This window comes from Seriola dumerili, unplaced genomic scaffold (assembly GCF_002260705.1).
Source record: "Seriola dumerili isolate Sdu_G_001 unplaced genomic scaffold, Sdu_1.0 BDQW01000003.1, whole genome shotgun sequence".
Lineage (NCBI taxonomy): Eukaryota > Metazoa > Chordata > Actinopteri > Carangiformes > Carangidae > Seriola > Seriola dumerili.
The window spans coordinates 4,134,718-4,374,478 of NW_019174258.1; the positions used below are offsets into that span (position 1 = coordinate 4,134,718).

The 239,761-nt window shown below is 40.4% G+C and overlaps 16 protein-coding genes and 2 non-coding genes across 25 annotated transcripts; 8 read left to right on the forward strand and 10 right to left on the reverse strand.

The window, feature by feature from the left end:
- Positions 1-16,529: 16,529 nt before the first annotated feature.
- Positions 16,530-18,281, reverse strand: mis12 (MIS12, kinetochore complex component). Its single transcript, XM_022743762.1, has 2 exons — positions 17,847-18,281; positions 16,530-16,842 (listed from the first exon to the last, which is right to left on the reverse strand). The coding sequence occupies exons 1-2, from the start codon at positions 18,264-18,266 to the stop codon at positions 16,573-16,575; spliced, it is 690 nt and encodes a 229-aa protein (XP_022599483.1). The 5' UTR covers positions 18,267-18,281; the 3' UTR covers positions 16,530-16,572.
- A 906-nt stretch (positions 18,282-19,187) lies between these two features.
- Positions 19,188-28,066, forward strand: ppm1g (protein phosphatase, Mg2+/Mn2+ dependent 1G). 4 transcript variants are annotated; one of them, XM_022745859.1, is made up of 14 exons: positions 19,188-19,318; positions 19,619-19,755; positions 20,610-20,679; positions 20,976-21,061; positions 21,358-21,487; positions 21,756-21,867; positions 22,360-22,562; positions 22,839-23,020; positions 23,126-23,257; positions 24,066-24,168; positions 24,991-25,122; positions 25,327-25,456; positions 25,783-25,882; positions 26,354-28,066. In XM_022745859.1, the coding sequence occupies exons 2-14, from the start codon at positions 19,645-19,647 to the stop codon at positions 26,549-26,551; spliced, it is 1,689 nt and encodes a 562-aa protein (XP_022601580.1). In that variant the 5' UTR covers positions 19,188-19,318; positions 19,619-19,644; the 3' UTR covers positions 26,552-28,066. The 4 variants fall into 4 exon arrangements, with proteins under 4 accessions (XP_022601580.1, XP_022601597.1, XP_022601570.1 ...); XM_022745876.1 differs by having other exon boundaries at positions 22,839-23,005; XM_022745849.1 differs by having other exon boundaries at positions 19,188-19,336; positions 26,354-26,551.
- Positions 28,067-44,257: 16,191 nt separating this feature from the next.
- On the reverse strand, positions 44,258-50,571 carry rhou (ras homolog family member U). The gene is made up of 4 exons (XM_022739959.1): positions 49,969-50,571; positions 49,315-49,373; positions 47,727-47,915; positions 44,258-46,714 (listed from the first exon to the last, which is right to left on the reverse strand). Exons 1-4 carry the CDS (start codon positions 50,219-50,221, stop codon positions 46,430-46,432), a joined length of 786 nt encoding a protein of 261 aa, XP_022595680.1. The 5' UTR covers positions 50,222-50,571; the 3' UTR covers positions 44,258-46,429.
- Positions 50,162-57,080, forward strand: pdcd2 (programmed cell death 2). Of its 3 annotated transcripts, XM_022739934.1 has the most exons (9): positions 50,162-50,238; positions 51,995-52,164; positions 52,431-52,539; positions 53,045-53,101; positions 53,654-53,842; positions 54,111-54,317; positions 54,512-54,612; positions 55,622-55,735; positions 56,522-57,080. In XM_022739934.1, exons 2-9 carry the CDS (start codon positions 52,147-52,149, stop codon positions 56,693-56,695), a joined length of 969 nt encoding a protein of 322 aa, XP_022595655.1. In that variant the 5' UTR covers positions 50,162-50,238; positions 51,995-52,146; the 3' UTR covers positions 56,696-57,080. The 3 variants fall into 3 exon arrangements, with proteins under 3 accessions (XP_022595655.1, XP_022595639.1, XP_022595646.1); XM_022739918.1 differs by lacking the exon at positions 50,162-50,238 and having other exon boundaries at positions 51,865-52,164; XM_022739925.1 differs by lacking the exons at positions 50,162-50,238; positions 53,045-53,101 and having other exon boundaries at positions 51,865-52,164.
- Positions 57,081-58,038: 958 nt separating this feature from the next.
- tbp (TATA-box binding protein) lies at positions 58,039-63,277 on the reverse strand. The gene is made up of 9 exons (XM_022739946.1): positions 63,182-63,277; positions 62,467-62,692; positions 61,861-62,041; positions 61,527-61,704; positions 61,029-61,116; positions 60,629-60,720; positions 60,256-60,423; positions 59,929-60,023; positions 58,039-59,596 (listed from the first exon to the last, which is right to left on the reverse strand). The coding sequence occupies exons 2-9, from the start codon at positions 62,515-62,517 to the stop codon at positions 59,517-59,519; spliced, it is 933 nt and encodes a 310-aa protein (XP_022595667.1). The 5' UTR covers positions 62,518-62,692; positions 63,182-63,277; the 3' UTR covers positions 58,039-59,516.
- Positions 63,278-63,324: 47 nt separating this feature from the next.
- Positions 63,325-65,711, forward strand: psmc3 (proteasome 26S subunit, ATPase 3). The gene is made up of 2 exons (XM_022739906.1): positions 63,325-64,293; positions 65,255-65,711. The coding sequence occupies exons 1-2, from the start codon at positions 63,349-63,351 to the stop codon at positions 65,591-65,593; spliced, it is 1,284 nt and encodes a 427-aa protein (XP_022595627.1). The 5' UTR covers positions 63,325-63,348; the 3' UTR covers positions 65,594-65,711.
- Positions 65,712-67,519: 1,808 nt separating this feature from the next.
- trnap-ugg lies at positions 67,520-67,591 on the reverse strand. Its single transcript has one exon. It is a non-coding gene; the product is annotated as a tRNA-Pro (tRNA).
- Positions 67,592-68,003: 412 nt separating this feature from the next.
- On the reverse strand, positions 68,004-68,075 carry trnap-agg. Its single transcript has one exon. It is a non-coding gene; the product is annotated as a tRNA-Pro (tRNA).
- A 1,089-nt stretch (positions 68,076-69,164) lies between these two features.
- On the reverse strand, positions 69,165-71,871 carry psmb1 (proteasome subunit beta 1). Its single transcript, XM_022745323.1, has 6 exons — positions 71,684-71,871; positions 71,193-71,300; positions 70,794-70,875; positions 70,284-70,413; positions 69,909-70,015; positions 69,165-69,782 (listed from the first exon to the last, which is right to left on the reverse strand). The coding sequence occupies exons 1-6, from the start codon at positions 71,782-71,784 to the stop codon at positions 69,597-69,599; spliced, it is 714 nt and encodes a 237-aa protein (XP_022601044.1). The 5' UTR covers positions 71,785-71,871; the 3' UTR covers positions 69,165-69,596.
- Positions 71,872-72,491: 620 nt separating this feature from the next.
- On the reverse strand, positions 72,492-84,440 carry phf10 (PHD finger protein 10). The gene is made up of 12 exons (XM_022744380.1): positions 84,247-84,440; positions 83,132-83,241; positions 82,517-82,647; positions 82,179-82,262; positions 81,914-82,038; positions 81,654-81,803; positions 81,438-81,547; positions 79,559-79,706; positions 79,257-79,409; positions 74,913-75,021; positions 74,070-74,258; positions 72,492-73,794 (listed from the first exon to the last, which is right to left on the reverse strand). The coding sequence occupies exons 1-12, from the start codon at positions 84,316-84,318 to the stop codon at positions 73,697-73,699; spliced, it is 1,479 nt and encodes a 492-aa protein (XP_022600101.1). The 5' UTR covers positions 84,319-84,440; the 3' UTR covers positions 72,492-73,696.
- Positions 84,441-84,733: 293 nt separating this feature from the next.
- Positions 84,734-90,903, forward strand: rab4a (RAB4A, member RAS oncogene family). Its single transcript, XM_022740767.1, has 8 exons — positions 84,734-84,861; positions 85,737-85,817; positions 86,374-86,488; positions 86,750-86,812; positions 86,950-87,104; positions 87,541-87,636; positions 88,154-88,299; positions 88,718-90,903. Exons 1-7 carry the CDS (start codon positions 84,846-84,848, stop codon positions 88,267-88,269), a joined length of 642 nt encoding a protein of 213 aa, XP_022596488.1. The 5' UTR covers positions 84,734-84,845; the 3' UTR covers positions 88,270-88,299; positions 88,718-90,903.
- A 102-nt stretch (positions 90,904-91,005) lies between these two features.
- On the reverse strand, positions 91,006-96,505 carry LOC111218459 (centriole, cilia and spindle-associated protein-like). 2 transcript variants are annotated; one of them, XM_022740779.1, is made up of 5 exons: positions 96,445-96,505; positions 95,108-95,521; positions 94,889-95,017; positions 93,817-94,028; positions 91,006-93,709 (listed from the first exon to the last, which is right to left on the reverse strand). In XM_022740779.1, the coding sequence occupies exons 2-5, from the start codon at positions 95,496-95,498 to the stop codon at positions 93,527-93,529; spliced, it is 915 nt and encodes a 304-aa protein (XP_022596500.1). In that variant the 5' UTR covers positions 95,499-95,521; positions 96,445-96,505; the 3' UTR covers positions 91,006-93,526. The 2 variants fall into 2 exon arrangements, with proteins under 2 accessions (XP_022596500.1, XP_022596510.1); XM_022740789.1 differs by lacking the exon at positions 96,445-96,505 and having other exon boundaries at positions 95,108-95,853.
- A 1,121-nt stretch (positions 96,506-97,626) lies between these two features.
- On the reverse strand, positions 97,627-101,856 carry LOC111217992 (actin, alpha skeletal muscle A). The gene is made up of 7 exons (XM_022740075.1): positions 101,787-101,856; positions 100,722-100,858; positions 99,804-100,128; positions 99,242-99,403; positions 98,551-98,742; positions 98,259-98,440; positions 97,627-98,100 (listed from the first exon to the last, which is right to left on the reverse strand). Exons 2-7 carry the CDS (start codon positions 100,848-100,850, stop codon positions 97,957-97,959), a joined length of 1,134 nt encoding a protein of 377 aa, XP_022595796.1. The 5' UTR covers positions 100,851-100,858; positions 101,787-101,856; the 3' UTR covers positions 97,627-97,956.
- Positions 101,857-105,437: 3,581 nt separating this feature from the next.
- On the reverse strand, positions 105,438-116,468 carry abcb10 (ATP binding cassette subfamily B member 10). The gene is made up of 14 exons (XM_022740889.1): positions 115,528-116,468; positions 114,661-114,867; positions 114,300-114,502; positions 113,311-113,445; positions 112,685-112,831; positions 111,743-111,878; positions 111,538-111,633; positions 110,800-111,009; positions 110,601-110,680; positions 110,224-110,404; positions 109,945-109,988; positions 109,594-109,628; positions 109,298-109,356; positions 105,438-109,159 (listed from the first exon to the last, which is right to left on the reverse strand). Exons 1-14 carry the CDS (start codon positions 115,961-115,963, stop codon positions 108,966-108,968), a joined length of 2,163 nt encoding a protein of 720 aa, XP_022596610.1. The 5' UTR covers positions 115,964-116,468; the 3' UTR covers positions 105,438-108,965.
- A 412-nt stretch (positions 116,469-116,880) lies between these two features.
- On the forward strand, positions 116,881-133,510 carry urb2 (URB2 ribosome biogenesis 2 homolog (S. cerevisiae)). The gene is made up of 12 exons (XM_022744602.1): positions 116,881-116,939; positions 117,377-117,532; positions 118,127-118,303; positions 118,417-119,588; positions 119,674-119,812; positions 120,000-122,535; positions 122,989-123,149; positions 123,276-123,386; positions 125,059-125,301; positions 127,924-128,020; positions 128,899-129,032; positions 132,589-133,510. The coding sequence occupies exons 2-12, from the start codon at positions 117,407-117,409 to the stop codon at positions 132,784-132,786; spliced, it is 5,094 nt and encodes a 1,697-aa protein (XP_022600323.1). The 5' UTR covers positions 116,881-116,939; positions 117,377-117,406; the 3' UTR covers positions 132,787-133,510.
- Positions 133,511-137,935: 4,425 nt separating this feature from the next.
- Positions 137,936-188,565, forward strand: galnt2 (polypeptide N-acetylgalactosaminyltransferase 2). Of its 2 annotated transcripts, none has more exons than XM_022741473.1 (16): positions 137,936-138,169; positions 165,862-165,949; positions 169,877-170,030; positions 172,246-172,344; positions 172,470-172,537; positions 172,653-172,718; positions 172,889-173,010; positions 175,412-175,499; positions 177,180-177,267; positions 177,418-177,521; positions 178,515-178,641; positions 181,938-182,030; positions 183,391-183,474; positions 183,830-183,983; positions 185,016-185,135; positions 185,252-188,565. In XM_022741473.1, exons 1-16 carry the CDS (start codon positions 138,074-138,076, stop codon positions 185,405-185,407), a joined length of 1,707 nt encoding a protein of 568 aa, XP_022597194.1. In that variant the 5' UTR covers positions 137,936-138,073; the 3' UTR covers positions 185,408-188,565. The 2 variants fall into 2 exon arrangements, with proteins under 2 accessions (XP_022597194.1, XP_022597203.1); XM_022741482.1 differs by having other exon boundaries at positions 183,830-183,956.
- Positions 188,566-192,524: 3,959 nt separating this feature from the next.
- Positions 192,525-204,226, forward strand: LOC111221910 (N-lysine methyltransferase SMYD2-A-like). The gene is made up of 12 exons (XM_022745506.1): positions 192,525-192,797; positions 194,333-194,396; positions 195,196-195,306; positions 196,298-196,358; positions 197,345-197,472; positions 198,601-198,668; positions 199,134-199,236; positions 199,630-199,740; positions 200,006-200,126; positions 200,316-200,490; positions 201,131-201,239; positions 201,493-204,226. Exons 1-12 carry the CDS (start codon positions 192,625-192,627, stop codon positions 201,574-201,576), a joined length of 1,308 nt encoding a protein of 435 aa, XP_022601227.1. The 5' UTR covers positions 192,525-192,624; the 3' UTR covers positions 201,577-204,226.
- Positions 204,227-206,522: 2,296 nt separating this feature from the next.
- On the forward strand, positions 206,523-223,419 carry cenpf (centromere protein F). The gene is made up of 39 exons (XM_022741713.1): positions 206,523-206,684; positions 206,848-206,973; positions 207,385-207,455; positions 207,656-207,792; positions 208,077-208,168; positions 208,243-208,516; positions 208,703-208,905; positions 209,064-209,189; positions 209,325-209,453; positions 209,685-209,807; positions 210,124-210,259; positions 210,365-210,494; positions 210,619-210,898; positions 211,335-211,541; positions 211,936-212,144; positions 212,439-212,568; positions 212,840-213,118; positions 213,355-213,942; positions 214,103-214,276; positions 214,552-214,875; positions 215,248-215,411; positions 215,546-215,757; positions 215,849-215,996; positions 216,103-216,250; positions 216,438-216,549; positions 216,651-216,910; positions 217,012-217,120; positions 217,269-217,474; positions 217,672-217,890; positions 218,257-218,400; positions 218,705-218,894; positions 218,976-219,073; positions 219,248-219,289; positions 219,484-220,050; positions 220,129-220,623; positions 220,721-220,850; positions 220,958-221,542; positions 222,011-222,132; positions 223,245-223,419. The coding sequence occupies exons 1-39, from the start codon at positions 206,523-206,525 to the stop codon at positions 223,407-223,409; spliced, it is 8,016 nt and encodes a 2,671-aa protein (XP_022597434.1). The 3' UTR covers positions 223,410-223,419.
- The last annotated feature ends 16,342 nt before the right edge of the window (positions 223,420-239,761 follow it).

Here is a 239,761-nt window from a genome sequence, read left to right on the forward strand (position 1 = left end):
CAAAGTGTAAGTATGTATGTTGGACATACAATGTATAATGAAAATATATTGTCTCTTTTACTCTACCCCTCTCTCTGTCCTCTCACATACTTTTTATTCTGACAGGGAGTAGGCAGGACCATATCTAATCCAGAGAACAGGCTGTTTAAGTGTGTCTCTGCTATAATCTGATTAATCTGTCCATTCATACGCTCGTCTCCTCTCCTCTCACAGATTTGTTTGAATGTATATGTGTGTGTCAGTGTGTTCATGTGTGTAAGCATGCATGTCAGTGTGTGTGTGCGTGTGCGTGTGCGTGTGTGTGTGAGAGAGAGAGAAAGAGTGCTGGGCAGAGGACAACAAGTGGGGAAGAAAAGAGCCCACACTTGGCCACTGACCCTTCTTTTGTCCACACTCTGGTCACCTGTCACACACACACACACACACACACACACACGTACACTTTGCAGAAAGCGGTTGAAACTGGACAAACTGGAGCACCCTCGTGACCTACAGGTTAACGTGCCGATAACGGACCACAATGTCTGCGGTCCGAGCCCAGCCGGCTCGCAAGTTGCAAGTTGTTTCCCACTTCCCCTCCCTTTTTTTCATTCAACAGTGTCTAATGGACATCCAGCCTCTTTGGATACAAGACATCACCAGTTTACCTGGAATGGCATCTTAAACCTACAAATGTAAAGTAAAAGTATCTATATCCAAAGATATTTAAGTGACTTTTGTAAGGGTATGTTTTTTTAGTTTAAAGCAAGACTATGTAACGTCTGCTGAGCAACAGTGGCCTCTGCGGCCACAACTGGTAGTTACAGGATGCTGACGCATCTGAACCCACAGCAGTTGTATGCTAAACGTTGCTAGGAGCTGGATTTACATTGACTGATGAGCGACTAGCAACAGGAAAGGGTCTTTCCTCAGCAGGGGTGACAAGTGAACGGCCCAACATGTCAGCTCTGTTCAGACCTGGCATTAACATACGTCTCCAGATGCCTTTACCACGTTACTCGTGATCGGATCTCATTTCCCCGCTGTATATTTAAATAAACACTTATGTGTTTAAACCAGTCTGACTATGACAGACGGATCCATTGTCAATGTGTTTGTGTGAGAGAGAGGGAGCGAGAGAGAGGGAGAAAGAGAGAGACAGAGGGAGAGAGAGAGGGAGAGAGGGAGAGAGAGAGACAGCACGGCACAGAATCATTGCACTGCGTGCAGCTCGAGAATGAAATAAGTTTTTAGTCCTTTGAAACAGTAAAATATTTTCAGCTCAGTATGAAATTGTGGTACAACTTATTGGACTGTGACGTGATGTCAGTTGAGTAGGCGGTCCTGCAATTTTTGCTAAAAGAATGTGGCCACCTCCGAATGTTGTCTCACTGATCAGATCTCACGTGTCCTCACATGGGTGCATTCACACCTTTACACAGAGTCCACTTGTGATCAGGTCAATCAAGACGGATGTTAATACCAGGTCTGAACAGGGCCTATGTTCCAGTAACGTTACGATCCACATCATCTCCATTCACTAGTGGCTGCTATTATGTAGCTTAGCTCTGCTGATAACATGCAAGTTAGTTAGTTAGTGATGCATGTAGCTTAGCTACATAAACGCGGCCATGCTATACAATGGGTAGTTTGTGTAACTTAGTGACAGGTGAACCTCAGATGACAATGAGGAGACTCACTGCCACCACAAGCGTGTCACTGGTGTCTTGCTTTTTTATTTGTCAGAAACTGTCCACACCTTGTTGCTTGGAGACACATATGACAGTATTTCTCATTTGGCACATCTGTTCTGACCTGACCATTTTAGACAAAGTAGGCATTAGCAGCTGAAATGAAACTAACAGTGTCTGACGTATTATTTTTATTGCTTGGTAAATGAACTTATATCTTTGCATGAAAACGTTTGAACATTTCAAAGTTATCTGTCTGCCTTTACTTTTTGACCAAAGCAGCAGAGTCAGTGGAAGTTTTCAATACAGTTATCATATTCAGTTCACAGCTTCAGTAGCAGCATCTATAACATGTAACACAGTAAACTGTCTACATGGCTCACACATTTAATTTGTGATTTTTTTTCCTTCTTTTTTCATCTTTCGTATTGTGGGAAACCTGATTCTGAACATCTAGATTTCTTCCAGTGTCACCTACTCATGTGATGTATTTGCTTTATTTACTGAAGTTTAAAATTCAAAATTGAGCACTCATATGTAAAATAACTGCACTAAAGCCTTTTCTAGACGTAACTGTAGTGATTTTTGTGTAATGTGAGTGCAAATCTCAAGTCTTTCCTTCTCTGATTTGCAGTTGCAGTCACAACAAAAGAAACAGCATCATAACAGTGACTCACTGACTTTACACCTCTCTCCACTCTGTCTTTTATTAGCATTTCAATTTGACACACCCACACACACACACACACACACACACACATAGTCAGAGCATCACTGACTAGTGATTTTTGGGCTAAATCTTGTGGGAAAACTGAGATTTCTCTCTCAGCCATCCTCCATTGTTGAGTTTGAACAAACAAAGTGACCACAGCAGCCCAAGTCACACAATGACAGACAGCTTATTCAGCTACTTCATCTGTTGCAGCTCCCCAGGGACCAGGCTCTGATCTTTTCCCAGAGCTCCATCTCTCTCTTTCACTCACCCCTTCTCCCCCTCTTTCTTCTTCCTCTTTCCCTGATTGTTTCTCTCCTCTGACTCTGTTCATATCTGCAGAACATGACTCTATTAAATTTCTTTTTCCTTTTCTATCGTTAATGTACGTACATTATTTACTCAGATCATAGTTTTCTTTGGTGTCGCTGGAAGTCAAGGCAATTACAAACAAACCATATTTCTCATTTCACATTTTAAGAGTATTGTTTTTGTTTTTATTTTGTTTATTGTCATTTTTCCCTGGGGGTTAAAGCAAGTTGTAAAGGGAGTCATTCCTTCAGAGACACCAGCTCCCATCAGCGCCTTCTGGTCATTACTGGTGCATCGTGGGAACAGCTTGGCAAGGACAATGATTGGCTAGAACAATGAAGTTGGGGGGCAACACAAAGGACACGCCCACTGCATGATGGGAAAGAGCAGCGGAGGAAGCAGATGTTGCCACAGAGGACACACAGGAGGGGAGAGAGAGAGAGAGAGAGAGAGAGAGAGAGAAAGAGAGAGAGAGAGAGAGAGAGGGAGATACAGAGACATCTGCTGTCTCTTCTCTCTCTCTCTCTCTCTCTCTCTCTCTCATCAGTATGATCTGTATTCAGCTCTTTTGCAGCAGGTGAGAAGAGACAACAGCTTTACCTGCTTTTGACAGAATGATGTTTCTGCTTTGTTCAATACGCTCAAAAAGTTCCCCTCAGATTTCTTCTTAACCCTCAAAACTTTTGATTTCCCCATTAAATGTCCCTCCATGGGAACATATCATGTATTACAAACATATAGTGCAGATGTGTGAGAAATAACTTTAGAGGAAAAGCCTGAAATAAGTGAGTGGAGAAACATAAGAGGAACAGATGATTCCATCTAAGGCGCAAGGATGACACTGAAAGGTGTAATGAAGTGTATGGTTATGAAAAAGATGTCCACCCTGGCCGATGTGTTGGTAGACAGGGCTCTCTGAACAGTGGCGTACATCCCTCCAGTGACGTGTCTTTACAACCAGCAGAGGAGTGAGAAAATCTGTGCCGAAAAGCATCATAACTGTTCAGGAGATGGCAGCCCAACACCTTACTCAGGCACAAATGTTGGGGTTTTTTTGGTTTTTGTTTTTTTTTTACTTTATTTCGTGACCTATCTGCATGTATTCTCTATGTGCTTATGTCAATGTTTGAATGAGAATGATGTAGTATTAAAATATCCAAACTTGTGTTTTTTGTTTGTTTGCATGGCTGCATCATAAAATGTAAAAATTGACTGATGAATCTTGTGCATCATCAGATACATATTTCCCTGCAATTTTTAGATTTTCTTATTTTCGTATTTTTAATATTGTTGTTTTTAAAATCAAGTTCTGTGTGTAAGAATATCTGCGCACAAAACAGTTTGTGGCGTTGGGTCCTTCAGAGCTGCAGAGGTTAAGAAGCTTCTGGTTTGATGAACTTTTTGAAATGATGTATGGAATGACATGTCTGGCACATGGTGTGAACATGAACTTTATAATTTCACACCTGTAACCGCAGTCTGTGTAATGAGTGAACTGCTCTGACAGTTCAATTGTTTGATGTCATGAAGTGATCACATGAAGTAAGAGTAACAATAATGAGTCAGATCCAAATCCATAATATGATAAGTGACTTGACTCTGGAAGAACAGCTAAGAAAGCTCATGCAGTCTTATTACATAGTGCAAAGTCCAAGCTATGTTGTTGTTTTTTTGTTTGTTTGTTTTCATAATTTATGCTTTTATTTTGTTTTGCTGCATCTCTGCTTGTTTCTGCATCAGCCACTCACCGAAGATACTGTGGCAGTGATTTAAACTGCCACAAAATCCTGTCCAGTGTCATTTTGTTTCCACTGCTTCTCACTGAGATTGTAACATTATATTAATCAGACCTCATAGTTCACCTCAGAGGTTATTTTGAGCTCTGCTGTTTGTTGCTGTTATTTTCTCATCAGTTTTGTTTTTTTTAAAATGTGCTCACTGCCTTTATGCCCACTCTTATATTTTACTATACTATTACTTTTTTTTTCTAAATTAAATTTAGGGTCACAATAAAGTTGTACTTCCCGACATGGAGGCAATTTGGCATTGTCTTTGCCGTCTGCGACATGGTTTGCTGGTTGGCCTTTACACACCACTGACATTTTACAAGTTCATGGGAATACACTCTTCTGTTCAATATGTCCATTCATGGCGGCTAGACAAATTAGACAGCAAATTCACACAATAATACTTGCCAATTCATCCCATGAAGACAAAAAAGAGAACAGCTGATGGGAACAATCTCCCTGTGTTCACTGACTGTGCCACGAGGGAACAGTCGTCACTTGTAAATTAAAAAGCGCTCGAGACATTACTAGGTCGCCAGATTTGATAGACAAAAATTTGGGTTGCCAGGTCAGATACGCCAAGATGACAGGTGTGGTGGAGACCTAGTAAAGTGTGCTCTGGGATGTTTCTGTGATTAGGCGCTGTGTCTGTGTCTGTGTGTATGGTCTTTGTTTTCATCTGTGTGGCGTGTATGTGTGGGAATGGACCCTGGTCTGACTTGTTGATTAATGGCCAGTGTGTGTATGTGTGAAAATGCTCTCGGTCCTGTTTCCATGCTAATGAGTAGCAGCAGATGGGAGAGAGGAGCCTGGACCAACAATGAACAAACACACCAGCAGCCGTACAACTTAAAAAGACCAAACAGACCCTCCTGTTTAGGGTGTGTTTCCTCGCACACAAATACTCTGATGTTAGACGTCTCTGCTTGTTGGTTGGAGAATGTAAACACTGAATACAGTAAACTCTTTAATGGATATGATCATGGCATCTTGGGATATATAAATGGCAAGAAGAACACTATAGCATATGGCTAATACATTCAACTATTGGCTTATGTAGAGTTTTGGAGTCGTAGGCAGTTTGGGAAACACACAGAGGAAAATTTCAGTGTTGACTGTAAGAAAATATTTATGGTCTTGACATTTGATCATTGCCCTGTACAAGTCTTGGCTTGTGCAAACTGTTCCACTTGAAAAAAACAGCTTCATTTTCCCATTTACATGTATACTTTTTTTCTGTGTACCACGTACGACAGTTTGGGCCGGTCCCATGTTCACACAATGTTTCTCCATCAAAGTTTGGTGTTCAGTGTTGTTTGGATTTAGGGTTACCTAGCAAAACATTCACACTAAATTGGTCACACTGCAATTAAATATGCATTTATCATTTGTTTTTATGTGCAATTTGGAAAACAGCCTCACAAGTTAATTATTATGGATGGCTGAATAAACAGTTTGACAAATGATTTGCCTGTTTTACAACTGTTCAGTATTGGTAAGGTAAATAGTTAATCTGCTGATTGATTAAGCAGAAAAGCTGTCTTGGATTCTACCTTTGTCTTATGGCATGTGCTGAGAAAAGACCTAAACAACCATGTAGGAAATTATGGTCTATAATACTTGCTATCCAAGCAAATTTTTGATTGAAAAGTTGATTAACTGATAAAAAATAATTAATAATCACTAATGTGTTTAGTGGTTATGATTCATTTATTTGTACATGTGTGCAAATTGATATATGATGCACAGGGCCCAAATTTTCTGGGTTCAAGTTTGAGTTTATGTGCAAGTGTTGAGACAGGCTGGATTTGTAGCATCACATGATTTGATGTGGAAACTTGAAGACACTGAGAATAGAGAGTTGCAGACATCTTGTGTTTTTTAGTTTTTTTGTAAAGTTTTAGAATTAAAATTATTGACATATTCATAGTTTCTGTATTTTTCAATGAGGTAAAAGGAATAGGTGTAATTTTAAGAACTTTAGGTTATTGATTTTTTTTGTGTGTGTGTCAGACACGTCGTATTTTTAAAAAGTGTTTTATATATTTTAAAACATATCTGGAGGGAGCATTAATGAAAAGATAACAGGGATGACAAGAACAAGCCATGATCTGTTACTGTATTTACTTTCTTCTTACTTTATGCCGAGATGATTTTGTAAGCTCCACAGAATGCATCTTTCCTCTTCTCTCTGTTTGTACAACTAAGTGCACTAGGATCATTTAGTAAATCAAACATTTGAAAACACTCCATTTTGGCATTATCTGCCTTAATGTGAATGTAGCCTAAACTGAGTTACAACTGTTGAATCCCCACGTAATCCCCAAACATGACAGCGAGGAAGAGACAGTTCCCTGTGTTTCAGGTTTTTAGTTTAGTTTGTACCAAGAAATCCAACGATACTGAAGAACAGCTGTGGAAAGTCTCTATCCATGCAACTCAGATATGTGGTATCAAAATGTACATCCAGCATATATGTCGTTGTGTGTGTGTGTGTGTGTGTGTGTGTGTGTGTGTGTGTGTGTGTGTGTGTGTGTGTGTGTGTGTGTGTGTGTGTGTGTGTGTGTGACTTCCAGCCCTGACTTGTGGTCCAACCTTTTAGACAAATATAAACACTTCCCCCTGTAAGTCTAGATAATGCTTCCACTGATTAGAAACGTGTGTGTGTGTGTGTGTGTGTTCTGCTCCTATGTGTCATACAGGCTTGTGGTGTTACTGTAACACCGCAGGAAACCATGTCTGTTTCCCGAAGACCTCTTTATTTTTCATTCTCTAACTTTGTGTTGCAACTTGCAGTTCTTTTCTCCTTTGGTGTCTTTTCAAGTCTCACTTTCTTTTTGCTAGATAAGACCCCAAAATGGCTATGGACTATGGACCTAACCTGTGCAGTATTCTGCTCACAAGCAGCACACTATAAGTGAAATGAAACAATGTTCGATCAAAGCCCAGTCAGCTCTTTGTCATGTCAAAACTGTCTCAGTGTTAAACTAACATGAGTTACAGGAGATGATTGCTGACAAGGGGACCCTCAGCCAACACACACTAATGACCCTGTGTCAAAAGAAAACACATCACACACACAAAGTGAGAAACAGTCATTAGTATGTATGTGTGTGTGTGTGTGTGTGTGTGTGTGTGTGTGTGTGATAGAGAAACTCCTGAGGAATGCTCTAAGTGCTGTAGTAGTAGATCAGAGCAGGAAATGGATTCCCAGAGACAGGAAGTAACTTCGTGGAGAGAGGAAGTGTTTGCCAGCATCCGCCCTCTGTCTGCTGGATGGGGAAGGAAGGGGAAAAAAAGGGGGGTGGAGGGAGAATGAATTAGAAAGTTGTTTTAGGAGGGAGAGAGCAACAGAGTGTGTTACCGGGTGTGAAGGAGATCCAGATGACGCCAACCTGTCCTAAACAAACAACAGATTTCAAATGTTGACTTCTGCAGGAGTCTTACTTCTCCTGCTCCTGCCGCTCCTTCAACTTGATCTTATTGTAGATCTTTTGTGGAAAGTGCATCATCCATTGTCTTATGGCTGAACAATTTAACAAAATGATATTGTCCTGGGACAGTTGAGGTGGATTAGGGTTAGTATGCCACTTATACACCAAACCTGAGAGCTCATTTGACATAAAGCTTAATATAAACATCAGAAAGAGACCAAGTAGAAAACCCAATGATTGTCAAGTTCACTATATGGCCAAAAGTCAGTGGAAGTGATCTATTTCTACAGGGAATAAAAATAATGGTCGTTACTATTATTATTATTGTGGGGAGAAGTCAATCTGCTTGTGTGCTTTCTCATGAGGCCTTCAAACATTTTGTAAGACTTTTCGCTGACATGGAAAATGCCCAGGGTTGTTCTTAGAGAAGATTCAGATCCCACTTGGGGGGTCTGGGTCAACAGGTGAAATCTGATGCTAAACTATTAATCAAAACCTACTACGCCTTAGGGACACCCCTTGCATCAAGTTTAAATCCAGGTTTAATTCCAGTTGGGGGAAACTTTAAGAGGATTCATTGATAAATTAGACAATTGTACATTTCCAACTTTGATAACAGCATGGTGAATGTCCTCTACAACCCAGTCCCCTAGAACTTTTATATACAGTTAAACAGCAAAAACATTTTATATGAAAGATAATCGCTGCCTGGATTGTGATCAAAGGCAACTTATTTTTTGAATGAATGAAGCAGTGCATGAGTTGCCAGGAGGTGGTCGGGGTGGACCGCAGGTGTACAAAGCACACGACTGTCACACCAGAGAGCGGGGCTCGCTCCCAGAGTCCCGTCTGTGATTTAGGCAACAAAAGCACTTTGGCAAAGGTTTGGAAAAGATTGTGGTTTTCATTAAGTGTAAGTAAAAATGTTGTGTCTGAAGTCGCTGTGAAACTTTTTCTGTAATAAACTAGACCACGATCTTTCCCTAACATTAACCAAGTGCTGTGAGGGCATAAACATAACCATAAAAAAGTTTAATAATGCTGTAGTCACCACCAGTGGACCTGACCTCAAACCCATCCAACACCTTTGGGATGATTTGGCCGACTGCGAGCCGGGCCTTATTACCCAACAGCAGTGATCGACCTCACTAATGCTCTTGTTGCTGAAGGGGAGCAAGTCGCTGCAGCTAGGTTCAGAAATCAAAAACGCACGCACGCACACACACACACAACACAATCTCATGCTGCTAGTCATCATTCATAGCAATCATCACTCCTCTGACTCTGATGGGGTGGAGACCTGTGGAGTTAAAATCAAAAAATTAAACAATACTGGAACTCAAAGCATGTATTTTACTGTAAACAGCCAGCAGTCTCTGACACAGTCAACCAAACAGTCAGTGAAGAGGAATAAACTGAAAAAAAAAAAATTATTTGAAGATGAAAGATAAAAACTACGAAAACAAACGAGGAGAAATGAGGGTAAGCGGCTGTGTCGAGACATGTTGTTGTGAGGAGGAAAGTTTAATGTAGCATGTGTGTGTGTGTGTGGAGATAGCACCGGATGGGCAGATGGTCCTTTGTGACTCCTGACACCTGCCAGCTGCTGCTCTGCTCCTCTTCACCTCTTTTCTTCTCCTTCCTTCTCCTCTCACTTCATCTCTTTTCTTTACTCTCTCCTCATCATCTGGTACAGGTCTGCTCTGTTCGTGCCATCCCCCTTTTCATTTTCTCTTCTACTTTCAGCCGTTATTCACTGAAAAGACATTCAGAGGATTGAACAGTCGAACCAGGAGGAAGGAGGTACACTGGATTCAGGACACCTGAGGGTTGTCAGGTCCAACAGGACAAATTCATATTCACACATTTTCTTCATCTGGCATTGTTTGTAAAGTGATTTGTTGGACTGACAATGTTTTGTTTTTTTTAAACTAAAATATTTACAACAGCTAAACATATTTTCCCAGTGTTTTAAGGCTAAACACTGGAATTAAAAACTTCATGCAGGACTTCAAATATTTAGTACAAATAAAATGAAGTTCCGTAATATTACAATGACATACAACGTGGCCAATATAACCATAATGTATTTAGCTGCAGAGTAGTGGTGCAATAAAAGAAAGAGTGGGACAAAGTGCAGGCTATATATGACCAAAAAGTTTCAGGTTCAGATTCTTCCCTCAGGTTGTTGTTGTTGTGGCTGTCTTGTTGACCAAGGCCTCATTTAAACACCTTGATACTAAAAGCAGAATCCTTACCCAGCATGCAATGTGAGAACCACAGCCAATCAAAGAAAGGCCATGTCTACACTAATGTGGCTAAATCTGAAATGTTAAAAACTGACCTTTTTGTGGTCTTTATGTCCTCATTAAACTGGTGTTTTCAACAGATTTTTCTTCAAAGTGGATGATGTTGCTTCATTGTGGCGAGGAAAAAGGGCACGTACAAAAATGCTGAGGTTTGACGGTTAAGTGATCAAAGGCATTTGAACTGTTTTTGGAGAATCTTGACTTTCTGGCACAGTTAGTGTTTTTTTATGTTTGATCTGTAAACAACCAACAATGCCACCAAAACAGCAGAAAGCCGCTTGGCTGAAATTTCACAAAGCTGTTGGCTGACGTGTCGTCCTGCACATGCCCAGTAGTGTGTGCTCTCCCTGACAGGCAGGTCAGATTGGGAACAATTCTCCTGCACATGGAAAATTATGTATTGTACATTTCAGTAGATAACAGTGGCTTATTTGGAGTAGACAAGCTGAGTAGTTAGAATAAGTAACAATAATCACAAGAGCAAAGAGCAGAAAACTGAAAGAAACTGAAAGTTAAAAAAACAAAAAAAAAACAATCTAAAGTAGAAGATATCAGGACATTGACAAAAGATCTCAGGGACAAAAAAACAAAACAAAACTACAGTAATAAATAAGATGTGATGCAGTTTCTGACATAAAATGATGAGAAACACCAGAAATTCATTAAACAGCCACAACAAAGTACATTTCTGTACATTTTTATATTTAGCCGGGGTCTTTACTGCAGCTTCTTTTCGTCTTATTTCTGGAAATGTAGATGTAAGATTGCTGCAGAAAAAGCACCAAAAGCAGCAACACACACTAACATCACACAGCCTGTGTAGACAGAGGAATCAAATGAATTCATGAAGGTAGTAACACCGTCAATATTTAGGCTTATGAAGCAATATGGATATTTTGTTTTGATTACATACTGTTGTCAGGCCCTCAGGAGCAAGGGTAGATAAGGGTAGCTGAAAACCTTTTATGAATTTGTTTAAAATGTGCATTCGGATGGAAACCTCATGAGGGCTAATGTCAGAACAGATTACCAATGTGACAGCTTTGAGATTTCAGCCATGGAAAACAAAGCACTTCCAGTGTCTGTTATTTACTGTTTGCTTCACTGTAGGCTAAAACCACTCACAGCTGTTTAAGGTGAGTGCGTGCTCTTGCTTCCTAATTCATGATGTCATAGTGATCTACTGTTGGAAGAAATGTCTGAAATGGGAAAAGAGGGTCTGCTGCTGTGTGTTGGTTTCCCTGCTGGGTGACACGTGGCCCTAAAAAAGTCAGAGTGAATTCCAGCCTGAGAAAACAATCCTTTCTGTCTGCCCGACTGTCACTCTCACCTCCTCTCTCCTCTGTGTGGGACAGTCAGTCGGTGAGAACAGCTGGCTGGCTGAGAGTGGATGGAGGCTATATCTACGTATGTGTGTGTAGGTATATGGGTTTATATGTGTGTGTGTGAGTCTCTCTCTCTCTCTCTTTGTGTGTGTGTGTGATCCTAAGAGGTCATAGGTCAAGCTGCGGTTCACAGAGACCCACGTTGTTCCCCTCCCAACAGGAAGGGAGGGCACTGTCCATATGCTGTCTTCACTCACACACACACACACACACACACACATATATAGATTCACACGCTCACACGCTATATAGAATTGGTCACAAATTCCGACAGGTACACACATGAGCTCACACAACTACAAACTGAGTACACTCATACTTAGACATGCTCACCCTCAGACATATTATACACACACATTCACTGACACAGATAGATCCACTCATTCTCACATACTTTAATACATGCATACACAAACATGCACTGTTTACGAATTTTGGTGACGACAGGAAAATAAATAATACTGGAAAATGATGATGTAAAGGTTATGTTTCAAATGAAGGGTGCAGAACAATATGCCGACCAACCTGGTTCAACTTCAAGTTGACCAAAGATGCATACACAACTGAGCAAACTTCATCCACTAAGAAACACTGTGAGATGTGCTGAAAAGCTCTGGAAGCAGCAAGTAAGTGGACATTGAGTTAAGTGTGTTCCATCAGAAGCAGCTTGTTTGAAGCATACTGATGCCTCGAGCCTGATCAGGCTGTGTTTCAGTAAAGAAGCCTCTAACCGTCTCTGCTGGGATCACTCATTTTAAATGTTGATAGAGCTGATTACACAGTACAGCTGCTGTAATTATCTGGATTTACAGTTTATTTTGTAGGATGACTTTGAGTCATCATGTCTCAGTGTTGCAGCTCCAGACTCTCTGTTTAAGGGCTGCGATTATCAATTATTTTCACAATTACTAATGATTCTTTTGGTCTATTAATCATTAAGATTATATAATGTCAGAAAAGTTACAGAAAATTCCAGAGAACAATGTGATGTCTACAGATGACTTGTTTTGTTCCGACAGTTCGACAGTCTGAAAATATGACTAAAGATCTATAAAGATAAATAAATATATAATGGTATACAGTGGAGAATAGCAGAAAACCCTCCCATTTCAGAACCTGGATAAGAGAACGAGAAAAACATGTGAATGAGAACTAAAGTTGAGGGTTTAGGTGATGGATGTAAAGAGAGCAAGAGGGGTTTAACCCGCTCACCCGATGTTGGCTGTGATGCACAGTTTTGTTGTTTGCCGACTGAAACAGGAGGAAGAGGGAGAGATTTAGACATCTTCCTTTTGTTATAGCGTTTTACAGCGGACAGATAACAACGACCTGAAAAAGCTAACATGGATACAAGTTGTTTTCACGTGTAAATAGTATTTTCAGGTCACCAGCTTAGTGTGGACGCAGCCTCAGTGCCAAAGCTGTTTAGGACAGGAGCGTGAAAGCTTGAGAGTCTCCTCCACGACCTTCTGTCTCTATTTTGTCTCCCCTCCCCTCAAATACAAACGCTTTCACTTTTTCAACACACTCACTGACACTTGTTTGGCTCTCTCTCTTGCTGATTTGACACTTCTTCTGCCTTCACATTATTTTTCCTCTCTGCCAGCAGCCTCCAGACATACACTCACAGTGTGTGCAGCCAGCTGCATACAGCTGTGTGCTCATAGTGTTTGATAACATCTTTTTATAGACGGTGACACAGTATTTTAGACAGGAACACACACACACAAATCAAGATGGCACAGCTCAAAATGTATTGTACCTTCAGGACAGCTGTGTTCACAAAGACACACACCTTGTTACTACACAAACACAGGAGGAGGTTCTGGGCAGAAAATGACAACATGCTAAGAGGTTTTTAAGTCAAGGCGCCAAATATTCATGATGAAGGCTGGAAAGTAACCTCCATGGTGTAACTGTGGCTCCTGAACACGTACTCCAAGCCCACAGGTTATCATTTCCAGAGAAACTGTTCTGCAGTGCTGGCCGTATATATAAATATGGTATAATCTCTTCCTTTTTGTCCTCATCACATCCATTTAAAAGCAGTCAACAAGATGCCTCACACTGGTCAAACCAACAGTAAACAGGCCAAGTTCGAGGACTAAATGATCCAAATGAATAATCTACTTCTTCATCAGGCCTTTATTTATTTATGTATTCATAGTATTTTTTAAGTTCGGTTCTTAATTTGTAGCACACGACAATGTCATAACACAAAGCAGGATATTCAGCACTCACCATCTTGAAGTCTTCTACGTAAAAACAGCTCTGTCATAGAAACCACAGACCAGCGCTTCAGGATTAGATTTGTAAATAATATTGCCATGCCAAAAGAAAAATTATATATTAAATGCTTTTATCCTTCTAGCTTATTTCAAACAGCAGAAAATTCTCTTTGAAACTGAATGGGACATTGATTGGACAAGATTTTTATGATGTTTTTTTGTCATTTTCATCACAAAGAAAATGCTCCAAGTAAAATCCAGTCACTGCCTGTAAGATCATTTATTTTCCCAGCTGCAGACATACTGGTCTAATTACCACATAAAGACACACACAAACAGAAATAGTTCTCACACCTTTCCATCTGGACTGATCGTTCCTCAAGTCTATCACAACAGGCAGGTGGGACAGAGACACACAGAGACACACAGAGACACACAGAGACACACACACACACACACACACACACACACACACACACACACACACACACACACACACACACACACACACACACACACACAGGAATGCTAAAACAAATGTTGACTGTTTACACTGGACCTGTTGTTATTGTTTATGTACTTTCTCTCAGTTCCAAGTGTTGCTGTTGTAAATCTGACGTCAGCAAATACCAATCACAGCTTCTGGCTGCAGCTATAAAAGATAAACACTAGAAATTACACTTACAACTGTTTTATGTTAGGGATCATTTTTACTTACATGATTATTCCAGGACCACAGGCTGACGTTCTTTCAGTTTTTACCTTTGATTATATATAATAATGATTGCAGCTCACTTTTCACTTGCCCCAGAGTTCAGAGGCAGTTACAGCAGTGTCCTTCGATTCCCCACCATTAAAATTAATTTCCCTACTTTAAAATGATTATGACCAGCCTAACCCTAGATCTGAGCCTCATGACTAAAAAAATGCCTACCAGTCAAAAGTTTTCACAAATTATTATTAAGTCTGGAGACGTTGCCTGGCAATTATTACTCCACCCTGTAATTCTGCTGCAGTTGCCCTGTAGTATTCGTATTAATGTTGGGTTGAAGTTGTGCAATGCATCATATCGCAAAAGACAGAAGAATTATTTTTAAAAAGATTTATTTTTAAAAAACAGTAGTGCCCCCAGTGGCCTAATTTATGTAGCTGTGAAAATCCAGAAGCACAGATGTATTATTTTCATCATTAGTGGAAGAAAAACATATTTACAGTGTGTCACTGAAGTCAAATACAAAGTATGAATACTACTGCATATGATACATTAAATGAGTATGATATGCAGTTGCTGCCCCCTACTGGTTACAAAGCATCTCTGGTCAGTTTTTAACTGCACATTTCATACACAATGAACAAAAAATAATTATGCCAATTAAAAATACTGAATATTACATATTCACTATCTGGTAATGCATGCCATATTTAGTGAGGGTGTCAAACAGATCTGCAACTAATCATCGTTTAGTTGATTCATCTGTTATTTACTTTATAAATGATATAAAAGTCAGTAATAATATCTGACAGCCCGAGTTATCGTCTTCAAATATCTTGTTTTGTCCGACCAACAGTGCAAAACCCAAAGATATTCGGTTTACTACAATATCCTGCATGTAAAAGAAATCAGCAAACACTCACGTCGGAGAAGCTGGAACCATCAAATGACTGTCTTTTTTTAATTAACAGAAATAGAATAGTTGTACTTGACTTATCAGTTGATTGACTAGTTTTGTTAGTTGTCCATTTCTATGCCTAATTATGCTGTATAAACTGTTATAGTGATCTTCCTAATTAATAAAACCCCAAATTGATCTTGCACAGTGCATAGCCTAGTTTGTGCACTGAGCTAGTTAACTTTTCCATAATAATTCTAAATAACTGGTGAAATTATTATAAATAATTAGGCAACTTTTAACAGCATGTTTTTCCAGAATTGTAAATGAAATTGTTCAACCAATGTCTTCCACTTTAAATTTCCTAAATAAAATGTAACTTGTGTTTCAGCTCATTCAGATATTGAACATGAAGCATCCATCATTTCAACATAAAAGTAAAACTATACCACAGTGTGGATAGATTAGACTGGGTGAGTGCCATCAACATGCACAGAGCGCCACCTGCTGTGAATCACTGTATCTTAAAACTCTTCCTCTTGAGGGGGTGGACACAATATCATGAACACCACTACAACCTAATGCAGTCCAGTGAAACGACAATGAAACAAATACCACCACCTTTAAGTTACAAAAAGAATGAGTTTTTGAGGCTACACAATGTGGTGCTGAACTACATTACTGCTGTAGAGAGTTCACACTGTGTCCAGGGCAGTAAAGGTGAGGGTAAGAGGAGGTGCATGACAAAAAGTATTACAAATAAATCAGTCAAACTGACACAGAACCACATCGATCTGCTTCATTATTTACATTACATTACTGTGGATAGGTTCAACCTAACTACTGTTAGTTGATGCTGCTGTTGTGTCTTTAGGTTACTCAGCTTTATTGGGATTAAATTAAGATAGATAGTCATACAGCCAATAAAAAGCACGTTTTAGTCTTCAAGTCTAACCTGTGGCCCTTTGCTGCATGTCGTCCCTCCTCTCTCTCCCCACCTTTCCTGTCTGTCTCACCGTAATAAAGGCAAAATACCCCCAAAAAAGAGATTGTAATAAATACTCACTCTTTGAAACACTTGCTATTTGCGAATTCACTTTATTGCAGAATTTCCACAACATCAGTTCAGTGAGGCCCTTTGTTGTAGACCTCTCCGACGGCCTCCTGCAGTTTCTTTACTGACTCAATCGCCAGTCGGAAACTTTCATGGAAGTTGCCGTTACCTTCTTTCACCCAGGCCGCCTGCAGCTCTCTGACCCACGTCAGGATCCCATCCAGCTGCTTCTGCACCTCCTTCTGCTCCTCCAGTTCGGCTAGCAGGGCCTGTCTGGCACAAACTTCTGCTTCATATGCTCTCTGGAGGTCTGCCAGGGACGACTCCAGCTTCAGCACCTCCTGGAGGACCACAGGTAAATCACAGACAGATACATTACTACTGTATTGTTTTCTATGACATCTGCAGATATTATGAGAAAACTGTAGAAATAAATCATCTGATAATGGCTGTACTGTACATATACACAATCCAATCAATACTAAGAAAACCCTAAAAACTGGAGTGAGACATAAATGCTTGATACAAAAAAGGCAGTATATTATTAAAAGACCATTCAATTTCATTAGTAGAGCAAAACTGATTTGGGATTTTTGACGGTGACACCAACATCAATATCTGAGAGTTTAGAAAAAAAAAAATACATAAAATATTCATCAGCCAGTATCCATTAGTAAGTCGACCTTTGAGATTATTTTGTTACACATACAATGACCTAGTACAGGGTGAGGGCGATACTTTGTTATGAGTATAAAGGGGATGAGCTTTAAAGTTACTTTCAACCACATCCCAGAGTTTTCCGTTTGGGAAAAAGCTAGTAAGGTACTCATACATTTTGTCACAATGTTCTGACATTTTATGGACAAAACAATTGATTACTCGAGAAAATAATCAGCAGATTAACTTGTAATAAAATGAATCGTTAGTTGCAGGACTAATGTAGAACACATATAGACATGTAGTCACAGAGGAATATGAGGTCTCATAACAATAACGCTACAGAGATAAAGCTTTAATTTGAGAGTTTTTACAGACATATCGGGTGAACAGTATAGGAACTGTAGCCCTGTCATTTTACTTCTGTAATGTTTAGAACTTGATGGCGACTAACTTTATGTATAAAAAGGACAACCCCCAGTTCAGCCAACATGGATGTGAAATCACCAAAACAAACCCCACTCTGTCATCACAGCGAGTGCTTCAGACTGAAATAAACGGCCGCAACAGAGATTGTCCAAACATTTACAGACAGTACAGCACAATTTCTAAATACACGAATGAAACAGTAGCCTGTCACACTGGGCTGTGCTCCCACTAGTGAACTACAACCTCATCCTCCACCTACCTGTAAGTCTTGGGGGCAGTTTTTGTGTGACTGGTCGTCGGGCAGCAGGACATTTGGCGGCACGGAGAAGCAGCGGTTGACCAGCAGGGCCTCCATCCGCTCCGCCAGCTGCTTGAACCGCTCTTCGAGGAACTGTTGTAGCTTCCGGCTGCACTCCCTGGCCCGAGCCCGGAGCAGCTCGTCGGCCCCTTCCGACTCGCCTCTACTCAGCTGCCTTACACAGACCTTCTCCACCACGGGTAAAATGTCATACAGGCAGTCCTGAAAGGCGCTGTAGACCCGTAACATGCAGGTCTGGGGAGTAAAACCGAAAAACTGTGCCTCGTACAGTTTTAAATATGACGGAGAAAGACTGTCCATCTCTGCATCGAGCTTTCCGCCTACATCCATTTCATTTTCTTCCCGGGTTTCCCGCGCCATGTTGAATCTCTGACGTTTATTCTTCTCCCTTCTTCCTCTTATGACGTTTCTAGGACGTTTATTAAATAAGTACATACATACACAGTACTGCCACCAACCGGTATGGAGTCTAACTGAGGAATGAGTAGTGATGAATAAACTGTGTTACAAAATAAAATAAAAATCAATTAAGAGCAAAAAACGATGACATTCGCTCAATTAGACAAGGTCTTCTAAGACATCTTACTGAAAAAAAAAAAACTATTAAACATGGCAACACTTAAGACCCCTTTTTATAGGTTACAATCAATATAACATTTAATAAATGGTTTATAAAACATTATAAGTAAAATAGAATAGATTAGAATAGATTTGTCAACAGCTATAGTTCCTCCTACGTACACCCATAAGTGGAGGCCGCTGTATAAACAGTTATGAAAATATAGTAACACAGTTGTAATAACATAAAATATGTCTTCATGGATAAGTTAGAATTGTTGACAATTGGTTCCATCTTCTTAAATGAGAGGAGTTAATGCTGGTCTTTTCGCTTGGATAAATCAAAACATTTGAAGAGGCATTTTTATTTTTCAAACACTTTTTGAACAAAATGATGAATCAATAATCGATAACGATAATGATTATTAGCTGCAGCCCTTATATATTATTACGAAATTGGTGATTCTGCATAAGGAATTCTTATATTTATCAACTGATGTACATTTTGAGATTCATTCAATTTTGTACTACTTAAGGAAAGCAGGTTTACTTGTAGCAGAGTATTTCTACATTGGCACAGCTACTTAAAATATCTGAGTACACCGTTTGTTTTTAAAACGTTCCTTCGCTCATTTAAAAACGGTTGACATTTGACGTAAGACGCACGCTTCGGACACGCCTCCTCGGTGGGACGAAAGGGACATGCGCGAGCGCGCTCACTTCCTCCTCGGCTGCTGCTTCTCTTCGCTTGGTCTGTGTTGATAGCGGCTCCTGCTTCCACACGTGTGGTCATTCCTATGTGAATCTCTCTCTTCGGGGCCCGTTTACAAGTTCATCCTGCTCCTTCACAATAGGTAAATCCACTGTGGGCGGTAAGTGTTTGATGTTTGTGCAGCTGCGCAGCCGCTTGCCTGGTGGGGGCAGAGGTTACGGCTGGAAGTTTAGCCGGTTTTGCTGCTGTTAGCTCGGTGATGTTAGCTAGCTGCGGATACGTCTACTTTTTTGTTGTGGTGTCGCTAACGTTAGCTAGCTAGCAACCGTAACTAGCCAGGCTGGTTAATGCAGCCAAAGTACGACAAATGCTCTGGGTCGTACGTGCGCCTCTTCGTGTGAAGCTGAAATGTGATGTTTCCACCGTGTCATCCTCTCTCTAGGTGTAAAGCCATAGAAACCGACAACCATGGGGGCTTATCTGTCGCAGCCTAACACGACTAAGACCTCTTCCGATGGCGGCAACAGCAACATGAGCTACGGCTTCTCTGCCATGCAGGGCTGGCGTGTCTCCATGGAGGTGAGACGGAAAATGAGGGACCGGATCAAAGACAACCATGTTGCCGCCCTGTGTCCCGAACTCTGCGAGGAGAAAATGTGTCTTGAGTTATAAATGGCCGGATGAAGGGGGTGTGAGGCTTTTCTCTGTATAGGTTTGTTTGAATGCAGCTGGTTGGTGTCTCTCCAGAGTACACTGAAAGTCCGCCACACTCCTAAACCAGCTTCTCCCTCAGCATCAGCTGCAGTGATGGCTGAAATCCATAATTCATCCTCAGGGTGTTTTTTGCATGCTGAGTTACATTGTAGTCACTAACTCTCAGCATTCAAGAGCATGTAATTGATGTCCACTGTGTGACCCTTGTCTCCTCGTTTGTGAAGGAAGTACTTGACTGCAGCTGACAGCATTTGAAAATCTGTTGTCTTTGTCTTATTATGTTAAGTCATTTTTGATGAGAAAATCAAACACATTGTCTAATCATGTATGAGTCAACTGGATGTAATGCATCAGCTATCTGCAGAATAATAATAGCTAAAATTGGTTGCTAGGTGCATGCATGTGAGTAATTAAGTGCAAAGACATGTATCAACATGTGCAAGAATAACAACACAAGGCTCTTTGTTGCTTGACAGTCATTTGCCCACTAAATGTATTTATGTTACATGACAGTGATTGAAGGTGGTATGCAAGGATCTCTATTTATTTTATTTTTTTTATTATTTATTTTTTTTATCATCTTATCCCCTTACTTGCTTTTCCTAAATGTACAGGTTGCCTTTTTTTTTACACCAGAAAAGACTTTGATTGCTATGCTACTGTGCCAATTAGTAAATGCCTGTATTTTGATGTGTATTTTTGTCTTTGTTGTTTCACAGGATGCTCATAATTGTATCCTAGAGTTTGATGAGGAGACTGCCATGTTCGCTGTGTATGACGGACATGGAGGTAACGTGCACAGTGTACAAAAAGTCTTCTATTTATAGTATTTTGCACTATATATTGCACCATTTACAGCATTTGTTTGCTAAACACTCAACAGTATTTCTAACATTGACAGTGCACAACAAGCACTGCCCACACAAACTCCACTCAGAGACACCAATGTTCTTTCCTTTTCGATTTTTGGAGCACAAAATGCCCATTTTTGTGTAGTGTTTCCCCCTTTATTGTTTGTTTTACACACCTCTCTGAGTACTACACACCTATCCTGAGAATTTATATTACCTGCTGTTGCCATTTAGGAGAAGAGGTGGCTCTGTACTGTTCAAAGTACCTTCCTGACATCATCAAAGAGCAGAAGACCTACAAAGACGGCAAACTGCAAAAGGTGAGACACTGTAGAGGTAACAGCCTGGCCTACACATCTTCAACAAGTTTGACAGAACAAAGATCATCATGACCAGTGGTGTGTAGGTCTGCTCTGGAATAATTACAGTTTAGGTGGGATTAGAATATTCCATGTATCATCACTGTGGTCACCTCTTTTTCTTTGTGCCACTGTCCTAACACATTCAGAACACTTTCTGAAGAGACCCCCAACATGAATCTTATTAATGTTAAACCCAATATTACACTGTGCCACTTGACTTTTACTGAAAAAAACATTTTGCATGTCGTTTCCAGGCACTGGAGGATGCCTTCTTGGCCATCGATAGCAGAATGACCACAGAGGAAGTCATCAAGGAGCTGGTCCAGATTGCTGGACGGCCCACTGAGGAGCCACCCACTGAAAAGGTGGCAGAGGAGGATGATTGTGAGTACACCCATAATAACGTTTAGATAGCATTGTCCGTTCGTTGTGGATGTCAGTGGTAAGAAACATAATCAGGAACATCCAGCATATCAAAATATACTAATAAAAAACTAATAATGACCATAATTATTGAAAAAACACTGCAAAAGAAAACAGGGACGTGACATAAAACACAATCACTGTGAGAATGAATAATTGAACTGTGGATAAAAACTAATTTCAAATCAAAATGAAAACTTTTGAGTTCAGGTTTCTGTTCTCCTTTCAGTGGACACAGAGGAGGCAGCTTTGCTCCATGAGGAGGCCACAATGACTATAGAGGAGCTGCTGGTGCGCTACGGCCAGAACCGCAACGCCGTCAAACACGCTTCCGCCATCAGGTAGATCCATACACTTCAACAGCCAGTAAAATAACATTTTCTGAAAATGTTACTTTTTGCAGAAGAGTGCATCTTTTGGTAACCTCATGGAAGTCCAACAAGTAAAGTCATTAAAGATTTTATAGCCCATTGGTCTACACATAAAATTGATCCTCGCCTTGTTAAACATCCTGCTACACCAATCTGTTTTAACAGGACTCATATTACATCTAGGAGGTGATGACAGAATCATATGACACCTTTTTAAAAGTTGTTTTTTATTTTCAGTATTTCAAACTTTTGTTGATATTCTGATGTTGATCAAACATACAGATGTGTGATCTGTATGTTTGAATTCAGTGAAAATCAGCCATATCCATTACATTAGATACCTGTATCTTGGCTGTAACTCAGTGAATCCAGGGTTTTGATGATAGGTTTGTAAAACAGCAGTTAAAATTCTTCATGTGGTTGACCCCTTTATTTCCTCTTTCCTCTGTTTTTTGTTCTTAGTGCGGCTGCTAAGAAGGCCTCCTGTCCACATGCTGAGACCTCAGGAGACAAAGGGGAAGGTGGGGAAGGACAGAAGAAAGAGGGGCTGAACGGAGAAGTGGAGGAGGAGAGCAACGGGAAGGTGAAGAATGCTGAAGGAGCAGCATGTGGGTCTAAGCTGCGAGCCTGTCGGAGAATAGGAGGAGCTGAAGGCAGTGGTGCAGGTACAGAGCTTAGACTCAGGAGTCTTCAACAACAACATTTCTTTCTACTAAAACATGACTTGAGATGAAAAATATGTCCAAAAAAGTCATGGTAATGTAGTTAAAAACAATCTACAATATTGAAATGAGTATGAGGTCTACCTGCTAACAAGCATTAAAGAAAGAATCTTAAAGTGTGTGGAAGTGGCACTTATTAAATGCCCTCTCCTTAATGCCCTTATCCTCTTATTTTCTCTCTGTTACTCTTGTCCAACACCTTGCCTTTGTCCTCGACAGCAGCTGACTGTGGAGAGTCAGGAAGCTCCAATGGAGAAGAAAAGGCCAGTAAGGCAGAAGGAGATGCAGGTCCTTCCTGCTCCTCTTTGTCCTCCAAGGCTGCTGGAGATTCAAAGTCCAGGTTCTTTGATGACAGCGAGGAGTCTGAGGAAGGAGAGGAGGAGGAGGTCAGTGATGAAGAGGTGAGAGCATGAGATCAAAATAAATTTCTCCTTGGCTGTGAAAGGTCACTGTCTTTGATAAGCATTGTAATAACTTTTTATATATATATATTTTTTTTTAATTAGGATGGCAGTGAAGAGGAAGAAGGTGATAGCAGTGAGATGGAAGAAGAGGAAGATACAGAGGAAGGAGAGGAAGACTCTGAGGATGAAGAGGAGGAGGAAATGTGTCTCCCTGGAATGGATGGCAAGGAGGAGGTGCGTACAAAGGGGGACTTTGCATCTGACAAGTTAACTGCTACCAACTACATGCAGTCCAGTCAACATATCGGGCCTCATTTCAGGGTCATAGGTTGCCTTGATTTTTTTAATAACTGTTTAGATGTTGAGTTAAAAGCTGAATTGTAGTGTGCAAGTCTGAAGAGTGGAGCTCAAAAATATTTATAGAATGATTGTTATAATCATTGAGAGTGACCATGTCAGCTTGAGAGGGGGAACAACAATGCAGAGTTAATGTACTGATTAATCACACTTTCTGTTTTCAAGGCTGTCGATTTGTTGCTGCATTCTCGACTCTATGAAAACCTCCGATACAATGAATTGATGGTGATCACAAAGATATTATGACCTCGATCCACTGATCACTTGTACTACTTGAACAGACTTGTCATAAATTAGTTGTTAAATGTAAATGTTCAGTAGTCATAATAAAAGCATTGTATTGTTCCCCCGTGATTCTAAAAGAAATGACCAGAAACTTTTCTTTTCACTGATGCGAATTGGCCAAACGAGCAATAGTTGTTTGTTTTTAGCCATTTAAAGAACACAGCTGAAGTTTTAAGCTATGAATCCAACAAACAGCCTGCAATAAATTGGACAGTCGCACAGCTGCAGAAGCCAAACTCAATTATTTGTGATGACTTTGTGTAAATGGTAAAGAGGGTTTTAATGGTTGCCTTTTTTTCTGTTCTTTTTTAATTGGCTGAAAAATGCCTGCAAGCTTTTATTTATTTTATGTCAGTGAAAGCCATCATGGAATTTAAACAATGTTGTCACATATTCACAGCCTGGTTCAGACAGCGGCACCACAGCTGTCGTGGCTCTGATCCGGGGGAAGCAGCTGATCGTGGCCAATGCTGGAGACTCTCGCTGTGTGGTGTCTGAACGCGGTAAGTCAGAAACATTTGGGGCCAGGTTACCTTTTTGATACCGGTGTTATTGTAAAATCTATATTAAATAAACGGAGGAACTTCAGCCTGGTGTCTATGAGAGAAATCTTATATCATTTTATGTTTGTTTGCTCTGCTGTTTTATTTTATAACCCCATCAGTTGTACCATGAAACGGATGCAAGGTGTAACTAGTGCCACCAGGGAGACCTCAAACTTTGAACACCTTAATTGGACAGTTTCTAAGCATGTGATGAATGTAGAAATATTCTCAGTAGGAACCACAGTTGGTTTTCATGTTTAATGTCACTTAAATGCTTAAAATCTGCTGAAATGTTGACCTTGTTTGATTGAAGAGACTATATTGTTCATATCCCCTTACACATTAGGTGGGTTATGTTTGTTTGCTCTGCTGTTTTATTTTATAACCCCATCAGTTGTACCATGAAACGGATGCAAGGTGTAACTAGTGCCACCAGGGAGACCTCAAACTTTGAACACCTTAATTGGACAGTTTCTAAGCATGTGATGAATGTAGAAATATTCTCAGTAGGAACCACAGTTGGTTTTCATGTTTAATGTCACTTAAATGCTTAAAATCTGCTGAAATGTTGACCTTGTTTGATTGAAGAGACTATATTGTTCATATCCCCTTACACATTAGGTGGGTTTTTTTTTCCCATAAAGGCCTCGTTTTTTTCTCTATAATCAGGTGATATGTCATGTTCTGCACAACAGCTAATCGTGGTGGAAGATCTTTTAATGAGAGACTTTGCCGTTATCTTATATGAAATGTAAGCGCTCCCTTCCTGTGTTGCTGTAGGTAAAGCTGTTGACATGTCGTACGACCACAAACCAGAGGACGAGGTGGAACTAGCTCGCATCAAAAACGCTGGAGGGAAAGTAACTATGGACGGACGGGTCAACGGTGGATTGAACCTCTCCAGAGCTATTGGTATAACTGAGTTTGTGTGTGACTTTTAGACTAGTGCTGTGAGAATCATCACAATTAAACTAATAGCACCTCTTGGTCAGTATAGATATTTTCTCTTTTGAGCTCAAATCACAATTGCACATTATCCTCTTCTGAGATGACCACATCTGTAAACACAGATTTAGATTCTTTTTAACATTTGTTAATCTGGACTCTGGTTCTCAGGTGACCACTTCTATAAAAGGAACAAGGCTCTGCCTCCAGAGGAGCAGATGATTTCTGCGATGCCGGACGTCAAAGTTCTGACACTAAACGAGGAGCACGACTTCATGGTCATTGCCTGCGACGGCATCTGGTGAGTAATGGTGGTGGTTGGACGTGTGTCCCTGTACTGTATTTTTCAAAAGGAATCATAATTTCTTCTTCACACTTATAAACATCTGTCAGACAGCCAGTGATGAATCAGTCTGAACCCAGCTGCCAAGAATTCAATCTAAACAATGAATTTTGTACCTCCAGAGAGACAAATTTATACAGCAGTATATTTGTTGTGAGTGTGCAGTTAATTTAAATTAAACACAATGAAACTGTTTTGATCACTGAAAGTTGACACTTTATGAGCTTGAAGTTGTTTGTTCTTTGATTTGTCACTGTTGGTAAGTTCTGTCTCCATGTGTGCAGGAATGTGTTAAGCAGTCAGGAGGTGGTGGACTTCATCAGTGAGAGGATCAAACCAGACCAGAGTGGCAGCGCCAGGCCCCTTTCATCTATAGTGGAAGAGGTGAGAGACACTTGTACATACTTGTTACACACTTGACACTTTTACATAATGGTCACTTGTTAATAAATCAGTGGGTGACGGTTTCTTTAACTGGATCCAGAGCACTAGAATCAAAATATCTTCTCAGACATGAAAGTAAAAGTAATGTAGTGTACACTCGGTGTAGAAAAATGTATATCTTAAACTTGTTTTGTCAGTTTCTACTATAATGGACACAAAACACTGCCATACTCTATAAGCTGTTTGTAAATGTTAAATAGCTACTTCAAATGTGTCTGTGTTCTCCTTTCCTTTTTCCGATAGAGGCATGATGATTTAGATGGTTGATTTTTCTCTAAAAAGAAGTATCCTATCAGTCACTTAAAACTAATGTGTCGTCATCGAATTATCTAACTTGTAGCCTTAGTTGACTCCCAAACATTGTCCATAGTTTGCATCTTTAATTTAAAATCCCCTGTGTCCTCCTGACAGTTGGTGGACCACTGTTTGGCTCCCGACACATCTGGAGATGGGACAGGATGTGACAACATGACCTGCATCATCATCAGCTTCCGGCCACACCCGTCCCCCTCTCAGTCAGATGACACAAAGAAGAGGAAGCACCAGGAGGAGGCAGAAGGGACTGAGCTGGAGGAGAATGGAAACAGCAAAAAGGCTAAAAGTGACTAAAAGAAAAGAGAAACTATCCCAGGGGGGAGCAGCTGGTCCCAGTCTACCCAAGATACACCCAGAGACACATTCTGTTCAAAATTAAATCCTTACCTCACAAACATCAATTCACCCTAAGACAGAATTTGTAAATGCTATATGTATGCTCAAAGATCAGCTGAACTAAGATCATCAGTATAGTTTTTGTCCTCTGTTTTAGGTGGATTCTCACTTTAACGGCCCCTCCAGTTATTTCTTTTGTTTGGTCTCATTGGAAAGAAGCTGGTCACACTTTAACTTTTTAAATTCAGAGGCGGCAGACTCAACACTCACTGGCATGCACATCACTTTCCATGAATTTGTAACTTTCTAGCTTGGCATTGCATAAAGGTAACATTAGGAAAAACATTTTGAATGACAGAATATTACTGTCCTTTGTAGCCCAAACTGAAACTTAATGATGCCGTGAGACTGCGGATGCTAGTCTAGTGTTGCACTGAATGTGTTGATGCCCTGTTTTAGTCTCCTCTCTGATGTTGATGTCTCACCCTGAATTTGTTCAGGGGCAGTTTGTTTGAGTCACATTTTGACAGAGAGGAACTGAACAATGTAACTACTCCAGTCGCTCTACTTTGCCATTTCTTTTTTTTTTTTCTTTTTTTTTTTTTTTTCATTAGCAACCATTGAGATGGGAGGATTTTTTTTTTATTATTTTTTTTTTTTCTTTTTGTCTTGTTGGTCACATGATACCCCATACATCACCATGATCCTGCCTTTCTTTTGATTCCTACTTTGTGTCTTGTCTTGATTTGAAATCTGTAAATTTCCAGATGGTGAAAAGATGCCAGGGTTTTGTGAACAACTGTACTTTTCATCTTTAAGAGATAGCAGGGAAACGGAGACAAGTCTTATGTGTCTCTGTATGTCCATCCAGAGAGGAGAGAGAGGTGTTGATTGAAGCCTTGGACTGGCAATCCACATACAGCTCGTCTCTAGGACTCTACCTTCCTCCACCCTATTTACTTTCCCTGTCTGTCGCCATGTTTCCATTGAAAGTTCTTTTTTTAAGATTACCTCTTGAACATGTTTTATTTAAAAAGTATTTCCACACAGATTGTCATATTTTTCATTTTTGATGAATCAGTCCTCTGGCAGTTTTTTAAAAGAAAATCCTTTTTGTGAGCACACCCTGAAAACGCCCTGATGCTGGACTGTGGAGAGGATGCACAAGGTTATTTTTTTGAGTGGAAATACAATTTAAAGTTCAGAGCACCAAGACAATGTAACTGTTTAGAAGATTCTTTTCTTTACTTGCAGAAGCCTCATTTAAAACCTTGTTGTGACTGTAAGTTTGTTTCTAGTGTACTATCTCGTCACCATGCCCTTTTTTCTGTACATAGTTTTTTCAATACTTACGTAATTGAAGAAAAAGAAAATGCTTTTTCTTTGTAATTGTGAGTCAATGTGACATTTTGGTGCATACTCTTTTGACACCAGTATGTAAGTACATACAATACATTTTTTTAAATAATGAGATAACAGTATTCCTGTGTGTTTCTTTAAAAACAACCAGTGCCAGCCTTTATTCATTATATTTATTTTTATTGTGAAATTGTGTTCATAGATGCGATTTCTGTTGAACAAACTTAAGTGACAAAAACATTTTTCAGGCATAAGTTGCTGCTTAACATCTTGATAAACTATTTAAACGCCACATAGGATGAATGAAATGAATTTTGTGTCGTCTACACGACAGTAATGCATATATTTTTCAGTTACTTTTGTGACATGACAAAGTCGTCACATCATGTTCATGTTTAAGAAGCTGCTAACTACTTTTAATGTTGTGTCTACTTAAAGGCTCAATATGCCGCAATTCAAAGCAAAGTTTGCCTTTATTCGGATAGGGACAGTGAGAGTGACAGGGAAGTTGGGGAGAGAGGGGTTGACATACAGCAAAGGGCCATGGGTCGGATTCGAACCCATGGCTGCTGCAGTAAGGACTGAGCAAAAGTGGTACTGGCTCTACCAGTTGAGTCATCAGGGCCGCCCCCCTGACTTGAGATTTCTGCCCTTCTTGCAGCAGCGACTAAGCATGGTGATGTTCAACTGTCCCACACAAGACATCTCCACAAACACTGAACTGCTCCCAGCACCACTTCTACCAGCCAGACTGATTGAAAACACTTGTGTTTCCCTGAGGCTAAACGCTTTCCATTGTGAGGTTTTCTTTTGTGCCAAAATGTGAACTTCGCACATACGATGACAATATGAAATGGAAAGTACAATTACTGTACAAACAACACATCAGAGGGTCTATATTCAGTGTCAGTGACAGTATCGATTACAGGCAGGAAGAGAGTCAGGGAGTTTGGTTTATTTATAAGTTGGGCAGGGATCTATTTGTTCATGAGGGTGAGAGGTAGAAAACTACTACTGCAAACACAGAGATTAAAGATTCAATTAAACTGATGTGCAACAGCTCTGCTTAGGCTGAAGTTTGGTGGAGGTATGCAGTCCATTTCACTCAAGGACAGTCTGTACACACATACTGTACATGCAGATTTTTTTTATGAAAGGAAGCTAAAATGTTGATTTTCACATGAAAATATGGTTAATCACAGGTTTAAACATAATAATAGAAATAGATGTCAGGGAGAAGTCAGGGAGTGTGGGAGGTTATTAATTAATGTCTGTACCAAATTAAAGGACCATGCATTCAGTGAGGAGGGTAGGACAGCTTATCTACAGGCTTTCCTGCAGATGGCAGCAAAGACATGTGGAGCGGTTACACTGTGTCTTTGATACGGTACGTTATGATCCCAGAAGCAGGGAGATGTAATCATGGGCCACAAAGGGCAAAAACTCAGGAGGGTTTCATCCCAAATAGTGCAGGTGACTCACACACCTTTAACCAGTCAGGACAAACTAGTCAGAACAGTCCTGTCCATCCTCCTGTTGTCTTTGAATCTCATGAAAACTGTTTGCCCTCCATGACAGATGATCACAGTCCATCTCATGAAGGCACCATGAGTTAGTTATACTTTAAATCTCCATGGAAACAGTGAAGCAAAGGAGGACAGACTTTAGTTCCCATCAGCCTCGGGGGCCTCTCTGCCCTGCCCTGCCATTGGCCGCTGCTCTACAGGCCTGGTGGTTGCTCTGTTCCCCGAGGATCGCTGCTGCTGCAGGAACAATAGAAAGCAAGAGAGGAAACACACACTGTCCTTGGAATCTAAAAATGTCATTGCAGACACACACACACACCAGAATACACACATTTTCTGCCTGTCTTTAACAGACAGGATGTTTTTTGTTCTCGTAGTATAGATTAGCGGTTTCAGCAGTGTGTGTGGATACAGACAGTATGTGCAAAGTTTGTCAGGCTGGGTGTTCGTTCTCGTGCTAACAGAGACAGAAATACAGGCCAAAACACACTTTGTATGTGTGTGAATGTGACTGTTTTGTCCTTGGATTTATAATGAATATAATTAAAACTACTCTGCTCTGTTTGTGGTTAGATTACCATCCTAGAAATAAGAAGCATGTCTCCCTCTTCACTGGCCACAGCTGCACTGCCTTTTCCAGCTGCCCAAAAACATTTATTACCTATAATATTTTGATTTCTAAATGGTTTTCATGGAAGACATGTTGGCATATTTCTTATATACTAAAGCTGCTCCAGGCTGACTTTTCACTGCACTAACTATAAAAAATGTTTCTAAAAGGCCACTACTATGTAGCTCAATGGTGGCCTTGTCCAGCTGTTTGTGTTGGGGGAGTTGCTTCTGTCTCCAGACTCTTAAAGTTGACGAATGGCTGTGGAAGAGAACCACAGGAGTCCAACTAGACCTGCAATTGTACATATAGAACAGCGTATGTGTACGTGTGTGTCTGCGTGCTCGTGTGCGTGTGTGTCGTCTAGCCAACAGGTCTTATATAGAAAGCGAGACCACAATAACAGGTTGTAGTTAGACACTGTAAGCATTCATCAAGACTCGCAGTCTTTTCAATCTCCTGCTCGCACCCCTAAAACTGCATTGGCCCTGTTGCCCTCACATTGCAGAGCGTTCAGCAATGTCACATACACACACAGACACGCACACAGACACACAGACACGCACACAGACACGCACACACACACACACACACACACACACACACACACACTCCAGTGGTCACAGAACTTCTGAGAGCAAAAATAGTTTACTACAAGGTCTTTTTCAGAATTGCATACCTCTAAACTGCATTCCTGTTACTAATGTTGTTATCATAGCATAGCAGCAATATTAGTTGCAATAAAAGTTATTAATAATAATAATAATAATAATAATAATGATAAGGCTGGATGGTATTTATTTCAGGTTTAGAAACAGATGTTGCCAGGAGGATGAAAAATTCGTGGTTTCTTGCCGGGAGCGGTGATTGTTGCCTGTCAAGAGTTTTGGCCATTGTTGTGTTTACAAGTCAAGAGGTTATAGTATGCTATTGGAGCAGCGTTAATCGTCAGGGCAGATTGGAGGCTACAGTGACTCGCTATTGGAAAGTGATGAGACGGGCCGGGGCTAGCAGGTTAGCATGCTAACTTCAGTAAGAGTCAACCTTGACATTACTTTCCACTGCTGGAGACAGTTTGATGTTTGATGCTGAACTCTCGGTCCTTCTAGACTGGTAGCCTAAGTAAATAGGTGTTAATGCTAACACTGACTATGTAGCTATAGCAAAAACTCACAAATAGCAATAAACACCAGATCTATTCAACACACATACACTCATGTTTGTTCTTCTATACTTGTCAGGTCAAAATGGATTTCCCTTAAACCAAACCATCGTAACTACACATCTAAACCCAACCTTTAGCCTCATCTTGATCTAAACCTAACTGTAACTTATTTTATGCCCTTATTATACAGGCAACAGTAGAGAGATGATAAAGAAGAAAAGGTGGAATTGCATGTAATAACAGCTGGACGCAAAGCAGGGAGGGTTACTCACCCTCACACACTTTAGGTTTGAAAAAGTGAGGACCAGATAAAATGTCCTCACTCTCACTCTGACTATAACTAAAACTCCTCTCTAAGATAGAGGTACATACACATCTCAAGACCCCATAACCCTGTGTCTGGCACAGGGACACTCACACACCAAGGCAGAAATAAAACACACACACACACACAGAGGATGTGTCTGGAACTGACATGCTGATACATCCTGCCAGCAACAGAACAGCTGACTGTGACATCTTTGTATTTCCACTGCATGTGTGTGTGTGTGTGTGTGTGTGTGTGTGTGTGTGTGTGTGTGTGTGTGTGTGTGTGTGTTGTCTTCATCTGTACTTCACCAGCATCAGGCTAAGCATGTTGGATAACCTGATAGTTGTAGGAAAACAAGGAAATTCCCCACATCCTTCTTTGTTTTCCTCTTTTCCTTTTCACCTCTTTTGTGCCCCCCTTGTCATTTTTTTCTTCTCCACCCACTGTCACTTCCTTCCACCTCTTCACTCCACTTCCTCTCTTCCTCCCTCCTCTGTCTTCTGATCTTTCCTTTCAATTTCCTGATCACTTTGTCGTGTCTGTCTCTCTTTTCCTGTTCCTGTATTCCATCTTTCAACAAATTTCTCTTCACTCATGCATGTAGCTTTTACCTCATCTGACTTTGGGAGACCATCCACAGCAAAATGTCCGTCTTATGATTATTCTGTCCTGCATTAGGTATAACTTCCATTTCACACTTTTTACATTTTCAAATACAATGGTTCAGTCATGGATCTTTTTTCAGGCAAACACATTGCATAAACTCTCCAGTACACCAGGTTTTGTTTGCTTTCACCTATCTTGGACGATTGTAATGTTTTGTATATATGAGATCTAAGGTCATATATTGATCAAATGTACAAGGAAACTGGAAACAGCCTGAGACACCAAGATAAGTGTACTGGAGAAGAGTTGTGTGACGTGGTTTCATTTTGACAGACCTGCACTGATCTGCACCTCACTAAATATAAACAAAGTCCACAACAGCAGGGTTCATCAGGGCAGCACATTCCTGGACCTGAAACACACACACACACACACCTGATCATTCACAAACACACCTGTACATACACACACACACACACACACACACACACACACACACACACACACACACACACACACACACACACACACACACACACACTTACGTATACACACACACAAGCGTGCATGCAGGAACTAATACACGCATATCAAGACATCAGTATGAACTGTGGGAAAACACACACACACACACACACACACACACACACACACACAGAGGGTGCGGTCAGAGATAAGAGAGAAGTGGAAACAAGCAGCTGTCTGATCAGCGGACATACTGCTGCTCTTACATCACCCAACATTTATTCAATCTCTCATACTTTCATTCTTTCACAGCTACACATTCACCTCCTCTCTGGCTCTCCCCAACAAAATTTCCCTGTTTATTCAACATATTTGCCCTTTTTCCCACAAGAATGGATTTAATCTCTCTTCTCCTCTTTTCTCTGTTTTTTCTTTATCTTCTTCCTCTTCCCTCGATTTTTTTCCCTCATTCTAACAGTAAAGTACAGTACGATGTGATCCATCCTACCAACAGTGCAGTAATGGTAACACAAATAGATGAGAATCACAAATGAATAGAAGCCAAAACTGCTGTTGCTATAATTAATTGTCATGAGTTTTTTTTTTTTTTTGGAAGAAGCCAAGTGTTGACAAGTTGTTTGAAGTTGTGTTGCATAAGGAATATTTGCTTTTAAAGTTATGCACTTGGCGTCTAAGGTCAGCACACTGGATCTTAAAGTGATACTCCACCTGAAATATATCTTTTGAGCATGAAACATTTACATAAGTGTTTTGTCCCTCCCAGAGAACAGTCATGTGGTCAGCTTGGATTCATGATGGTTACAATGGGTAAGAACAATGACAAGTTCTATGTGGAAAAAGTGTCAAAATATCAAAGGTGCTCTAATGTGTGCAAACCAACTCACACTCCCGTATGTAAGGATTGAGATGACAGCAGTGTGTTTAACCAGGTTTTAACAAAGTGTAACTGGGGAAGATGTTGAGCTCAGCAGTAAAGTGTGAATAAGTGGACTATGATTTGGAGGTGGTCTGAGAAGTCTCTTTACATGTTTTATAGATAATTGTTCTACTGTGACAACTGTTTACTATTGAAATCTATTAAGTAAATGCTGTGTGTAGTTTAAGCTGAATACAGCCTATGTGTTTGTGAAGGCTGAAATGACACTTTTTGGTGCCATGTTGAAGTCTATAAGAGGTGGGTATTTCACACTGAAAAGATGGAGTATCACTTTAAAGCGAGATTTGTCATGTTAGTTTGGCTCCTTGCAGTAAAATGTTGCTTTTGTCTGAAGAAAGAAAACATTGAAATAATCATTTTTCATGCTTCTTTTCTTTTCTCTCTAACTGTCTATGGTGTTTTCTTTCCCTTCAACCCTTTAATCATGTTGACACATGATCCTGTCATGGATTTTCTCTCTCTTCCATGTTCCTCTATCTCCTTTATTTAGTTAGTCATGGAGCAGGTCATGGGGTCCCAGTGAAAAAACAGACAGCATTTTAAATTCTCTACTTCCCCCACTGAAAATGTACTTTCTCTCAGTAATTTGCAACAGTAAATGTCCTGAATATACAGTGCAGGGACAGGTAGACATTGTACACATTAGTTTGTGTAATATAACACATGGGTGCATGTGCCAGGTGTGCTCTAAGTCTCGTTTGAAGATTATTCTGAAGTCACTCTGTGAGCTTCCATGTTGAGGACATTTAGTGTCATTACTGAGAGTAGTTCTTGACTGTGAGGTTTCATTATGAAATGGACAGAGATGCTTCCTGTCACCTACATGTCTGCATTCTGTCAGTTGTTGTTACATGTCTTATTGTAGGCTGGACCGTTTCTTCCTGTCGTAATCAGGTGTTAAATGAAAGCCTTGTCCAGTGTGGGACGTGTTCTCAAAACTTGTATAACACTGCAACAAGAGTACACCTTACCACAATAGATATTTTTGTGCATTCTTGAAAGACCTTGTGATTGAAAAAAAACTTGCTGCTCCCCACAGCTGTATCATCATGTGACTGGGTTGAAAACCGCCATCCCAGTAACAGCAACACAAGCTCTGTGGTCAATACGTAGCGCAGCTCGATCAAATGAACGGATGCCTAAAATCCCCATGACTGCTGGTCTGACGACACTGATGATAATTGTTTAATCAAGAAAATATACTTTTTTCCAGAATGTTCTTCTTCAGTGCTTAATTATTAATGCGGGAAAATGTGAAAACAGGAGAGATGTGATATTGACAATTACCTTCCAGGCTCCAACACACAATGTCTCAAACGTACGCCTGCAGTGAGCGCTACAACCTGTTGAACATTAGAAACAGGCCTGTAAACATGTTTCCCCATTTCATGCCAGAAGTGGCAGCATCTTTTTTCCAGTGCAACACTCATATATTTGTATGACTTAAATGTAGAATATCTTAAATTTCAATTTTCAAGGCAATCCATCCAAATGATGACATGAGACATTTACGATATTTTGTGGTGGTTGACAGACCGACATCGTCATCCATGCTGCTAGTTTGGCTGAAAAACTATTTTGCTCCAAAAAACCCTCAATACTTTTATTTTCAGTGAGAATTTCCAGCACATGACTGATTGAGTGTGCTGTTAGTACTTCAACAGATCTTCTTTAGGAAAGGGAGAGTATGCCTAATTTATTTACCCTACCTTTACAAATGGTCCAGGACTTTTTAAACTGGCAACTTCACTCTGACTCTTGACTCAGTTACTAGTTCAACATCGCACGCCCACTCTCTCCCCCGCTGACTGTTTCAGTTTAAACAAACACATTTACTCATCCTTCTCTCTTAAAACACACAAACACACCCATACATATCATCCTTAACTCAACAGTGCTCTCACTTTCCCTGCATTTGAGGTTTTTGTTTCTGGTTGCTTGTGTGCAACATTCACTTGGTTTTCTGTTTGTTATTTTAATATGAAGGTAAAGATTCAAATGTTTCATCTAAGCAGCTGATCTGAGATGTAATACAAGTTAAAACAGTCCAACAGTTAAAGAGCTTCAAGGAGCTGAGATTCATTGGCTACAAAGATGCATTGAAGCAGCGTCTTTGAACTCCTAAAAGCTCAAACTCTCTCTCTCTCTCTCTCTCTCTCGCACAATTCATTATGTGCCGGCTCACACAGTCGAGAAAAAAGGACAAAAGTTCTGGCCATGAGCCTGCTCACTCTGAACTGTGTGTGTGTGTGTGTGTGTGTGTGTGTGCCAGCTGGTTACATCTGGTTTAAGAGGCCACAGAGGGAGGCTGCAGTCTCCCACCTCTCAATATCAGTTACTAATCTCTGTTTCCCAGAAGTGTCCATTTGTGTGCACGTGTGTATGTGTGTAAAGTGTGTGTGTGTGTAAAGTGTGTGTGTGTAAAGTTCAGAATGTATTCAGTGTTTGTCAGGGTGTGTTTTAAGTGCCTTTGGTGTGTGCTTTTAGTGTATTCAGAGTTTGTTCAGTGTCTATTTTATGTCTTCAGAGTGTAATTAGAGTATGTCCTCTGTGTCTCTGTGCTTCAGCATCCCCAGTCCCCTTTTTGGCCTTTTAAGTGAACTGATGGGAGTCAACTTGTGATCCAACTATTCGGGGGATGTCGTTAAGCACCACTTTTTCCAGGCATAGCTAATGAGGTGAGTGCAACTGGCCAGGAGTGGTTTAGTTCTGAGGAGCAGGGTTTCTTTGGTGCCGGTATGACAGGATGTTTATCACAGGGTGGGCACTGAAGCCGTGTGAAGGCTGGAGGATTCAAAGAAGATGGAATAATAATGGGAGATTTGCACCAGCTCAATGGCCGACACATGTCCTCGGCTGTGAAGTGAGCAGGGTGTGCTGGCTCCGGGATGGGTAAAATCTCCAGTAGTGCCTCGCTTTCCTTTGAGCAGTTGATGGTGTCAAACCGTGTGCTGAAGGTGTTTAGATCTTCAGCAAATGAGGCGGGGTCAATTACGGCAGCAAATTTGGGGTTCGGGTCATACCCAGTGAGTGTTCTTACTTTACCTTTTTGGGACATTTCTTGAAGGTCTTGGCTTATAAGGTTTTAGCAATGCAGAACTTAATGTGGTCTCTAATGATGGCAACCCTCTCGAATAAGTTGCCATCAAAAGCGTTCCGGGCTGTGCAGGAAAATGAACCCTGTCCAGTGGATACCATTACAAGGACAAGTAAGAAAAGCACAGGTGCAATTAATAAAGTTGATGATGGGGGCATTTTATGTGGTTGATTCAATTCCAGGTCTCTGCTTTTGCCTTTGCAGGCTCTCTGCGTCACTGACCAGAGTAGTCGTTAATGTAATTAGTCACACCTGTGCTCCTCTGCCATGTCTGCAATGCGAAAGGTTTGTTTGGCTTATTCTTTCCCTTACTTTCATCAGCTGTTTGTAAATCTTATGAACTCACATTTAAAGCCAATGGTACAGCCATGCGGGTGATTTGACTAATGTTGGCTGATTGCACCACCTCTGAGGACTGTGTGGGCACGTACAGACTCACGCTCCTGTTAGCTTTGTTGTAATATTAAACTTTATCATTTATTAGTACATTAAGTCCAGTGACCTCAGCTCATTCCTATCAGAGTACTGCTCACCTTAGCCAGAATAAATGAAAACTCTTGGTAAGTAATTTCAGCAGTAACATAATATATATTATAATATTCTTAAACAGTTATTACAGAATATTGTTCTCCTTTAGTGCTACAATGCAAAAATGTTGCTTTCAGTTGGTGAACATTGATGTTCTTGGAAAAAAGTATATTCTATAAAAGTTAGGTCAAATGTAATATTTTAAAAAATAATGATTGAAGCTCATATAGGAAGTAACCATTATTTTTCACATCATATTTTTCTGTGTGGTGTTAATTTAACACAGTGTGATGACTGAAGCACTAAGTTAACGTGCGTCCACAGCTCTCTGGTGAATCAGCTCTGGTGTCAGCTGCTCCTGCTGCAGACTGAGAGCTGTGTGAGGAGATTATTACTGAGAGCTTTTCCAGTAAACCCACTCGAACAGTTACTAATTAAATCAGATATAGTTATTACCCAAGAAACAGAGTAACACTATTCTCTCTAAAATGAAAATCCTCACAAATCTTTTCTCATGCTACCTTGTTTGGCAAAGTGAGATCAATGATATGAAATCATGTGTCCTGTTTACAATAACCTAGATAAGCTTTTGTAATGATACCAAGAAACTCAAATATAGTTGCAGGGATTTGTCCATATTATCTGCACAAGAGAGATATATGTAAATACCACGCTTACTCCCTTTAGCACATGTTCCATAGAGACATTTGAAATACTAGTGTGTCTGTTCACTTTACAGGGATATGATCAAGCTGTGAACACATAGTGCATCTTGACCATGATGTATGTGGTGTTATCAGCTGTAATGTGCTTATGTAAACGCAGCGGTCAGCTGTTGTCAGCAGTCCACAGGAGAGATGCATGTGCAGAGGAGGAGAAGGAGTTGTGGGGGTGTAAACTGTATGCGTCACACTGTTTTTCAACTGTGTAAATGCCACATGACACGTGGGTGAACTTTGAACACACCACATATGTATTTGCGAATGCAGCACACAAGTACACCTCATCACCAGGTTATTCAAATAAACAACCTGTAGAGATGTGCAGCAAAGAACAGAGAGGAAGAGGTGGTGTGATGAACAGTGAAAGAAGATGAGGGACAGAGACAGATTAAGACAGAAAAGGAGGGAGTGTGTGTTTGCCAGGAAAATAGAAAAAGAAACCGAGTGATAAGGAAAGGAAGGAAAAGAGGGAAAAGTGTTTGTTTGAGAGCAAGGTTAGGGTTTAAGTTTTTTGGGATGGTTCACTTTGACTCCCCTGACAGACTAAAGGCTGGAGGAGTGGTGTGGCGGTTATGGTAAAGGTTTATAATGTCAATCTTCAGGGCTTGAATGTAAATCAATGTAAAGAACAGTATCAACCTGAGGAGGATTTGACTTTGACTGGTTTTGAAGGTTCAAGATCTGTGGATCAAACTGGTGCTTTGTAAAACTCCAGAACATTTAATACTGTAAATGTCAAAATCAGCTCCCCCCAGTCTGATAGATGCAGCAGGAGGTGCGTCAAATGTTGCAACCTTTGATGTTTCTGCTTTTAACTGTCACTCTGTTGCTGTTTTTCTCTCTCCTCCTCCCCATCTGTCTCTCTGTCTAACGTGCTTCTCTTCACTTTCTCTTAACTGCTGTCTCTTTGAACACACACACACACACACACACACACACACACACACACACACACACACACACACACACACCGAGCAGCTGTCTACACACACATTGATTGGGGTTATAGCTTGTTAGGAGAGTGGAGATTGTGTTTCCACTCTGCTCATTAAGAGTCAGCACTGATGTCACTCTGGCCTCTCATACTTCATGTTATGTAACACACACACGCACTCATATTTGTGCTTCTACCGTTATGAGGACATTCACTAACAAAATGCGTTCCCTAGCCCCTTACCCTAAACTTAACTATCACAACTGAATGCCTAACCCTAATCTAAACCTGATTCTAATCTGAACCCTAAACCCAAATCTTAACCCACAAACAGCCCTTTGAAGTTGGGAAGAACATGTTAAATGTCCTCACCCCATAAAGTCTATAAATCAAACACGTCCTCACAAAGAGTGCACACACACACACACACACACACACACACACTCACACTGAGACACTGAGACACTGAGACACGAAGAGTGGCTATAAAATTATAAAATGATCTGGAACTAAACTTCAAACCAGTGCCTTGAGGACTGGCAGCTTTTCTTTTGTGTGTATGTGAGCAACAACTGGCTAAACATAAATATCCTGTGTGTTACACATTTTTCTCAGAGGTTATGTCCCTCTGCATCTCTCTAGCACCGTGATAATAAAACACTTGTCTGAGTAACTGTGTTTGATAGAACTGCAACGTAATAAATTGTGGCAAGTACGAAACTTGAACAACATGATATAATGACATGGTTAAAAAAAGCTTTGGACCCCATTTTGAACTGGAATTACAAGGACTTTTAGGGCCTAATTTCACTTAATGATGTTGGCACCAACAGAAAACTAGACATCTCGAGTCGAGGTTCATTTGGGTGCTACATGTGTTTACAGCTGATAAAGACTTTCCGTAGTGGTGCATTAGACTGTGTCGACATCTGCACAGTCTCACAGTGTTATGACATGGTTCATTAATAGGCCAGTTAGATTTAAAACCTATCCAGGGGAGCATTTTATTACATTTTAGGTCAATATTTCATTATATGCTGTTATTACGTAATCAGTTGTTAAAGGCCTTGTGAGGTTTGGATCATAAATAAAAAGCATTACGTCAAAACTGAAAATCTGCTGACTGGAGACTGTCATGATCTGCCCACATAGTGACTTTGTTTGGACTGTTTAATCTTTCCTCCCCTAAAATTACTGTGTATGGACTTTATGTTTGGACTATTGTTTTCTTGTGTTTTATTTTGAAAATCCTCACCTTGTTTGTCCACTGTTTCTTCTACTTCCTGTCTTTGTCCAGTTTCCCGCTTCTGTGATTGTTTGCCCCACCCTGATGTGTTTCACCTGTGTCTAATCAGCCCTGCCTCCCTTGTGTATTTAAGTCTCTGTCTTCCCCGTGCTCTCTGTCAGTTTGTCTGCTCTGCTTCTGTTCAGTATTCTGAATTTTTTTCTGTATTTTTGTTATCAAATTACATTTTTTGCAGCTGCCCACTAGTGTTCTCATCTGCATTTGGTTCCTGAAATTACTAAACTGTAACAGACACTAAGACAATAAGAGAATAGTGGCATATTTAAAACATTTACAGTCTTCCTGGTGTCTTTTCCCAACGGAGTTTAATTCAAGATGTTACATTTTGGGGGATAAGCCATGATTGGTATCAGTCAGTGTCTGGCCCGCTCATGGATGAGAACAATTTCATCAAACAGGACCTGGCACTGCATAACTCACAGAGCAGTTAATTTACTTACTCTGTGTTGTCAGGTAGAACAAATCAGTTTGTTTCCCACACAGAGTTAAAGTTGGGGCACCTCCACTCTCACTCTCACACTCACTCACTCACAGACACTGCCTCCAGAACCAGAGACATGCCACTAACCAAATGTCACATGATGGCCTTCAAAATAAAGCTCTTGCATAACCATGAGGGCCTGGAAGCGGCAGAGAGTCTGTTTACAATGATCCAGTGTGAAGCTGGATGACTTTCTGTGGGCGCACTGTGTGTGTGTGTGTGTGTGTGTGTGTGTGTGTGTGTGTGTGTGTGTGTGTGTGTGTGTGTGTGTGTGTGTGTGTGTGTGTGTGTGAGAATGTGAGTGTGTCTCCATGCCCCCAAACATCGCTCACATCTTATCCCCCCTTTCTTGATGTGCATCAGCTGAGCACAGCATGGCTGTTGCACTTGGTTATCACAAAGTGTGCTGTGCAGTTCCAAAACATTACTTCAGCCACAACAACATGAAAAAAACACATCCAATTTGGCGCCCGAGCAACAAAGAAAAGCCATGTGTTGTCCTAAAAAACAAACATCCAAGAGTGCTGTACCTGCATCCTGCTGCTGACCATTCTGATGATTATTTACAATCTCTTCTCTGATAAAACTCATGAAATTGTTTTGGTGAACAGACACAGAAATGTACAAATGTGATACAGACAAACTCTGTGTACTCATGAATACTTAAAAACATTCTCATTTACAGCTTGTTGGTTTTTGTGACATCATGGTCAAGGTACAAGGTTACATATGTCCAGGAGTTATATCTAAACAAGCACACATTCCCAGTCCCACCACTGAGCACCAAGCCTCAAAATCAACAAAACACAGCATGTATTAAACCAAATATTCTTTATTTCTCAGGGTATAAAACTTCTGTACAAACACATGTTCCTTTGACTGACGTCCTCGGTTCAACAGAGAATTCAGTGTGAGCAGATTGCAATAGTATATTATCTCTTACCATGTTTTTATATTGAGGAAAAATAAAAACACAGTGATGTTTCACACAGGCTGAGCTGGTTGGTTTCCTAAGAGAAGTTCTCAGCTGGTGTCCCATGTGAGTGAGATCAGGTGTGCTTTAGGGGGTATCAGCCTCAATGAAAAATTTATTAAATCTCAAGAATGAACCATTTTGTCCATTTCCCCCGGCTGTCTCCTGTTGTTTAAACCCACCGGGCTTTAAGGGATATATGTGGCACGTAGGCATGCACGAACCTGTCCTCTAAACATCCAAAATATGAGTCACTACATCATACTGAATCAGTACAGATAATTATTAATAACCCTATCTTTTATTCTTTTTTGGCAGTTTGAGAGCCTGTTCCAATACGAAATAAATCACACAAATCACAGCCAGCCATTGTCATTATACTCAAATAGATCACCAGTACATTTCCTTGTGGCAAGTTAAAGCACAGACTTTGCACTTGTCCCAAACACGCGACATTAACACTTTGTCTTACCTTAACAAAACGCCAAGTTTACAGCACAACACTCTGACTACCTAGTGGACAGTCACCATCATGTCTTCTCATTACACACGATATTTCACTTTCAGAGACCCATCTGCTCCACATTACAAAACCATATATCTGTCATACAAGACACATCCTGCTGAAGATCAACCAGCTTACTCTGGCTCCTAAAAGAACCTGAAACATCAAAGTGAGACTGTGTGACAATCTCGGTCTTGTACATGAAAAGTTGAATTTGTGAGCAAAAACGTGCACCACTGTTCACTTAAATACACTCAGGGGTTTTGCTGTTACTTGGTCTGGTATGACCAGTAGATTTGGTAGCTCATGTTAGCTGATGTTTGTTTACTTCAGTTAGAAACATTACTGAGTCAGTTAGCTGGCTTTATGACTCCTCTCTAGTTGTGTTACTGTTAAACTACGTTTCAGCACATGGCCAGAGTGGATGCTGTTCAAAAAAGGTTACTCACTTTAAAGGATCATAAGCTAATTTATGTGTCCTTGTCAGACTCATGCAAGTCATTGTTGACTAATTGAACAGCAACAAACCCAAATGTTATTCATGCTGTTTTAATTTACTCAAATAGGAATAAATCAACCCGGGTTTATATTTTTCTCAGTATGAATGCAGGCCTAAATCACATGCAGGATAACTCACAGTGAAGAGAAGCTTACTATGCTGTCTATAAATTGTAAATTTAAAAATGGAAGACTGGTGAAACCTCACAGAGGAAGTGCCAGCTATCATAAGGGTCTGTGTGACCTTTAGCCTACTTAAATCCACCATCGCCCAAGGCTGCAGACAAACAGCAAGACAAGTAACTTATTATGCCTATTCCCCAGTAAGAAACAATACATTTGCTATCATGAGTAAAACATCAACACAGTGAGCCCATTCAGTCGCAGTTGTAGCATCTTCAGCATAAAACTACCAGACGGCTCCAGAAATGCACAGTCCTGCAATCAGGAGTCACAGCTTTACACTGAGGCCTAAACTCAACATAAGCAGACAGTTCAATTTGATACATTTTCTCAGATTTGTCTTGGAGAGCAACACTGTAAATACTGTCATTAATACACAGCTTGTTGCCAGATTGCAAAACAATATCAGGATCAGTTTGGGTTTGACATTTTTGGGGTAGAAACCAAATGTTGGTACCAACATTAAGCTGTAGAGTATTGGTAGAGCATAACAGTAACGTTTAAAAGAGATTGGTGAACTAACCGGGTGAAAATGATCCACAGATGTGGTTTCTGAAAAGAAAATCAGTTTGTTAGAAAAAAACCTGAATCTTATAATAAAGTTACTTTTTAACTAGCACAGTTTCTTCACAAAAGTTACATATAAAAGGAATTAATACTAATTGAATTTTAAGGCACACCACTGCTCACTCCATTTCACACCAGTAGAGAACCAACTTTGAAGCACACACTAGAAGATGGCACAAGGTTACACTTAAGGGAAAAAATATACTCAGAACACTGCTGCACTTTTTCAGGGCTTTCACACTATAATTAATCTTGGGATAAGATTCCTGTTAGCTCAGGGTTCACATCTCCTTAAGCTCTGGACTAACATTGATTTGACACTGAGAAAATGAGATGTCCCTCCCCTTTAGGCCAGGATTTACTAATCCTCTCCAGATCAAGGTTATTGTTGACTTTTAAAGGGATATTATCAGACACATGGAGTTAAAATCACTGATTACTTCAAGCAAAATCAGCACAATATTAGTTGTCAAATGAAATGGTGTGAGGTGGATACAGATGTTAACCCTGAACCGTTAGAGTTTTATAAACTCTGTGTTACTAGTCACACAAAGGTCTACATTTTTTCTAGTTTTTTTGTTTGTTTTTTAAGAAATGCAAAAGTGAAAATCCATTTTTGCATTTTTGTCTGATTAATATGAATGATTATGCTGGATATGTACTAAACCACAGTGGATCTTCTTCAGTCCATTACAGACTCCAACCTGGTTGCACCCTTTTTTCCTTCTGCTGCAGCAACTCTAATACAAAGGGCCATTCAGATGTAGGAACTGTAGAGAAATAGTTTTAAATGATTGGGTTTTGTTCTTGTTTTAGTAACTACAATGTACAAAGGAAGGCGTGGCAGTTGAGTATTTGACAGCCACACATCTTGTGTTTCAGTTTGCCTTTTTATTTCTGCTTTACAACATATAAAACTTGATCTATTGGAGAGAGAAGAGGCTGCAGAGGCAGCTGCAGAACTAACAGAGTGTACAGTAGACATAGGATGGACAATGGATGTCTCTGTAGTATGAACGCAGCATGGACTCAGAATGGTAGAAATAATCCATGGTGGCCACTGTAATAAAGTGGAAGATCTAGTTCTGGATAAAGGGAGCAAATACAGAGCAACAAACATTATGAATCAAACTATAGTTTTTAACTACTAACAAAAGATTTCGCTGAATACGTAAATAATTCAAACTTCACAGTCTTACATACACAATTGCGCTGGAAAGCTAAGAAAAAACCCGACTTTGTTTATTTTAGTTTTTCTTCAGAAACAAAAGGCTGAGCCCATTTTGTAAATTCAAACACATGCAGAGAGCACTTGGTTGTTCCAACTCTTAAGTGCTCACACTTGAGGCTGTTTTAGTAGCTGGAAACATAAATCAAACATGCACCAAGCAGTACAATTATCTGAGTAAATTACTGGTTGACAGGATGAATGATTCAAACTCAAATCTTGATATTCTCAGTTTTAGACGGTCTTCTTTGCATCTGAAAAGGGTGCTGCAGATAAGTAACCTGGCTACTGCACTGAGCAAAGTTGTGGCTTGTGGAACCATGTGATCACATGGTTCCACAAGCCACAACTTTGGCATGAGCAAAACGCTAAAACAGCAACATGTCTCATTAAGATCAAGTGCTAGCCAGACAAAGGCAACCTTCGTGGTTCAAAGATTCCTATGTAACCAAGCCACATTGGTACCAGTCCATTTTCACAGACTGTACAGTCCTTCAGTACTAATGTAGGATAGACGAGGACGATAAACTAGCTACTACTTAACAGCTACTGGTGGAAACCTGAAGCAGGTCACTGACTCCTAGATACAATGTTGTGTCTTCTTGGGTAAAAGTCCAACTTGCTTTTACAGAACAATGCTTGTGTTTTAATCACATGGATATTCAGAAAGTCTTGGCATGTTCAGCATCCTTAGCTAGTACTAAGATATGTTGTAGGTTACATTGCCCAGTTATCTTTGGAAATCTTTTCCAAATAAGATGTGATATGAATCTGACCAAACTCTGAGCATGACCAAACGTATTCACTGTCTGGCTTCACAGTGGCAGGACAATGAAAAATAAACCCACTGATAACCAAGCCAGACCTAACTCCATAAATAGTACAGATCCAGACTAAAAATGAAATACAAACCATGATGCAGGTTCCAGATTAGGTTTGTAGGCTGCACCACAGTAAACTGTGCATGTGACCAGGATAAAATTATTTGCTGCTTAATGAAGGAAGCTCTTTCATTAGAACAACAATAACCCCAGTTATAAAAAAAAGAAGCTCTAAAATTGACCATGGGCTGGACTTTTTGACTACGTTCTGACTTAAATCATGTCCAGTGATGAAATGATCAGCTCTGGTCCCGTGTTCTTATGTAAATAAGGACGAGGTTTGGTCGGAGAGCCGCTCTATTTCAGTCAGCAGTTATTTTTAACCATGAGTATTGGAAACCAGACTAAAGTTAGAGACAAGTTAGAAAAATGACTAAGTTTAAATGCAGTTTCATTTATACACCATTTATAGTCTGCAGGCAGTCCAGGTCCCTTCCAGGCTACATAACAAGGCTACATAAATCCATACTAGGCTGGGAAGGTTTTTACCAGTTTAATACCAGAAGAGCAAGAAGCACCTTATCCTGTCGAGAGCTCATACTGGAGGCAGGCTAAGATTAAAATCAGGTTAGAAAAAGGACATTTAAGCACAAAAACACCTGGTTCTTTATAAGACACAGCAGAACTGCTTGGTTTTCAGAGCAGGTTCTGCTGGAACCAGGCTGGGCTCAGTAGTAAATCTCATCTGTGATAAGACTAAAACCCCTCTCCAAACAAAAACAAAAACATTTTTAGATCCATGACAGTCTTACTTTGGTTCTCAGCCACACTCCAGTCGAGGTCCTGCTCAACATCAGGCTCCATTAGAGAGACACCCAAACTGAAAGCGAGTCCAGGCAGAACCCAAACCCAGCTGAATCCAGACCAGGATAAAGTCAACAGAGGATCAGAATCTTAGACCGCAACAATAGCAAGACCCAATCACAGGCCTGCTCTAGGCCACGCAGCAATATCTTTTCCACCAGGACTTTGACAGACTCTTCATCTTGTCCGGTGTCTGCCTTTGCTTTTTCCGTCGTTTTTGTTTCCCTCTCGGGTGCTTTTGGGAGCTGTAGTTCTGCAGGCTGGCCAATATGGCTGTGTCAAACACTTCCTTGAGATTTTTTTGGGTCAGAGAGGAGCACTCCATGTAGGCCACAGCTCCAATCTCCACCGCACAGTCCCGAGCGTCCACCGGGTCGACCGGCCGCTCCCGATACTTAGCCAGGTCAATGAGAACCTAAACAAGCAACACTTTTTTAGGTCACATATTGAGAATTTCCAAAGTATTAGTCAAGGAGAGAAGAAAAATGTGCCTGTAATGTTTTTCACCGATTACAATTTTCTAAATATTAATTTTGAGTATTTGGTAAGTATCCTGCAAAGATCTTGTATCTTCATTATGTGCTGCACCATTGAAACAGCTACACCTTCTATGTAAAGAAAATGTCACAAGTCAATTACACAATAAAACTTAATTAAAAATCATAAAACAGTCAAAACATTGGAATTTTTGGCAAAACAATTTGTTCTTTTCTTTGCAATTCATGAAAAATTCGATTTCTTCTGGCATCTTTGTCCAGACTCCATGTGATTTACAGGTGAGCATTAGCTTAACTAAGGTAACAAGACAGTAAGAAGGATCCAGAACAATGAGATAGTAACAGCCACAGACGTCCTCTAAGAGCGTGACTGGACGTTTTCCATAAGATCAGAGAGAGCACAGCTGTTCAACAGCCCTGATATGAACAGCGGGATCTCCTTGTTCATGGATGACTGGAAGTGTTGCTTTCATTTGTTTCCACTTTTACATTTAAATGAATGATATTGTTTAAAGTGCTACACAATGTAAATTGAAGTAGACATTTTCACATGCCACAGTAGTGAAAGCACAGGTGAAAAAAAAAAGTTTTTATCTGTTTGTCATTACTTAAAAGAAACAAACATGTTGGGAGAGTACTTTTCAGTGCAACTTTAATTCTCACCAACATCAGCAAACGGGAGAAACTCAGTTAACATTACATGTTTGTGTTGGAAAAGCAGCGTCTTTCATCCTTTGCTTTACTATAAAATCTGCTGTATTTCTTTGTGCCATAAAGCAATCCCTTTGATTTCTTGCAATTAATGGGGCTGCCAGTTAGTTTGTGGATTGTCTGGATGATTTTTCTACATGCTGATAAGAATGTCTAAGAATCAAAGCAAACATTAGAAATAGACATGTTAAAATGCTGCACAGAGCAAATTTACCACACCTTGACATCTTCTCGAAGGTCACACTGCGTCCCAACGAGTACAAGCGGAGCGAATGGGGCGTGTCTCCGGATCTCTGGGACCCACTTCTCAGGAACGTTCTGGAAAGAGGCGGGACTGACGACACTAAAGCACAGCAGGAACACATCTGCACTGGTGTAACACAGAGGACGCAGCTTGTCAAACTCGTCCTGGGATGGTTGGGAGAGATCAAGAGAGAGCAGGCGTCCATGAGAGTGTTGAAAACAATGAGATAAATACAGTAATTCACCAACCAACAAATTATGACTACAAGTGCATTCAGACAAACAAGAAGAGGCGTGACACAATTGCAGCACAATTAATAATGTGTCCTGTCAGTCCTGGTAAAGTTAGATAGGGGAGTTGGAGAGAAGAGGAAAGGTGGAGTGAGAAAAAGTGATTATAAATTCAAAGAAGAGGAAGCAACAGAACAGATTCAGATTTAGTCCCACCAGTGGAGCAGGAGTGCCAACTTTTGAGACCTTGCTTCCTCTTTTGGTGTGTGGACATGTAAGAGGAGGAAGAGGTGTTGTCTAGTGACACTGAGTGATCTGTTTATTGCTAAATGATAATCAACTACGAAGATAGGTCTGTTTCTCCCCTCTGACTTTCTCTCTATCCCTTCCTCTCCCAGTCTATCACTCCTCTGCTTGTGATCCTCCCATTCATTTTGTCTTCATATCTGAGAACCCAATGGTACAGAAGATGACGACAAAAGCAATTACTTCTTTATTTAGGCTTGTGACATCTTTTATTCACAAGTTCTTGGACTTAACACGACATATTGCTGACCAACTGCTAAATATGAATTTTAATAGCATTTTTATAGCAATGTCTATTGTTTTTTCATTCATAAATCCAATTTCCATTGTTTGTGTCTGGAGCAGCTGTTCCCTCACAGAGACACCCACAGGAGCTCACGGGCCGGCTGTTATCCTTATCAATGAGGTGAAGTACATTATCTGACAGTACCAGTGAACTACTTGTGTGTGTTTATATACTCCCTGTCTGACCAGTTGTAACTCATCCTAACTTGACAGGTCTACAACTATTTTTTTCACATCAACAGCTGTTGCAAATGTAGACACAACCGCATCACTTCTTTTGCCAGAGAATCTTTCTTAGGACAGACCTACCAGATACCAACAGCTAGTTTCCTGGACAAAGACTGAGCCCATTTAGACACTGAATTTAAGTGAGATATCCACTGTAAAACTAATCTTAGTCTGTGTACCAATTATCCTCTAGCCCCTGGAGTTTAGAGCTTACAGTAATCGACTCCATATTGGTTAAACTAGATTCTCTTCTGCTGTACACAGTCAAATGGTGACCAGCAAATAGATGTGGATAGAGCAACAAAACTTGTGTGAACTTATGTTTCGAAAAATAACAATTTTGGTTCCAATTTACAAAGTTTTTGTGGCCTTATCAGTTGTTAAAAGAAGGCAAAAATGCCCAAGAAAGAAAGAATGAAAGAAATAAAGAAAGAAAGAGGCATTGTTTCCAGCCTAAATGAAACAACAGGAAATGTTCTTTCTGTGTGTTTGAGTGTGTGTTGAGATCACTGACCTGTCCAGCTGTGTCACAGAGTTGTAGTTTGACTGGCTGCCCATCCACTGACACCACCGCTACACACACACACACACACACACACACACACACACACACACACACACACACACACACACACACACACACACACCATAAGGTCAATAACAAGTGTAGTGTAGCTTTCCACTGAGTAAAGTGGTAATAAAGGTCACATTTGGTAATTTGGAGTTACAATTTGCTAAAACCAAATCTGCTAAATATGTGACTCCTATAAAGTTCACATGGCTATTCCATTTTAATAATCTATTCCAATTTTGCCAAGTATTCATTTTCATTATTATTTATCAAGTTGGCTTAACATTATCAGTTCCTGGTGAACGATTGAAAGAGATGGTTGTGTGAAATAATCCGGCTTCAGATGAACTACTTCCAATGTAAAATAGACTTTATTTTTTGACATCTATATGACTGATAAATGGAAAAATGAATCAAAAACTTATTGATTGTTGGTCTGCAATAGAGGTCTATTTCACTCTGTAAAATATACTTTACAACCACATAGCCACTCACACATTTCATAAAGAGGAATAATGGGCTATAGCCTATTACACTTGATGTTTTTAGTTAAACTCGTTGATAAATGAGGTACAGTGTGTCTCCTCCATCCTTTACCTGAGAAGTTGTCAAACGCGGTCGGGACGTACTCGGTGGGATAGCCGTTTGTGGTGTAGCTGACCACCAGGCTGGTTTTCCCCACAGCTCCGTCCCCCACCAGCACACACTTCACCCGCCTCTCCGCTGCCCCTGCCCCGGACCGCCGCGTCCTGCCGGAGCCCCTGTCCCGGCTCCGGACCCTCCTCGGTGGGACAGGCGGAGTAGGGGACACAGATTCCGGCTTGTAGCTCCCATCGCCCCGCGGAGGCATTTGGCGCGGAGAGGAGGGTGAGTTGAAGCTGGAGGAGACCCAGGCAGCAGATTCAGTCCCAGTTTGGTCCAGCTCTCACATTGTCCATTGGTCCGTTATCTTCACAGCCGTTTGTCAACTGACTTTGTTGTCGTCGCCGCTGTCCACTTCTTTTTAGTTTCCATGGTTAAATTACAAAAGTTTGAACTTCTGTAAACCCCGAACATCCTCAGACTGAGACTGTGTCCACTGTCAGCTTCGTGGTTGATTTAAATATAATTTAAAGTCCGATTACAAGAGCAGGGATTCAGCTAATGCTAGTTATCCGGTGTCCGTCCAGTCATCCAGAGCACAGAGCTGCTCAAATGACATCACGGTGTGTGCGTGTGTGTGTGTGTGTGTGTGTGTGTGTGTGTGTGTGTGTGTGTGTGTGTGTGTGTGTGTGTGTGTGTGTGGGAGAGAGAGAGAGAGAGAGAGAGAGTCATCAAACCTATCATAATAATAAGAGATCGTGTTTCTAATGTTAATTTAGTGACTGAGTGGTGGATGTTCTGCTACTCTGATAAACTTATTTTTCTTTTCATCCCATTTCCTTCAACCTTTCCATGCCTTTACTTTGCTTTTATTTTCTCTCTTGCAGCTTGGTGACTTTTTCTTCATACCTGTTTTATCTTAAAAACCTGTTCCTTTCTCAACATCCTATCATACCATCTCTGCACTGGGAAAGATTGGTTTTGTGTTACTATGCAACAAGCTTATATTATATTATATTATATACACAACATTTTGGGGTTTTGACAGACAAAAAAAGAAGTTAGAATATGTTAGTTAGTATGTTACTTGGGGTTCAGGCATTTTTCATTATATTGTGTCATTTTATAGACTTAAGGAACAATCAGTTATTAAAGAAAATAACTGTCAGACCTATTGATAATGAAAATAATTGTTGGCCTGACAGTTCTCTTATGATGAAATAATACGACCTGGCTCGTAGAGTGTTGATTACTTGACCCAGAAAAATTTGTTTGATAAAAAACTAAACTTTTAACAAGTGAACTCAACAAGTTTAGATCTTAAAACTAGATTTAACACAGTCCCTCTTCAAGACAAGGCTATAAGAGGATGGAATTCAAATTTCTAACAAATTTGGGATTAATCAAACCCAGATCCAAATGACACTGAGTCTAGCCCAGCCATGCAGTGGAGTAGAAAACACAATAAACCCCTCTGAAATGTGTCATAAAACCGAAATACTCAAGCAAAATACATGTTCCTCAAAAGTGTACTGTACTTGACAAAATGCACCTACTTTCCTCAGTATCATAGAGTACCACTAGATTTAATTTGACTTTTGAAACTTTTGAACAGACTACAGACAGGACATTTGTGCCATCTAGTGAGTGAAAAGAAATACGACACTTAATAGATACAATTAAAACCTTGTTTTAAAAAAAACAATATTCTAGGGGTATCTGAGTTTCAGGCACGTTACCAAAATATACAGTTTGACATTATATCACACATCATATAAATTTAGAAGAGCATTTTAGTGTATACCATAATATCTCTACAGTGGGAGCAGCAGCGAGGAATGCGGAACCAAAGAACGGCTGGTCTGTGTTTGTTTCCTCACGGACGCTTTTCAGTAATGTACCAGTCTTGCATGTGTTGTGATAGGATTAAGAGAGTCTTCTCTTCTACTAGATAGTTATTAGTATTTTAAATAAAGCCTGTTCACTGGACAGACAGACAACCTCCGCTATAATATGTCCCGCGATACAAACGTGTCTCCAGCGGAGGTGGTTCTGGGTTTCCTGGAGGAGGCGGAGCCGTGGCGGCTTCGATCCCCACAGTTCCCCAGTAAAGTCGGGGGGAAGCCGGCGTGGCTTAGCCAGAAAGGCCTGCCCTCACTGCCCGGGCTGGAGTGTGAGACATGCCGCCTGCCCATGGCCTTTCTGCTCCAGGTTAGTGAACAGCTGGACTTTTGGACGCATAATGTGGTGGTCAGTTTTAAAATATGGGGATATTGTCAAATTCATGTCGGTGTGGATGCAGTTACCACAAATTGAGCACTGGTTGACAGTTTCAGTGTCAGTGGATCACCTCCCAGAAAGTGTCTGACTGACAACAACTCTGTGTTGCAGATTTAACACTGAGTTAACTTCCATGTAACAAACACAGACTCACCTGTGACATCCTGTGTAGTCAACCCTCTCCATCTCTGCTGCAGGTGTACGCACCAGTGTCTGGTCAGGACAGGAGTTTCCACAGAACACTCTTTCTGTTCTGCTGCAGAACTCCTGAGTGCTACACACACAACGACAGCCGCTGTATGAAAGGTACCTGAAACCATTGTTGGAGCTTTTATGTTTGTCATTTGTCATCTGTGTTGTTGCACGATAGTAGAAGAGACTGCTCACCAAAAAAAAGAGCTAAATTAATTAGCAATTAATCAATTCATCTATTGGTCAGTAGACAGAAAATTAATCATCAGCCATTTTCAAAATCAAGTCATCATTTCAAATCATCATTTCACCTTGGACTTTAAGAAACTGTGACAGACTTGTATTTTTTTTATATAGATCTCACAATAATCGATTAATCTAGATTATAATCAGTAGATTAATCGATAATGAATAATAATCGGTACTTGCATCCCCACTTAACAGCACTTCAGTCTTTTGTCTTTGCTCTGCTTTCTTGTATTATTCTCCCTTCCCTACATTTACCCCTTTCCTCACTTTAAAACCATTCTTGTCTGTTCTCTGGGGCATTCGTTAATTTTTTTTTTTTTTTTAACAAGACTCGATGCATTTCTGTCAAGTTTTCTTTCTTTCCATTCAGTTTTCAGAAGTCAGCTACCCAGGAGGAATGAGTTCTACCCTTACGACCCTCCACCAGGTTTGTGCATTTGCCAGGAAGTCAGTAAAAAGTGTAAACCCCATAATGTGAAGTATTGCAGATGTGTTCAAAATGTAAATGTTTTCCATGTCTGAACATAAGTAATATAGAGAGGTTGACTAACTGCTTGAATCTGCTGAACTTAATTCACACATGCTGCGCTCCTCTATAGCTCAGAATCACATTGTGCTTTTATGAAACTGCAGCACTTCACTGCAGGTAATCAGTTGCTAATTATCAACATTCATCATTATATTTGTATGTTTGCAGACCTTATATAAACATGATGCAGTGTGATAGGAAAGATGATATTTACTCAAACTCTTTCAGATTTGTGATTTGTTGTCAGTTTTTATGTGTTTCAACAGTAGCTTGGCTTTTGTATGATGTATTCATCTATTTGTGGTTGCATACTGCAGTTATTGAGACGAGTGCGTTCGATGCTGTACCTGCAAAACCCTGAAGAAACTTGTTTTCTGCTGACATGTTATTGATTGATTTACTGACATGATTTTTTTTTTCTTTTCTCTGTTTGTTTTTTTTTTTTGTCAGAGGATGAACCCCTCAGCGATCCTGAAGACAACCAGAGTGTGCTGCCTGTCTCTGGAGTTAAAATGTGTTGGGTGTGTGGTTGCCCTGGCAACAAAGCCTGCTCCCGCTGTCAAATTGTGACCTACTGTGGAAAACACCACCAGACCCTCCACTGGAAACAGACACACAAGAAGGAGTGTGGCAGCCAAGGTGTGTCTGCGTGTGTTATGCACTGGGTGAAAAATTGACAAAAAAAGGAAAAATTGTTTCCTCTCCATCTTCTGAACAGTCCTGTCAGTAATGGTGTCACTAGTTCAGTTGTTAATGCATGAATGGAGGATTTGTGAATGGTATTTTACAGCACCCAGTATCAAGATAATGTGAAATGTCCCAGTTGAGGGATCAAAAATCAACATGAATACGCCATACGTTTAGAGAGACTAAATGTCTGTGCTGTCTTTTGTCTGTCTCGGTACAGACGCATCCATTGTCACAACCTCTCCTTTCCTCTTCCCCGAGTCTGAGCTGGTCACTGAGCCTGAGGAAGAGGAGGAAGAGGGGAGAGAGGAAAACACAAAGGAAGCTGAAGGAGAGGAGGAAGAGGAGGAAGACACAAAGGAGGCTGAAGGAGAGGAGAAAGGGGATGGTGCTCACAGAGGTGTAGACTGTCCCTCTTCAGCAGACAGTACGTTTTAAATTATGCCTGACACACTGGTCACATTAAGTCATTTATTGTCATACAGAAACATAACAAATATGCAAGGTTTTAGTTCCAGCTCTGATAACTCGTTAATCAGTATGAAAAATGATTATGATTATTATTCTTTAATCATTACGTCTTTCTAAGGGATTTATCCAGACTTTCTATTCTCTCTGCAGCGCTGGCAGAGACAGACCTGGAGGAGATGGCTATGTGTGAGACTGAAGACAACAAAGTGTTGCAGAGATTTAAAAAGAAGATTGCACCAGAACCACACCAGGTAAAAAAATAAATAAATAAAATTAGAAAAACTGAACTGGAACACAATTATGGTCTCTTAAAGTTATAACATGTAACATTTCCACATTAATATGTCTAAAAGCAACTAGACCTATGTTATATATTTTTTTGAATTGTGTACTCACATTACCTGAAATGTTTTCATCAATTTCAAACCTACAGAAATCTGTGATTTTAATCACAGTAAGGGTCTGTTTCATTTGATCACCTGTCAGTGACATAACATCCCCTATGCGCATGTGTCATATCCTTAAATAAAATCCAATTTTAAGCTACATTTTTAAGACACACTTTTTACACCTTGGTCAACTATGTATTTAAACCGCATGAAGGATTTCAGTCACTGGATGTCCGTCTTAAGTTGTCACAGAAAAAAGCCAGGCAAATGTTAGGCAGCTCAGCTCCCAGCCCCTCCAAGCTGTCCTGTGTACGCCGAAGAGCATCGATTTTTAACGTTAAACTGCTTTGTTCTGTTTCTACTGGTTTTAATTCCCTGATACATTAGTTATGGATAGGAGGACACCTCTGCTGATAATTCCCGAACGTCTGGATTAAAAGTTATCAGAGAAACGATCAAAACAAAGGTTAGAAGTTTCAGCTTCAAGCCCTTTCCCTGACGTTTCATGTGCGCCGTACAGCGTTGGTGAATCACTGACTTTAAATGTGAAACTGCTTTATTCAGTGGTTTATCTCGTTATTTGTTGTGGAGAGGAGGAGACCTGTGCAGGTAATTTGGCTCCCAGCAAAAACCTCCTGGACGACTGACACTGAAGGAATCCAAACTGAGAGAAGCTGACAGCAATGGGGGTGAAAATAACAACTCCCATGATCCCATGCTACTTTACAACATCACCAAACACTGTCCTTTGTTGTTGTTTTCATTGAGAGACCCCCAGCGGAGACACTCGTCACACTGATGATGTGGAGTTAGAAAAGTCTACACTGATTGTTTCCTCTGTGTCAACCTCACAGTGCTGTGTTATGTTTAGGTGGTGCGTTACAGCCGAGGCGGTTCTCCCCTATGGATCTCTCCTCAGCACGTCCCTTCAGATCAGGATATCCCACCATGCACCTGTGGCGCCAAGAGGACTTTTGAGTTTCAGGTAGTCACTGCTTATTAAATGCTCAGTAATCTAACCCATCAAAGACTTGAGTTTTTCGTTCTTTCATCTCATTGCTGTTGTTTCCTTTCTTCTCATGCCATCTTCTTTTTCCCTAGTTTTCATTTTCTCACTCATCACAGTTTTGAATGCCAATGTGCTATTGTGTGCCCAGTATATAAAAGTGTGTATACATATTGTTGATGGGAATTGATTTTTGATATAAGCTACGCTAAAGTGTATTTTATTATTTGGAGTGAATTACTGGATCAAGACCTGGTTTTTAGCCGAGGAAATGTTACAGATATGGTACAGGATGTGCTACACTAGCATCACCTCGTCTGTCAACAATAATGGTTGATTTTTTATCAAAATTCACATGTAAATGCAGTTACTATATCTCCATGGACCACTCTGTGTCTTCTGCCCACAGTTCATTGTGAACAAGAATAATCTGTATGCAGCCTCAAGTAGAGGAAAATGTCTCTGATTATTAATCTTATACGTGATAATAACTTCAAATAAATAATAGTGTTAACTTGCCAACAGGAAATCATTCGTGTGATTGTCTGATTGTGTATTTCAATAAAAATGCCCAGAGGGATATTTTTAAAAATCACACACTTGAAAACCAAATGACCCAGACTGTTGGATTATATGTGACTATTTGTGTCTGTGTCTCTCCACACAGGTAACAGTCCAGTTGTTGAACAGTGTTTACATCTGCTGGAGCCTAATATATGTGCTTATCGTGTGTGTGTGTGTGTGTGTGTGTGTGTGTGTGTGTAGGTGATGCCCCAGCTATTAAACAGTCTATGTGTGGATGCAAAAGGAGCCAGTATCGACTGGGGGACACTCGCCGTCTACACCTGCTCTGCCAGCTGTAACCAGGACAACCACTACTACCCCGAGTTCATCTGGAAGCAGGACTTCAGCACGGGTCAGCAGCATAAACACTCATGATATCAGCCTGCTGCTTGGGCGCAATTTAGGACAGTCTGGTGCATCTAACAGCTCAGACTGTGCAGTGAGGAAACTGGTGTAGTCACACTAGTAATGTCACTTCCCATTAAATGGACTGGACACGGCTGCTGTTCTTGTTACGCAGCTGATTATACGCAGATCAAATGTAAAAATCTGCCGACTGAGGGATCAAACTCCTCAGAGACTGTAACAAGGAGAATGAAGATGTTGTTGGGTGGCAGATATTCACCGTCTGAATTTGAGCCAAATTTCTTTTTATGAGAACACTTGTAAATGCTGTTTATTCAGGTTGGTCTACTGGTGCTGATAATGAGCAAAACAATATGAGCTTGTGCCTTATCATCACATAATAAAGATTTTAACAAAGTTATCCAAGTCATGTCATTTTCTGCATTTTTAGTGCTTCGAAGACAATATGAAAATGAACATAAAGCACAGTATAAGTCTTTTTTTTTTTTTTGACAGTCGATCAATTCTATCTCTCTGAGGTTACTGCAATGGCAACTAACTGGTATAAATTAAATTCAGTGTTACATAAATCACAAATAATCAGATGTATGTGGTATCTGGTGACTGGCTGGTTAAGGTGCATTTGATATAATCAGAATCTGTGGTTTGGTTTCCGACTTAGGGAACACTTCCAACCCCTCTCTAGTCTGTCAGCTGACAAAGGCCAACCAGTGTGTGCTAAATGTAAAAAACATTTATGTCCATATAAATCTTGATTAGGTTGTAACTAATTTAGCAAATTTAAAGACAGACTGTAACTTTTCAATGACAAAACAAGCGGCAATTACAGGATAAAGATAAATGCAAAACACAATTTAAGAGTAGCACAAGTATAGAAGAGCTCCAGAAGTCACTGAACTGGCTGAATAATGTTACACAGCAATCTTTATAGTCAAGCTGTGAACTAGGTTCTCTGTAGGAGCAAGACACCCAGGCTGAAAAAGAGACAATGACTTGTGGTTGTTTTGTTTGCTCCTTCTGTCATATTTTGCAGGTGAAGACCAGGGACCCCTGTGCCCAGTATGCCCATTCGTTAATCCATGTTAAAATGTTATTGTAGTGAAGGAAGCAGCTTTAACAGGAGAGTCAGTATGTACATATTTATTAATGCACAGTGTAGCACATTAACAATTTCAGATGCAGAATTGCTTTTATATGTGACAGAGCTTCCTTGTTTTCTGCCTGGCTGCTGCTAAGCTCAGAATTACAGAGAAATGAATTAATAAACACCATTAAGTATTTAACCTCATCTCATCTACTAATATGTTGTCCTTACAGATGTCAGGTGGCAGACACACAGGTGGGAAACCAAGTGCACTGTGAATCCAAAAATTTTAATTGATTAATTGCTTAACTTTTACATTCAAGGATGTGTCTAGTTGAAATCGCCTGTGTGCCACACAAACACACCAAGTGCCCAAAATTTAAACTCATCTAAATGTAGACATTTGGCCAAGTATGTTGCTGAGCAATCAGCGAGGATGATCCAGCCAGATTCAACCGATTTGCATACATTCAAAAATAATTCCTCAAAGAAAAACATTTAAATATAGTTTTGAATGGCCAAAAAGTACATTAAAAAAAAACTTAAGGACAATACATAAACATGGCAACATGATGCATAGTTTATCTGCCATCACACTGTCTTTTAGTGCTAATGAATGTGAATTCAAGATAAAGTAGTTGGCCACTTTTACCTAAGACTGTATCATGTCTTTCTATTTTAGCTCTGGAGGAATTTGTCTAATTGTCTGATCCTGATTGCTCTTGCAGTCAAGGCGTCCAGTTAGCTCAAGAAGTTATAGAGCATTGTTCCCTTAAAGGCTGGACTCATTTAATTACAGTTGAAATATATATAATATGATTAACCATTAAAAGACTTCTTGTTTACGACATGTAAACTGTTTCTACAGAAAACTATTTTTAGACTGACTCCAGAGAATTAAGTACAAATGTATCAGAAACCAAAACCAAGTGATACCAACCTTGAAGAACCAACAAACAACTAGCTGACAACTTCAGCAGGAGGATTTGGATCAGTTTAGTTTAACTTCTTTCAATTCAAAATTTAAGAGCATCCAACTTGTAACTGCAGACTTAACAGACTGGACCATACCATGCCTCACATTGAAATTTGTAATTTTAGGTTAAATCTACTTCCAGCATTTCTGAAAATAGGACTATGCTGAATAAACTGATTTTTAATGTACATGGTACAATGATAAAACTCTCAAAAAGCAGACTTGAGAAACTATATTCTTATAATACTGTAATAGGAATGTGGGGCTGACAGACCCAAACACGTTCATATAACTGTGAGACCAAGCTGACAATTACTAAAAATACAATGTACAAAACTATTTAAAACTGCGTAAAATAAAATCAGCAATAGTCTCAGTGAGCCCGCCTCTCTTTCAGTCAGCAACTTTTTACATTTTCTTACAGTCTTATGTACAATCAGGGATGTGATAGGGCAACAAAAAATTCTGAAAAATGGGGCATAAACTAAAGCACCTGAAAAAACAAATAGAAAGGATTGAGTTTTAAATATACCATCATGTGTGATCAGAACACAGAAAAAAGACCTTTAAAAAGTTTGTTTCTCCAAAAAATCTGAATCACCAGAGGGATGAAAAGTAAAAAGCGACTTATTTACATCCCTGTACAACAAGCCCTTAGAGCAGTCCACTTGTAGAGGTCAACATATAGATGATACTTCCATGGAAATAAAAAAAAGTTCGAGTAAAAAGAGACAGGGTTGGGGAGATAGTAAAGGAAGGAACCACAGGTCCTACGTTGTCTTGCGGAAGCCTTTCAAGATGGGGTAGATGTTTTCGAACGCTTCATAAATCTCTGCTCTCACCTTGGCACCTGAACAACAAACAAAACAGATGTCATTAACTACAACGAGTTACTATGCCCAGTTACATCATGGTCTTGATGATATTTATTTAAAGTTTTATTGAATTTTGAGATTTTAGATGTCTGTTTTTTTGTTTGTTTTTTAGAGCTCTCTAGTTGATGCATCATATAATGGTTTGTAAATCAACTCAAACCTAGTCTTACATTGTTGTAATGCAATTTCTTTTTACTTATTAGCTGATATATACACAGATTCCATTCCATTTATCTGCAATAAGCTAATATTATTAACTCTAGTTCTGATCTATAACTAGTAATAAGCGAGGTGAAGCTGGTCTTACCTGTGAGTACAACTTTCCCAGAAACAAAGATGAGCAGGACGATTCTGGGTTTGATCATTCTGTAAATTAACCCTGGAAACAGCTCCGGCTCATAACTGCAGTAGACAAGTCACTTTACTTTAGTCATGACAAGAACTAGATCAATCATTAAGAAACAATTTTAAGGTGAGAAAAATACAGCAAGCCTGCCTGATATTAGTACCTGGATATTGTCTGTAAAATTTATGCTAAAAGTCATATAAATTTCAAGCAATCCCAGGTTCAGGTTAGAAATGAGTGACTATGGCTTTTAGCTGCACAGAACATAAAAAACACGACAAAAATCACCTGCTAAACTGTTGATGTGTGAGGACTAAACCCTCCAGCCGGATGGGGAACTTCACATCGCAGCTTCCCACCATGTTCTGAATCTTGAAGTCCAGGAACTTGGCAGGAAAACCGAGCTTCTGCACCACACGAGCATATTTTCTGGCTGCTAACCTCGACTGCTCCTCACTGGAGAGGTGAGTCGATGAGAGGCAGATTACAGGGAAAGATGAAGAAGAAAACTGGACTTGTATTAAGGTGGAGAAAGGCAAGCTAGCATGTGTCTTGTATCTCATAATTGACAAGGTTTATCATCCCTACTAAAGTCAACTCTACTGGCTTTTCATCATTAACTTTAGCACATGAAATGTCAATAAACAAACTATATTCTGACCTCTTGGCTCCAGTGCAGACCATCTTCCCAGAGCTGAAGATGAGGGCAGTGGTTCTGGGTTCTCGTATTCTCATGATGACAGCAGCAAAACGCTACATGGAGTAGGACAATCAGGATTCCCGTTATGATAACAGTGATTCCTTTTAACTGGCTGTGTGGGCTGTTTAGCATAAATATATCCAGTATATTTTGAGGGCAGAAATGTCCATCAGTTTTGTTATTTCTGTGCATAAAAGGAAATGATGGTATGATAACATTTCTAAGAGAAATATCAGAGAATCATCAGAATCGTTCCATGTAACTTTTACAGCATACTGATGGCAGCTTAAGAAAACAGAAGCCACATTGTTGAGCTTTTGAGTAATATAGAGCTGATCATATTACTGTGTGGCAGTCTTACCTTTGGGTTGTACTCTGCATTCCTGGCTCTCAGGGCAATGGTCTTCAAGTCCAGTTTACAGCCCAGATTTACAGTAGATACAATATTTCTGATAGCAGGGAGAGTAAGGAAAGCACAGAGAATTGATAGAGAGGCATAAAGGAAAACTGTTAAGTCAGTAGTTCAAAATCGAATTCAATTATGTGGAAATAATGGCAATGCAGTCAAATTTTGGTAATAAAAAACATTCATATCTAAGCATGACACCAGGACACCCTCTGGTAATGTCCAAAATGTCAGCTACATTTATATTTGGGGTCTAAATAAATTTTGATTCACCTTGATCATAATTTTGATCTTTACTCGTGTTTCCCCTGCAGGAAAATACAGCAGTAAGCTAAACTAAACATAACATAATGGGAAACGTGTGTGTATTAAGTAGACGATTCTCAAGAGTGATGGCCTCATTTGGCATATAATGATACTCATTTACTATATGGATATGGATATGAAACATACTGTAGCTGTGGTACTATTCCAGAGCTCTCCGAGGCTGGTGTCGCCGGTGTGATAGGGGTCATGGGAGTCAGCGGGGTGTTGTAAAGCGGGGTGTTCCCTGGTAGCGCTGTGGTGGTGGAGCCTGCTACTGTCTGGGAATGGAAAAGCTGAGGGGTCTGCCCCGATGTACCTGGAAGGCCTGGAGACCAAAGAAAGTTTTTTTTTCCAATAACATGAACTGGATGATAAATATTATTTTCTCAGAATAAATGGGGAAGACACCAGTTCCAGGGATATGAGGTTATGATCTAATGACATATGGCTGGGAAAGGATGGACAGTAGTGAGTGTTGTACCTGTGTTGGCCTGCTGCGCCTGTTGTTGCTGCTGCTGCTGCTGCTGCTGCTGCTGTTGTTGTTGCCTCTGTTGTTCCTCCAGTATAGACAGACTGTTGGTATTCTGGACAGGCTGGGGTGTCAGGCCAGAACCATATGGCATCATGGGACTGAAAATTGGCATGCCTGGGGTCATGGCACCCTGCAAAAGAAGACACCACCAAAATAACATGAAGTTGGGATTGAGAAGAACCACATTAGGAACAACACAAACAAAACAATTTTATTTCTGTCTGCAAAAGAAAGAAATTGATTGATATCTATAAATATACAAATTCAAAAACAAAGATTTCTGCAGTCTGAAATATGTGGAGGCTGAAGCTACAGCTTATAATGCCTTTCCTTTTAACAATACATAACGTCCAGCCATTAAAGGCAACATCACAAAAAGGATTGTTTCACATTGGTCCTCACTAATTGCTTTTTGGAACACAGTGAAAAATAATGGTAGTACTACGTTTTGACCCTGAATAAGAGGATACTTATAAATGTAAAGTTATTGTAAGCACATGTTTCAGTTTGCTTTCATTTTGAATATTTTAACCAAAGCTGTTATTAACGTGGTACCTGAGGGGAGGCCAGCCCCTGGAAGGCTGGTATACTGTTGTTCTGATCCATCTCTTCAGCGCCTCACGTTGGTTCACTGCCACCCAAGAGCAGGCGGCAACACAGGCTGAGATAACTTTACACAGCAGGTGCCTCAAAGCTGCGCTGAATAAAAACAGAAACCACGGTGTAGTGGACTGCAGGGACACTCTTTGTTGTGTCTTCTTCTCTGAAAGCTATGTCGTGCCTGAAAAGGAGGACAGAAACAAGATTAACTCAGACAATCACTTTATTAATTTTTCTGTCGCCGTGCATCGTCAAAGCTGTGTGAAGCAGTTGCAAATGACATGGAGCCGCCGCTGTGGCGCCAACACATCCACAGCTTGCTAACTAAGTTACGACTTTTAGCTTTCATGTTTGTTCGCGTTACTTCGGCCCGTTCATTCATTTTGACACCATGTGCACGATGTGTCCTCTAAAAGGTATACGGTTGACAAATGTATCCATGCACAAGCAGTCTTGCAACAAAATGTCTTGAAAGACTCCTAAATGCAACACATCAAAACAGTGGCTAGCTGAAGTTAGCCGCACAGCTAATGTTAGCTACAGTAGCTAATGCAGCCGTAAGTCAAACGTGCTGTGGCCACAGTGAAAGCAGCGACTTTATGTGCTAAAATAAGCTCCAAATAACTCTGCCATTTGCCAGTGCACCGCAGCACGTTGCTTGCTAACTTACAGTCACCCTCTCGTAGTTAAAACCAGCACAGAAAAAGATTTAATTCAGCCTCGGGTTCGTGTCATCTTCGGTTCTCTTCTTCGGCACTCACGAGCGTCTCCGGCTGCTTCCGGAAGTTGAACATTTATTTTCCGCTGTGTCACAGTTCACTCACAGACAGAGCAAAGATGGCGTCGCTGAGTGACAAATCAGTTTGGGACGAGGTGGAGGATGGCATCGGTGAAGAAGTGTTAAAAATGTCCACAGAGGAGATAGTTCAGCGAACTCGGCTCCTGGACAGCGAGATAAAGATCATGAAGAGCGAGGTGCTGCGGGTGACCCACGAGCTGCAGGCTATGAAGGATAAAATCAAGGAAAACACGGAGAAGATAAAGGTGAACAAAACCCTGCCGTACCTGGTGTCTAATGTGATCGAGTTGTTGGATGTGGACCCCAACGACCAGGAGGAGGACGGGGCTAATGTGGACCTGGACTCCCAGAGAAAAGGAAAGTGCGCCGTCATCAAGACCTCAACTCGACAGACCTACTTCCTGCCGGTGATCGGGCTGGTGGACGCCGAGAAGCTGAAGCCCGGAGACCTGGTGGGTGTCAACAAAGACTCCTACCTGATCCTGGAGACCTTGCCCACCGAGTACGACTCCAGGGTCAAGGCCATGGAGGTGGACGAGCGCCCCACAGAGCAGTACAGCGATATAGGAGGGTTGGATAAACAGATCCAGGAGCTGGTGGAGGCCATAGTTCTGCCAATGAACCACAAGGAGAAGTTTGAAAACCTGGGTATCCAGCCACCTAAAGGGGTCCTGATGTATGGACCACCTGGCACAGGGAAGACTCTCCTGGCCAGAGCTTGCGCCGCTCAGACCAAGGCCACCTTCCTGAAGCTGGCCGGTCCACAGCTGGTCCAGATGTTCATCGGAGACGGAGCCAAGCTGGTGAGAGACGCCTTCGCCCTGGCCAAAGAAAAAGCCCCATCCATCATCTTCATCGACGAGCTGGACGCCATCGGAACCAAGAGGTTTGACAGCGAGAAGGCAGGAGACAGAGAGGTGCAGAGGACCATGCTGGAGCTGCTTAACCAGCTGGATGGATTTCAGCCCAACATGCAGGTCAAGGTAAATATGCTGCCACCAAAAAACCGGTGTAAAACACCCCATAGTAAATTGATATACACTCTGTATACTGTGCTGTCTGATTTACGTCACACTGGACTCCAGGGAAAGACAAACTGGAGCTACATTTAAAATAGGATGTAATGTAGTCACAAAATCATACTTTATAGATCATTCTGACAGAAATCTGATTGTAATCGCTCTGTAGTGTTAAATTGACAATAAAATTTAGTACCACAAGACAAGAAAGTGAAAAAATTACAGATGATTTCAGAATTGTATCATTTTACAGTAATGCAGTATTTAAAACCAGCAAAAGACAATATATAAACATTAATACACCTTAATCTTATATGATTAACATCAAACAATCATTCCTAATTTTAACATCACCATAACTGCAAGAGAATATAAACACGTATCAAACAGTGTTTTGCATTTGGGACTTTTGCATCCTTCTTGTATATATGTAATCTAAAATCTAGTCTATATTCAGTGTCCTTTCATCTGTGGAAACTGCCAAACAAAGAGGACGTGTATCATTCAAAATTATAGCAAAATTGAACTGACTACTTCACAATGTTCAGGTGGCAGATTTCTTATTCTAAATGCACACAAAATAAATATGAAATGCATAAGTACGTAGATAAAGAATACAAAGGTAAATACGGAAAATTTAAATATGAAACATGGCCACGGGACAGTACAAAATAAAATAATACAAAGATTTGCACATTTTCCCAAACGAAAATAATAAATTTGGGGAATTTATTGATTAGTAAATATACAAAACTGAAATCATAATTTTCCTAAAGTTTATAATAATTAAAAAAAAAAAAAAAAGTTGAACACTGACTTCCTGCGCTACTTTCTTGTCTTCATCTTCACCACAGTACCTTCTAGCTTTAGATCTACAGTATGATGACTACAACGTTGCTACAGTAATAATGTGCATATTTTTCAGGTGATTGCTGCCACCAACAGAGTGGACATCTTGGACCCTGCACTGCTCCGTTCAGGTCGTCTGGACAGGAAGATTGAGTTCCCCATGCCAAATGAAGAGGCCAGAGCTCGCATCATGCAGATTCACTCCCGCAAGATGAACGTCAGTCCTGACGTCAACTACGAGGAGCTAGCCCGCTGCACCGACGACTTCAACGGAGCCCAGTGCAAAGCTGTGTGTGTGGAGGCCGGTATGATCGCACTGCGTCGTGGAGCCACAGAGCTGAACCATGAGGACTACATGGAGGGAATCCTGGAGGTCCAGGCCAAGAAGAAGGCCAACCTTCAGTACTATGCCTGAGGACACTGCCTGTGTCTGTGTTTATGTGTGAGAGTCTTTGATTATTAAAGAAATTGCTGAGTAAACAGTTCTTACGATTGTTGATTATCTTGAGTTAATAAAAAGAAATAAAACATCATAACTGTTTATGTGTTGTTGTTTCCTCCAGCTAAACAAGGAGGGTGGAGTCTGTGTTTGAAAATATTTTCCTGGTTTCAGGTGGTGCAACTGCTGTGGATTTTATTCCTTCAATCCATGTTATCCAAACATACATTTAAAAGTAGCCCTGTTGGAATATATAATATCAGTCAAGTCATTAACTAATCAAAGTGAAATTTCTAACACTGGAATCTCTTGTGAGGTCACATTACTTATCAGTCAGCTGCATTCATTTCTAGTGTCACTGGCCTCTTGGTGAGATGCACAAGCCATCATATTAAAGAATAGAGTAACATTTATTTCATGCGTGTCTTAAAACAATACTCACATGCCCATAGGTTGTGTACATTTTAAGAGTTGTTGGTTACTGTAATCATTTCCCTTCCCCATTCTGGCCCTGAAAAGTTCTTTCAAATGCAGTGTTAATTTGTGTGGAGGACACATGGAACATGAAAATGAGACAGACCTCAGAACTTTTGGCAGATTTTTGCTTCAGGGTGCGCTACAGCAAATTAACAAACAAAATTAAACCGCATCAAACCAACTATGTTCACTTCAAATTTCCAGGATCTCTCTTGTGGTTTTGGACTTAAATTGCTCATCAGAAAAAAAAGTTTCTGCACTTACATTTTTGATTTTCATCTGCCTCTCTCACCCAGAAATGTCACATCACCATGGCTCTGATTTGGGCATGAGTGAGGCGAATGTCACGCAGTTGAAATGATCAGTCTCTATAATTCTCTATAAACAAACATAATAAAAAGAAGAATTTCTCTCAAGAAGGACATGTACTAAATGTGTGAGCCGCCATACTCAGGTGGCAGGAAAGTTGGTTCTTTGATTTCCATCACAGTTCTCATGTCCCATGTGGATAGCACAGATGGACAGGCAGTTGTTATTGTTTCTGGTAACCAATCAGATTTCACCATGATCTCAACCAGCCAATAATGTTGTTGCTGTCAAACTGCTGTCAAATCTGTTCTCTCCTCTTCTGTCAGCTGTTGTTTCAGTCCACTCCTCATCACACCCAGATCTCCAGCATTCCTTTCTTCCCATCCCCAACCCCATCACCACGACCAGTGTCTTGACCCCGGGGAGTTGCCTATACTTCGCACAGCCTCACCCCCTTTCAAATATGATGACATCATGATGGGGTCTAATCACCAAAGACCAACAGACAACCCAAAAGCAAGACACAATCACAGAAGCACTGTCCCTCTGCCGCCCTGGGCCATTCCATCAGTGTATGAGTAAGATACATGAATGTGTAAGTGAATGGGTGAATGTGGCAAGTATTATAATGCACTTTGAGTGGTCAGTAAGACTAGAAAAGCGCTATATATGTGCAAGTCCATTTACCATTTTAACAATTTAAAACAAAGTTCAGAACTGAAATAATGTGTAAAATTCCATGGTCTGCTGTCGAAACATTCACACTACTGCACAATGTTGTTGGCATCACATTCAAAACACATAATCAACCACTCAAGGATTTCATGAAGTTCTTTTAAACCTTTTCACAAGACAATGTTATCACACATCAGCCTGTTGTTTGATCCTATCTGTACATATTTGAGACAGGCTATTATAAGTGTATGTGTGTTAAAATGTGTGTTTTTCGATTTACATGAAAATGTTTTTTTCTTCTTTTTTTTTTATCTTGTTAATGAGGCGTCTCAGGGAGGTTCAGTACAGACAAGGCAAGAACATTTCTAAGACCCAGTTAAAACAGCCTACGAAAAGGCTCAGATTATTCAAATTTCTGTGACCCCAGGAGTCAAGAAATAAGGGCTCGTCCGGGATTTGAACCCGGGACCTCTCGCACCCAAAGCGAGAATCATACCCCTAGACCAACGAGCCAGATGTCATAATTTCATAAACATCTGTCTCTCTCTACCATCAATTAAATAATCCAAATTGGTGATGTGGCATCTTAGGGCCCCACATCTCATATATGTAAACAACACGCTCTCAACACAACTCATTATGTTGTAGTTGCAAGATTAGTCAACAGCCTAGTGTTTTGTTCTGTCATTTCAGGACCGGATAAAATTCCAAACAATTGACTGGACACCACTCAATATAAAAATTTGGATTTAGCTTATTGCCAGTGCTTTTCTGCACTTTTTTCATCTGCATGTATTCCAACTGGTTAACTCAATAATATATAGTACATTTTGGTGCAGGTTTTGTAGTCCATAGTCTTTTGCTTTGCCTGAAAAATTATCAGTACAACAGTTTCTCAGTTGTGTGACCCACAGGTTAAAAAGAAGGGCTCGTCCGGGATTTGAACCCGGGACCTCTCGCACCCTAAGCGAGAATCATACCCCTAGACCAACGAGCCTCTATGTACAATTGTACACATCTGAATTTGTTTCCATCTGAGACCTGTAATTTAACTCTTCTAGCTGATGATGTGGCGACTTGGGGCTTCAAGTTTCATCTGGTCCAACAGCGCCCCCCGGTGGTCTCATTTATACGTGCGTCTGACTGTGCATGATAGGCATGCCCCAAAGATGTGTACATCATCCCTATAATTTAGTTTAATGATAGCCATTGCAATCTAATTGTAACAATAACAGCAATGACTCCATTTTGAAACTTAACGATATAAATGTAATAATGAAATTAAATGCTACAGATGAAAATAATTATTTACGTTTTGCAATGAAGAATAATAGCAGCAGAACAAGCTTAACACTTTGCATAATTTGGTAATTTATTAAAATACATATGGTACCACTGGAGGACAATGATTTTACTGCTGTAACTGCAGGTCTGTCGAAGGTTTCATTTAACTCCGAAGCTGCCACACCCACACATTTTGCATTTTCTGCGTTTAACGTGTAGAAATAGCAAACCAGACACTGTAGCACTAGCAGCCAGCTTATGGTTTGGATATTTTACTGACCATCAGCATGACGTCCCGGTCACTGCACTCACAAGTCCCGTTCTGCCAGTGAGGGCGCGGGATTCACACAACTGCTATCCCCTAAAAACTGCTAAACCCAAGCGACCCCCAGTTTCAGTGACTATACCCGCCCTCGCCCTCATGTTTGGCCCACAGGGCCACCGTAGAAAAAAAAAAAAAGGCTGATGACCAAATTAAATTAAAACAAGATATAAGATATCTAAACTTGATAGTACAAAACGTTAAAAATGTACATTACTGTCCTGCAAATGTAAGAAGCAATGCTGCAGTTCACTAAAAATTATTTACTAAACACTTTTCTTCTGCATTTTAATTTATTAGTCTTAGTACTGGTGGCTGCCACCCAATCTATAAACACACTCTTTGCCTTTTTACCTCTGGTGGCAGCGATTTTCATTTTCTATTATCTTTTTCTTAATTAGGGAAAAACTAAGCACAACATTGTAAGTACATCTGAGGTAGTGTGTACCAGTGTGAAAACATGCACATGAACAAGAGCAGCAGATTTTTCAGTTCTTTACATTTATTAAGAATGTAAAAAGAATAGCAGGGTATGTATCCTTCCAAAACATAATGAAAAATCCAAACAGATGCAGAATCTAGGCATGGGTGAGGGAAGAACTTGCTTCTCAGAACAGGAGTGCTGATCTAGAATCAGGTTGGCAATCCACAAAAACAAGGATGTGTGAATAATGAAAATATGAAGGGAGTAATTGTGGAAAGCAGGAGAAGAGCATACATTTGAAATAAATGTAGACAGTCAACTGGGAAAATCAGCTCCCCAGCAAAAGCCTCACATAAGAGGCCACCTGAATAACCTCTGGATCAAAACTCCTGTTTTAAGAAACTTGATGTAAAAGGGCCAAACCAACAGTGTGAATGTGGAAAGAACAGACCAAAGAAGAAAGCAAATGGAAACATCATTTTTACTCTTCAGTCTTTCCTCAAAGGTACAGTCTGCTCATTAATGCCCTCCTTAGTGATGACGCAAACCCGAAGGGCATCTCCGGTGTAGACATCTCTCTCTGCAGCTGAGATGAAGACATCTTTGACCAGCTGAACCGCCTTGTCCTGAGTCAGAGGGACATGCTGCACACCCTCCATGTTCTTAAAACCAATCTGGGGGCAGAACGTGTTGGAAAGAGACAAACATGAACATAACTCGTCCACTGTAAGGAAACTTGACAGGAGCACTGTACATTTGTTTGTCTGAATACTTAGTTAGTATGCATGTGTGTTATGTACCTGGTTGTCAAGCAATGGCTGCAGCATGGCACTTGCCGATCCTCCAGCCTTGTAGGTGTCTCTCTGGTAAGAGCCCACTGGGTCAAAACTGTACACTGCTCCCTTGCCTACATTAGATATTAAATATGACAAAATAACACTTATTACAATAAGATAGTAAAAGCTTTACAGTTTCCAACTTAGACGCAGCAAAGATAATAGAATATAACTTTGATACAATGATGCACAATATAAGCAAACCACAGACTTTAACAGCATAATACTTTCAGTCACCTGCAATTACAGCAGATCAGAATGTCATCATGTAACAGCATCCTGGACAAACTTACAAAAAAAAAATTCTAATCTTATTAGCTGATGAATTTAAGTACATACCCTCTTCATCCAGTCCTCCAATGATGTTGTAGACGTAGTAGGGGAAGAACCTCCTGCTATATAGGATGGTAGACAACATGGCTGCGATGGCTCCGCTGGTCATTGTCTTGTTGTTTGAATGTTTGTACATCTGAGAGTAAAGACGGAACAAGAGAAGAAAAGAACCAAGATGACATCCTTATTGTTAATTAACTGTGGTGACACTGGAGACTATTTAAGGTGTTTGTGCAATTTAGAGGAGACCTTGCAAAACAAATATCCATAATGTATACACAGTCACTCAAAGTTTCTTGTAAGAGATTTTTAGAATAATTCAAACTGAAAAAAATACAACTGTCATCATTAAAAGCAAACAAGACACATAAAAAATCAGACTATTGTGAATTCTGTCGTAAACAGCACTGAGATAAACAGACTGTGCTGGGCAGGGGCAAGCAGAATCAGCAGAAATATACTTTTTTTTTTAAGGATGAGACTAATGAGAGAACGAAACTGCCTGAATCAGCTCACCTTTAATCTGGCATCAATGATTTTGGTCAGAGTCAGGCAGTCGCCATGGAAACCGCTGCATCCAATGACGGTTGTGTCTGTCCTGTAAGGTGAGAAACAAGCACAACAGACACAGTAAGAACAGTATATCCTTCAGTCATTCATGTGGCACTGACGGGTGATTTTTATCCCCAATACCGTCGGGCCTGTAACCGAGGAGCTAGTACAGCATTAATAGTCACAGGGAAACGGCACTGTCCATTTTACAAGAGTACTGACGCTGCAGTGACTTCAAGAAATTGACAGGAGGACCCGTGACAGATTAATTAGTGATGATATAGTGATGATATGGTGTCTTATTATTGTTAATTCTGCTGCCCTTCATTGAAAGTAGGGAGGGAGGTGACTGTGCACACTTACAGCTTGTAGCATTTTGGTGAGTCCCGGCTGTGGATTGAGTAGCCTTCACTCAGCCTGGTGTCTGAGGCTACGATGGCGAAGTCTTCCCCGGCAACAGCTAGTACAGTTCTGAAAATAATAACGAATAAATGACACAACACAGACTAGTTAATTCATCTTATAAACACCGTCACTAAACAGGAAAGTGCACTGGTGTCACTGACACTTGCTAACGGAAGCTAAGCTACTGATACGAAACTGAAACTGTGGTACTAGTTAACTAATCCTTCCTTTTATACATCCATAGCCATTAATGTTAACTTCCCAGTAAGTTATTATGGGAATAGCTCGTGTTGTGGACTAACAAGCCCTGCTCTGTTCTCAAACTTTTCATTAGCGTTACCTTTGTTTTGTTTCCGTGTGCTAAGTTGGCTAGCTCATTAGCACAGTCCAACTGGAGGTAAATGTTAGCTAGTAGGCTAGCTAGCCAGCAGTTGGAAAATCAAACTCACCCTCCGTTGAAAGCGTACGGTGAGAACCGGTGCTCTACCGGACCGGTATAATGATATTCTTTCATCTTCCCAGAGTCTCCAAAAGTCTGCGCAGAGAGCATCTTTGTTACGGATAGACAACAGTGTTCAGCTTTCTGCCAGGTAAAGTCGCTGTATCACTGCAATATGGCAGCCTCTTCTTTTACTGTCTGCTCGCCCGCGTGTTCAGTCGTACTCTGTGTCAGAGCGCCCCCACAGGATGTTTCTAATAAAGCAGGCGCTGTCAGTGAGGCCAGCATTACATAAGCTTTCATCAGGACCAGAATTATATGTGACCTTACAGCACTGGGTAATTCTGTCTGATTTGAAAGGATAATATAAAATATATCAAAAGCAGAAACCAAATAATTGAATAATCCAGATTTGCAGATTGCTGGACTGCAGGTAAACAGATTTACAAGACAAGTAATAATAAGTTGTTTGTAAGATGAAGTCAGTTATCTGCACAACTGAATGCATCAAAACTTGATGGCATCAAAACCATAATTTGGGTGACAATAAAAATTCAAATACCTTTCAATTTCCTGTTATTCACTCATACATTCATGGAACATTAAAGGCTCAAACACAGCAGTCAGTCCATCTTGTAATGGTGACAGTATGAAAGTTTTAAGATGTTACATATGTAAAGCCTCCTATCCCTCTTATTTTTTTTTAAAAGAGAAAAAAGTGCATAAAAACAATGGTAAAGTGAACACATACATTCAGTAATTAAACTGACGGATTTCATTTATTATGGTACACAAGTTACAAAAGAATGACTCTTTTGTTAAGTAGCTTTTATTGAAAAACAAGACACTTCAGAATTCAGTGACTATGACATTATTAGCAACAAATATTCCTTAAACAACCTGCTCATTGCAGGACAATACAAAATAGATCAAATAAAAAAAATAACAAAAACAACTTATTTTAAGGTGATTGCAAAAACATCAATAATAATAATCATAAATGATGGATGCCAATTCGATTACAATTCTACGTACTTACAATGAGTGGTTACATTTTTGTACAATTATCAACAGTGAAGGGTTGAGAAACTCTGTTTTGATAAACAAGACTCACACATAAATACCTGAAAACTGCAGCAGCCGTGAGGTCTACCACAGCCAGTGTCTATTACATTTCATTACACAGGATCACAAGCACCATGTCATTATGTTAGACAAGACTTTGTTTAAATAAGACTGCTCTTTACTGGCCTGCCTCATTAAATAAAGTTTATTAAACGGTAGTTTATAAGATACAAAAACATACAAAAATGGTTTGAAACCCTGATTGTTTCAGTAGTACAAGATCAAAAGCACCATTTGTTCAACTGAAACAATTTCCCATCAAACATTTATCACTGCAGGAATGTTCAGAAACTACAGGATTCATTGGTTTAATGAAGTAGGAACACACTGATACTGTTAGTGGTTCACAGTTTAGTGCAGTATATCTGGATGGATTTGATTTACAGTTTAGCTGTTAATATTATTTCTGTATGGTGTTTGAGGTTTAGTCAGTCAGTCAGTCTCTAACATGACAGAACAGAGCTGCTATGCTAAAGCTAATGCCCAATCTGGGCTTTATAAGCACATACATTTGAAGTATAACCACATACATTATTTTAGTTTGGCTTGAAGATGGGAAATAAGAATTCAAATTATAGGCCTGCCTTACTGATGTTGTCAGAGCTTTCACAGAAAATATTAATGTTTGTTTTCTAGTGTTAAACTCTAAAAGACCAGTCAGTCAGTTAAGAGTAACAGCAGGTTGAGATCTTATGTTTGATTGTTGGTATTTGGTAGGAGGGCTAAAACCTTTGTTTATTTTTGGATCACAATCTGGGCCTTTAAAACATTCTATAAGACAGACTTTGAGAAAAACAATGACCTGGTCGTTTGAAATGTTACAGCTTCTGGAAATGAACTAATGACAGTGCATTTGTGTACAATTCGGTAAAGGTACTGTGGTTAAAGATGCTGTTGCTCATTTTTGAGCTGACTTTGACTTCTTAGGTGTTTTGGCTCCTCCCTTCTTCTTGGGTGTGGTGAAATCTTTGTCGCACACTTCGCATACCCAAAGCCCTGAGGAGACAGAGAGACTGAATTAATTACTTTGAAAAAGACAACTAGAAATACACTCTTTTTTTTTTAAAGCAAGAAAATTAAATGTATGACTATAAAAATGGAAAGTATGTGTTCAAGTCTGTTTTTTTTTTCTCTCATAGTGTTTGTTGCCCAGTCACCCAGGGCAATGTTGATCAGGACTGTAGTTTAAGTCAAGTAAGTGGTTGTCTATCTGTCTGCCCATCAATCCACCCTCCACATACCATGTACTGTATCTATGTCCATCCACTCACCAGTAGGAATGGAGTCCATGCCCACGCAGAATGTGTGGTATCCTCTATCACATTTGTCACAGAACATCATCTCGTCCTCGTGGTGGGGCTGCTGGCACACGGTGCAGGTCTTACACTCCATACACTGCCAACGGTACGTCTGGATTACACTCACCAGCTCCGCACTCATGTCCAAGCAGGACGGGTGGCCTAAAGATTACAGACATGGAGACACGTGCACAGAAGCAAACATGCATGCACAGAACCAGAGACGCACACATATCCAAGGACAGAAATAAATATAAAACACATGCACACACACACACACAAGCAAACAGGAAGACACAAAAACAGACATAATGTGAACAGGCCCACCCATCCACATGCACACACGTGAATACACCGTCTTGTTGCATCAGAAAACCTCAAGATCATTACAACGAAAGAGCAACATTTGGAATTCAAATATTTTTTAACTGTAAAGTATTTGAAATATTTTATGTTTGTCTAATAAATAAAACACTAAAATTTCCCTGTATTGACATCTGTTTGAACCACATATGTGTTTGCAAGGGAATTATGAACATTAACTGAAATTCCACACTTTACCATCTAAATATAAATACAACAAGGCAGGATAAACATTTGGCTGAAAATATAAAATGTACTTAAACACCACCCGTGATTCTAACTTAGCATATTTGGCACAAAATATCAATATCATTAGAAGTGGTTCAATTCTGCTGCTGTTGTGTAGAAAATTCTGGATTCTGGAGATATTTACTTGACCACAAAGTTAAAAAAAAGAAGACATCACAACAAAAAACAGGGAACTGTCCTTTAAAATTAAGCGTGTGAACTTACCACTGTTATCACATTGGGAGCAGTGAATGAGAGCCTCTGGCTTGCCTTTCTTGTTGGCCTCTTTACCCTTCTGGCAAATGCCACATATAGCATTGGGAATGACCTTAGGCTGCAAGGGCAGAATAATGCTATAAAAACCAATCATACATGGGTATCCTGTAGTTATGGACAACAAAGTAGTTCAACAAATGTTTGGAGAATAAACAAAAAAACCTCTTTCGGGGCACACTATATGAATTCATCTTGACTGATTTATTCACTTTAAACTCAAAAATCAATCATCTAGTATCAAAGCTGCCTTCCTACTAAGTTTGATGGCACTGAAATCTATCCCAGGGTACAAATACAAGAAAGGTGTATCATGTCTAACAGACCTTGCAAGCATGTGGCATTTAAAATATACAGTAGATTTTTTTTCCCCATTGATCAACTTTATAGGAGACTGACTTTAAGGATCCTGCAGTGCTTGAAAAAACATCTTCTATTATTATATAAGAATGTTCAAAGCTATTTGACAAATATTCATCACTTCTCAATATGAACCAATATGCTGTCAGAGACAAGCGCCACTTCTCCCTCTTCTTTGAGTTTGAAAACTTAATTTCCCTTCTTTAACTGTGTTGTATAAATATGGATATCTGAAGAGTTGCCTTCTATTGAATGTACTGAGTGTCACAGAGGACAGAAAGGTAAGAACCAGAGCAGGAAGGTAAAGAGACTCTGGGACATTTAAATCAGGATGTCACACAGGAGCTGTTTAAAATTTGAATGTCTCTATTGGAAGACACAGAACACCTTTGGATCACTAGCATAAAATATGAATGGATGGTTATTAGTGACATTATATTATGATATTACAAACATTGTGACTCAAACTGTTAACGAGTCAGCAACGTTGAATAATATAACAAAACTATTTTTTTATATCACAGCTAACACTATAACACATGTGGCTAGAAGGCTAGAACCGTGGTTCAAAAATCAAGGCCTGCAAACTATGGATATGAATAATCGTTAGATGCCTACAGGATTCAACAGTATCCCTAAAATGTACAAAATCTGTTGTCAACTGACAAAATTCACTTTGTTTTTCTGTTTTTCATGGACAAAGCATGTGTTTAGCCTGATTAGCCTGCATCATGTCCAGTTACCTCTAATGCCTCAAGATATGGTGAGACATCCTTCATTAAAATGTCCCCTGATTGGAAAGGAGCCAAAGGTACAAAACTATGGTTCAATAAAGGACACAATTTGGTACTGATGATATCCAAGAAACAAAGGAGAAAACTAAACAAAGAGAAAGACAGCAGCAGGAAAGGGAAGTAAGAAAAAGGACGAGCTGGACACAGTCCCCTGAACTGCTCATGCACATTTACATATATATTCACTATGCATATGTGAATATAATGAATATTTCACCACCGATTCACCTGAAAATTCAGCTGTTCATAGATTTGGCCTGGCTAGGATTACTGAAATCATTAGTAAAAGCTTTGTCCATACTGCTATCCCGAACTGATAATGTGGTTGTGGGTACAGCCGCTTACATTACTAGCAGGGCCCAGCCTACGCTTTATTAAGTCCAATAAGTCTGCTTCATGCCTGCACAGTCAAAACATCTCTTCATTGGAAACATCCAGACAGTAAAACTGAAAAGGAGCAATTCATGAGGCTGAATCCAGCTAGTTTGAAGTTTTATTCTAAATTAACTAAATTTGGACATGAAATACTGTATTTTATGCACAGAAAAGAGAACAAAACTTTTAACATTACATATAATTTCAGACACAGTACAGAGGGACAGTTAAGTGTGAACCTTATACTAGCTGACAACACATTCATCCACAGCTAGCCTCCACTGATTTTAGATCAGTGGATCAAATGGTATAAATATCTTGCTTTACTTTTATTGACATCTAAGTGATTATGTCTCTGCTGTCAAGAGATTTCTATAATGTAAGTGATGAGGTTTGTAGCCATTGCTACAAATATTAACGTGTTAGCTGTGCCTCACAGCTTCCTCACACCTGCCTGGACTGAATGTACAGTATCCAGTGGAACTGAACACGTCACAACCTTACGACTGTACTGAAAATCATGGCTCTCAAATTCAATGTCTGACACACAAAATAATGAAACCTTCTGAGCTCCTTCTGAGAATCAAACTAGCACCACACATTCTTGGCTAGACTTTTCTAGACTTCTTAGCTGTCGGATTCACTGATTCAATTGCAAAAAGTATAATCGGCTGCACATGATGTTTATGTAATTAATGTCATATTACTGTTTGAAACTACATCAAACAGTGAATACCAATTTTTTAATCTCCATAATGTCCCGTCTATGTATAAGCTACAGAAAGGTGGAGCCAAAGCTTTTATATCAATTCAAATTCAAATCATTAACCTGAACATGTCATGTTAATGGTGCAACACAGATTTAACATGTATGTAACATGCAACATGTATCACATCTGAAAAAACACTGCTGTAAAGGCAATTAGTCAATCAGTCAATCTAATTCCAACTTTGTTGTTCATAATTAGTTTTTATTCATGAGCCGTTTGTGAAACACCACACTACTCAAAAGCTTTAGTTTTCACCAATCATGAGGTCACCATTAACCACTGAACATACTAGATGGTAGCCAGACCAGAGCGAAGTAACGTTAATCAGCTAGCAGTCTGCATCACTGCCTCAAACTTTTCCTGTCACATGTAGTGTCTTTTGTGGAGACATAAAAGTCATTAGAAATAAGTAGATCTCTCATCTACTTTTGAAACTTCTGAAAATGGGAAAATAAATTAAAAAAAAATCTACCACTGAAAAGAGGACTGGCACATTCTAAGTCCATGGGCATTTTACTCTGGCCAATTTAACAGAGTTACAAAGTCATGAATCAAACCTGGATTCTGTATATTGCATTTTTTTCAAATACAGAAATGCCCTAAAGTTGTTTCATCTATACTGTAGGTCCTTTGCACTCATCACATATTGATACAGTACATGGATATTAGGTTACTGAGTAATTCTAGTTATTTCTGGCTACCAACATGCCATGCCATGTCTGTAGGCTCAAAAGCATATGCAAAATGATCTGATGAATAAAGGTCAATTCAAGGTCAAGTTAAATCAAACTTAAGCACACTGAAACCCGTAAACAGACACTAGAAAAGGACCATGCCCACACCACAAAGCTGAGCCAAACTCAACTGGACTTACCCAGGTCCATCATACTCTTAATAATGGTAATATACCAGCATATTTTTAGGCGCTGGAATTGTGTGTGCACAGCACAGTGGGCTGTAGGGAGCAAGACTCATATAATACTATTTGCCCATCTACAGTGCCATTTATTTAACATTTCTTTAACATGACTACCAAAGATATGCCATGACTGGGTGTCAAAGAAAAGTACACTGGTGTGGGGCTTGTCCAGCAGAGTCCAAAACCAGACAGATAGCATGCAGACTACTTCTAGCTCAGCTCAGCAACAGTGTGAACAAGGTCAGCAAGTCCTCATCTCTCAAGGACAGGTAACGACCATGTCAAACAGCTGTCTGATACTTATTGAAAGATTAACAGTACATCACATGGTGTATAAACAAAACATATTATTATACCAATACACACTTTAAACATGAAGGTTAAGTGCATTCTACACTTCAGATATAAATGTTAAAATTCTCTAGTGTTAACATCAACTACTTTAAAAGCAACCACAAAATGTATGTGGTTTATATTTTCTATATCAGAGTAACAAAAAGACTTTTCAAAAATGAAAAAGCAAAACTAGCAGCCAAAACATCCACTTACTTGTCTTGGAAGTATCTTTTTTTGACAAGTGAGGACAGACAAGAGGTATATTGAAGACACTCAAAAGGAAAAACTTTTAAAGTTCAAATTTGTCTTCGCTGAAAAAACAAAAAAGGTGAAAGTGCAGTGAAAAAGAAACAAGTGAACTGTTCCTTTAAAATGTTCTTATTGCTCACAGTCTGGTACGAAGAGGGGGGAAAAAAAAGCCAAGTGGCAATCATAAAAACAAAAACTGAAGACAGGACCCCCCAGTGAGTGTGTGTGTATAACTGTATATATGTGTGTGTGTGTGTGTGTGTGTGTGTGTGTGTGTGTGTGTGTGTGTGTGTGTGTGTGTGTGTGTGTGTGGCCCAGGTTGTCCCAGCTGAAATGCTGACAAACTGTAGAAGCCGGAGAACAAAGTGAAGAAAGCTAGGGAGGGGTGGCGGGATGGATGGAGTAAGGGAGTGGTAGTAGTAGAAAGAGGAGGAGGGGGTAGAAAGTGCTGCTGCTGTTGTTGGAGAAGAGTTCAGGTGGTTTTGTCCTCTACCTTGTACCCTGGGGTGGCTTTGTGGGAGGCTGAGTGGCGCAGGCTGCCGTCTTTGCCCGGGGTGGATGTCCTGTCTTTGGCCTTGGACTTGTGGCCCTGTCCACCTGCTCCCTCCTGGCTCTCCACATCTGATGTGTTGCCTGAAGAACTGTCCTGTAGAGAGAAGGACAAGAGGTTTCAGAGTAACGTATATTACAATATTTTAATGTTGATACATGAATCAAGTATGGCTGATGTTAATGATGGATGGAGTGATCTAACACACATCCAGTGGCAACTAGAGTATCACTCTAATGTCTTACAGATGAGTTCTTGTTCTTTTTCTCATCTTTGCCATCCTCGGCATCGTCTGAGTCGGGCTCTGAGTCCAGTGCAGGGAGTTCTGGATCCAGTGGAGGCTCAAACAGAGCTGTGTTCAGTGGCAGGTATCGCAGCTCATTGGGAGAGTACCTGTTATGCACAACACAATGATGCATCAGGGCAAAACATTCAGTAGAACAATAGATAATACAATACTATAAGCCTATTCAGAAAACACTATTTCACTTAGGAAAAAATAGACCAATTGCAGGCAAAAGCTTTTATCTAGGTGTGTAACTGTACCTTTTGTAGTAGTCTTGAAATTGTCCTGGTATAAGAGCCACAGGGTAGGGCCCTGTCCTGGTCAGCTCTGGAGCCAGCACCTTGAACCTGCCCTGAGGCACCTGGATGATCTAAGAGAGCACAAAAAAAAAATGCAATGCTCAAAAATTCTGTGTCTCTTATGTAAAACGAATCCATGTAAAATCACAGATCATCCATATCACAGGTTGGACTTACATGTGTCTGGAGGTCAAAGTAAGCTCTCCTCTCCTCCATACGCTCCCTGTTGAAGTTACTGTTGAACTCTGCAGCTTTTTTTGCTGCCTTCTTAATGTACTCAGGAACCTTACTGGCCTCCACCCTCTGAGGATTCTGCTGCTGCATTTGCTATGAAAGGAAAATGGACAAAGCCACATGGTGAATTATAGTAAAGTATAATGCCTCATTATTCATCAGCCCTAAGTTCAACGGGATATTTCTGTTGTTTTTGTACTTACAGAGTACTCTTTAGCTATCCTCTGTCGCTCTCTCTCCTGCAGTATGACTGAATACTCAGAGTGTTTGGTGGGATACTCCTTTATCATCAGATCTATCACCTCATCACTCCGCAAAGCTGTCAGACCTGGAAATAAACAAAAAACACTTGCATGAACAAATACTACTCACAGCAGATCACATCAACAGGGTTCCTCACAAAAGGATTTTGTGCACTACAGTAAAACAACTGTGCGCTTCACTAGAGTTCTGAGATTTGGTTCCTACCCAGAGTGCACTGTGTTTCAGTGATGACATTCTGTTCACGCAGGTAAAGTTTCTCTTTGTGGGACAAGTCTCTCCTCTCCATATCTTCAGAGGGACAAAAAACAACATCAGAAGCTTTCTGAGTGCCTATACTTGTAAATGACCAAGAATTATTAGTGGAATGGCTGTCTTCTGTAAATGTACACATTTGCATATTAACCTCCTAGGACCTGGCGTCCACATATGTGGACGTCACATTTTGGGTTCTCTAGACCACAATACTAACTTTTTCTCAACAAGGGCCTGGTGACCACATTAGAGGACATTATTCTGCCACTTAGTGGTGGGAGAAGAGTGTAACACATTACAGATTAGATTCTAGATAGCAGACAACACACCCAGATGTTCAAATGGCCACTCCCGATCCCAATCCTGCCCTGGTAAAAAATTCAATCAAATTTCATGGTTGATTCTTGTTCAAATATGTATAAAAGTATTCAATCTTTGTTATGGAAGTAAAATTTTACAAAAGTTAGGAACTGTAATGATTTACCATGCCGCTAAACATGATGTCCACATATGTGGACAAAGGGACTTAGTTTTGTTAGTTAAGAAGCAGATGTATATGACTGGTACAGTTATGAGGCATCGGGTCGCTGCAGCAGTGCAGAAGCTACCAACTGACAAAAAAATGAAAAAGGACGGAAGAGGTACCTCAGCACAAGTTACCACTGAGGATGGAAAGATTTGCGTGGTAAAGTGGTATGANACTATAAGCCTATTCAGAAAACACTATTTCACTTAGGAAAAAATAGACCAATTGCAGGCAAAAGCTTTTATCTAGGTGTGTAACTGTACCTTTTGTAGTAGTCTTGAAATTGTCCTGGTATAAGAGCCACAGGGTAGGGCCCTGTCCTGGTCAGCTCTGGAGCCAGCACCTTGAACCTGCCCTGAGGCACCTGGATGATCTAAGAGAGCACAAAAAAAAAATGCAATGCTCAAAAATTCTGTGTCTCTTATGTAAAACGAATCCATGTAAAATCACAGATCATCCATATCACAGGTTGGACTTACATGTGTCTGGAGGTCAAAGTAAGCTCTCCTCTCCTCCATACGCTCCCTGTTGAAGTTACTGTTGAACTCTGCAGCTTTTTTTGCTGCCTTCTTAATGTACTCAGGAACCTTACTGGCCTCCACCCTCTGAGGATTCTGCTGCTGCATTTGCTATGAAAGGAAAATGGACAAAGCCACATGGTGAATTATAGTAAAGTATAATGCCTCATTATTCATCAGCCCTAAGTTCAACGGGATATTTCTGTTGTTTTTGTACTTACAGAGTACTCTTTAGCTATCCTCTGTCGCTCTCTCTCCTGCAGTATGACTGAATACTCAGAGTGTTTGGTGGGATACTCCTTTATCATCAGATCTATCACCTCATCACTCCGCAAAGCTGTCAGACCTGGAAATAAACAAAAAACACTTGCATGAACAAATACTACTCACAGCAGATCACATCAACAGGGTTCCTCACAAAAGGATTTTGTGCACTACAGTAAAACAACTGTGCGCTTCACTAGAGTTCTGAGATTTGGTTCCTACCCAGAGTGCACTGTGTTTCAGTGATGACATTCTGTTCACGCAGGTAAAGTTTCTCTTTGTGGGACAAGTCTCTCCTCTCCATATCTTCAGAGGGACAAAAAACAACATCAGAAGCTTTCTGAGTGCCTATACTTGTAAATGACCAAGAATTATTAGTGGAATGGCTGTCTTCTGTAAATGTACACATTTGCATATTAATATAGCATATATCACAATGTTAAAATATAATAGAAATATGATTTAACACGAATCTCATAATCTATAATAATCAAATAAACCTATAGTTTTTGATCAGCAAATTATCAACAGATTAAGGACTATTATAAAATTTTTCTTACCAGGATACTTCCTCTTGAATGATGTAACTCCCAGATACTCGCTGACCTGCTCTTGCAGCATGTAATACTCTCCTGTGTCATCTGGCGGCCACTTGTACTCTGTCAGGTTCTCTGCTGGGAAATATGTTGGTCTGGGAGGTTGTGGTGGGAGAACAACAGCTTAGTTTAAACTAAATACAAGTTCATTTTTCTTATCCATAAAAGTTAAAGTAAACCATTAAAACTGTAATATATTTCTGTTCAACGTGTGTTTGCATTTGTATAAATTCATGAAATAAGAAAATTATAACCCTGTACTTTGTTATACTGATATTAATTTCCTATACTGTGTGTTGGTGTGTGTGTTTGGGTGTAAGGACAGAGGGTGTTGTACACTGTACAAATTGTAAAGTCCCTTGAGACAAAAGTAGATTAAACATGTCTTACACTCTTAACAAACACACCAAAGAAGATGACAATGGCAATTTTGAGGATAGAGCATAATCAAAAATCATATAAATACAAAAATTTTTTGAACCCATTGGTAATTAACTGGTTAGAAACAAAATGTTGGACAACATTTTAAGTTAGCACTCTGCAAGTTATTGTTTCACACCAAGCACCAAGCCAACCTACCCAAGATCTTGGCTAGAGGTGTCACAGCTTCGAGAGCTGTCCCCTGAACCCATCCTACGTCTTTTAGGAGGCTGGCTGCCATCATTGGACTCCTCCTCTATTACATCCTCCTGCAGTGGAAAAGAAAAAGTGCAATTTTAACTTATAATAATGATATATTGTGATGTTAACAACTAGTATACAGCATGCTGTCCTCTCTACTTTTTCATTTACACATATGGGGCAAGTTCACAGGAATTTTCTTCAGCATTTCTTCACAAACATCTGCTTAGGGTAGTTTTAAAAACATATTCATGCTTCTGACCTACAACCAGCATCAGTGGATGACTGAAAGAGGGATGGACATGGAATCACAGATTGACCCCCGTGACATTTATTTTTGGACATCCTTAGATCTCAACTTCACTTCATCTTGAACTAAGACTTCAAGCACATTGTCCCATCTAAAAAGCAGATCTGCACCTTAAAAATCATCTTCCTATTTATCAGTTATCTAGTCTAGTTATCGTTAAACTGGATTCAGAAGGGTTTAGTTTTGGAGCTTTAGGTCCTGTCTGTAAGGAGGCCTCTTTTAGAACAAGATGAGGCTGAATAAAAATTATAATTGTGCGTGGGTGAGGATGTTTTTCTACTAACCCTACATCAATATCAAATCTATTGCCTCATCATTTGTTGATTGGATGGTGTGATTGGAAGTAACCTACTTATTACGCAAATACAACCTGTGATTCCTTGGCAACCCATTTGTGTCCAACCAAAACAGAAAGCATGAGTTTATATGCACAGTTGCCAAAGTAGTGACTGGCAGAAGGAAGGAGTCGGCTACATAAAATTGCAGTCAAACCACTTACGCTATTTCTGACTTGGACCCTTGGGAAAGAATACGGGTTTCTGTTTGTAAACGCAACAGAGAAACACAAACCACCCCAAATAGACTAACTATTCATTCATCGCAACTGAAAACAAAGGAGTGATGCTAATGTGGCTAACAATTGTCAATCATAGACGAAGGCAGCCGTTGGACAGTCAGCTAGCTGTTAGCTAAACAACCAACCATGCAGAGCTCCGGCACACAGCTATCTGTTATTCGTGTCGTTACGGAGTATAAATGTCACCTTTATGGATTGTGCTCCAGGAGTAGCGGGGTTACTATCGCAGGGCGGTCTGGCGGGGAGCACAGCAGCCATATTTCGCTAAATAAAGCGGCTGTTGGAGTAGCTCAGCGGCCGTTCCTTCGTTGGTTTCCTTCTTCTTGTGAAGTATTGTGGCCGTTAACGAATGTTTAGTTACTTAACCGCCATCTTCTGGACTGGAGTGTAGGTTTGGAATTGTATATTATGTCGTTACGTCTTAATTGCGAATGGCATTTATATTCTATATACAATGGGTATATTATTTGGCAAATTTAAATATTAATTTAAACTTGTTCTTATGATAAATATTTGTTGTGTGGAATGGAAAGAGGCATATCCAAAAACTGTTAGCTGGTTAACAGTGCCACTCGGCGGCAGTCTTGAGACTTTACAATATTTGGCCCGTTAGTCTTGCTTTTATTTTGAAACGGCAAAGCACGTACGGGAAGTCGGAGGGGAAAAGCTGCTGGAATCCGCGGATATCATCAACAGGACTATTTTCCTTTACTTAGCTAGCTATCAATCTGTGAACTACTACTACTCCCTTCCTTACCTTTACCTGTCAAACCGCCACACTGGCGATGTCGGAGTCTTACGGTAAGGAGGGTGTTTTGACAAGTGTCCACCATTAACATCTTCCTGTAGCCACAGATGGGGATGAGGCAGGTGTGCCGAGAGAGGTTTTTCTCACCGTAAACAGATAGCTGACAGGCTAACCGAGGCGCTGGTGGAGGCTCCTGGCCTTAAAAATGTCATGTCAGCGTAAGCAAATCCATAGAGGCTATACAATTGCGTTTACTCTGGCTGTACAGACAAAATGTATCGACTTTATAAGGTCACAAATCCCCACAGAGGTTAGCGGAGTGGACAGGAATCTGGCACCTGAGGATGATGGAGCTGATATGAATATCTGAGCTGTGCATCCTGTAAACCACACAAAATACAAGGAATGTAGGTGATAGCTATTAAGATGATAACCATGGTTTGTGAGGTTGGATTAGCTGAACCTTTCATATTAGGATGATCATGATTTTGAACTGCAGCTCAGATACTAATGTACAGTCCCAAAACCACTATTCATTAATGTCAGTGTTAAGTGTGTTTATTCGTGGGAAAACTCACATTCCTCCATCCCACAGAATGAGTTATTTTTATATTACCACAGATGATCAGGATTATTATTAAGGATACTCTGAATATGATTATTAAAGATTGTGTGATATGTATTGAGCAGAACACCTGAGATGAACAATTTATTACTCTTTCTACATGATCACAAACAGATCATTCTGTACTGCAATTTCTTAATCAGCTGGTATTATATTGTCACCAGTATAACTGTGGTAAGGAAATGTTGTCCAGCTCATGTATTGGTTTGATTCTAGTTATGACAGTCATGATTGCAGTAGTAGACAAATCAGACAAATCTTCTTGTGACTATATATGTGTGTGTGTGTCTGTTCCCTCCTCAGATTTCCTGTTCAAATTCCTGGTGATTGGGAATGCTGGAACAGGCAAATCCTGTCTGCTGCACCAGTTCATAGAGAAGAGATGTAAGTCACAAATACACAGGACATCATTCATGATTCACAGTTTTTCTGACTTCTGGTATTAGTGCAGTAAAGTAGTGTTGTCTAAAACTCCTAGAAATAGTATGTCATATGTATTGTTATTGAAAAACTTTCAAAGTCCTGAAATGATCCACTTCATTAGCTTCATCTTTCAATAAACAGAATATATAACATATAGATCAATAAAACTCTGCACTATATTAGTATAGTTCTTCAGACAAATGTTTACATCCTAATTAAGTAGTAATTTGCACTGCATTGAAGGGTATAACACAGTACACATTGTAGATGTGTGAAAATTGGTGCATTCAGTGTTTATGAGAAATCAACACGTATTTGCATGTGAAAATTGGATTTGCTTTTTTTGGTTTAGTTCAGAGACAACAATGTGTCTCCAGAGAGGTTATAAGTTGAGATATTTATATTTATTGTCTTATGCAGTGCATTTTTTTTACTGTAAAGGTATACTGCAGATCATCACTATGCATTGCAATTATTTACTATTAATGGAAATTCTATGTTTTATTTTGTCCTCCAGTTAAGGATGAATCCAACCACACGATTGGAGTGGAATTTGGCTCCAAGATCATCAGCGTGGTCAACAAAATGGTCAAACTGCAGATTTGGGACACTGCAGGACAAGAAAGGTTCAGGTAGAGAAAAATACCAAATAAATGTTCAGGTTCAATTTGAAAGAAAAATTGAATAGGTTTCTTTCACAGCAGACATTGTGACTTGTCAAACAGAGGTGTAACTAAGTACATTAATTCGCTGTATTGCACTGGAGTTATTGCTGTAGCATAGGCGTTGTTAATTTCATGTTTTGAAAAAGAGGATGACATAAAGTTTTTAGCTTTTTTTGTAAGTCACCACATAATATGTCTTGACTTTGTCTATTAAATTGTGTGTGTCAGGTCTGTGACCAGAAGTTACTACAGAGGAGCAGCAGGAGCCCTGCTCGTCTATGATATCACCAGGTGAAACAACCAGTCACAGAACATGATTTCAGATCACCTCAGTGTCATGTCCCTCATTATTTCTTTTTAGTCAGCTCCTACACTTCTCTCTAAAATTTAACCCGTTTCTCGTCTTTCCGTTTCTGCCTGCACTGAAGTCGAGAGACATACAACGCTCTGACCACATGGTTGAGTGATGCCAGGATGCTGGCCAGTCAGAACATCGTCATCATTCTGTGTGGAAACAAGAAGGACCTCGATACAGACAGAGAGGTCACATTCCTGGAGGCTTCACGCTTCGCTCAGGAGAACGGTAGGATCAACACTTTGTGCTCAAATTGGACTGATTGATTGGTTCTTTCTGTATAAAGCCTTAATTTATACATTTCACCTTGACATATTGATAGACAAAGGACTTAAAATAGCTTTCTTGAAAGAAATGCAGTTCTCTTGTTTGTATGCCAAAAGTTGTGTTGCTCAAAATAAAATGGTTGTATTGTTAAGATTACAAAGGAGTGAAGTACTGATATCTGCAATTGAACTTGGTTTTATGTAATGTGTGATGATAACAGTGATAGTTCTGCACATGATTTGTGTCCATTTGTGGTATATGTGGCATGAGGACTTATGTGATATGATGATACCACTGTGTGTGTGTGTGTGTGTGTGTGTGTGTGTGTGTGTGTGTGTGTGTGTGTGTGTGTGTGTGTGTGTGTGTGTGTGTGTGTGTGTGTGGGTGTGTCTGTCAGAGCTGATGTTCCTGGAGACCAGTGCTCTAACAGGGGAGAACGTTGAAGAGGCTTTTGTGCAGTGTGCTCGGAAAATCCTCAACAAGATAGAGTCAGGTAGGATCTCTAATCCTCGCCCATAACCCTAACCCCCGATTCTAAAACCCTCCTTTTCCTAACACGATCAACAAGGCAGACTCCAGACCCTAGACCCCACACTGTAGCATAATGGATAATTGGATAATTTTTCAGAGTTGAAGTTACATGCAAAGAATGTGTCCTTTACAAATCCCAACCAATAACCCTACACCTGGCTGGAGCCAGGACAGCCTCAACAAGATAAATAGAAATGCTATCACATGAGGGGAGTGGAATTCCTTGTAAACCAGATGAGTTCACAATTCACAAATAACAAAAAGGGATGTAGCAGATGGAAAACGTAGTTTTTAAATGTAGTATTTTTGTTTCAGGATATTTTTTACCATGACATGACTGGTTGGCAGTGTACTCAGTAAACTGTATTCTTAACTGTATTGTAAAACAAAAAAAAATATTTTAAAAAACATCTTTTCGGACTTGGTGGTGATCCCAACATGAACCCCACGCGCTCACTTTTCTGTCTCCTCCTTTTCAGGAGAGCTGGATCCAGAGAGGATGGGGTCAGGTATCCAATATGGCGACGCTGCATTACGACAGCTCCGTTCTCCTCGTCGTGCTCAGCCCCAGGGCACCCAGGAGTGTGGCTGCTAGTGGAGGTGCCCTGTAACATACACAGGCAAGGTGAAAGGGCCAGAGTATCAATGTATTTTTACTGTGTGTGCATTGTATAATAATGATATGAGCGTCAGAGGCGACCCTTCATCCACACTCCTGTCACTCATCTTGTGATTTGCAAACTTCTGCAATCTAAATTTAGACTGAGAGTGGAGAGGTTTTTGAGTTTTTTTGTAACGTCATAAAAGCTTAACAGTTGACGAAGGAGGGGTGCTAACTACTGACTTTTGCACATGCCACAATTACTGTTTAATCTTTTTTCTATTTTTTTAGGTTCATGAAAGAAAAGTGACAGTGTATCAACATTTGACAAGGAGCTCACGTTTTGTTGTCTGTGTGCTACAGGGGTTGTATTTACTTCTTCAAAAATCTCCGTTCGTGTGTGTGTATGTGTGTATGTGTGTACGCGTTGGCATGTGTTTAGTGTGTTTCAGACAGGTTTGTGAAGACCAAGAGAAGAACAGCCATTGGGGACCCAGACAGTGTTGGGTTCAGGTTGTGGTGCTGGTGACTCCTCCCTGACCTTTGATCTTCGACCTTCGCACGGAACCTTGAGAACCCTCAGAACCTTTGTTGTCATGGCTGCACTTACATAGAGCCACACCACCCCTCAGACCTCTGAGCATCTCCAAGGTGACCAGAGACCACCCACATCCAACAACCTGCTCCTCTATTGGACCAAACCCTCCCCAGCCCTCCAATCAGGACGTGACATGTAACCTTTCTCTCTCTTCTACCTTTCCACTGATCTGCCCTCACACCTGCTTATCTCCCAACCTACCACATTGTTGTCTTTCCACTACATCCCATCTTCACTACCTAAAGGAATAGTCGACATTTTGGAAAATTTGTGTTTGAATTAAACAAATGAGATGTAAAGTGTTAAATGTTACCTTTAAAGGCGTTGACAGGTGGATATTTAAATTTTGAAGCAACCTAGAGTAGCCCCCTCCCCCTACTTCCCGTATGTGTGCTAAGCTTAGCCAAACACCGCCTGGCTCCAGCTTGACATTTACTACACAGACATGACGCATTGATTTTCTCATCTAACTCTTGTCAAGAAAACACATTTCCCAAATTGTTGAACTGTTCCTTTAACTTATTTAAAACCCTTCCCTGCCACATTACTTCTCTTTCTCCATCCACCTGCTCTGATTGCCCGTGAACTTCCCGCTCCCCTGTTTTAAACACACCACTAACAGTCTACTGACTGCTCATACATTTTGCACTTCCTGAATCTGTACTTTGTCCTAGTAGAGTGCCCCCTGGCAATGCAGTGGCCAAATCACACTTCATGCCCCCCATCTCTCCCTTTCTTGCTTTTTTTTTTTTTCTACATTCCATCATTCTCTCTGTTACCTTCCTATACATCTGCTTACCTGTCTGCCTGCCTGTCTCTTTACACAGCTCTCTGCCTTTCTAAATCTCTCCTCCTGTACCCTTGCAGCATCTTACACACTGTATAGTGTTTCTGTATATAGAGATTGACGCATGTTTTCTCAAACAGAATATCAGAGTATTTCATTAAGAAGAGATATTATATGTATATCAAAGTGGATAATCATATCCAGCATCAGGTTCATGCACCACTGTATAATTATCATGTTAAGCTACAATACACTGGCAACAGTATATGTGGGCAGTACTGTTTGCAGCGTTTATGTTTATTTGTAATTGGGACAAGTTGATGTGGATTACATTATGGACTAACCATTATGTGGAAAATGCTGTTTTATCATTGTTCAAGCTCATAGATTTACAAAAAAACAGACAGAGGCAACCTGAATTGTTCTGAACAGACATTTGGTTTTCTGTTCTAGTTCATCTGAATCATTTGTACTGTGAAAGTAAAATGTCATCTTTTAATTCACAATGGCACATTCACCATTCACCGTTAAATGACAGTGTAACACACTTCTTTGTCCAAAGGATTCCAGTTATGACTAATGACTGATTTATTACAGTAAATGTTGCCTGTTTACATGAATACCTGACTGACTGCTGCCGGCTGTTGGTAAATACTAACTGAATGCATTTAGCAATGATATGAAGTTACCTGATGTGTGCTTGATTTTTGTCTCCAAAGATACTTTATGTCTCGTTTTTAACTTTGAAATAGTCCAGCAACATAAAGCTCTCAACAAAAACACAAACATTTTTGAAAATTGTGATTGAGAGGTATTTTTTGCATAGGTGTATTCAAACATTACAATAACATATCATTTATGATTTTAAATTTCTTTTTACATTTTCCCCAAAAAATTATGCATTAAACTTTTAAATGAAGTACACTTCAAACTGTAGAAATATTTCATATTAGAATAATCTCAAGTGTTTGATCTGATAGTGGTTTTGGCTGCTCCACGGCAGGTTGCTGTCTTGTGTTTATGTCATCAAGTCCTTTGTTTATATTTATGTATGTCTGTTTTTATCATCATATCATGGATTTTTAATTTATTGTGTATGATAAAAGCATATGGTTTTTAAAATAAAAATGACTACGAATAAAGCATCTTCTTTGAAAAGCAGATTTTTCTTGAAATCTTGGACATAAGTGTTTTTTCTATGAAAGGAATTTCCAATGGACAAAATATATGAAGCAATTGCAGATAAAATTAGTAGAGTAGTGCACACAAACCCACAAGTATGTACAGTAAATACACAATTTTGGGCTGAACCACTGATAAACTAGGACATGCCAGAGCCAGAATGCACTGTTGCAATGTTGATGTTTAATGTTCTTTAAAGTGTGACAGGTGAAAAAGTGATTTATTGAAAGCTTTGGACCACACCATTTAACCTCAACAGTTTGTCAACAGTCTGAATCATTTTAATTATGTACATAGTTTGTTCAAAGCCTAATATCCTATGTAAACAGTGAAATGTACAGAATTATGCAGCTTTACAGTATTATAGTTGTTACATCCTGTGTCATCAGTAAATTAATTATATTTTATTAGTTATTACCCCTGATTCAATATTCTGCAGTGTGATGATCATTTAGGATGACACTATCCTGTTGAAAGGAATAGTGAAAGGCTTGGTGGATCTCTCTAACAGATTACCAAATAAACCTAGAAAACGTGTTAAGTATCTCGTCACCAAAAACTAAATGCCTTTACAGTATAAACAGGATCTCAGCTATAAAGTTTAGTCTCACTAACTAACTAATGAGGTACATTAGGAATTAACTATCTTGTTTCACTCCTGTTTTCTGAGATTGTCACATCTGAAAAAAAACACTGGCTTGAATGCAGTTATACAAAGTATAATAATATTGCACGAAATTTCACTTCTAACTTCAAACTTCTATAACTTAGAAAAACACTGAAAAACTAAATCTTTGTAAAGCAAAGCAAGTAATGTAATACTGAACTCAGAGTTTCAACAACAAAACGAAATGTGAAAGGTCTGAATGTGAAGCACAGGCCTCCTGCCCTCTCATCTCCTTTAGTCCTGCACAACATTCAAATCAGTAACATCAATAACTATAGTTGCAATGGGAAAAATAACTTTTCTCAAGTCTTTATGGCACAGAGCAGATTTTTTCACGGTTACTGTACATGGGATCTGATTTCTCACGGTCTCAACAGTCATGAAAAGATCAGATCTATTATACAAAGGATTAAAAATCAATTTTAGTCTTCTTGTGTAAGTACAAATAATATTGTGTGATGTTCAATACAATCACATAAACGTACAAACAAAAATACAGAGGTTCAAAAGGTAAACACATAACAGAAAAACCTAAATATCCTCTACAAATATTTAAGAAAGGTGACTCATTATCAAAGTGCTGTCTGATTTGGTCGTGCTTTGGAGAGTATACTGCTTTAACCAGCAAGTGACTAATATGTACCCATGTATTTTCACTTTTATAGTAGCAGATCTAATTAAAAGTAATTTACACTTTGGCTTTATCCATCTTTGTTTGATTCCACTTTTGGCTTTAAATCATCATGACTAGCAAGCTTTAAAACTTCATTACTATGGGCTCAAGAGAACTGGAATTAGTTGTATTTTTTAATGTTACATTTTTTCTGGTCAAAAACAGTCACACAACCAATAAATGTATAAAAGAAAGACTGCAGTATCCACAATACTGCACACACTGTTCACAGTCATCCCAATGGCTTTAAAGGTCACATATATCTATTTTCAGACTGTGTTAGCACCAGGTTGATACACAGGTTAACACAAGTAAAGGACAAACAAATCTTGTCTTGAAACTATTTCAAGTCAATAACACATAAAAGTGTTAATGAGCTCATGAAATAATGCAACACAACCATGAGGTTACACAGTCTCACTGTCAGTAGAGTGTGTGAGTGATTAACAATCTTTCACCAAATCAGAAAAGATCCACTAACGTTACACAAAACCGTTAAATCTACAAGAACCAGTTCACAGCACTAAGCGATCTGAAAATTTAAAAACTATAAAAATCTTTACAACAGACATATTTCTGTATGTCAGCCAACTTAGGACTCAGCACAAATAAGAAAATGCCTATCCACATGGAAAGCTGCATGACTTTGATTGATTAAGCCATCTTGCTGTGCTTTCTAGTATTTTGGAATGCAAACTATCTGCCAGTGTGTGTTTGGCTTTGTTTATATGTGTATACAACGTGAGCTTTATTGTACATTCCTGATGTTCCTGGTCTCGTTTTATCTCAGAATCATTTTTAAGAATACTAATCACTGAATCTATTCAGACATGCTGTCATGTGCCATTGCTGCTCCTGTGTGATTCCAATAAGGTTTGGTATCCATGTATAAAAATATGGATGCATCAAAGTATGGCTGTAAAATGTATTTTAGACTCTTCATTCACATCTAAATATCTGTATACGGTACAAATATTCATTGATTATGCATTTACTTATTCTTAATAATTTAATTATTTCTTTCAAGAGTCTTTTCTACCGTGTAAAATATTTCTTATTGTGTATATTAAAACTGATTTATTTAAAAAAAAAAAATAAACATGATAATATATTCCAGGTCAATAAGCCACACTGTGAATTTCAATGTTCAAGGTTTTATCAGTTTACATCCTGAATGTCAGAGTGATGTGCATTCAGGAGCTGTTTTATGGCTCAATCAATCCCATTAATTCTACATTATTGTGTATTTAAACCTCAGAGGTGATAGGCAATAATGGTTTTACTTTCTTTTTTTATCTGGAATCTTCCTAAAATATTTCTGCTGAGTGTGTGCATGTGTGTGTCCTATCGAGAGCGAGCAGAGAAGCAGCGCATGTACTCAGTGAGCCAGGGGTTGAACTCAGGTTGAACCAGCTTCCTGGCCTTGTCCAGATCAACAGACTTTGCTCTCCGGCGCTCGGTTCTCTGGGTCTGGACCTGACGCTCCACCTGGCGCCTGGTCTTAGCACGTAGAGCCGACTCATGGATCTACCAGGAAAATAAACACACGAATGTCAGTTCCTGTTGACACACGTGTTCAGTCACAACACAGCTTGTCACACACCATTCTACAGAACGACAGACAGAAAGATTACCTCATTAGTCGAAGCTACGGGGCCTACGTTGTGCGTCTTTCTACCTGCAATGTCCGCATCCCTCTCCCCTGAACCGTACAGAGCAAAAGGATGTCTGCTCTCCTTACTGTCCTCCCTGGGCTGCCGTGATGGTGCAGGCCTGACCCGCTGGGTTTGTTTTGTGGATTTGGGGGGTTTGCTCTGCTGTGGTCGGTGTCGTCCAGTGTCTCTCTCTAAAAATAGAAAAAGGCAAACAGGTAAAGACATGCCAAAATACCAGGAACAGAAATGTGTGCAAAGTAGAAAGCATGGACGGTAACTGTGTGCCTACTAATTCTTAAATATTCAAATATATATGGATTAAATGGGAGCAGGAGTATCTGCAAGCAACTAAGCAATCCGATGATATGGTTGATATTCAGCTTTCTGAACCACTATATGGGAGGGTTGTCACAATTCACTCTGATCACACAGTTTAAAATACTGTGTGGTACTAACAGTACAATATTACCGCCATATTTTAAAGAAAATGTTTTTTCTTTGCATGTTATGAACTGAATGACTTCCCTTTTCACTGAGACGTGACATTTTCTGACACCTCTATAAAATGGCTGTCCAGATTGGTCAAACTCTGATACCTGTTTGAGACACATCTCATGAATATTGTCTTGTTTATTTAATTACTAGTAACAACACATCTATTTTCTGTTCCATTCTGTTTAATGGGTTAATGTTTAACTGTGAATTTTTAGCCATTTGGTTGATAACATATGATACCTTTACCGGAACTAAACAAAGAGAAGCAATTTCTTGACAGCATTACTGGAAGTTTGACAGTATCTTTACATTAGTTGCATATGAATAAAGTAATATATATATTTATGGTGCAATATTCTTTTGATCACTGAATGGCCAAAATTATCTTTTTGCTCTCCCTAGCCAAAAGGGGGAGCACAGGCTCTACCCTAAGTGTTATCACCCTATTGTCTATGACAAATTCACAAGTTTTCATTCCACCCTTTATTTTGATATTATTACCACTCAGTATCTGGCTTGACAGACATATCTGATAGACACTTCTACTCTGAATTACCTTGGTCCCGCTCCCTGTGGGGGACTGATAGCTGTTTGCTGCCTCTGCTGCTGGATCTCTGCTCCTCTCTCTGCTCCTCTCTCTGCTCCTCTGGTACTCTTGTCTCTCTGGCACCATCAAGCTGTGAGCCTGAGGAGTGAGTGACATACTGTGCAGTAGTATGCATACATCCCAATATGCTGTATTAACTTTCCAGTCATATTCATATCACATGGTTACCTGCAGAGTGTCCAGCAGACACATTCTCCTCCTGCTCCTGCTCCTCCTCCTCCTCCTCTTGAAGGGGAAGCCTGGGTACAGACTCTATGGTTCTGGTGTGCTGCTCCTGCTGTCTGTCCGTCCTCGACCCCTCACATTCCTCCAGTTCAGCCTCCATCCCTGCCCTGGTGGTCCTAGACTGTACCTGGTTCTTATTGGGAGTAGGGGGACTTCTACCTCCTGACTCTGAGTCACTGTCGGAGCCATTCCAGAACCAGGGGTTGTGTGTGTGCTCCAGCAGCCTGCGGGTCAGCCTGTATTTCAGCATCTCCTCATAACACTTAGTGTAGGTCTCCCATTTGGGGTCTTTGAATTTCTTCATGTACTCCGAGCGGATTTTCTTGGTCACCATCTCGTCCCTTTAGAAACTCTGAACTGCAATCCAACAAAAGAGCTTAAAAAACTCGACCAAAAGCTAGCGTTGCTACACACGCATGGCAGGACTGTAATATAGGTTATGGCATATCTACTACATTGCTTTATAAGCTTAAAAGGGCTCTCGCAACCTCTAGCTGCTGTTATGCGCAGCTCTTCGAGGTTTGGTATCATCGCCAGACATTTAAACCATAATGTGGAAGCAGTAAAAACCAATAGGAGAGCAGCTGGAGGCTTCTTCCGCGTAAAGAACCCGCCTACTTCCTCCTCTACCCGGGGTTAGTTTCCCTCTGTGGGCTGAGATAAACATAAAAGACTACTTTTGCGGAACATTATTTGTAAATTTAATCAGCTTTTCACTATTAAAAATGGCATCGGGTGTAAATTTGATCGACCATTAAAGCGTTGACTGCAGAAAATTCTTGAACGTGATGACGTAAGTGTCCAATCCTCATGTGATTGGCTCCACCGATCTAAACGACTGTTGAATACTCCAAATCACAGGCCAGTCCCAATCACTGCATGAAAACACAGCAGGCTCCATAACCTGTTCATCTGTAAATCAGTGCACGCTCATTTCCAAACTTTGGATACTATTACACCACAACGGTTTAAAATAATCTCATTAAATCATCATCTTGGACTGTTTCATATATAAAACATTACAGAGAGACACTGTTGTGGTTAGTCTATTGCCCGTTTTGCTCCATATTACCTCCTCATGACAAAATGTGTTATTTATAGGTGTCTGTTAATCATATGGTAATGTGGAGTACCGATAATCGCCTTTCTGTCCGCGCTCGCAGATATACAGCTGAGAAAACGTAAAATCCCACTGACAATCCATCGACAACAGTGCCGGGCTTGACAGCAGAAATTCAAGGCTGCAAGCGTCTAAATTTGTGTACAGTAAATATACTTACACTGGAGTTGGATTTCACGGAAGCAGGGCAGAACAGATGGCGTTCATGGCGTTGCTGTAATCACACAGGCTGCGTCTCTTAGCGAAGCTCCGCCCACTTGAAGACGTTTTTTAAAAAGCCAAACACGCCCTGCAACAGGTGGCCCGGGCCGGGATGTCAGGAATGCGGTCCGAGCGCCTGGACCATTTGTCTGATAATGATTTCTATCAGATTGTAAAAGAGCTTAAAAAGCCAGCTTGTTTTATTATATTTAAACATTATGCACAGATTCAACACATAAAATAGTTTAATTGGTTAACTTGTTGCTTGGTGTTTTAATTGGCATCATACCCCGCTGAATATAAGTATAGTATAAGTATAATCTTAAATTTGCCTTATGTAGGCATACCTGTAACTGTAGCCTGCTGTAGAGGCTTACCATAGGCTACATAATAGATCCGTGTGGTGATAAATGGCACAGGGTGTGCGCGCCACAGACGCGCCCAGCATACTCCTTTGTGCTTTTAGCCCAGACCCTTAACCCACACCCAGATAACCTGGTGAGCCTCTATGCATATAAGGTAGGGCTGCGGAGATGCCCCACTGTACACGAGGTATGGTTTTGTCTAAAGATGGTCTGGGGACGGGGCAGGCGGCTCAACAGGATTCAGAGCTGGGTGTCAGGTGTCCCATGCCACTGATCCGCTCGGTCTAAAGCGGAGCTGCTGCTGCCTAGGCACATTCCTGGCAAGTCAAACTCCGACTGTCAGAGCCTGAAGGCTTCGCTTTTCATTACCTCTGTCATCTAACAGCCCCCAACCAGCAGGGGCAGATGGGACAGTGCGAGACACCCTCTCCCCTTCCCTCCCACCCATTCAACCATGATGCAGGAGGCCGTGCCAACACCCCTGTCGACCTCTATGAACTTCCCTTTGCACCCGATTGGTTCATGTAGTTATAGTGTTGTACCTCGGCAGGTGTGCTTATTGCTCAGTCAATTTAGCTTTTCCCAGGCTTAGGCTTTGTTTTATTTAGCTGATTTCGGTTGCTTTTCTCTCCCCAGTTCTTTGCGTTATTCCTAAATATTGAATTTTAAGATGATTTTCACCAAAGATTTTGTTTTTTATCCTTTTTATCTACCCTTCCTTTAATAGAAAAACAAGGCCAGGGTCAAAAATACCAAATAATGGACTTTAATAAATTATCAATATGTATATACACTTACATTCACATGTGTTGGGCAACATGTTGTTGTTATTTTTTTTTTATTAAAGTTTTTTGGTGGATGCATGGTTCAGTGGTGGTTTTTCACAGCCTTTCTCCGTGCAACACAGACAACATACAGCTACAAAATATGCACATTTTAAAAGGATAAAAAAATGCATATGAATGTCAACAGCGCAGACAGAAAGTCCATTGACAGCAGGGTGTTGCTGTGCCGCAGAGGTTGTTCCTCCTCCTCGATTGATCCCCAGACAGCTGGTGGTAAAAGTGATGGAGATGATGGAGAAGCTGGAGAAGAAGATGGAGGATTTAGAAGCACTTCCTGTGGACAATGCTGGGGCCAGCCTCGTCGTACTCCTGCTTGGAGATCCACATCTGCTGGAAGGTGGACAGGGAAGCCAGGATAGAGCCACCGATCCAGACGGAGTACTTCCTCTCGGGGGGAGCAATGATCTGAAGGAGGAGTGAGAGAGTGAATTAGTGTCAAATACTGATTATAATTTGTCCAGTAGATTCGTGTGCATAATTATCGATTAATGCGTAAAACTTGGTTTATCTAATGTGGATTTAAGCTTGATTTTAGTTTTAATATCTGAATAAATTTTAAGTACCTTGATCTTCATGGTGCTGGGGGCCAGAGCAGTGATCTCCTTCTGCATACGGTCAGCAATACCAGGGTACATGGTGGTACCACCGGAGAGCACATTGTTGGCGTACAGATCCTTACGGATGTCAATGTCGCACTTCATGATGCTGTTGTAGGCGGTCTCATGGATACCAGCAGACTCCATACCTGGTCAGGTGAGAGGGAGAAGTGTTAAGAGGGTGGCGGGTATTGGCACAAGGCTCCACATTTCTAATGTTGGTAATTTTGAGAGATATAAAAGGTTATATCTGAAGTACCGATGAAGGAAGGCTGGAAGAGGGTCTCGGGGCAACGGAACCTCTCGTTACCGATGGTGATGACCTGACCGTCGGGAAGCTCGTAGCTCTTCTCCAGGGAGGAGGAGGAGGCAGCGGTGGCCATCTCGTTCTCGAAGTCCAGAGCCACATAGCACAGCTTCTCCTTGATGTCGCGCACGATCTCACGCTCGGCTGTGGGGGGACAAGTTGATGAGTTATTATTCAGAGTGCCAAAGAGCGGAGACCACAGTCACCGTGTGCGTAATAATTAAACAGGTTTAGTGGGCTGAACTGCGAAAGTTACTCTAAGTCACAGAAACGTCTGAAGCTGAGAAATGACTAGTTTTCTTAAACTACAGCTACATCCCATTTCACTGTGTTTTTTAAACGTTGTCGGGCACAGCGCGCACACAGGCAGTTATAGTCCACACGAGCTGTGCCCATTATTATATATATATATATATATATATATATATATTCTCTTTGTGCACGGCTGCCTTTAGTCCTACATGATAGGTCTGTGTTGATGCCAGTTTTACTTGGACTATCATCACAAAATTGCTGGCAAAAGAAAATCTAATGTTTTGATAATAATTTACTTTGCCAAATAATGTGCAACTAAGCGGTCTTAGCAAAAACGTTGTTTCTTCCTTTCAGATGTTCTGGTTTTGGTTTAGGCTGAGTTCCTCACCGGTGGTCACGAAGGAGTAGCCACGCTCAGTCAGGATCTTCATCAGGTAATCGGTCAGATCGCGACCAGCCAGGTCCAGACGCATGATGGCGTGGGGCAGGGCGTAACCCTCATAGACTGGGACGTTGTGGGTCACACCATCACCAGCATCCAGCACAATACCTGAAGAGAGGTAAGGAGGGAGTTTAATTAAGTTCAACGGGCAACAAAGAGTCCTCAAAGATTCTGGTGTGAGCAAAACTGTGGCTAAAGTAGGTGTTTGATGAAGAATTTACAAATACACACTGATGTATGTGACATAAAGGCAATAAACTAGCCTAAATATTCCCAGAATGTCCGATCATCTGTGCGTAAAGGTTGTGCGTAAAATGGCTTCAGTGGGGAAAATGCCCCATTAGTAGCCGAGTTAATTGTAAACTATGTGTTGCAATTGGTATATAATGTTATCAATTATATTTGTCGATTACACGCTATTCTATAATAAAGGAGTCTATATGTTATGTCTGTTCAGGAAGCTGCTACTGTGTCAGGAGTGGCAGCTGTTTGTTGTTGTCATTCTTACCAGTGGTACGGCCGGAGGCGTACAGGGACAGCACAGCCTGGATGGCCACATACATGGCGGGGACGTTGAAGGTCTCAAACATGATCTGGGTCATCTTCTCCCTGTTGGCCTTGGGGTTCAGAGGGGCCTCAGTGAGCAGGGTGGGGTGCTCCTCGGGGGCCACTCTCAGCTCGTTGTAGAAGGTGTGGTGCCAGATCTTCTCCATGTCGTCCCAGTTGGTGATGATGCCATGCTCAATGGGGTACTTCAGAGTCAGGATACCCCTCTTGCTCTGGGCCTCGTCGCCGACGTAGGAGTCCTTCTGACCCATACCGACCATGACACCCTAAAGGGGGAGGAGAGGACAAGATAATGGAAAGGTTAGCCGGGGACGTTCAATAATCCATCGAGAAGTATGACCTTCCTCTGGCCAGATTAAAGTCTTTGAACAGGCATGGTGACCATTGCGTAAATGTGCCAAATAACAGCGTGCGTCACAGAGACTGACAGAGAGCAATTGTGTGACTCTCAGTTCATCTGTGACTAATTTAGCCTCGAAGAGGCAAAGGCCACATTGCTGGAGGTGAAAGGAGCCAAAATTACATGGCTCAAGATTTATTATTTCACGCTGTTGTCACCTGTTGCACTAAACTACATTCTGAAACAATGGGATCTGAGTTAAATATTTTAATCACTCCATCAGGATACCTCTGCCAAAATAGTGTTCACCTGCCTGTACGCATATTCAATTTCCTGTTTTAAAATTAGACCAAACCAAATTGTAGCCAATTTCTCAATGTTGGACAAGGGATTGCCAGAGGTGTGATGGTTAGAGTAATTGTCTAATTGTTTTTTTGTTTTGTTTTTTTCATTTCCAATTAGTCTTTCCTCCTATCCTATCCTATCCGATCCTATTAGAGGCTTTTCTTCGCTGTTTACCTGGTGACGGGGGCGGCCGACGATGGAGGGGAACACGGCCCTGGGGGCATCGTCTCCGGCGAAGCCAGCCTTCACCAGACCGGAGCCGTTGTCGCACACAAGGGCGGTAGTCTCATCATCGTCACACATCTTGGCTTCTGTAAGAGGAGAGGAGGAAATCCATCACATCAAATTCACATGGTGACACATAGTGTATGTTAAAGACAGTAAAACTTTGTTTCTTGTAATCTCACACTGGGTGTCTGGATTGTAACAGACTAAAAAGACTAAAAATAATTGTAACATCTACTGGAGCATGAAAATGATCAGGCCCCTGGCTTGCGCTAAATGTATCCATGGCACACTGACAGCAGCCCATTACGACATACAAGCCTGAATAAACCTTTAAAATCTCACTAAAGTTGTGGAACTACAGTTTCCCTCAGATATCTATCAGAAACTGGTCTTGAATAAAATCAGTCCTTTGTGTTATTTTCTAATTTGTAAACCTGTGCAAAATCATTAAAATGAAGATCTAAGGTGTGTTAAAATTCAACTAAATCTACAAGCATTCTCTTTGTCTCATTATCACCTTCTCAGGTAAACTATTCTAGCTTTTTAATTGGTCTGGAGGCGCATTTCAGCGTCAGCATCTTCCCAGGCTTCAGTGTTACACCTATGAAGATGTTCAGTACAGCAAATCTGCTGTATCTACTTTGTCCGTCTATCAGTTTATCTATCCAAAAGTTCCAGACCTGATAGTTCAGATCATAGCTTCTCCTGTCCAGCACTGTAGTTCTGAACCACCTGTCGATCTACTGGCTTCTCTCAGACCTCAGCTATCAACACTTTCCCCATCTTCCTCATGCCTCCCCCACAGTCTAGCCTTCCTTCCTTCTTTCTTCCTATCTGAAGTTGCCCATGTTGCCTGTAGTAGTAGTATCTGGTCCCAGAGGTCCTGTCCCCGGCGGACCTGTCTAACTTCTGCTCCAGTAGATGCTGTAGTGGTGCTCTGGTTATAGCCTAGTCTGCTGTCCCAGTCTGGATGAGTGGCTTCAGGGGTGGCAGGTCCTCGCAGGGTCTTACCTTAGGAGTGTGTCTGCGGCTCGGAGAGAATGACCCAACCAGTGCTGCTGCTGAACCAGCTACGGTCTTCTGCTCAGCTCGTCCACCTTATATACCCAACCTCCACCATTCACAAACCTCAGCACTGGCCCCCATCCCGGCCCTCTGCCATATTAGGATGCTGACAGGCCGAGGAGTGGGTGGGGGGATGCATCAAGGAGGCGCGCCTCGCGGAGGGAGGGCCGGAGCTCCATCAGATCCATCAGGTTTCAGGAGGGGATCAGAAGTGACGCTGCGCGTACCCGACGAGGAGAGAGCGCGCGCCATATATGGAACTGTCGCTTTGACCTCCCATCGAGCCTCGCGGTCCCACCTCGAGGGCCGTATAAGGAGCGCGCGGGCCACTGGGGTGGTTTCTAGGGGGAGACGCCAGTTGCTACCAAGCAGGGTTATAGATTTGCTGCAAGTAGGCCTCATCCAGCCTTAAAATGGGAAAATGCTGCCCTCATCTGAACAGATTTAGGCCACAGTGAGAGCCAGGACCCCAACTTCTGACTGACAGCTCCACTGGTGCTGCAGCCCTGAAAAGCCAATTAAGATTTCAATTCTCATTATCGTGATCCATTCCAGATAACACAGAATCACTTTAAAAAAGCTGAGGAAGAACATACTGTGTGGAGACAATTAAATATGATCATTATTCTAGAGATAACATTTCAGAGTAATAAAAGTTTAAGTAGACTGTTTGTAGTTGATTGTATTAAAAATTGTTGCCTGATGGACCCACCAAGCTGAACCCAATATGGAGTCATGATAAGAAAATTTGAGGCTTTTTTGCATCTATATACTGTAAGTGTAGGAACTCCCCATGTAATGTATCAGTGAGTGTGCACAGATGATCTTTTTCATTAAAAATGTAAAATTAAAAGACTGAAAAGTTGAATCATAGTCTCAATTATGCTGCACTTGCACACCAAATAAATGTTTTCTTTTTTTTTTATCCTTACACAATTTGCAATTAGTTGAATAAAAAATCTGCCACTTTGCAGACCACATGGTCTGAGATTCACACAGATCTGTCTGAGCCGTATTGAATAAATAAGGAGAGAACCACAGAAACAGCCAACAGCTGAAACCTTATCTGCAGGGGCTACTCTGCTCTGTCACTGGAGCAGTTGGATTAATTATAACTCTAATGGAGGAGGGGTGCTGCTGCATGTGTGCATGTGTGTGCATGTGGGAGTGACAAATGGAGAAAGAAGTACAGTGTATGTACATGCATGCAAATGGTCTCATCTGCATTTGGTTAGAAAGAGTTAAATGGTCTTCCACAAAGAAAAATGAAACAAGTGATAAAACACAGCTGAATATAATAACATAAAAACACTGACTGCACCACATGGCATTCTCATGTCAGAACCTAAAGCTGGATTTACATGGGAGCCGGGAAATCTTCATGTACATATAACCTTTCATGACCTGGATTCTCCTTATAGCAGCAACAGAAAGTGTCAGTATGGATTTCAAGTGGCTGGATGTGACATATTCACTTCTCTTGTCATGAAAAGGGATTTTAGGAATATGAAAATAAAATCGTTCTCACTTTCTTTAATCAAGCACAGTTAGTTGAAGAGAAATGCTTGGTTGTGTTGATCGGTCCTGCAGGTTTTCAGTGATCTCCCTCACTTGAAGAACAGTTTTAATAGAGTATCATTAAAACTTTTCGCGGGTGGGGTGGGGAGTGGGGGGTGGGGAGTGGTAGGGAGTTGATTAATATGTCTAGAAAAAAAAGAGAAGCAGGAGGGAGGAAAATCTTCGAAGTCTTGGGTGCAGACTGAAAGTAGTGAGAGTGTGTATGACGGTGGTGCACATGAGGGTCTACGTGTGTGTGTGTGTGTGTGTGTGTGTGTGTGTGTGTGGTGTGTGTGTGTGTGTTGTGTGTTGTGGGAGGGGGCGATTAGAGGGGCCGCAGAGCAAGGTTGAGCTACTTTTATGCACTTGTTGTGAGCTGTTTTGAATCCGAGGGCCTGTGAAACGCCTAAAATGTAAAGGGGCTGGCAGTTGTTGGTGGCTGAAAGAGGGAGGGTGGGCAAAGGAGGGAGGAGGTGAGGGGAGGTCAGAGGGGCCAAGGGGGGAGGAGAGTCGAGAGGGTATCCTGGAGGGTGTACTCTGGGAAAGGGGAGGAGAAAGAGGGAGGTGAAAGGGCGTGTGTAGCAGGTGGTAGAAAATATGAGTTTAGTTTGTCAGGTGATATTCAAGCAAGCCAGCTGGAGGAGAGACAGACACTCTGGAGAAAGAGTTGTTTTTTTTTTAGTGTTTTGTAATGTCACAACTACAATGTGATCATTTTAGCTGGTAAATTTTGAGAGGTGGACAGGTAGAGACAAATGGAGGATTTCTTTTTTTTCATCAGAGTAGGCTCAGCCATTATGGCTGTCTACCTTGCTACCTATTCAGTCTGATGTTTTTTTTCAGCCAACACTCTCAGACAGGACTTTCAAGCCTCTCATGGGAGCAGCACAGAGGGCGAGAGTGTCAGAGAAAGTGTAAGAATAGCACAAGCTCCGGCATTCAATAGCTGGAACCAATACTCTAGCTGTACATCAGTCTTCTACCTTTTAAAGTGTGGTAGTGTGCTCGAAATGTACAGTAGACCTTTAGTTTTCTTTAAGAGGGAACAGACAGGACATCTTGTTGGAGATTTGAATCAGTTTGTTATGTATGTTGTTACAGTGAAGAATGACTGAGGATACTATGGATATTGTAAATGGGCAGGTAAAACTTAAATCGTTTAAACACTAGCTGTTTAATCAATTCCTGTTTTACCTCATTTTGTTACTGATGGCGATCAAAACATCTCCAAAAGCACAATTGTATTTTAATACAATTTGAATTTGAAGTAATAGTCCCCTGGTTTTCTGCCTGATGACTGGCAGCAAACAGAAGGGGTGGACAGTGTTGACATACTACAGAGAGGCAGGGTTGGGAGCATGGCTCCTGATCAGAGAGAGTCAGTTTTAAAAGGGGTGGGATGTCTCATATTGTGTCAGATTTATGTCACATAATATTTGGTTTCCTTCATGGAGCTCAAACATATTTGTCTGTAGTTTCCAACAATGGAAACGTGGCACAGATGAGCTGAACCGAAATGCAGCATGAATTAATAAAGATTATTTTTTTGTTCCAGGTTCATGCATTTTTGGCCAAGTTGCATATTCTGTTTTTATGTTCCAGTTTTACAAACAAATAAGGCTGTATGTGGTAAATAAACTGATGTGGCTCAGAACACTGTGAGGCCAAAAGGGGTAAGAACCTCTTTTCCTGTAGTTCCTCAAATAGCCTGGGGTAGATACAGAGAAAAGTGAGGGGAGCTGTAGCACATGGAGCTGGAATTAGAAACCCATGCAGGGCTGAACAGCACCTGGTCAGCACTGAGGAAAAGGAGCACAACTGCTGCCTCTGCTGGAGGGGTCAACCCACTGCTGAGTTTTAAGGAGAATGCCACTGAGATGAAGAAGTAAGAGAAGTAAGTTAATGATCAGAGATCAAACTGTCAAAAGGAATAAGGTGAAAAGAATCAAGGCTTATGATTTTCTTCACCATAAACCAAAGGTCAATAATGAACATTCATGAACATGTCTGAAGGAAGAGTGCCATTCATAAAATATTCCAAAGTTTTATTTCAGAGGTGTTTTACAGCATGACTTTGCATTTTGTGACTGTACTGTTTTGAAATCATTTTTAAGTCACATCAAATAAACAACTGAACATGAATTACAATATCTAACTTGGTTGATGTGTACTTGATTAATCCTGGTAGACTCTTAACCTGTCCCTCAGGTTCTCCACACACTTACAACAGACAATAAACCCAGTGATTGCTTTCATGCACTGCTTCCCCAGGACTTATCCGAGTGTCAGCTGAGGGGACAATGTGCATGAGAAGTTCATCACACTGTCAACACGACCTACCGACAGCTGAGTACACATTACTCACATCATTACCATGAAGTTTTATTTTGGTATGAAGGACTGAGTGAACACTGATGCCAAGAACCGGCAGAGAGCAGTGGAACACCTCCTGAGTGTCACTGTAGCTCAGAGTATGAAGCACCAGCGCCACCTACTGACACCCTGACATAATGCATGAAACAGACAGTTACTGATGAGACCGTTAGAGAAAAACTGAGTGTGTTACACTGAAGGTCTCATTAAAATGTCAATATGCTGAGTTGAATGAAATAGGACGACTCACTCTGTTGCTCCTCCTCTCATTATTTCTAGAAGCTCTGTAGAGGATGGTGATTTATGACCACTCTTTTTCCAGATAAAAAATAAAGTACTGTATTAAAAAAATACAGTTTTTCCCACAAACAAAAACTTTTAATATTTCACTTCATTTATCTTTACATAGAAGTATAATAATTTAGCAAACACAAAATCATTAAAAATCCAACATACATGTACATCATTTCGGTGACATTATTTATAACTCATAAGATACAAGTTAGCTGTCTTCTGTGATTTATAATCAGACATAGACCCGTTATCAACTGACGAAGCAACTTCAGCTGTTACTGTAGACCGGACTGAGAGGTGAAGTTACATGACAAACAAAACAAAAATTATCTCTATTTAATTTCAGTAGATCAAAGGTTTGGTGATATTAGTGATGGAGAACAGATCTGGACGTGTGATGTTCAGAGACGATGTTCAAGGCATCATTTAAAGTGAAATTTAGTTTTAAAATGTAGATTAACACATCTTGATGACATGAAAATCTATTGTGTTTCAAGTCATAACTATTTGCCTTTTAGGTGAAATAACAAGAAGTACAAATACAGAAAATAAATCAAGAGGAATATTCTCCATAATAAATCATCTTATAACGAAAACGTTAAGTGATATACAGTCTATACACTCTAATAAATAATTATATCAATGAACAACGTGAGGACTATGGTATACAGACAATAGTATGAGACTATTCAAATGGCTGATTACCAATAATTGGTGTTGTATTAATTTATGCTGACATTTCATGCATTGCTGCCTTCAAATGAAAAGTTACATCCACAATGATTCAACTTTCTAACCCCTATTATAAAAAACAAAACAAGAAACTTTCCACTTGACAATCAAAACCTTCAGAGAAATGTACACGTTTGCTGTCGTGTCATCGCAGTCAAATGGCCAAAGGAGATCAATCTTACAGGGAAAAAAATTGTGGATTATATGTTGTTATATTTCTTCAATCATGAGATCTAATTGATGTGTCAGAAAGTTCTTCCACTGTACCAACACGTTTTGAGAATTATTCTCATAGTGTTTGAGCCATTGAGAAATGATCTGTTAAATGCAGTTGGGCTGGCACCAAATCAAAAGCGCTGCAAGCATCACGGTACAGCTCTGAGGTCAATAAACAAAGGATATCACACATATACAACTGGGTATTACAGCTGAAAACAATGGTGTTGAGTTGTGTCTGGTGAGCAATTGTAGAAAAAACCCAATCTAGAATCACTTTAGGGTTAAGAAGAAATCTTCTGAATTAGTCCACTCCAGACTCTCCCTGAGCGGTGAAGTGGGCATTTACAAGCCAAATATTTACTGAGGAGAATCATTACTTCTTAGTCAGGCTCTCCAAGCCAGCTATAATATTTAGCTGGCTCAAGGACGCGGAGGCTAACATTTACGTGGTTTTAGAGCTGTTTATATAGAATTTAATGCAGGCCAAAAGGATATCCTGTACACACTGACCACTTAACAGAGCATGAAGGGGACAACATGTCACAAACCGAGAGACACAGTGGTAAAGCGTATACAGTCAGACATGTTCAGTCCTAATGTTGGTTTCTGTTTTTCCACAATCTATAGTTTAGAGCGAGAAAGTTGAGTAACATTACATTCTTTTTTGAGAAAGCTTAGAAACAAATGACAGAATGAATGATTTTAGAAAGTGAGATGAGTGACAAGTGTCAAGAGAGAGGTGAACATGACACACAGATCACCTCTGACTTTGAAGATGCCTCCAGTATCTTTCCTCCTCTAATGCAGCAGAACATTCTCCAGAAAAGATGCTGCTTACCAGGCCTCAGTCAACTTTCTTTAAGTTACTGTGCACTTTTCCTTTTGTTTCACATAAAGATGGTTACGTTTAGCAGTTTCAGGGCTGTCAGAAAAATCAAAAGAAAGGAAAACTCAAGAGTGACTGAATCTAATTGTACTAAGTCCCTTGTTAAGAGAAATTTTTTATTTTTTTTATGTGTAGCACCACAGCTTTGACTTTCAGGACTATCATTCATGTTTCCCATGGCAATTCAAGACATGTCAGAATAGTGTTCAGTCCTGTTTTACACCACAGTGTAAACATGACAAATAGCTGCTTAAATTGGCTTTTTAAAACTCTAAAAGGACAGAAAAGGGCTCTGCAAGCTTCAAGTTAAAAAATCAATAATACATAGACACAAATACATATGTATCCAACATACAGGACTGTTTTTGGTTTAGTTTAGAAAATCATAAACGTGATCACAAACTAAAGTGTCCCATAGCAGAGAATGAAAGAGAGGTTTGTCTTTTGCACCAGATTCTCACTGACACATTTACATTTCTGTCACAGGTCTGAATATTTCAAACTGGGTTGGGGTTTTTCCCCAAAGCTACGGTAGTGACAGTGATTTAAATCACGTTGGCCATGAGCCTCCAGTGTGAAGAGTGTCTCCTTTTCACTCCTAGCCTCTGTCTGTCTGTCTGTCTGTCTGTCTGTCTTCTTTTTTCAGTGTAGAATTAGATATTTTCACAATAAAGCATCTCTAGTGTGTCACTGATCCATGTTTCAGTACTTAGGTCTTCTCTGTGGATTACCATGTGTTTCCTTTCCAAACAGCTCTTTATGTGATGTGACATTGTCATTCCAGTAGTAAAGGGACACTTGAAGAATTGAAGAAAATCCCTTTATGTTTCTCAATGGCTTCCATATCTCCCATCTGTAGTCCTCCTCTGGTAATTTCTGTTTTCCTTCAGCTTTTACCCATCTCTTCCCATTCCAGACACAAAATGGATATATCTTTTCCTCTCTCCCCTCCCCCTCCATCTCTCAACATTTGGGGCATTTCAACCCATTCTGGAGCAAAGCCATCGAACTCACCTCCAGATTTCTTCATTCTCCTATTTCACTCGTCTATACTCCCCGTCCTCTCAGCACAGGGCTCGTTTCTGTTCTTCCTGTAGAAATGCCTGTTTCTCCATCAGTTTTCTAAACAGTCCTTGCCTGTTGCTTAGCAGCTCTGTGTGCTGGCCACACTCAGCTACACGTCGCTGATCCAGTACAGCTACGGCGTTCGCATTCTGGATGGTGGACAGACGGTGAGCGATGATGACGACTGTCCTCCCTGTTGATTGGGTGAGAAGGGCAGGACATAATAAGAAACAAAGAGTCTCATTAGGAAAAACACTGTAAACTGTATTGAATGTTAATTCTATTCTTTGTAAGTGGATGTAAAATAAAAGACAAAGACAGAGAGATCTACCTTCCATCAGGCGCTCCAAGGCCTCCTGGACCAGGAACTCATTCTCAGCGTCCAGTGCACTGAGGAAAGATTAGGGGTTTTTTTTCAAGCGACCAAACAAGTGTCTCTAACCAGAATGATGGACACCAGGTTTTAAAGGCCGTACCATCGTCATAATTTCTATACAGATTTACTGTGTTGTATTGCTGTGCAGGAGCAAATAAAGTCAATACGGATTAAGACAATGAAAGTATTGCGAGTAAAGCACTTTTGCTTACCAGTTTTACTGTAATTATTCATAATCAGGCATGACTCACCTGGTAGCCTCATCTAAAAGCAGGATCTTAGGATTCTGTTGAGAGAAAACACAAGAAGTGTTTATACATACTAATTCAGGTTTCACAGAAAAAAGCAAAGCTGAGACTAGAATACAGATCCTGGTTCCACTCGTCATTTTAAAGTTATTTTTGTGGTTCAGTAAAAGATAATGATGAAGACAAACTATGAGCAATGACATGCAGCTACATCCAGATTTGGATCACCTACCCGTAAATTACTATGACCAGGGTTAATGCACGATAAACGTTATGTGCAGATGAGAGGTATGACGAGAACTATGCTTTCTTCAGATGAGGATAAAAGTAAATCAACAGTGCTGCTGTACTTACCTTAAGCAGAGCTCTAGCTATGGCTATCCTCTGCTTCTGACCACCTGAGAAACAAACACACAAGCTAACTTCAGTTATGTTTACATGTACACACTGCACACAGGGCTCAAATTTACTGCACTGAATGTCCCACCTCGTCAAATATGAGTTTCAGATGAACACTGCTCAACCCAAACAAAGTAAATGATATACTAACTATTGTAGATACAGTTCCTTGCATCAACAGTGAAATAGATGATGGTATCATAAATCTGTTGTGCCTCTGCCTCTGTTCCTCACCTGACAGCAGCACTCCTTTCTCCCCCACTATAGTGTCAAAGCCCTTAGGAAAAGCCTGGATGAAATCATAGGCGTTGGCCACTCTGGCTGCCCTGTAGATGTCCTCTGTGGTCACAGCGTCTGGGTCCCCTGCACCGTAAGCAATGTTATCCCTGATAGAACAAGAAAACAGCACTGGCTCCTAGGGGAGAGGCGAGAGGAGGTGGGGAGAATGTGAGAATGACTTGAGATAATCTTCACTCAAAGATGCTTAATCTTTTTTCACCACTTGCAGTAAATTGAAATGTGCGACATATGTTGTGCGTCTGGCAGGTTTATGTGTGTGCTGTGAGAGCTGTCATATAGGAATATAAACAAGTTATACATTCACTCATTACCTGACTGACAGTTCCAATGTGACTCCTGAGCCAATAAGGATTTAGATCCCTGATGTCATGACCATCGATGTTGATAATACCTAAAGAGGTTTTGTTTGGAGGTAAAAAAACAACACGTTTCATTGGTAGTCTTGTACTTTTTAGTTTGTCATCATCATATTAATGAGTGAGCAGTAGCTGAACAAGCTCTTGCTCTCACCAGCATCAGGGTCGTAAAGCCTGAGCAGCATTGACACCAGGGTTGATTTTCCAGACCCACTGGATCCCACCACGGCCATGATGGTCCCAGCTGGGACCAGCAGACTAAGGTTCTGGAAAATAGGAGCCTCCTTACGGGTGGGGTAGGCAAAGGAGACATCACAGAACTCTAGCTGCCCTTTCAGCTGGTCAGGAGGGAGCACTAAGCCCTCTGTGGAGAAGCACAAAAATAGATTATGTAATTTAACTTGCAAACCCCTTGACTAACTTGATACAGTAATACAATATAACAATGAAATGAGTGGAAATAAAACAAATGATCACAGAGATAAAAGAAAAAAAATACTAGACACAGTCATTACACCTTAAAATATTAATATTACATAATGTTTATTCACTAAGTAGTCAAAAACATGAATATAAATTAAAGGCAAGAGAAGTTTGATGCCTTATATTGACTTCTGTTTTACAGCAGCAAAGTAAAAGCAGTGAATCTTTGAAAGTTGTAGAGTTAGAGAAACAACCGCTGACAGGCAATGTACACGGAGGGAAAGTTAAGACCTTACACTTTTCTGTTAGCAGTAACGATCCAAGGAAAAAATGCAGTTCTCAACAAAATATTAACAATTTTCCACATACACAAATAATTATAAGATGTTAATGATGTGTTTATGGGGTAATCATTGATGTAGCAAGTTAATAGTCTCCTGCCTGTGTGCGTGTGTATATGTGCACTGACCATTTAGAGGAAACTCAGGCTTTCTGTCCAGCAGTTCCCACAGACGGGCTCCGGCTCCAAAACCCTTCATCAGCTCAGAGTAGAATGAACTCAGACCTATGCATCAAACAGAAAAACACAAAACTATTAGCGATCATAGTGACAGTGCACACACATGAACATGGTACAGATAAAGAGATTCAGAGTGTGCATATGTGGGTGATACCTGCGATACTGATGCCCACCCAGAAGGTGTACATGAGGAACGATGAGAGCTCCCCCACAGTCATGTGCTGGCTGGCCATCAGAAGGCCTCCTTTATAGAGCACTGACAGGATCATGAGGTTACCACTGAGACCAGTCTGAAACACAAACACACACACACACACACACTTTGTTATTTGATTACCACAACATATGGCATCACTGCTACTCCCTGACACAGCAATGATTACACTGATGAGAACCTATCTGGGCCCTTTGCTGGATAAGCTAATCTTTGTGTCACTAACTACAGGCCACTGGGCGTTTTAATGTTATTTGCTTAATAACAGCCTGGGGCAGGACACGCAGGGAGTACTGCACACATTCAGGAAGAGGACAGAGAGGGAGAGAAAGAGCTTTTTTCCATCTATGGACTCAGTTGCCAATTTATCAGATCCTATTAGTTAAATCTAATCAATGCAATAGCCAAACAATAAATGTTATGTTTTGATACAGTATATGGTTTTTGTTGATACTGTGTCTGAGTGGTGTTCATGAATTTTTCTCTTCATTTTGAACGCTGTTGGTGGTGCTGATGAACTTCATTATACTAAAATGTGTTTTTCTCATATTCTCATATCACTGACATAAATAGGGGTGAAATTATAGGTTTTCTTAGGAGCTGCAAGGCTAGCTACAGTAAATCATGCAAGTGGGCTCATCTATTCTCTTACCATGTATGGACGATTGGAAAATACTTGGTGGAAAAAATGGTGAAACATTGTAACGTTTTATTGCAACAACCCTTAAATAAGGTGGCAAAATGCAGAAGCATGTGTGCAATACCTAATTTGCTAACTGTGGATTTGGTTTGCATCATCACTGACAAGACGCACACACACACACACAGACACAGACACAGACACAGACACAGACACACACACACACACACACACAAACCTACCACTCCAAAGAAACCAGCTCGTAGCACAGCTTCCTTCCTGGCCAGGCTGAGGACCTCGTCTGCCTTCTGTGTGTACGTGTTGACCTCTGACAGCTCTTTACCAAAAGCCCTGACTGTCCGCATGTTGCTGATACGCTCCTCTGCTAACTACACACACACACACACACACACACACACACACAGTTTTATTAGTACTTTATCTACAGGAAATTACATGATCAACATTGCAAATGTACTCTGCAAATTTAATCAAGTTACCACAGGCAGTGAAGCATTTATATTACCGGTAGATAGACATAAACAGTAGGGCTTCACTAACCATTAATGAGACCTGCTGTTTTCACAAAAGACCTTCATTAAATCATACACTGTAAAGGCATAATTACTGGGTTTATCGACAAAACTTTGCATTCACATTTTGTCGCAGCTTCCTTGTTTTCAACTACCACATCTTCAAATAACATCTAATTAATCCCTGCACCAATAATGTGATTATAAAACAAAAAAAACATACAAAAAACCGCACAATGTTCCGACCATTTAACTCCTGCTCACTTTTCCTTTACATCCCACCATTAACTACGCCTCAGCTGTGCCTTCAGTCGGTGTATATCAGTGCACTGTACCTGTGTGGCTTGTGCGAGTGCATCCTGTGTGCGTTTGGAGATGGAGCGAAGATATCTGCCATAGCCTACAGCAAGAACGGCCACAGGGGGAACAATCAGCAATACAAAGCTTGCAAGGCTGGGGGACACATAGAACTAGAAGAGCAGAGAGAAAAATACAGCAGTTAATAAAAATAAAGGAGAAGAAAAAAAGAAGAGAGGAGAGGGAGGGAGGTGGGAACAGAAGGTTCGCACCCAATGGCTCTTACAGTAATTACAGTAATTATTTCCATTCAGTTCATTGTACTAGGAAATAATTTTACTTCCTTGTAAGGAAAACAAGTTGTATGTCGTGAGCATGCATTGTGTTCATTATCATCTTCCTGTCAGTGAAAAGATGAGGATGAACCTGCTGGTAAATGTTTTCTGCTTTTCTTGTATTGATAAGGAATATTTTTGTAAACCTGTTTTCCGACAATCCTATAGTCTAACTCTCGGCTCACATACCCACAGCTCTGAGTGGATAAATGCAAACAAAAGACGTCAAACAATTCACATCTACTCTATTCTACTCTACTACCTAGCTCAACACCTGGTACCACAACTATCATTATCCTTATTATTGTTAAAGGTGATAGTAGTAGTAGTAGTATCATCATTACTATTATTATAGAGAGAATGACTGAATGACTTGTACATTGTGAGCATTTGTATACCATCAAATTAAGACTTTATAACTGGAAGACTGTTAGATTTTAGATTAGGATTACATTTTCTCATGATCAGGTTTGATCAAAACAACAGACACATTTGGGAGCGACCCTTCTTTTTGTGGCTAATAGGACATTTAGTATGTCCTTACTTTGCAGAATTGGTGTTAAAAGTATTTCATTTTCATCAGCAGTGCAAGACTTAACAAATTTATTTCACTTCATAAAAGATGTCCGTTAGTTCCTCACTCAAACCTGTCCTGACCAACCACAGCGGACCACTCTGAGTGATGTACTCACCATCATACTGACACCTGCAGCTGCCTGGGCAACAGCTCTCAGCCCATCTGACAGGTTGTCTGTGATTGAGCGGCCCACCACAGCTGTGTCAGCGGAGAGGCGGTTGATAAGCTCGCCGGTCCTGTTCCTGTCAAAAAATGCCACTTCCTGTCTGAGGATGGAGGAGAAGACGGAGGTACGGAGATTACGAACAATCCGCTGACCTGAGGAGAGAGGACAAAAGACATTAGTGAGGAACACAGAGGTAAGATACTGTCTCACTGAAACAGTCAGCTGATTCACATAATCAGCAGAATATTCATCTGAATTCAAGGTGAATGTGTCTGTGCCTCTGCAGTATTAACCCCCCTCCTTGTCTCACCTGAGATCTGCATGAGGTAGACTCTGGTGGCATTGGCTGCCCCACCACACAGAAACACTCCCGTCAGCATGATACATAACGATGTTAGGGAGGCTGCCATTGTCTCTGTGTCTGCTCCAGTTGCGTAGATGGTGTCAATCACTTTACCCAGGAGGAATGGAGCTGACATGGTTACTGCACTGGACACAGTTAGGAAGCCTACAGCAGCTTGAGAGGATAAAAGAACAGACAGTGAAAACAGAGACACAAATCAGAAAGCAAGAGCAAACAAGAATTCAAAGCAAAAGATACACTCAGATGAATGATTGTGAAGTAAAAACAAAGCTACAATTTGTCAAAGGAAGTCTTAATTTCAAATATGGAAGGTCGTTATTTAACTACAACAACAACAACAACTGTTGTAATGTATGAGACCAACTGGAACAAGCAGAAATATAATTTGGCTAATTTTTCCCTTCATATACTAAATCAAAACCCATCCTCCTTTGGGGTAGCTGACATTAACTGTGTGCATATCCCTCTTCTATATTTAGGTCAGTTGCAAGATAACATGACGGGAAAAATGGAGAGCATCTGAACACTGTATTACAGCTCCACAAACCTCGTTGGACGGACAAAAAGCGATATTTAACTCACCATAACCCGCAACTTTTTTCTTTAATGGAAAAAACATTACAATAAAAGTGACAGCCTTTAAACAAGTTTTTTTTTATTCTATCAGGGAAGCACAAAATAGTTGGTTGTGGATGAACAGACCTTGTTTTTTCATGGACGGATAAACGGTAATGCAAGACAGGTAAATGAAAAGAGGGTCCTCAACGTTTTGCTACGTCCCTGGTCTCAGAAACACATATACACACAGTTTACCTGCCAGTGTCCATCTCTCCGGGTGAGCGAGTCCCAAAATCCTTTTCACATCTTCCAAGGGGACCGTGGTCGGCGTTTGTTCCTTCTCCGTGCCCGTTTGGGTCTTGGCTGATCCGGCTGGTGTGGGTGTGGAGGCGGCAGAAGAGCTGGCAAAGGCAACAGGTGTGTGTGTGACTGTCCGTGCTCGGGCTATTGAGTTGGAGGTGTGTGAAGGGAGCACAGAGAGACCTCTGACTGGGCTGCAGGGCAGAACCGACGTGAGGGGCCTGGGTGTCGGATGGACCCCAGATTTGACCCCGGTCAACTGTTTCTTCCTCCGGAGGGCAGCTGAGAGGGTCAGGCGGTGCTCCAGCCATAACATCCTAGGCTGTGTTAGCCTCAGTTTGGATAAATGCACTCCGTGTGAGCGCCCTGACATACGGATCAAAAGCCACATCTTCTGAGTTGTCAGCTACTGACTAGATACGAGCTTTATTAGTGAAAAAGTAAAGGAAGTACGGCATTAGTGAGATGAATTAGATCCAGTGATAGGTGTTGTCGAGGTGTTTCTTGTTGAACAAGTCCATTCAGAGACATTTTAGTCCCCCAGTCGTTAGCTCAACATACCGTGTCCATAGTCGTTCAGTTGTTGAGCTTGTTGTGGCTTCATTGTCGAGTTTAGACCGTTATTATCCGTTTTATCTGCGTCCAACAGCCGCCTTCACCCAGTTATCTCTTATCACCGACCAGCTACCAACACCCTGCCTGTCACTGTCATCTGTCGCCCAATATTCAACATTTGGCCGGAGGCGGGTGAAGCAGAAACACAAGCAACACCGAAACCACTCTGAGAAAAAAAACAAATGTTCCCGTAAAGAGGGTGAAAGAGTGGAAAGAGGAAAGGTGACCCTGATGTGGCTCGCAGGTACACACGACTACAGCTCCTCGATGGGGGAAGTCAATGGCTGAGCATACAGGCAAACTTTCCCAGGCGTAACCAAGCAAACCCAGAGCGGTATGGCCCAGCCTTAAGAATTTGTGAATGAGTTCCCAAAACAAATGCATCATTAAATTTTTACACAAAAAACACTAATGTTTTTTTTTTTATTCAGTTCATACAAATTCACCTGAGAATGTGGTGACAAGAGATCTAAAGTCTTTTCTTGACGAACGGCGTTTTCATATGTTTCCTATTTTCATTTTATTTTGTAATTCATTAAATTTATTACCCCATAAAATATCCTTAGATACAACTTCTGCAATGCTCTGTGAAGAGTGGAGGTGGAGTGGAAAGCGAATATTTGGCCAATATGGGAACCAACCTTTGAATAATAATAGCGATTGACTCTCGATTGCTTCTGGCTGGCCGGCAGGGTGAAAGTTGAAAGTTCGTCGAAATCAGAAAACAGGAGACACGTGCAGACTGGACAGTCGTAAGTCTAATAAAATAAATCGACACAAATGCATAGCTATTATGAAACAAGCGGAGTTGAGGGCCAGGGGCGGTTTGCTTGAGTGCAGACGAGTAACAGCTCAAGTATTAGCTTATTTTGACGTTAGCTAGACCATGCTATCTAGCTAGGAGTCGTTAGCTTTAAAGCATGACAGCCTGTTAAAATCGAATACGTTGTGAGAGTCAAACAAACACAAACAGATAGAAAGTCTGTTTTAGCACAGGAGCACGAGCAACTCTCAAAGATGAAAAATTCATTGACTACTACACATGCACGAGTCTTTGCTGAGCTTATAAATGTGAACAGTTTCTTGTTGAAATGGATGTTGGCTAAAGACTCAGCAGTGGCTGCATACAATCCGAGACAACTATACCTACAATCCGGCCTAGATTCAGTTATTCTTCCTGCCCCCACAGACCTGTGCAACCGTAACACCAGCTGCAGCGATGGCTGCCATCTACTCAGGTATCCATCTGAAACTGAAGAGTCCTCAGACTCCATGGGAGGACAAGCTGAAGCTGGCACGTTTTGCCTGGATCTCCTCACAGTGCCTACTGCCCAACAAGGAGCAGGTAACAGCTGAAGTTGTCTCACAAGATGCCTGTGTCTTCCTAGAATGATGAGGATGCCTGTTTTGTTGCCTGTTTTACTGTGGCTGTGTTGTTGTGATGTCGGCAACCCCAAATAGTTATATATGTTCAGTGTGAGAAGTGACTACTATAGTTTTATTCAACACCTTATATCAAGATCCATGAAGATCATTGTCAACATATCAATTATCAAAGCATTGTCTGCACATATTTTATGTCCTACACTTTTTCCTCCCAAATAACATTTTTTAAAGAATTTTAGTACGGGGTTGTAGTGGTAATTTTCTTCAGGATGTTTACAAGAAGTACTTTACAGACTTGGGTTTGGATTCAGTCTATGTTAGTGCATGTTACTTGATGTTTGTGCCAACATTTGCACTGTGCTGATGTAGTGGCCAATTTTACCCTTAGGGATGTAAAGTTAAGTCCTTGTCACTTCCTAATTGTTGTTTATTCCTTCTGTCATTGGTTCAAAATTCTCTGTGTCAATTCTGGGATAGTTGAGAAAAGATTTCCTGTATTAAATTAATTTAAAAGCAGCATATTAATATCTGTTGTGTCCCTTTCCCACTGTAGGTGCTGTTGGACTGGTGCACCCATGCTCTGACAGGCTGGTACAATCAGAAGGTGGAGTTTTCTCAGAATGTATTGGAAGGCCTGTGGTGTTACCTTGATGACCTGCTTCACAGCCGGAAGCTCCACTCACTTCTCAAGCAGGGCAAGACCTTCAGCCTGAGGCTCAACATGGCACAGGTGAGATTGTTCATGGGATAATGCTCTGGCTCTAGCACATTCATACTTTAGAAGGTTGTATTGATTTTAATATGAAGGTTTCACTGACACCTTTTTCCTGTGTTTGTGTCTAGCTGCTGCTTGACCGCCTCCAGGAGTGTGCACGTGTTGGATCCAAGTCACTGTTGTGTATGTCCACCATACTAAGTGTGTGTAAGGGCATTCTCTCTTCTCCTGTGCTCTCATCTGTCTTCACCACCAAGTATGAGCTCATGGTTGATCTGCTGGCCAAGCTCTGCTCTCTGGCCTGCTGTGAGCTACAGCAGCCATTGCTCACAGAAACCCTAATGACTCAGATGACTGAGTCCATCACAAGCCAAGACCCGGTGGTGACTGAGTGTCTTCAAAATGAACCTGCTACCAACTTGGACACTTTGGACACTCCCCCAGATCACCCAGAGTCAGATACGAATAAATCCCCCTCCAAGCCAAATGAAAACCTACATTCATCTAATGTGTTTGAGGTGTTGCTTCAGGTGTTGTCATGTTATTTATCAGTCCAGCGACAACAAGCCAACCCTAACAGAGTCTTTACTATGGTAACCAACCAGCTGATCCAGCCATTAGTACTACTCAGACACCTGCTGACTTCTGGGGAATTTGCTCCATCTCAGACACATTTGCATCTCCGCCAGCAGCTGTGCAGAGACGTCCGTGTCAAGGTAGACTCCATCCTTCAGTTTGCGCTCTTCCCCTCTGAGCACCTGACCTCCTACAAGGAGGAGCTCCTTCCATCTAAAGAGGACTCTGGGAAACGTGGTCCAGGTGGGGCAAAAGGTCCCTTGAAGCCAGTCAGTGCCATACTTTCCAAACTGAGTTCTCAGGATTACTGTGAGCCATGCCAACTCTACTCTGTGAAGTCCAACACATTGTCTCTGCTGTTTAAGTTTTTTCTGGAAAGCTATGGAAAAGGAAGAGGAGAAAGTGAGGAAGAACACAGGATGCTGTGTTTCTATTTTCTCGGCAGATTGGTCCCAGCCTTGGATCTAGGTCTTGATGGACACTCGCTCTCACCTTCAAAAGCCGACCAGTCAGTCTCTGTGTCCCCTGGGCAGAAGTCTCCCCTGGCCTCCCTCTGTTCCCCAGAGAGCTGGAGCCTGGCCCTGCTGTCTGTGGAGTCGCTGCTAAGCCAGGCTCTGTCAGCTGATATCTATAATGTAGCTGCGGACAGGATACGACATGGAGAGGTCCAGCTCAACTTTTACAGAGCCCTGGGACAAATGCTCTTCAACCACTCCCAGCCAAGGTAACAAACCGCCCCTCCTGATGTGCTTTTCATTGAAACAGTCTTTTGGTTATACAATGTAAAACTTTTGTATCTTGTCTTTCAGTATCCCAGCATGGTACCGCTGTTTGAAGGTTCTGTTGAGTCTCAACCATCTGATTCTTGAACCAGACCTGGACCAGCTCTTATCTTCAGCCTGGGTTAATTCTGAATGCATGGAAGCACGAGTGCAACGGGCCAGACAGGTCTTGATTTCATCAGTACATCCAAAATTTTATAGTGTAATAAAATATTTGTTTGTATTTTATAAATGTTATGAAAAGTCAATAGTAAAACCCAAGCCAAGAATTAAGTAATTGTAAATACAGAGTTAAAATGCTAAAATCTTTAAAAGAGAGAAGTTTTGACTGATAAGATGTTTTATTCCAACAGCTCATGGTGTGCAGCATCCTTCAGACCTACACTAAGCTCCGTCAACTCCCTCGCCTCTTCTCTGAGCTCCTGTCTGTGATCTGTCAGCCAGCTCTGGACGAACTCCGACCTCCTCTGCTGTCTGAGGGGGTCTCTGCCTCCCTCAGGACTTGTCTTCTGGACACACCACCGTCCCAGGGCCTAGAGATCTGCTCATTAGTGTTGGAGAGCATAAGGAGATATATACTCCCTGACCTGGTGAAGGAAGAACGAGAGGCAGAGAAGATGGAGACTGATGGAGGAGGAGATGAGAAAGGAGACGTTAAGGTGGACGAAGAGAGACAAGATGCATCCCTGAAGCTCTTCTCCCTCAGCCAGCTCCTTCATGCTGTTTTATTTAGTCTGAAGACTCTAGATAATGCTTCCCCTGTTCCTTTAGTCAGGCAGAGTCGAGCCCTGATGGAGGAGATGCAGCAGGTAATCAAGGAGCTACTTCAGCTGTTGTCAACAGAAAAGAAGAGACCTGTAAAAACAAATCCAGTTCAAAAGACCCCACGGAAAGGCAAAAAGAATTTGGACCACAAAGAGTCAGAGAAGGTCTCAGAGTCTAAAATAGGAGTAGTGTGGGAACAGAAGACCCAGGAGGCGACTCTTCTCCTCAGGTACACCTGGGTGGAAGTGGACACACTTTTTGATATCCACTGTAGTAAATACACATCCCTTGATTCAGCCCAGATGGCAGCTGTAAGTGAGACTGAAGACAAAGCTCTTTCTAATGCTCCATTCTTAACCCACATAGAGAGCCTTGTATCTGGTGACATTTTACCAGCATTTCTCTGTCCCTCTGCCTCCTGCAGCCCCATGAGCTGCTTGCTGCTCAAACTCCTCACTTTACAGCAGATGAAGAAAGTTTTGTTAGATAGCACCTCACTCTGTGAATCCAGCACTGCAGCACTGCTGAGCAGGGCAGCCCAGTTCATTTTGGCTAAATTGAAGCTTGAAGTGAGTCTGGATGGAGAGCAGGGGTGGGACGGGCAGATAGGCAGTGTGAATGCCAGCTCCTACCTTGTAGCACACTGGCATCTTGTCACATCCAATCTGCCTTTGATTGCCCCCTACCTGAGCGGAGAAGATGTGGGCTGCATAGCAAATGTTCTTGTCAGTTCAATCCTCAGCAAACAGACAGACGGAGGGAAGGACCGGCCGCCCAGCTGTCTGACTGTCTCCATCATATCTTCACAGCTTCTCCAAAGCCCAATTCTTGCGGAGTTGCCTTCACTTTTCTCTGCCACAGTTTGTTCCCTCACACATAGGATCCATGGTGTTCTCATGGTGGCACACACACCCAAGGTCTGTGCTACACTCCCAAAGTTTCAAGAGGAAGAAAGTGATGCCAGTCAGACTCTGTCAAAACTGGTGAACAAAGAGACCATAGTTGAGGATATATTAGCGTCCTCTAAGACTGGAGATGTGTTTGTATCGCTGACTGACACACAGACAAAGGAACTGGTGAAGTTAATCCAAGTCTTAACACACCTAAACCCAGATGGGATGAGCTCCGAGGATCTCGCCTCCATTTTTCTCCTCCTCTTCTTCATGCTCACCTCCACCTCCAGTCAGGCAGACCCGGTGGTTGTGGATCGTCCTGACTCTGGAGATGATGCTGTATTCTTGGTGAAGCTGCTCAGGATCCTGACTTGTCTTGTGGAGAGTAGAAACTTCAAAAGTGTTTTGAAGCTCATTCATGGAGGTACTCTGCTGCAGGCTGCTTCGTCTTCTCTCCTCTGGCACAGCAGCAGCGGAAGATTTCAAGCCTCATGCAGCCCTGATAGGCTGGATTTAATCAAAGCAGTGCAGAACTTCATCAGGTCCTTGGTCGAGTTGATTATAATGAGAAACAGCAGCGTTCGACTCAATCTGGACCAGTTTGTCTCCTTTCTTACCAGTAAGGAAACAGCAAGCAGGCAAAATGTTGCATCCAGTTCAGCAGCTGTTTCCAGTAAACCAGATCCAGGAGCATCCATTTTGCCTGTTCATATTATGCTGGCATCGCTTTCTTCTTTCGCCCAGGCGATGACCTCTAACCTTGGAAGGAGTAAACCAGTGGATCAAATCTTGACCCAAATGCTCACCAGAGCGACTGCTTCACTGGGACCAGCTGTTGAGTCTGTCCTAAGGCCCCAGACTATGAGCGACGCAGCCATCCAGCCAGCCAGCATCCTCGGTCAAGCCTTTGTAGTAGAAGTTGTCACTGTCATGCTGCACTGTGAACTGTCCTCACTGTCACTGGAGGACCAGAACAAGGAGGATGGCACCAAGCTCACCCTGAATCACATGACCCTGTATCAGGGCTTCTGCCAGCAGATCCTCAGAGAAATAAGCTCTGCCCCCAGGCCTATGGACTTCCTGGTTTCCTCTCTCCACTTCCTGTCAACTTTCTACAAAGCAGTGGAGCGGACAAGAAGAGAGAAGGAGCAAGGAGAGGAGGAGAAGGGAGCAAAGGAGTTGGATGAGCTGTACATTCAGATACTGGAGAATGTGCACAGACTGCTGACAGGTACACGGACACGCATTATGAACAAACATCTGTGCAATCAGCCGATATTGTCCTCTGCATACTGCACATACTGGCATAAGTTTGCAACTGATTGTATTTCATTTATTCCATGCTTGCTGTTCCAGATAATAAGCGCTTGTGTAGAAATCTCTAACAACTACAACAATGCTATTTCTCTAAAAGGAGACATGATGTTTCACAAATAACTAAAATCTGACGTAGCACTTATTCCACATAAAAACCTGGCATCAGCTAAGTGTGAATGCAGAATGACAAAACATTATTATAAACAGTTTAAGCATCACACTTATTTCTAGGTACTTGTAATGCATTATATTTTGTTACTGTGTCCTGCCTCTTTATCACACAGACTCAGAGGCTGATTTGACTTGATGGGGTTTTATTATATTGCTCAGCATTATACTGAATGTAAATGTCTTATTGTGCCCACAGCTCCTTGGCTGTCTTCAAATGAGCTTAATAATCTGGAACCAGCTGTGCAGGAACTGCTGCACCACCTGGTGGAGAAAAGTACTACAGGTCAGTTCAACCTGCTGCTCTTGATAATCAGAGAAGGACTAGACGCTGGTAAGCTGAGAGCTGGAAACTACAGGGTGAGGCCAAGATCTATTCTGATAACTTGTACACTTTCGTTTCATGTTTAAAAGGAATCTGTCGAAGTTTTGTCTAATCTCTTTTTCTTTGTTCAAATGTTCTCACTCTATTGTTCCGTTCTCCAGGAGGTGCTGTCTGCAGTAACCATCATTACACTGCTCTGCCGTTGTCAGTTACCTGAGTCCTGCTCTAAAGCTCTGTGGCTCATTGCACCGCAGATTATATCTGCTATGATGGTGAGAAAAAACATACACACGCTCAAATACAAACTCACACAAAGTCATATGCAGCAATCACAAGAGGGAGCAGCCTTCAGTGAGCATCACACACAGACACATGTTACTCATAGACAGATATGCACACACACATGCTCATCTGCGCATGACCCTGAAGAAAAGTTTGTTATGATTAGAAGTTGTTTGTGCCAATCTGGTAATTTTGTAACTGGTATTAAACTAGTTTTATCAGACCATATTCATGTTGATTGTTTAAAGTTTTTGAAAATGACCAAATCTGACCTCCAGGAATGGGAACAATATTAAAGGAAGAGAAAGAAACTAAATTTAATGATTGTAGTTTGTCCTCCAACCTGGCAGGAGGAGCTGCTTTCCAAGCTGACAGGATATGAACAGTGTTGTGTTAGTGCAGGTGTGTTGGTTTATCCAAATTCCCTTTTTACAAAGAAAGACCATACCACCAATTAACATATCTAGTTTCATTAGAATGACAATATACAGGTAAAACTTGTAGCTGACCAGCTTTGTGTTTTAGGCCTCAGTCAGAGAAATGGAATGAAAAGGCACTTGCTGTGTGACATTCCTCATTAGTTCCTCACAAGTTTTTTTTCATGTGTAGTCAGACTCATAATCTAAATAAAAAACATGGAAATATCAGCATCAGCCTTCACTGTGATATTAAGACAAGCAGGGGCCGCTCTATGCAGAGAGTATTTTACAGTTTGTTCTTCAGGCATCAGTAATAATTGTGTTTGAAGTACAGTTCATGTGACAGCTGTCTCAAGTGACTCAGCAGCCAGACGACAATCAGTCTGCTAACTTCCACTGGAATGCCTGTTCATTGTAATTTCCATTGAGGCTCCTTTGGTCAATGTGCTTTCCATCAGGCCTGCTGGGTGGGGCAGACAGACAACACAGCAATCTGCTTAACCATACTGCAAATACACACACTGAGAGTACTTTAAGATGCCAACCATGCTGTTCTTTTTCCTCTGTTACCCACACTCACTATGTCCATATGTCATCTGTCGTTTATTTCTGTCATTCACACTCTTCTCTTTAGACCGTGTGAGAGAAGACTCATCTAAAAGTAAAAGAATTATCAGATTTTAATAGCTATTTAATAAGCTATTTAATAGCTATTGTGTCTTTTTTTTGACTTGGGCATAGTAGTGCAATATCCCAAAAATTGTGACCTGTCACAATTGGAAAAGTACATGTATCGATAATAAAATCAATAACGGCTCAATTCCATGTGGCTGCTTCAGTTTCTGGGTCCTGGTATTGTGCACGCTGGCTCACTGTCAAACTGTCATAACTTACTGGGACATTTGAATAGATCAGAGCCATCATTCATTTTATTTGTAACAGCTGTGTCTTTCATACTGTGACAAGTCAAAATGTCTGCTGTGAAAAAGTCCTGTTGGGGTTGTCAGTTTCATTACTTCCAGAAAGCTTTAAAAAGTTATCACACTTGAAGGAAATCCCTGACTCTGTGTGTGTGTGTGTGTGTGTCTGTGTCTGTGTCTGTGTCTGTGTCTGTGTCTGTGTCTGTGTGTGTGTGTGTGTGTGTGTGTGTGTGTGTGTACTTTTGCAACTACTTGCTCTCATAGTTGTCTAAATGTGTTTGTCACTCTAACTTGCTCTGTGTGTTGTGTCTCTGTGTTAACAGTTCTTGGTGAGATCGTCTGGTCAGGACGTTTCTCTGACCCTTCCCTTTACTGTTCCTACGGTGATGTCAATGACGTCTCTGCTGCGCCAGGGGGAGGGGCTCATCACCAACCCTCATCATGTGATCTTGGTGCTTGGGGCGCTGCAGTCGGTGTCCCTCGACCACTTGACCCCACTCGTCTACCAGTCAGCGTTCCTGGCTGTTCATGAGGCACTGTTTGCCATCATCCAGTGTCATCCTCAGGTATGAAGAGGCAGATGGGTGTGTGAGTGAGTGAGTGAATGAGTGAGGGAGGGAGTAAGTCTGTAGCTGAATCAAAAAAGGAATTTAAAAGTGCTTCAACACAGTGTACACTTTCTGTAGAGTATGCCCAAACAATTGTGCAGTCAGAAAATGTTAAACCCTCTATTGTCTATTGTGTTGACAATGTGAACTTGTGTCTTATCTAGAACTGAACTGACACAATTAATGAAAACAATTGTTTTTTAAATACCTTTATCTGTGATGCAGGTGCCACAAGATGCACACATATGATAAGATGGTCAGATGGGCAGAGGCATTCAGTGTTTGTTTCCCTCAGCTAGAAGACACAAAATCTTTTTTTGTACCCGGGACATTCTTACTGTGAAGCAACACTGAGCTACTGATGAACTCCAGCGCTGCTAAACCCCAGATTATATCTACTCTAGTCCCATTTCACAAGATCAGTATAACATCGATCCATCACCAAGCTCCGGTCTTTAATAGTCTTGACGTGCATGTCATTTTATACTGTGAGATCTGAGTTTTATTTACAGTCTCCTAAAGAGGCCTTTGTAGTTAATATAGAAATAAAACATTGATTGTTGACTTCAAATGTTAATTGTTGACGTAGGAAATGGTAGTTTTACATTTCTGTCAAACACTGTTATATAAAATTATATTTATTAAAAAGTATTAGGTCTTAATTACAGGTAAATATTTGATTTGTGCATTATAACGCAGCAATTTGTTTGGCTCTGTCTTGGTATACCAACATTATTATGGAAAGCATGATAACTAATTTCATTTTAATTATAGTCGTATGCATTCGTTTTGTTTTGTTTTTTTAATTTTTGTTGATGAAGAATCTGAGAGTACATTGCCCCCCACCCCCACGCCCCAACAAAAATGCGGTATGTGCCTTAAACTGTGCTGCTGAGTCCACAAGATGTCCCAGAGGAATGTCTCTTTAAACAGAGGATATTGCAGCTCACCAGTCGTGCTGCAGCTGCACGAAAACCTCATAACATCCACTTTTTCAGCTTTAACTCATAGTGTTTTACATTGCCCCCAAATGTAAAAAAACTAAGATTTATTTATAAAATGTAAAAGGGAATTTACATTCCAACCCACACATGGTCTTTTGTTGTACTTTTGGTGTTAATGTGATAATCTTTCAGTTTCTCACACACTAAAATGTGATAGTATTTTTTGTTCAGAAACAGTGACAGAGTGCGACTGAAACAGGGCAGCTGTATTGAATAAAACAGGTCAAGAACCAGCTAACCGATATCAGATGTTTGTGAGGACAAAAGACAGTAGTAAAGGAGAGCTCCAGAGAGGGAGGGGGGAGGTAAAACCAAGAGGAGAGGTACAAAGAGAACGAAAGGACACTACATTTATACAGAAAGAGAGGGAAATAAAAATAAGTGATGAAGAGATGAGAGAAAAAGCAGGAGATAAAGAACAAAAGGAGTAAGATGTGATAGGAATGTGATATGCAAGGAAAGGCTCAGGACAATGTAGATAAGAGAGGGAGTGAGTGGAGAGAGGAGGTGTGATAGGACAGAGACGAGGGAGGGACAGAGGTGGAGAGTAGAGGTAGGGAGCTGGCATGCAGCATAGGTTGGCATGGTGCGGGTTTAAGTCGATGGAAACCATTACTGAGCTCCAACCAGAGCTGGTGACATCATCCCCCTCTGTTTTATATTCCCCCTCCCTCTACCCACTGTAGGCCTCGAGTAGAGAGAGAAGTATGGACAGAAATGCAAACGTAGCTCTTGTGGGAATCCAACTTCTACCTCAGTCATTTACTGAACTGTGAGTTTATGGCAGGAGCAGTGGAAATAATGTAATAGATGGATATTGCAGGATTGTTTTGTTTGTAATTTTCAAAAAAAATGTCTCTGTTCAGTCTCTAACACCCTAAAACTTTTAATTTCCTCTTTAAATTTCTTTAAACTTTGAGAAAAAACTTTGTACTACAGTCTGTGGCAGTATCACATGTATAATTCTCTCTGTTTGTTGCAAAGTGAAATACTTAAACCCAAGACATCATGTTCTTTGACTGTACCATTATAGTAAGTGAGAATGTTCTGCTTGTGTTTTGCACCATTTTCTACACATCTCCCTGTAATTCAACCAGACCTATTTAAACAGTCAAATCTCCACTAGAATTTAAAGTGCTGAGGGCGTAAACTATTATTTGACGGAACCATCAGTTTGTCGAGTTGAGTGGGATTCATGAGAAAATCTACTGTATCAGAGCTGTGAATAGGCAGGAATACACTGTGAAGCCTCTCCACTTTGCTTTTAAAACATTAAAAAAGTGGTCTTTATGCCTTTGAGCAGTTCTTGAAGTTTCACTTTATTTTACTGAAAGAGCTACTCAAAGCTGCCAGCATTATGACAGTCCAATGTGCAATAAGCAATATTAGTTCTACCTCCTGATTCACTTGAGTGGGACAGTGTTCTCAGACTTTTGGACCCCACTGTACATATAGTGTGACATCTACTCTCTTTCTCTTTCTCTTTCTCTTTCTCTCTCTGTCTCTCTCTCTCCCTCCCTCCCTCTCTCTCTCTCTCTCTCTCTCCCTCTCCCTCTCCCTCTCCCTCCCCGTCCAGGTGATGTTGAATGCAGCTCCATCCTTTTTAAATGTCTTCTACCGTCTGGTGGCATCCATCATGCAGGAGGGTCGGCAGAGAGGAGACAGTGACAAAGGTAACACCTACAGGCTCGGAGGGGGACGCTCTAATTTTGTCTTTGTGAATAATTGTATGATTTAAGGGGTTTCACTTAAGAGTGCATTATGAAACGCCGTAGTTACAGAAAGTAATAAAGATTATAAAAGTCATCTAATATTGCCAACATGTCAAGAGAGTCGTTAATAAACCACTAACATACTCAGATTACTCAGAAGATTAGCAAAAAATTCATTTGAATTGACTTTAAAGTCAGTTTAATGCTGTATTAAATTTAAAAGAGGAGATTCATCTCCCTACTTTTTTACCTGTTCCTGGAACTGACAGCGACTCTGTGTCATGCCCAGTCACATTTCAACACTGTTGGCAGTGTCTGATATTTACTCAGCAGCGGCCTCCCAGAAATGGAGAAATATTAAGACAGGGAGTTTTCATAATCTTGATTAATTTTCTAATGTAAATCCACTGTAAACTTCTGACATCTGTTGTAGAAGTCTCTGCTTAATCACCATAGAGACTATTTTTACATGCCAACAAGAGTGCTGTGTCAGCATGTTGTAGAAATATCCTTAATTTTGAATTTGCATTCAGTTATTGCTGTACTTGAAGTCATGTATCATTTATTATCTTGGCTTAAACATTTAAGTCTTAATAGGGCAATTAAAGTATTGTATAGCAACATTGTTAGTGAAACTGGGGCAGCTTGAAAGCACAACAGGTAGTGGACCTGAAGCAGCTTACAGGGCAGGGAGGAAGAGTTTCCATGCCTCCTACGGTAAACTAAATCTAGGTAAAACTGCACCAAAAACAATAAGTCCCAGGTGGAATGTCTAAACAGGAGGTGTATTTGCTCCATATAAACAGGTGAATGAATTGACATCAGTCTCGTTTTTCAAGGTCCAGGTTGTGACGTGTATCTCCAGTGCTCCAGACTGATAGAGAGGATGTACTCTCACATTGCTGCTACAGCTGAGAACTTCACCACACTGTCAGCCTTCATCGTGGCTCAGTACGTCACAGAGCTTCAGAAGGTACACACACACACACACACACACACACACACACACACATATAACATGTATGAATGAGGCAGCAGGATCTCAGCTGATCCTTTGATCCAGCCCTGTTTGTCTGGTGGTGCGTGCTGAGCTGGAGAGATTGAGCCGAGCAGAGTGACGGGGACGCTGACGCTCAGAAGCAGAGATGTGAAGTATTTCCACTGGCCAGATTGTAAATGTTCACAAATCTCAGTGAACAGGTCCAGGATTACAGTAAGTCAATGTGCTGGAATGAAGCTTTAGGCTGGATGTTCCCTCAGAGAAGTGACTCACGTCTGGTTTGTGAGTGCGGCTCCTCTCTTCTACCAGACTGTATTTAACATGACGCCAACCTGACTCAGCAGTTTCCAGCAGAGTTACACATTGAGGGGGAGACATGAAAGTAGACAGACAGACAGACAGACAGACAGACAGGCAGACAGGCAGGCAGACAGACAGGCAGAATGCAGAAGAGGTGTTAGAGATTCTTTGAGCTCTGTGTGAGTCATCTAATAATCCTAAAATTGATTTTATGTTGTGCTTTTACTCAGGCATTTCAAAGAGATCGACCTCTTTGCAAGTCAGGGGTAATTTAGCCGTCTCTGTGTCAGAACTGCTTCTAATGGCTCTCAGCCTGAACTGAACTTTCCATGCAGCAGCAAGGTGTTATTAGTGGAGCAGCAGTTAGAAAAGTCATGTTATTATGCAGGTTGAGTTTGTGCCTTTGGCCACTTGTCTTAATATTATAAACAATATTAATATTACCGTTCTATTGAAAACATTAGTAATTTAGTGCTCTACTGATTTAGCCTTGCACTTCTGTAACATTGTCGGACTCACTATGGACAAAAACGCATCAAAATTAATGCAGAAGAACCAGATATATTGTTGCTTTTATTACAAACATTACAAACAAGTCTGGTGCCTACATTACTCACAGTGCACCTTGACAATTCAAAGATTTGGGTGTGTAAATGTTGTGTCAGGCAGAGATGAGGAGCAGGCTACAAAGGTCTGGTAAAATCACTCCTTTCTACCTCCACATCCTCAGATTTTCATTGTCAAACTTGTAGTCTTCGGCCACAACCGACGCTGACCCAGGTTATGTCACTTGAGGTAATTCATTAAATTTCACGCAGCTCAATCTGGAGTCACAAAAGACTTCATACAACTTATTTCTCTGCAGACTTGTAAACAGACTTTGAGGTGCACAATCTGCACACTTCCCATTTAAATGGAGCTTTATTTGAATATCTTTATTATTTATTTATTTATTTATATTTATTATTTATTTTTAATTAAATAGATGTCACAAGTCCAGATGCAGATGTTTACCACAGGTACAGGTGAGAGAGCCTTCAATAAGGTAAAGGTTGTATATTAGGAAAATATTTAAAGTGGTGTGTATATGATCTTCTATCCAAATGTAATATAAGTTGGCAGACACAGTAGATCTTGTTTACTTACCATATACAGACCAAAGTCACAAGATTTTCTTAGAGAGCTTTACAGTTTGTTCAACATATGGCACCTTTTATCCTTAGATCCACAATATAGGTAAGAAAAAAACACAAAAATTAATTTTCAAGAGTAAAACAAAGGTGAGACAGAGAGAGAAGAGCACGAGAGGACATGCAATGTGTTTTGCTTGCACAGAGTAGACAGAAGAGGCAGTAGAAGTATTACAATGTAGAGAAACAGAAATATACAGGTATGGAACCAAATACTATGAAGCAGCAATGAGCAAAGTATTAGGAATAAAGAATTGCAGTAAGGTAATACAGTGTATAACCAAGAACTGCATCATAACAGGCAGTGGAGTTATACCACGGATGAGTTCATGTACAGTGTGTTACCAATATATATTGTACGTGCACTTTTGCAGAGCAACATTTAACAGTGTACTTTGTGTAACAATAAAAGTGTTTAAAGCTAGTGCAAAGACCCAATGTGAAAGAGAACAGTGACTCATTAGCTTCCAGAGAGCACGGAGCGCTGGCATGACCTCAACCACACAACTGAGACACAGAGATAAACATAACTTTGCCTAGCAATGTGCTAACACTGGGCTCCTGTTCTCTTTGGATATCACTGCATCCAGATCCAGGTATCAGAACAATCGGTGTACCACTAACTGTAACTGTGGCCCTCTGCTGCTCCACGTGACATTTGATTGGATAGTATTTAGTGCAAAAACCCATAATGGGAAGCCTGTAATTAGGTGAGTGAGTTTTTATCTAATTACTAAGAGGTACGGTGAGCAGTGCAGAGCAGCCATCGTCTTGTCACTCTTTGTCATGATGAATATCCAAAGACCTGGAGAGGTCTGACATCATCAGGTCATGGTGTAAAACCTGTATACTTGTGGGGGGATAATGTAACTGGGATGAATAACCAGACACTATTGCATATGCTGCTGGTTTGTTTTAGAGAGTTCACTGTTTACAAAGGCTGTTTTTTGACTGTTGTTAGTGTGGGTGTGTGTATTTGTGTGTTTTTGGAGAAAGACAGAGCCTTGCTGGTTGTCTAGCTGTCTGAGCGCTGCTCTACTTCTATCACACAAGTAGATATGAAGTGTGTGTGTAGCTCCCAGTCTTCACAGGACTAGACAGTCCTCTGCAACAGTATTAGTGAACATAGACTGGGTCAAAGTTCTGTATTGAGTTTCAGACCTGAACCTCAGAATAGTTTTAAATTTCCATCGTCTCTTTTAGTTTTCAGTTCAGTTCAGAGCAGCAGTAGCAGATGATTGCTTATTACTATAAAATATATTTCAGTCAAACAAATGGAATAAGAGCAAAGTGGAATACCTACATTAAATCACACTATATCAAATTAATTACATTATATCACATTGTAGGTACAGAAAGCTGAAAATAGGAACAAAAAGAACAAAGTTATGATATTTTTTTGATTCCCCTTTAGGACGTTCTTTTCACTGATGCCCCTGGGGGTTTAAATCCAGGTTCATGGACCATTTATTCATAACTGACCCTTAATTACATTTGCCTCTTTGAATATTTGCTGTTCATGTTCCAAACAGGAGTAACTGTCAGAATCATCCCTTTGTAGTCCACTCTCAACTTTTTCATTAACATATACGTTGCCAGGATACATGATGATGTTTGTCCTTTGATGCCCCTCTAGTTATGAAGTTCAATATAAGACCTGAAAAATGAATATTCAACTATTCTGGCACATAGTTTTTGATTTGACAGGTTTGCCTCAGGCTGTAGCATTTTGCCACGTACACTAGGATGTTTCCGTTAATTTAGTAAGAAAGGGGAAAAGATGATCATATTAATGTGTGTGTGTGTGTGTGTGTGTGTGTGTGTGTGTGTGTGTGTGTGTGTGAGTGTGTGTGAGTGAGTGAGAGAGACACAGAGAGAGAGAGAGAGAGAGAAGGATCAACTAGTAAAACAAAGATATGACAAAGATATGAGATTTTTCTGATTTCCTTTTGTCATATTTCAGTCTCCTGTCTTTTCTCTTATTGTCTCCTGAGCTTTTTTATCTTTTTTCATAACTTCACTCTTATTCTCGTCTCCAGGTTACTCTGCGACCGGACATTAAGCGGCATCTAACTGAGGGGATCTATCAGATTCTGGACCTGTGTATGGAGCAGGATATCAAGTTTCTGACGGCTGGACTGCAGATGGGAGTCAGAGAGGTGTTCAATGACCTGTATGGCAGCTACACCCACTACCACAAAGCACAGAGGCAAGGAGAGGACAAGTACACTGTTTGAAATTGTCACAACAACAACCCTCAGTTTAGATTCCCTTATTGAAATTAAATTTGAATATATTTTCTTGCTAAGGAGAGACTATATTTATGTATGTATGTATGTATATTTTAGCTTTTGAAATGAGACACAACAGCTTGCGGATGTCATAGGCTATAAACAGTGTAAACACAGTAGTCACTGAAAACGCTCACAGTAGATTTCTAGAGGTTTGAAACACAGACACAGAGGAATTAAGAACAACATTGCACTGCCTGATTTAACTGGTTAATATTTGTTGTCTGCATATTGATAAGAGAAGCATCTACATGTGGATTACTTTGGTTACACACTGTACCTTAAATGTGACAGGAGCAACCGTAGCTGTCAATAACAGAACTGGTCACTGAAGTGTTTCCTCTTGCTGCTACACAATGATGTGTAAAATGTTGTGTTTATATTATAATTTAAAGGAACTGGTTTCAGTGAGATATGATTAGCATCTTACTGAATAGAAAATAGATTTCTATATGAACTGTACTAAATCTTTTCTGGATTGTTTTGTTTTTTTTTACCAAAACTTAATTATGTAACATAGATAAATTGAAATACAGTGCTGTCTCAAGCATGTTTATTGTGTCATTTTGTGCACAGTATTGTTTCCATGTATGCATGTAATTTTTTTGTGCATTTACCTTTTTATTTGAGTACAGTACAGGACCAGTAAATGTCTGCTGCTCTCACCCTGCCCAACTCAGTAACTTTTTTTGATTTACTGTACATACTCATGCCTCTGGGTGAAGTACAGCTGCTGAAAACAGAGACTTTATCTAATGAGTGGGGAGCTCTCCTATTTACCAATGAAGGTATACAAAACCTACTGTAAATCTGTCACGGTGTGATGCCCCTGGCAGAAACACAGTCGCCTCAATAGCAGGTTGCTTTATGTTTAGATAAACTGAACTGACAGTTGTTTTTATTTTACTTTGAATAGAGTAACTGAGCTGTTGATACAAGGACTGGCAGTAAGTGACAGCTCAGTGTTTTCATACTGTAAATTGATCATTTAAACTGACAATGTCTGTAAACATTGATGCAAAAACATAAAAGTCAGAATCAAGTCAAGCTCTTAAAAAACTACAGAGATTTACATTATTCCTGCACTTGCTTAAATAAATAATGGGGCTCTGATGTACTGAAGGTCCATATTTAAAGATTATTCTGCTGTTCATTTACATTTAAACGATTCTGGGAAAAGTTTATTTTTCTTCAACTTAATAAGCAGTATCGTAGTAAAAAAAAAAAGATATCAAATGGACTGTGATGATGATGCTGCACCTGCACATACAATGCTGTATAGACGTTCTCATATTATTGTTAGTAGGGGTTGGATCAGACTAACTCCTGTGTATCAAAGCAAAGTTCAAGAAAATGGGAACTTTTACTTTTACCTTTAGTTTGCAGTTCAGACAGGAAATGGCTTGAACACATCTTCCCTTAGTTTTCACTTTTCTGTCTCCTGTTTGTTTCTGAAAAGCTGTGTGGGACTGAGCAGTCTTTAGAAAGTCTTTTAGTTTGAGTTGACCTTCATTTCAGCTCTTTGACAGATCATTTCTGCAGAAAATGGTGGTTTGTAGGATTAATGATTACTAGTCACCAGGTTTTGCAAAATAGCTGCCCTTTTGTCAGTGAGCTGGTACACAAAAATGTGTGTGGTAGGTTTTGATACATCTGCTTACATAACACACAGCAACACTGCTCACACAAGTCATTGTACATTCTTTGTGAGAATATAGTGAGAATGATGCAGTGCTACAAAGCTGTCTATTATATAAAAATCTCTGTCTGCAAAACAAATGCTTTGTACCCCCGTACAGCAGCTAAGATACAGTGTAAAGAAAAAAGCATCCACATCTACAATCTATTTTTCATTCAATACTACAAAGCAGGAAAAAATATATCTCTAAATGTAAGTGCATATGAGGAAAAGTGTTACAGATTGACTTGTCGTGAATCTGGTGACAAAAATGTAACTATCCTGTAGAGCTCACAGAGCCAACTAATGATGACAGTAACTGACTCGTCAATGCACCAGTGAAGCCTCTAGTTTGTTTCTGTTGCCTCAGAGAGAAATTAAAGTACTGACAGACTAGCTATAATACTGCTGGGACGTGTCTCTGAAGAAGGTCTCCAACATGACACGACAGCTAGAAACATGCATGCACAATTCACACTCTCTGAAACTGACAAATAGTTGAAAGTTGCACTGAAATGTTTCAGACTTGGACTCATCGGTCCTCGTTCAGACCTAAAGAAGGGCAGCAGTTCTTCAGTTAGCCCAGTTTTACACAATCCTCCCTGCTCTGCTAATGTTGAAACACCTGCATCTAAAAAGTGGCTGGGCTTGTATTTCACTCCCACTTCATCATAGATTTATGAGACTTGAATGAACTCATTATTCAAGTCTCAGGCCTCCTGCCTCGCAGCTTCTTTAGACCATGTGACCAGTTTTTTCTGTGCTCTATTAAGAATACTTCTGTGTACGCTACATATTTATACAGTGATAGTAAACCCGCACATTAACCATAATTTACGAAAAAGTTGATTAAAAGGGGACTTTAATCAAAGACACTGTTGGCACTTTATTGATTTGGTCATTTTTTGGTACCATTACCTCCATAATTGGCACTACTTATTTCAGATTATTGCAGTGATATCTTTGATTATGTACCTTTAATATACAGCATTTATATAATGAAACACACGTTAGCTTCATTTAAAGTAACTCTTTACAGCTCCTGCAGCTGAAAAGTTCACAGCCAATAGACAGACTTGTTGCCTCTGCTCTCTATTTCTGGAAGACGAGTTGAATTCTTGAAAGCCTAACTGATCCTCTTCAGGGGTAATTTGAGACCCTCATAACAGTTGTTCAGGACATCCAAGGCTAAGGGCAAAAGATTTTTTTACCTCTGTGCAGCTAAATTTGCACATCTGCTTCTCTCTGCTTCTTACTCCTCCACCTCTCTCTCTCTCTGACTTCCATCCATCCATGCTCTAACACTACTGTGGGTAACATAAACACACTGAGTGTCTCCTCAGACCACCGTAGTGGTAGCAGCAATGAATAAGTGTGTGTGTGTGTGTAATACTACTAGAACACTCTTTGAGGAACAGCACACAGTGTGTATTGACACCAATTTTTTTACTTGGACTGCAGGACACTTTGCTTTCCAGTCAAAATCACATTTTGTCACCATTAAAATGAAAAATTTCAGAGGCAGACTGAAGCATGCTGAACATGAACTGGACCTTTTAGTTTAGTCAGAGGTGTTTCAGCTGAGAGAGAGAGTCGATCTGAGTGCTACAGACCGTAGAAAAATCTATTTGAACTGTGCTTTCAAATGGTTTAACAATGGCAGGTTGACTTGCTCCAAAACGTTTCACTGAATATTTAAAGGTTTTCAAAAGATGATCCATAAACTACAAGATTAGGCGACACAAAATGTTCCTTTTATGTGGAAGTTACTGAATGTTATAGATTTCTGCTGCTTTTAATGTCTGAAAGCACTTTTTTTTCTCAATCGGCTTCTTACTACAAGCAATGAAGTCCCACATAAACATATTACTTAAGGAGTAAGGACAGTTTTCGTTTTTCATGACAGATTGTCTGTTTTTTGTTTGTTTTTTTTGGTCTGTGGACCTGAAAAAGGTGTTATCACACTTTTCTGTGCACCAATTACGATTTAACAACATCTGAACGTTGTGGGGTTATTTGCTCATATTCCCATGCAAATGCCAATCAAACTGATCTACACCCACACAGTCCTAGAAGCAGATTAGCAATGTTTTTTTGTTTAGTCATGACTATCACTATAAAACCACATTTTCAGTTACCACAACCTAACTTCTTCATAATTTTGATTATTATGTGTTCTCTTCCTCATAATTAAGACACATCATCAATCAGTATAGTATGTCATTGTCACGTGTGGTTTGACATTTTACTTAAAACTGCTGACTAACATTTAATGTCATTATTTTCTAGATGAATTATTTAAATAGTGAAAAACACCCATACCTTCTCCCTGAACCACAGGGCAATGTCATCAAATCACTCGTTTTGTCTGCAGTCGTAAAAACAAAAGATGGTGGTTGTGAGATCGTTTTGTCAACTATTGTTTCCGAGAAGTAACTTATGGTCTAAATTTTAAAGCCAACATTGATGAGAAGTCCTCAAAGTGCTGAGAGACATGGACAAGTGAGTATCATGACTCTATCTGCTGATAGAGATGGTGCGATATGATCGAGAGCTCCAGAACAGCTACTAAATGGACCATTTGTCCGGTCAACTATCGATGTTCGGTTTATTTCCCACATGTGACAAAGAAAAGCTGCAAACCATCACGACTGAGCAGCAAAGGAGTTTTTGGCATTTTTACTTCAAAATGATGTAAAGAAGGATTTGATTATCAAAATAGCTGCAGATGTTTCTGTCAATCGACTAATCGACTGATCACTTCAACTGTAATTACTATTTCCAATATGTCTAAAATACAACACACTATACTATGTTCGGAACAGAATGATAAAGTCTTAGACTTATTTCTATTATTGCTCCAGATGTGTTCACCAGAATAACTTTCTTTTGCAACATCCCGACCACGGGACTGAGATTCAGGACAGGAGAAGGAGGAAGGGGAAAGGAAACTAAAATATTCCAAGCCTTTCGCGCAGTGTCTTTAAATGTTCTGGGTTGGTTCTTTATGAGGCCAAGGAAGAACCAGAGAAATTAAGGGGAAACGCTTTTGTTTTCTCCCATTTAACCCAGTTCAAACTGTGTCTGGCGCCCCCAGTGTCTGCTCGGAGCACGTGCAGCTCCACACAGACTGAAATCATGGAGCTAGACGATCACAGACCCTCTCTCTCAGCCCTCAGAGCTACATAACTAACATTTTACAACAATCCTTTCCTACAGGGCTGTCCCCACCCCTGTACTCAGCTTTAGCACGGAACCGCACGGCACTGCACAGCTCGATTTGCAGCCAGCCCCGGCCCTCCTCCAGGGCTGCGTGAGCCGGTGTTTGATTGGATTAGAGTCGGCTAGCCTTTGCCCTCTAACCTCGCTGATGTTGGCTGGCTGCTTCCTGCTCCCTCCGCTCCCCCTGACCGACTGACGAAGCCTGCCGAAGCCGCACGGCGAAGCGCCCTGCACGGACACAGCCGACCGGGACGAGCCGCTACAGCCAGACTAGAGCCGAGCCGAGCCGAGCCACGATACACACAGGCAGGCGGGCGAAAAAAACAGGCAGCCATGCGGAGGAAATCGAGGATATTGTTATGTTTTGCGGTGCTGTGGGTGCTGGGGATAGCCTACTACTTCTACTCGGGGACAGCGCTGAGTCGAAAGGTAGGTTTCCCGTTCCTCGACTGCTTTTTCTGGCCACACGGTCCGTCTTCTGGTCCGTGTGGATGTTTTCTTCCAGGACAAAGCGAAGATGGAGCGGTGAGATTCGCCGCTGTTAATGGCTCTTTCCCTTCTTTTTCTGGGTCTCGGTTTTGCGGTTTCACCGATGCTGTGAGGAATGTGATAAAGGGCCTGCTAGTATCAGTGGGCAGGCATTGATTTGGTGGAGATGAGTGTAGACAAGGGCAGCAGGGTAGCGGGGCTGGCCGGTCGGCGTGCACAGACCTCCCGCTGTGCCGGTGATTGCCTTCCCGTGGCAGTGGGAGCGGAGCACGTCCACACCGGGCAGCCTGTTAACCACTGTATCGCGGCGGCGCCGGTTAATGTTGGAGCAGAATAAAGGTGAAAGCATTCAGAGTGATTGTTATTAATATTAGGCTGCTGGCCTGACTCACGGGGGTGGGTCGGTGGGTGGTGGGGGGGTGTTTAGCCTATAGAGCACGTCAGCATAAGCTGCTGCTGCTGCTGCCCAGAAATGAGCAGAGATCAGGAAGTGTGCAGATACACACCGGGTTAAATCACTGATACACCATGCTGTCAGGATGAATGGTGGCTTTAAACATCTGTCTGTTTTTTCTTCTGTGAGAACAACCTTGATCCAGTTTTAATTCACTGCTGTGGTGTGTAGGTTTTCTGTCAGCTGATGTCCCTGTTGGGAGAAAACGCATATAACATTGTTATTTGATAAACAGTCAAACGAATGCAGCCCAATCCAAGAGCCCTGCAATAAATCCTCTAATGTTAGGCTTGTGTTGAAACTGTTTTAGAGATCCAACTTTGTTTTTGATATTTTACCTGTCCCATTTATATCAGTAAGACTAGATACTAGATATTAAAAACTAGAGTTGAAGCAATGAATCATTAGTCGATTGACAGAAACCAGTTAAGTTATTTCTCAAGCAGCAATGCCAATCATTTGATGCTTCAAACTTCTCAAATGTGCTTTTCCTTTTTGTAAAGTGTAGTAATTTGAATATCTTTAGGTTCAACAAACAGCCATGAAAATTTTTCATTGCTTTCTGATTTTTTTTTTTTTTTTAAATTATAGACAAAAAGATTAATCAAGAAATGACCTGACAGATTAATCAATAACCAAAATAATTGTAAATTGCATCCCTGTTTGTAGCATCTGTCAGTATAACACAATACAATTCAACAGCATCACAACCTGCAGCCTTCAAAATGATCATACAGTTGAATCAACACTTCTCTCAAACAGTTTCAGCAACAACTGAACATCATAACCTTCGTGACGGGAGGACAGGACTGTTGTGGTGGACCGCGTTAGTTTCAGCTGAGTGTACCTAATGAACTGGACAATAAGTGTGAGTTGTTGCCTTGACAACACAATATTCATCAGTTTACATCATGTAGTTGGTTTACAGGAACTTCTTCAACTGGTAGCTCTTTAGGGTCACGTGACAGGACTCTGGAAACATCAGTAGTAGTATAATAGTAGTAATAATGAAAATAGCCAATGTGATTGGCTTGGTGTATGTGGAGGCATGGATTCCATGCATAATATACCAGGCCCGTGCATGTGATAGCATGTCATGTGTGAAATGTTGCTGGTGTACACATATCTATATTCTGTGTGAGTGAGTGAGAGGGAGAGAGAGAGAGTCATTATTTTGTGTTGGGGGAGCATCCAGCTTGTGTTAACTCGGTCTGTGTCTTGCCTGAGCTAATGTAGGCCAGTGTATCCTGCTGTGTGTCTGTATGAAGTGTTCTGCGTGGGTGGTTGTGTGCACAGTACACTGCCTCTATAACCTCCTTATTTTCGGGTGTGTGTGTGTTTGCTTGCTTTTGTGAAGGTCCTGTGTGTATTCCACCTGTCTTTTATTTTGTCCTATCTGTCTCTCTGTGTTTGCTTTGCTCCAGTCAACCAGAGCAGCCCTTTTACTTTTCCATTAGGCTGATAAGTGTGTGTGTGTGTGTGTGTGTGTGTGTGTGTGTATTTGTGGTTGTTAAGAGGGTCAAAGTGACACTCCATGATAAGCAACTTTCCCTGGAGTTGGGTTGTGGGCAGAGTTAATATGGAGTCTGTATGATCGGCTGCACCTGGCTGGGGTTTTTACACAGAGAGAGATTTACTGTGTTTAAACAAAGGTGTTGCTGTATAGGCAAGGCGTTGTTTCCCATCTCATCTTTCTCCGCTTTGAAAGACACAAGGCATTTAATAATTTCTCTCTGCTGTCATGCAACTAACTTTGTAGCTGTACTTCAGTGAACTATCCAAAAGCACCCAAGGCTTAACATAGGTGGACTAAATTTCCTGGATCTTGGCTCTATGAAACTAATGCAAAACCAAAGGTTTTACTCCACCTCCAAGCTGCTTCTCTGCATCTTTTTAAATACATCCGAAATGCAAAATCTTGAATTTGTTAGTAGATACACTGGTGCGTTTTTAGGCCTGCAATTAACTTTTTTTCGCAGCTAATTTTGTCCAGTTAATGCTTCAGTCAATAAAATGTCAAAAAATGGTCCCAGAATCAAATGAGAAAAATATCGAAAATACAATGTTATAAAAAAGAGAAAAACGGCAAATCTCCATATTTGAGAAGCTGGGATAGTTGTTATTATAAACATTTTTAGTAGCACTGTCACTTTCAGTGTGCGTGCCCTCACCATCAACTCCTAATAATGCTGTAAAGGGCTCCACAGTGGTTCCCTGTTGTTCCTTTTCATCTCGTTTATTCCCTTGGCAAAGGATAGGAGAATTAGAAAGGATGTGAATCTAATTATGTTACAACATTGAAAGGTTTGAAAATATGGACAAATACTCCCCTTTGGGAGTAATGTTCAAAGTGTGATCACAAGTTTGCATGTTCATTCATTCATTAGCCATACTTGAGATAACATTGACTTACCTAGTGTTTAGTGGGGCAAAGAAAATCAGACAAGTCATCTCTGTTCACAAGCACTGTGGTGAATTCAGAAGCAGCTCGGAGCTTGCCAGCGTGAGCTGGACTCTCACTATTATGGTAGCTAATTCAAATTCCCAGTTGTGAATACTCTGAAGGACAGTGTCCCTGCCAGAGGAATTAGTTCTGTCACACACACACACACCCATGATACTGTGGCTCTTAAGATCAAAGCGCTCTCCAAATAGCATTATCTGTTCAAAAGTATCCCATTTGGGAGAATGTCCCTCTTGTTGGAGTCTGTATGCCAGTTCAGAGACACTTCTTGAGCACAGTATCAGTGCCTGTAAGCTATCATCTGTTCCTGTGCAAAAATGAACGTTGCCATTTCTGACAAATTCCTTTGTAATCTTTTTTGGTAAGGCAATAGAATAAGGACTGGAAAGTGTTCCTCATATCTCATATCTTCATATCTGGTCATGAATCTCGAGATGCATTAGTTGGAGTTGAAAAGTTTGTCTTGCTTTAATTAATGTTCACAGTGATGCAGCGAGTGTTCAGGAGCATCTCTGAGGTTTACTAGTTCCACTGACTTGCAGTGTAAAAATATGAAATTCTTTCACATGATAATCTCTGCAAAACTCTAGAAATATGGATAATTTATAAATTCATTGACATGCTTTAAATCTTTGCAACAAAGGCTCACGGTTTCTCTTGAAACCATTCATACTTTCAGTCCCCTGGCATCAGTTGGAAATTGAAAATACCTTTCTACATTTTTATGATGATAGCTGTGAAGAATCCACTCCTTTTTGAAGAATTACATAATGTATAGTTGATGGACTGAAAGTGAAGTTTCCCCTCTTCTCCTTTCCCACACACAGTACACAGTAAGCATGTGACATGACAGGAAACTTTGGCAGCTGGACTCCATACAAACCCACGTATCTGTAAGTGCATTGTTGTACACAGGAGGATAATGTTGCAACCATGAGCCTGTGCCTCACCAGGATGCCCCATTAAAGTCTTCCTTGTTGGACAAACCTCAGAGGGTTTTTCCTGTCAGCTCTTGAGAAGCCAGTGTCCCTCTGTTAAGTCTACTTTTCCTGCTAATCAGCGTTGTGAGAGGGGAGCTAGAGAGGAAGATAAAGGAGCAATGAAGCAGAGGAAAGACCAACAAACACAGACTTGATTAAGAAAGTTATCAGATGTTTGAGTCAAGCTCTAGATAGGCGGTAATTGGATTTATCAAAGCAGTGAACAGTGTGAGTGTTTTTTTTTTCTGCTCAGATGAGGTGTGTTCCTGCTCGACCCATGTCACACACATGTCTCTCTTATAACAATACAGGTCAGTACAGATTTAATGAAATAATATCCTTAAATTCAGTTTGACAAAGAATAGCGGCAAGGAAAGTAAATGCCACTCATGCCAGTTCCACCCGTCCATACATTGGTCCACAGCTGATATGTCTGTCAGCTTTGTTTGTTCCTGACACATTGTGTCTCAGCTCGGTTCTTACCCAAAGGTGGATCACAGTGTTGAATTGCAACTATTTCTCAGTGTGTTGTTATTAGCCAGAGGTTTGGATTAGTTTCTAGTCTGTGGCAGAGGATTCAGAAGTGAGTCTGGTGCTTTTCCTCCAGCAAACTGAAGAGAGGAGAGGAGCAGACATGAACGGTCTCCATAGGGATTCAGAAAGTTTGTAACGCTGGCTGGTCCAGAACTCATGAGTGAAAGTTGCTGTCTGTTATCTGAAGCTCTAGGCGCTCAGCTTCTGCCTGTCCATGCATGTCTCAAACTTTGGCTTTATCAATACATCTGTCTCTCATCATAGGCAGCGTGACTTCAGTGGCTCAAAGCATTTTGCTGTTGTAAAAGCAGAGCATGTTGATGTATGATGTATTTTTCAAGCATGTTGAAAAATGGAGCAGTTCAGTGACGGAAGATGAGGATGTTGCATTATGGGTGTAGATTGGAGCATGCTTCGTCTTTGGCCTGTTATCTAGTGTGCAGTGCAGGACAAGGTGGATGCTGATCTCTGCACTGTCTGCTGTCACCCTCGTGTCTGTAATGAACATCTTGACTGTATATGCATCTTTCTTCACACACACACACACACACACACACACACACACACACACACACACACACACACACAGAGCTTTACTCATTATACTGATTACATGTGTGTGAGTTCCTGCTGTTGTGTAACTACAGCACAGTCATGTAGCTAATAGACCTGTGGCTTTGAAACCCCTTGAGGCCTCAGCAGGTCAATATGTTTGTAATGCCAGAATAAAATGTAATTTTAGACAGCAGGCAGATCCCTTGTTACTAACTAAATGCGGTTCTGGAGCAAACACTGAATCAATAAAAGGCTTAAATGAAGCTGGGGATCCCCAGATACTGAATCTTTCTCAGACATACAGTTTTTGTTTGGAAGTATTGACTCTGTGTGCGCGTTGCTTCTGACAGATGTTCGACTGATTCATAGAGTAAGTAGAGTTACCAAAGAAGAAATCGTGTCACTGCTGTTTTTAAGGGTTTATTTTCTGAGGGTATGGTTAAATGAAAATCCTCTTTTGAACCATGGAACAGCTTCACAGTCACTTTAGAGTCACACAAATTCACAGCTGGGAGTCCCAGGAGAGAGACGGTGTTGTTCCAGTAGAGCTACCCTGCTGATGTTTGGGGTGAGGGGAGTGCCTTGCTCAAAGTACGTGTGGGAGGAGGGAAACTTTTCCTACTGTTTCCTCTGTCACTAAACTCCTCCCCCAAACAGAGATTGCCCAATTGTAGCTTAGCAACCACATGCATGGGGATGTAGAAAGAGCGATACTCAGAATTTAAAGAGTTTGGACAGCCTTGTTTTTGTTAACCTCTCGAAATCAATGGACTAAACTGTAAGGAGCCGGGTAAACAACACAGTAGTAATCCAGCTAGTGCTTCAACTAATGATTATTTTCATTATTGAAAGTTATTGAACTGTTTACAGTTTCACTATTTTGCCACTGTCTGGATCCCAGTCCTCAATGCTATATCAGAGTTTAGGCTAACCTTAGCTGCCCTGTCCCGCTCTTCATTGAATTTAGGAAAGTTTATGCTTCAGCAAACCCAGCCAAAGTTATTATCCAAGATAACGTTAGTCGTCATCCTCAAAGCCTTTTTTTGCCACAAATATCAACACTGAAGCATAGATCTTACCACTGTCATGCTTGTGCATATTTGTGGAGAACATGAAGCTCAACAGGCCTAGCAACAGTAACTAAGGAAGCCAGGCTTAGTGAGCAGATATAAATCAATTGGAAAAAAAGAAAGAAAAAGGACAAAAGAATGAGAGACTGACGATGGAAAGTTAGAAAATGATGTGACGGAGGGAAAAAGAGAACGTGGGTTGTGTCAGGTCTGGTAGATTTCACTTCCGCCAGTCAGAAGGAGTTGGTTCTGATCTACCAGCCTTGAAACCAAATGATTGACAGCTGTGGAGATAACAGGAAATAAAGACTGAAACATCGGCAATAAAGAAGACGGATAGTTTAGGTAGACGTTTAAAAGCACAGTTCATAACCTTTGATATCTAACTGTCATTTTACTGCTAGCAGGTGGTTTCACAACATGCTGATCTGTGGCAAAGTGAGCTCCAGTTTGTACTTACTTTAATTTTATTCTGTCTTTCTCTCTTTTATACCCACCTCTCTTGATCATTATTAGGTTCCTTGTGCTTAAACACAGGAGCATGCTGCATCTGTGCATGTGCTGTAAACTGGATTATTTTCTTCTTATGAAGATTTTGTTCCCTGGCAGACGACGGGTATTCATGGATTCATGGAAAAGTTGAAAGGGATGAAGATATATCCATTGTTCATGGGATCAGTACTGAGACAAGAGCATTTCAAAGAACTGCATTTTCATTCAAACACGAAGAGAAAACAGAGCAGCCCTCCTTTTATTCTATTTGTTACTGAGAAAACTATTGTAGCTGCATCATAACATTGAAGTTGACGTGTGCAGAGCTTCACAGTCGGGCCAGCAGTAATCTCTGTTCCTGTTATCAGGCTGAAATATTTAAATAGGCCTGATATGGAGTGGAGGTGGTTATGGTGTTTTGACTGTGCCCTATTTGCGGCAAGGACATTCAAATCACCAAACAAATGACATGTATTATACATCTAATTGCAGCAACCACCTGTGTAATTTAGTTGGTGCACTTCCAGTCACTTGCCCTGGGCTTTGATAAGACTTTAGTGGAGGTGATGCACTCTGTTTTATGTGTGACTGGAATAATGAAAATGATGTGCACAATTTTTGAGAATAAATGATCAAATCTTTTATTCTTTTACATGAATTCACAATTTGAATATATTTTTATATTATTCTTTTTTAAATCAGGAGAAAAGTTGAGCTGTACTTTTGCCACTGATGACTGGCCTGTCAAGAGTAAAGATAGGTACGTCAGCTATATTGTGAAGTTGATATGGCTTTATGTTTTTATCTTTCACATATTTAAAAATCCAGAAGACTTACAGCCTGCACCATGACATGTATCAGTTCTGCATAGGGTTTTTTTTTTAGCTCAACCTGTTTTTTTGAATGATACAAAATCTCTGTCTGGATGCTCCATCTGCCCCGCTCTTAGCTTTTTGTTATTGCCGATTAAAGAAGCAAATATAACGCAGAGCGGATTGAGGCACATGCAAACAGGCATCCTGGCCAACCACCTCATCCTCCTCCGGAAACATTCACAGTAGACGTGTATGGATCTGTCACATTCGGGTCACAGAATCCTGTTGCCGACTTTGTGCGTTGGCCTCAACCTCGAATGAAGTGCAAATCTTTGTTTAATCTTTCTTTTCTGAACAGTATGTTTTGACATTTCTCTCTGGGCTGGGTGAAAAATTAAAATCGTAGTAGATAGTCGTAAGAAATTGCTTTGATTTGTAATGACATCTGCTGACATGGAAAATCAAGTCAAATATCGAAATACAATGATCATTGCAAGAAATGATATTCTCAAATTTATTTCAGATGTTAAGTATTATTTCATAACAACACGATTCATTGAAGATAATACTGAAATATTATGCAGTGATGGCTTCTCTTGCATTAATCAATCAGTTAACACTGTAGAGAGAAGGTATGGACCAGGGCCAGTCCATTAGACATGCAGCACAGAAAAATCCCCTCTGTGATGAAACTCAGTAGCTTAAGTAACGGATTTTCAAAATGGAAAAAAATTCCAAATAATGTCTGGCCATCTGCCAAAGTAGTGGGTAGATAGATGTTTTAACACTGGTCTGGTGGGAGGTGTTAGTTTCTCACCCTGCATCTCATCATGGCCATTCAATAACGAACTGGTATTTGTTGCAGCTATCCTGTGAGAGACATCCACTAAAAACACTCTTAGTGCCCCAGATATATGTGATGCACTTTGTCTTTCAGATGTTTCTTACATTGATTCTTTATGCTTATATTGTCTTATGACTGTTTAAGTCTTAGTTTCAGTTAGTCCTGGTTTTTCATCGATGCAAGTGCGATTAAGGGCTGCACAAACTTGGCCTGACTCCTCGGCCCTTTGTTATTTGGTGCTATTAATCATAAACTTCAGGTTCTGGTCTCAGCCTGTCGGAAAAAATGAGCAAAGTTTTCTTTCTTGTCATTTTGCAACATTGTCAACAGCTGTGCAGGAAGAAGATGCAGATATTGTGCAACCAAATGGAATATATTGATTAAACTAAATTTAAACCCTTTATCTACATACATGACATGGCCCTTTACTTCACTGACTCCCTTTACTAATACTTCTTGTGACCCCTCCACCCTCATAACCCTGTCAGGCACATTGCTGCACGACTGAAATGAACGCACTACGACACACAAACACCCATAAAAAGTCCAAAATCCACAGTTAAGTTTGTAATTTTACTGGCTAGTACTAGTAAAGAAGAAGCTTGTAAAGTGTCTTTTCTTACAGTCTGTTGAAATGGGTTTCAGGAAGCAGAGGTGTTGACTCAGCTCAACCGTCTTTTTCTTGTTTAAAATGAGGAAGAATCAGAGCAACTGGCTGATGAAACAGGTGGTTGTCAAGCTGTTTGAAACACTTACTGACTGTCTAAAGTCAAACCCATCACTGGAAACTAAAGCAATGATTTACATCCTTTCAGAGCTTAATGTGTCTATGAGTGTATGAAGAGTCACGACACAATTGATAGAATTGGATAAAATTAATAGAGAGCCTTTTTGTGTGTGTGTGTGTGTGTGTGTGTGTGTGTGTGTGTGTGTGTGTGTGTGTGTGTGTGTGTGTGTGTGTGTTTTTGACCACAGCATGTACTCTCATTTTGCCAGCTTTTCCTGTGGGCTCGTCTCTCCTCTCAGGGACACGTCAGCAGATTTAGGACAGACTGCTACTGTATGGCATATTCCTCTGGTGACGGGAACCTTGGTTGGCCCGTTCCGTAAAAATAGACACATGCATTAACACATTTAACATAACAGTAAAGTATGCCTCTGTTTTACATCAACCCTCCATTTTAACATAAACTCTGTCCAAAGTGCCAATCAGCAGAGGTTTATGTGTAACAGTGCTCCCGCAATGCCAGACTAGTTCTGCTGCCGGAGGACTGTACAGCCTGTGCCAGTTGTAATTGTATGAGTTCATGTACAGTGATTTATGGTAGGAAATTCTTTGTTACTCCAAATAAGCAGCTGTACCCATCAGTTCCAGTCAGGAATACCAATGCTGCCAACAAGCAGTTTGTAGCTTAGTGGCAAATACTGAAACATATTTTAGCCTGACTTCTTTGCTGTAGTGGCATTATTTGTCAAGGAAACTGACTGAGGTTCCCTGTACAGACCGTACATTAAATTATAAGAAATGGAGTAAATGGTGCGTTTGTCTGCTCTAAGGTAAGCTGCAAAGTTAGCATGATCAGTTAACCACCTTATGCACTGCCCTCGCTTACATCACCCATCTCTATTTACACCATAGTTGGTTTTATAGTCGGGTCATTTTGAGACAAGACAGAGTTTATATCCTGCATTGCTCTTTGATGCCGCCAAAAAAAAAGTTCAGAGTTTCGACTCAGACACTTCTTGACTGAGGATTAGAATCACTGACAGTGCCAGGTGCTACTTTATCAGAGTTTATACGATAATGTTTGCAGCTCTTTCCTGCATGGTTTTAGTGAAGTTCACACTCAAGCAACCCCGACCAAACTCTGCGTCTGAGAGTTATGTTTGCAGAACACATTAGTTAGTGCTAATCTACAAGCGTTTTCAAGTGAAAATGCACTGTTTGAAAATATAAAGGATAAAGCATAAGTCATGTAAGATAAGCAGCTAAAATACAGGGTTAATATTATTTTAAGATAAAATAAAATTGAAATAATTTTTTTGTTTGTTTGTTTTTTTTTTTTTTACATTTTTCTTTATCATACTTACTAGAACTTAATAGCTTTACACTGCAATACAACAACATTGCTGTTGTTGTGAACAATGTGCTCTTGTAGCTTGCTATCACATGATCATTTAAGACCCCTTTAAGGCCTCCATTATACTCGCTTGCGGACGCTATGGACACCATGGATGTGTAGTTGTTCTCATTATACTTCTTTCTAGTCTGCTTTGGGTCGACTTGGAGGAGTGTATCATCAGTTGGTGCCATTGTAGTGTAGCGGTAGCCAGTCAACAAAAACAAATTGGTGGGTACATGGACCTTCGTGGATGCAGAAAGTATAACATGAACTTAACTGTTAAAACCAGTCAGCTGGAAACATTAAAAAGTAAGCTGGGGACTGTTTTCAGCCAACTCCTGGAGCTAGCATTAGCCTAATTAGCTATCTAGCCCCAGCTGATAAAATGCTTGTTCCCCTGACTCAGGCTGTATTTACTTTAAACTTGCCCGTTACTCCGTCTCTCCAACAGGCCATATGGTAATGCACTTTTTTCCATTCCTCTCTCCCACCTCCTCTTTTCCTAATATATTGTTTCTCCCCTGCTTATATGCTTTTTTTGTGTTCCTTTCAAAAGCATATTTCTCTGTTCCCATGCATACTTGCTTTCTCATACTATTTGTTTTTTATTTTTTTATTTATCTTGTTTCTTGTTTTATAAGTAGGGCAGAAATTCAGTTGGTCACCCAGGGACCCAATTATGAAAACACAATAATGAAAAAGTAGTATTCCTGTCATGTACAGATCCACCAGATACAGGGTTTGTGACCCACTTTGGGGCCCTAACCCACAGTTTTAGAAACCACAGACATAAAGAGAGTAACAGAATATCATGAGGTCTTGGGGCCAGCAGGGCCTCATGGCTTTTTCTGCATCTCTGTGCATTTCTGCCTTAAAAGGTAGGTTTGATTTATCTGTACTTTCAGCTCGGTGGGGGTGGAGCAGATGTGATTGTGTCAGACCCCATGAAGACAGGCTAAGAATAGCTAAAACCATCTAACACCTTAGCTTGGATTGGTTTGAAATAGTGTTTTTTCACGCCCTCTCTGCTGCATGTCATTATGCTCTGGAGCCTAACGTCATGTTGGAGACGAGGCCAAGTCTGCTGCTGACGCAGGTACAGCTGGAGCCGACTTTGCGAAGGACTAGTAGTACAGTATGTTAGACTTCTAGACGATGTGTACGCGTTGCCCTCCCTACTTGCAAATACATAGACTGTTTGATTATAACAGTACCGTCTGCTGTCTGTCAGCTTTGTTTGTTCCTCACACACTGCGTCTCACCTCAGCCTCCATCGTCACTCTTCCTTCTGCTGCCATCCATTAACAACATGGCAGCTGCAGAGTGTGTGATGTCCTCATAGGTCAGGGTTCACTGTCCCATCCTGCCTATGAATGAATTACCCAACAGAGTGTAACTACAGCAGCACAGGGATCTGCAGCCATAAACAGCAAGTAGAGATGGCCGTATGCATGGCTCATGTCAGCTGACTGATAAAAATGTATGAACACAGCTAAATTAAATTACACTTTCAGGACCGAGATAAATTGTGGCACCAGAGAATTTGTATTCTGGCTGGGTTGTTTCTGTTTCTGTTGTTGGCAGATAACTGAGCTCTCACACTCTATTACTCACAGTTCTCACGTTTCCGAAAACAGCAGCATGCTAGAAATGAAATCAAACTGTTGTTGAACGTGGTGCCGAAAGTAAATGTATATTCACTGCGACTTGGTCTGTTTGTTTTTAACGACACGTTGTGGCAAGATTTCAGTTACGACTGTATACGTACAACACAGCTGTATTGTTGTAGATAGATTTCAGTTCAAATTTCTCAGTGATGATCAAAATGATGACGGTCAAGAAAAAACATGACACAATATGACATTAAATGTGATTAAGTAATAAAAGAATAACACATTATACTCTGCTGGAGATAATTAAAAGTCAAGTGTAAAGCGTTTTTAAAAAAATATATCACCGCTGACTGAAAGGAAACATGTAGCTAACAATCCTCACTGACCGCGTATCACAATCAGGCCTAAATTATACTTTACTCATTGCAAAAGCTTAAATTTGTCATTTTCCCATGTCTGCACGGGTCCACCAAGTCAAACATTTTGGGCTATATGCGGACCTTTGCAGACAACGTGACCACATTGCGTGCCCACGTCTGTATATGGACACACCCAGTATAGTATAGTATGTCTATATCTGCTGCCCCTTTTTTGGACCGTATGTGCTCCTGTACTGGCACAGTGTGGGCGAGGGGAAAGAAGACAGATCCAATGCTTTTGATTTACATTGTTGAGTATTACTCTTTCATAACCTGACAGATGAACAGGAGATGCACAGTGTTCATCAGTTATGCAGATGGATTTACACTTTGGGTGTCAATAGCCTGGCCTTTCTCAGAGTACCAGTTGTGTTGCAGTTGATCTGTGTGTGCATGGTTGTCCATTTTACTTGCAGTTTGCTTGTCACAGGTTTGATATACTAGTTAGGACTCTTTCAGCAGCCTTTTGTGATGAGCCAAAGCCAATTATTTATGGTAACTTAATACAAGTGTGAAGAGAACACCCTGAAACCAGAACACACCCCATACACTGTCAGACCAGTTTGTAAAAATAGGTTGATAAATAACTGTAATATGTCACTGTCTGATTAATTAAACTGTTGGTCATAACTCAAAATGAGACGCATCCCTCTGGCGGAGCCGCATGATGAGCGCGGCAGTTTGTTTCGCAGGGCCTGTATCCCATTACAAAAGAAATATTTCTTTGTGCCAGAAAAGTTGCAGAACAAGAGTGTGTAATTAGCCTTCATTAAAAGTTTAACATCTGCTCCCCTTCTGTTACTGGATGATCTGACCTGATGAGCACGTCTGGGAATTCTAACGTAATACGAGCTGAGATGATGACTGAGGCAGTGTTGTAACACACACACATAAACATGACACACACACACACATCAAAGTGCGCCTATTGGGACAAAAAGACTACAAGTGCCATTTAACACACAACACTAGTATTTACAATCAATAGTGTGACGTGCAAGCAATCCATCAAACACACAGAGCTCAGTTCACTCGTTGTGGGCAGCACTACTGTAAAACAGTTGTATAATGGCTTCTTCCGCTCCAGTGGAGTTTTGTCAGTGTTGTCAGGGTTATCTCAGATCAGGCTCGGAGAGAAAGCCAGAGTTACAAAGCATTAAAGACGTGGGTGTCTGCCAGACGGAAAGGGTGTATAACAAAAGAAACTTTTGTGTTGCATTATGGGAAGTGTAGGATCCAGTGTTTTTATAGCTTTGCCCAAATTAGGAAGTATAAGTCAGGGTATCTCAGTCTCCACTGCTTTGATTTGACCATTGTTTTTCTTCCATCTGTCTCTTGTGAGTCCCTCAAACTTATCGGAAGTGCAACAGTAAATCCCTGCACTGCCCCTTTGATGAGTGAGCGACTGTGATATAGCAGTGTTGCTGAGAGAAGGATAACAGAAGGACTCTGGCTGAATTTTATTTGAGTTCAAGTCTCGATCTTGTCACCCATACTGTGCATTAATGTCGGAATAACTTCTACTAGACCTGCTGATCTATAGCATTGTGTACTAGCTCTATGTAATGGCAGAAAGTCTCCTGAGGTGCTTTTACAGGATGTCATTGGTGCCAGGCATAGAACGAGCTTGGTCTATGTGCAAACAGGAGTGTGTTGACATCCATTAGTACAGTGAGAGTAGGAATCAAGCTCTTGCATGTGTGCTTTATTTAACAACTGATGATTATAAGACGTAATTAAGTGTATGGAGAGTTTTTTTTTTAAAATGTAGACCAAAGGTTATATGTGTGCATATTTCAACATTTGGTCATGTCGCATTAGTGATGCAACACATGTATAACATAGTCATGTAGAGGAAACTCGTGGAGACTGTAAATCTTGGCTTTGGTTCAGCCTCAACACACACACACACACACACACACACACACTCACAGCAACTTACATGTATTACACACCACTACTGCTCACATCCATATGTGATACCCATTCACGAAAAACCACACCCTCCTCTCACCCTCCTTTCAGAAAACCTTTCTCCTTGTATGGGAAAGAAAATATTTATAGACTTAAAGCTCTTTCCCGTTCCAACCAAACACACACACACACACACAGACACACACATACACACACACACATACATACACACACTCACTCCTGTGGTATGAGATAACACGTGCTGTGTTGCGATTTCAGTGGCTATCAGTCCTGTAACATTGATGACCTCAGTGTCGTTTGAAGGTCTTATTGTAAATCTATCCACATCTTGTCAAAGCTATTTGCAATTCTAATCTTTCTGCCTTGTTTTTTTTAGTGCACACCCCATCATTATTCTCTTTGAAAAAACACCAGGAGATGTAATTTTCACAAATCACCATAATTTTCATGTAATAAACAATTGAATGAAAGCACTTCCCATCATCCAGATTGTCTTAAGGCAAGCAGGAACATTTTTGGTGGAAGTAATCACAGACCACCCCTGTGGGCGAGGAGGGACAATCCTTTACTGTTAGCAGGGAGGAGGAGGAGGGGGTATCAAAGAAGGCAGGGAGGAAAAGCGGGGTGCAGGGAAAGAAAAGAGAGGAAGCAAGTGGTTGATGAAAGAGTTTGTACAAGTGCATTGGGGATTCTAACTTCCCCACCATTTGCACCCCACCACCCTGACCTACTTTTTGCCTCTGCTGACACACTTAGATGATTCAGCACTTCACTCCATCTCCCTCCCTGCTTCATCTTTCACCCTCACACTCCCGACATTTCTCTCCTGCTCCTCCTCTCTCCTTCTCCCCTCTTGCCTCGTCTTGTTTTCCCTCTTTCGGTGTCTCCAGCAGCGCCTTCCCTCCTTTCTGAAAATTGAATCTGAACTTGCCCATTATCAGGAGTCATTTGTTCAAATTAATTCTCAAACTCCCGCCGACTAACAGCGGGGAATAAGCAGCTTTCACAATGCTGAATAATCATTACCGCCACGTGAAAATCTGACAAAAGATTTCAGAAACTGAAATTTAACATTTTTGTTTTTAGACTGATGATTGTCGGACTCTCTTGAGTGCGACTCCACCAGCACATAAAGGAGCATCTTTAAATTCAGTAAGAAGGATGAAAACCACATAGTTTTACATGATAACAGTGAAGGCTCACTGGGCTGTGTCCCATCCCCCTTTCTTCCCCACTCTTGTTTCTCACTCTCACAGATCTCCTCAGCGCTTCTGTCAACAACCGTGAATTCAGCTGCACTCTCCTGCGCTTTCATGTGCTTCTGCACAGAAACACAAGCGGTCCTGTCTCTGACCCCTCTGACTGAACATAAAAGACCTGTGTGTGTGTGTGTGTGTGTGTGTGTGTGTGTATGTATGTGTGTGTTTGTCTTCACTATGGCATCACTACAGTGCTACAACAATAGATGTAACAGACACCATGAAACCGAGCTCTGTTTACTGTGTCTGTTGAAGCGTCACTGACGGGCAGGACGGCAGCAGGTCAACCTACAGTTGACGAGTGTTATTAATGAGTCAAAGACAAGATCACCACTGTGTGTTTCCTCTCCGTACTGATACGTGAGCGTACACCATGTGGGCTGATAGCAGGCAATTTGCATTATCTCATAGATGAGAAAATAAGACTTGGTGGAATTTGGTAACGTTTATGCAGAATTTCATGCAAAATATTAATGCGTACGGGACCTGTGTTGTCATGGTTACAATAATAAACACACAGTTAAGGTTGTGCAACGGTCACAGTTCGGTTAATTTTAGGCACAAAGGCTAACTGGTTAGCCTTAGGAAAATATCATGGTTTGGGTTCAAATAAATTCTTCCTTAAGGTTAGGGAACCGTCTTCGTCATGGTTACCATAATAAACATGCGGTTAAGGTTGTGGAACGGTCTTAGTTAAAAAAACAAAAAAAACAATGATGACTGTTGGTTTTATAGAGGAAATGAACAGCAGTCTCTTGTGTCAAAGTCCTGTGTTTTGCAGACTCATCCCTTCGTCCCCACCACCACCTAACGCAGACGTTGCCACTTTATTTACTACATCACTTCCTGACCTCCTGCATATTGTTGCGGCAATAAAAGGCAAAAATAAAAGGGAAAAAAATCATTAATTAATTCATCGTTTGATCTGTAAAATGTCAGACAATTAATCTGCTCTAACAATCCTGTACTCAAAGATTTACTCTGACATTAATCAAAGAAAATCTGTGAATCCTTACAGGAAGCTGCAACTGTGAAATGTTTGGCCTGAAAAATGGCTTAAACAATGACTCGATTATCAGAAAAGTTGCAACTAATCGTTTTACCTTCAGTGAAAATATACTCTGCTTGTGTAGCCAGTGGTCCTCCCTGTCTGACCTGAAGCTGTGGAGAATCACTGCAGCAGACAGCTCAAATGTTTAAAGCTTGATGTTTCCCCTGGGAAAGATGTTCCATTCTGCGGATTTTTGCGCTTACTTATGTTAAGTCACATGACGTTTCTCATCCAATAAACGACAAACTAGTGGAAGATACAGAATTGTGTGTTTCCAGCAAACAATCCTTTGTAAGAGCAACAGGTCTACAGGAGATAGTGGATACGTATGATCCATCCTAAATGCTTGTGCCGCGATGTGGTGAATGTTTACCAGTTCTCTAGCTTGCTTCTGGACGGCAGGTTGAGAGAGTTAACTCACTTATTGGACATCTTCATTTGGGCTGATTCAGACGTCACCAACCTCAGCCGGCGTTGAACAAGAACACAGGAACTGGGAGTGATCAGTTACATTTTTGCTGTGTGTGTGTGTGTGTGTGCTATGATTGACCTGTGTGTGTGTGTGTGTGTGTGTGTGTGTGTGTGTGTGTGTGTGTGTGTGTGTGTGTGTGTGTGTGTGTGTGTGTGTGTGTAGGATGCAGATGGGGTTTTGGGAAGGGGGCCAGCACACACAATTGCTCCATTGAGCCGTCTTACACCCCCTGAGCCTGTCTCTCTCCCTCTCTCCCCCACTCTCTCTCTGTCTCTCTCTCTCCCTCTCTCTGGTGTGCACACACGCACACACACAGACACACAGACACACACACACACACACCCTGGTGCGACTTGTCACAGTTTGCTCAGTGCAGTCTGAACTCTCGAGCGAGTGAAGTTGAAGGGGCTTTCAGGGTTGAAGTCTTGTGGATTTTACAAACAGCCCCACTCCCATCTTTGTTGCCCCCCCCCCCCTCTTTCTCTCTAGTTCAGAGGTTTTATTATGGACTGACGTTATTTTAAAGTTACACAGCAGCCTAATGAGCTGCTCCACGTGTTTGAAGCAGAGCAGGCATCTCCTAAAGCCATGCATCAGCAGGGGCTTGTGTGTGTGTGTGTGTCTGTCTGTCTGTCTGTCTGTCTGTCTGTCTGTCTGTCTGTCTGTCTGTCTGTCTGTCTGTCTGACACACTTCTGATACTTCTGTGATGTTTTGGATAACTTTCTCCCTCTGTCATGCCTTATTAGATGTCAGACAGACAGAGAGCTGTACTGTGTGTTTTTTCATCCAGGGCTGGTAGACTGAGCAACTTGAAGAAAATCTGCATAGATGTATTTTCTCTTCTTTCTTTTTTTTTTTTTGGAGTACTGTAGTTTACATTTGTGTGTAGACAAATGTGCCCTTCCAGCCAACTAAGATGAGCAGGTTATGGAAAGATAGTTGTATTCTAAATAACTGACTGATTTATTTCCTCTGGAGGAATTAGTTGCAAGTGGAACAGAAAAAGACGTTTTTAAATGTGATCTCTTACAGCCTTGAAAGAAAGTCATGTTGTTTCACTACTTTGTGGAGCTTGAGCATTTAGTTTGATGTATGTGAATATATTCCTGATCTGACCAAGAGGAGGTTAACAACGGCTCTGATTGTGACGACCTGTCCCTGTACTTTGTCTGTGCACTGGAGAGACCACTAAAGGAGCTTTTACAAACACAAGCATGAAGACTAATGTCTTCCTCTGCATGTGTGGGAGCCATCTTCCAGTGACTGTTCTCATCAGTGTGTCTTATCTGCCTGCTCAACGTCAGAGAGAAAGCGTCCTGTGTTAACTCCAGTGTGGATGGTGGCTTAAAGTGGTTTTACACCTAAGCTCCTGTCTTTGTTTATGTTGGCAGACTCGTAGGAAATTGTAGAAAACTGGTCCGGGGACATCATCCACCATCATCCACCTTCCTCTCTCAGTCACTCACCCTGGCCAGCATTGCTCAGATTGTGTAGCAGGTGAAGGACAGATCATATGGTCGACTAAAAGTGTATGACTTAATGGACGTGGATAAATCTCCCATTGGCTGACTATTGCATCATTTTGCTCTGCTGTCTTGTCATTTTCAATTTTCCTGTCACTCTTTATCTGCCTTGCTCTCAGAAGGAGATGATCTAATACGTCTGCTAACCATTAAGGGCAAGAGTTTAATCAGCCATGTGCATAACGTTCTGCTGTAATATTTCCCTTCAGCAGTATTTAGCAGGAGAAGTAAGATAAATTAAAACATTAAGAGTTCAAACAGAGTCTCGAACAGAGTTTCTGAAAAGCTGGCATGTCGAAGACGAGATGTTTCCACTTCATTTAGGGACTTTAAGCCAAAGCAGCGTACTCTGATTTGTCGGAGAGTAGAAAGTGAGTTTGGATCCTGCAGCATCTTGAGGAAGTAACAAGCTAAAATTCATAATGTCACTTTAGTGAGTAAGGAAAAGGAGAGTGAAAAGTATGAGACGAGGGCTGATCAGCAGAGGTGGCATATGGAGAGGAGAAAATGAGAGAGAAGCAGAATCAGCAAGAGGAGAGGAGACGAGAGGAGACGCCACCACATGACAAAGAGCTGCAGGGAGTCGAGTCGAGGGAGAGGGAGATGAGAGGCATTACAATGAGATGAAGTTTGGAGAAACTGGAAGGAGGGGGGGGGGGGGGGGGGGGGGTGCTCGCAGGTGAAAGGTTCAGCCATATGTAATTTGACAGTTTTATTCCAAAGTTTGCTGCTATGCAGGCACAAAATCAGTTAGTCTCAGCAGGTTGAACTTCAACAACATATTGCTGGAAAGCTTTGCTGGGAGGCACAACAAAACGACCACAAACGCCAAAACACATTCTCCTACATCAGTCTACATCCTCCCACCTCAGCTGTGTGTAACTACATCCTGGTTATGGCTGTTTTTTTTTAGGACTTGTTTTCAGCAAGCTTCTTTCATCCTTTCATGTTGAACTACTGCCAGAAGATACTGTGTATGTGTGTGTGTGTGTGTGTGTGCATGCGTGCGTGCGTGCGTGCGTGCGTGCGTGCGTGCGTGCGTGCGTGCGTGTGTGTGTGTGTGGCCCGAGGACACCGAGCTGTGATTAAAGAGGAGGGAAAAAAATGTGACTTGTTCTAGATTCTTTCTTCTCCTGGATAAACAACTTGCAGTGCCAGCCGGAGAGGACAGCATCACCGCAGGGAGCCTGAATCAGGGATATTAACACGGTCACAGTGGGAACGTGTGCAGTCTCACTGTCTCATGCGGATGAAGATGTCACACTTTTGTGCAAAACACACACCATGTCCCCAATTTAGTTTTCCTGCTAATAAAGCATATATGTTGGGGAGGGGGTATTGCATTGGAGACATGGGTTGGTGGTGGGTTGCAATCTAATTGTTGTTTTCCACTTTGTTTGTCTTCCAGCAAACAAAACTCTCCTTGTTTTTAGTGACGGACCATGTGACACTTAGTCACATCTACACAGGCCCGCTCTATAAACTCTCTGAACTAGAGTTCAGGAAAAGCAGAAGTTCCTTGAGTAAGTTTGTCTTTCTACTGCTTTTCATGAACTGTGAAGATTAGGAAAATTATAGGAGCTGATTTAAAAGTTGGGTTTCTGTGGTCTATAATGTTTGAATAATCCCGTTTCAGTTTCTTAACTATCTTCTGTTGGTCTTTGGTGAACTGCATGTCCTTGTTCTGAGGTTGTTAGCTGTGCTAATGGCTCTAGGAATGGAAATGTCATTTGGTTCAGACTTTGAAGCACCCACCCTCCCTTCTTAATAAGAGTGAAATGTGTCCTTCCAGGCTTCACAGTGACACATAAATGAAGTGCTTGTCTTTGTTCCTCTATGTGGTGATTTGTTGGTTGCCTCCAGTTTTCCCTTGCTTCTTGAAGTTCAGCGAGTTCATCCCAGAGTCAAGTCTGGAGAAGTGAAATGGCTTCAGGTGATGATAAAATCTTTTGTCTATGCTTTACATTAAAGTGTAGACGGTGCTTAATTAGAATTAATATTTTATATTCAGCCTTCTTTCAGAAATATTCTTACCATGCAGTTATATGCTACGTTTGGGTTTATATTACATTCATATTTAAGACATTTAACGTGGTGTGATTTCCATAGGAGGCGAGACCACAGTGCATCGATGGTGACCCTGTTGAGGAAAGGGGGAGTGTGTTCTTAGACGTAGGTTTCAGTAAATTTGTCTTGAGTTGAGGAGGTCCCCCCGTGGGGACGGTTCTCTTTTCTCTCCTCCGGGAGGTCAAAGGTCAGGCGCAGCTCACCGAGCACCACGGCTGGAGCTTATCTGGATTCAGTGTCTTGCTTAAGGACACTTCAGCAGGACAGATGCTGGCTGTCACAGGGGCTTGAACCTGAGCCATCCACATGAAGGACGTTTTCTCTAATCACTAACAGCTCTCGCTGCTGTACGCCGCCCTGTGGGGGCGAGCGCCTGCACCAAACGGCATGTGTTACATACAACAACATACTTAACTGGAAACCAGCAACATTGCTTTCTGGGTTTGGGGGACATTAACACATGGGACACATTAAATATAATTATGCATTTCTGGACTGAATTAAAGTGGGAGGTGAGGCACATAATATGTGCATTTGTTTCTCTTCAGATTTATTTTTGGACATGCGTGTGGTTCAATCCACCACTTTACTGAAATATTTCAACAACTATTGGATTCTCATGAAATTTCATCCAGACATTTTCCCCTTGTATCACAGTTATGTTTGAACAAATACTGGATTGATTTTCATGAAGTTCTTTACAGATATTCATGTTCACATTGATGATCCTCTGACTGACTCTGCATCATCATCAGGTCATTTTAATTTGCCCAGTTCTCTGGTTTATGACCAAATACATACAAAACTGATGCACAGTACAGTATGTGAGTACAGCCTCACATATTTTTAGTGTTAATTTGGTCGATAATTTGATTTAGCACGGATCTTTCACAGTTGAAAAACAAAGGCATCAGCCCTGTTTTCAACACAGCATGGAACAAATACAAGACGTGCTAGTCTAACACTAAAGAGAGTAACAAACTGTAATTTCAGCGGGGATTTCAGTAAGCACCGTCTTGTATCATCACTGTGTGCTGCTGTCCATCAATGTGTTTTATTACTTCATCTCCCTGCTGCAGTTATGCCTGATGTCCTCTACTGTACTGTTGTCTCTTGGGGGGATTTTGTGATGAATTTAGCCTGCAAAGCAAATCAGATCATTGGCACTGCATGTTGTATCAGAAACATGGTTTAATCTGGATTTATACTGTGAAATCAAAACCAGTTTTGGCCTGAGTTTGAATGTAGTACTGTAGAAATTCCATCATAGCATATATTTTGCCCGTAATTGACTGGTGTAAAGATGTTCTCTCCATGCACTGTTAAAGTGTATGGCTTTATAATAATGTGTGTAGCGTTTGTGGGTTTGTGCATGTCATGCATTTATGTATGTGTGTCGCTCATGCCCAGGAGTACTTGTGTTGTGTGTTGGTGAACCCTTGGCTCGTATCTGAGTTAATCTATCAGTGGATGTGATCAGATTACTGTGGATTATACTCGGACTATTAGAGTCTCATCCAACACTAGATAAAACACACACACACACACACACACGCACACACACACACACACACACATTCAGTCGCAGACAGTCAGATAAGTGCTCAAAGTGTGCGGGTAAACCGGAGTGACACACTAATGCATGTGAGCTCTCAAACCCCCGACATACACAAATATGAGCTGACACTTGTTAACACACACACGCATGCTTGGTCTGATCTGTTGAGGGCTTAAAGTCCATCCCATTATCAGGGAAGCAGGTGTGAGAGCTCTGTTGTGCCCCGCGGAGATCCTTCAGTTGGCAGAGAGAAAACGCTTGTTAGGACTGGGAATCACTCCTAAAACAAAACATTGAGTATGAATTGACCAAAAATGGACCAAAACAACCCAAACTGAGATTTATTTATTTATTTATTTTAAAATTAGGGCTGAACGATATGCAAAAAAAAAAAAAATCATATTGCAATTATTTTAGAAGATATTGTGACATGAGTCACAATTTCAGTTGAATTGGTCATTTTTGCATTTAATTTTCACTGAAAAAATATATAAATGATGTTTATTTTTGGGTTTGTATGTAAATAGCATGTTCCTTTACATCCAGAGAATATGATTTGTAGGCTGGGGCGTCTCTGTAGCATCACTTTGTTTATAGTATGTTGTGACACATTTTACCTTTATCAAACAAATTGCAGCTCTTGCGATTTGGATTTTGCACTTGTTGTGATTTTGATAATATTTGGATTGATTGTTCTGGTTGCCTTGGTTGCCCTTGTTAAAAATGTACAAGAAAAAATCTTAAATGTGACATGAAGCAGAAGTGAAGAGGAGCAGTACTCTCAGTTGTCCTCACAGTTTATATGAAGGAGCCAGAAATGCATTCAGTACAGTCAGCCCTTAAATAGAAGATGGAGACTGCTGTTTTTGACGTGTGCAACAGGCGGATTCAGTCTCTAATTCGTTCCGCTCTTTTGACGTCCGACTGAAATTTAAATATTGGAATTCATTCTGACAGCCTCAGTGTGTTAATTAATTTAAAGTGGCATATAGCATGTACTTGTCATACTGTGAGGCTCTTGCTCGTGACCTGTCAAGTGTCAATTTTTTCACTGCCCCATTTAACTTCCTGTCACCCTGCGCTGCAGTGTGACACCAAAAGCCCACAAAACTGTTCTTCTTCTCTTAGTGGCACAGCGGGGCTCGTACGGCCATGACAAAAAGTGGGAGACACACCGTTCTCAGCAGCCAAACAGAAATTGTTTGTTTAACAAACTGAGGATATCTAAATGCAAAACTCAATAATTCATGGAGTGTGAATGTCAGAAGACCCGGCAGTGTAGGAAGTGCATGAGTGTGACGAGTGTGAGCAAGTGTTGTAAGTGCATGAAAACAAAGTACAAGGAAAGAACAAAAGCTGAAAGCATCCCCACTAAGTGGCTGCCCGCAGGGAAGGTGAGAGAGGGACTGGCAGCATCAAGCCAGAGCTTTTATAGACTTGTAACATGGGCCCAGGTGATAAGATGATCCCCTGCCCCACCCATAAGGCAGCCCAAACAGGTTGACAGGAAAGGAGAGGGGTCGTCACATTAGCGAATATAAATGCTTTGTCTCCGTGTGTGCAGTAAGATGCTTGATGCTGCCCTTCAAGAACCGGCAACAAAGCAAAGCGACAAACACACACCGCAGGGACACGTTCACCCTCGAGGGTTGTTAGGTGGCTCAAACCAGGGAAACAAACCAACAGTAATTCCTTAAAAGGCAGATTAAACTAGAGAGAGAGAGAGATAACCAAACAAAACAAAAGGAGCTATTACTCAAGCAGATATTTAAAACAAAACCCTACCCGCCCGTCTTTTCTCGATAGAGCTGTTCTAAGATGTACTTCTGCTCCTCTCACTGACCAGAGAGCTGCCAAGAAACTGGCTGTACACCGCCACTTAAATGTGCTTACACTGAAGTGTGCGTATGTGTTTTGAAATTCAGCGTGCGTATGAAGTGTGTCATTGTGCCCCTATGTGTCATGGCCATCTGCAAGATGGCAGACTAAGTAAAAGGCTGCCTAAGTGACGCAGCAGAGGAGGGAAAAAATGAAGGGAGAGACGAAAAGACCTGAGAGACAGAAAGAAGGAGGACGAGAGGATGCAGACCGGAGAAGGAGTAAACATCACTGACCCCTTGACGAGTCAGTCATTACAAACTCATGCTGTGCAGCCAAGTTTGCTTCGAACGATGATTTTTAATTGTAATGTAGATCACAAATTTTGGCAGAAATGGTTATAAAATGATGCACTAGACGTCTAGAATATTTCCATTTCATGAAATGGTGAGAGTCTTCAGTTTGAACATGACTCTGTAAAAATCGACAGAAGCTTCAATTAAGTGTTAGAAGAAGCTGATACCATGTGTGTACATATATAATATTGTCAGACGGTAGAATTAAATTATCTTTTCATATCGACATGAAAAGTAAAACAAAGGGAGGAGAACTGGGTCTTAAAGGGTTATTAACATTCAGTCAGAACAATTTTCTCTGTTTTGAATATTTCTGGTTGCAGCTGGTAGACCAAGGTATGTGTTTGTGTGTGTGCGTGCAGTTCTAATCAATCATGTTTGTGTTTTGTAGGGGAGGCAGATACAGGCTGAAGCCATTTTCACAAAGAGGTTTTCAAAGCCATTCATGTGATGTGAGTTGTAAAAATAGCTCTCCCAACATCTGCTCCCTACTTGCCCTTTTTTAAATCACGTTTCGATCAGCAATAAGTCATATTTATAGCAGCCATTTGTTGATAAATCACGCAAACTGGCCCTTCAAGCACTGCATTGTTCTCATCATCTCCTAATGCCTTCTGTCTTAGTGCGATTTGTGATGGGCGATTCCCATAAATCACAGGGGGCTTGGATGGGAATCAGGCAGCACACAGATGGAGGATTTCACTTAGTCTCCGATCACTTGTGTCTGGTCGACTCTTCTTTCCTTCTATTTATTTCAAGTTTGGTTTTGCCTGCTTTTTGTTTTTCTCTGTTTCACTCACGCTTATCTCCCATTTCATTTTCAGCTGCCTGTTTGTTTAAAAGGAAAAAGGTAAACTGGTGATTTTCTGCAGCTACAACAAGTGAAAGTGGAACTTAGAACTCTGCAGCCATTTGGCTTTCACAAGCACAGCAGGGGAAATGACTCCCTGCTCTGTTCCCCGCACTCGCTCCTCAGGAGCACGAGGATGCAGAAACTCACTTTTTTTATTCCCAGATGTAATTTAACACGTTAAGATTCCTAACATTAAGAAAGATGTTTTCTCGCCTCTCGACAGTCAATGTTCAACAGGCTGTTCGCAATATTCGTTTTTTTTAATTGCTTGTTCAGCCAGATGTGTTTCATTGAAGTAGTCTTCCTATAAACTGATTGTAAATTGAGAACAGCTGCTCAAACTATCAGATCTATCAAAAGTTATTTGGTAGATTGTCAGCAGGTTGGAGTTGTGTAGCACTGACACGATGGAAGTCAGTGTTGAAGGCTGAGATCTACCGTATAACAGTATATAACAGAATGTGATGATATTATGGCTCTACCATTATCTTACACCGAGACTGCACATTTAGCGAACATGCTTCTAACAGACCTTTTTGTCCCTGCCGACCTCCTGATTCATCTAACACATGTGCAACTAATAACATGACTCTACAGTATGTTTAATACAACTTTGTCTGGATGAGACTCAGAAGAGCCAGAGGACACGACAGATATAATCAACTTGATCTGACAGAGAGCAAGACACACCTCAGCCGACTTCATTAGGTCTCTGTCGGTGCTTAACGTTCTTAAAATCACATCACGGTGGTGTCATACCCGCAACAGCTGACAAAATTTGACAAAATCACACCAGCTTGTTTACTGATACCCAAAAGCAGGGAAAACACAAGTTCCTCACTTTGTAATCTCTGCTCCATCAGCTATAACGGTGGAGGATTTTGTAACCAGCTCAGAGTGCGGAGCCATGGCACGATCTGAAGGGTTGACTGTAAAACGTTAACTTGAAAGCCTTTTCTACAAAGAAAAAACAACCCAAAAAAGCCAAGTCCAAAAGCAATTTGGAGATCTATTTTACCTGAAATTTGTGTCCTGTTTTCCCTCAGAGCCTGTCAATCTGTATTGACATGAGCATGCAGACAGCTTCAGTTTTCATCCTACACTGGGCATTACTATCTGACTGTGCACACACTCAGCTGTTGTGAACACGCACAGAAATTGATGTAGGATCGTTTATAGTGGTCGTGGGTGTTCAAGAGTCTAATCTTATTGCAGTCACTGGAAAATGGGTGTAGTTTTAGAACAGATTGACGAGCCGTCTGCTGCAGATGAATGGAGATGTTGGCGTGGAGTGGAACGATCTGTGAAAGTCGGGGGAAAACAGCAGCAGTTATTTTGCTACTGGGAATGCAAAGGCATAAAAAGCATTAAAAAAAAAAAATAGTGTGAGAATCCCTTTTCCACGTCCCTCAGGTGTAGAAATGAATTGTTTAATATCGTCTATGATGGTCTCGAACTGTCTTTAGGTCTCCTGTGGCAGTAAAGAAAACAGATCAAAGCATTTTGGAGAAGCTGAAGGTGAAAGAGACCTAGAGAGCAAATACAAGCGCTGGGCAATAGTTTTCTGAAGTCAAGGGCAGCGGTCTGGACAGGGAGTGAAGGGCGCTAATTGCCGTGCCTGCCAGTGTATTGATCCAGTGGGTTTTAATGCTAACATAGATGGACAAGGAGGGAGGGTTTGGTCATCTGTCCATTTGTGTAAATGGTGAGGGCATGACTGTTTTTCTCAGTTCACTGATGACGTCCGGAGGGATGGGTAGAAATGAGTGAACGAGATAATGAATGGACAGGAGGAAATGAAAGGAACGGATGAGTGAATGGGTGAATGAAGGAGTGGATGACTTAGCCCGGTTGAGATCTCCGAATCACTGCACATATGGTGATTCAAATGCTGAATGATGTGAAACAAAACAGGCATTCGGTCTAATTATCAGGCCACGGATGAATGAAGGACCAGATAAGTGAACTGATGATTTAATGAGATGAGGCGTGGATGTGAATTGGTTTACTTATTAAGTGCAATGCCATAAAAGACAGCTTTGATTGATCAGCATCTCGGGCTAATAGGATCACAAATCACTCTTACTCTGAATTTGATCTCATCGGTTAAGCGTTTTATTGGATAAAGTGCTCAAATATTTCGTTTTCTCTTTAGGGTTTGGAATAAAATGTTGGTGCAGATTCACACCTGCATTAAAAGCTTTAATTACAAGCTCACACGCTGGCTTTACTCTCACATTTCTCCTAACTGTCTTCACAGTTTTACAAAATTTACAGACCGAATTCTCTAATTTCTTTAAAAAAATGTCTTAAATGAGATGTGTCTCATTCACTCTACTCTGATGTATGTCTTACTGTTTGCCTTGTTTCTTTCAGGATGATTGGGGCTCCAGTGACTTGTCTAGTAGGAATAAAGCTCGCAGCTCTGATGACAAGGCTCACGGCCTGGAGACTCTGCCGCCAGGTAGGAAACTTCACTACCCATCATGCACCACCACCACCACCACACCGCAACTTAGTCTGGAAATGATAAAATACTGTTAATAATTACAATTATTTGCATATATTAAGGGGACAAACTAATGTTTTTCCTGTCTTAAGAAAAAAAAAAACAAGATTTTTTTGCCATATTTATAAGCAGGATGTTTGAGCAGGATCTCCCTCTGATCTGATGAGAGTTCACTTTCTCATTGTTTGTGCTTGTGATTGTACTAAAGGGAAAGGAAGGACCAATTTATACCATGTGCATGGTAGACATTGTACACCACAGTCGAAAAAACCATTTCCTTTTTGAAATGTCGTAACACAGTGTTATAGTTTCAGTTTTATTACCAGGAGAACATGAACATCCGTAGCTTCTCTAACCCTACCATGTTCAGATAACCACAGAGAAAGAGACAGACGACAATTCAATGCAGCCAGCAGTGTGATAACATACGTCAGAAGTTGGAGCCACTAATTTATCCAGAATAATTCAGGGATCCATTTTAATCTTCCCGCAAACCCAACTATGCATCTCCACCCAGACTTTGAGAAACATTGTTTCAGAGTCGAACAGAGTTGAGCAGAGCAGAGGAGTCACAGCAGAAAGAGCATCAGAGCAGTGATTTTTCATTCAGCTCTCATCCTCAGCTTGGCTCAAAGCAGCTGCCGCCGCCCCTCCTTCACAAGACTGTGGCCTGCGAACGCTGAACACACACTCTTATCTGATCCGGCAGTAGAAATGGAATCCAATTTGAATGTTGAAGTGGGGGCATTTCAACTTCAGGGTGACTTTACACTCAGCGATGGCAGCGTATCACAACATCACACACACACAACATCACACACACACACACACACACACACACACATACAATAAGAGGAGAAGGAAGAAGGAGTGAGAATTAGGTGAAGAGTAGGAGGTGGTAGAGAAGAAGGAGACTGAGATAAAAAAGATGGATGATAAAGTCATGAAAGAACATCTCTCATCACTAATGGAGACTGTCTGATGTGTTTTAAAGCCACAGAAAAAGGAAGCGAATGGATGTTGTTATTTAGGATTGAAACTAACATGTCTTCTTTTCATGAATGGATTAATCTGCAGATTATTTTCTTGATTGATCAATAATCGTTTGGTCTATAAAATGTGAAAAATTTCAAAAACTATTTTGGAGACCAAGGTGACGTCTTCAAATTGCTTGTTCTTTTTGACCAACAGTGTAAAACCTGAGGACACGCATGTTAAAGTGATATGAAAGTAGGATAGGCAGCACATTTGAGAAGCTGAAAGAACTATACTTGCAGATTAATTTTCTGTCAGTTGATTAATTGATTAATCAACTAATTGCTGCAGTTTTACTCAAATTTATTATATTTTTTTTTGTGGTTTAACTTCTCACCTTGCTGCAGTGATGTAGAAGTGTACTGCAGGAGCCTGTGACATCACTGTAGGTCGTGGTTACAGGTACAGCAAAGCTCTCCTTTGACCACACCTGACCACATCCATCAATGATGCTTGTGTGTGAAGGTAGTATGAATCATTTGTTTATCATTATTCTTTGTTTCATAGTTTTTAATAGTGTGCTTTCAGGACAAACTCTGCACCTATGGTAGGTGTATTGAAATGTGACTAACTGAAGAAAATGAAAACATCATGCTAATGCAATCCAGATGTTCTGTGTTGAGGCATCTTTTCCCTGGCAACGGTAACCAGTCCTGTGTTCATCCTGATAGGTTTATATTAGTGACTGTTGCTCGTGGACAGTTCATGGCTCCTTGTGAATTGGTTAATATTATGTTGTTTATGGGCAAAAGGCCAATCATGGCCTTCAGCTTTGTTTTAAAGAAAGATATACATTAGCTACTTTTGTTGGAGGAGATTATCTCCTTGGTTTTAAGGTTGTAGGTGCCTGTATGCAACACATTTATTTTTCCTCAACCATCAGTGGTTTGTGTGTTTATTTCTGTCCACAGTGTTTATTTCTCTAAACAGAGCAACTTTTTCCACAACAGTGTGAAACACTGCTTTCCAGCCTGGTTTTATTTGAGTATTTGAGTAAGACATGTTCGTCTGAGCCGGTAGGTGGAGGTTTCATGGTTCAGTACAGATGGAGGGAAGGATACAGCGTCCTGCCTGCCAGCCACCATCAGTTGGAGACACGACAGCATCAAGGGATTTACAGAAAATGTTGCAACAAACAAAAGCAACCAGTCACCAGCTGTGGGTGGAAACAGCTCAGTGACGAGAGGGAGAGAGAAAACCGTAAAGGCAACCAACAGACCACACCATTCACCAGTACAGACTCTGAGGGTCTAGATCAACAAACCACCAGCTGGGTCTCAATGGGTGTACCTGGTAAAGTGGTCTGAGAGAGTATTGGAAAAATGTCGACTGAATGAGTATACCCAGTGAGAAAAAGGACAGTTAATCTGCTCTGAGTGGTTCGGCGCACAAAGGACTTGGTGAAAGAATGAGTCTGAGTTAAAGACTCCCAGAGTGAGAGGTTGAAACATTAATTTCACCACATTAATTACTTGCTGCCACTAAACATAGATATCAGCAAGGACATCAAGCACTCTGACACATGCACTGTCTCAGAGGCACTGTTGTATAGGCGCAGGCAGATCATCGCAAGCTTCAGCTAATTAGCATGCCAGACACATTCACATGCCGTCAGGGTAGACACACACACACACACACACACACACACACACACACACACACACACACTGGCTCTTTCCTCCTCGTCAGGCTCGGTTTCTGTCTGTCTGTCTGTCTCTGTCTGCCTGTCATACACACACTCATCCATACTGAGAGATAGTGTAATCTCACACTACCATATGTTTAACACAAGCCATTAGCATAGCAGCTGCACCCGTATAATTAGTTGCATTATTATTCGCATGTGTCTGTATCTCAGTAGTCAGTGATAAACTGTGAAATTAAACATGACAACTTTCTCTTTTTAGTGCACAATGATCTCACTAATCTGGTCAGACAGACGCGACATGCTCTGAGTGTGTGCCTTTCTAAACTTATATTTTTGGCAACAGTAAATCAGTGAATACTAAAATGTATGCATTTTTTTCCCTGACTGATTCTTTTGTGTTTTTTAGCTTTGCTAAAATAGGCTCACCTTGTCTCCTGAATTGTGTTCTGCATTTTTTTCAACATATAAGAAGCAGCATACATTTCATGTTAGCTTTCCTCAGTGCCATGTTGCTGCCTTGACGAGCAGCAACTTGAAGCGCCAAGGTTTCCTTCCTGTCAGTCGTGAAGAATTCTTGCATCAGCCAGGCTGCTGCCTACATTTCATATTCCCACTGATGTATAATCCCATTCAATCCTGAGACACATTTTCAGCCTTTGTGAAGGTTTAAACATCATCTTTGGTGAAATACATGTTAAATAAACACAGCATATCCAAAAACAAAAGCCTCAGCCAGAGAGTTGCATTGAGAATATGTTAGTTATTAAATCCTGGATTGCAATTTGTTTTCTAGTGGTTTAGTGTTAATCTAAAAGTTGAACCATAAAGAAGAAATGGGAAATTACTCATGTCATAATTTATAGCTATTTAACAAAACAGGCTAAAAAATGTAGATTAAAATCTGGAAACAAACCTGTCAACTGGTTGTCAGTACGGTACAGCTGTGTGTTTCAGTTCACCTAACACCCTGTTTGCTTTTCCCGGTGGACTTCATTTTAAGTTTTGAAATATCTGCAACTGAATGCAAACTGAATGTTTTTTTTGTTTTTTTTTTTAGCCTTTCCCACCATCCATGCAACCCACCATTTCTGTTTAACTACAAGCAAAAAAACAAAGAAGTAGTGTGTCCTTCAACTTCTATGGACGTATATTGGCTGTGAGCTTCATATATGTGTGTGTGTGTGTGTGTGTGTGTCCAGGTAAAGTGCGCTGGCAGGATTTTGACCAGGATTTATACGTTGGAGCCACGGTGGTCCGACCAGGTCAGGATCCATACGCCAGGAACAAGTTCAACCAGGTTGAGAGCGACAAACTCCGTATGGACAGAGCCGTGCCTGACACAAGACATGACCAGTACGTACCTCTGCTGAGTGCCCACGTCATTAACTCATGCACACCCTACAGTTGATACGATTGTGACTGTGTGCGACGTTGTCCCTCTTAACCTGTTACTGTTGCATGTGTGTGTGTGCAGGGATTTTGTGTGTACATGCTGTTCTTTGCTATCTGTCTATTTGACTAATTGGAACCAGACGGGATAAGATCTCTTGGAAACTCCCTCTATTGTGGTCTATCAGATGGAACCAGGAAGTAGCAGCAGAGCAGACACACACTGCACACTGTCTGCTCCGTTCATAAAACAAACCCCCGTTAATAGCTGTTGATTGTTCTGCTTGTTAAATGTTCGCCAGATGTTCTTGAAATACTTTTCATTCACCTTTTTTAAAAATGATATGTTGAGGTTTTAAACAGTACAAGCTATATGACTGCTGTAGGCTTTCTTGACCAAATAACAAGAACAAAATTACCTGGGTGTTACCTGATTTTGAGTCTTACCCCAAGCATTGTCATATTTCATCAAACCAAAATTTGAAAGTCATGAGGGACTGAATTTGATGTGTGAGTCAGTGAATGAACTCCCGTCTGACTGTGTTTGATTCCTGTGGTACAGTGACTGTTTTACACTTGACTAGTTTCAAGTGAGAGATCACGCTCCGCCAGCCAGGATGCTTTAAGACACAGTGAACGAACCTGTTCTCAGAGAACAGAGGGATATTATTTTCACACCCTGGCTGAGAGGAACACGTCTGCACTGTAACAGGCTTTCTGTTTTCTGGCTGTGCCTCAACCCGCGCTACAGAAGGACAGGAACGTTGTGGAAAACTGGAGTCATTGTGGTCTAGAATATTTTAGCCTGTATTTCCCATCATTATTTTCATTACAACAACTGGATACATCACAAATTAATATTGATGATTTTGTGCTGCGTTTCCATCTTTGAATTGATGCTGAACTTGCTTTTAAAATCTATTTAACAAACAGTGACTTCTAAGTTTAGCTGTAAATCAGCTCGAGACACAAAGAAGCGAAACTGCTGCCATCAGTCATCTGCCTAGATGCACACTGGGTTATTCAAAGACAATTTTTTATGAAGGCAGTGGTCTGGCCCCCCTGATGTATTGACCTAACTCAGACAGCTCGAGCCATTAGCCTACTAAAAGAGCAGGGATGTGTCTCCTATTGATCTAGTAGTGATGTGTCATTTGCGCAGCATGTGGCTGCACTGACTGTGACTGTTTCCCAGAAAGAAGAAGAAGCGTAGCTGGGTCAGTGGCACAGTGGTTTCAATGCACGATCAAAAGCACTTGTAAACTTATTATACAGCTCTACACACACTGAACACCTTTGCACCTGCTTATTCGTGAAGTTATCCAATCAGCCAATCATGTGGCAGCAGTGCAATGCATAAAATCATGCAGGTTCAGTTAACAACAAGGGAGACATTACCTAGTATTAGTATAGGGATCCTAATTAAGGGTTTATTTTCATCAGTATAAATGTAGAGGAGGGTGTCAACTCGAGATAAATGCACATCCATATTGCCTTCTTTAGGGTTTTATAGCCAATGCTGCACTGACAGATGTGTAACCGGGACAAAAGGACCACACACATCATTCACACAGACGATTCAATGACGGTCTGTACTGTACATTCAGCGTGTACTGTACGTTTTATATTGTACATACATAGTATATACTGTACATACAACGCCACACTGGGAAAACATCTGTGTTGGCACAAAATGAAGGTTAATTTCTTGAAACACACCATGTGACACACACACACACACACACACACACACACACACACACACACACACATCCTGTCTTCTCACTCTGCTCTCATGTTGTGTCCTATCACCCATGTTCCTCGCTTTTCAGTCAGGACAGGATTTGTCTCTGTTGCACACACACACAAACACGTACACACACACACTTATACACAGTCTCATGGGATTTTTGCCCTGCGGTCCGCAAAACCAATGTCAGTGCTGGCTTCAGCAGAACATAACTCAAGTGTGTGTGTGTGTGTGTGTGTGAGTGTGTGTGTGTGTGTGTACCTTAGTGTACTGAATCCTTTTATTGTGTTCATGTATTGAGGATCTGTTTAGCGAGCGATTAGCTTGGCTCGCACATTCGGCTGCGTGCTTATGCGCGTAGGAGTGTTTGTACATTTTGTATTTTTCTGTCTTTTTATTCCTAATTTCTATGATTTCTTGTGCTTGTAGTTGCAGACATAAACAATGGAAATCAGACCTATCAGCCTCCAGTGTGGTCATCACCTTCCACAATGAAGCTCGCTCTGCTCTGCTGCGGACTGTGGTCAGGTAGGTGAATGGTGTATGTGCTGTCCACTCAAAAAAAAACTTTTCTATTTTTATTTGTAGGCTGAGATTCTCTCTTCTTTAATACTTTTCTTCTTCCCCTATTTTACCTCTTTCTGTCTTTGTAGTGTCTTGAAGAAAAGCCCTCCTCACTTGGTCAAAGAGATCATTCTGGTTGACGACTACAGCGATAACTGTGAGGAAAGCACGAAAACACATTATACACAAACTCTGACTTATTGAATTCAGCGTGTAAATGCAAATGTAATGCGTGTCTCACCTGTGTGACACCTGTTTTGTGTGTGTTTCAGCGGAGGACGGAGCATTGCTGGGGAAGATTGAGAAAGTGCGTGTGTTGAGGAACGACCGCAGAGAAGGTAATTAGAAAAGGAGAAGAAGAAAGTTGTTTATTTTTATCCCAAAAAAATATCCCAGTGCTGTTAAATGACCTGTGGGATGAAACTATTACATTTTGTAGCAGGAAGGTTGTTTTTAATCAAGTTTTTTTTTTTTTTTTTTTTTCTTCTGTAATTGATGTTTCCCTCAGGACTGATGCGATCGAGGGTTCGTGGTGCAGATGCTGCCACAGCACCAGTCCTCACATTTTTGGATTCTCACTGTGAATGTAATGACCACTGGCTAGAGCCACTACTGGAGAGAGTGGCTGAGGTACACACACACACACACACACACACATACAGAGGTTCACAGATATTAATATTGGTATTCAGTAGTACTAGAGGGGTACTGTATGTCTGAATGGTCAACACACACCCGGTAGAGCAGCTTGCCACTTCATGAGGTCACTCTGGTTTGGCTGCTAAAGGCTGCTTGTAATGAAAAAAAGTTCTCAGGCTTCCTTTAAAAAAAAAGACAGTCAGGGGAAAAAATATATAATACGTGAATAATATCACTATCAATTAGTTGTAACTAATACAATTTCGGTTTTTTGGTATATTCGCTCCATGTCTGTCAAGTTTGTGCACTTCACATTTGGAAAAAGAACGGCACTGTAACTGCTTTAAGTGGATGTGATGTCATCTCAATTTGTTATTACACCAAAACCACAAAATGCTCCAGAATAGTCATTAAGACAATGGAAATGTTTTCAGGGAGGATTGTTCCCTAAGACTTGATCTCAATTGCTTCACAATAGTGATAAAGTTATTTTCTGTCTGTCGGGGAATTTGTTTTTTACTTCCCTCTTTCACACAGAGGTCAGAGGTCCGCTCCAAAGCAGAACCCCTGGAGGTGGTAGTCAGTCGGTGTCTTATTAACGAAGAAAAACAAAGAACGCATGACGTCGCTTCAATAACACAGGAGTGTTTGGACTCATTATAAAACCACAGCTGCAGATTTTCACATTTCATTTTCTGACCTGAAATGTTTGAAAAAATAAATCTTTTTATATTAAGAGTAAAATGAGACCAGTAGTTCTGTCAGAGCGCAGAATGTAATCACTTTGTTATGCAGTGAGATGATTTTTATCTTCTGCGACCATAATAGTCAAGTTTTATCTCTATATTATTTCATTTTAGAGAGACCGACCTCTCAAGGGTCTATGAGTCTTTCTTTCCTAATCACAGCAAGCAAAAGGAAAATCCTGAAGCATAATAAACCCAAACTGATTGCCATAAAAGATTTACAGTGAAGCCTTTAAATAATGACTTGAGAATGAGCAGGGGATTTCGCCACTACAGAAATTTGGTAGTTGGTATCAATACTAGCAAATTCCATGATTCTCAATACCACAGCAAAAAACAGAAAACAACAGAAAAACACAGCCATATTGTCCCTGTGCAAGCAGTCATTTAAATTGACTAACATGGTGAGAGACCCATTTGTGAAAATATTCATTTAAAAAAAATCAGCGTTATATTTTGACAGACTGAACTGTAATGACTGTAGCCTGGTAGCGTTGTGAACACCTAGCTCACATTATGAGCTGCCACTACGTTAGCCTAAACAAGCTAACATTAGCTTTTGTGAACATTGTTTGTGGACCATCCGTTGCTACGACAGATGCCAGCCGTCACAATTCACAAACACTAACAGTAACATGAACAGTTTGACAACATGTTAATATGAAGTTAGCAACTGAAACTCACCCTGAATTCTGTGTACAGATCCAGAGGCTTGTCTTTGAGGTGCCTGGATAACTTTGAGGTGTTTCCTCCTTTCATTTAAAATGCTCTGTGGCACCGCTTGCATACTGGCTTTTGGTTGTCTAGAACTTGTCACTGATGATCCGCGTCAAATGTAAAATACACCAGTATTTTTTTTCCCCACAAGTCACCGCTGACCTGTTGCTGCACTTGCATTTGCTGATGCCAGCGGTTGTTGTGACATCCTGAGACGGAGCTTCTTGATTGAACTTATCTGAAGTGGGACATTGTAAACGGAGGTTGTTTTTGAAATATATCTGATGTAACAGAATAGTCTGATTGTATTGATTGGTTTTTCATTCCTGAAACCGAATCTAAGAAATTTTGCTGTCAGACTAATTGGCTTTTCTTTTCTTTGCTTCAGTTGCTCTTCTCAATAATAAATCACTGCAAATCCAAAAAAAAAAAAAAAAAAAAGAGAGGGAAATGCAGTCTGTGTGGGTGAAGTGTCTTCTGTCATATCAAAATGTCTCAGCCCAAGATGAATAAACTCTCAGTACCTGGAAGCCTGTTCCTGTTGTTGTCATTCAGACCACTGGAGCGGTCCTTTCTCTAAACTACTGTATGATGGAGCTCTGCGGCTTTCAGCTCAGGGTTTGATTTGATGCGAAAAGACAGGGCTGCTTTACTTTCTGTTCTACTTCATAAACACAGTGATAAACTAAATATAGACCATAGACTAAACATATGAATCATTGGCTTTGAGGGAGATGTTTACTTCTGCTCTAAAATTCCACAAAACATGAAGTGAAGTTCTCGGTGTCATCGGTAGCTTTGCTTAGTTTTGTCCTTTTTATTTGTAAATATTTATGTATGAGCTGGATCTCCTGTGATTCCCATTAGGACTTTGCCTAGAGCTGAAAAAGTTTTCATTCATTTTATTTTATTCTCTGCCCTTTCTTCAGGATAAGACCAGAGTAGTTTCTCCTATTATTGATGTCATCAACATGGACAACTTCCAGTATGTAGGAGCCTCAGCCGATCTGAAAGGAGGTAAAGTACCCAAGTAGAGAGGTACATGAACACACACACACACACACACACACACACACACACACACACACACACACACACACATCCTTGTTTTACTACATTCATGGGGACCCGTCAGTGACATAATATCCCTAGCACCTAACCCTGCAAATCTTAACCCTCAAACACGCATTTAAACTTGTGGGGTCCAGCGTTTTGGTCCCCACAAAGCTGTTCGACTCCACAAGTGCAGTTTGCTCCTAGATTTCTGACCCTACAAATACAGTGTGACAAGGCCACGCATACACACACACACACACACACACACACACACACACATACACTTCAGTGAGTAGAGCTCGGCAACAAGGCAGTTTGTTAGTTACATTTTTAAAGAATTACGAGAAAAGAATTTTTAGCTTTTTTATTCATTATTTATTTATTCAACTTTCAGTTACAGTGTGTTTATGTTGTTATGTTTTCTTACTAGCAGCACTGATACTTGCTGTTTTGGCATCCAGTGTTTCATTGTTTTCACTTAAGGCCGCTGTTGTTATGTCTCACACACAACACAAGCACGTCTGCCAAGTCCATACCCAGCATATTTAGTTTAACGACTTAACACACATAAACTCTGTCTTCCAAACTGCATACTATTTACATTTTTACATTTCCAGTTCCAAAGCAATTTACAAGTGGGGGACATCACTAAAGCTTCAACTGGATTTTAAGTCCAGTACCAGTCAAAAGTTTGTAGTATATAGTGCTCTCATACTAATAAAGTCCCTAAATAAGTACACTCAAATATGTCTGTGTACTTCATAAATTTGCTTGTTTGTTGAATTTGGTGTTGATGGCCGCTGCCCCACAATGCAGTGCACACTGGAAATGAAACAGCTGAAGTAGATAATAAAACTATTACAGCGGTGACACAGCTCACCACATGTAGTCTGTTTAATCTCTGAATCAATGTTATTTACTTTCTCTTTAAACGTGCGCTAATCAATATTTCTATATTAAAATGGATCAGATGACTGTGTGTAATTGGGAAAGGGATCACTCATAGAGATACACCCACAAAGAATTTGGTTCAGTCTCTCTGCTCTTATCACCATAGTTTTTGGCTGCAGCTGGTTTCAGCAAAAAAAACTCTCTAAAAAGCTCTAAAAACTCACTGTACACCACTTGCACAGCAGCAAACAGCAGACACACACAGTTAGCCACTAGCTGGTGAACATAATGGAGCGTTTAGCAGCTAAAGATCCAGTTATTTCCCTCAGGAATTGGTGGAGACCATTAGCACAACTAATAAGAGATTGAATATTGGATCTAAATTCAGAAGGACGACTCCAAATAAAAGGTAATGTTGCTCAATGTTTGGTGGACGTGTAAATAGGCAAAAATTTGCTAACAAGTTCATCATATCAGCTTAAAAGATGATGATATGTCAGTAAATTGTTGACGGATGGTTTTCTCTGCCCCCAAGTGGCCAAAGAAATCAATTAATGCAGGTTTAAGTTTCCAAATTTGAAATGTCAGTTGTTTTTCAAATTTGGTTTTATTGACATCTGTTGACAAGTGTTGTACAATTTATTTTATGACTGCTCCTTAATCCAAACTAATGGTCATAATGGTGTTGGTCTTTTGTCCTCTGTGTGTGTGTGTGTGTGTGTGTGTGTGTGTGTGTGTGTGTGTCGGCAGGCTTCGACTGGAATTTGGTGTTTAAATGGGATTACATGACTCTGGACCAGAGACGGGCGAGACAAGGCAACCCCATCGCACCCATAAAGTAAGACAGACATGCACACACACACAGAACACAATCTCTAAGTGTTCACACAGCACTGACGCATTTTTGGTTGCCAGTTGCCATCAATAACTAATCTCACTCTCTACCTCGCTCCATCCACCTGCCCTCTTTCTCTCTCTGCCCCCGCAGGACTCCAATGATAGCAGGAGGTCTATTCGTCATGGATAAGGAATACTTTGAGCAGCTCGGAAAGTATGACATGATGATGGATGTATGGGGAGGAGAGAACCTGGGTGAGTGCCACTGCAGTGCAAATGCAGCTTCAGTGGAGCCACAGTGGAGAATGAAATCAGTAGAATCACAGTAGAGCGGATGAGGGTATGACTCAGGAATGGGTGCCAGAGGAATAGAAAGTCTTGGTTAAAAAAATTCAACTAGAAGAACGTGATTGAGAGCAGGGAAAATGAACTACTGTCACTGTTTACCATCAATACACTTGGCTGCTGTTAAGTGTTGTCTCACACCCTGACTATCTGCCTCTAAAGGTGACAGACGTGTCAGGAGTTTTTCCAGACATGTTTAAGATTAGTTTGATATTTTGGGAACTGGCAAACTGTTTGTTTAGGCCTTCAAGAGGCACATAACTGCAATTTCTTTCCATCACAAATGCTGTTCTTTTGGCTCAAAAGCTACATATGAAATCTCCTCTTTCCCATGAGACTTGGTTCTGAAGTAGCTCCAGAGATGTGTCTCAGGCTGTGATCAACTCATGAGATCATCTGGGTTTATGATAAAAAAAAAAAACAACAGAAAACGCCTCAGTAATTTGGTGGTCAGATATGGAGTAATGCGTCTTCCAGAGTGCAGTTGATCTTACAGTGATTACAGTGTTAATGTGATAATGATTAGAGTCAGTATTGAGTGAAAATCACCGTAGTGTACACAATAGAGCTCATTTTTCAAACAGTACAATGATATAATAACAGCTGTGTCTCCCTGCTGCCTTTGTCTGTATTCAGTTGGGATATTGTTAAGAATAAACAGCTGACAGAATGATCCATGCTTCTCTCAAGGCGGTTAACTGTGAATTAATTGTGATATTTTTATGGAAACAGTGTTGGAACAAGTGTGGGAAAGGAAAACTGTTTTTGACCTGTGTGTCTGTGTGTGTCTATGTGTGTGTGTGTGTGTGTGTGTCTGTGTGTGTCTGTGTGTGTCTGTGTGTGTCTGTGTGTGTGTGTCTGTGTGTCTGTGTGTATCTGTGTGTGTCTGTGTGTGTGTTTCAGAGATCTCATTTCGTGTGTGGCAGTGTGGTGGCAGTCTGGAGATTATCCCCTGCAGCAGAGTTGGCCATGTCTTCAGAAAACAACATCCATACACCTTCCCTGGTGGCAGCGGGACCGTGTTTGCGAGGTGACACACACACACACACACACACACACACACACACACACACACACACACACGCCAAGACTATAAAACACTCATTAACCTCTGAGCCTCCACCCATCATTTACTTATTAACTCAAGTACAACATTTCCCATCCACACCCGTCACATTCCCACCATTGTATAGCCTCTCCTTGATAGTTGTTATTCAGTTCAGCTGAACAATTCAATGACAACTGGGTAAAATCCAGCTGCTGATGAAGTTCATGTGACATGATCAAAAGCCCCAGATATGATCATTAAAAAAAAAAGAAGAGATTTTCTCCTCATTTAAGATCCATCATAATATTAAGATAACAATAGCCTCAATGTGTATTTAATCTCTATGTCATGTCAATTATTTCAAGTTATTTGATGTACTGAAGTGCTGACTGAACCAACATTATTTAGTTTTACTACAGGTGTGAGAAGCAAACCTGTGTTAGATAATGAAAACCAACATCAATTAAAAGCCAATTAATCACAGGGAAAATTGGCTTCAGATTATGAATGAATGCTCTAGTGAATATGGAAGATCTGTTTTGACTTGTGCTGCCCTTTACAGCTCTGAAAAATGTGACAACATAATCACTGCGCATTGGTAATTGGGAACATCATACATGGAAAGATATGGATCTCTTGCTTTGAAACAGTGTCACAAGGAACCACCCCTGGAAACCAGCCCAACAAACCCTCATGGCCCAGATTTAAGAAAGTAAGGGTGGATCAACAATCAGATAAAAGGATTTTAAAGTGGCTGTGGTTTCCCTGGTCCTCCCAGTGATGAACATAGCATAGAAAAAAAACACAAAATGAAGGGCGTTATAGACCAAGATGTGGAGCATCTTTGGACTTAGCTCATCACTCTCTTAAATTCTTCTGTGGTAAACGCAGTCTTTCAGCTGCAGGAGAAAATGACTTCACAGCTCCTACAGCTACACAACATGGCGGACAAGATTGTGACACACAGGGATTCTCAAGATGTAGAAATTAATCCAGCAACACACAAAATGCACCCATGTTAAAACACTTGGTTAATACTTACAAACCGTGAAGTAGATCCTCCTGATCCTGGACCCTGACGTGAATGAAACCAGAAAGAAAAGGCTCCAGTGGATATGAACAGCAGCAGTAGATCAATCAGTTTCAGAGCTTATTATGAAAATGTTTTCTATGGGTGTGACTCTGCCACTCCAACTAAGACACCTCCTGTGGACTACAATGCCAGTATGTTTTTGTTACATAAAAGTGAACACAGTGTCATATGTAGCGGCATAACCCTTTCCAACATTTCAACATATCATTTATTAATCGACGGGTGCAGTGGTGTTCTCATGTTTCAGCCTTAACAATGGAGGCTCACAATGCAGAACAGCTTCATCTGTGCTTTGAGGCTGCCTCAGCTCAACATCTTGCCCTTTAGTCTGAATAAAACGCCAGAGTCTGTCCCATATGGTTGCCGGCGGTGACCCTGGGCAGCGACCAGACAGCACCTGTTTTGTCTACCTGGACACCATTATAATTATTCTTCCTAAAGCAGCATTTCTGAGAGAAACAGAGATGAGGCCATCTCACAATCAGTGTGAAGAAAAGCCCCTGTAAACCCCACATAAAGTTCCCCAGTGAGCATTGTCCTTGTTACTGGGGTGCAGGTGGATCAGGATGAAATGGAGGTTTCTTCATGTTGAAAATAGTTAATTCTGAACATCTGATGATCTTGGGGCGTTTAGACCAGTAAATGGTAGTCTGGAAACATGCTAGCAAAAGCCTCATCAGGACAAAACTGTTTGAAACAGAGACATTCACTGTGCCAGAAGATCAGTTATATTTATTTGTAAGAATTTTCTATGAAAAACAAAAAGGCTAAATGCAACACTGTAGGCAGTTACGTGTCCAGTGCTCCTGATGAAAGCACTGAAGGCAGCTTTCCCTGAACATGTGTCACTTTAAAGCGTCACAGGCACATGTTCTGTACCTGTCTAGAACAGAGCATGGCTGTAGTTGGTGGGTCATAAGACCTTTTATCATTCTGTCCAGTCACGACCTTTTCAGCCGTTCTACAACAGTCAACTGGGAACTATCTCATGATGCAAGATTAATAAAGAATCAAGGATAAAAATCTGACATTACTTTCTGCTCAGGATAAAAGATGTTCCTCATAACTCCACAACTTGAGAATCATCACATTTTAAACTTTACTTCAGGATCCAGTCATAGTTATCTGTACGTCCATTGGTGTAATGCAATAATAATTGTTAATTCAGCACACCTTTAATGGTGCCAACTTTAAACAAACATATTCTTAAAAAATAACAGGGCTTAAGTTGTAGCCAAGACTGGCACAATTACACTTTCTGTCTACATCCTCCAAAGTATTATGGGAATCGCAGCTCTGAAACTTAGAGCATGATTATCCCCAAATAGAAGTAAGACAAAGAATAATAGAAGGTGTGACAAAATCCATTAATATTTATAGTTACTAAGGCTACTAATGTCCCATCTGTCAACATGGTTCTTATATTCCTGGGACACTGACGCTTTCCTCTATCTGTTTATATGCTGATGTTTGTGTTGAAATCCTGTGTACAAACGGACAAAAAACTCAAACAGCTGTGGGGGTGTGATTGTCTTGATTTAGTCTGAGGGGAGGGCCACAGTGTAAAAATATTGAAAAACCCCATTTCTAGAAAGAAAGCAGATATGATCAAGTCAAGCTGTGACTGCTGCTGACACATAGTCTGACAGTTCTGTGTCAGATAGAATGAACATTTGACAAAACGTCATTGCACATCATGTCAACACACACTGATGATCCATGAACGCATTAAGTGGAAAGATAAGCAAATGTTCACAGTTGTCTGTTCAACCAGTGAAACATATAAATGAAAAACAAAGAAGTGAGAGCAGGACAGTGTGTATGTGTCCATGTGTTTGTCTGTCTAGTGCCACGTTTCTTGGACACTAAACACACACATGCACACACACACACACACACGCAGCATGTCCAATTTGCAGATGACTGGTCATGTCTGGGCATAGCTCCCATGCAACACTGGTACAGTCTGCCACATACCTCTGTCCTTAATCTGTCTCTGTCCCTGTTTTTCTCTTTCTCTGTCACTGCCACACTCGGTCTCACTTTGTTTGTCACTTATCACAAAACAGACACACATTTTTCCGTCCTTCTCCATCCTTATTTTTCCTCATCTACTCTTGGTCTTTCTTTTACCCTGTTTGATGTCTCATGTCTCTTTTTGCCTGTCTTCTGTCACATCTCTCAGGAACACAAGGAGAGCAGCAGAAGTGTGGATGGATGAGCATAAAAACTTCTACTATGCTGCTGTCCCCTCAGCGAGAAATGTCCCCTACGGAAAGTAAGTACCCTAAAGTGTAAACCTTACCGGAGTTTAACAGAATGATGTCGCTAAATCAGAAAATCACAAAGGCAGCCACATTAAGGGGCATATTAATGAGTTTGCCAATTAGCATTATGTCAGCTGTAAAAGGAGTCAGTAACCCCTTTTATGGAGCTGACATGAGGCAGTTAATGTGGCTTAAAAGAGGGCGAAAAGTCGGTGCCTGATTTGCACTGATCAAAAGACTGTCATATTATTTGATGTGCTGAAGGGATTAGTGTGAAATTATAACGGCATAGGGCAAAGAAAAAGAACATGATGGACACAAACGGCTCTAGTAAAAAGGATCAAGGATCAGATGGCAGAGCTCCATGAAAATGGTAGATGGATATTAAAACAGGATTGTTTTAGAGTTTTTAGCCATGCGAGCGACTTGGCTCTAGGGATGGTAATGTCAGGTGGACTTCTCTTTGAGATATTAGACTCGAATATCTCAACAACTACTGGATGGATTGACATGAAATTTTGTGCAGATATTTATGGTTCCCAGAGGATGACACCTGCTGACTCTTGGGATCCTTTGATTCTTCGTCTAGTGCCACCAGCAGGTCAAATTTTTCACTTATCTACTGAAATATTTTAGCATCTATAAGATGGACTGGCACAAAACCGCAATGTTGACATTTGAGGTTTTGTCCCGACAACTGCTGGATGGATTGATATGAAATTTGTGTCACACATTCATATCCCCCTCAGGATGAAGGGTAATAACTTCAGTGATTCCCTGGCAATTCATTTACCACCATCATGTGGTCAATATTTAAATGTGTCCAATACTTTGGTTCATTGCCAAACACCTGCAAAACTAATGACATTCCCATCACTCAGCCTTAGCTGTACTTTTAGTACTATGTAATATCTATTAGCATGCTAACACACTGAACTGAAAGATGTTGAACATGGTAAACATTATACTTGTTAAACATGAGCATGTTAGCATTATTATTGTTGTGTCCTGTTGTTGTGTTGTCTGTTCCCTTCTTTTCCACCTTATCTGCAACCTAGCTTACTGTGTCTTTGTTCCTCGTCCCGCCTCCAGAAGAGTCTTATGCACTCTCACATTCATGCGGTGTAGAGAGACAAAGATAAAAAGGCTTCTTGTGTGACCTTGTGGGAACACTCTGGGCATCTTCCTCCAGTGTCAGCCTAATCAGTTATTTTCCCCAAAGGATGCCGCCTCAGATGTGCCCTGGGCCTCCACCCCCTGCCCTTACAGAATGACTGAGCAGGGCTATAATTCAGTCAAACTTTAGAGATGTATTGGACACCACAAGTGATCAATGCTTTAATTCTCTCACTGTCTCTTCCTTTCACCCAGTATCCAGAGCCGTTTGGAGATGAAGAAGAGATTAGGCTGTAAGCCATTTAAATGGTACCTGGAGAATGTCTACCCTGAACTGAGGTAAGACAATGAGAGCATTTTATATAATATGATAGAGTGCAAATGACTGCAATGACACTAATGACTAACCATTATCCGCAATTATGATTCAAACACATTATTACATTTTGGCAGGTTTGCAGTTTGTCTTATATGAATGAGATAAATAATGCATAAATGTTAAAAGTTTAAAATTTTAATTGTTTCAGATGTAATTACTTAAATACTATACTGTCCCATTGGCTCTTTCCTTTTCTGTCACCATACTTACATCACTGTCTGCTGTTAACAGTCAAATTATAAAGCCTTAATATCTTGATACAAGCACGATACAGTTAATATGAAATCTAACAACACTGTGTTTGTGTTTGTGTAGGGTCCCAGATCACCAGGACATAGCGTTTGGAGCCTTGCAGCAGGGAGGAAACTGTCTGGACACCCTGGGTCATTTTGCTGATGGGGTGGTGGGCGTCTATGAATGCCACAACGCTGGGGGAAACCAGGTAGCGTTACCACGAGGACACACACAGGTCAGCTTGTCAAATCTTTGCTCTAGAAACACCTGGGTGGCAGCTGGTGGCACTTGTGGTGAGAATACAGAGGGTATGTTAAAGGATTCAGCTATTTTAGCATTCAGGGTTGACTGATTTTTTTCTTTCGGCTTGACTTTTGTGACATATGCACTGAACTTACAGAGTTTCTGTTCACTGAAGTATTTTACATTGCTCTTAGAGGACGTGGTAATTTCTTGGAGCACTTTGAATGTAGAGAGTTTCCACTATGTGTGTGTGTGTGAGTGTGAGTGTGAGTGTGCGCATGAGCTTACACCAGTGTGTTTATGTCGGCAGTTTCTCAAATAGTTTTTTCCTGAAATAGAACGACAGGTGTAGAGGGGGGAAACTGCTGCTCCAGACATCGACTTTACATATCTGGTTTACTCTCATCATTTTGCGGTTCTTGCCACATAAGTAGTTTTCAAAACTTTTCAAACTTGTGCTGTATCAAATCTAGCTTGAAATTAACCGCAGCTCCGACCAGCAAAGACGGCCTGTTCAATTAGACATGTGAATGACAATGTGGTTCTTTAGACAACATGTTTTGAGGGGAAATTAATGTCTCTATGGATACTAGCACTAACTCCTTTGGGTGTCAGTTTTAGAGGAAGAGTATAATATAACACAGATACATCATTATCTATTGCTGCGATTGTTTGTTAAATCAGAGCAGCACATACCATTATAGATCAAAAATGTCATGTAAACATGGTAAAACTGGTCTTACTTTCATCATCACTTGATCAACCAATTTGCAGTAATGCCAGACATTTGTTCAGTGTAACATGTCAAACTCAGTGTGTGCCAGTTGTTGTAAGTAAATGGGACTTTTTGTTCAAATAACCACTAATAGATTTTTTGTGCAGCACCGTAACATGTATTGTGCAGCCATATTATGTTATATGATAGAACATCAGGTCAGAACATGATATTGACCAATACTCGGATTATTGGAAAAAGCTCAGAGCATTTATACTAATATTTTTACATGTATGTATTTTTGTAAAGGAATGGGCCCTGACCAAGGATAAATCGGTTAAGCACATGGACTTGTGTCTGACTGTGGTGGACAGAACAGCCGGCTCCCTCATTAAATTACAAGGCTGTCGAGAGAATGACAGCAGACAGGTAAAGACACTGAGTTTGGTCAGCAGCTTCACTCTCGTCTCGAGGGACATTTGTAACATTTCTGCACAGTACGTGTTTTGTATGTGTGTGTCATATTGTCGTTTTCTTCTCGACAGAAATGGGAGCAGATTGAGTCCAACTCGAAGCTTCGTCACGTGGGCAGTAACCTCTGTCTGGACAGCCGCAGTGCCAGGATGGGCGGACTCACTGTGGAGGTCTGCAGCCCCAGCCTCAACCAGCAGTGGAAGTTCACCCTCAATTTACAATCATAGGGGGCGCTACACAGTTGGATCTTGGATAGAGACACCAACGGACTCTGAAACGCTGGTAAGAAGATGGACTCCAGGAGAAAGACAAACTCAATGGATAAATGGATGCTTTTAGCTCCTCCTCCTCCTCCTCCTCCTCAGAGGTGCAGCCAGTCATGTCTACACCCCTCTCCCCCACCTCACCCCTCCTAAAAGAAAAACAACAACAAAAAAAAACAACAAAAAAAAACCACAACGAGCCACGCCCCCTGGGGGGAGGGGCTTGCAGACCATACTGGAGTAAGCAGAAACTTGACTGTATTTGATGGATGGGTGGCGACAGTGATGATCGTGATGAGGATAAAAGCGATGAAGAGGCTTTCCATCCAAACTACATACCTCAGTGTTTTTTCATTGATGGTTCCAGAGGCAAATGACGAATGAATTCTTTTTGTTCTTTTACTTTCTTCAATGCTGGTGAAATAGAACTCTCTGACGTTTTTATTTTGTAATTATTTTATTTTCTTATTAATATTTTTTATTTCTTGGTCTTAATTCTGTATGGGGGTTCACAGGAGCTTTTTTTTTTTTGTTCTTGAAAGAATCAGATGTTGGATGTTGGTGTTGTTGCTCCACTCCAGTGCTCTCTCGTTGGTTTTCCACACCGAGCTAGAGCCTGTAACAGCAGACGGAGGCTTCGGGTTGCGGTTTCGATAAAGGTTCAGGTGTAGAGTAATGTGAAGAGAGGAAATGGACTCAATTTCATGAGCTTCTCCTCTTGTTTACTTTCATTGGTTTACAGGATCAACAGAGATAAAGAGAGATGAGGTGGAGAGAAGAATGCTGTGTGTACTTCCTTGTTTTCTGTACGGTTTTTCCTACAGAATGTGTCTTGCGGAGGGGGAAGGGGTTCAGGGAGGAGCTTCTGTACTTTGGACGGGGCCTAACACCGGTTTGGCCTGGAAGAACAGTTCCTGAAAGCAGGAAGTGTCCTGAAGCCCAATCTGAAGATTTACTGTTTGTCTTCAGGCTGTAGCACTGGCTGTTACAGCATCTTCACTTCCACACCGTTATGTCTCTAAAGAAAAAACACAGAAAATAAATCTCTTACCAGTCTTTTTTTGTTTACTTTTGTCAAAAAAATTTAACCAAATTTCCAAATTGATGTTTTGTGTTTCGGGAATACCAGAGGAGCGATTGAAATCATTTTTCTTTACATACTCTCGCTGTTCTCTATCAGCTCCTTTGGAGCAGTTCCGTTTATACATCTTCCTTTTCCTGCACAGATAATGGTCTTTGCCTTTGTCTATATTGCCATTGTAGGCGGGTTACTGTCTAAGAAACGTGCCCAAACTGGATTTGATGTTGCAGCTTCTTCTCTAGAGAAACAGGTGTTTGCTGCAAATGGATAACAGTGACTTTTTAATATCACCGTGATGAGATGCCCAATATTTTACACTTTTACACTAACAGACATGATTAAGATGATAGTTTATCCACTTTCAACACTACCCAGCATGCACTGGCATAGGAAATTTATTGGTGTCCATGTGTGGCAAATTTCTCAAATGACTAATAATGAAGTTCTGTGACAAAGTCAAGTTGTTTTGTTTTTTTTTATTTATAGAGACCTCACAGATCCCTCAGTTTTGTTGACAAAGTAAAACCTTGCTTATTCCAGCCTGAGAACAGATGTCAGTGTTTCCAAAGTCCTGACTGTAGACAAACTGTATGAAATGTCCATGCACATGTGTTCTTAGCTCCTGCAAGCTGCACGCATCACCAACAAGTTCCTACAATTACACTGAGACAGGAGTGTTTTGCATGAACATATTTGTTTTCCTCATTGTGGCTTTTAGATGAGCCATCTGTTCAGAAGTTTGAAAGTGCAGTAAACAAGGTTTTGCTGTTTGTCCTCACTCTGTTTCTGCTGGAGGTGGGCAGGTTTTTCTGATTGCACAAACAGGACTGCTTAGCCTGTGCTGTGCTGATACAAATAAGAACTCTTTTCTCTTTTATTTTGGTGAGCTGTTTTATTCAGTGCAACAATATTTTGGTGCAACCAAAAAGAATTGTGCCACTTGTTAGTTTCTTGTCACCTGACTGTGTTACTGATGTCCTTTACAGTACATGTATCTGTTGCAACACTAGTCTCCCCTGTGCTTCATCATCACTTCATCTTCACTGCTGTGATTCTCTGTACTGTTAGTCACTGATGAGTAATGAGGGTGGATTTTAGTGGGAATTGGTTTTGATTAAATTTGGAGCGACTCGTCACTTGGCAGCTTTAAGGCAAATACATAAACACAAAACATCTCTGAACAGATATAATGTACAGAAGAAATGACCAATAGAAATCACATTTCCTAGTTTATTCTAGAAAGAAGCTGCAGCCTCAAGTGTTTTTAATGAGAAATATCCTCTGTTTCTCATCATTTCTCTCCCTCTCTCTCACACACAATCACACTTACTTGTGAATGCTCCATAGATTTTTTTTTTTTATCCAAAACTGACAAAGACAGCTGGTTGTGTTTGCTGTGTTCTCTGATACTCTTGTATCCCTTTCTTGTTTTCTGCCATTCTGTTTCCTTGTACCTGATGCTTTGTCTTGTCCTACAAGTTCATCCATCTGTAAGCAGAGTGAGTGGAGTGAGAGGGGTCAGCGGAAACTGCAGCTGGTGGAAAAGTCTATCCTTTGACTTGATAGGTTTCTTCATTGTGCTTTGAGGCATAGGACCTGTGGGTATGAGGCCGGAGTGAGACTCACCCTGAGGGGGGGTGTGAGGAAGGTTTTGTGTTTCCATGGTGACCAGACTCAAGGGCCCAAATCTGGTTTAGGGTTTCAGTTAGATTCAAAGCTAATCAAGAGGTGGATTTACTGTTAAAGTTTTTTAATGCCGGAAAGTTTTTTTTTTTTTTTTTTTGCCATTCTGTTTGGAAAATGTAAAATAATATGAAACATTTTCAGTTGTGTCTTAATTTAAGAATATTGCAATTCACAAGAGGAGTTTTTATTCATATTCCTCAAATGTGCATCTAAACCTGTGTCTGCAGTCAAATCAGAGGCTTTGGTGGGGTACATGACACTAAAGACATGTTACAATAGAAAACCCATTTCCCCCCAGCCTACTACATGGTGCAGCGTACACACACACACACACACACACACACACACACACACACACACAGTCCTTCAAAATGGCTGGAGTTAATTTTAAAAATTAAAACAACATGGTGTTTATTCTTTTTATTTTACCTGTGTTGCAGGAATCGTGCCATCTTTATGTTATAGTCTTATAGATGATTTTCTGCTAATTCTGAATTTGCAACCCTAACAGCTGGTTGACCCTGATGAGATCATTTATAGGGCAGGTCTGAGTCTGGGTTAGTTATTCTTTTACTTTTCATGTATATGTGTAAGGGTCATGTCTAGAACTGTAAACGGGCTAGATATATAATTAATTTGCTATCAAGCTGACATCCAACTATGCGGCAACAATTCTCAAGTATTAATGTGTGTCATCAAATGTTGATGCTGTTCACTGTGAGATAGTTACAGACCCCAAACAAGGAGATTTTCATTTTCAAGTCCACTGTGTTTGTCCATGAGGGTGACATGCTGATGTTTTAATGGCCTGTAGCGCCCTCTATTGGAAAAAAAGGGACTGAATGTAGTAAACTTCTCATGCAAAATGCATAACCAGAGAATTCCAGACTTTTTTTTTTTTTCACATTTTCTTTGTCTTTGGTTCCTTTTCTTTTTTCTGTATAAACTGTTAATTCAGCCCCGCTCACCCAACTATTCAGTGGAAGCGAGCTTCATTACACCTCAGAACAGGCGTGAGAACCAAACTGCACACACCTGAGTGACCATGGCATTACTGTCCGCTTACAACGGGAAAGATGTGTTGTTTAAAGCCTTTTCTTTTTAAACTAGTCTTATTCTTGTTTATATTATTTTTTATGTTATACACAGAGGAAACGGCTGTAAAAGTCCAGCACCTCATTTTGATTGGATGATAAAATGTTTACATCTTTTGCACAATGTGCCAAAGTTCCTTCAAGAAAGAATGAAAATGAGTAAAAGCCTTTGGAAATACAGAATAAGTCGCGGTGAACTCCTTATGTGTTGGGTGCATGTTTGCCTACAGTATGTTGTGTATGTCATTGTTCTTTCTTTCGAGTCTCAGTCCAGAGGGCAGGAACAGCCAGGGGGAAGACGGCTCTTAGCTGCTGATCTGGTGTCAGTTTTTATAACAGACCGGGGGTATAAATTTGGCTGCCTCCTGATTCCATGTCTTTAAGTTTTTTACAAACACCAGCTGTGCAATGGATCTAAACTTAAATGTCTGTAAAACGTCTGTTGAGGCAGTCAGCCTTGTGTGTGTGTGTGTGTGTGTGTGTGTGTGTGTGTGTGTGTGTGCGTGTGTGCGTGTGTGCGTGTGTGTGTGTGCGTGCGTGCGCTACACTTTGGAAATAGCTAAAAGCTTCATCCAAAGACAGGAAGGATATTGTCAATCTTACAGACAGACATCTTTATTTGCATTAAAAGTATAACTGAACACCAGTCGGTGAAGAAGAGCATCTTCCCCACTGAGCCAGTAGGAGTTTATTCTTACTGTCTCTGTTTTGGAGGGAAACAATCAACAGTTTATTGGAGTTTAACGGGAGAAGGTGTAATGTTTTTGGTCTTCTCTCAGCTATGCGGTAAAACAGGGAGAAGAGTTTTGTCACATTTTGTCCTAAAGAAGGACGTCTTCCCCTCTCAGCCCACCCCAAATCCCCTCTTAGGATTAACAGAAGAGAAGCCCTCTCTGATAGGTGAAAAGCCCTGCTGAGACATCCAGCTCAGGACTGCTTAAGCTTGTCCATGAGTCACTGTAAGAGTGTATCTGAGTCAGGGTGTAAGAGGGGCTTAACATGCACATAAGACAATATACTGTAAAAGTCTCATCAATCAGTAATGACAGATAACTAAAACATGCAATGGTAATCAGGAGGGAGGGACACGAACTAATGGATTGATAAATGTGTTTTCTACTAGGAATGTGGCTTCATTGAATGACAGCAGTGTTATAATTATGAGGTGGGTGATATGGCACGAGGGGGTCACACATGTAAAAGTGTATATTTTTGTATATACCTACATCAGTGTGTGTACAGTATGTACATATATACACAGTGTACTCAGCCGCGGTTCCTAGTTTTGTTGTCGGACTGTACAGCGCTTCTAACTGTTCCCTGTTTTATAGATTCTGCAGAAATTCAACTTTGAATGAGGAGAAATGATTAACTTAAATAAATGCATTTATATATATAAATGAAACAATGTGGAGTCTTTTGATCTGCTTCTGTGATTGATGGTGCAAGCTCATGATAAAAACCCATCACAAACATACCCAGATATAAAGTGTGTTGTTGCTCTATTGCAGTTTTCAGTCATGCAGCCGTCAATCTGGACTGCTGTGCTAAAACCTCCATATCCTACCGCTGCTTTGCTTCTTGGCTTTTTTCAATGTCAGTGAGTCAGTCAGTAGTTTGTTAGTTGATGAAATCATTTCTGAAATTTCTCTGGTGTTCTGATCCAAGAAAGGACATGGTGAAAACTAAACATGAATTTTACATGTATTCTGAATGATTATTATTTAATGAAGGAGTATTCAAATGTTATTTTGGTTTGGATTTTAAAATGTGCAAATGCAATGCCAGCCAGATCCTCAACAACCCACTGATTTGTGTTGTCCCATGGGGAAACTTTTTGTCCTGAACTATATATAAACCAAGTATCAAATTTCAGTGCAAATGGGTAATATTTCTTCTGGGTAAGATGGGTTACTAGGACAAAGGCAATATGGTTAGTGCAATGGGCTCCAAGTGACACATTCATAATGTATAAACACTATGTTTATAACATCTGTCACACTGAATAGCCTCTAATCGTTTGAAGGAATTCCAACCTTTATACCCAAATTGAGGAGACGCGTCCTGAGCTGAATTATTTGGTTCTTATGCAATTTCTCAACATTAAAAACAAAGGTTTGTGAACACCACTATATGTGATTGTTGAACATTTCATTCCAATACCATGGGCATCAGTGTGCTCCACGCTGCCTCCATTCCTCTGGGAAGGTTTTTCTATAAGATTTTGGGACCTGGCTGTTGCCTTAAGGTTTGAAAAACACAGTTTTCTGATATATCCATGTGTGGTGGAGCATTAAGATTAACTGGAATTTATGAGTCTAACCTAAACCAAGACAAACAGCCCCAGACTAACACTACACAAAATATGGCAGAATATTTTGACCATATGGTGTAGTATATAGGGCATCACTGTATGTTATCTTGCTGGGGTCTGCATATCTGTCTATCTGCCAAATAATTTTGGTAACCTGATACTTTAAAATGTGTCAAGCAAATGCTCTGGTTGGACCTTGGAGCACCTTGACACATACATCTGCATTATAATGAAGTTTTTTTTCTTTAAACCTATTTAAACATTAATGGCCTCCGTTCTTACTAACAGGAATTAGAATCAACTTTACTCTCCGAGTATGTTTAGACATGCAAGTGTATTGACTCTCAATTTTCAGTAGCTCTCAGTGTGGCCTGTTTGCACACAGTGCAAGGAACAATTATACAGAAAGATACAGAGACATACGAGTAAAACAAGGGCAACAAAGATAAACAAAGATAGCACACATAAAAAGGCTAACTATGACAAACAAGTATAAAAAAACAGATACACTCCAGTGGCAGTTTATTGGGTACATGTAGCTAAAACTAACGCAGTCTAACACAAAAGTCCTGCAAGAAATCCTACCATCATCCTCAGTTTTTGTTGAAACTTGAGGAGAGGTGCTGATTGCATTGCTTTATACTGACAGGTGTTTATATTATTTTGTCCACCACATTTATGTCAATAAAGGCAGGTCTAGTTTAAATAACAGAAACGCCTCTCTGTTAAATATAATACAATTCAACACCACAAACTGCAGCCTCCAATACCAATATTTGATATAGACCGGGTTTATGTCAGGGCATCATACCACAGTGCATTAGTTACTGTGTGGGTGCATGTCCGCGGTGTCTCCTCTCCAGCAGGGGGCGGTTAGAGCCACACCGGACACACAGAGCACCGGAGAGGAAGAAGGGGCTTAGCCTGAGGGTGATTAGAGCACTCGACAGACACAGGTGGTGCTCGGTGCTAGTCTCTGAGCGAAGAACCGCAGACAGAACAAGCCATGAAGAACGAAGGTATAGAGGGGACGGAGAGGTTTGAGAGCCCGGACAAAGGCAGAGGCCTGCGGGCAGTGAGGCACTTCGCGGTGGGGGAGCTGGTGTTCGCCTGCCCTGCTTACTCCTTCGTGTTGACAGTGAATGAGAGGGGAGCGCACTGTGAGCACTGCTTCACCAGGTAACATCTTACCTCTCTGAAACAGCTGAAGAACAACATCTGTGGGACACTTAGCTACGAGCTGGTAGCATGTTCACGTTGTTTAAAACAGAGCAAGGCGGGCCAGTAGCGTGTCCAGTTCAGCGCTGGCTAACCTCATCACCTAGCTAGGTTAGCTATTAAACCTCTGGGTATCTACCTAGCTGGCGCTGACTAATATGGGTCAGTGCAGTGAGGCAGCTCACCTGACCTCACACTGCACCATTTGTTTGTAGCACTGCAGAGTCAAGAGAGTCTAAAATACAAGTACAGCATCCTTACTGATGTTTTTAAAGTCAAAAGCTAAAAAGCTTGCTTTTCTATGAGCATATTAATATGCTAGTGCATAGACCTAAACAGGCTAGACACACTTACAGGTAGTATACACAGAGAAACGAGCACGTCACTCATTTTCAGCCTTTTCTTAATGTCATAATATGACATTTCTGCTGACAGCATTACATGTGATCATCAGTTGATGATTATGATTTTCGGTTTTACCTTAATTATTCTGGTTATATCAGGTTTAAATGTTTCACTTATTTACCAATAGATGAGAATTATAACATACTTTCCATTGCATCAGTAAGGATGTTGGAAGTGGAGGGGTTAGAAAGGCTAGCCTACATGATTCAGAGAGTCCTGATGTGTTGTGCGTGTAGGCATACTGTGTCAAAAACATAAAGGAAGGTTAAACTGCAGTGCACTGGTCTATTTAAGGTTTAGCTCTACAGTTCCCTTGCTTATCTTACTGAGATCTGATGCACTATGACACCCTTTGTGACAGCCTTTAGCCTTACATTAACTCTAGTCTCTCTCTCACATTCTCACCCATGTCACCCCCACACACACACACACACCTCCTACCCAGGCTGCCATTAAGGTTTGTAGAGCAGTAAAAGGTTAGGGTGCTAAATATAGGTGACCATGTGTCCCAGGAGAGGAGGAGCCAAGAGATGAGAAGGCCAGGGGTGTGTGTGTGTGTGTGTGTGTGTGTACATTTGCTTCTATACAGTCAGAAACACCCAGTTCAACTTTATGTATATGTGTCTTGCTGTAATTAATCAGATATTTAAAACACAGTGATATATTTTACATGTGTTCTTTTTTTGTTGTTGTATGAAAATAAACTGGATATCTTGGTAGAATTGATAAGAATTTAATTCTAACTTCTTACTCTAATGGAGCACTTATGAATAAAATGAAAGGTTTGGTAACTAACTAAATTCTGTTGATGTCTGAGCTCTGGTGTTTTGAATGAAGTGATCCACCTTTTTGTCACAGGACTGAAACAAACCTGCAAGACCAGCTCATTCACCATCAATTTAACAATTAGTATGTAAATATCTTACATGTAAGAAGTATGGGAGAACATAAACATGTTAAAAGAAAAGATCAGGTAAAGTTGTCTCATCAGCTGAAGGAGCACCGTGTGTTATTACTTATAAACTGTCAGCACTGGTCTCCCTTATCACAGATGTAGCGAACTAATGTGTTGTGTCTTCGTGTCATTACAGGAGAGAAGACCTTTTCAAGTGTGGCAAATGTAAGCAGGCCTACTACTGCAATGTGGACTGTCAGGTAAGAGCGCTTTCCATGTCTTTCTTTGTGCATTTTCATGGAGGGCTTGTAGATTATGTGTGAGAGCTTGTTTTCCAGTTTTCACTATTAACTAAAGGAACTGACCATGAATGAATTTTAGTGCAAACAGTAACATATTTTTAAAATATATATAACAAAATATGTGTGTGCGTCCTACAAATATCTGCTGTAGTCTTCATTTGTTTTGGTCTTATTACTTCTCTTTTCAAATACAAGCACAAAGAATGAGAATAGACACATATCAAGCCATGTGATTGGTGTTCAGGTGATTTATTTTTTGGTGTCAGTCTGAGCCCTCCGTGTGCATCCATACATGCCTTTTGCTTCACCAGAACCAGCACAGAGTAAATTAAAGGACTTTTTTTAGTGTTCTTGTGACCCCCCTTGGCACCTTGGACCACACACTGAGAACCACTTCAGCAGAGCTCCAGGCAGCGAGAGAGTACCCGCACTGTTCACACGTTGTTGCTATGACGATTCAGTCTGCCTCCCTTCTGCCTCTGTCTACTTTTAGTTTCAAGGCACAAAACACTATCGATGCACTGCAGCAAAATTTAGTTGTTTTTGTGTGTGTGTGTGTGTGTGTAGGGTGCATTTGCCATGGATGCTCATTTAATGGTGATTAACTTTGTGGTGATAAAATCATTCTTTCAATCATCATTTCACCATCTCGCTGTCAGTCATTTCAGGTATTATTCCACTGAACAGATAATTTAACGTGGATTGTTAAATCATTTCTTATTTCTGTCTTCTTCTGTGTGTTTGCGTATTTATGCAGAGAGGTGATTGGCCCATGCATAAGCTGGAGTGTGTAGCCATGTGTGCCTATGGGGAGAACTGGTGTCCATCAGAGACTGTCAGACTGGTGGCCAGAATTATCATGAAACAGGTAACGTTATAAAAAGAAGGAGAAGAAATGTTTCAACATTCAAAGATGTCTGTTTTTATTGTGAACAACATGTATATCTATGCAGGAAAAGTTTTCACATAAACGGCAAGCGGGAAGCAAAAGAAGAGGGATAAGATGGATGGATGTGAGATAATTTCACAGAATAACTGAAATAAAGAGACATAAGACATCATCCTTCTCAGTTTATAATCAAAACTGCGTTTAGGACTGGAAATGCATTAAAATCCAAGAAAGCACAAGTTGAACATTAAGTCCTACCTTAATGTTTTTGACACTGCAAACAAAACTATGTCTAAAATTAAAGCAAAGTAAACAACTGTAAATGTGTGCTGAAATGAAGTAAACTAGAATTGAAATCAAAAGATCTGAAACTAAATACAAATAAAACCCTCTAATGTTTTTATCTAAAGTAGAAGTATCCTGAGGAGACCACATATTATGTTTTTCCCAGTGGATGTTTTGACTGGGCATACATAGATTCAACTGATAACATAAATAATTGCTTTCATTCATTTCATTTACTGTAGATGTGCTTGTTTTAGGACCCAGATATTGTTCCTGCTTTGTGATAGCTACTGTAGTTGTCTCACTGGCTGTTTGTAATGTTTCTTTGTTACACCTGTAATTTTACTGCTATGGCAAGTGTTAGGAAAACTGAAATTGACCAGTTTGTATATGAAAAGCGTAATAACTGAAGGTGGAATGGGAGCATGTTGCTACAAACTCAACAGAGTTTAGAGCCTTTAAGAAGATAAAGACTAAAATAGAATAAGTGGCTAAGGCTTGATGATAAGTTACATTTATGAGCTAGACCATAGTAATGACTGAAATCATCTCAGTTCCATTTGTATACTTTTGCATGAGTAGTATCATGAGTGTCATGTCAATTTGGAGGCGCGACATTCAGTTTTGCCTCACTTTGCCAACTTTATTTTTTGACTAAAATGATCATGTGTCTTCCATGTTTCAGAGAGTCACAACAGAGCGCACCCCTTCAGAAAGGCTGCTACTGCTCAAAGAGTTTGAAGCCCGTAAGTGTGTGTGTGTGTATGAATATATGAGCGTGTGTTTAGTTACACGTGTGCACTTTTAGTTACATGGCGCAGTGTGTGTGTGTGATCTTCCTGAGTCTCTGCAGTTGTAGCAGCATGTCTATTAATATCCTCTGCTGTAGCCTCCAGTCCTGGTTTTGTCTCTTTCATTCACTAAGGCTGCAGCAGCACTGGGACTTAAATCCCAAGCTTCTGCATACTGTAATTTCATGTTCTCTCCCCTCCTTTTAACAACTACTGTCACTGTGCTCTTGAGCAAGGTACATTGTACGTTGATAAAACTGTGTGTTTGCCAAAACACACAAAAAACAAGACAGTGTCCCATCTCAGCATCCACTAAGTGTTTTCTGGTCCAGTTAGTGTTATCATTTAGTGTGAGCTGTTGTTGAAGGCTCAGATGTGTCATCAGAGGATTGTCAGAGAATTAACCTTCACACCTGTCTCTCATGCACACAAAGCAAATCAGTGGCCAGCTGCTGCCTGCTGCCACCAGTCTGTGTCGGTGTGTGTGAGTTTGTATGACTGACAGTGACACATGGCCTATAGCATTGATATATTCTACTCTTACTAACACCGAGTGGTTCTTCTGTGCACTGGAATATGGTAGATTGTTATGGAAGTGGTAACAAACAACAACAACAACAAATATACAATTCTGGATGAATAGCCAACTTTGTTTTATTCCTTATTTTTTATCAGTTGCCTCATTCTTTAAACCTTGTATTTCTTATTATCAGAGAAAGCCAGAGCCAAATTTCATTACTGCTGATAGATACCCTTGTGACATGTTTTGTTTTTTTTCTTTACTTGGCAGTAATTTTTAGGGTGTTCCTTTTGAAAGAGCTAATAAACACACAACCTTCAGGATACAAGGTGGTCTATTTGTGGTGGCTTATGTTATTGACTTTTCTCTCCCTGTCTTTTTCTCATCCCCTCCTCTGCCTGTGTTTCATTGCCTCTTCCAGATTTAGATAAGATGGACAGTGAAAAAGAGGAGATGAACCAGGCAGATTTAGCAGCGCTGCATCATTTCTACTCCAGACACATCAGTGACCTCCCCAATGAACAGGCTCTCACAGAGCTCTTTGCGCAGGTAAAATTGAACATAATATTTTTACTGGAACACTGAAGAAACAGTGCAGTAAGTCGTATGTATTGCAACATGAGGATGTTTCAGTCTTGTTTGGAGTCACTCTGTATGAGGTTTCTGTAGAATGAGATTAAATGTGCCTAAGCAGCTGCCTGCGTCACCTATGCCCACCGCTGTTACTGCAAAGAGAGATGTTGAGGCTTTTTAATAGAAGCACAACATTCTGAAAATTGATTGTGTCACTAGTAATTAGTCTGAGGTTTTTATTCAAACTAATTCAAATTTAAATTTTAGGCCCTGGACTCACTCTACACTTGAGCCATCTCTTCAATGTGAAACAGAATTTCTAATTATTAAAATTCTTACATTTTTGAGCAAAAAGGAATAGATGAATTCCTAAATTTGGAGCAGTACCTTTTTTAACTGCTGACATGCTGTTATAAATCCACTGAATAAAAACTTTCTGTTCCCAGAAGTATCCAGGATCCTAGGTTGGGTGTGTTTTGTTACTGGCATGTGATTGGTTAGGAGAGCGTCAGAGGTTTTGTCTGACACACAGACAGGTGTTGACCTCTCTTGGTCTATGGAAGAACATGCTGGGTTGCAACATACACTCATGCATACAGACAAAACATTCAGACACACCATGTGCAAATATAGTGTGTTTACATGTGCACACCAATCAGACTCAGACTTGTAATATGTTTTTGTTCACACATCTTTTCATCTTTCTCCCCTCTTACCATGCTCATCCCACACTTGTTCGTAGATACAAACACTGGAGCACATGTTGAGTTGAACCAGGATCTGTATCACACACACCCACTGTTCCTGTCTGTTAAACTCGACACCGTTTAGCTCTTTAATTTGACCTGCCCCCCCTTTCTCTCCACACTACACCAGTGGAAATGGCCTCTTTGGCTTCTTATCTCAGGCTACATTTAATCTGCACAGCTGGATTTCCTGCCTCTCTGTGGAGGGGGGTGTTACAGCACAGTAGAGCAGAGGGTGATGCCTTTTGTATTATACTATTCACCCTGTTCTCTGTCCCTGTCTTCACCTGTTTGTTTGTGTTTTCCCTTCTCTCTTGCTCTGTCCCTCCTTCTCTCTCCTGTTTTTCTTTGTCTCCAGGTAAACTGTAATGGCTTTACCATAGAGGATGAGGAACTCTCCCATCTGGGATCAGCTGTTTTTCCTGAGTAAGTAGTCCATGTCATGATCATTATTCAGGAGTTCATCCAATCATCAGTGTAGTTACTGTGCCAATAAAACTGGAAGAGACAGTATATACAGCATGTTAATACATTTGATTAAAATGATCATTTCTTTCCTCTGTTTGTCTCCTTACATCGATACTCAGCCTCTTCATCATTGCCGCTTTGTTTTTCTGTTTCTCACTGTTTTGAGAACAATAATGTGATTTCACACAATTAGTGTTTTTATTATATTATATTATTATATTATCTATTTATATCCCAGATGCTTCTGGTTATTATTTTAGTCTTTTTTATGTCTTTTTATATTCAGTGTAGCATATACATGAACCACCATGTAGTTCTAACATTTTAAAGCTGCTAAAGGTAATGCTTTTATCTCCATTCTCTGATTTCACACTAATTTCTTTAACCTTTTTGTGCTTCTCATTCTTCCCTTTGTCCTTCCAGTGTAGCACTGATGAATCACAGCTGTAGTCCTAATGTCATAGTGACCTATAAAGGCACAATGGCTGAGGTCAGAGCTGTTAAAGAGATAAACCCCGGAGACGAGGTAAGAAAAGATAGGACTCATTCAGCAACAATTCCTAAAAGCAATTTTGAGACCAAATACAATTACAGAAATAGAGATGTTTCTCAAAGAATATTTATATTGAATTTTGAACAAATGGACAATGTGTAGAGTTTACACCGGGTATGTCAGTGTAACGAGCTTGAAGATCAAATCCCATTAGTCATTCAACTGTGAAAGGTTTAGGTCTTGCTCCTAAGCAGATTGAATTTTGTCAAGAGGGGCAGAAATACAGATGTTTAGATGTTTATTAGTGTTTATTTTTGATTGATGCAAAATGGCCACATATCTCTCTCTCTTTATCCCTTGAACTATTTCTCTCTCTCTCTCTCTCTCTCTCTCTCTCTCTCTCTCTCTCTCTCTCTCTCTCTCTAGATCTTTAACAGTTACATAGACCTGCTCTATCCAACAGAGGACAGGAAAGAGAGGTTGTTAGATTCCTACTTCTTCACATGCCAATGCACTGAGTGCACCACCAAGTCTAAGGTACTGTTGACTTATCTTTCTTGATATATAGAATGTAGGTGTGGTGAAAACTTTTCATTTGTTGATTTGAGAAATATACTAGAAAGTATCTCAACAGCATCAGTGTCCTGTCTGTTGGAAAGTGCAGCAGGTTCACTGCAGGCGTTGTCACTAGTGTGAACCCACAACATACTTGACACTTTACACGATCCGCTTTATAGTATCTCTTGTAAAATACATTAACGAACAACTGTTTCTTATGTCATGTCTTTTCATCTCCCTCTAGGACAAAGCAAAAATGGAGATCAGGAAGCTGAGTTCTCCACCAAAGCAGGAGGAAATACAATCCATGGTCCATTACGCTAAGAATGTCATCGAGGAGTTTAGGAGAGCCAAACACTACAAGAATATCCTCTTCCTGTGATTATAAATGTACTTCCCATTCTTGCACTCTTTTTCTTTCACTCTCTTTTTCCTGTTTTTTTTCCCCTCTGTCTTTCGATTTGTCTACTCTTTTTATTAACAACAAACTTTCACTTCCCTGCCTCTCCTTCTTTTGCTTCATTCTCTGTCATTATTCCTTGACACTCTGGCACCCCCCAGTGAGCTGCTGGAGATGTGTGAGCTCAGCCAGGAGAAAATGGGGGCTATATTTGCAGACACCAACGTCTACATGCTGCATATGATGTATCAGGCCATGGGCGTCTGTCTCTACATGCAGGACTGGGACGGTGCTATGAGCTATGGAGAGAAGATCGTTCAGCCATATAGGTAAATTGATCTGTAAGGCAGACAATGGATCAATCAATTGTACAACAACAGTTTTGCCCTGTAGACAACTTCTGTGGCTGATTGGGCAGGCAGTCCATCAGTTAGAATTTAATTTCACTTGTTAAGATCTCTGTCTCATACAGTGTTTGGAGGTCTAGAGAAATTTAAGGACATAGGTTCAGTTCTCCAGACCTCTGTAAGTTTGTCAAGTAAGAGTTCTCATAGGAATGGTGATGTAATTCTGATTGTAGTCTTTTAATAATTTGTTTTAACCATACCTTACAGCTCAGAATAATGTTATTAATGTTTTCTTTACAAATACAGCATGGCTTATATCTCCCATGAACTATACTTTATCCTACCAACAATATATACACTATACTACAGCACAGGTTAGATTGTGTTCTTTACTGCACAGTGAATGCACGTGATACTTCTAAACGTATTTTCCCTCTGTGGTCTATAACTCTCAGCCACATCTTCTACAGTACATGTTTTAGTATTGTCCTCTCCCAGTTCATATGGTTTGAACTTTTGTAGCACTACAGCAAAACCAAATGTAACATTAATTATAGATTATATCTTGTTTCCTCTCGCATTCACTGCTTAGCTTGATGTATAAATTATATTCTCTCTGCAGTGTGCACTATCCAGCCTACTCTCTGAACGTGGCGTCTATGTATCTGAAACTGGGACGTTTGTATTTGGGGCTGGAGAAGAAGACACAAGGAGTGAAAGCTCTGAAGAAGGTATAATTTACAGACATGTGGTCCATTTGTATATTGATTGGTGGCAAATTGAAGGTCTGTGAAGTAGAAAAGAATGTGTGCTCAGAAAAGGGCAAGAATAAGGATAGAACATCCAAGGATGAGTTAGCTGTAAAAAGCAGTGATTCCTAAGCTGCAATACTATCATACATTCAGATTGATCAGCTGTCAGGAATGGATGTGTCTGTTGTTTTAAAAAAAAAACAAAACAAAAAAAAAACATTTCTGTTTCCAGGCATTGGCCATCATGGAGGTAGCTCATGGGAAAGATCACCATTATGTAGCAGAAGTCAAACGAGAAATCGAGGAGCAGAAGTAAGGAAGGTGCAGCCGAAGGAGCAGAAAGATTAAAGGGAGGCACTGGAGTGAGGAACCTCTCTCTAAAAGCAACAACAAAAATACACATCACAACTGCATGGCATGCATCTTATACCTCCCTGTTTTTAAAACCTTTCCATTGCCCACCCAATTGTTTTCCTGCCTCTCTTTAGGCAGAGTTTTTTGTTTTTCATGTCTACCATGAACATATTGTGGCAGAGGATGACCACATTTTCTATCTGCAGCAGCAGCCTACGTCCTGTCAGGCCTGGACTTGAAAGCAGACAAGTTAGGATTACCTTTTTGGGATGAAATATATGTCTGAAATACTTACAGTTCTAACCATGAACTTCTTTGAAAATGTTGGTTTCTGTTTGCCGAAGCTCATTAAACCCATTTAACACCCATACTGTTATTCAAAAAAGGACCACGTCAGCAGAAAACAGAAACTTTAATACTGCCTTTAAAGCTGCCTTTTGGAAGACACAAAGCTTTCATGTAACAGCTACATGAGGTCCTTTGTCTGAAGTGAATTTTCCTCCAGCTTTTCTGTCCATGGGAGTCAGAGGTCATTCACTGTGTTCTGTGGACCCATCAACAGACCATGTGGCAGCAGTTTTGGCTGCACCTTTGCTCCAGAGCAGTTGCTCATGTTTTGAAATTCTATACAAAATATTGGGTAGCTGTTAGAGGATATTACTACCCAGCCAATGCATTTTAATTCCATCAACTATTCAGCAACAGAGTTTCTGGCTTCATCAATACTTGTCTAAACTGTGAAAAAAAAATGTCTGACCATGCATCTGGTACTCTGTAGCAATGGAGAAGAGAATGCAAAGAACTATTCCTGAATGAATAACCAGTGGTTTGATTGATTTGTCTTACAGTATGTTTTGCTTATTTTAAAGAACAAGAAGTGTTGCATGTGTTATTGTTTATGTTGTGTGTTTCTATGTGTTTTGTTTGTTTTTTGTTTTTTTTTCATATGAGGCTTGTTGACCAAAAGGGCCACGGGTTTAACTGACAAGGAACCAGCTATAATTCTCTATTCACAGTGTATCCTTAAAGGGGGTGCTGATCTGTGACCAGTTTGCCTCTTAAGTCACAGTGAAGACATTGGTACTATAACCTGACCAATGATCCTGGATCAGAGCCCCTTTGCTCTCAGGAAAAAAGGCGCAACACTGTAGCTTTTGTTGCCTTTTGCAAAGAGATACACCATTGTACCTTTTTAGTGTTCTCTCATAAGCACCATGATTGAATATTAATCTGTCATTACCCTAGATATAATATTAATGTGCAGCATGACTGGGTAGGATAAAGGATATACCTTTTGCATTTTATTAAAGTGATAACATGGGGGAATATGATCAACCTCATACGCGATAAACTTTATAGTCAGCATGAATTAATGAAATATTTCTTAAAAGGGAAACGCATCTTCCTTTAATCTCTACTTTAGTAATAAGTTCATTTTTGCACTCTTGTAAACTAAATTGATTGAGATTATTTAAATACCATGATATATATTTATAAAACTATAGTACAAACATGGCAATTTTTGAAGGAAGCATTACCTTCGGCAGGAATAGGTATTTAAACCTCATAAAAATCTGTATCAGTGATACAATAGGCTGTGATTAAGAAAACCATGTTGACAGCAAGGTTTGTCATAAATGCTGGAAAAGTGTTGCCTGTATATTATGGTTTTAAAAACCCCAGCCCCGAAATCATTAGAAGGACTGGTTGCAGATTGTAAAATTGTACTTTTCTCTCTGCTGTAGATTTGACTACATCAGTATATAGAAATACCAAATTAAGAGCAACTTGTGTTAAAAACTTGAAAGTTAAGGCAATGCAAAGATCATCACCTGGGCCTTACTAAGGATTCTTGCTCTCAAAATGATGTCAAGATGGCAAACCTGTAAGCACATTTTGTTTCAATCTATTAGTTTCTGTCGGTGGATATGCAGTGCCAGAGGAACTAAAGTCACAGATCTAATTCTTTCTTTTTAATACCTGTAGCTTCTACCCTTTGTTTATTATAGATGCAGTTATATGCACCACATGAATGTGGGTTACTATGGGTTAGAAATAGCCCTCCAATTAGTTGCCTGTGGTCACATTTGTAGCAACTCCTGCACAGGTGACTCTCTTTGTCACCTGCAAAAATGCATCAAGCAGGTGCCTGCCTTACAGCTTTGCATAGGTAATCCAAAAGCACCATTTGAGCAGCTCTGTTTGACATTTTTACTTTTTTAATGTTTTGACTAAGGAAAGACTATATGGGGGGTTGTAGGTGGCACAAGCCAAAAACCATCTAAACCCTAATGCTGCCAGATTCAAGCATTACATTTCTGGTCAGACTCTAAGAAAATGCACGATTTATTTTCTTTTTCCTGTGATGTCATGAAAGACAAAACCTGTGGCACAGTGATTTAAACGTTTAAATCCATACTCTGCTGCACATATAAAACCAGATGAAGACAAGCTAAAACACCACCCACATGATGTTTTCTTCTATTTCTGTAATGAACTGTTATTTTATCAGGCATGGATGTTATCCTAATGGAATGCATAACTAAAGTCTGAGCCTCTGATTCTTTCTGTACCATTTCAGTGGAACTCAATAAATGACAGTATGGCACTTGCGTCGCTCTAGATGCTTATTTGTTCATCAGAAATGTCCTGCAGTAATCCTGCTGCACTTGCGGTTTCTTATCAGAAGTTTTTCAGGAGTCCATGTCACATCTGCATTTCCCGATCATGTCAACAACAAGACACACATACATCATTAAGCACAGTGAAGCTCTCGCATCCAAATGAAGTAACAATATGCAAAGCTCATTTTCACGAGAGGGAGACTTCATCTTCAAGCTGTGGCAATTAAATAAGCTTTGATCCAGTGTGAAACGTATGCCGTTTAATTAGTCTGAAAAACGGGCGCACATATCACCACGCGCGTGCGTGTGACAAGAGCACAGAACAGTATACGAGAAAACCTGCCCGCTCAGGAGGATTTCAGTTGTCAGGTGTGATGAGGAGTAACACGTGCGCGCGTGTGTGTTACGTAACGTATCCCACAAAAAAGACAGCAAAACATTGTGCCACAGGTACCAAAGAAGACGCAGCAGAGTCAAGATCCCACAGAAGATAACACTATTTCGTTGAACACTGGTAATACCGTTCTTGAATCCTGATCCTTCTGCCCCGACAGACAGTGACCGGTTCCGATCATATGTTACCCTGCTGACGGTCAAAGTGTTGCGATGGAGGGACTCACTGTCCCCGATGGTTTCTGCCTGGACATTAAGGACATCAAGCATTTGTGCACGGCTGTGGTGGAAGACCTGCAGAGACAATTCGGCACTAGGCGCCATCTGAAGTCTAAGTTGATATTGCAGGGTCCAGTGGTGGATACCACCATCGTTCAGTCTTTGCAAGCCCAAGATTTGTACCTGTAAAATACCCCAGCAATCGAAAAAAAAACACACTGACTGCACAATAAAGAGAACAAACCAAGAAAATATGCCATAAACCTAAATCCAGTTCAGTCTCTCACATCACACACACAGGTGTAACAGTAAAACAATAATAAAAACAATGGCGAAATAAAATAGTCAGAAATTGATGATCGAGTTATCGATTTAATGACTCCTTTTGGTACTGAACATTTTCAATACCCAGTGTACATTTTGTTTGTTACTAAAAAGTATTTAGTTGACCTCTGGTGGCAACTGGCCTGTGTCTGATTTTGATTTGCAGAAGCAAATATGACTAGATATTTTTCTGCCGAACAACAATGTTTTCAGTGCAAAAAACTACCAAATTTCCTAGACCATAGCTTGTGAATCTAATGTTTAACTTGGCTCGACTTCTATGTTCATGAGAATTTTGACCCCATCATTTGCATGAATTTGAGTCCTGAACCATTTGTGTTTTTGTCCCCAAAAAAACTTCTGACTGAACACCAGAAATTATAAGACCATGGTGTTGGGAGGTTCATGGACATCCTGTCTGTTATCAATGTGATATTTACAAAGATACACCATATGGTGGCACTGCTGTGACGGAAGCAAACCAATCATCTTCGATCTTGCACTGACGTCACACGAGGTAGCCAATGGGCATGTAGCTGAGTGGATCGCGATTTCCTCCGGTGGAGTTTGAATTTTCCAACGAGCACCAACAGTTTGTGTCTGCAAGTGGAGCGTCGCGCCCAAAGTAAGTGCAGCTGCCTTCGTAAATTTTAGCTTTAAGTTAACGGCAACACGTCTTCTCACAACACATTTTATTATATATCTTTGATTAGTACCAATATTAACGTTGGCTAACGTTACTTGTTGTCATGTTTGCTAAAACCATGTTTACCACAGCTCGATTAACGTTCAGTCTAACAGAAACGTTTATACATGTCGGTAACGGAACGTTTACGGTCCATTTCAGGTTCATAATTCATTAATATCTCAGCGTATCTAGGTAACATCAAAACTAACGTGGTAACATTAACGTTAGTTAACGTTTCTTTAGACACTTGTAACTAGCTGGTATTTTCTAACATCACAATGCCCCCACGTCGGTAAAAGGTAACGCTAAGGGTATAAACAACACGTTAAGGGTACTGTCAATCTCAAGGCATGACATTTTATTTGTAAATAAATTTGTAAACAACATCAGGCCAAGTCGTCAGTGATGTTGTCGTTTTCTTGTTACCATTAACTCGCTTAATTAGAAAAACGCTAACTTGTGTTTAATAGCATTTAATTTTACGTGACTTTATAATTGAAGGAACAGAAGACGCTAATATTAGATCATTTTAATATGTTTAACTATCCTATTATCTATTATCATCATAACATCTCTCACTGCTGAGTTTTCGTTGGGACAAAAACAGTGTGCAGATTTCCACCCTTTAAATACATTTGTCTGTTCAGTCAGGTTATAAACATGAGCTGGGCGGTGGAGGAGTGGAAGGATGGACTTCCAGGGAAAGCCCTGCAGAAAATCCAGGAGATGGAAGTCCAGCTGGATAAACTGAAGAAAGAAAGGAGCCAGAAACAGTTTCAGCTGGACTCCTTAGAGGCTGCCCTGCAAAAGCAGAAACAAAAGGTCAGTGCTTGAGAGGAGAAGATTAATCAAATTTGATAAACTGATTTAGTATGGATAAATGAACTATATTGATTCCCCTGGCGGGAAATTACTGTTGTTGTGGTCAGAGGTTGAAATTCTTGCTAAACATACATCTTTTAATTTTCTGTTTCTTTTTGTCCAGGTGGACAGTGAACGTACAGAGACCTCTGCTTTGAAAAGAGAGAACCAGTGTTTAGTAGAGTCATGTGACTCTCTGGAGAAAACCCGTCAGAAGGTCGTTCATGACCTCGGAGTCAAAGAGCAACAGGTCAGTTACTGATGTAAAAGAGAAATATTTGCTGCAGTTTATGGCTATTTAGTTTGAAATTAATCCAGTACTACAGCACAGTTATTTTTCAATGATAATTAACTGATGTTCATGTTCATATTTCAGAGATGTACTTGAATGAGCCAACAAACATTGTATTTTTAGAATCAAATTTATAGAAAGTAAACATATAATTTTGTATGTATGCTGTATTATAACTGTTACACAGTAACTGAAGAGCAGCTCCATGTCATGTTTGATGACATGGAGATGATTGCACAAACTCACCAAGACACATCAAGTGCTGTAATGGCAAGAAAAAGGAGAATGAAGCTGAGGATGTACATGTCTGGAATTAACATTAATCTATACTTCCCTCTGATTCCAAATGAATCCTGTTCCTGAATCTAGGTGAGCTATCTGGAGGGTCAACTTAACTCCTGCAGGAAGACCATAGAAAGACTGGAGCAGGAGCTCAAGAAGTGAGTTCACTTAGTTGTCTGTTGAAATGGAGTTTTAAGTATGAAAGTAGAGTAGTTGGATTTGTATATGTTGCTCCTGTGAGTTGGTGTCTTGTCAAGTGCTCAATACATCATGCTTAAAATGACTGTATATAAACTGTTTAACTGACTATTGGATGGTTTGTGATGCAGTCTCTGTTTGTTTTTTTTAATCTGCCCAGGTACAGAAATGAATTGGATCGTTCTCAGCCAGCTGGCTCTTGCTCCTTGTCATCCTCCTCCTCTGAGATTCAGCCTTACACCACTCCACAGAAAAGTTTCTCTACCCCAGCTCCTGTTCCAGCCTACAGACAACAGGGTATTTCAGTCATCAATTGTATCTCAAAGTTCCTGCTGTATAGATTTAAAAAAAAAAAAAAAAAAAATTTAGTTATTCAATTCTTTTCTTCACCTCAGTTGTTTTTTGGTTTCCACCTATATGCCTTCCTGTCAAGCTGTCTGTTAATTTTTGATTTTCTATAAACTTAAGTTGAAGGTATAAATGCAAATGTTAGTAGTATTGCTGCCTGTCATCTATTGGGATTTTGACCCTGGAGGGGATTTTCAATTTACCCTGACATGTAAACTGTATGTGCTCCATAGATAATAGACTAGAGGAGCTTCAGGAGAAGTACAGCCAGGAGGTAGAGGAAAGGAAAAAGCTGGAGACTGAACTTAAAGTCTTGCAGGTTAAAGTGAGTACATTACTTACTTATTATGTGTTTGTTTCTTTGTATTTGGTGATGTTAACTTGCCTGTTGTCTTATAGCTGTTGAATCAGTCATCAGTCAGTGTAAGCCACAAGGACATTGCTGCCCGCCAAGCTGGATCTTCCATATTCCCATGGCAACAACAAGATCAGGCCCACAGCCGACAGTCTCAGGATGCAATGGAAACACCTCTGAAGAGGCGAGGGGCATCCCTGTGGGACACGCATGAGGAGACACCTATCAAACCCAACCAGAGAATGAGCTCCTCCAGAGCAGCACAGAGTCCCAGTGGATCCTATCAACAGATGGAGCAGCTGAAGACTCTCAACCAAGGTGGACCGTTTATGATATATTTCTGAAGTTAATGTCTTGCTTAGTGTTTGGACTCTTTCCCGTGAAATAATAAGTAGCTACTTATTTGCACAACCACTACCTCTGAAAAATCTGTTTGCTCCCTTTGAGTGTGACAATCCTGATCATGTCCAGCAGGGACTTGATTTTTTACTGTTTCTTCATCAGAGCTGCGTGGCCGTGTGTCAGAGCTGGAGAGAAATCTGTCCAATCAGGAGAAGGAAATTCGTAGCCAGGCCGTCAAGCTGCAGGAACTGCAAACCCAACTTAACCAGGCCCGCAAAGACTTGACTGAACGGGACAGAGACATCGCCAAGACTAGCCATGAGCTGAGTCAGGTTACAGACAGACACCAGCAGGCCGAGGCCAAGGTAGGCTTCCATGAGTAGTACATAGAGACTTAATTTTTGTGGGTTAGATTTTTTGTTTATTTCAAATAGTTTACAGTAGAAAAGATGGCTAAAAAGCAAAGGAAACGTGTAAATAACTGGCAAAGATGACTAAAAATGTTATTGCGGATTGTTCTCAGTGTTCCTCAGTTGAGCAGAAGCTGAAACAAGTCACAGAGGAGATGAACTGTCAGAGGCACAATGCTGAAAGCTGCAAACGAACCCTGGAGCAGAAACTCAAAGACCAAGAGAGAGACAGTCAGAAGGTGCAACAGTGTGGAGTTATACCATCATTAGGCTGCAATGTTCTTAGGTTTTATCATACACTATAAATAAATAAAAAAAAAAAAGCACTTTTGTATTTTAATCAAATGGTTTTTTCACTTTTATATTCTTTCTAGGAGCTAGCCCAGCTGCAGAGTTCCCACAATGCTTTGGATCAGCAGCTGAACCAGACCAGAACCAAGCTAACACAAGAGGTCCAACAGTCCAAAAAAGACTACAATGTACTGCAGGCTGACATGGAGAAGGTAATTTTGCAAACTCTCTGTCCTACTTCGCAGTTTCTTCATCTACTCAAATTCTTTCTTACTTCACACAGCAATCAGTTTGGGTGATAAGTCAATGAGACCTCCTTTGTGAGGGCAGCGGATACACTTCTATGTATTACGTTGTCATTGTGTTAATTTGTGTCTCATGCCTCAGACTTTGCTCTGCTCTTGTATGTAATTGTTCGTTGTCTATCCCCTTGCTCATTTTAGATGGGTTTCCAGAGGAGAGGGATGGAGAAGGAGGTGGAGGAGCAGAAACAGAAACTGCTGAGGTCAGAGCAGAGCCTCCAGGCCAGCCAGACCAAAGAGCAGGACCTCCGCAAGAAAATGGAGGTTGGTTGCCTTTTGTAGAATATTGACTTACTGTGATGGTGATTTAACATCTCACAAGCAAGTCTGCTGATACAGCTTTCATCTTTAGTTAATGGCTGAACAGCCCTTTCTGGCAAAGAAAAAATGTTAAAAATACCACCAATATCATTACATTTTAACCAAATTACCAAAATGTCCATATGTATTTATCACAACACCACAAATTTTTTTTTCTTTACATTTCTTGCCATCCTTTTTTTCTCCCGGCCTTCATGTCTTCAAATGTCTGTCATCATCTTTTGCTGTCACTTCTCTCCACACTTCTTCCTCCCTCTAGGAGCTGCAGAAAGAGAAGAACAGTGTGACTGTCCAATTGGACCAAAGCAGCAGACGTCTTTCTCAGCTAGAGGAAGAGAAGAAGAGCGCAGACCAGAGTCTCAAACGCACACAGGGGCAACTAGATGACCTCAAAGGTAAATATGTAGCATGAATGGCAATGGCAAAGGGTAGCAGTTATTTTAGAGAATTATCTGAACTTATCACACCTTTTTAATCCGATTGTCTTTTTTGCCCTTCAGCAAAATCAGAGGGACAGTTAGAAGAGCTGAAGAAACTTCAGTTGAAACTGGAGCAGCAGACTCAGGCTTCAGCCCGAGAGCTGGACAACTTGAGGAAGACACTTTCTGATGCAGAAACCAAAAATGACAGGTAAACATGGTTTTACTGTACAATAGCAGAAAGCTATGTTACTATTGCTACTTTGTAACTATATTAAAATCTATGTTACTTAACTTGATTTTTAATCATTGTAAATATTTTTTAATCACCGTAGATCTCAGAATGAACTACAGAAACAGAAACAGGAGACAGAGAGGGTGACCAACAGGTTCATGGACCTAGAGAAGGAGAGCCAAGAGCTGAAATCCAATCTCACTGCGAGTCAGAGTGAGTGTAAGGAACTGAAACAAGAACATCAAGCTTTGCTGGAGTGGAAGAAAGAGAAGGAGACCATGATTAATGAAACTGAAGCTGTGCAAAAGGAGCTCAGGGACAAAATGAACAACTTGGAGAGCAGTCTCAGCTCCCTGAATGAGACTAGTGATGAACTTAAGGTAAGCTGTGTGTGTGTGTGTCTGTGTGTGTGTCTGTGTGTGCGTGAGAGAAGGCCATTGTATATTGTTCACATCATTTTCATACTTATCAAACCATACAGTGAGCTGCATACCCCAAAACCTGTTACATTTTGTGTGGGCTTTCATTTCACAAATAATTAGTTTTAATACAGTCAGAAACACAGAAAAAACATTCAAAACACAAACCTCTGTGAAGGATAATTTATTGTGACAGTCATCAATCAGTGTTAGCACAGTGCATTCTAGGATGTTTTTTTGTTATTTATTTTCATTATAACTTGTGAAAATATGTTGATCTAATGCCATCAAGTTTTAGAGTAAGAAATAAAATCAACCCCAAAATTCAAGTAACATTAACAGTAGTCTTTAAATAGATTACTCCTCACCCTGAATACATCTCCTGTCATTCTTGTAGAAGCAGCTCATGAGTGTGGAGGCAGACAAGGCAAGTCTGTCTGCTCACATCGATTCCTTGAAGGGAGAACTCCTCAACAAAAGCACCGAGTTGGAGGAGAGAGAACACCAGTACAAGGAGCTCCAGTCTCAACTCTCTGAGGCTGGACAGAAGCACACCAAAGAACTGGAAAATGTTGGTGTGCAAGTGGCACAGCTTGAAGCTCAGGTGACTTATCATATTGCTTTTCAATATATTTTTTGGGGGGTGGGGAGGTAACCTTCTAGGTTGAAAGATATTTTTTTAGTAAAATATTTGAAGATATTGAATGTGATTATTAAAAAGCATGGCATCCTTTATCTTTGTGTTTTAATGGGATAATAAATAAATAAATCTCTCAGCATCACTGAATTGCTCTACATTTTTATTCAGATTTTGGTATATTCTATATCCAATAACATTTTTAAATTTGACAGGACCTGAAGCTATGTAATCTATAGCCAGTTAATAAACCCTTTCCTAACCAGCACTTGTTGAAAAAGAAAATCCTTATTGGCCTTGTTTGTATGTTTTTTTTTGTTTGTTTGTTTATTTTTTTGTTTGGTTTTTTTTACCTGAACAGGTCAAGAATCTGGAGTTGCAGTTGCAAAAGGAAATAACTCGAGCAGAGCAAGCTGAGAGGACAAACACTCAGCTGCTGGACGAGCACCAGACAGCCTGTGACCTGGTCCGCTCCAAAGACCAGCTGGTAGAGCTGGGCCAGGCTGAGATCAGCCAGCTGAGAGAGAGCCTCTCACAGACCACTGCTCAGCAAGAGGAGCAAAATGCCAGGTGGGGGTTTTATTTGTTGTTGAGTTCATAATTTTATATTAACTATTTTTCCGATACAACGGCCCTGAGATAGATCCTACCTATACAAACATTATAAAGTTTAGTTTTTGTTGAGACTGTGTGTGAGAGCTCTGCCTCACTGCTACATGACTTTGCAGGGTTTAAGAGGTCACTGGATACAGCCTTAAAGATGCCATAGTGCAGTATTATATGAACACTGTCCCCATTGTTAGACTAAAAGCAACTTGCTTTTAACATCCATGTTTTCTGTCTTTTCTGTCTAATCCCTACCAGGTTGGCGGAAGAGAAGGCAACCTTGCTAAAGCAATGTGAGGAGAGTGTTTCAGCGAAGATTGAAGAGACAGAGCAGATCAAGCTGCGGTTTGATGAGTCCCAGCAAGAGCTGCTGCTCACCAAAAATCAGGTTTGCTTTACCGGACTGCAACAGAAACATATTTAAGTTACTGATTATTTATTCTTTTTTATTCCTTTGGAGCTGATCCAATGAAAACCTTATGATTAAAGTAATTGTCTGGCACTTGATGAAGAGTTTTACGACTGATAATACTGAGTGTTTAAATCTATTCTGCTGAATTACTATTTTATACTTTGTGTTTTTACTTGTGTTGGATGTTATTCCTTACTTTTGTCTTAACCAATAGAAGCCTAAGTTTTTATCTTCCCTTCATGTTTAGGTCAGTTCCATGCAGCAGTTCCTGAAGGTCCAGGAGCAACTGGGAGCTGAGTTGCAGAAAGAAATTAAGACACTATCAGACAATCAAGAGGAACACAAAAAGATGTATGAGAAAAAATCAGAAGAGCTCAAACTGTTAGAGGGGGAACTGAAGGACCAGCAGGGTCAGACAGAGGAGAAGGAGAAGCAGCTCAGAGAGGCTGAAGCTCAGATTTTGTCTCTTGAGAAACAAAAGGCTGAGCTGGAAAATGTAATGCAACAGATGAAGAAAGAAACAGAGGTAAAATACTGTTAGATTTCTTTTGCTCTACTGTGATGCAGTGTTGTATTTTATCATAGTTATCTTCAAGTGCACAAATAGTCTTTAAATATACTTGTACAGATGTACTTGTACTTTACTGTGTAAATCTGTTTCCATTAGTCTCACACACAATTCAAGTTTCTTGCATCCACAACTGCAGTTGTTCAAATACAAATATGAAGTTTAATTCCATTCTTGCTCTGTTTCTTATGAAGATCATCCAGCATGTTGAGACCGAGAAGATCAACCATCTTCTGGAGCAGATATCTTCCTTAGAAGAAACGGTGGCTTCAAACAATGATGCAGCGGAGAAGCTTCCAGTCTTGAAGAATGAACTGGATGTGGTCAACCAATCGCACACTGACCTTAAAAAGTCTCTAGAAGCTCTTGAGAAGAGTCACTCCTCCACTATTCAAATCAAGTCCAACCTGGAGAACACCCTGACAGAGAAAAGTAACCTGGTCTCTGCTTTGGAGAAAGAGGTCAAAGAGCTCACAGACAAGATGAGTAAAGAGTTGGAGAGTCACGCTTCAGAGATTGAGAATTTCCTCAACAAAGAGAAGAACCTTAAAGAGCAGCTCCAAGCCACTAAGCAATCAGTAACTGCTGCCAAAGCTGAATTGAGTTCTCGTCGAGAGGAGATCAGGACCATGAAGACAACTCTGTCTGCTGCTTCACACGGCTTGGAAGAGAGAGACAACACAATAAAGAGTCTGAAGGAGAAGCTAAATAAAGCGGAGGCAGAGCAGGCCAAAACCTCTGATCTCCTGAAGGAGAAGATGGCCGCCATGAACAAAATCAAGGTAATTTATTCCCAGTTATGTCTCGGACCTTACATGTTAACAATCTTATTACATAGAATCTAAATCTTACTATAGTTATGTTTGCTTCTTTAGGATATTTTAACAAATAAACTACGATATAGCATGTTAAGTCATTCTTCATTTAATTATTCACATGCAGGTGCAGCTGGAGATGCTGCAAATGGACTTGGAAGACAATGAGACAGCCATGAACACTTTTGACAGTCAAGTGGAGGAGCTGAAGGGAACTATAGAGTCACTGGAGGCCCAGCTCGCTCAGAATGAGACCCAGATGTCTCACATGGAGGCCAGGCTGGAGGACAGCAAAGCGCAGGTAGAGCTACCGTCTTACACAAGTCTCTCAAAAATCGTTCTGTGCCACAGTTACTGGACTTAAAATGGAGATTCATTATCATTTTTTAGAGCGCAGTATTTTAACACATTTCCATCCATCATCATTTTGATTTGTTTTTAATCTCTGCGTTTTTAAAACCATTTTTATAAAATTCAGGGACCACCAAATTGACATCATCTTTACCAGCTCCTGTTGCACTTGAGGGAAGAAAATATCTTTTATGTGACTAAATCCAAATTCTGTAACCTTTTCAGGTCTCTGTCTTGGAATCCCGCTTAGAGGAGGTCCAATCCCAGAACTCTGTGCTGGAGACACAATATGTCACAGCTAAGGAGGAGTTATTCGACAGAAGCTGTGAAATAACTCGTCTGGAAGAGGACGCTGTGAAAGGAAAACAGCTTGAGGAGAGTGTTGCCGCATTAGAGTCTAAACTCTGTCAGATCACAGAGGAAAACATCAAGTTAGAGACAGCTCTCAGGCAGATAACTGAAGACAAAGACAATGATCTCAACCAGTTTCTCCAGGAGAAAAACATCTTTGAGACTACTTTGAAACAATTAACAGACAACAAAGAGCAAGTAGAAAATGAAATCATTCAAGTAAAGGAACAGCTAGAGGCTTTAGAGAAGCTATCCGAGGAGAACAAACAACTACAGACCACAGTTGAGCAGTTAACTGAAGAAAAGCTGCAAACAGATACAAAGATTGATCAAATGACTGCTGAGAAACTTGACGTTGAATCAACCGTTAGACAAGTCACTGAGGAGAAAGCCCAGCTAGATCATACCCTCAATCTGATAAATGAGGAGAAAATCCAACTTGAGGCTAAACTTAGTGAACTAACATCTGAGAAAAATGATTTGGTTTCCAACTTGAATCAAGTAGTTGAGGAAAAGCTTCAGCTGGAAATTAACTATAGTCAACTGACTGAAGAGATCATCGAACTACAGTCTAGTGTGAATCAAGTAACTGAAGAGAAGCTGCAGTTACAAGAAAGCACTGAGAGGCATGAAAATGAGGTGGCGTCACTTAAAGGGGAGAAGGAGTGCATCCAGCGCTTGCTCCAGGCCTCGGAGCAGGAGCACCAGAGGACTGAGGAGGAGAACAGAGAGAGGTACAGTACATCTTTATCTGCTCTAAAGGTTGTGTGTGCTTCTACAAGTAAATGTATTAGTATGTCTGTTTAATGGTTTTGCCTTTAGTGTTTTGTACTATTAATATTAGCTGGAATTATATGTTTTATCACAGGAGCCACCAGTTTGAGGCAGAGCAGGCCCAACTGCATCAAAAGCTGGCGAGCTTACAGAAGGAGCTGACTGTGTTCAGGCAGCAGTACGAGTCACTGTTGGAGCAGGTGGGCGAGCAACACAGCGCCATACAACAGCTGTCAGAATCACAGAGAACCGAGGGGCCAGGAGAAGAAATCAGCCACATGGAGTCTGAGGAGACAGACATTGGTGGTGCGTGTAAACCAAAACGAATGTTTTTCATGAAACATTGCTGCTACTTTAATTTGAATTTGTACATTTATGTTGAGTCATCTCTTAACAGTTTCCCCAGTGGAAGCAGAAGGACAGATTGATGTGGAGCTAACACATGATTCAAGTACAAAAACTGAGTCCCTTCCAGTTAAGGAGCAGCTGAGCCCTGTAGTGTCTGAACTGGGTGAACTTTCACACCAGTCTGACGAGGCTTTCAGGTACAATGAGTTTTGTACTAATCACAAATAAACAACTATATGTTTGTACTATTATTATATGTTTTATTGTGTGATAAGTAAATCTCATGTTCCTAAACCCTGGTAGTGAGACAGAGCTGGTCTTCAAGGAGGAAGTCATTGATCGAGAAATGATCCAAGAACATGTGGAGGAGGAGAGGCAGGCATGTGTGGTAGAGGAAACGAGAAGTAATGAGGAGGAGAAACTACACCACCAAGAGCAACCCTCAGATCAGGTAGAAAACAAGTATTTCAACAATGTATTTGGCTTCATTCATGATGCTGTCATTGGTTTAACTCGGGGTCGGGGATACTGGTCTTGATTTGATCAATTGATTTGTCTTTGACTTGATATTTAGGAATGTTCAACATCCATGTGAGCATTATTATTATGGCCTTTTTATTTTGTCTTCTTTCTTGCAGGTTCCTGAAGACAGCAGTCGTCCCAGAGATGTTCTTGAAAATGACCCTGAAGTCTGTGAAATGTCTCGACCCATGTCCTCCTTGAGTGAGACCAAAGAATTAAAATCCCCTGGTGAGGAATTAAATTGTGCTGGTAACTGCCGTTGCAATAATTATGTGTTGGCTTATATGCATGATGTTTGAATAACCTAGAAATATCAATGTGTCTATCAGCGAGAGACTTATCCAAGGGACAAGATGACCTCACCCACTACAAAGAAATGATCACAAAACAAGAAAATGAGCTCCAGACCCTGCGCTTAGAGTTTGACTGTCTGAACTCTGAACTAGCACTGAGAAAGGAGCTGACATCCGAACTGGAAGTCCAAGTTACAAACTTGGAAAAGAAAGTTCATGCAGCAGAGGAGGAGGCACATAGTGCAGCACACAAACTGAACATTACCCTGGAGGAGAAGACAGACCTTGCTGACCAGGTAGGGGCAAGCAATTGCACAATGACAAATACCTTACACATTGCAGCGTAACAATAACATTATTTTAAGTATGAGTGATACTAATGTGTGCTTATGTTCAGTTGGTGCGGCTGTCAGAGGAGAGGGAGACGTTAACTCTACAGCTACAAACAGCTAAATGTCAGCTGGCTGATGTTATAGAGATGCTGGAAGGACTGGAGATGGCCAAAGGTAAATATCTTCCTAGCTTACTGCATATGAGGAAGTCATTTCACCATTTTACATTTTAATGATTTTAAACTTCAGTCTGAAACAAGGTACTAATTTCTTAATGAATGTGGTTGTGAGTGCCTACGAATCAATTTTCTTGGTTCTGTAGGTGGATGCGACGAGAAGTTCCTTCAGCAGGAGAGTGAGTTGAAGAGGGTTCGCTCTGAGAAAGCTAACCTGGAGCAGCACATCCTGGGCATGGAGTCTGAGCTGGAGACCATGCAGGTGGAGAGGGCCAGACTGCAGGATGAGATGGAGACTAAGAAGAGGACTTGTTCAGGCATGGAGCAGCAGATAGAAACACTCATGGCAGAGGTGAGCAGAGCTGGACATCAAAATAATATAAGGGTTAAGTTAATGTACATGTATTGGGAAATCATTAATTAACTGATTTTTCCATTTTTCTTTGCACAAAAACTGACAACACAGCAAGACGTTATGGAACATAGTGTGTATTTTAAGGTTACTGATCAGTCAGGGTGACATAACTATTCTGAATATAATTTCCTCAGACAAGCCAGCTGAGGTCTGAGCTTGTGTCCTGCACTGAGGAGCGAGATGAGCTGAACCAGTCTTTGGGGCTCTGGAGAGAGAAAGTTCACAGTCTGGAGAAAACGAACGGTGACACCAGAAACCTAATTTCCATCCTGGAGGACGACATCAGAGCAGGGAGGAAGGAGTATGAAACCCTGCAAGGCAACATGGAGAAACTGAAGACAGAGAGGCAACAGGTACATACTGTACATGAAAAATAACAAGAGGGTGGTTTGAGTTGAGTCTGGGATCAGGGTACATGCCAGATTACCCAAAGTAGGCTTTTATTTACATGTAGTTTACAGTTATGAGTCCTTCTCTGTTTGCTCATGATTTTCAGTTCTGAGTGTAGCAACATAAATGCTAAGAGAAATGCCTCTTTGATTCTGTTGGCTAAAGACATGATAACATCTTAAAACATCAATGCATTCTCATGTTTGATCATAGCATTTTCTAGACTACTAGTTGAAATCCATGTGTGGTAAAATGTCCTCTGTTTACTTATTGTTGATGTTTCAGGATTGTTCTCTAACTCAAAGTTCATTCCTTGTCTTTCACTACAGCTGTTGGAGCAGATTAACGTGCAGGAGCAGGCAATCTCTCAACAGAGTGGAGAAAGAGAGGAGCTTATTGGCCATCTTAACCAGATCAAAGAAGACCACAGCTCTGTCAATCAAAGCACTGAGTCCATGGTCAGCAAGATACAGGTGAGGACGTTTGATACAAATGTTATAATATGTTGTATATTATCTCAGTAATTTAATGGATGTGTTGTTTGTTTAAATAGTATCAAGGAGAGTCACACCCAGACAATATGTTTGAATGGGGCCTAATGTTTGACCTAAACCTCTGTTACATCCCATCTGTTCAAAATAGTGCTAACTACATTGAAAAAGGGGATGGAGGAGACTGTTTGAAATAAATGCATATAGGTCTTGTATCCCTTTCACCAAAGATCAAAAAGAACTTTCCCTCTTCGTCATGAGTTTCCTTTCTAATTTCATCCCCAAGGCTTTAGAGGGAGAAGTGAACCGTCTTTCACAGTCTTTAGAGTCCTCTCTACTGGAAAAAGGAGAGATTGCCTCTCGTCTGAACGCCACACAAGATGAGGTCCAGCAGATGAGGACTGGTATTGAAAAGCTTCAGGTCCGCATTGAGTCAGATGAGCGAAAGAAAAAGAAGATGGGAGAGCTGCTGAAAGGTGACTTTTCATATCTTTGGAAATGACATGACCGCTTAAGTTTTGTGATGTGTTGGCCTAAACATGACTGTATCTCTGTAGCTGCCCAGAGAAAGTCAGACTTGCTGCAAGATCGCATTGATGCCCTGGAGCGAGAGAAGGAAGATGTAGAGCAAAGTCTAGAGGAAGCTTTTCTACAGGTATTCTGTCAAAAAACATCAGTGTATTTTTCTTACATTAACACAGTTTTTCTTTCACTGTTGCAACTTATTTTTGCCAAGATAAAATTCACATGTGGAGGGGTTTGATCAAACAAAGGGTAAGAAAATCTGCTTACATTGTATTAAATACAAATATTATATCCTTTTATACAGGCTGAGACAGCCAAAGCTGAGCTGGAGGAGGAGAGGAGAAAGGTACTTTTAAACTAGTCTGTTTGGCTATTCGATGCCCTGTTCCATACTTTATGACACAATATGTCAACCAAGAAATATATCAATCATTTCTTTCATGCTCTGACTTTCCATCTTGATTTTTTTTTCCTTCTCTCTTTGCTTGTCTCCTTTCACAAACTCTGCTGCTGTCGGTCTTGAACCCTCACCACTCTTAGGTGGAGGAGGAAAAGGCAAAGCTCAGTGAGAAACTATTGGAGCTCTCTGCCATGCTGGAAAGCCTGAGATCTGAGAAACAACACATGGAGAGAGAGTTGGAAACGAAACACAGAGAGATAGAGGAACTGAAGGCTGCTAAAGAAGAGCTGGAGAGAGGATTGGAGAAGGCCGAGGTAGATAGGAGAGAGGAAGAGGAGAGACACAAATACAAGGTAGAAGAGCTTGAGAAAGGGCTGAGAGAGGAAGCAGAGAGACAAATTAGAGAAGTTGATTGCCTCCAGGAGCAGCTGGAAGCCTCTCGTCAAAGGGAGATCTCACTTGAACAAAAGAGCGCAGAAACAGAAGTGGAGAAAGACAGGGTGCAGTCTCTGCTGGTAGAGTTGGAGAAAGAGAAACAGTGTCTGCAGAGTTCTCTGGAGGAGTGGCAGACAGAGGGAGACAGGCTCCGCTCTCAGGGAGACGAGTGGGAGAAGGAGAGAAACAACCTGAGGGCCCGTATTGAGGCTTTAGAGGGTGAAATTAAGGAGCTTAAAACACTCATAAAAGCTAAAGAGGAAGAGAAAGACGTTTTAGAAAAGGAGTGGGAGGAAGAAGCAAATCAGAGACAAGCCTCAGTGAAATCCATCTCATCTCTTATGGCAGAGAAAGAACGGATAGAAGGAGAAAATGGACGAATGGTAGAGGAAAAAGAGAAACTGCAGTCCACCTTATTGTCAGTGGAACAAGAGAGAAATGAGCTGCGCTGCACTCTTGCTTCTGTAAAAGAAGAGAAGGAAAGACTAGAGCAAGAGAGGGAGGTGGTTGCTAATGAGGAAAAGAAGCTTCAAACTAGACTTGCTTTGATAGAAGAGGAGAAACATGACATGCAACAAACTCTTTCTTCACTCAAGCAAGAGAACAAAAGAATAGAGGAGGAGAAACAGAAGTTAGAGGTTGAAAAACAGGATTTGCAGTCTTCCCTTTCTTTGATTGAATCAGAGAAAGAGAACCTGTGCTCAGCTCTGTCTGTACTGGAAAAAGAGAAGCAAAGAGCAGAAGAAGAGAAAGAGAAACTCTCAGAGAGCCTCCAGTCTACTGTTGCCTCTATGGAGAAAGACCTGGAAACACACAAATTGTCCGTCGCACAATTCAATGAGCAGGTACAACGATCAAGAAAAAAATAAAAAATAAAGTAATCTAAACTCTGAAATAATCGTCACCAGTCTTACCACTTCACTCTCTGTCCATCTCCTCTAGGTGTCAGATCTAACATCTCGTGCTGCTCGTCTGTCCAAAGAGAGAGACTCTGCTCTCAGCAAGATGAATCTTTGGATGAAAACCTGCAAACAGCTGGAGCAAGAGAAGCAAATGATGTTAAACAGCTCAGGTGCATATATGATTAACAGATTTAACAGTTAGTCTTCATCTATAATCGTAATCTCCACAAAGTGCTGTTGGATATTTTTGTTAACTTTAGACACTTTTTTGTTTCAGGAAATCAAAAGAGCACTGAGGCGGAAAAAACCAAGGAGATGGAAGAACTTAAGGCTGCTCTCGATGGAAGGAAGAGGGAATTAGAAGAAAAAGATAAAGAGCTGGAGGAGATGAAGAGTGAGTTGGAAGAAGTGAACAAACTTCTGGAGGAGAAGAGCACAGAGGCTGATGAGAGCATGGATAAATACTGCAGTCTGATGGTTGAAGTTCACAAACTGGAAGAGGCCAACAATGCACTGACCACTCGGCTAGAACAGATTACCGTTAGCCAACGTGCCAATGAGGCTAACACCCATTCTAGCAGTGCTGTCAATGCTCATCTCCGACGCTCAGGAAGGAAGTCTTCCTCGAAACATCAGGGAGAAAAGATGCATGAAAACACGGAGAACATGGCTCCCTCAACACCTCAGAGGTCATCTCCAGGGAAACGGGGTCACCGTGACATCAGTGATAAAGACAGCGCCCAAGAGGCCCTGCACAACCTGACAAAGAAGATCAAAGCTAATGCGGCGACTACACCCAAACCAAGTACTGAACAGGACGATGAGTTCAGGCCAGAGGGACTTCCTGAGCTGGTGCAGAAAGGTTTGTGTTGGGTGGTCATCCGTATTAGCCACACTATTACAAAACTATCACAAAAAAGTAGTAGTTTGTTTTCTGTGATGGTGTATACGAGTGTGAGTCCTAGTTTTAGCAGTCAGACCTCTCATGTTAGTGGGATACAGTGTGATTAGCTTATAACTCATGTGGAGAAAGTTTAATTTTTACAAGGAATTAACACAAATGAGTGTCAGTGCCAAGCTCTGCTCTACCATATTTCTATTGGTTTGAATTACTGTAAGCCTCTGGGCCTTTCACATTTTTTATTCATTTTTATTTCATAAATTTGTGCAGACCTGATTTTGAAACAAGAGTGTGTAAAACTAGCTGACACAGGTACAAATGCACAGAAATGGCTGCAACGCTAGTTGGCAGAAGAATTCACTAACTTTTCACTCATCATGACTTTCATTCTCTGTAGTGAAAAAACCATCATCATTTGTACTCCCCCAGGCTTTGCTGATATTCCCCTCGGGGAGATGAGTCCATTCATCATGAGGAGAACCACAGTGAAACGCTGCAGTCCTCGGCTGGCTGCCAAGCAGACTGTTCTCACATCTGCCCCTGATGGCAAGGTGAGCAATATATACCCAATGGCCACTTTATTAGGTACACTGATGTCAACATGTCAAAACATGTGAATCATGTCACAATGTACTATATACTCATTTCACAGTATTAGGCAGTATTGTGAACAGTGGAGTCTGACTTTAGGCATAGGGCAAGAAAAAAAAGGAGAAAAGAGATGAGTATATTTAAATGTGAGCTGCCAGCATCTCTGTGTGCAAATGTGTTTGTGTGTCAGTCTCTGTCTTTCTGACTGTGTCACATTTGCAGTTAGCTGACTGGTAAAAAGCCTTTTCACTTGTTTTCTTTCATAAGTCTGTGCCTGCATCGATGTTACTATTGTTTCTTCTCATTTGTGTAACTGGCATTGCCACCTATACTGAGAAAAATATTAAATGTTTATTAAAAATTTTAATGATGCCTTGTTAAATATGACAGATTGACAACTGTAACAATATGTACTTATCACATGTAACCAGACCGATCGTTCCACACTTACAATTTATGTTAATATGAATACAATATAATGCAGTGCATTTAGAACCAGTGCAAATGGAGGATTAACTCCTCGTGTGTTTGCTCTCTGTGTCAGCCTCCATCTTTGCTGAAATACATTGGTTTAAAATACACATGTAACATAACCATAAGGGCAGGGATACATTTGTACTGTAAAAATAGTATCTTTGAGGTCACCTGTTTGGGTCTGAAGGAAACTTTTACAGATGGTGGAAACTGAACTCTTCAACTACGCCAGTGTGTATGTGTTAGTTTAGGTTTTCAGGCCCCAAATATGTCCAGAGGATATCCGGACCCCTCACACCTTTAAGTCAGTGCAGGTCAGCTTCTTATTGTGTCAGGTCATCTGAAGGGAAGAAATGGTGGATTTAAAGGATGTTGAAGTTTCAGGTCAAAGAGGTCAAGAGGAAAGAATGCCTCACAGTCACCTGCTAGACTGAACCCCCACTGGATGTGTGTCTTTATAATGTGTCCACTTACACTGAAGTGTTGCTGCCAAATGAGCTTTATTTCTTTCATTCACAAATGTCCCACTTCCTACTTTGCTGTGTCTCTCTTTTACTCTGTCTCTCTCATCATATATTTCCTTGTTCTGTCTCCACAGCTTTTGGGGCCCACACCACTTGAGAGTCCCTCTGCAGACAGCTCCAACAGGAAGAGTCTCTCCCCAAGCAGCGAGGAGAAACCTGTGTGTCAATCACTCAGCTTACTGAAAACACCAGAGCAAAAAGACCAAACACATCAAGGAGACAACTGTCACGTTCAGTAGATTGATGTGTACACACACACACACACACACACACACACACACACACACACACACACACACACACAGTCTTGCACTTGTGATTTATTTGTAGAAGTATATAGATTCAAATGCCTAGATACACATAAGATTAACACACACATTAAAGCTAAAAGTGCTAAACACTCACAATGCACCTTTTCTTCCCCCTTCTGTTTGGGACTGTGGCAGGGGCTGTAGCAAAAGCACCAACTATACTTCACTTGTTCTTTCCAACCTGTTCGTAGCTGATAGTCATGAGAAATAAAAGCAATCACTAACCCAAGTAAGGTGATGAGGCAGTGGGAAAATATCCAAGCGCTGATTTTTTTCATAGCACTGTTTGTCATTATGCTCTGTTTTGACTGAAATTGTCTGTGTCTTTGAAATGTCAAAAAAAATGTATCAAAGTGTTTTAGAATGAATGAAACACCATTGGTTTGTAATGCCTCTGAATGTATCTTCATCTCTTCACTTTGTAACAGTCTGTTTGTTTATCTTTACCACTGACTCACTGGTTGTATTTTCTTTTCTTTTGTACTGTTCTTGTCTCCTTGGTGTGTTTTGAACTTTGTACATAGTAGATGATATGTACAGCTATGCTTCATCTATATGTCCTGTGACATATCAGCTAAATGCTAATGGCAGCTAACTTTGTGTAGATTTTATGCTCTGTTTAATCCTTTTTAAATATTTTAATTGTTGAAGTCAAGACAACAAATCTGATGAACATAGTTTTTGCTAGGACTTCTTTCTTTTTGCAGCAAATGCTGACAGCATATCTGTATTTCATCACAGTATCTGTTTTTATTTAGGTGTAGATTCATGTTATTGATCATTGTAAATAGTTAATGAAGCCAAATAGTTCAACATGACTTTTTTACTAAACCTTTCTTAACTGCTTCATAGCTGGTGTGATCTTTGTCTGGTCTTTGTTGCTGATATTTGATGATAACTTGAAAACATTAAGCAAGAGAGTGTGAACAGAAGGGTATCTGTGTAGCAGTGCACTATGCCACCACAGGGTGGAGAACCTGAGCCACGTGGAGAACAGGCATTGGACTTAGGTGTAGAGTACGGCAGTGTGCTGGGTGTGAGCTGCTGAGGGAAGGATTTGTGATTGCAACAAGCATGATACACCTCAGACAAAAGTCAGATTTATCTCTCAGTGTGACTAACACTTAAGAATTTTTATCCATCAGATGAGAGAATTAAATATCTGAGGAGACTTTTATATGGTTCCTCCAGTCTACTTGCATCTGGCTTCAGTTCACTAGCCTGCATCATCTAGAGGCAACATTGGTAAGGCTACACCACCAGCTGTCTGCCTTTTTAATAATGCAGAAGTTGATTCAGATGTCAACTTTCAAAGCACAGCTAATTAGAACCTGCTCATAAAAGACACGCTCAAGTGTTGTGTAGTTTTACAAGAGAATTGGAAAACAATCTAATTTGCTCATGATGGAGAGAGGTAATCACATGGTGATGCTGTTTGGCTTTATTAGGTCGTATGTGATATTAAAATGATCAGTGACCCACTGGACTGCATCTGCCACAGCTACAAGTTATATACACATACTTTAAGTTAGTCTTAACTTCAGAGACACATTTCTGTTTTACTTCTGATAGCAAATAAAATATTTATACACACAACTGAACATTAAAACCAACAGCTGAAAACAGCAATAAATACAATCTTCTGTCACAACACTCCACATATTTTACCCATTGTACTGTAACTATTTCCAAAATACTCAAACGGCACAATAACCTAACCAAACCTGATGTCTGCTCTTCTTTCAGATATCCGCCTTTTAATTGAGAACAGTGAATTACACACAAGTGTCCCACAGCTTATACATCAAGTGTCCTTCATGCTGACTGAATGTATCTGCACTAACACATGGGAACAGCGACTGATGTAAAATGTCAAAAATGATTAGGCTGTTCTTTATTTTCTGAGTGTACCTTTGTGTGTCTGAGGAACACTGATTTGGATCAATGACCATTGATTTTCTTTTCTGGTCTACAGACATTAGAATTAGAAGTATTGATGTGTGCTGACCTTTTGACCTCTTCTTTTAGGCCTGCTAAGGACACATTAAAATAGTCATCCATCTTTCTTGTTGGAACACCAAAGAAAGCTGGATACCTGCTTTGTTCATTCATTCTCCTACATTCCAGTGTCTCTTTCCTCCTGGCAGTGGGTGAGGAGGCAGCAGGGCATGCTGGGTTGTGGGAACAGAGAGGAGAGGACACAGCCACACACCTCAGAGCGGATGCAGTCCTGCTCTGATGTCTCTGGCTGGAGCTTTTAGCGGAAGCTGCAGTGCCAGAACCAACTCTGGCCGAGGACACGGGAAATGAGGAGATGGGTCCACTGAGCTATGTTATCACTGGCACTCAGACTGGAGAGTGAGTGTGTCCGTCTATGTAACTGACAGACTGACTGACTGTCAATCCCCCGCTGTATGCATGATTTGTCCCATTCTTTACCCGGCAACACTGTGTAAGCAGAAGTCCTCAGGGCCAGAGCAGAGTCACTGACAGGAAGTGTCGACTGGTTTGTGTGAACAGGACAGAGGGAAAGAGATGGTAGTGCATTTTAGTTACTTTGCAACCTGAATTATATAATCTGCAATGTTACAATATGACCCAAAGATAGCTTTACTACTGAGAGTGAAATGGACAGAGCAATGTACCCGTGTGGGCTGCCAGGTTGTGAAAAAACCCTTTATCTGTTCATTAGGGAGACTGTTTGATCAGCAAAACAATTTTTTGCATTCGGGCAACCCAAAAATTTTTCCTATAAATTACTTTTCAAGTATTAGTTAATTACTAATTAACCATTAATGAAGCCATTAGTTAATAGCAATAAATCCTCTATAAAGGGTGAGTTATTAGAAAGTGGTACCAAAACATATTATGTATGAGGCAGGGAGAAAAAAACACCACTACTATTTTTTGATGTTCAGTCATAAGTTAAGGACCCTGCTGATACAATTACTTGTCTTATAGCTTGAACTACTAATTAGACGTGCTGTATTTTATAGTGCTCCTAACATCCTGCCTTCATCCCCAGCATCATTTAACCTGGCACAGGATTGTCTTTTAGAAACACTCAAGCTATTTAGTTTTGCATTTAAATTGAAAAATGTATCGAGTTCCTTTAAAACATACCAATTCATCACACGCGAACCTTAAAAGGCCTTAAAATCTTGAAATTCTCTGCTCTTTTTTGTTCTTGTTAGGTGTGATAAAGATGCTTTAAGCCACACTAACGCCTGGCATTTGTGGAAGGTTCAATGAAGCACATGTCCTATTGAAGTGGTGGAAAATGAAGAATGTATGGTCTAGTTTGTGCAGCCTGTCCGTCTGTCTCTGTCTGTCTGTCTGTCCGTCCGTCTGTCTGTCTGTCTGTCTGTCTGTCTGTCTGTCTGTCTGTCTGTCTGTCTGTCTGTCTGTCTGTCTGTCTGTCTGTCTGTCTGTCTGTCTGTCTGTCTGTCTGTCTGTCTGTCTGTCTGTCTGTCTGTCTGTCTGTCTGTCTGTCTGTCTGTCTGTCTGTCTGTCTGTCTGTCTGTCTGTCTGTCTGTCTGTCTGTCTGTCTGTCTGTCTGTCTGTCTGTCTGTCTGTCTGTCTGTCTGTCTGTCTGTCTGTCTGTCTGTCTGTCTGTCTGTCTGTCAGGGGCAATTTGCCACAATAGAGGAGGATTTCAGATTGAAATAGAATTTAGAAATATCCAGATTGAAGTCTTACAAATACATATTTTTAGAGGGAAATAAAGGAAAAGGCTTGTCGAGCACCTGATCATGTGTGTCTGACTCTCACAGTGTTGCCTCCCTGCACTCACCACCTCCTCCTGGATGGGGATATAATGTTCAATTACACACAGAGCTGGAGCTATTTTTAATAACCAGTATCCTCGGGCCTTTTTACTGCACCTTTCGAGCAAAGAATTGCCTATATGTGCACAGAACTAAAAATAGAAACCATTAGAACAGAATCAACATAAAGGCCACTGGAGGCTTCAGGTCATTTGAATTCTGTAGTTATAATGTTTTGAAACATTAACCCCCCTCCAGGAAATAACTTTCAAAGACTGGTGTTGAACAAGGACATCACTGTGGAGGAGGAAGGGTCTCAGTGGTATTAATATAGAGCTGTGGCAAATGTAGCAGTGCTCTCTGCTCCATGAAACTGCTTGAGAGCTTTCAGTTACATAGACTTCACTAGACCTGGGTAGAACAAACACACTCACCACAGATACAAAGGCCTACTGTACTGTCTATTTTTTAGATCTTACAACAGAAACAACTCTTTATTGTGGCATATACCCATTAAATTATGGTAACTATTGTTACTACTCCTGTTATTTAAATAAAAACAATGGTTACTGTTATGTAGGAAGTATGGACGAACCTTCTGAACACAGACTCTTGATGCAGCAAGATGAACTAGGGGTCAGTGAGGTTGTTCCTCAATGATTGTGGACCAGAGTTTTTCCACTTAGAGGGTCATTTCATCCAAATTTCAAAATCACATTTCCTTGATTCTTCCTAAACCATGGAACTGAAGATAGTTTCGGTTTTATTTCTTGGTGTAAGATGTTTTTTTTTGTTGCTAAATGGGAAAACATGATAAACCTGCAGAATGTCCTTAGTGTCTGGATAATCCACAGATCTCACTGTGAACAATTTTAGACAGAACATATCGAGTAAATACTGAATACAGAACTCATGTTTTATTTATTCATTTATTTATTTATTGGTGTGTTATTTGGGTGAGGTGATCCTTGAAGGTGTGCTGGAGCAGGATCCTGAGTGGTCAGTTCCAGTGTTGCAACTTCTCAAAAGCCCATATTAAAGACCAGAGGATGGGTATTATGCAATGGAAAGCCACAGCCTGAAGTGGTGTGAGTGGATAAAATGCAAAAGACTTTTGCATGTTTTCTTATTTATATGAATGTATAAGCCTGTGCCTATCTTGAATTTTGTTGCCTGACTCACTGCAATCCAACCACCCTCGAACCAAAAGCAACAGCAACCGACAATAAGCTTCACCATGAATATACAGTTTTCACTTGTACAACAGATTTTATTTATGCTATGACCAGCCCAGTTTACAATGCTGCTGCTTCTCTGGGCTTTGGCTGAACAGGCTCTTAAAATGGAGAAAATGTCATGGTGAAATGAACCAGTCTACTGTATCTGCCTGACTGTGTGCTGTTGATTCTGGTCTGTACTTCCTGCTTTGATAACTTTACCTCACGCATCACAAGACCAGCTGCCACTGGCCAGTCACTCTCATCAAACCACTCTACCATCCAGGAAGTTTAAACACTAATAACTACTCAGTGGTTCAGCGACTGTGAACTGTGTGAGAGAAGAGCACATACTGATTAATGTGCTTTCAAATACTTGGAGTGGTGAGAATGGGTTGTCATTCACTTTAAAGATTGGTTTATTATTTATTAAGAATTTAACGTTTACACTCACCAAACAATCCACTAAAAGTCATCAGATTTGAATTCAGTTGTAATGAGATTCTGATGTGGGCATGGAAGCAAGGGCGTAGGTTTGTTGTCAACATCAACCCTCCAAAACAAAGATATTTCTAATGCCGTCAACAAAACTGTTTATTAACATGTAAGATCTGAAATTACATTCAGGAATTACCATTCACAAATATAATATATGTACATGTGTTGAATTTCCAGGGACATATATGTCATAAGTATACTAAGACATGAAAATGTCATAGTTTAGTGAGGCATAAAAAAACGTCATATTATAAAAAGGAATAAAAAGTCATACTATGGTAAGAAATATAAATGTTATAGTATAGTAAGGCATAAAAAAGTTATAGCAATGTTAGGTATAAAAACATCATGTTATAGTAAGGCATAAAGGAACGTCATATTATAGTAAGGAAAAAAAATGTCATACTATCGTGAGGCATGAAAACATCATAGTATAGTAAGGCCAAAAAAAAAGTCATAGTATAGTAAGGCATAAAAGGTCAGAATATAGTAAGGCTTAAGAAGTCATAGTATCGTAAGGGCATAAAAAGCATCATAGTACAGTAAAGCATTAAAATGTCATTGTAATGTAAGCCATAAAAAAGTCATAGCATAGTAAGGCATAAAAACGTCATAGTATAGTAAGGCATAAAAACGTCATAGTATAGTAAGGCATAAAAACGTCATGGGGTAGTAAGGCATAAAAACGTCATAGTATAGTAAGGCATTAAAAGTCATTAAAACATCATAGTATAATAAGGCATAACAATGTCATAGTATAGTAAGGCATAAAAATGTCATAGTACACTAAAGCATGAAAATGTCATTGTAATGTAAGGCAAAAAAATGTCATAGTATAGGAAGGCTTGAAAAACATGATAGAATACTAAGGCATAAAAGGTCAAAATATACTGAGGCATAAAATCATCATAGTATAATAAGGCATAACAATGTCATAGTATAGTAAGGCATAAAAATGTCATAGTACATTAAAGCATGAAAATGTCATTGTAATGTAAGGCATAAAAATGTCAGTGTAGTAAGGCATAAAAAAGTTATACAATAGAAGCCATAAAAAAGTCATAGTATAGTAAGGCATAAAAACGTCATAGAGTAGTAAGGCATAAAAAAGTCATAAAAACGTCATAGTATAGTAAGGCATAAAAAAGTCATAAAAACGTCATAGTATAGTAAGGCATAATAAATCATAAAAACATCATAGTATAGTAAGGCATAAAAAGTCATGAAAACGATACAGTACAATAAGGCATAAAAAGGTCATAGTACAGTAAGGCATAAAAAGGCATAAAAAGGTCATAGTACAGTAAGGCATAAAAAAGCATAAAAAGGTCATAGTATAGTAAGGCATTAAAAGTCATAAAAACGTCATAGTATAGTAAGGCATAAGAACGTCATAGGGGAGTAAGGCATAATAAGTCACGTCATAGTATAGTAAGGCATAAGAACGTCATAGGGGAGTAAGGCATAATAAGTCACGTCATAGTATAGTAAGGCATAAGAACGTCATAGGGGAGTAAGGCATAATAAGTCACGTCATAGTATAGTAAGGCATAAGAACGTCATAGGGGAGTAAGGCATAATAAGTCACGTCATAGTATAGTAAGGCATAAGAACGTCATAGGGGAGTAAGGCATAATAAGTCACGTCATAGTATAGTAAGGCATAAGAACGTCATAGGGGAGTAAGGCATAATAAGTCACGTCATAGTATAGTAAGGCATAAGAACGTCATAGGGGAGTAAGGCATAATAAGTCACGTCATAGTATAGTAAGGCATAAGAACGTCATAGGGGAGTAAGGCATAATAAGTCACGTCATAGTATAGTAAGGCATAAGAACGTCATAGGGGAGTAAGGCATAATAAGTCACGTCATAGTATAGTAAGGCATAAGAACGTCATAGGGGAGTAAGGCATAATAAGTCACGTCATAGTATAGTAAGGCATAAGAACGTCATAGGGGAGTAAGGCATAATAAGTCACGTCATAGTATAGTAAGGCATAAGAACGTCATAGGGGAGTAAGGCATAATAAGTCACGTCATAGTATAGTAAGGCATAAGAACGTCATAGGGGAGTAAGGCATAATAAGTCACGTCATAGTATAGTAAGGCATAAGAACGTCATAGGGGAGTAAGGCATAATAAGTCACGTCATAGTATAGTAAGGCATAAGAACGTCATAGGGGAGTAAGGCATAATAAGTCACGTCATAGTATAGTAAGGCATAAGAACGTCATAGGGGAGTAAGGCATAATAAGTCACGTCATAGTATAGTAAGGCATAAGAACGTCATAGGGGAGTAAGGCATAATAAGTCACGTCATAGTATAGTAAGGCATAAGAACGTCATAGGGGAGTAAGGCATAATAAGTCACGTCATAGTATAGTAAGGCATAAGAACGTCATAGGGGAGTAAGGCATAATAAGTCACGTCATAGTATAGTAAGGCATAAGAACGTCATAGGGGAGTAAGGCATAATAAGTCACGTCATAGTATAGTAAGGCATAAGAACGTCATAGGGGAGTAAGGCATAATAAGTCACGTCATAGTATAGTAAGGCATAAGAACGTCATAGGGGAGTAAGGCATAATAAGTCACGTCATAGTATAGTAAGGCATAAGAACGTCATAGGGGAGTAAGGCATAATAAGTCACGTCATAGTATAGTAAGGCATAAGAACGTCATAGGGGAGTAAGGCATAATAAGTCACGTCATAGTATAGTAAGGCATAAGAACGTCATAGGGGAGTAAGGCATAATAAGTCACGTCATAGTATAGTAAGGCATAAGAACGTCATAGGGGAGTAAGGCATAATAAGTCACGTCATAGTATAGTAAGGCATAAGAACGTCATAGGGGAGTAAGGCATAATAAGTCACGTCATAGTATAGTAAGGCATAAGAACGTCATAGGGGAGTAAGGCATAATAAGTCACGTCATAGTATAGTAAGGCATAAGAACGTCATAGGGGAGTAAGGCATAATAAGTCACGTCATAGTATAGTAAGGCATAAGAACGTCATAGGGGAGTAAGGCATAATAAGTCACGTCATAGTATAGTAAGGCATAAGAACGTCATAGGGGAGTAAGGCATAATAAGTCACGTCATAGTATAGTAAGGCATAAGAACGTCATAGGGGAGTAAGGCATAATAAGTCACGTCATAGTATAGTAAGGCATAAGAACGTCATAGGGGAGTAAGGCATAATAAGTCACGTCATAGTATAGTAAGGCATAAGAACGTCATAGGGGAGTAAGGCATAATAAGTCACGTCATAGTATAGTAAGGCATAAGAACGTCATAGGGGAGTAAGGCATAATAAGTCACGTCATAGTATAGTAAGGCATAAGAACGTCATAGGGGAGTAAGGCATAATAAGTCACGTCATAGTATAGTAAGGCATAAGAACGTCATAGGGGAGTAAGGCATAATAAGTCACGTCATAGTATAGTAAGGCATAAGAACGTCATAGGGGAGTAAGGCATAATAAGTCACGTCATAGTATAGTAAGGCATAAGAACGTCATAGGGGAGTAAGGCATAATAAGTCACGTCATAGTATAGTAAGGCATAAGAACGTCATAGGGGAGTAAGGCATAATAAGTCACGTCATAGTATAGTAAGGCATAAGAACGTCATAGGGGAGTAAGGCATAATAAGTCACGTCATAGTATAGTAAGGCATAAGAACGTCATAGGGGAGTAAGGCATAATAAGTCACGTCATAGTATAGTAAGGCATAAGAACGTCATAGGGGAGTAAGGCATAATAAGTCACGTCATAGTATAGTAAGGCATAAGAACGTCATAGGGGAGTAAGGCATAATAAGTCACGTCATAGTATAGTAAGGCATAAGAACGTCATAGGGGAGTAAGGCATAATAAGTCACGTCATAGTATAGTAAGGCATAAGAACGTCATAGGGGAGTAAGGCATAATAAGTCACGTCATAGTATAGTAAGGCATAAAAAGGCATAAAAAAATCATAGGATAGTAAGGCATTAAAAGTCATAAAAACGACATAGTATAGTAAGGCTTAAAGATGTCATAGGGTAGTAAGGCATAATAAGTCATAAAAACATCATAGTATAATAAGGCATAAAAAGTCATAAAAACATCATAGTATAGTAAGGCATTAAAAGTCATAAAAAGTCATAGTATATTAAGGCATAAAAACGACATAGTATAGTAAGGCATAAAAGGTCATAGTACAGTCAGGCATAAAAAGGCATAAAAACATCATAGTATAGTAAGGCATAAAAAGTTTTAGTATAGTAAGGCATTAAAAGTCATAAAAAAAGTCATAGTATAGTAAGGCATAAAAATTTCACAGTACATTAAAGCATGAAAATGTCATTGTAATGTAAGGCATAAAAAACTTATACAATAGAAGCCATAAAAAAAGTCACAGTATAGTGAAGCATAAAAACGTCATAGCATAGTAAGGCATTAAAAGTCATAAAAACGACATAGTATAGTAAGGCTTAAAAACGTCATAGGGTAGTAAGGCATAAAAGCGTCATAGTATAGTAAGGCATTAAAAATCATAGTATATTAATGCATAAAAGGTCATATAATAGCAAGGTATAAAAATATCATAGTGTAGTAAGGCATAAAAAGTAAGACTATAGTAAGGCATAAAAAATGCCATTGCATAGTAATGGAATAAAAACTTCATAGTATGGTAAGGCATGAAAAGTCATAGAATAGTAAGGCAAAAAAAGGCATCAAAACACCATGGTAATAGTAAGGCATTAAAAGTCATGAAAATTACATAGTATAGTAAGGAATAATAAGTCATAAAAACTTCATAGTATAGTAAGGCATAAAAAGTCATGAAAACGATATAGTACAATGAGGCATAAAAAGTCATAGTACAGTGAGGCATGAAAAGGCATAAAACCATCAAAGGGTAGTAAGGCATTAAAAGGCATAAAAAAGTCATAGTATCGTGAGGCATTAAAGGTCATAAAAACTTCATAGTATAGTAAGGCATTAAAACTCATAAAAACGTCATAGTATAGTAAGGCATAAAAACGTCATAGGGTAGTAAGGCATAAAAAGTCATAAAAACATCATAGTATAATAAGGCATAAAAAGTCATGAAAACGATATATTACAATAAGGCGTAAAAAGGTCATAGTACAGTAAGGCATAAAAAGGCATAAAAATGTCATAGTATAGTAAGGCATAATAAGTCATAAAAACTACATAGCATAATAAAGCATAAAAAGTCATGAAAACGATATAGTACAATAAGGCAAGAAAAGATAATAGTACAGTAAGGCATAAAAAGGCATAAAAACGTCACAGTATAGTAAGGCAGTAAAAGTCATAAAAATGTCATAGTATCGTAAGGCATTAAAAGTCATACAAAAGTCATAGTATATTAAGGCATAAAAAGTCATAGTATAGTAAGGCATAAAAAGTCAATAAAACGTCATAGCATAATAAAGCATAAAAAGTCATGAAAACGATATAGTACAATAAGGCAAGAACAGATAATAGTACAGTAAGGCATAAAAAGGCATAAAAACGTCATAGTATAGTAAGGCATTAAAAGTCATAAAAACGACATAGTATAGTAAGGTATAAAAATGTCATAGGGTAGTAAGGCATAATAAGTCATAAAAACTACATAGTATAATAAGGCATAAAAAGTCATGAAAACGATATATTACAATAAGGCGTAAAAAGGTCATAGTACAGTAAGGCATAAAAAGGCATAAAAACGTCATAGTATAGTAAGGCATTAAAAGTCATAAAAACGACATAGTATAGTAAGGTATAAAAATGTCATAGGGTAGTAAGGCATAATAAGTCATAAAAACTACATAGTATAATAAGGCATAAAAAGTCATGAAAACGATATATTACAATAAGGCGTAAAAAGGTCATAGTACAGTAAGGCATAAAAAGGCATAAAAACGTCATAGTATAGTAAGGCATTAAAAGTCATAAAAACGACATAGTATAGTAAGGTATAAAAATGTCATAGGGTAGTAAGGCATAATAAGTCATAAAAACTACATAGTATAATAAGGCATAAAAAGTCATGAAAACGATATATTACAATAAGGCGTAAAAAGGTCATAGTACAGTAAGGCATAAAAAGGCATAAAAACGTCATAGTATAGTAAGGCATTAAAAGTCATAAAAACGACATAGTATAGTAAGGTATAAAAATGTCATAGGGTAGTAAGGCATAATAAGTCATAAAAACTACATAGTATAATAAGGCATAAAAAGTCATGAAAACGATATATTACAATAAGGCGTAAAAAGGTCATAGTACAGTAAGGCATAAAAAGGCATAAAAACGTCATAGTATAGTAAGGCATTAAAAGTCATAAAAACGACATAGTATAGTAAGGTATAAAAATGTCATAGGGTAGTAAGGCATAATAAGTCATAAAAACTACATAGTATAATAAGGCATAAAAAGTCATGAAAACGATATATTACAATAAGGCGTAAAAAGGTCATAGTACAGTAAGGCATAAAAAGGCATAAAAACGTCATAGTATAGTAAGGCATTAAAAGTCATAAAAACGACATAGTATAGTAAGGTATAAAAATGTCATAGGGTAGTAAGGCATAATAAGTCATAAAAATGTCATAGTATCGTAAGGCATTAAAAGTCATAAAAACGACATAGTATAGTGAGGATTAAACACGTCATAGGGTAGTAAGGCATAATAAGCCATAAAAATGTCATAGTATCGTAAGGCATTAAAAGTCATAAAAACGACATAGTATAGTGAGGATTAAACACGTCATAGGGTAGTAAGGCATAATAAGCCATAAAAATGTCATAGTATCGTAAGGCATTAAAAGTCATAAAAACGACATAGTATAGTGAGGATTAAACACGTCATAGGGTAGTAAGGCATAATAAGCCATAAAAATGTCATAGTATCGTAAGGCATTAAAAGTCATAAAAACGACATAGTATAGTGAGGATTAAACACGTCATAGGGTAGTAAGGCATAATAAGCCATAAAAATGTCATAGTATCGTAAGGCATTAAAAGTCATAAAAACGACATAGTATAGTGAGGATTAAACACGTCATAGGGTAGTAAGGCATAATAAGCCATAAAAATGTCATAGTATCGTAAGGCATTAAAAGTCATAAAAACGACATAGTATAGTGAGGATTAAACACGTCATAGGGTAGTAAGGCATAATAAGCCATAAAAATGTCATAGTATCGTAAGGCATTAAAAGTCATAAAAACGACATAGTATAGTGAGGATTAAACACGTCATAGGGTAGTAAGGCATAATAAGCCATAAAAATGTCATAGTATCGTAAGGCATTAAAAGTCATAAAAACGACATAGTATAGTGAGGATTAAACACGTCATAGGGTAGTAAGGCATAATAAGCCATAAAAATGTCATAGTATCGTAAGGCATTAAAAGTCATAAAAACGACATAGTATAGTGAGGATTAAACACGTCATAGGGTAGTAAGGCATAATAAGCCATAAAAATGTCATAGTATCGTAAGGCATTAAAAGTCATAAAAACGACATAGTATAGTGAGGATTAAACACGTCATAGGGTAGTAAGACATAAAAACGTCATAGTATAATAAGGCATCAAAAGTCATAAAAATGTCATAGTATCATAAGACATTAAAAGTCATAAAAAAGTCATAGTATATTAAGGCATAAAAAAGTCATAAAAACGACATTGTATATTAAGGCATAAAAAGTCATAGTATAGTAAGGCATAAAAAAGTCATAAAAACGACATTGTATAATAAGGCATGAAAACGTCNAAAGTCATGAAAACGATATAGTACAATAAGGCATAAAAAGGTCATAGTACAGTAAGGCATAAAAAGGCATAAAAACGTCATAGTATAGTAAGGCATAAAAACGTCATGGTATAATAAGTCATTAAAAGTCATAAAAACGTCAAAGTATAGTAAGGCATTAAAAGTCATGAAAACGTCATAGTATAGTAAGGCATTAAAAGTCATAAAAAAGTCATAGTATATTAAGGCATAAAAAGTCATAGTATAGTAAGGCATAAAAACGTCATGGTATAATAAGTCATTAAAAGTCATAAAAACGTCAAAGTATAGTAAGGCATTAAAAGTCATGAAAACGTCATAGTATAGTAAGGCATTAAAAGTCATAAAAACGTCATAGTATAGTAAGGCATAAAAACGTCATGGTATAATAAGTCATTAAAAGTCATAAAAACGTCAAAGTATAGTAAGGCATTAAAAGTCATGAAAACGTCATAGTATAGTAAGGCATTAAAAGTCATAAAAACGTCATAGTATAGTAAGGCATAAAAACGTCATGGTATAATAAGTCATTAAAAGTCATAAAAACGTCAAAGTATAGTAAGGCATTAAAAGTCATGAAAACGTCATAGTATAGTAAGGCATTAAAAGTCATAAAAACGTCATAGTATAGTAAGGCATAAAAACGTCATGGTATAATAAGTCATTAAAAGTCATAAAAACGTCAAAGTATAGTAAGGCATTAAAAGTCATGAAAACGTCATAGTATAGTAAGGCATTAAAAGTCATAAAAACGTCATAGTATAGTAAGGCATAAAAACGTCATGGTATAATAAGTCATTAAAAGTCATAAAAACGTCAAAGTATAGTAAGGCATTAAAAGTCATGAAAACGTCATAGTATAGTAAGGCATTAAAAGTCATAAAAACGTCATAGTATAGTAAGGCATAAAAAGTCATAGTATAGCAATAGTATATTAAGGCTTAATAAGTCAAAGTATAGTAAGGCATAAAAACATCCTACTGTCCATATGCAAACCCACAGCCTTGCATTGAATTATTTCCAGATGAGCCACTTAAAACCAATGAGAAGACCACAGTGAAAGAAAGAAATACACACAGGAAATATCTCTTCTATTTCTTGCGTCTTGGGCCCTATTGCTCTCTGTAAGAAGCTGAATAAAAAAATGTTTTAGAGGCCTTTCTTTTAAAAGGCAAATCAAACTCTTTTCAGATGGTTTGTATGGTTTAAATGCCCAAACAGCAAAGTTGCACCTTAAAAATGCTGCCAAATGATCTATTAGCAGCTCCTGTTTGAAATGCTCCCAGAGTTACAAACAACTATCACTGAATCACTTTGAATCTGAGTAAAACTAAAACAATGTGACATTTTATTCATGATGAACATCAAAGATCATTTAAATGCATGATGCATGTTGTTCTTTTGGATATACAGAACCAACAGAAAAGGTTTAGCACTTTGAATAACACAGCAAACAGGGAAATATTTGAAATTTGGTTTATTTTCAAGTCACATATTGTACAAAAAACTTACATTGTGTTAAGATTAGGTCTACAGACATGATTTTTACAATGTGCTCTCCCAATCTCACATCAGTGTAGAAACAGTTTAGAAAAATACACAGTTTTTATGATTGCAGTCATAAAAGCATTAACATATCTAACACATTAGCAGAAAATGAAAAAGTCTCAGAGTTAGTTTCATTTTAGCTAAAGAGGTGGTTGTGTAAAATGTCATATGTTTGCTAACAAACTGAACAGTGAAGAGAGAAGGCAAAGTCAGACCAACCAGCCACTACACGATGTAATGCCACTACTGTTTCCATTCAGTGTTAGTACTGAACCATACAGACCCATACAGTTAATGCTTAGCTAAAAAACACTGCTATAGTCAAGTCAAAGTCAAAACATGATAGGATAACAGTTCAGTTAGGATGTTTAGACTGGACCAGCACAATACATCCAATAGAAGTAAAAGAATCCATATCACTTCTCACAGATACCAGTCAATCATGACTGGAAAATAGATCAAAGAACTGCAACTGTGCAGGATTCTCAAAGTTTTCTGATTTATTCTGGTTCAGGTATGAGGTTTTTATGTGTTGTTCTCAGCATCTTATTGGAACCATATAAAACTCCAGGCTGCACTATTGACGTATTTCTAATTTTCTCTGTCATTACATTCAGTAGGTTAATTGAAAACTCTTTGTGTAAATTCTGAGAGGGCCAGATATTGGTTTCAAACTACCAGTGTATGTGCGCAGTAATCTAAGGGTTAAAAGTTTGTGTGGTAGACCGTGTACTCGCCTCTAATGCCACATAACAACAAAATCAAAGCCTTCTGACTGGATGGACTGGTTAGCTGCAGAAGCAGCAGCATGTTGTTACGTTCAAAGGCTGTTAAATCAAAGTGCATTTTCAACGGCAGGCATACACATGGAAGCAAACCCTCAGTGTATGTGTGTGTGTGTGTGTAAGCTGGGTATTAAAACTGAATTTATTCTTGCACTGTAATTGTCTGCACCTGTGAACCCTCCTATCAAACCATATCACACCTCAATAATGCAACATTAATGGTATGGTTTGATTTTCTATAATGTTTTCCAGGATGCAAAAAGTCTGACAGTTCACAATGAGATACAAAGGTTGTTTGTGCAACACGTGTGGTTGTACAACTCAGATCATTACTATTATTATTATTATTATTATCAGTTTTAGCAGCTTTGGGTTGCTCAGCTGAAAGTGGATGTTTGCTGGATATAATACTCTGATACAAGATAGAATCATAAATGATTAAAAAGTTCACATAGATAAACTTTTTAATGGTTGACCAACTGGTTCAAATGGGCACTGCATCATTCATTTACTGCTTCCAGCCACTGTAGAAATAAAACAGTCAAGCCTGCAACAGTTTACTTACTTGATCCACTGAGCCATACAAATGATATTATTATAGAAAAGACAAAATATTGGATAGATATTATCACATGTGGATCCAGGCCAGCAGAACATCATGAGAGTG

Coding starts and splice junctions, on each gene's coding strand:
- LOC111221910 (XM_022745506.1), top strand. CDS start 192,625: ATGAAGAACGAAGGTATAGAGGGGACGGAGAGGTTTGAGAGCCCGGAC. Junction 197,473..198,600: donor TCACAGAGCTCTTTGCGCAG/GTAAAATTGAAC, acceptor CTTTGTCTCCAG/GTAAACTGTAATGGCTTTAC. Junction 199,741..200,005: donor AGTGCACCACCAAGTCTAAG/GTACTGTTGACT, acceptor ATCTCCCTCTAG/GACAAAGCAAAAATGGAGAT.
- tbp (XM_022739946.1), bottom strand. CDS start 62,517: ATGGATCAGAACAACAGTATACCAGCCTTCCAGGGGCTGGCCTCCCCT. Junction 60,721..61,028: donor ATGCAGAGTACAACCCAAAG/GTAAGACTGCCA, acceptor TACTCCATGTAG/CGTTTTGCTGCTGTCATCAT. Junction 60,024..60,255: donor ACACATCAACAGTTTAGCAG/GTGATTTTTGTC, acceptor TGTCTACTGCAG/TTATGAGCCGGAGCTGTTTC.
- phf10 (XM_022744380.1), bottom strand. CDS start 84,318: ATGGCTGCTGTGCTCCCCGCCAGACCGCCCTGCGATAGTAACCCCGCT. Junction 82,039..82,178: donor TGAAACACAGTGCACTCTGG/GTAGGAACCAAA, acceptor GTTTATTTCCAG/GTCTGACAGCTTTGCGGAGT. Junction 74,259..74,912: donor CTCCCAATGTGATAACAGTG/GTAAGTTCACAC, acceptor TGTAATCTTTAG/GCCACCCGTCCTGCTTGGAC.
- ppm1g (XM_022745859.1), top strand. CDS start 19,645: ATGGGGGCTTATCTGTCGCAGCCTAACACGACTAAGACCTCTTCCGAT. Junction 19,756..20,609: donor GCTGGCGTGTCTCCATGGAG/GTGAGACGGAAA, acceptor GTTGTTTCACAG/GATGCTCATAATTGTATCCT. Junction 25,123..25,326: donor GAACCTCTCCAGAGCTATTG/GTATAACTGAGT, acceptor TCTGGTTCTCAG/GTGACCACTTCTATAAAAGG.
- rab4a (XM_022740767.1), top strand. Junction 85,818..86,373: donor CCAGTTCATAGAGAAGAGAT/GTAAGTCACAAA, acceptor TTTGTCCTCCAG/TTAAGGATGAATCCAACCAC. Junction 86,813..86,949: donor CTCGTCTATGATATCACCAG/GTGAAACAACCA, acceptor CCTGCACTGAAG/TCGAGAGACATACAACGCTC.
- abcb10 (XM_022740889.1), bottom strand. CDS start 115,963: ATGTGGCTTTTGATCCGTATGTCAGGGCGCTCACACGGAGTGCATTTA. Junction 112,832..113,310: donor CACTCGCACAAGCCACACAG/GTACAGTGCACT, acceptor GTGTGTGTGTAG/TTAGCAGAGGAGCGTATCAG. Junction 110,405..110,600: donor ACATTGGAACTGTCAGTCAG/GTAATGAGTGAA, acceptor CCTCTCCCCTAG/GAGCCAGTGCTGTTTTCTTG.
- galnt2 (XM_022741473.1), top strand. CDS start 138,074: ATGCGGAGGAAATCGAGGATATTGTTATGTTTTGCGGTGCTGTGGGTG. Junction 170,031..172,245: donor CCTGACACAAGACATGACCA/GTACGTACCTCT, acceptor TTGTGCTTGTAG/TTGCAGACATAAACAATGGA. Junction 175,500..177,179: donor CTCAGCCGATCTGAAAGGAG/GTAAAGTACCCA, acceptor GTGTGTCGGCAG/GCTTCGACTGGAATTTGGTG.
- mis12 (XM_022743762.1), bottom strand. CDS start 18,266: ATGGCGCGGGAAACCCGGGAAGAAAATGAAATGGATGTAGGCGGAAAG. Junction 16,843..17,846: donor ACTGCCCCCAAGACTTACAG/GTAGGTGGAGGA, acceptor GTGGTCCTCCAG/GAGGTGCTGAAGCTGGAGTC.
- LOC111218459 (XM_022740779.1), bottom strand. CDS start 95,498: ATGGTGACCAAGAAAATCCGCTCGGAGTACATGAAGAAATTCAAAGAC. Junction 94,029..94,888: donor CCACAGGGAGCGGGACCAAG/GTAATTCAGAGT, acceptor TTCTATTTTTAG/AGAGAGACACTGGACGACAC. Junction 93,710..93,816: donor CCGTAGCTTCGACTAATGAG/GTAATCTTTCTG, acceptor TTTTCCTGGTAG/ATCCATGAGTCGGCTCTACG.
- cenpf (XM_022741713.1), top strand. CDS start 206,523: ATGAGCTGGGCGGTGGAGGAGTGGAAGGATGGACTTCCAGGGAAAGCC. Junction 210,899..211,334: donor AGACTAGTGATGAACTTAAG/GTAAGCTGTGTG, acceptor TCATTCTTGTAG/AAGCAGCTCATGAGTGTGGA. Junction 217,475..217,671: donor TAGAAACACTCATGGCAGAG/GTGAGCAGAGCT, acceptor TAATTTCCTCAG/ACAAGCCAGCTGAGGTCTGA.
- psmb1 (XM_022745323.1), bottom strand. CDS start 71,784: ATGCTCTCTGCGCAGACTTTTGGAGACTCTGGGAAGATGAAAGAATAT. Junction 70,876..71,192: donor TCACCAAAATGCTACAAGCT/GTAAGTGTGCAC, acceptor CTCACCTTACAG/GACAGACACAACCGTCATTG. Junction 69,783..69,908: donor AGCCATTGCTTGACAACCAG/GTACATAACACA, acceptor TTCTGCCCCCAG/ATTGGTTTTAAGAACATGGA.
- LOC111217992 (XM_022740075.1), bottom strand. CDS start 100,850: ATGTGTGACGATGATGAGACTACCGCCCTTGTGTGCGACAACGGCTCC. Junction 99,404..99,803: donor CGCCTCCGGCCGTACCACTG/GTAAGAATGACA, acceptor ACCTCTCTTCAG/GTATTGTGCTGGATGCTGGT. Junction 98,101..98,258: donor CCAGCACCATGAAGATCAAG/GTACTTAAAATT, acceptor CTCCTCCTTCAG/ATCATTGCTCCCCCCGAGAG.
- pdcd2 (XM_022739918.1), top strand. CDS start 51,967: ATGTCCCGCGATACAAACGTGTCTCCAGCGGAGGTGGTTCTGGGTTTC. Junction 52,165..52,430: donor CCATGGCCTTTCTGCTCCAG/GTTAGTGAACAG, acceptor TCTCTGCTGCAG/GTGTACGCACCAGTGTCTGG. Junction 54,318..54,511: donor CTGTCCCTCTTCAGCAGACA/GTACGTTTTAAA, acceptor TTCTCTCTGCAG/CGCTGGCAGAGACAGACCTG.
- urb2 (XM_022744602.1), top strand. CDS start 117,407: ATGGCTGCCATCTACTCAGGTATCCATCTGAAACTGAAGAGTCCTCAG. Junction 122,536..122,988: donor TGTGCACAGACTGCTGACAG/GTACACGGACAC, acceptor TTGTGCCCACAG/CTCCTTGGCTGTCTTCAAAT. Junction 129,033..132,588: donor ACGTCACAGAGCTTCAGAAG/GTACACACACAC, acceptor TCTCGTCTCCAG/GTTACTCTGCGACCGGACAT.
- psmc3 (XM_022739906.1), top strand. CDS start 63,349: ATGGCGTCGCTGAGTGACAAATCAGTTTGGGACGAGGTGGAGGATGGC. Junction 64,294..65,254: donor AGCCCAACATGCAGGTCAAG/GTAAATATGCTG, acceptor CATATTTTTCAG/GTGATTGCTGCCACCAACAG.
- rhou (XM_022739959.1), bottom strand. CDS start 50,221: ATGCCTCCGCGGGGCGATGGGAGCTACAAGCCGGAATCTGTGTCCCCT. Junction 49,374..49,968: donor CGCGTTTGACAACTTCTCAG/GTAAAGGATGGA, acceptor GTGTGTGTGTAG/CGGTGGTGTCAGTGGATGGG. Junction 47,916..49,314: donor TCTGTGACACAGCTGGACAG/GTCAGTGATCTC, acceptor CAACCATCCCAG/GACGAGTTTGACAAGCTGCG.